The 278,041-nt window shown below is 46.4% G+C and overlaps 1 protein-coding gene across 1 annotated transcript; it reads left to right on the top strand.

Annotated features, from left to right (window-relative positions):
- Positions 1 to 137,145: 137,145 nt before the first annotated feature.
- On the top strand, positions 137,146 to 244,974 carry pcdh11 (protocadherin 11). The gene is given in 8 exon segments (XM_057042785.1): positions 137,146 to 137,895; positions 142,404 to 142,984; positions 147,776 to 150,286; positions 182,939 to 182,998; positions 199,152 to 199,187; positions 204,797 to 204,995; positions 241,427 to 241,828; positions 241,831 to 244,974. Coding segments are annotated over 7 exon segments (3,792 nt in total). The 5' UTR covers positions 137,146 to 137,895; positions 142,404 to 142,444; the 3' UTR covers positions 241,875 to 244,974.
- Positions 244,975 to 278,041: the final 33,067 nt, after the last annotated feature.

Below are 278,041 nucleotides of genomic sequence, written 5' to 3'. Positions count from 1 at the left end.
TGGGCTGCATACGCCAGTTGTTGAATTAGCCACGATGGTGAAATTGACAATTTATCAGTCACAGAGAAAAAGCCAAAACACAACATAGACATCTGTCAAGTCTGATCTGACACGGTGATCCATCCACCGCTGAGTAGCTTCCCGGGTTTTTCCTCAGCTTGCTATGCAGCGCTCATAAGAGTTTGATTAATTTGTGGATGGGAACGTGAGCGCCGCGAGCGGCAGTGAAAGCCCTCATTAACGCTGATGTGGACAGTATGTTTACAAAGAGGATGAGACGGGTTCTGATTCCTGACAGCCCTGCTCTCACTGTAACGCTAATAATAGAGGGTGGCATTAAAAGTGGATGGGTGAGAGCAGCAGGGGGTTTATTGCTTTTTTAGCCCCTCCCCTTTCCACTTCAACATTGGCATTTGTGGCACTTGCTCATTTATGGAAAGCAAACACAACTTTTGATGAATTAGTACCAACAAAAGCCAACTTTACTGGATTATTCCTTTTAAAAAAAACAAAAGAAGGAGACAGTCTGCTGCGAAGGGAGAGGAACGGCGCCCGATGAGCTTTATCGCCCCCCTAAAAGCTACAGGACTATTCCCAGATGATTGCTTGGAGCGCCGCATGCAGATGAGACGGATCTTAGATGTCTCCTGCGAGTGTCGTTGCAGCCAGTAAATGTCACGGAATTAAATGACGTAGGGCCACCGCGCGCCCACGCATTAAAGCAACACCGTGGTGGATTTACTGGACATCGGTGGCAAATTGGCCATCAGAAATTACCATTCTCATTTACTGTCATCATTCTCGGAGACGGCGGCTCCAGATTTATGCCCTTGGGCAGATTTATGTGTTGGGCCTTTGGTTTGGTTTCTGTGTTTACCAGAGAAAAGATGCTAAAAAGGTGAGACGAGAGGAAAAAAAGCCAAAAAAAACATCTGAGAGCTTTGCATTCATGTGTAAGTCTGAGTGCACCGTTCAGCTCCCCTGTTCTTGTGTGAGTGGGTCGAGCAAGGGCCAGACTCCCGTGCAGCTCACATCACTCCAGGTTTGTATCCCTGCAAGTACAGGTCACAAAGTGACATTGTGCTTTTATGGCTGCGCTCCATGGTGCTCCGCACAAACCCCCGAAATGACTAAATCCCTCAGCCGGTGTCTCTGACCCCGAGCATTCCTGTCGGGGCCGCGGTGTTCCCACTCTTTGATGTGGACCCCGAATTGGAACCGGTCATCAGCCTCATTCCAGGGATTGATCCCGCCTCTACAGGCCTGCAGGTCTCCAGGCTCAGCGGTCGGTCAGATTCTGTCTGATTGTCTGTCTGTGTTATTCATCTTCCCCGGATGGAATTGAAAGTGCAATAACCTTGACAAAGAAAAGCAACAAAAAAATCCTCAAAAGCCACTAAATGTCATGAGAAAGTGTGCGTCTGCCATCCAGCCACATCCCTACGGATTAAATTAGCTTGATGATGAAGTATTCAATCAAACAATCAATCTGACCATCACAAAGATTGCCTATATTTGTTAGGAGCTTTAGTGTCTTTAAGTGAGGTCTTTGGGTAAATATGAGAGAAGCGAAAACCAAACAGAGGCGGCCATTAGTGGAGATACAGTTCCCAGTCATGCTGCACAAATGGGCCAGTCCACATAAAAGGATAAAGCACCGTGAACACCAGTGAGAACTCTGAAATTACAGCCCTCAGTTCAATTATTACACTTCTTTCTTTCCCCGTTTTTATGGGCTTTGACTGATAATTGAATTTAATTATTCAAGGTCTGCCTTTTTATGGGAAACCTCATAAACGGGACGCAGATTAGCCTGCCTGGTTTACCTAAATGACACATTCTGAGCGTCGGGGTCTTTCGGGTGCCTGAATGGCAATTTTCCGTGAAAGTGAATTATTTTGCGATTAGCCGACACGCGCCCCAACCTTCGCGGCCCTCCCTCTGTGTCTATCCGTGGAGCTCAAGGACCAGCCGATATTGACCTCATTTTGCGATTGTTTGCTCGAGCCCCGTCGGCTGCCCCTGGCCGTTGATGACAAATGCATTATTAATCGGCAACTTAGCCGACCCGCACCTCGCGCACGTAATGAAATGCACGGCTGGGGTCGGAGGCGCGGGGAGTTCCAGGGCGAGCGGCGCGGTGGACAGCAAGGAGATCTTAGATAGCTGTGAAACTGCTCAAGGGTAGTCTATATGAGGCAGCAACCCCCCTGAGATTTGCTCTGAACTCACGCCGAGCTGCTGCAGGAGATATTGCAGGACGCAAGCGTTAATGAGAATATACTTATCACATCCGGAGGCGTTATCGCTCCGACCCTCGTCTAGATGCTATTTTGCAGTGTAACGGTGTTCGATAAAAAGAAAATGACTTGTTACGTAATATTCCAGCGCCAACAATGCTAGTACTCTTGGTCAGGGCGAAATTCTGGCCTATCTTTTGGTGTAATTCCTACAAACACACGGTCCCTAGACTCAGATCTTTGGTGTACAGCCCTGACCTTATACCTTTAGCGCCCTGCTGAACGGCGCTCTCCTCGACGCCACCTTTCACCAGATCCCTTATTAATTGTTTCTGTCTCCGAGGTAGCCTGGCTGCGCTTTGATGTTCAAACCCTTTCCTCTTCACAAAAGAGACTGACGGCAGGAGCGGGGAGAGGCAGATGGGCCGCGACAGGATGCTGCAGACCTGACGTCTCTCTCCCCCTTTCAAGTGCTCCAGTTCAATCAGCCCTCGCCGCACAAGCTGTTGCCGAGCACCTTTGAAATCGTGGCGTCGGCACAATAGTCATGACTGTTAATGACTTCTTGTAAAGTTCCAAAGCGACTCTGATTACACACCCCCGCGCAAATGCGCACGTACCGGCGGCGTGAGCCCAACATGCTTCATATCTAAGACAAAGTGAGGACACAAGTAAACAATTAAAATGTTAATTAGGCTGATCAGTGAAGCTGAGGTGCTTGCATGGAAAGAAGATGTGCATATGAAATGTTCATGGTCCAATGGAAAATAATCGACATTGTGCCGTCTGCGTAGCTCTCTGCTGAGCTAGATAATACGTTTCAGTAATGTTATTACAATCAGGCGGGCTGATTGGTGGCTAATCACATCACTGGGCTACGGCTTCAACATCAACCACATTTAGCTGGAGCCTAATGTGGGTTGAAAAGTCCGTGTTAGCGGCATTCTGCACCGGAAACCGGTGCCATTTTTAGAAACTACCGCCTTTCTTAAGTCACGTCAGAGCAGCGCTATCAAAGGGTACAAGATGTCAAACATGCAGGTGTTGGCCCTTAAGAACATGGCAGCAGAGCTAACAGCATGACTTGAAAATACAACCAACACGTTGGACTGCCTTAAAGGAGATGTGTGGAGGGGGAGGTCAGTTCTCTCTCTGGAGCTGAAGCTGCAAGGACTGGCCTTAATTAGGTGGTAGTCACAGAGAAACTGGCATGTTGAAGCCTGTGTGTGTGTGTGTGTGTGTGTGTGTGAGAGAGAGAGAGAGGGAGCAGGAAAGAAAGGCAGTACAGTTCTGTCCTCCCGCTAAACTGCTAAGGCTTATTATTCAAACGCTCTGTTATCTCACTGTCAGAACTGTCAGGAAAGACTTCACCTTTGCCGACCAAGTAAAACTTTCCCCCACCCCAGTGACCACCGCGCCGGCGGAACTTCACTAAGTGCCTGATCTCATTTCTTTACCATTTTTGTGCTCCAGAAACGCAACTTCCACAATGTTTGGAACAATAATTGTTATTTGTTTTAACATATTTACACCAGCTGGGACACAATATTGCATCGTGGCTCCATTTCCAAGCAAGGCTGCTGCGGTCCAGCTCTTCAGTTATTCAATACCACACTTTCCAACTTTATTGGACAAATTTCTGGGGTCACAAGTAGACACGTTTCAAATTACTGCAATTATTAAAAGCTGCTAACGAAGGCCCGATAAAAGTGCCACAGATCATGTGACAGTCCAAGGTCATATTTAATATCCTCCATATCATTTTTGCTCACTTGATCTACTGAACTTATGAGCAAGGAAATTACACTGTTGTTACATAGTAGCTACGCCTGTTTACAGCTATGTCAGTATGAATTGGTAGATGTAATTATATATTCATAAACATGACTATTTCAATAAAAGTAAAAGATTAATCGCATGATTGGTTTTAGCACAACACCTGATATAAAGGGAGAGGCCACCATTTTACTCTTGATGATAATTTTATTATATGTGTTAATAAAGTTAAAGCAGCAACATTCAGTTGTTTTATTTTGCCAATCAGAAGTAGATATTTTAGATATTAGAAATTATTACTGAAATACAAGAAAGCTTTAAGCTGTCAATGATTCAGAGTTACTATAAAATGGAGTGTTATTCTGTATATATGATTTATTATGTAAATGCAGAAACGTGTCTCTAGCTACTGATTCAAATATAGATTGAAATGCATCGTTAAAAAACCCCTCACTTAAGAAAGTTTTCATTATGAAGATTTTTTAATAGGTGTCATCTGTGTTATTACATAAAGTCAATCCACCGGGTGTTCAGACTTTAATTAATTTTCTAAAAAAGAAAAAGGAATCAATAGTGACATCGACTGGGCTCCTCAGCGGTGGCTGAGGTGCAGCTGCGGTGGAAAAGTCAAATAAATCTCAGCTGACAAAACTTCTCGTCGTGATTTTGTGACCTTTGTGACTGCGTTACTCAACAATATTAACATGAGCAACACATGTTTTGCCACAACATCGTGAGCAGTTTGCAAACATCAACCACCAAATGAAGCTACACATCAGAGGAAACCTGCCTCGTTCATCAGGAAATTTCTCTCTGCACAGTATCTTATGCTAACCACTGTTAGCATGGGCATGCTAATAATGGCCGTGTGTCTGTGAAGCCCGGCAAAGAAATGACCTTTTCCAGTTTTCCACTCTCTCCTGACCTTGTCCGTGGTGTTATAGATGTTAGGTTGAGGAGCCTCTGCTGCCCCCTACCTGTCAGGATCCAGGATCAGAGAGCGTCGGTCTTGCAGGACTCAACCTGGCCTGTGAAGAATAAAAGAGAAAAGGTAAAGAAACCCGACGTCCTGTGTCCCCGGTTTTGCCATCTCCTGGGCTCTGTGGTTATTATTCCTCATATTCATCCGTGAACAGAAAGCCACGTTAACAAAACTCTGTTGGCAGTTTTCTCTGGGTTGGAGTCGGGTGAAGGATGAGCTTGAAAAGATCTTTGTGCTTTCTCAAACTGTAGAAAAAAAAATGTTTCATTTGAGCCATGTAGATTTCTGAAGTTAATTTATTTTTTTTTGAGGTAACGCTTTTAACCTCTGTCCACCTCCATCAGGACACTATATTCCCGGCTCTGAACGCCACATATACTATGTGCTGACAGCAAATATGCGTCCTCAACAACCTTTATAACGGGCGAAGCTTTAGAGTCTAACAAAGCTGATAACAACAAACGCCACTGCTGCGTTCACACCTCCAATCGTAAATCTGATGTGACGCGTGTTGGCCAGACCCCAGCTTCTTATATCACAACAGGAACATTAGCATGAGTTTTAATGCTAAGTGCATTCTTCAAGCAGCAGTGACGTTCATCCGATGCTATGGGATGGAACCTAGATGTCAGTTTCAGGCAACTGTGTCCAAGAGTGTGTTGCATTAATACTTTTCTATGTCTATATGGCCTGTTTCCATATAGCATGTGGCCCCAAACTCGTGTCCCATCACTCTTGCGATGTCTTTCCTCTGGCAGAAATCTTTCCGTGGGCACCTTTTAGCACTTTGACGTAGCATCCTGCGCTTTTCTCTTCATCTGATATCAATTCTAAAACTCCCTTTTTCTCATTTCTGTCTGATTAAACCTTTCTGTCACAGAGATCACGTTGCAGTGAAGCCATTTTCATTTTCACACCACTCTTCTTTTCATTTGACAGGCTGGCGCAAAAGCCTGAACCAACGACTGGCCCCTCGCGTAGCTCCTCTGTCCATCTCCCTCCTCATAATGCCGGTGTTTCTCCACAGGGGTCACACGTGTCACATCTCCATCTTCCCGAGGAACATTTCTCATAAGAGAAGAAGAGGATAATGTCATTGGGGCTGTGACTCCCGTTGTCACCTTTAAGGTATACGTACCCTGGTTCCTGTTTGGCTGCTTGCTGGATATTCTCAGTGGGAGCGTTTACATGGAGTTCTCCTTTTGTATTTTCCCACAATGCAACTGACAATTACAGTAAAGTAGAGCCCTCCACTGGGTCAGATCCTGCCTTGTCTGGCAGCAATCTGGTAGCTATGAAGCTGACTGGTAACATTAGCTCTTTTAGAAGTTGCTAACCTGGTGGATGAGCACACTGATGGCACCAAACAGTGGCTGCAGTTCTATCTGTGCACGAGGAACAAGGGTTATGTTAATATAACCTTACATTTTTGTCTGCACCGTGTGTTCAGTGTCGTTGCAATGTCAGGCGTTGAATAATAATGCGCCGGGGTCTAGACTGATGCTCCATCGGCTGGCAAACAATGCTGGACAGACAGAGGATTATAGAGCAACATAGTTCATGTCCACAGCGTACACTGCTGGATTAATAAAAAAGAAGAAGGTATCTGCTGAATGTTTAATGCTGGGAAGATTTGCCTCTCTTCCTCTGTTTGACACAGCAGCTCTGAAGGAGAAATCCCCCCTCTAGAATAATGATAATACAAATTAGGAGGAAGCTTTGATTAACGAGTGTCTGTTATTACCAGAGACGGCTGACCGATGCTGGAACACTTCCCTTTCAGGTATTAGTTGCTCATCTGTGCTGTTCAATCGATTTGGTGCCACGCCAGGCAGGAGGTATATCCTGCTGTCCACTACTGCTAATAAATGAGGTAATATCTGAACTGGAGTGGGTGAATCGGGTTTACCACATACTGGCATTATAGAGAGGCACTACTGGTTAACAGTCACCATAGGTTCCTCATACTGGGACTGTTGGGGTTCCCACTTCAGATGGTGCTTCTCTTTAATGCTTGTTGATATAGAGGCCTGAGTTTGTGTGGGTGTCATCACATTTACTGTAGTGAGACCCAAACTCCTCATTCTAATATCAAAGTGGGGCCGTTTTGCTGGTCCACACAACAATGGGGGACTGTTCGAGGTTTAAGACGTGGTTGAAGGGTTCAGGTCAGAGTTGGGTTTAGGTAAGGGTTAGGGGGTAAGGGAGTCTGTCCAGGTAGTTAGGGTTAGGGTAAGGAACTGGGTAATGCATTATCAATGGTCCTCCTCATGGCAGCAATGTGTGTGTGTGTGTGTGTGTGTGTGTGTGTGTGTGTGTGTGTGTGTGTGTGTGTCCGGTGCGGAGGCTTTTGATTGCACGTCTTCTCTGCAGCATCACTTATAACAAAATCAGTTTACCATTGAATCTATGCCCCCCCCAGCCGGACATCCTCTCCTCTCATGAAAAAGAAAGATGCAGACAAGCAGAAGTGATTGTGTTTTGTGTCAACACGATGTGAGTGGCATCCAGTGTTTGTTGCCATAGATGGACTGAGCCTCCATGGGAAATCAATTCTATAGGTGTCAACACAGACAACAGCGGAGGCCATCGTGAGGTGAGATTGAACAAGTCCGGGAACATTTGTGCCGCTGGGTGTGCAGGGAGGAACACGTGTGCTTCTACGTCCATCCTCTCAATTATCAGGGATAATTCAGGCAACAAAATGTAATTAAAACATTTGTTTGCAGACACCTCAAATCATGGACCACATACGATACCTGATGATTGCTAGCTAACTGTTCACTTTAGCTGATCAATTCTGTCATGGGGTGACATTTAGATGAATCATCCATTGTTCATCAGTCTTATTTTGCCATTGACGTCCTGAATGTGGACCGCAGAGAGAAGAAATGCTTCTAATCTTCTCACGTTGTTCATTTAGGCAGGTGCGTAGTGTCTATTTGTCCCCGTCGTTTCCACCACCGATCGATCGGTTTCCCATTCTTTTCTTTCACGGGGAAAGAAAATCTCTGAAAACACAACTCGGGTGTCAATGGCGAAATTTCCTGCAGGTTTCGATGGGAGAAACGCTTATCGAGGAGAACTTGTCCAAATAAGTCAGCGTATTTGGGTGGTGGGTGGAGCCCACAATCAGTGGGTGGGAACGCACCCTAGAGAGGACGCTAGTCCATCACAGGACACGTGCTCACTCTTAGCTAAAGGAAAGCTTGAGTTCATGTTTTTGGATCGTAGGAGGAAACTGGAGGACCTGGAGAAAACCCACACAGGCTCTGGGAGAACATGATGTCCAGGTAGAAAGGTCAGAGATGGAATTGAACCCAGAAGCTTCTCTTGGTGCGATGGAATCGTCACCTATTGTTCACAATTGTGCACAGAGGTGTGAGACGTGGCCATACGTGCTAGGACCCCCAGAGTACACAACGTCCTCTGACTGTCCAAATCAAAGCACCCTGAGCTGCACGGCTGTGGGTGGAATTTACCTGTGAAGAGAGGACTTGATGAATCAAGTCACCAGGAGATGACAGAGCCTGCACAGGCAAAGCACCACAGCCTCAGCTCAATTTCAAATATTTAATACCAGGGACCAGTTACAAGAGTCTGGCAACAGTCACATGACACAGTCCTGATCAGCCCTGTCATGGAAATGAAAGAGTTCTACTTCTGGGAAGGAAATCCCTCAGCTGTTCTCCTAAAAGTCCGATCCTCGCACCCCGCCCACGGCGGAGGTGGCAGGGACGAAACCCAAACGCACCCATGGTTCAGCAGCGGGGAGGCGTGCGCATGTCATGATGGCGGCGCTTGTCAACACTGAATTTGACCCAAATATTCCCATGTATTTTATGACTCCCACCATCCTCCACCCACTCTTGGTATCTGCCAGCAATTATTTGGAGCAAGCCCACAGGAGGAGCCGCGTGTAGCTGATTTCAATTTCCACCACACACCAGGGGGATGAGTGCCTTAAAATCTTTAATTGAGATGGATTGGGTCATCCAATTAACCCCAACACACTTGGGTGTCCTTTGTGCAGCCGGAGCCTTCGCTTTGGGGGATTGTAACAAATCTTTAAGTCGCCACAGAAATAGTACACCTGTCCTGGCTGTATTTATAAAGCCTAATTGGGTTGAGCGCTGTCATTCACAGGCACATTTCTCTTTCTTATTAAACTATTGCAATGCAAGACACATCCAGGCTGTTGATTCTACTCTATAAAATGATACGTTATATTTAAAATCAAGGCTTGCGTCAACTTTTTATTAAATGTTGTTTTGTTGGCGGTAAACAGCAGCAGGTGGACCCTTTAAGTGCTCCATTTTAATGTAGCTGTACTACACGTACAGCCAGCCCGCCCTCCTGTTTCATGAATTATAGATAATAGGGAGGGAGCGCGCACATCTTTTGGGGGAGATTTAATTTAAACAGCGCAGCTTTAACGCAGGGAGAGCAGCCAGAAGTCAAGCAGTGAAAATAGTCCTAATTGTTAAATCCATATCAGTGATGCAGCATATGGGAGAAATTACAGGTGCTACGTGATTGGGTAAATGCTACAGCTAAACCCGGGTCTACAGGGCCCACTTCCTGATTCATCTGTCCCAGATTTTCTCCTTCAAATGAGCTAATAATACTGTTGTGAATTAAAAATAAAAATTCAGGCTTTGTAGGCTATGCTAAAAGGGTTCTATTAGCTCTGCAGACAGTAGAGGGTAAAATTACAGGACAGTTCTTCAGGCTTGCTGGCTTACAGAGCGCTACAGGAGCCATGTGATAAGGGCCTTGTGACTAACCTGTTTTGAAATAACGATTTATGATCGGACACTTTGTGTACAAGATTTGCTGAGCGTGGGGTAAACCCGGCAGAACGTTCCGCTGAGCTTGCGGTTTTAAGCTGCGCACCAGCTCTGCCGGAGTGTGTGGACGGAAGCCTCCAGCAGTCATTTGTTCTGCAAACCCTGACAGCAGACATCCTGAAACTGGGATTTGATAGTTTTTATTCAACATGATTCATTTTGACCATGTTAATGTGTTTCACAAAAGGGGTCTCCATTACCATACCATTAATCACACTATAATTAGAGTCAATGGCTTAATTGTGACACAAAGCCTCTATTTCCTGATGGAATTAATAACCAGTGTCATATTAGACCAGGAGAAAAGTGTGAGGAATATTCTGTGTGAGAAGATTTAAGGGGTCGGGACACTGATCCAGTTTTAAAACATGAATGTTTGCTTCTATTATTCTGTGGATCCACATCATGGTTTTATTTAAATGATTGTTCAGTGTCGATATTTGGGGAGACTTTGTGTAAAAGTTTTAAAAATTGTGGAAAAATTATGGTCCATTGGGTAGGATTAGAGGCCAAGTTGGAAAATGGTGAAGAGTCAAGTTCAAGATCCTTTAACAAAAGCACTGAAAAACAAAAAGCACCAGATTTTACTGATCGATCGAGACAATCAACCTTTCAAATGAAAGTACAAATGTTCTGGATCTCATTTCCCTAAAAACCTTCCAAAATATTTTTCAAAATCCCTCATTTTTCCCTCCCCCCTTACATTTAGGTTATGCAGGGATAATAAGAACAACCCGACACTGATTATGAAAATGAACATTTCTGTTAGTTTTCACTTTTTCACGAAACTAGTTCAAGAACTTGAGCTGCTTCTTTTCCAAGTGGACACGTGCGAGAGCGCGAAGCAGTTATTGTTAAAACTCTCGTGCCCTGGCTGCATTAGGGGTGATTTAGATTCTTTCAGCTTGTTAGTGTTGACCCATTTCTGGTTGACCTTTGACCTCACAGACCAGTCCAACAATCTATAGGGAGCCAACTAGCAAGTTAGCTGGTGAAATGTCTTGAGATGTGGCTCCTTACTTTTGTTTTGTTTTGTGTGTGTGTGTGTGTGTGTGAGTGTGTGTGTGTGTTAAGATCAATTGTACTGTCTGTATCCACGCTGTTATCTCGGTGTTTGAGCTCTAATTATAAAACTCCAGTCTAACTAACATGTTTGAGCACTTTTTATAGTCCAGTTTCCATCTGTCGTCAATATTCCACAGGTTTAGACTGGTGCGATCGTTAATGAAAGCTGATCAAAACAGTTTTAACTGTCAACGTCTGCCACCAGGGTTAATAGACGACTCCAATGTCATCGTTTCAGTGCCTGGATGCGTCACAGTGAGGTATTTTGGTCTTTTCTTTTCCAGTCCGCTTTGTTTTGTACTTGTGGTTTCTTGTAAAACAGTTGGAGTTGCTACATTCTTTAAGCTGGTGTTCTGTCATTCAGAGGTTGGGACTAGCATTGTAGCAGCACAGAGTTAACCCCTCAACAACTCTCCAAAACAGCTTCGTTTCAGAGCAGCAATCTTGCAAAAGGTCGCAGACGTCAAGAAAATAAACGGAAGGAGCCGTGAGGATTTCAAGTTGTATTAATGAGGAGCCCCTTGGCCAGCAGCCATCTTAGAGGTCAGACCATCACCTAAAATGATAAAGATTTATCATGGGGAGGCGAGGCGGGTCAAAGCGCTCTCTTATCTCAGGTTCCCCCTCTGACAGCAGCAGGTACTGTCAGGAGTCTCACATGGATGAAAGCCACTCTCCAGCGCTGGAGCAAACCTCCAGGAATGTTCTGACGTCGGTAAATAATTCATCCCTCATATTTTGTACTCTTTGAGGATTTTTGAAGAGGTGCGGGTACATTATGCCGTCCTCAGTCCTCATCAGGAAACTCGAGCACCCCCACGTATCAATAAATCACAAAATCAATAAAAAAGTTAGAGACTGTTGTTTTAGATTCCAGGCTGCAGGTGATGCTTTATTTATTGCAGTTTACATATTCAAATGGGAATCTTTGCTCTGATACATCACTCCGCGCGATGCATAATGCAGTGAAGTCTGACATGAAAAAGGGAAATTGTGTGCTGGGAAGTGAGAAATATCAATACAGGTAAAAATCCAAAAGTGCGGCGGGTGTTACGTAACTTTCCTTTTAATTACGATGGTGCCGTGATGCTGTTTCTGATTTTTAGCTTCAATGAATGAGGTCGGTGCCCCACTCAGATGTATACAGCAGGTCATGTATATGTATTTGCTTCTACCAAAGGATCCCTGTGATGCTGCTACACCAGCGGCCCCTGAAGAGCAAAACATTGTTGATATGCCAGCCATGGAGCGCTCTTTTTTCCCCAGTTTGGGAGTCTTTTCATGGTTGTTCTTGTGTACTTTAGGATTTTTCTGAAAGCTGCTTTGCAGAGAAATGCCAACAGCCATCACCAGGTTCGGCCATAATTTCCAGCAAAGGGATAATAAATCAGGCTGATATACCCAGGATGGTTTGACATAAAACTAATACACTCAGCCCCGCAGCGTGTGCACGTTTGAAGTCATCGTTTCCTTAATTTATACTTTATTTCTTATCTGTCCTCCACTGAGTTGAATTCTAATGCCACGAGACACAGGGCAGGATGTGCTTTTCCTGACAGTTTCCAAGGGGTTTGGAAAAGGAAACATCATTATCACCAATAAGCATTCCGAATCCCCAGATTTTGCCCAATTTACGCAATTTTTTTGCTTTTCCCACAGGCGCCAAAACATTTCTGCGCGACGTAATATGACAAAGACTAGGGAAGAGAATATGTAATGTTACACTATGCTATGTTGTCTGTCCTCCGTGTCTGGGTGTGTCGTAGGAGGAGGGTGATGTGGTGAACTGACCATCGGTGTGAATGTGAGCGTCAGTGGCTGCTGAGTTGTGATGAACTGGTGACTTTTCCAGGTGGTAGATGGAGACGGAGGGATGGATGGTCTGGATGGTCTGGATGGTCTGGATGGTCTGGATGGTCTGGATGGTCTGGATGGTCTGGTCTAGTGTGGTGAGCTACCCTTGTTGGGGGTTTGTTATAGAGCGTGCTCAAGTGATTAGCCTAAATTTGGTGAGCCCGATTGCCACAATTTACCAATAAACCACCAATGATTAAGGTGTTTTAAGAGTCTGTCTGTCTCTCTGTCTGCCTGCCTGCCTGTCCGTCCATCTGTCTGTCTCGCCCGTCGTCTGAAATAAGGTGATCCATTTGGAAGAAGACGAGGGGAAATTCTCCTCGGACGAGATGAAAACATCATATGGTAACGATTATGGGATGGCTTTAGTGATGTTTTCTGATGTCAGCCTTGTCCCAGAAGAGCGTTTTCAGTTATGATTAAGGATGATGGAGAGCGTGCACGTGATGCTATTGCTTTTCAATATTAGCGCTGCTTTTCTCAAGGGACTGGTCAATGCGGCGCTCCTGGAAGACACATGCAGGACATGTTAATTTAATTACTCCATGAATATCTGTCTTATTTCCACTACAGTGGCAGTTTTTGTCCCTTTTTGTCCCTTCTCTCCTCTAAATGATGGACATTTCCACACCTGGCTGCGTGTCCTTTAACGGATTTGGGTGTCTTCCTGCTCCCCACGTGGCGGATCTCACCAGGACACGCCATCCACTAAATATTTAACTTTCCTAAAGGACTCATTCAGAGCAAGAACGAGAACTTGCCTGTTGGGAAATACCTCCGGATTAGGGGGGGGCCGAAAGATTGAAAAAGTAATTTGAAAAATAATGGGCTTTTTAATGACTGAACCTATGGGACGCCCAGATGTGCTCTTTGTTAATTTTCACTAGTGTAATGTAAAAATCCAACTGCTTAATTACTCTAGGACACACAAAGCAACTGGTTTTTAACGAAGCAATTATGGGAACAGCTTCCACTACACGGCGGCGGAGCCTCTGTTCCCCGGCAGCTCCCTTTCCCGATGAAGCGCTACTTTTCTGTACAACTTTTCCCGCTTTTCATGTCTAAAGCAGTGACAGGAAAATCAGGATATTTCTTAAATCAAAAGTGTGTTTTGACTCCCGAGGCCTCGCTTCATTTGAATATGGCCTAATTCTCAATTTCCCGCAGAATAAACCCAATAAATGTTTCACCAGCATGATTTCCTCCTGCTTGTTTTGATAAGTGATGGAGTAGCTTTCATCAACTGCTCTCATTTAGACATTTCTGGTTGATTTTGAAACCCTAATTAATAAAGAACTTGATCTCATTGTAACATTTTCTTTTGTTGGAAAATGCTAGCACCTCGGCAGGAAGCCTGCACGATGGTTGTCTGCTGTAGCCCAGAGGACCAGGGATGTTGGTTGGCACGTGAGCTGTTTATTATTTAACTCCTTCCTCTCTAAATCAATAAATAAGCTAGCCAGTGGCATTAAACGTGCTCCGCAACCCCCCGGGAGTAGGCGAGGAACAGCTGTTGGTAGATATCGCTGCAACAATCCTTCTTTCGTCTAATGGTGAAATATTACACGCCCAAGTCTCAAAGACATTAGCATCTAGAACAATCAATATAAGCTGCACATTAACAGATATTATCCAGTTGACAGAGAAACCTACCGGCTGCCTGAGGTGTCATCCATTAACAAATACATCATAGGGGGTGGTTCGGGGGAGATACACACCCCTGTATTAATTAAACCTTCATTAAGTGGAGTTACAGAATAAAATAAAGAATTCCAAGGTCTGTATGTAGATAGTGCCATCAAATCCCCCTTTGTGAAGTTGTATTATTTAGTTATTCACATGTTCTACAGGAGAGACATATTTATATTCAAATGGCAGCAGCTTCAATGAAATGAAATTTGCTGTCCCATCCCTTTGTTTTACATCAATTGGAATGTCAGTGTAACCTTTTCAATAAATTATACCAAAAGGTGTACACTCCCTGTGATAGATCGTTGCATTCCCCTCCTTAATTTAATATCCAATTTTAAAAGAAAAATGCTGCTCGCTGTATTTCTGCGACTCGGAGGGGCGAAAAAGTGACAGAAAATGAAAGGAAATCCAATCCACCTCGGCTCCAGATGGACTTCAGAAATTAAAATTGGGCCTTTGAGATGCAAATGTTGGAACAATATTCTTCATGTTGGATCTACATTGCTAATGTACATAGTGTATAAACCCGGCGTGTCCCTTTCAAGAGTGGCGACGCCGGTGAAATGAAGCTGATGGCGTTGCTGTTGATCAAAGGGCCCCGCGATGTCATGCCTCTTCAGAGACCGCCGAGTCGTCGGAACGCACCAGAATTCCACATTGTTTGGTAATTACGCAACATTTGCGGAGAACAGTGAAAGAAAGACAGAGGGCCGCTTTGATAAAGTCAATAACTGGCTTAATAGGATGGAAAAATAAGCCTGTTTAGAAAGATTTCAGGGGGGGTTGATTGTATTATTTCTCCCCAGAAGAGACAGAAATGCAGAAACCGCTCCAGACCTTCCTCGTCCAGGATAAAATCCATATTCATTATCTGGACCAATCATTTTAAATTCAGGGGGTCTTTTCGGGGACATCAGTCGACTCCTTCTGAGAGCCGCGCAGGGCAGCACCTTGATAGACCGACTATATGGATTAATGGCACTATTTACAACACACTTGTAGACCCCCTACATCTACATTAATAGAGCCTATCCATTCCTGTCAGCCGCTGTTGAACGCCGGGATTTTCAGGCACAATTGTGTACCACAGTGGACCAGCCCATAATCTTCAGCTGGATGGCTGCAATTTTCATTTAAAACCAAATATTTTGCAGTGAGATCTATCAAAGAGTCAGACAATTTGTCATCTAGAGAGGCCTGAATGAGAGTAATAGTTTCAGGGGGCACACACACACACACACACACACACACACACACACACGTATGAAATCCGACCTCAGCGATGCAAACACTTGCATCCGTGCTGTTGTTGAGAGTTTATCTGAGGAGAAAGATGAGCCGCACTCCTGCCATGGTCTATTCCGCCGCCGTCCGAGCACTCTCCACCCAGACACAGTGGAGCCTCCCCGCTGCGTCCCAGAGACGTCAACACTCCCCACCGCCCACCGAGCGCCGCTTGGACTGCGACAATATGCAACGTGATGCGTGTTTTGATTTCTTTTTGTTTTCCCTTTAAAGTGTCTTGGAAGTGTTTGAAAGTGCGCGGGGCTGAAATGAGGCTTGATTGCACCTGGACGTCCTGGTGGAATCACCAACTGTTTTCCCGCCGCCGCCGGGAAAGAGGCTTTTTCTCCTTGACAGCAGTCACCCTTCCGTCATGCAAAGTTATTTCCTGCACCCTGGGCCGGCCGCAGCAGCAACACTTGCTCGTTTGACAGTGATTTTTTTTAAAGCCATTCTGCCAGAACTGATGCAACGCACAAAATGCTTTTTAATTCCATACGATAAGGTCATATATTCATCACTGTTTTAGTCGTATTTCATTCCATTGGGGGCTGATTTGTCCCAGCGGCCTAAAACAAACACACTTACTTGAATGCAAACTAGCCACTCAGCTATCGTGGGAACTTTTTTATTTTTTTTAACTTTCTCTGAATGCCACATTCACAGTGCTTTATTTTGAAATCTGTGGGAGGAGTGAAGGTGGTGTCCATGATTGGAGCGTATAATTTCCCGTTGATTGGGGGGTATGAACGAAAATGAGAAGCAGCAGTTTTAATTTGCAATGTTCAGTGTGGATCGGCCTCATTCTTAACCATACATCTTTAAACGAGAGCATATTTAACACATCTTTTTGAGCCGAGAGAGGGAACCTACGCCTCTCGTGTAATTGGAAACTCCTCCATCACTTTTCATTTTCAACCTATTCCACCTGCAAACCTCTGGCCCACCACAGGCCCACCCCTCATCCCCTCTAACTGCTCTGGGGGCCTCTGGTAGTCCCCCAATAACTCTTCTCCCTCCTTCCTGATGTCGCCATCACTTGGGAATATGGGATATGGCTGGTTAGCTCACTGGTTAAGTACCTAATGCAGATGGCACAGGTTCAAATCCCAGGAGGCCCCAAGACCATCAATTCCTACGTACCTCATAACGATGAGTGAGATGGACACAACTGCCTCAAACAAGGTCAGGTGCTGAGGAACCAGGGCTGGATGAGAGCTGGGCTACAAGTATGAAACATTCAGGGACCATATATAGTGCAAATACATAAAAGTATAAATGGCTCCCAGCAGAAGCAAAGTCAACTTAGAGTTGCTAACAGAACACTGTGAGTCCTTGAGGTTTTTGGAATGTGTTTAAATAGATTTAACACGAGCAAAGTTATTCAGTAATTGAACATTTTTGAGCCCACCAGCATCATATCTGCTTTTTCATCACACTCTGGGTTTTTAAAGGATCCCAGCTGTCCTGCTGCTGATGGATCTCTAAGAAGAGGCTATGCTTCACATCATGGCTGCCATGTAGGATCAGATGCAGCACCTGTGTAAACAGAATAAAAGAGAGAAAGTGTGCAGATCTGTTGACTCTTGCAAAAAGGTTGAAATAGTAGGCCTTCTGTGATGGCTGTGCTTTCATGTGAAATGGCCCTGAGCAGCATTCTACACAGGAAGAGATCTCTGGTGATAATGGCCCACTGCATCTAAAAAAAATCCAATTAAAATGCCGCATCATCACGTTTAAGTGCAGGTACAAAGTAGGTATAGAAGAGGACACAGGGAGAAGAAAGAGGGGGATGATGTTCCCTCCTTCTCACGTTGCATATTTCTCTTTTACAGTTAATAATGACAAGGTTGCTCTTTGATGCAGGCGAGCCGGTTTTTATTTTCTTCTGACTTCAAAACTCTGGGCATTTAATCCTCGCTGGAAATGCCAAGCTTTGAGGATGTTACCCCAACTGTTCTTCGGAGTTCAGTGCCTCGGGAGGCTCCGGCAGAAAAGAAAAAAAATGTAAAAAAGGAAAGAAAGTGCGAGAAACGACTTCCGCCTTGCTGTTTTCAGGTTCAGCTCATGTTTTCTTTAAAGTTTGCGGCTGGCGCCCGCGCTCACCTCTCAGCGTGAGTGTGACTGGACGGTGTGAGGAGAATGGCTAATGAGGACAACCATGAGCCTCCACCGTGATTAGGGAGGCGCTATTAAGGAAATCCATAGCGCGGACTCGTCCTCCCACGCGTCGACTCGTGGCTGCGTACGCGGCTGCACACAGACGTATGTCCAACCAGTTAACAAAGCAGCAATCCGCTGAGGACGGTCTTTTTTCCCTCTCCATGTGCATTCAAGCGTTCACGCGCTAACATTAGCCCTATCTACGTTTGGACAATTCGTGGTTTCTTCTGTTGTCCGAGCAGCGTTCCATACTGTATGAGCGCTAAAGAATCACGACTCCTCAGAGCCTCCCGGCCCCCGCACGAGGAGGGAGGTTTCAAGGTCCTTCCTAAGAATGTCTGTTAAAGGCCACATGCACTCACAACAGTTAGGAAAAGAAAGGAAAGATAACAAAGACGGGAGAAACTTTTGGCGCTGCAGACACAGTTCATGACCACCAAAACAACCAGCGAAACCAAATTCTGTCATGATGATGATTTGACGTGTGCTCCATCAGCCTCGTCTTCCTCCCGTAATGGTCAATCACGCTTTGATTCAAGAGCTGTAATTGGCTTCCGTTTGGGCAGTGTCAGTTTTCTTTTCCCCAGCAGCCCACATGTACAGTTTAAGGACATGGCTGCTTATCGCACGCGCAGGCATGGCTGGACAGCGAAGGAGATATCCGCTGGAGACACCGGGGCTCTTCTGGCACAGGCTCTCTGTCCGTAATGGCCTCCGTTCACAGACTCTTCATGAAAGGTTTTACATGGAGACTCCAAAGGCTAATTGGCCCGTGGAGATCCGGCTTATTGTTAGTTCTGCTTGGCTTCCAGTCGCCATGGCTGCCATATGAGTGCCTAATCACCACAGACTTCTACACCTGACTAAACAAAGAGCGCTATTCTCTGCTCCAAGTTTTAAAACATCTTCTCTGCTCTCCTTTATTCCTCCCGTTCTGTCTTTCTCTCCCCCTGCATCTCTCGTGTCTGCGGTTCTATAGGAGGCCTGAAATTCCTGTATTAATACATATGGATTTTGCTTTTAATTAAACCTGCACTATGCTCGGTCGCCTAAATCCAATCATAGAGTCACGCCATTAAAAGCCCCAGAGGTCAAACCATTTGTTTATGCGCTCACTATGTCACAGTAAATACATATTACTAAGCTGTAATGGATTTGTTTTTTTTTAAATAGCGTCTCTTGTGTTTACTTCAAAGCCAAATGTAGAAGTGTGGCAAAGACCATCTATAACAGAGGTGGGTCTAATTACCCTTTTAATTGCTGTTTAAGAGAAGATAGCATAGAACACGCTCATTTTTATTTTATTTTATTTTTTTAGAACAGCACAATAAGCTGTGATGGGATAGTCAACATGTATCTGCAGTGACTCAGAAATAGCAAAATCCCCTGCAGGTTTAAGTTTAAATCCCCGAATGCATAACAGACGGCTGCAATATCAAAGGTCTGTAAAATGTCATTGAGCTTTAATATCCCTGTCTGCCATTTTGATTTGAATACGCCCGTGATTGCCTCATGCTAATAAAGCATTCGAGCCCCACAGGGCTCTCATCGTGCAGACACATAAGCCATCACGTCTCCTGCTGCAGCCGGAGTGGGCGGGGCCACGTTCCCCGTTCCATCAGAAGATTCCAAACGTCATGGGAGGAAATCGCATCCTCTGATACCATGATGCAATACGGCCACATCGCACACGGTTCCCGATCGCGGCGCCTTGCTCAAACGTGTCACAGAGGTGGTGAAGGAGGCCCCGTTGCTAACGCCAGTAGCAACACAAGGCCGCGTTAGCTCCTTGCAATAGTCTGAGCGGCTCATTAATAAGACATGGGTTGTTGTATTGGGGGGTTTGATGATGAGACATGCGGGCGTCAGGAGCGGTCCAGAGGAAAGAGCTCATTGATGGGAGTCCATTAAGAGCGGATGCAGACATCCTACAGGAAAAAGTACATTTAGCTGCTGAAATATTGATGAGTGGCGGAGCAGCAACAATGATCAATAGAGGTAATCAGGAGCACTTTGATGTTTGGACACTACGGGCACTAATTAAAATGGCTTTAAAGGGGGTCTTAAAGGTGACAAGTGCTGCATTAGTGGTGGTTTGTGTTCATGGCCATGCAGTAAGTTATTTACACACTAACGTTTATAGAGCTTTAAGATATGTGTTTCAGTTTTGGATTTCCGCTCTTTGCAAATCTCCATGTGGCCACTGCTGTACAGCAGGTTGTTCAAAGATACCAGTATCTTTATCTGCTGTGCAACAATTGTAGCGTTTTCCAAAATTTTGGTTTTTCTTTGACCAGAGTGATGTGTTTAAAAGGACTCCCCATCTCTCCTGTTATGCCCTGGGGGCACAGGTGAGACTCAGGAGAGAAAAAGCAGTCGAAGCTAACGGGAAGACAAATGACTCTCCTGATTGTTTTGGAAGAAGCTCTTCAAGCAGCCCCAGAGAAGTTCTGCTTTACCAAAAGGAATTTACAATTTCACATAGTCAAAAAAACTAAAAAACTAAGGACAAATTAAAGAGGTACTGGAACTGAATCACAGCGACAACATTGGCTTTAAAGACGCCATTTGCAGTCTTTCATGATGCCACTTCCATCGATGTTCAAAGTAAATGCAAAACAAGACAGAGGAGACTCGCCCCTCCCCCAGTTCATTGTAACTGTCCTGATTGCGCATCAAAACCAAAAGTGGGCGATACGCTACGCTCACATGGCTCAGATGGCTGAACTAACTCCTTTTGGCGTTTGTGACCCCTGCGGCATCTCCAGAGACCAGGCGCTTTCATCAAAAACATTTGAGACAAAAATAAAATGTGCAAGATCACACACCGCACCTTTAATATGACAGGAATAAATTAATATTCCCGTTTAGTTTTGCAGCCCTTTCATTAAGAAGTGCCCTGGAAGGTCGACACGTGGTATTTAAAGAGTTGATCGTGGGTTTTCTTCACTTTTGATAATGAGTAAAGTTCTCCTCGCACCAAAAAAAAAAGAGTTTTGGATCCTCACTCAAACAAAAGGTGATGGTAGAAAATAACCCTGCCAAACAAGCCAGAAAGCTTCGCAAACATGTTGTGTCGTTTTCTTGCCAAATCGCCGCGTTGTGTTATCAGTTGTATTTGTCTAATGCTAAGTACACAGCATCAGATGGGGAGGCAATAATTAATTATACCACCACAGCAGAGCCCATTTCCTCACAGATGAAAAGACCTATTAGACTTATTTCCTCTTGTAGAGAGAATGAAATATCATGTCGTCTAATGGATAGTCCTATTTTAATGTCACATTAATACTTTAGTATCCAGGATATTATTGTTCGGTACCAATGACTATAATTAGTTTTGTTTAATAATGTCTGTCAATCCCAAAATTGCTCACTTGCTGGGCTCTTCAGTTTCCAGAGATCATTAATTTTACAGGCTCTGTGTTTGGGGGAGTTGACGATGGCTCATGATTAGCTGTAATGGTGAGTTGACAAAATTGGGGACAGCAAACTGCAAACCTGTGACAGGCAAACATGTGACACTTCATTATTTGTCTCTGGCTTATATAATGAATGGAGGAACAGGTACGGAGAGCATTTTGGTGAAAAAACACACAAAATGTAGACTAAGTCTTAAAAATTAAATGAAATTTTTGTTTTAAGAGTGAAAATTTCATAAATTTAGCATGGCTGATTTGATTGGTCAGTTTTCTGGGCCTGTGTGCAGAAGCACAACGTGAATTATTTGAGTCTTTAATTAGACCCCCCCCCTCGGGCAGAGCTTCTGTGCTGACTGCCTGAGCTGAAGACGAGACGCTTGTGACCCTGTGAAGAGCTGGACAAACAAGGAGCAGCAGAGGACAAACTTCGGCTTTGCTGCAGCGCAACTCTTTCCTCCGCGATTATTGACGACGGTGCTACAGTAGTTTTGCCTTTAGCTTCTGTAGCGGACAAGCAGGAGGGACTGGAGGCGACTGTTGGACATGCTTTGGGCAAAGGAAGTTCAACTTTGGAGGAAAAAGTTTCACAGGGACGCCACGTTTGGCTGTTTTAATTGATTTACTCCAGCAGGAGGAATCCACGACGCCGTCTTCGCTCCGTAATATCTGCGCCTCCGTTGTTGCTAGCAATCACGAGGTACGCGCCGACCTTCCACAAGTCTGCCACATGACAAGATCATTACTCTCTGTTTCTTCGCCTCGCTCGCTCCACAGCAGCAAAGCCAAAAAAAACAGCAAAGCCCTCCAATCACGTATTGTATGATGAGGGGGACATTTAAATGCTAATGTTATAAGCTCACATGCCTAATATGATAAGCTGACAAGCTTATTATAAGCTGGGAACTTTTAAGAGTTTCTCCCGTTAGTTATCACGGGAAGCATTAAATTACATCGACGCGGTACAGCAGAAGGTGCGGAGTTGAATTCCCCTGCAGAAGAGATTATTCTGGTTGGGTTTCTGACAGAGCGACGCAGCGGCGGGATTGCTCATGATGGGTTTGTCACGAGGAGGAGGGGACGCAGGTGCACGGGGAGCGAAGGCTTGTGTGTGTGTGCGTGCGGATGTGTGTGTGTGTGTGTCTTATCTGCCTGTTTATTGGGTAAATGTAAGAATATAGCAGAAAGGTGATCTGATAGAGAGACGCAGTCGCTGTCATATTTCCGCTTGTGATGACCTACGACACAACAGACAGCACTCAGGCGCCGCAGAGCATCCAATTATGATGTTTGGATCCTGAAACGTGCAGGAAGTCACCAAAAAAAGGAAAGAAAAAGCCGCCTCCTTCGCAGCCACACATGCCTCGTTTAAGTGCCAACCGCATTATTCCACGTGCTCACCGGAGAAGGTTCTTGAACCTTTTGAAGGTGAAATGTGACACCTACAGCGAGAACAGTCGAAGAGAGCTGAACACCTGTTTTTGAGACTGTCGGGGAACCGACGGTGGCTGCTGAGGGACAAAACGCCATGAGCAAATATGGATGTACGATAAACCCTGAAGATGAAAACACACGTTGAGATGTTAGTTTTCAGCAGGAAATGTAGTGTTCAGGTGCAATCTCTGGTTTGTCCATAAGTTCGACGAGCAAACGACCAAAAACAAAGCAAAAATGGGGGAATGTTGAATGTCATGAACCTTAACCCTTTGATTTAACCCTCTGTCAGCAAAGACACGAGTCAGCAAACGCCTCACGCCGTTGTCCGCCTGCATCTTCCTCAACGCTCGCCTGTTTACAACCCCCGCTTCCATTTCCAAAGCCTGAGAGATCTCAAGAGGAAACCTTGTAATTTCCTGTGATTCTACAGAGTCATTTACATTTGGGGTATTTACATTTTAATCATGTCCTCTGTTCCACAGCGGTCCCATTGATTAACCTTATCACTGGATGATATACTTTGGACACATCATGAATGGATGCAAATGACTGGCACGGGCCCTGCTCCATGAACATTCGCTGGTCTCAATTAGTCAGTGATACTGCATCTGAGGAACAGCTGGCAGCTTCTGTCTGTCTAATCTCTTACTGCAGCTGTGCTGGAACAGGCAACATGCTAGCCTAATTAGCCATGCTGTCTCCATGGGAAAATGTAGCCTTGGGGTCCTGGATCAATGTAGCCATCCGTTATTCACCGTGTGCCGTCGCCGTCTATAAACAAAAAAAAAACGATTCAACGCCCGCACTGAAAAATAAAGAGCCATCGTTGTCACTGAAATGGTTTTATTACCCAGTAATGGAGCTGTTGTCAGGCCGCTTGTCTTTTATTGTAAATGGGTGTTTAAATATGCACTTTTTTGTTGTTGTTGTTTTTAAAGATGGCGTGTCAGTGTTCCGCATCGCAGCGGAATACTTCATTGGTTTTGTTTAGGATGGCGACAGTCGCGCAATAGCACAAATAAGTAATTCGAATCATTTCTGTCATTAACACAAAAAGCTTAAAATGAAAATAAGGTCTGGGATTCTTTAATGCTAAAAATACGGGCTGCACAGGGTCAGAGCAACAGCACTAGTCCAGCTCCTGGACGTCAGCCTGATATCCCGAATATAAAATTGTGTTTTGTATCTTTCAATCAGAAAGAACTCTGCTAACATGGAGGACAAAAAGTGACTGTTAAACAAGCAATGTCGACAAAGTTTGAAGCCCTGAGAGAACAATTTCAATGGATTTCTCTCACTGTACAGAATATTTGACTATATTTTCTCCAGATGGACAGAAAAATAGGCCTTGATCTGCTGCTACAATACCAGGTTTTAATTCCCGATTCAATTCGAATCACCCCGCTCTCGCTTCAAGGACTCCAGCTGTATTTCTCCTGACGGCTGATGTGGTGTCATTGCGACGACCCCTGTTTCCTGCAACGCCCTCCCCGCCTCGCCTGCCCTCCTGCTCAGCGGGGCCCGGCGAGGGTCGCAAACCTGTAATAAACAGGAGGAGCCGAGGCACGATTTGGGGGAAAATGGGCACTTTCCGCGGCCGTCTGAAAACGTCTGGAGTGACGCGCTAAATTATTGGGGTCAGCGACTCCCCCCGCTCGGCTGATTTGTCTCCGGACGCGGATGCCTCGCGCTGACATTGGAGGACATTGGAGGCCCCACCACCCAGGAGTGTAGAGGAAGAGACGAGTCTTGTGCACGACAACGTGACTGAAGCGTGAGCAGAGTTTTCCTGAGTACCCTCTTAATAAGATAATGCCCCCCAAAAGCAGCTGGTTTCATTTCTATATTAATACCAGATAAATGCCTTTTCCAATCGCGTTACCTGTCATTTCGTGCACACAGACCTGACACCCGCCGGCACCAGGAGAGTAATTTTAAACGCCCGGCTTCCACAGTGTTGCACAATTGCAGCTAATCAGCCTAATGAGGCAAAGATTGCAGCAGTAATCAGGCGTCATTAGGTTTATGGGTATTTATTATCGGTGGCACAGAAATAATGAAGAAGAGCACCTCTTCCTGATGACACACAAAGGAGCGGAGCCCCGCAATCTGTTTATTAATGGGGCACCGTCACCTGACCGGCGCCACTCATAGGGCCGGGTCATCCATCAGGCACAGACACGATGGATGGACTTCGCCGCTCTGACCTGATTGTTGGGCCATTCAAAGTTGGCGCAAGAGGCCTCGGCGTGGTTGGCCTAAGGCATCCTCTTAGCGCCCCCCCCCCCCGCCTGGGTACATCCGTCTGTGGCTCCCAGCATGTCCAAAGTCTGTTGGGTTTATTTTTGTTTCCCTCCAACTGCAACGGCGCCTCATCTTGTTTGCCTTCGGTACCAGCGGCATTTCACGCCGGTTCCACTCGTTCGAATGAAGTCCCCCCATGCATGAATCGCCCGTGTTTATTTTTCTAAGCTGCTCTCCAGTGATGTCACGCCTCTTACAAACTAAATTGCATACATCGTCAAAAAGAAGTCTTTTTTCCCCCCACCCCCTCCTTCTCTTAAAAATATTTTCAACTTTTGGGGCTCAAATTGGATTTGGAGCATTTGCCACGTTTGCTGGAGGGGGAGGAAAATCCCCGAGAGTGAAGGAGGCGTTAGTGTGTGGAAGACAGGAAGCCAGAGGAACATATATCGTGGAGAAAGATAGATTTGTGCAGCTTGTCTCTGAGTGGAATCCCACACACAATAACCTGCTCGTTGCTTATAACTTTATCCCTCTTGAGACGGCAGCAAAGATTAGACGGGATATTGTAACGGAGGAGTGTTATATATGTGTGTGTCTGTGTTTTTAGTACCAAAATACTCATTCTACAAGCAAAGACTGGCTCTAACAACTACAAAGGACTGCATGAGGGGTCAGACGTGGTTTTAAGGTTGAGTTTAGAGCTGTGTTGGGGGAATAGGGTTAGGGTCAGGGGGTTAGTCAAGTTGGTTAGGGTCAGGGGGTTAGTCAAGTTGGTTAGGGTCAGGGGGTTAGTCGTGTTGGTTAAGGTTAGGGTCAGGGGGTTAGTCAAGTTGGTTAGGGTTAGGGTCAGGGGGTTAGTCGTGATGGTTAGGGTTAGGGTCAGGGGGTTAGTCGTGTTGGTTAGGGTTAGGGTCAGGGGGTTAGTCAAGTTGGTTAGGGTCAGGGGGTTAGTCAAGTTGGTTAGGGTCAGGGGGTTAGTCGTGATGGTTAGGGTCAGGGGGTTAGTCGTGTTGTTTAGGGTTAGGGGGTTAGTGGCGTTGGTTAGGGTTAGGGGGTTAGTGGCGTTGGTTAGGGTCAGGGGGTTAGTGGCGTTGGTTAGGGTTAGGGTCAGGGGGTTAGTCGTGTTGGTTAGGGTCAGGGGGTTAGTGGCGTTGGTTAGGGTCAGGGGGTTAGTGGCGTTGGTTAAGGTTAGGGTCAGGGGGTTAGTCGTGTTGGTTAGGGTCAGGGGGTTAGTGGCGTTGGTTAGGGTCAGGAGCTGGGGAGTACGTTATGGAAGGAGGTCCTCATAAAGATAGAGTAGAAGCACAGGGGTATGTGAGTGTTACCAGAGCACCGTGCATCCCCTTAATACTAAGAAACTTAAAGTAGTCCAGCTCGATTCCAGGAAATACGAATGCCCTCTGTGAGTTTTCCCCGCCTCTCTTGACAGAAATCCGCCTTTATCGAAAGCATTTAGAGCTTTTTATCACAAAATAAAGGTCCTGACCAATTTGTTTTCAACACAGCGGGATAGGGTGTGAAATAATGGTAGAAACGACCTGATTAAATGGATCTTCCACGGGACAGATAAGTGTTTGTGGGGTGAAGCCGTCCTGCACCCGTGGCCGCAGATTCCGGCTGGCTGTATCTGAAAACAGACTTATATTAGCCAGGAGCTATTTCACGGAGACAACCAAGCAGAAAAATAATTCAAAGGCTCGCTTATCAAGGAAGCCGGCACCAAAGTTCAACAAATGATTATTTCTGAGTCAATGTTCACATAACTGCTGCTCTGAAACAGGAATGGGTGTCAGGCAGAGATTGGGGGGAATTAATTGTTATCAGAATCAGCCGAGGTGGACGAGGCTGTCACGGCCGCAGCGGCTTCCAGGCACACACGCACGACTGCAGATGCACGCACACGTGCGCGGGCGTGCGAGCAACACTCCCTCCTTGGGTTTGCCAGACTGGTGCATCTTCACGCGCAAGCTGGCTTGATGAGAGGAGCCTGGAACTGTTTAGGTTTGTAGGAAAATTGGAAAACCCGGGCGTGTGCGCTCGCTCCGTAGAGGCGGCTCGGCCCCACACGTGTGCCTGGCACGGAGACATTAAATAGTTCCACTCTCGTGCTTAAACATTCGTTCGGAGCGATGCGTCACTCCCAGTATTTCTTTCCCTTAAATTTCCATTTCATTAAACTGTTAATCAGAGAGAAAAATGCATGAACCTTTGGGTGGTGTGTGCGTCTGCTTTAAAGCGCTGCTGCTGGAATCCAAACGCCGGTGTTGATGCGGTGGGTCCGACAGAAGCACCTCTTTTTCCGATTAGAACGACACACGAGTAAATTACTCCTCAGTCAGTTTGAGTGCGTCTGGCCCTGTCACCATTCTGCCCCCGGATGGCACCTGGAGCTTTCCTCCCATTGTCAGGCCACTCTCAAGGACCATGTGACTCTTGACAAAAGGTGGTGAAAGACAATGTTTTTGGTGATGGTTGCTCACAGGCTGGTGACAGAAGTCTGAGACGCCAGCAACCCCCAACCAATAGGAGCACAGCAGGAAGTGATGTGCTTTATTACTGGGACGCCGGTGCTCAGCTTAGACAAACCTTTAGTCCCTTTAGAGGGAGAGTGTCAGAGGTGGGAGGCAATGAAAGAGGCTGTGGCAGCAAATGCTTCGTCTAAACGCTTAAATGGACCCACTGTGGAGGTTCACGATGTGGGGTTTTCATTGTGTACAGCTGCAAGACTTTAAGGATGTGTAAGGACAGACTATTAGTGAAGACTTTACATGCTAGATTCTGCTAGCTAGGCAAGTCACAGTGTGGGTGGTTAAACTGTACAGTCTCTCTAAAGGGCTTAACATTAGTCCGAACACAAATTATTATAATCAAATCGTCACCATAATCTGTTTATCACCGAAAAGATGAAGGACTTTTCTTTTTACAATGATTTCCTCAGGGTTTAATTGATTTCCTGTTTTATTCTGACAGTCTTGTCCTTTCTGTATTGTCTCTATTTTTACTTGTTCCCTTTACTTCCCTTCCCCTAAGTCCTGTCTGTGTCTGTCTTGTTCTTGACCCACCCTCTCCATACGGCCTTGTCTTCCTGGTCCGCAGCGTAGCATTTTTTGTTTGAGCAATTCCTTTTGGTTTAACCGGGGTCCTCGGGTTTGAGATTTTGCCTGCTGGTTCTGACCATCTGCCAAGAGATTTGTCTGCCTGTTTATCTGACTTTGGACTGAATAAAGATGCTGAGAACTGCTTTACCCCTGCGTGCTGCTGCATTGCTGTGATTCCATGACAGTTCCTGCCCCCAAAGGGAACCTTAGAATTAGCATGGTGGCTAAAGGTGGCTCAAAATCTACTTGTTAATATGTTTTTAATTTTTTTTTTGGGCTCAGCCATCTTGGCCAAAGTTTAGATCTGTCTTTGTTCTTTTCTACCTGTGCTGACAGATCAAAGCACGAGCTTCTGTGCTGCTTTCTTGTGTTTTTCCATCTTGATTTCTAACACTTACATCATAATACAAATGGGAGAGCACCTGATTTGGATCTAACTTTGCTGCACGACCTTGACCAAAACATGCTTGGCTCAAGCTGAGGCTATATTTTAGTTCGCACACCTTTTGTTGAATTAAAAGTGTTTTGATTTGAGGTGAACTAGATTCTATCATTGTGCTTGAGCTTCAAACAAAGGAAACAAAGGAAACCTCATTTTTCATGATTGCGGCAGATGCTGGTGCAGGGGAAGTTGAGGCTGACTGAAGGATGAAGGAAGAACATCCAGATGAAGAACTGGTTGCTAATCGGCAACATGCCCCTCGTGAAAACTGTAAAAACAAACATTTCTGGCATGCCTCTCCCCCTGTAAAGCCAATCAGGTTCATCATGAATGGACGCAAACGACCAGAAAAGCGCAGCTTAATGGGGGACTTTTACAGATAATCATGTGACTCAATATTCCCCTCTCAGATTCCATAATGTGACTGACAGAGCAGCTATAGACAAATGTCAGGAATATTTTCTGGACTGATTCGGCCAACAACAAACGTATTAATCTCAGAGAAAAGATACGGAAGGAAGGAGGGATGCAGCCGGGGGCCCGGGCTCCGATTATGATAAATGTCACACTTTGAATCATATGTTTTTACTAAAATTATCTGACAGACCAAAGGAAGATTTATGAGCAGACTGAATATTTGTGTTGTCCCCCCTCCCCCACCCCACCGGCGTCGACGTGGATGCGCCCTGGCACAGTCAGCACCAATTCAAACACAGCTGGCCTGCTCAGGGAAATTCATCTACCTTCATTAGGAATGCCAAAGTGACTCTGAAGATGCAATTCATTAATCCTCGGCAGTGAACAGTGTTCTTCATATTGTTATGGAAAATCAATGTGATTGAGCTGGAGAGCTGCCAGCGCTGGCTTCTCCTGAGGAGCCGCGGAGCAAAGCTCTAATTCATGCGGGCAGCCTCTGCGAAATCCTGGGAAAAAAAACCTCAACGCGCAATCTTGGCGGAAGTTAAACGCTGCAGGAAGAAGAAAGGAAGCGATTCCACGTAAGGAGAGAGCGTTGGCAGCACAGGTGTCGGTCTGACAGAGTGTGAATGACGATGATAGATGTTAGCATGCAGCCTTCAAGTCCTCAGCTCAGGCAAATAAATGACCATAGCAGGAAGTAACTGGCGGTAATTTGACAGATTTCCATTTCACATGCAGTAATTCAACATATTCGTGCCGTGTACGGCAATATATCGGCATTTTGGGGAACCTGGATTGACCCGTTGATCAATAATTCAAATGAGTCATACAAAAATGGGGAAACAAAGGGATTCACACCACACCTGTACCAAAAAGATGGACACTTTTCTGTTTTTGATGTGAACTCAATGCGAAATGGAAACCATGGGGCAGCTAGCATGAAGCTTAGGGTGGAAAAGTATTTTTCAGGTTGATTTTTCATGTTGGAGAGGGTATTTATTATGTGTAAATAACATAATTCTGCCTCTCACAGTTTCATGTTATTATGAGTCACTATTTCAAAACTAAAGACCTAAATCGATAAATCTGTGAGCTTGCCAAAAGTGTGAATAAGGTCTTAAGACTTTCTTTTAAAAGATAATAGAGTGTTCTTAACTGCTTCTGACTAAACCTTCCCCAGGGGTTCAAGATACTGGTGCATGATGGTTGTAAATAAACAAACTTTAAAAAAAATAAAAATCAAATAAAGCAGGTTTGTCCAGTCTGGACCACTGTAGGGACGCTGCTGGCACCCAAGGACACGTGCTGCTCCAGCTGATATTCCAACTCACGTCAGTCCATCTGCATCTGATCCAACAGCATCTGATTAAATAGAAGGAGAGGAGCAGGGAGGGGAAGATGGAGGGGTGCTGATTCCATCCATCTTTAGTGCAGAAATCTCCCCCTGAAATGTGTTGCATGTTGAAGAAAGCTAAATGTAAATCCCCCCCTCCATTTAGCCAAAGCTAATGTTAGCGCGCTTACTGAGTAACTTAGCCAGTCAATGTGAGAGAAATTAATAAAAACTTGCGGTCTCTCTTCCAGGCAAAGATAGCACATGGACGGTTAATTAGTAATCTAAAGACTTGTCTAATGATGGAAGTATCTACTCTCATAAAAACCAATCAAATGTAGTATTTCTGTGTTTCACTTAAGTCCCAAACTGCATGATAAAAAAAAGAAAAGAATAAAACATAGTTTCGATGGCCATTGGGATTTTCAACTTATTAAGGACGGCAGCCTTTGGCCTGCTAGCATTATATCACTAGGTTATGAGTGTATGTTTAATTAGTGTTGAGAACTGACAGCCCCGCTGCTCCCGCATCCTTGATGTTCTCCGGTTGCCTTTGGCACCGTTGACCACATAATCATTGCTGGGCACATCGGGGACGCGGCTTGATTTTCAAAGCCTTTTGCTCCGATGATTCGCTGTGCATCCATGAGATTGATCACAGCGGTTTATCTGTGGCAACATGTGCTCCATCCCCCCCAGATTTGGGTGGCGGTTGCCTGCAGGGCTTGAGTCCTCGCCGCAGCTCCGGCTGAGAGTCGGAGGGACGGTGCGACGGCAATGGACTCATCAGAAAGTTGCCTGTGGCCCCCTTGTGATTAAAGCTGCGAGAGGCACAAAGAGCAATGGTGGGAGAGGAGAAAAGGGGGGAGAAAGGGAGCGACGGAGCTGCATCCCAACTCTCTTTTTATTGCTTCATCCAAACTAAGTATTTGAAGATTGCGACGCGCTCCGTGCAGAAGATGAAAAGATAAAACCTGAGATGGAATAAAACAAAACAAAGCAGACGAGAGGAGGGGGAAAGCGTCTCAACGGTGATCGCAGGACGAGTGGAATTTAAATAGAAAATAGATGTAGTGGCACTAAATCAAAGCGGGAGGTAGTTGGAGCAGTTTTTTGGTATTCAGAAGATGGTGCTATTTGCTTGAGTATGCATTGTATTCATGAATCTGTTTATGTGCAGCCCGCGGCGTTCGCAGCTGCCCTCTGCAGAAAGATTGTGTTTTGTCAATGTTGCTCGACGCGGCCAGGAGCCGCCGGAACAAATAGATGCACATTCTATATTAATTTGTTGCTTCTAAAAGCAAACAAGGCCGAAGGAGGAAAAAAGATCAATGTGATTCAACTCAAAATGTGGCTCCTGTTGGGAGGAAACTGTATGATGAAGTCGTCTGCGCTGCAGCGTCTGGGACCGTTGCTGCAACAAATCCTCTCTAGGAATACTTATTTCCGAGCAGGTCTTGAACGTCGCACCGGAGCTGATTATCGCTGGACGCTGCGAGACGCTGATTTCTAAGTGCAAGATGCAGGAATTTTAGTGGCATGCACGATAATGAAGGTCAACAAGCAAAATAAAACTGTCTTTTTAAAAAATATAAATAACTATTACGTCAGTAGAGCCGTTCTGAGTAGCAGAAATCAAAGAGAAGGCAGATGTAGAAGAGATTGGGGAGAGGTCACCCTGATAGCTCCATTGCCCTGATCTCTAATTCAACCAGCGTGTTCAGTCATGTTGCGGTGAAGGACTTGTAGAGACACCAATGAGGTTACATAGAGTCTGTTCTAACTCCCTGAGCATCAAATATTAATGCTCAGCGACACCCTGAACCACCCGTCGCTGACCCTACAGGTGCCCTCGCTGTGTCACTTTTGTCATGAAACAAGGGTGAAACCCCAAGCCGCGTTTCACGGTGAGATGGCCGATACAGTGGGGGGTTTAGAGATGTTTAATGGAGCTGTGAGGAACAAGTGGAGTTTATTTAAAACATGCGTTTGTAACACATCCACAGGCAGCAGCAGGCAAGCAGGCCATGGAGCAGAGCAAGCATAGCATCCAGGAGGTTTGGGGTGTGGCTCAGGATTTGAACTGGTGACCTTCCGGCCACCAGCTCACTCCTTTGACTTCTCAGGCTAAAATATGCATCTTAAGGAAAGTACATTTTTTTGCGTCACCTCAAACGCCCTTAAATTAAACAGCAACAAGACTCAGATTCTCCTCATCGGTTCATTCGTTCGTTTGTTTGTCACCCAGTGCCAACCGCTTCTCCATCGCAGTTCCACAGTCCCCCCCCCCCCCCCCCCTTCCCCCAGGTCAAGAGTCTGGGTTAATTTAAATTAAATCAAGTCATCTTTATTTATATAGCATCTCTTACAATCTCTAGGTGCTTTCCAGAATCCCAGGGCCTGACCCCCAACAAGCAACAGTGGCAAGGAAAAACTCCCCCTTAACAGGAAGAAATCTTGAGCAGGACCAGGCTCGTGTAGGGGGACCCTCCTGCTGGTGGCCGGCTGGGCAGAGAGAGAGGAGAAGGGGGAGGACAGGTAGAGGAGGGAAAAGACATAAATCATGCAAATACATTAATTCCAACAAACTGTCAGTATCAGAGCTGCGTGGGTCAGTGGGGTCAGGGTTAGGCTCAAGAACATTCTTGGGTCAGTGGGATGGGTTTCATGTTGGTAAGATCAAAGGAGCTCCCTTCTTTCTGTCCCACGGTCTCATCACCTCTTGTTTACTTTATTGCTGCCCCCCAAAAGTCCCTCAAGAAAACTCAAACGTCTCCAGAGCTGTTCTGCTTGTACCTTCACCATAACCCCCCCACAACACACACACACAGACAAACGAGCCACCCTTCAGCAGCTCCACTGGCCCAAGTCAGGATAGAAAATCCTTGTTTGTACATTTCTGTACATAAGACATCTCCACTCTACCCCCCTCCTCTACCCACCTCTCTGTTCCCTCTGCCCATCTCACCCCCCTGGGGGGTAGAGCCTTCAGCCACAGCTCTCCAGGCTCTGGAACCTTCTCTGTGGTTCTGTGTTATATTCTATAGCTACTGCTGACATCAACAGCATCCTTGAGTCATCTTTTTGTTGTCATTTCTTATTTGTCCTGACGTCTCTTTTCAACTTTATCAGGCGATAATTAAGAAGACAGTTCTCATAGGTAGGAACCTCTGACTTACAGTCGGTAGTTATCTTATTTTCCTTTCAATTTCTCACTTCTTAATAATTTCCTAGTGACGTACTTATATCCCGTACTTTTGCACCTAATAACTGTAAAATTATTCATTTATTCCAAGCAGTTTTCACTCCATCTATGAGGAGATTCATGTAAACTAGAGTGTGTAAAGGGTCCTCTGGGGGCTTCAGATTATTCAGTTCAACCCGTCGGTGTCCCCAGGAGAACTTTCCGCAGCCACCAAACTGCAGTAATGTAGCAGGACTCGAGCCTTATTGCTGCGGCACGTGTTCCATATGTACTGCAAACCAGTTGCTCCTGAGGGAAGAGAATTGCTATTGATTTCTTGCTTCAGAAATGGATTTTTCTCTCTGCTGACAACAACGTGACACATTCAAAAATATCAGAAGGAGCGAACATGAAGAGCAGTAATTCATATCGAATTCAACATCGAAACACCTCATTTTTCTTCTTAAATGGGATTGTGAGACATCAGCAGGACTCGGAGGTGCACTGGGGTTGCAGGGCTTTAGGTGGCAGCTGGGCGTGAGCGTGGACGGCACCAGCAGCAGCTTTTCCTAAAAGCTCGTTTACAGTAGAAATTCTGTCCTTCGACGGCACCGTAATTGCTATATTTTTCATCACTTGTGATGAAAGAAAATGGCAGATTTGTCAATACGAAGCAATTTAAGACATTAATCAAGGATTTTTGTTGTTGATCAGGTTCCGATTAGACGCGACAATTATGTTTGTTTCAATCAGGTTCTGCTTGTGTGTCGAAGGAACAGCCAACTTTTTCTCCCGTGACAGCTTTCAGAGTGGAAGTGAGTCTTCCTGATCGCACTCTTCCCCAAAAACTCATTTATGCTTTACAAGCTGGACTGGACCAGGCTAAACAAAGACAGGTCAACCTGCCAACAGGGGTCAGAGGACATATAGATCGGCTGCAGCCGTGAAGTTTTCCTTTGGTTCTGCTTTTATCCACCAAGCTATCAACAGGGGCATACCCTGCACCCGTGGACAGGTAATGGAGCCTCTCCAGGAGCCAATTAATCCTCCCAATTGTAGCTTTGAACCTGCACACATCCCGAAATCAGGATCCTGAGGAGCATCCTGTCCAGGACCGTAAATCCTGAGTTACCTGAAAATGAAAAAAGCCGATCTTTACGAAGAGGATGAGGATTTAGTGCCCCCACTTCTATTTTCTGTTTAAATTCCACCTGTCCTGCGATCACCGTTAAAAGGCTCTCAACGCTCCTGCACACCCAAACGTGCCGAGTTTGTCGAGTTCCATAACGAGCCTTTACAGCTTTGGAAAAGGTGCTCTGAAGCACTAATGGGGAGGCAACATTGGGGTTTGGGAGGGTGGGTCATACACTCAGCTATGAGAGGGGGAGAAAGGGAGTCGGGGGAGTCAGTCAGCTCTTATCTGTTGACTAATGATTCTCCATGTGTACCTGTGCAGCTCTGAGGATGGAAAACAGGAGCTGGAGGAAGCTGCTGGGCACAACGGGAAACAGCCGTTAAATCAAGGAATTCTTGCTGCATGTCTGGATCAAAACAAGCCTCAGAAGTGTGCACGCCAACTTGTGCGTGGCCTGTTACATCAACCACGGGAGGCAAACCTTAATTTTCTATAGTTTTTGAGTATGCCTGACAAAACATGGCAGCTTTGGAACCTCTAAAAGATCACAGTTGCTCCCCTATTACACCAGTTACTTCACAACTGTCCCTGTGGCCTCCGCGTTACTCAGCACCAGGGCACAGCTGAGAGCAGCTAACTCAGTTTACAGGCACGCCAACTGGATTTGACAGCAATTAGTGTGGCGGGTCTCTTCGCTTTGACAGCTTCAATATCTTTGCACAAAGTCGTGTAAATATGCACCACTTTAATGCAATTATGCAAAGCCGTCATGTACAGGACCTGTCCACATCTGACACATACGGCGCAATTAGAGGGGACACTAATGTGACTGATGTAGTCGCCGCTCAGGAAGTGGCGCCCCTTCTCCAAAATATGGGCCAATTTGATGCACCTCCACCTCTGCAGCAAGAGCACACCTGTCAAGTGGGGGAAAAAACGGAAAGTGCGGGATTAGAGCGTTTCGCCATGCTTTCTTCTTAATATATCCATCAGTGTGCAGGAGAGGTAATTCCTCCTGAAAGGTGGAACAAGAAAGTGGCTTTTACGCTTACGGAGAGCATTCTTCATAATGTTGATGGGAGGAAGTGAGATCAGAAGCAATTACCGTCGAGGAAGGAGAGGCTCTAAATCTCCTTGTTGGATTGTTGATTATCACAGCAACACAAAGCAGAAGAAAAAAAAGCAAAAGCCAAGCGAACAAAAAAAGCCTTGTTTGCTGTAGTTGTTCTGCAACCTCGCCTTTGTTTCCATTACCTGAGGCGCTTCGCAAATGCAGATTTCAGAGTTTCTTCGCATCTTATTGTGCCCCCATTCCTGGTTTTTTGCTCTTGATGTAAATGCTGCTAAAGCCCCCACCCCCCATCTTTTTCTCCCCTAATCTCCCACATGAAACCTGTTCAGGACTGTTGACGCCCTCTGCGGTTCAGATTGACAAGCGTTAAATAGCTCGGCGGCGGCTCCTATATGCTCTATTATCACAAGAGGACATATCGACGGTTCCTGTTTAATGCATCGAGACTCCTGTAGCGCGCTGTCTCTGGCCTTCATCTATGATTCATTTTTATTACCCATCATTCCCGGGACACAGGCCCCCCGAGGCTCCTACGAGGCGCGCAGGGGCGGGGCGGAAGTGGGCTGACACCTAATCTGCTCAATGGTGGTTATTTATTGGATGTCTGTGAACCCTGATTGAATGAAGAATGGGGCTCAGAGGAGATGGGGCGTCCCATATTCATCACTTGGAGGGGGGAAACTTCCCACATCCTGTCCTAAAAACACACCCTCTTTTTATATAATGCCCCTTTTTTTTGCCTCGGATACACCCCCACTACCCCGTCACCACGACACCGACACTTTAAGCTTCAGCTAACATACAGTGATTCCTCCACGCCGCCGTCTCCCTCTGCCCATGATCTGCCGGCGTGCCGTTGTACGGTCTCCCTTTTCTTGCCCTCCATCAGAATTAATCTGCCTCGGCGCTGCTCACAGGCCACGGCGGCATGGCCAGCGAAACCGCAGCACTACTGACAACAACAGAACTCTATTAATTCCTTCACCACGTCGGCTGCTGCTCCTGTGTAATATTTGTCTTAGCCTGGCGGGGTTTGGAAGAAAGGGGGGGGGGGGGGTGTATGCAAATTCTGGGGAATACCTTTCAGAATATCAGTGTTTAGAGATGCTTTTCCTCATGCAGGACCCTTTTTTCATAGGGGTGGATGTAGAGGTGTTTCCATCCTCAGTATTCGCTCTGATTTTTACTGTGTGTGCATTAAGGTGCCCTTCTGCATGCAGAGCACACAAGGTCGGGGCACCACACATGCGCTAACACATCACTGTTTATTCTGTCGGAGTCTGGCAGCATCAATCTGCAGACACCTACTGTATTCATTAACTGCTCTACATAATGTCCCCTCTTAACTACGGTAATCAGATGTGTGTCAAGCTTTTTCACCATTAATAGATGTTGGATTACAGTTTTTGTTCATTTCAAGCGCCTTGTTATATTACATTTAGCGTCAGGTGGTGGTAAACGCACGGACCAAATGAAAAAGTTACATGTTTACTGTGCAGCAGAAGGGCTGCTGTCGTGTTTAGATGTATTGTGGTAGCATAATTAGCCACAGCAGGGGTGCAAAAATGGTATTATCCTAATGGTTGTGGGGGAAAACCTGTCTTTAAAGACAAAATGGTTCAAATTTTGGAAAATCAGAGAGCCCCTAATAGCAGATGTGACTGAACGTGAGCTCACAAAATGACTTCAGTTGTTTCAAAAGTTTCAACTCAAGAGATTTCATCACTTACAAAGAAACTGCTGCCAATTTGTTTAGGTCCTTATTTAGTTTTTGGCCTTCACTTGGGAGTTCATGTCACGCATTAACTCCTGGCAGTCATTTCCTCAGACTAACAAATACAGACATGCCCATGGATTCCTGTTATGGGGTAAATGTTTGCTCATTCGTGGCTCTTAAAATGACTTTATGACAGTCTGTCTGAACCTTAACATCCAGCCAGTGAACATCCTGCAAATACTGAGAGCCAAACTACATCCAGCACTAAAAAATGCTCTTTCTGTAGAGTCTTTGCCTCACATTCCTGATAGTCATCATTAGCTCTCCATGAGGAGCTCTAAGAGCACACACCTGGAGGAACCAGGAGGACAGAAACAATGCAAAGTCCAAGTGGTGACAGGTGAAAAGAGTCTTTGCAGGTTTTCTGACAGAGTAGTGCAGGGATGGTGTCTCCTCCAAGGTGGCTCCTCACACCTCTCAGTGCCAGATTAATAAATAATCTGGGAAAATATAGCATCATTGTGGGGGCTTTCGGGACACCTGACTGTGAAGCTGGAGCTGCATTTGCAATCTATCTCTTTAAAAATGAATATGCTGAAGAGCGGGGGTGCCATTAGCTGTCCTTTGCCTTCCCGCTCCACCTTGTTCTATGGCCTCATGCACTCAAGCTAAGTGTTTCACACACTCGATTGTACCAAATGCAGCAATCTGTGTGAGTGTTTGTGTCTCCTTGGACGAGTTCAAGAAGTCAAAGTGTCAAAAGAGGAGAAAGTGTGTTGAACTTTCTGCTGGAATTGACGATTTGGTAGCATTTCCCCGCCAAAACTCAGTTGACTAATGTGATCTTTGAGCATAAAGTAAACAGCTCACTAACAGACAGTGTAATGCGCATTTTTTATTCTGTGTTGGTGGGGAAAAGGGCACATCTGGCAGCCTGTAACAATAAAGGTTTTCCAACAGTTCTGACTGATATAAATATTGAGCTTACGTACTTTGATCGGAACGATGTCCATTAACCAGTGTGAAAAGCCGCTAACAATAGGCTTCTGTCAAACAAGCAAGAATAGAAATGTCACTCCTGTCAGGGATGATACTGACCACAGTTCTCGCTCCATCTCTCACTGGCTGCCTTTCTGTCTGGCTCTTGGCAGAAATTCACTTTGACGATTTGAAAGGAAGACCATTTCTTCCATTATTCAAATATTTCAGAGCTTGATTTTCACTGGGAGACTCAAACACCCCCTTTTCCCCTCAGCAGTGGCCTTGCCCTGATGTGGGAAACCAGCGCCTAGAAAGCACTGAAACATTTATGCTGGATTATTTCTACTTCAAGGACTTGCCTCTTTTTCCTCTTATTACAGTCCTGATGCAACTTTGTGCAAATTTGCCGATCAATAATTCATTAATTGAAATAAACTCCGTGTGGACTTTATGATCTCATGTTAAAGATTTATGACAATGTATGTTGCGTACATTGCATTATGGGATGTGGAGTCAGACCGGTGGGGAGCAGAAAGATATATGATTTTATGTTATTTTTAAATCTAGTTCCTGTTAAAGGGAAGCAGCCAGCGGTGCTTGATGGCGTACCAGAACGCATATCACAGTACTGTTTTCCTTTTTCAGAGTAACATGATTAGTCTTGGGTGCCCCAGAGAGCTGACTTAGAGATTTGTTGTATTTTTTCCAGCTCATTCTGTATGATTATTACCTTAGGGCTGATTAGAAAGGTCTCCTTTCCCCTTCTTTAACTATTACACGTGAAATGTGCTTTGAATTCATAGCAGAAAGATGGGAACACAAAATTAATTCACCACTTGTATATTTGTGAAATGTATTAACACGTCGGTGTGTGAATTGCTAGTTGGGAAAAGGGGAAAATGTGTTCTGTAATCTTAACAAATCAAATGTGATCTTTCTAGAAACAACACCGAAAGCAGGCGTATGCTAGCGCGATTAATCAGCATTGAAAAAACACCAGATTTATTTTGAAAACCCGACTTTGGCGGTTCCTGAAATTTCATCTCTAATCATCCAATCGGCAAACTAGCCGCAAGGTTGCTACAATAAACCGTGGAGCCTCACGCTGCGAAGAGTGGAGCTACCAGAAATATACGTCGGCAAATCTTAAATCACAGCAAGAACTCAAGAAGGATTTTGGTGCCCAACTTGCTGACTTGAGGTTATCAAAAATAAAGGCTTTATTAATATTAATAATTTTTCACACATACACACCCGCTGTTGCTCACATTTGATTTATAATATAGCCAGAGGGTGTAGTCATCGGGGGTCTGAGCAGCTGCAAAGCTTAAGAATTTGTGCTTTTTAATGAAGAACGCGGGGAATTGTTTTATTCAGCTCAGGTTAAGAGAAAGAAAGACAGGAGTTATTTATGCATGACTTTGTAAACTGCTGATACCTTTGATAATTATGTGAGCCGATGTGTCATTAAAGATGAGCTGTGTTGCGGTTTTAGCACCCCCTAGTGGTTCAGTTATAGAGAATTGTTTTTCCCTCTAAACAAGTTAATGTTTGGCTCCTTTTGTAATGCGCTACTTGTTCTTGATTTGGCGAGGCAGCTCGATCAGCATGTGATTGTTGGACAGATGTCAGTCCAAACTCCCTCTCATTGGTTTAAAGAGAGCATTTTTTCGGTCAGGCTGCAGGTCTTGCGTTGATGGATGGAGTCTGAATTTGGAAAATATCTGTATCCTTTAAAAAATACAAATGAACAAAAAAAATCAGGTTTTCTGACTTCATGGTGCCAAGAAACCCAGTCTGGCAAATCAATAAATGTTTAAAAGTGAGTGTAGAACAACAGTGTGTAGGCTGATTGCAGATGAAGTTGATGCAGCAGCAGCAGTTCCAACCACCCACACTTACACGTCTTGGCTGCATTAAAAACACTGGAACACTGAATGGAAAGTCTCCTAATGTGGGTTATAAAAAGAACCGTGATTAGCTCAATGACACAATGCCTGCTCTACTGCTTTCCATTGTCATGCAGCACAACAACACTCCTACTGCTCTCTACATTGCACAAAAGAGTCTTAATAATAATAATAATCATCATATAAAATGAAAAAGACTGTATAAAGAAAGTGTGACAGTCATTTGGTAGCAATGCTTCAGTGGAAAATAGACAACATTGGTTGTGTTTTGGAAATCGTTACTGTATGTGTGGAAGTGTAAACGGCATTATCTGATTATTGTACTGTAATCTGCTTAATTCGATTACTTAGAAATTAATTATTTGCTTGATATACAGTATTATTTGTTCCTATGTTTGGCAATTAAATGCAACAACAATTATACCAGCTGCTTAACAGGCACTGAAATTGATTTTTCCGGATGCACGAGCAGGATTCTGTGTAATACCGAAGCAGCTGAAGGCATCTCGGTCCTCCCTAATATTTGTACGTTATCTGTGTCGTAACAGAGCCGTTGGTCTTTGATCGCATCCTGCTGTGACAACGATGAGTGCAGGTTTCCAGCCAAGAGTGCTTCAGAAGACCTCACATAAAGGAGTTTCCAAACATTCGAACATTCAGTCTGTTATCGGTGGCAAATTCATGCTCAGATGCTGTTGTGTTGTTTTCACCACTGTTTGTTCTGTGTGCGTGTGTGTGTGGGATGTGTCATCTTGTACACAGTACATAGTGAGGACCAGAGTATAAATTTCATTCGCAAAGCGAGGACATTCTGTCAAGTTTGATGGGCCTCACAACGTCAAATGTCTGTTTGGTGGTTTAGAGCTGGTTTTAGGGGTCAGGGGAAGGGCAGGGTAACAGAGGGGTTTTACTCGTGATGATGAGGGTTGTGAACGATCGTTAGGCTATGGAATGGATTTTGTCAATAACAGTCCTTACAAAGTCATAAAAACGAGCGTGTGTGTTGCAGGAAGTCCTTGAATTTTAGGTTATTAGATGAATCGTTTCTTCGGATCTGTCCTCTTTTTCAGAGCCGGGTAAATATTTCAGTGAAGGGTGCAGTTTATCACGGCGCGCCATGAAGACATTTCAGTTTGCAGAACCGTATTTACAGTGAGGTGTACAGAGGAAATCCTGTCCACACAAACATTACATACATAACATCAAACAGACGTGGCTTTTTATGATGAAGGTATTGGGCCATAAATGTCACCGTTTATATATCCGCGTTGTTGATTTCCGAGATGTTGTGGACACTTTGCGGAGGATCCATTTTACTGCGGTTTCCTGGAGCTGTGGATGAAATATACTATCTTTTCTAATTGGAAACGTAAATGAGCACATAAGTTTCACGTTTTGCATGTCTTCACTTTTCACAGCCCTCTGAAAATGTTTCAAATTGAACCCACACTGCACACCAACATGTATAAAAGTAAAGGTGAAAAAGCAGCTGCTATGATGCATACGGAGACATTTAATGCCTGACAGACTTTTCCAAGGCTGTCACTCTTACAGACTAATCGGATCATTGTGTGGAAAATAAGATGGTCGCTCGCAGAGAGACTCTGGTGCACAGACCATCAAAGATGCCAAATACATACTGAAATCTGACAAAAAAGTAGAATATTTAGAAACACATCCAAAGCATCTGGTTATCTGGAGTGAAACCAAAATCTTTGTTTTTATAGCACCAAACATCACCGTGTACAGTACGATTGGCTATGTGTTGCTAATCGAGTTTATTACAATTTAGACAGGATGGCCCCTGTAATGAAATCTGACCAACAGAAAGGTCAACGTCCCTGCCGTCAGTGCTTTTCAGGATGTTCTCTGCAGTGACATGACGGCCACGAGCAGCATGAAACCAGCTCGGTCTCCTCTTAAAACAGAACCCTTTTCCCAAACAGCTCACATTATGTATGTCGCACATTAAGAAAAACGAACGAGTTCAACACTATCGACCGTCCTTCAACAACATCAGTAGGCAGTTTTGCTCGTCATCTGAATCATTTATTAAAAAAGTCAAAAGTCAGGGTTCTGACCACTGTTCTTCCCTGTTGAGTTTAAGCCCATTGATTAAAACATGGGTGTCCAAAAATGCCAAATGAAGACTTAGCTTCATTAGACATTAAATTAAAAAAGAAGCGCCGCCATTGGTAAAGGGTTTTTCAGTATAATTCAAATGGTTAAGTAATTAAGCCGAGAGAAACTCTTGAGTGTAACTCGGAAGAATTTTCCATTGACAAGTATACTCAAGTGACCCAATTAAAAGTGCGGCTTTAACGGTTATATCAGCTTTGTAAAGAAGATGAACCTGGCGGTCCGACTTTGTACCCTCAGCTCTGTTGACTGAATTAAGGCCATTCTTGGTGCGCGCCTCAGCTGGAGTTGGGAGTCAAGGTCATGTCAATGACAGATTACTTGGTGCACTTATTCCTAAATTTAGCCCTTTTATCATTTTAAATCACCGCCTTAAGACTCTGAATTGAGAAAACAGCAAGAGTCTCATTTCCTAAACCATCTGAGCATAATAAGTACGAGCTGTCCGATGGCATTTATGTGTCGATCTGCTAGAGTGCAGAGATGGAGTGCAGGCGCGGCGAAGAAGCCATTATTTCAGACCCCTACAGTTCCAGAGAATTGCAAAGGTGCCTCTCTACATACCTCAGCATATTTCCTCCAGCTGCATTATCATAAAAGTGTGTTCCAGCACCCTGGCGTTGAGACGCTGTTTCACCGATGTCTGTACAAAACTGTTTTACACTCAATGATCCAATAGTTGACCGTTTACATAAACCTTCGCCATCTGCATTGATTCAATTATTGTTTCTTGGACCAGAGTTACTTACTTTTATGACAAACAGTGTTGTTTATTATCCTGTTATGGATGAAAATGCAGACTTTGATTGTGTCAGACTGGGGACCCACTGACAGCCCCCCTGTTGCGCTGCCTCTCATCACATATTCTGGCTGCAACCCAGCGAGCACAAAGCACAGCCAATACTAAACCGGACTGTGAAAGGCAATAAATCTCTATTCCAGCAGGGGGCGGTAGTTTCTTCCCACTAGAACTCAACCTAACACTAAAATGAGTCAATCAGGGACATTAGCAGATAGATGGCCCGCCCTTTTAATTGACCTTGGCGTAAGGGCAGCATATCCACACACGGAAAACACGGCATTCATCGACCTGCAGGTTGCTTACCTTTAAATATAAATGTTGCTTACCTGTAAAAGGGCTTAAAGGGGCAACAGTACTTACACCAATATCAGGTGTGCATTTCTCCAAAAGATATTAGAAGCTAGTTCAATTACGAGCCTCTTATACGCCATGAGGTCTGAGTGCATGAACAAAAGCAAAGAAGGCAGTGGTGTGTTCTCTTTGGCAGCACTTTCAGTACTGATCCAGTCTTTCTTTGTTCTGTCCTCGTCCCATTTGCAGTCCTCACACCAGTGCATCCTTCATGTTACTAATGACACGCCTAGCTGAGACGAGGGTACTTAGCTGCACCTGGCATTTGGCACTCTATCATTAGACAAGCACGCCTCAAAAAAGTGAAAGCTCCAAGGAGCAGAATAATTACACAAACAAATTCTTCACGCTGTTAATGAGCTTGGTCCGATGTCGGACTTAAGTTGTCGCCGTGGCGTGTTTGGAAAAGTACAACCTCCTGGTGTCAGGTGATGGACAACCTTAGCACGCCGCCGAGGACGCCAGCCAACTTGTTTTGTGAAAACACGCCTGACTCTTCATAACCAGCCGCTCAGCAGGTCTGACATTTGGTGGGAGCCTAAAAGCCGACTTCATCAAAGTACCGATGAGTTTATCTAACTGTAAAAATACAACCTGCTTGGTTTTAATGGGGTTTCAGAAGCTGGGGTGGGAAAATACAGCGCAGAGGGTTTAGTTCTAAGGATTTATAAGACTAAAACCAGATTGCAAAGTTCATATTTGAAGGCTGTGTACAGAAACGGTCCCTACCGCTGCTCTTTTGTAGCAGTTTCCCCAGGACCACAGACACCACAGGGGCATTTCCACATCAGTTCTTCCAGCCTTGATATTTCGCTTTACCTTTCCTCTGATGTTCCTCCTCTGTCCGCTGGAACATCAACATCTGTCACATCGCTTCTCTTCTGATTCTTGTCTGCCTGGTTTAGCAGACAGAGCATCTAACTCTGGAACTATAGAGATTTCTAATAACTTTCTGTCAAAGCTGCCAGTGATGACAGGAAGGAGAAACCACGAGGACATGTCTACACCACAAAGTCCAAGCCAATGTTCCATTGTGTGCAAATGAAACAGATATGCAGTCTGCTTCTCTACAAACCACCAAGGCTGATGTCTTGATCTGAGAATCATCACCAGGTTTACAGTAGCTGTGGCATGTGTGTTCATTAGTTTCTGTGGAAACCACAGACACACTATTCCTGAAATAGCCCGAAATGAATATGCGCTCGGGCTGGCAGGTAATTCTCTCTGCATCAGGGCACGTTCAAGCGTCATTGTGACTGGCAGCCCTGGAACACTTTGTCCCGTCCACCTCTGTCATTATGAATTCAGAGCCGGAGCTGCTGAGCCAGTGTTATGATAATGAACCCCCGCTGATACACAAAATTGGTTTTGACAACAGGCTGGCTTTTAGCTTCACCACCCTGAGATCTAAGATTTAACATACACAAATCACTGAACCGCTCTCCTCTGCTAAGAGTTGTAGAGATAGAGAGAGACAGGAAGAGAGAGAGTGTGTGTGTGTGTCTGCATTGGGGGAATAACTGGAGTGATTCCTCAAAGATGTGAGCGGCCAAGAAAATTCATAAAACACTGTCATTTTTTTCCTTTTCCCCTGACACACATGCCTGCATGCCTCTCCCTGAGGAACTCCCCTCGAGTTGAGGGAAATGTGCCCTTGACAGTCCAAACGTCACCTACGATTTTGTCACTCAGTGGGCAAAATATATCACGGCGCTCCAGACCTCTAGGATGCAAATAACGAGGGGCTAGCCTGCTGTCCTGACAACTCTGAAATCTGGCGAGATTTACAAGCTATTCAACAACTTTCACAGAGAGATGGCAGAGTTTCAAGGGGACATTCGTTACTTTGGGCTCATTTAATTAATTTCTTCTGTTATTTGGCACTCGGGGGAATTCGGAATGACAATTAGCTCGGTCCTGTTGCAAGTACGGTGAATTACTTGCGTTGTAAAGCAACAAACCGCTGGAAAGTGACAGCAACGCCTCTCGAGTGCATGTACTGTTGAGCTGATGTCGATTGTCTGCTCGGCTGACTGTCGGCCAATCAAAAGATTTGTTTCTAATTGGAGGGAAAAAAAACAACCTGTGAGAGGACATCAGTAATGGACTCACATTTTCCTAATCTCCTGTGATGGATTCAGGCCATGATTTTCATTTAGTCTAGAGGAGATAACCAAACTGTCAGCTGTGCTGCTGTTTGGCTTTAATCTCCGCCTGCAGCCAATAATCACCCTGCAACCCGCAACCCTTTTGTCAATTGTTAATCTTGTATTGAAGACGTTTGGAAGCCAGGACGGAATTCTGCATCCCTGGGTAATCCAGGAGGCCACTAAAGAGAGGAAAATTGAATTCATTACTAAATTTGACATGATTAAAGAGCCGAGTGAACAGAGTTCTCAGAACAATTTGTGGAATCACTTGAAGGAATAGTATTTGCATGCTCTGAACGGGTCTTATTTACAGGAGTAGACTACAGTGAGATGGTGGGAGTTAATTTGTGTTCTCCTTTCCGTCTATTTATAATGGTTTTGAATGGCACGTCCTTAGGCTCTGTCAAACGATGGATTGAAATAAATAAACGCAAATTGCTGAAAAATAAAAATAACAGTCATGTCCATAGGGGAAACATCAAACCACACAAATCAAGTGCTTCAGGTAAGATAAGAAGATTTGGAAGCTTAAATGAATCGCCATTAAATTGCTGGGAGGTTGCAGGAAGTTTGTAGGTGATTACTGGATAGAAGTCCAGAGTTCAAATGAAAAATCTTGAATAACTTCTCATTTGCTATTTGCCTTCACTGCTGAGTCCAGTGCGGGGTGTGCTGAGGCATGCTCAAACAAAGAAAAGGCAAAGGAGCCTGATTAAAGTTTATCTTTCGGGGCAGTAAGTCTGCTGGCATTCATTACTGCTTGGCAGATTGTAAATGGTCTGTGTGAAAGATATTATGCAAGCTCACACCCGTATGTTAAAGAGAATGATTTAATCACGCTGCTCGACCACGCGCCGACCTATTTGTCACTGAGCGTGTCGGTGATCAGTCCCACACAAGCAAGGCAGCATCTAGCATTGACGAGCGACACAACGTAACCCTAACACACGCGGATGCTGTCGGGATCAGGCCTCACGCTCGGCTACGTTTGCGTGGTTTATTCATGAAAGGTTATCAAAATGCGCAAGCAGCAGCCCTGTGGCCGGCTCACAAAAAGAGACAAAAGGCAAAGAGAAAACCTCATAATGAACTTTCAACGGGTCTTATAAGTATTCAGATTTGATGGGGATATGTTGGAAATTGGTTCTAGCTTGATCTGGGTGGTATCAGTGAGATCTCAGCCTCTGTAGATGAAAATGTAAATGCATGAAAAGAAAAAACCTGCTACCATCTACTCTGCAACAAACAAAAATCCCACAACTACGGCAGTCAGCGTAGGAGGAAAGGGTAAAGCTGAACAGCATCCAGTATTGTTAAGGGATTTCTGCAAATGCGTTTTAATTATGCATATTTTCTATCCCACGTTGAGTCTGTCTCCGCAAACCCGAAACTTTGTGATCCGAACCATCGGCACTGGAGCCACGAGACCCTGATGCAGACCTGAGATTTCAGGTTTGATCATGTTGAAGAGACACCAGATCTAGACTGCAAACACTGATAATTAAACAGTAGAAACACCTCAGGCCTAAACAATGAAAAATACAGCAGCAACCACGATCAGTAATGCTACCAAAGAGTGAACACCAGAAGTATGAAGCAGGAGGAAAATGACTTTGCACCTGTTGCACAAAAGAGACAAAGACAATTAACTGAACATCTTTACAGGTTGCAAACAGCCGGTCATACAGACGGTCAACCGCAGAGACACAACAGACACACAACCTAGCGCTTCACTTCCTGAGAATGTCAGCTTTAGGAGTCTGAGATGGCAGCAAACGTCCTGCAGCGTGGTCACACAAAGAATCCACCTGCAGTAAACACATCACAGAAATTCGCAGTCGGGGAGCCGGAGTCCCACGGGGTCGATAGCTATTTGCGCGGGAACCCGACAGTATTAGATTTGAAATGAATCGTTTTAGGTTTTCGCAAATGCACTTGTGCATTGTTCTTTGGGAAAAAAAAATGTGACAGAACTTCTACCCTGAACTGGCTGCTTTTGATTAGCCGCACCGTCTGAGAGAGGAGAGCTTCCAGAGTACAGCTGCTCAATAAAATCTCATTTTTCCCGGGAACGTAATGTTGAAGTTTACCTCACACTCGGGCAGTCACGCTCGCCCAAAGATTTCTGTAATACAATTCTGGTAGAAGCACAGCATATCACATTTGGAGAAAGAGCTTATGAATGGCTTTCAAATGGAATTCAGAGTCGAACTTTCATGTCTTTTTTGGCTCCTTCCTTTTTCTTTTTTTTTTAACTGGAGACCACCTGCGATTATTCTTGTGTGTGGGAACACAATACCCTGCAGCAGTTCAATGCAGTGTAGAAACAACAACCCCCACTAGCTCCCCCTGGCTTTATGGAGAGGAAGTTCAGCAAAGGCTGAAGTAAACAATGACAACTGCATAATAATACACATCAGAGGAAGGAATTGTTTTGTTTTTTCTTTTTTTTTTACCATGATCACGCCATTTGGTCCATGGTATCAGTTGGGCATCAAGTGGGAGATAAATGTAATCAGGATCAAGATATTGCAGAATAAATGCTTAGCTAGCCTATACTCCTTCAACCAAATTAATATCACACTGGTCAAAGTATGAGAAAATCATTTGTGAAGAAGTCATGTTAAAAAAAGGACTAAAAGAATCAACTTTTGTATCTTTAGTCTTTTGGAATAAAAGTGCTTTTATTGGACAGTTTTACTTAAAGTATATAAAATGTACAAACTATATAAAATGTTAACATTCCTGTCCAGATTGTCCTCATCTTCAAACTTTTTCTATCTTTGTTTGAGTTGTTTCAGCTTTTTGAAACTCCACAAGTTAAAAATTCCTCCAGGCTGAGTATTAGATGTGAAGGTGACCTCGAAAAATACCAATGTGATTGGCTTTGGAATAGAATCTTGGATTAATTGTGCTTGGTCCAGAGGAAGGTACCAATTTAGAGCTCAGATAAGTAACCAAAATTATATCTTTATAGATTTTTACTCCGCACAGATGCCTCATAGCAAGGACGTTCTGGGTTTGATTCCAAGCTTCATGTGGAGGTTGGATCTTCTCTTTGTGTCTCTGTGGGATTTTTTTATTTTTGCTCTTTGTCCTCTCACAATTTTAGATCAAGAATTAGGTTTGACTGGATGTGACCCCCTGATCAGGGTATTACTGCCTCTCTCCCAGTGACAGTTGGGAAAATCTCCAGCTCGCCCAGTGACCCTGGTTGGTTGGCTGACTGGCTGGATGAATGGATAGATAGATGGGTGGTCAAGAACTATCTTGGCAACATGCAACAAGTGGCCTTCCAATACTGAAACGATATCCTGGAATTGGTCCCAATGTGGTCTAAATATGACGTGACAAATGTGAATTATTATGAATGGTACCATATTGAAAAGGAGACTGCTCTCAGTCATAATAAGGAAGCGAGAACTGGACTAAAACACATCCTGGACACCCTGCCTGGAGAACATTGGTTCTATGATCAAGCCCATTTGTTTTTAACAGTAGAATTAACCTTGAAAACCAGAAACAAACACTCGTGCAGGTCTCATGTAGCTCACCTTGTTGCGCCTAGACAGCTGCCTGAGACTGAGAACAAGCTTTGGTGTCTTCCTCAATCTCCTGTAGGAACCAACGTACAGTGCCAGAATTTGAATCAGTCCATGAATATGAAAAGATTCGGTTGGAGTTTCCATACGGTAAAGCAGCTTGTCACTCACGACGTCAGAATCAACTTTTGCCCCTCGCAAGCCCCCAAATACAAAATTCAGGGCTTGTGATGAATCTGGCAGGCTGGGCTGGCTGACAGCTGTGTGGGGCTCCAGAAGAACGACCTGCTAAGTGTGTGTGTACATGTACCGAGGAGGGGGGGAGGGGGTTCTGATCCACTGCCCCTCAGACAGAAGACAGAGACACAGAGCGAGAGCAGGGAATTGGGAGGGTCTACATGCGAGTTCAACAAGCCAAGCATGCGTTCAGCCGCATCTCGGGGGCTTTGAGGTTGTCAGCGGGCTTGTTTCCACCCTTCAGGATTGTAGTTTACTTTTCAGGAATAAAGTGATATAAAAAAATACAGGAGAGAAAAAAAAACAAGGTTTCAAAGAAACAAAGAAAAAGGTTTCCTCTCTTCCTTTGGGTTTGTCAAAATTTGAGGACACCCATGATTTAGATTTTACCTCCCTGAACTTTTCCAGTCAGGACAATAAGCCTGGAACCTTCAGCCTCCCTCAGCTCCACTGACGCACTCGTGGAAACCATCAAGATGCTGCTTTAATGAGATAAGTCGTGACGTGATCTCACGGAGTGAAGCTGGAGCGCTTATCTCGCTCTGTCAAACACACATTCTTATATTTCTGCTTTGGACTGTCACAATAATTCTTCATGTCCATAAGATTACATTATACATCTGATCCAAGATTATCCAGAAATCCTAATTCCAAAACCTCAGCATACGCCACTTTTAACACCCCTAATCTTCTTAGTCCTCTAACCTATCTCGGCCTGTGACTCGGGGGGTGGTTGCCTGGTTGGAAAGCCTCATCCAGATTTTTCCTGGATCTTTTTGGGGCGGGGTCTAGAAGGTCAAATCTTCCGGTATCCTACAATGAATCCAATCCTACAGAGGAAGGGAAGACAGTAGCTTGGAGTTTGGAAACATCCAACCCGATGGATTGGATGAGAAGTGACATAGGGACAAAGGCCTGTAGAAAGCGGCTGCAGCTTCAGAACACCTTATTATCCCTGTCCCCTGAGGATGAACCACGAGTCCAAGGATTCCAGACCTTGTAGCTTCTCCGAGCTCACTCACTGAAGGGGGTAAACAAAAGTGACCGTTGCAACGATGCTTTGGTGGTTCTACTTGATCTTCTTTGTCTCTCTTCTCTTATTGTGATATGAAGGAGAAAATGATGTCTGGGGTTCAAAATGAGAAAAAACAAAACAAAAACCTGCGAGGAGCATGACGGATTGATAGAGCGAGTGGAATTAAATCATGCCATTGGTTTGAAAGCAAGCTTACCTCGGAGATATGGCTCATTCTTGAAGCAATCAGCCTCTAATTGTTCCACTCCATGGAAACACAACACAAACGAGGAAGCACAGATTAGCACGGCTGTGACAATGATTATGTTTCCATTAATTTCCTTTCAGAAAACCATCCATTTAATTAAAATGGCTGTTTCTTTGCCAATCAGCCTTTCTAGAATAATCGCCCAAGTTATATGTTTAGAAGTTTCTGTTTTCCTCGGGGAATTTTCCACAACAGTTCTTCTTGTGTAATCAGTTTAACCTGTTGTGCCCAGCGCGGAAGGCTCTTTTCTGTCTTACAGCTGCAGCTTTGGCCAAGCTAGCATCCCTCAGTTTGAGATTATCCTTTACCCTTGAGAGGGATTCTTCACTAAAGGGATTCAGAGGCACAGCCTGAGGGACACAGATTTCCATCTCGTTTGCAGCTTTGTGCCCTCTCGGAGCTTTGCCTCCTAATGACCGAGTGGGAATATTCATAAAAAAACAAAAAGGAAAACAATAATGAAACCAATTCCAAACCCATCATTATATAGAATTAAACCAAAATTCCGCTTAAATGAGTCAACCGTATCGCATTTGCATCTCCGTTTGGGCCGCAGCCATTTACCAGTGCAGGCTTTCTGCCAGCTGACAGGAGAAGAAAAGTCCAAACGCACGTGTGAGCGAATGCATAAATACTGAGGTATTGTGTAACGTGTCACATTAAGCCCCCACCAAAAACCAGCGGCAGGTTCAGATTTCAACTACAAAGCAGACACTTCACTTCCTTTGCGTCGCGGCAGCGCTTGTCGAGGTTGTCTGGTGCCTTGACGCTAATGCTAATCCTGGGACTCAACTTACTGTCCACTGCACAGAAAGAGGAATAAGACTATTATCTCCCGCGTGAACGGAGGTGCCATCAGTGTGAGCCCTGCCTGAATATTCAGCCGCTCCCCCGTGCACGCCGAGGCTCGTTTGATGTTTACAGTCGAGATTTGAAGTCGGGGGCCGAGAATCTGGGAAAAGGTTGTCTGTGGGTAGAGAATGATGCTACCACAGTTAGCGTATGTGATGTTCAAAAGACAGCACATATGAGATGATGCACAAAACACTAAAGATAATAGAAAGAGTTTGGGTCGTTGGAGTCAGGACGTGGTGTTGAAGGACTTACAGTAGAGAGGAGATGCATCGGGCGTCTCATCCGGCTTTGCCTCCAAAGCCACTTTTCATGTGCAACAATCTGTGCTATCTCTCCCAAAAAAGTCTCACCGAGCAAAGGAGATGAATAAATGAGTGTCTCTGACAGAGTAGTCATAGTCAGATCAAAGGAGACGGAGATAATTAACTGCGCAGTAATTGGTAACCATCCCGAGTTTCCATCGGATTGGAAAAACACGCCAACTTCGTTGGCTGTTAATTGGAGCAGAATGCATTAAATATGTTGGGGGAGGGCATTTTTTATTAATTTATTTCACGTATTAGACGACAGAATCACACTGCTTTGGAGGGTATGAATATAATATAATGGTATTAATCAAGTTCTTGAACTTTTTAAAGGGAAAGGAAATTCCGAATCGGAGCTGCTTCCTCCGAGCTGCTCAGATGGGATCTGTTGTGCAGCATCAGCACCACGGCACATTCGTAGATTATGGGCATTTTAGGTGCTTCTAGCAATATTACTTTGTATAATTCTGTCATCATTTTAAAACAACTTAAAGTATCCTCTTATTATCTTCAAAAGCTGCAAATCCGGGTTACTTTCCAGGATGAAACTGAATAAGAGAGTAACAGGATACACCCCTAAAACTCCAAGATTGGCTGGTGACGTTAATGACACTCATTACGTGCAGGGTGGGGGGCACACGTGGCACCAGGATGGACGATGGGAAGGAAATAAACCAGCTGAGGCAGCTTTGGCTGGAAAACCATAGTTCCTGCCCACCTCAGCAATAATGCAGATCACCCCCCCCCCCCCCCCCCCATGGAACCAATATTCCCAGTGGCTGATAGTTCACATTGTTCAGGTGTAGTTTGTACAGTGCAACAGTGAGTCAGAGTTGTCCTGATCTCAGTCGAGCATCTGTGGGGAAACCAGGCCCATCTAGACAGGAGCTGCAGTACACATGCCCATCATCTGAATCAATAATGAGCATAAACCCTCAGAAATTATTTAAGCACTGTGCTCACTTTGATTGCATGATTGCTTATTCAGGAAGTTTTCTCTATTTTATAGAAGTGTGAGGAAGTCGCAGCTGTGCGGCAGAGGGATGATCCACTATATAGGCCTGTAATATTAATGAGCCAACACAGGCATAATAAAGTATGTGTATCAATTCATCATTTATATTTCTTTTCCTGGAAATATGTAGAAATGCAGCCTGGCAGAGCAGCAGTCTCAGGTGGGATATTAAAAGCGGTATTTATAAGGCTGAAAATGTCTCATTCAGCCCTGAGATATGACATTGTTACAGGCTCACAGCAGCGATATGCCCCATGGAACTATTGTGGAGTAATACTCCGCAAATAAAAGCTGTACATACACAGACGCTGTTAATCTATTACCACAGTGTGAGGGAGCATCGGACCCGGGCCGCGATCTTTTGATCAGCTCGAAAGGACATAGATGTCCAGGGAAAGTGGGTGGAGAAACGTCACAATATTACCCTCAGATACTCTTCATTTACACAGCTGGTTTGGGACTATCTCTACCTTATGATCGGGAGGTCAGGTGACTAACTACACAAAGACCAACAGAATAACAAAAGGAGAGAAAAGACCTGAGACCGGCTGGTAGTCAGAATACCCACAGCGACCCTCCATCGCACCGTCCTGCCCCTGCAAGTTCTGGATCATCTCAACGGAGGTGTTGTTTCTGCAAGATTATTGCCACCAGTTTCTTACACCTCTGTCACACTCTTCTGTGCTATAGCATGCTACGCTAGTTGACCTGTTTGTTTCCTGGCACAGGAGAACAGGGTGAGTAGCTCCAGGCGTCTGCCTGACCATCCAAGCCCATTTAAGCCAACGTCGTACGGTGATGATTTTTATGTGATTTTTATGTGATTTTTATGCTTCTGCTTGTTTTATGAATCTTTTGCACAGCAGTCGCTGGAATCTGGAGCAGAAGCAGCAGCCAGCTGCTCCATGATGGAAAATGTGTGAATTTTTAAAGCAAGAGAGTTGATTTCTACAGACTCCAGACATGCAATATGAACGATGTCTAAAACCACAGTGTGCTCCAAAAAACAACAACACATGGACGCAAAAAAACACAAAAAAACAAATGGAATGAATGAACCGCACAGCACTTCCTGTGCCTTTATTTACTGGCCACAGAGGACAGGTCCATCTATGCGAGGGTGCAGGGGATCGACTCTGCAGGCGCCGTCGCCTCCTCAGACAATACAGAGAAAGAGACAAACACCCTGAGGAGGGGAAGGCTCTAATTCCAGGTGCAGCCGGGAACTGGACGACTCTTTATTCCTTGGTGATTGTGAATCAGACAGAACAGAACAGGGTTGACTGAAACGAGTTGTTTAAGACGAGAGGGTGGGGGGGGGCTCTGGCGGTTCATAATTTAACTTTCTTCTATTTGAGCAATGACGCCTGCCCTCCGATATGAAGTCGTATTTGTTTCTGCGGCATGTAGGACGGCGGCAGTTAGAGAGCAAATCACCAGCTTCCTGTTTGTGCTTTTATTTCCTCAACAGCTGCTTACCAGTCATCGGTGTAATAACTCCTCAGGGGACGCTCCTTTGCTCAGTTGTGTTGTGTTTCAAAAGTGTTAAATTAGGTGTGGGGATTATTCAGGTGGAAGTGGAAGCCATTCCGGTTGTGCTTGACAGTGAGTTATTTAGGCGAAGGTGCATACAAACAGCGTTGCACGCTTACAACCCCCGCTGGGAGCCGCGGGTCTAAAAATGAAAGGCCTAACAGCACATATTCAAATCTCAGAGGGACGCAGATGTCTCCGCTCCTTCTTGAACCACGCCGGCTCTTGCTTCATCGTCTTCGGAAGTTGTGTCGCAGCTTTGTGTGTTTGTTCGCAGGACGGCGCGACACGTCGGAGGGACTCCCGGACCCCCGGCTCAGACGGAGGCTCCGGGGACCTCCTGAACCAACACAAAAACACCTGCTTGTTTCCTGGGCTACAATTTACTGTCCCTGAAATACCCAGCGAGCCTGTCAGCGGAGTTCAAGAAGGCGTGCGAGGAGGGTAGTTAGGAGATACAGCACTTCCTACTTCTGGAGAGGTCACCGACTCACTTCTCATTACCGACACCAACTGCAACGAGGAAATCGATACGTGAACATTAATTAAAAGCACCCCGTGCTCATGTAATAGGGCTGATGCTCAGCTGCAGATCTTTTCCACTCATCAACGCTCATGGGCCCCAGATCCATCCCATACTTCATATATATTTTAGCTAATAGACTCAATGACTCATTGGCTGGTTTTGGAGAGCCGGGCCCACGGCCGCTCTTCTCCGCCTCGCTGCGTGGAGACGGCGCGTTCTCCAGATGTTGGGATCTGCAGGGAGAATGTCAGAGGATTGATTGAACGTGGCCACTGAGAAAATCCTCAACTGAGACGCCGTCACTTTCTCCCCGTTCCAGTTCCCACTTTGACTCATAAGGTTTCTCTGCAGATAAGATGAGATCTCTGCCGCACCATTACAGTGCCCACAGCCTTCCTCGGAGCAGAACCAGCTATATTAGGAGGCCGCCGTTGACGTGGCGAGAGTCGTTATCTTTGACGACCGCGTTACACCTGATATGAGACGTTCATTTACTGCATAATCTGCCCGTAATTTGGCCTCCTTCACCGTCGTTCGGAGGAGCCGATCAATACTCATCCAGTAAATTAATAGAACTGCAGCTTCTACGTTAGCCTGGAAAGTCATTATATTTTATGATTTCATCTCTCACAATCCATCAAAGGTGGAATCAGGGCACAACATCTGGGTTTGAGACGTTTGCTGACGGGAGGAGGCGGCTCACGCTTTATTTATTCTATTTCCTCCTGTATTTATTTTCCAGATGCTGGTGCCACAGTGAGGACAGGGCGGAATATGGAATTATAGCACAATAATACAGATTGGCTGGTAACAAGGTTAGAAGCTGATAGGATTTGGAGGGAACCTTGTGCTGCATTTCTGTGCAAGGGTGACTGGAGCATCGAGCTCCGGTTAAGAATAATGGTTTCCCTTCAGGAGGATGTGAAATTGGATTGCTCATACAAAAGTGCATGCTGAGGATAAACCTGTGTTATCCAATTATCCACCTAAACTACATTAAAGGAGGAAGGGGAAAAAAGCAAAGGTGTGGAGTCTTGTCAGCTCCGGCGCTCCAGCCAGAAAATAACAGCACAAAAAAAAAATAAAAAAGATTAATACAAGCACAGATTAGTGCACAACCTGCCTGCTTTTACAGTTTTACTTTACCTTTTCCCCCGCTCCGCAGAGGTGCCGTTCTCTTCATCCCCTCTGGTAACCTGCTCAGCGGCTGCAGGTTGCTCTGCTGCCCAACAGAGGGCAATATTTAAATGCATAACGCATCCCACCTCTGAGGAGGGGCTGGTAAATTAAGCTCAATTTGACTTGCAGACAAGAAAATAAATAAAGGAAAATAAAGCATTAGGCTGCAGTGATTATGTCTGCACCGACACTGTTTGTTTCATATTAACGCCGCTAACAAAAGGTTGCTGCTGAGGCAGAAAGGCTGCCATCGAGGAGGACGCGCCTTTAAACGCAGCAACAACTGTTGTGGCAGCGGGAGCGTGCGTGCAGTTGCCAACGCCCCGGCGCATCGATCCTACGGTGACAACTGCACCGAAGGCCTTCTGCCTTTATCCATACCATCAGAGCTTATATCTACAAGACGGGAAGTGTGTAAACATCGGGATTCACTGAGAGTGGCGTCTCCTCACGGTGATGTCCCGCGCCAAATGTCCCCGACACACCTCTGCGAGGGCTGTTCGTGGCTCTTTGTTGCTAATTTGGATGGAGCTTTTCCATTTCCTAATGAGTGTGATTCTCTGTAGAACTTACAAAAAGCCTTTCTGCTTTCAACTGAGTCAGCCAGCATGCATTAGCATAAAAGTGCCTTTGATTTGGATATACATCGCCCACAACACTGGCCCGGGGTGCCTCTCCGTGTCAGCTAACCTGCAGGCTGATATTGTTCTCTGATCTGGGAGGAAACAGAGGAAAAACTCTGCCGCCGCCGCCACGCCTAGATACATAAGACCCAGTCGCCTCACTGGTGTTCGAATTATTGAAGATTACACACTAATGAGATATTAATCTAAACACACAGTTTTAAAGAGTCTGGGAGCGACGGGAACGGCGCATTAAAAATGTTCAGAAGACAGACCGACTTACAGAGGAGACATGAAACTTCTGGAGGGGGCGGGGTTTGTGTGTGTGTCAGAGTGTGCCTGTGTGTGAGTGTGTGTGTGTGTGTGTGTGTGTGGAGGGGAGGAGGGTTGCTGAAGATGAAAAACCACGAGGCTTCGAAAAAAGGAGAGACCGATGAATTAATTATCAACTGTTACTGAGAAAAACTTGGTGTCTCTCAAAATGGGAGGGTGGGGGGGGCAGGTTGGGGGTAACAAGGGTGGGGGGATGAAGAGGAAGGGAAGATGAAGGATGCGGATAGAATCACTGGTGAACTCTGGTGTTTGTTTCTGCCCCAGTGACACAAGTGTGGCCCGGCGGTGGCAGAGCTGGTGCTTCCTCTGGGCGTTTGCCCCCTCCTGCCCCTGTAGAGGTGAGACCCAGGGGCAAACAGGCTCAGAGGGTGGGTAGAAGAGGAGGGAAGCGTCTCACGGCGCTAGCTTTGAAGGCCACGACAGCGATGACCCGGCCTCACAGGATGGACTCAAAGCAGCTTACTTTGGTTCAACTAGATCCTGGTCAGATCCCCCCACTGACCCCCCCCCCAACCCCTCCCCTCCACAGACGTCTGCGCATTAAGAAAAAGTCCCACCAACCCGAGAAGACTTTTCGCACGCTGCTTTTTAAATGTTATTTTTCTCCTCGTCAGATACATCACGCAGCTCCGCTTCCTGTGATTTACCGGCTGCAAGCTAGCCGCAAATAAATACCCGCTCTCTAGAAGGACGTACGACATCTTGGCAGCATGAAATTACAATGTAATGAGTCATTTTCTGCTAATAGCGCGGCTTAAATGCAGCCTAAATGCTGCGAGGGGACACTGGGGGAGAATCAGATCCTCTTATTTTTCACGCACATTCAGCTCTGAAGTGCTGAGACGGAAGCGGGGCAGAGATAACATTCATGCGCGCGTCTGGTCATGTTCATCACCGATTCCGCATCTCGCTCTCTGATGAGAAAGAATTCATATGGAGGATCATCAAAAGTGAAATGAAGTGGGGGAGGGGGCATTCCGTGTTCTGCACGGTGATTCTGTCAGAATAAATGAGAGCCGTTAAATAATAGATTGCTGAATTTGAAAGGAAATGAGTTCATTGTGGGGAAATCTCTCCGATTACAAAGAGATGAAATCTCCCTCACGCGTAATGAGAAGTGTCGTCACTTCGCCCCAGCTGGAAGTTCGACACAGGTCATAGCTGGAAACTTTATTATCCCCGTGTCCCAATTAGGGCCCGGAGGACTCTGGAGCCTGCTGCGATGTGACGCGGCTTCCTGTGAGACATCATCCCACAGGGAGGGACCAGATCTGGGACTGAGAGTCCTGGTGTTGCCCTGAGACAGCCGAGTTGTCCTGAAGGCTGTGGTCGCCGGGGACGGGCCGCGTTTCCCACTGCATCTTGATGCTAAGCGGAGTGAATGCGAAGTTTAAAGGTCTCATGTACTTCCTGCGCAAGTACAACTGTGAAGATTAGCACCCACCTTAGTGCCATTAGCGTAGGATTAGCTCAAATGTCAGGCGGATTTTACTGGACGCCAAAGAGTTTTGGAGGGATTGTCAGTGGGAGGTGATGACTAAAGCTACCAAACAGAAGCTGATCTGGATCCTGAATGTTTATCAGGTCCACAGGTGGATTTAAGAGGAGATTCAGAAACCGAGCGGCGGTCTGGATCCCGCCACGTGAGAGCGTTTGAGCCGATGCTGGTGTCTGATGATGAACACACCCAAAGGCTAATTAAAGCGTGAGGAGCGAGCGTGGGGGCAGGAGCGAGGGCAACAGGAAACCCTTCGCGCAGGGGCGGTCCAGGCAGCCTACCACATGTGGTACCACGAGGGGACACGTGAGGGCGGCTTCTGTTCTGCAGCGGCGGAGGTGGCGTGATTACCGCCTGACCTGCAGGTGAGGAGGTTTCCTAATTACCAGATGAATGGCTGCTGGGAGAACCAGGATTCTAATGCTGCGCACACACACACACACACACACACACACTTGTACTGCAACATTTGTGAGGACATACATTGATGCATTAACTAACACTAATCTTAATCTGGACCCTAATCCCAAATCTTGACCTTCTTCACCTTCCAGAGATGTTTGCTAGTAGAAGGAGTACATGGGTTCTCAATATGTATTAGTTACAAGAACACACACACACACACACACACACACACACACACACACACACACACACAAGCAGACAGGAAGTAGTGGAAACGCTGAAAACAAAAGGTAAAGAACAGCATGCTGTCATTCATTTTGACACCCTCACTCCCCCTTCACCCCCCCACCCCCCACCCCTGACAGGACAATGTAACATGACGACAAATACCATTCTTTGTCAGCTCTTTCCTCCAGGACCGTGACAAAGGGCCTGGAGCTTCGACCTTGGCCTTCAGACTCCCCAGATCCCAATCCAATCTCCCATTCACTGGGCGAATCACGGCCATGAATGAATGGAACCCCCCCCCCCCCTCCCAGACCCCACACTGGCCCCACCTACGCGGCTGTCTGAGAAGTGCTGAATCATCGTTCTGTTCTGTCCCCTTTCACTCCAAATTAAACGCAAAGTAAAACTAAATTAGGTGAAGATCCACAAGACAACTGACCTCAGAATGTCATCAGGTGATGGCAGATGTCACCTGCACTTAGTCTCCTGTGATTCACCTGATCAAGGACTACAAAACAGCTACATGTGCTCTCTGTAATACAGAACGTCTACTGAAACTACGCGCAGTCATATTAAAGTTCGCTGCTAATGAAGGGTGACGCGGCACCACTGAGCTCGGGCATCACTGGACCGTCTTCTTTGATGCTCCAATGGATCAAAGCTGCTGTTTTGTCTTGAATATTGTGGGGGCAGATATAGTGTGTAAAGCTTTCCACTGAGCGATGGAGTGAAACACAGAGAAAAACAGGACGGCGTAAATCAAAAACGGTCATTATCCGATACCATACACACCGATATCAGCGGGGGCAGCGCAGGTAAGTGCTCCTCATAAAGGTTAGATGTTTTATACAGTTGTATCTATGGCAACAGATAGATTGTGGACATTGATTTTACCCACGTATGTGATCCATTCTGGCTGCGGAAATGTTTGCCGTCCGTGCTTTTACGTGTCATCACACATTGGTGAGGGTGACATTTCATAAATCTCCACCGCCCCTCGAGCTGCCGCATTGTGTTTCATGTGCTGGGATGTCGGCACGCCAACACCTTCTCCAGGTATTATCTGCTGAATGCAGCGGGATAATCTAGTGCTCCTAGCTAGCTCTGTGGAAAATACGGCACAATAGCCAACATTCTTGTCAGGGGTGTGAGCAGGATTTGGAAGGTTGGGGTACATTAAGAACCGCCGCTGGATGATGTGACAGGGAAAATTACTTACCTGACAATACCTGTCAGGCGCCACAATCGCAGCCCCAGAACCGGAGGTGTTATTGGGGAAAGTGCTTATGAGAGTGCAGTACAACCAAAAAAAAACACCAGAAAACAGTGCAGAACTATAAAAACTGATGTTGTTTGAGTTTTGGATTAGTGCACAAATATATTTCCAAACTTATAGGTCAATATTGCAGAGTTTAGATGTCTTAAATCATTAATTATTAAATATTAGCTGCTGACAGAGGTGAATCAATACATAGGCAAGCGTTTTGACTGGGAGTGTGTGGGAAAACTGCAAAAGTTGGATGGCTGTCGGCAGGACTGACTTCCTGGATCACTGGGCTGTGTCTGGAACGACTCTTGAACCCGGTCCACTGGTGGTTGTCTGACATGTAGGGGAGACTCTTCAGGGGGGTAAATAAAGAAGAAATCGCTGATCAGTTAGCAAGCTTCAGGCTCAGACTCTGTCGCTACCTCTTACCTCTGACCGGACGGCCATATTGGACTCGCCTGGCGGATCATCAAGAACCACGTCCTACCTAAAACAGAGCTCAGCGTTCAAAGATGCCCAGAAGGTTGGGACGAGAGGCCCCCTGTCGCTGCAACCCTTCCCTGAGTCTTTTCGCACCATTTAACCGTTATTCATCCCTTCCCGGGGCTGCAGAGCTCCTCACTCGTGCTCGGTCACCCAAGTCTCAGTCAGACAGCTGAAGATGACAGAAGAAGGGAAACATGACACCCCCCACCCCCCACCCAAACTTAAGACCACCGGTGCATGACACATTGTGATGCAAGTGCAGGCAGTTGATGTAGCCAACATGCTAAAGCTACCAGAGTAATCAAGACATGTTATGGAGCTCCATAGGATCGTAACCTAGACAACCCAGTAGCGAGCTGTAACGTCATGATCAAGAGGGCGGACCATCGGAGTGCCAGGTCTTTCCACCCCCACATTTGGGCCAAAAGCCAATATCCATCAACGAAAGCATGACCATCACCGCCCGCTGCAGCTAGGGCAAACGCAGCGTGCTGTCCAGCTATCCATAGCAACAAGCTATGCTAAATTGACTTACGCTGACACCCTTTTAGCGATGGAAATAAAGATATTAGTGAGGAGAAGCCATCAGGAGTGGGAGAGTTTTCTGCACCAAAGCAGCACAATTAGAAGGGAGCCTCAAAAGAGCTTCTGCAGGTCAAGAGTCCGCAGGCTGCCCACATCCATGCTACACTTCTGTAGCCGCCAGATGCAAATCTATTGGCATTAGAACGAGAAAGTTTTCCTCTCAAAGCACGAGGTCCACTGGTGCACATATGGCAAGTTTTTGTTTTGTTTTGTTTTTGTTTCCATAACAGGAGATGCACACGACTAAAACTGGGTTAAATTTGATTCCCAGTCACAGAGGCTGATTCGGAATCTTGTCAGTCGCTTGTCTACAATAAGGCAACCGGCGTAACTGCATGAAGTCGGGGTAAATTTGGCCAGGGCCCTCCCAGCGGAAGGTGCTGGGTTCTGAGTTAAACCTGATTCTCACATCCGAAAGAGAGAGAGAGAGACGGAAGGGGAGGGGGGGGGGGGTGATGTGCAGCAGCCTGAGTCATTAATCTATCTATCTATCTATCTATCTATCTATCTATCTATCTATCTATCTATCTATCTATCTATCTATCTATCTATCTATCTATCTATCTATCTATCTATCTATCTATCTATCTATCTGCTGAATATGACATGGTTATTTATGGGCTAGCTTCAGGTGTTATTTTTTTATTTCTTCGCTCTATTAAGCTAAAACCAGCTCCTGAAAGTGGCGGGTGAATTGAATTAGCCACCAATATTGAGGAAAAGCATTATAAGCAATGCAACAATCCAAGAAAACACTTTTGCCTAACAGGACTTGAGTGGTTACTCCTCAGCGGGTGTAAATTATTCCTAAAAGTCGTCCGTAAATGTCGAAGGCCATGCGTCTGCCGTCGCTTTAGCGTCCATACTGTACAGGCGGCGGGAGTGGATTTCGCCGACACGGCCGGCCGTAAATCCTCGGCTCAGTGGGGGCTATAGGTTATCACAAGCACAAATCTGCTTCCCTTTTCCGGCTTGATCCATTCTCCGATACGCAAAGGAATTCAATCAGGCCAAGCCTCCTGACATGAAAAGGAGTCTCATTGCAGTGGCTGCAGCCGATAGCGCTGCCGGACTTCAATAGTCACCCAGATCTCTCAGGATGCTGATTCCTAGCACAGCATTAGAGGTGACCCTGCACTCCTGCCTCACAACTGGTGCCGAGGGTCTTCCTGTTCGGTCGGCTGGAAGTTTTCACCCTGCCGTGTAACAGAGTTCTCTATCAAAATGATCCATTTAGCTTGTTTCTTCAACAATTTGGTGAAGCCAGTGGTTCCGGTACAAGTAAACAAAGCTTAAATTCCATATTTATGGAATAAAAACCATAAAAGAGAGCCTTGGTTTGCGTCCTACGCCTGTTCCACAGCAGTAAATATCAGAAAATACATTAAAAGTACCACATAGACCTTGATAAACATGAACAAATGATTCTGTTTTGAGAAAAAGCTGGAGTAAATAAGCATTCAATTTGGCTGGAGCAAATCTACTTCACAGAACTGCATCACATTGAACAACGTGTCTCATTATCTCCGTGCACGTGAGTCTGAATGATGTCACTCTCGGAGCACTGGATCAATTTCCTTGTTGAAATCCAGTCAGGAAGGTAGAGAAACTTCAAACTGAATGGGGACAGTCGAGAGTTATAAATATTGATTCTCCATCTGCAGGATCCTACAAATAGAATTTAGCTTTGCTAGAATAAATGTTGGATGAAGAGCAAAACAGGGTTGGCTGTTATTTACTCTGCTTGGGCTCCTTTTTGTGAGTGACCATATGAACAATTCAAATTCAGTTCCAAAGTTCTGACTTGTGGCTCGACTCGACCCCCAGAGTTCCAGGCTAACAGGACCAGCTCGCTACCCAAGCAGACCACCATCGATTTAACTATTTTTCTCCTCGTGTCGGGTTTTTGAACATATTTCTGCAGCAATTTGCATCATTAGCAAACAGCTCATGTGCACAGCGCACGTGCACGCCACATTTGAGTAAACCAATTGTAAAAAGCAGCATAATAAATGTTGACTTGAATTGAAAATAGCAGGTTCTGTCTTTCGAAGGTAAACAGGGGACAAAAGGCCACTCTGTTTAAGACCCTGGGCATGTTTTGATGCCTTAAGCAGTTCTATCATCTAAGGTGTGCCACAAGTGCTGGAACCTTGGACTGTTCTTTTAGCCAAAGGCTAAAGTGCGCATTAACATCCTGATTTATTCACAGCACTGACAGTATTTAACAGCAGCAGTCATGTTGTCATAGCGACTTCCCTCATTCATCTGTGTAATTGTCCCTCGTCGCCTTGTGGAGGAGAAGGCTGCACAAATTCTTCTGCAAGTCAAACTTTTCCCATTAAACAGACTCGTGAGGAGACGGTGTGAATGGCTGCGGTGCGTGACGCTTCGTTAGGCTCAAGGTGAGTTATTTCCTCAACATTCAGAGGCTTCTTGAGGTTTGGAAAGTCTCCAAAGCCACAAAAGCCACCTCCTAAAACATTGGCTGCACATGAGGGTGGAAGCAGCGTGTCGTGTTTCCATGAGGAGGAAAAAAAGGAAAAAATAGGGAAAAAAGAGGGCAATAAGAGCGTCTGGAGCAGAGGGGATGCTAACAACAGTGCACCCACCCCGCTGTGGCCACCATGCTGGCTTTATTAGTTTAGCGTCGCAAACCTCTCTTCACTGAGAGTGTGTGTCTGCCAGGATGGAGGCAAAGTGATGGTCGGTTTGCCTCTGTGTGCACGCACGTGCGCTGGCGCGTGCGTGTGTGCTTTCACATGGCTTTATGGGCGCTACAGAGGAATTTGTGCTCGCTGTACAGAAAACATGAAGGTTTTTCTTGCTCTGTATATATGTGGGCAGCATTTCTAGTGTGTGTATGTGTGTGTGTGTGTGCCCAATGATGTTCCCCATCTGTTTGTTGATCGACACGAGGACGAGTCTGTAAGAAAACAAACAGATGTTGAGGCAAAACCCTTCGCATTGCAATCGCCCAAGAGGGCCAAAAACAAACGATAAAATCCTTTAATTGGCAAGTTTCAAAAGCAGAAACGGATAACCCCGGCAACTCTGATCCTTCCTTTAAAAGTCCCGATTTAAGGATCTCATGAGGGCGAGGTGGCGAGGTCCAGGAGACGACGCGCCCGGCGAGCGAGACAAAGGGCGGCTGAGGTGATGCAAAATTGAACAGCTGCAACAGTAAATAAGGTTTATGTGGCAGGGAGGAAGCAGTCGTTCATCAGTAACCACGGTAACGGCCAACGGCCTCCATCCCTCGGGGAGGAAGAAGCATCTCGTCCTTCACGCCGACACACTAACCTCCAAAGTAGCGCCGACTCTTTTCAGACTCTCAATTATGGCCGACGATGGTTTGGGTTGTCGCTCATCCGGAATCCACCAACGGGTGGGGGGGTTAGGGGGGGTGAGATATGGTTGTTGACCGGCTGACAGGAAAACTAAGAGGCCTTGATTCAAGTGCTTAAAGTGCTCAGACTGATAGCTAAGCAGCGACGCTGCCAGCAGAGGAACAGCAGGAATCAGACAACTATTCTCCTTTCAAGACGTTTGCCAAGGAACCGGATCTGGACCAGCTCCACAATCTTACTGCGAATCCCAAACAGCAATTATTTCCTGTGTGTGTGTGTGTGCCCAATGATGTTCCCCATCTGTTTGTTGATCGACACGAGGACGAGTCTGTAAGAAAACAAACAGATGTTGAGGCAAAACCCTTCGCATCGCAATCGCCCAAGAGGGCCAAAAACAAACGATAAAATCCTTTAATTGGCAAGTTTCAAAAGCAGAAACGGATAACCCCGGCAACTCTGATCCTTCCTTTAAAAGTCCCGATTTAAGGATCTCACGAGGGCGAGGTGGCGAGGTCCAGGCGACGTCAACACGCGGTGGAGAAACGACGCGCCCGGCGAGCGAGACAAAGGGCGGCTGAGGTGATGCAAAATTGAACAGCTGCAACAGTAAATAAGGTTTATGTGGCAGGGAGGAAGCAGTTGTTCATCAGTAACCACGGTAACGGCCAACGGCCTCCATCCCTCGGGGAGGAAGAAGCATCTCGTCCTTCACGCCGACACACTAACCTCCAAAGTAGCGCCGACTCTTTTCAGACTCTCAATTATGGCCGACGATGGTTTGGGTTGTCGCTCATCCGGAATCCACCAACGGGTGGGGGGGTTAGGGGGGGTGAGATATGGTTGTTGGCCGGCTGAAAGGAAAACTAAGAGGCCTTGATTCAAGTGCTTAAAGTGCTCAGACTGATAGCTAAGCAGCGACGCTGCCAGCAGAGGAACAGCAGGAATCAGACAACTATTCTCCTTTCAAGACGTTTGCCAAGGAACCGGATCTGGACCAGCTCCACAATCTTACTGCGAATCCCAAACAGCAATTATTTCCTGTGTGTGTGTGTGTGCCCAATGATGTTCCCCATCTGTTTGTTGATCGACACGAGGACGAGTCTGTAAGAAAACAAACAGATGTTGAGGCAAAACCCTTCGCATCGCAATCGCCCAAGAGGGCCAAAAACAAACGATAAAATCCTTTAATTGGCAAGTTTCAAAAGCAGAAACGGATAACCCCGGCAACTCTGATCCTTCCTTTAAAAGTCCCGATTTAAGGATCTCACGAGGGCGAGGTGGCGAGGTCCAGGCGACGTCAACACGCGGTGGAGAAACGACGCGCCCGGCGAGCGAGACAAAGGGCGGCTGAGGTGATGCAAAATTGAACAGCTGCAACAGTAAATAAGGTTTATGTGGCAAGGAGGAAGCAGTCGTTCATCAGTAACCACGGTAACGGCCAACGGCCTCCATCCCTCGGGGAGGAAGAAGCATCTCGTCCTTCACGCCGACACACTAACCTCCAAAGTAGCGCCGACTCTTTTCAGACTCTCAATTATGGCCGACGATGGTTTGGGTTGTCGCTCATCCGGAATCCACCAACGGGTGGGGGGGTTAGGGGGGGTGAGATATGGTTGTTGGCCGGCTGAAAGGAAAACTAAGAGGCCTTGATTCAAGTGCTTAAAGTGCTCAGACTGATAGCTAAGCAGCGACGCTGCCAGCAGAGGAACAGCAGGAATCAGACAACTATTCTCCTTTCAAGACGTTTGCCAAGGAACCGGATCTGGACCAGTTCCACAATCTTACTGCGAATCCCAAACAGCAATTATTTCCTATGTGTGTGTGTGGTGTGTGTGTGTGTGCCCAATGATGTTCCCCATCTGTTTGTTGATCGACACGAGGACGAGTCTGTAAGAAAACAAACAGATGTTGAGGCAAAACCCTTCGCATCGCAATCGCCCAAGAGGGCCAAAAACAAACGATAAAATCCTTTAATTGGCAAGTTTCAAAAGCAGAAACGGATAACCCCGGCAACTCTGATCCTTCCTTTAAAAGTCCCGATTTAAGGATCTCACGAGGGCGAGGTGGCGAGGTCCAGGCGACGTCAACACGCGGTGGAGAAACGACGCGCCCGGCGAGCGAGACAAAGGGCGGCTGAGGTGATGCAAAATTGAACAGCTGCAACAGTAAATAAGGTTTATGTGGCAAGGAGGAAGCAGTCGTTCATCAGTAACCACGGTAACGGCCAACGGCCTCCATCCCTCGGGGAGGAAGAAGCATCTCGTCCTTCACGCCGACACACTAACCTCCAAAGTAGCGCCGACTCTTTTCAGACTCTCAATTATGGCCGACGATGGTTTGGGTTGTCGCTCATCCGGAATCCACCGACGGGTGGGGGGGTTGGGGGTGGGTCGGTGGGGGGGGGTTGGGGGGGTGGGGTTAGGGGGGGTGAGATATGGTTGTTGACCGGCTGACAGGAAAACTAAGAGGCCTTGATTCAAGTGCTTAAAGTGCTCAGACTGATAGCTAAGCAGCGACGCTGCCAGCAGAGGAACAGCAGGAATCAGACAACTATTCTCCTTTCAAGACGTTTGCCAAGGAACCGGATCTGGACCAGCTCCACAATCTTACTGCGAATCCCAAACAGCAATTATTTCCTGTGTGTGTGTGTGTGTGTGTGTTGGTGTATTCTGAGGAAATAGAGACCAACTACGTAGGTTTTACCTCTCCTTTCTCTGTTGGTGCGAGGACCCCCCCCCCCCCCCCCCCCCCCCCCAGCTTTGTCACCTCTCCTTCACCACGGAGGAGATGAATTCAAGAGAAGGAGGAGAGAAAAAGCGGGCAGGAAAGTTTGGGAGGGTTGATACAAACCTGTGTGGAGTTGCCTCTCAGCCGCTACCCGGGCGCTGGTTTGGGGCATCAGCGTCGACTGTCAGATCAGCGCAGAGGAGAAGGAGCTGAAGAGAGCGGCCAGCGCGACCCCCCCGGGGCGGGAAGGATGCTCCTCTTGTTCCATGTTGATCCCTCCCCGGTTGACATGTCCTGTTTTTAGCCTCCGACTCATTCAGAGGCTAACAGGCTCGTTTGAAGCATTTCCCCGGGGAGACGTGGATGCAGTCGTTTGAATGGCGCTGCTTGGACCGGACCACGGCGGGTCCGTGGCACGGCTTCCTGCACATTCAGGCCACTTCCTGATTGCCGTGCAGGGAGCCGTTGTGCGATTCTCTGCTATCCTCTCTCGTCCAGGACGGCTCAGCCAGTCAGCGCGCGTGTGCCTGTTTGGACATCGTTTCGCCTCTGAGATGGATGCCAGCGAGAGGAGCGTGCCTCCATAAAAGGGGCCTCACGGAAAGACTTTGGGCTTTATGGGAACGTTGGTAGTTCCTTTCACCCTTCGACATTAAGAAGCCGTTACAAAGTTTACTTTCTGAACAATTCCCGTCCTGTCACTCTGGAATATCGCCCTCAAACTCGTTGGTTTTGTCATATCTGTTGGTTAAATGCAGATTACAGTTTTCAGCTCCTTAATTTTCCCTTTTATGACCCCGTTGGTCAGGAAAAACAGCACAAAAGAAAAAGAATGGGCACTTATTAAAGGTCTGGAGCGGACGAATATTCCTGGCGTTTATGGTGGATCACAACCGGAATCTGCTAATTGCTCCGCAGGTGCGACATCGCTCTGCTATTGTTCTACGCTCGCATAAAAAGGCTGCAACCGACCTGATAGTGAACTCTGGCCATTTCACCATCAACCAGGAATAGATTTTCTCAGAGGTCGAGCGCTTCGATTCCAGCAGCATTTACGAATCCCATTCCCCCGGATGCCACCAAATCCCACGGCTCCTGACGCCGCAGAAATGTCTCGGAGATCTCCTCACATCGTGAATGCGAGACTATGAGGACCGACTTGTGCAACTTTAAACAATAATGTCCCATTAAAGATGCAAAGAGCGTTCCGTGTCGTAGCGCGGCGTGTAGCATGCATGGAATCTATTATTGTGATTATTAATAATTGATGCCAGTACGTCACCATGGGACGCTCCACCTCTGCTGCTGGTTCCACTCCGTTACTGGACAACTCCCACTGCAGATCCCATAATAATCAGCCCACTGTCGGAATATTAGCCGCCCATTTAGCCTCTAAACACGTAGTGTCGGATTAAGAGAAAACCCACCTGGAGCTGCACCGATGCTAACATGGAGTCACAGTAAAGACAATATTCCGATTGATTGTGGGTCGGCGACGGCCTCAGCTGGATGTTAAAAGCATCGCTGAGTCCTCTGAAGTCTAACGGGACGTCGTCACAGTTGTGACAGAGCTATCGTTCAGCCCAATATGCAGTTAGCCATTAGCTCATAATTGCAGATACATCAGGCGTCCGCCATCTGCACCCTGTCATATACGTCTCCCAAGGTCAAAGCTCGAGGCAGCACCTGGACACTCACAGCCACATGTTCGCCATTCCTCACTCTAATGATTCCTTTGAGGATAGAAGTCGCTCCGCTGATAAATGGGCGTTTTTCTCCAGACGGAGAGGAAGAAAACTGGACCTTTGTCCTGTTTCGGCAGTCGTAAAATCTGCTTACTGGTCTGTGGTTCTGCAGCTGGAGCCCGAAGCCTGTTTTCATGAAAGTTCTGGCATTAATAGCGTTTGTGAAGGAGTTGTGGGACATGTTGGATCGGGATATTTGCTTTAAAGTGGCTTTGAAGAGGCCGGGCAGAGAACTGGGCTGAGTGCTTGCAGGTGGTCCACGTTGGGTCACTGCTCAGGATTCCGAACATCAAAACACGGAGGCTGCAATCAATTTATCTATGTCGCGTTCTTGGAACGCCGTGGATCTTAGCTGAAGCTAATGTAGCATGTGTGAGCGGGTGTGTTCCAGATCCAAGACTCAGCCTGGGTTTGAAGTTCAGGGTTAGAAGAACGTGGCAATGCTGGATATTAATGGAACCGTTTTTTTGCTACCCTTAAAAGTTTGTGACCTTGACAACACCACAACGCAGATCCGGCTAGTTTGGCTTTTAGCGTGAATCTGACACGAAAATGCCAAATAAATGAGGTCTGTTATTGACATTTACGCAGCTGCATCATGAAAACATGTAGTCATCAAAGAGCTTGACTCGTCTTTGGCTAACTAGCTCCTTTGGTTCTTTGTTCTCATATTTACAAATAGATCTAAGAAGGTCAGACGCGGTGATATCAATCGCCGTTAAAGCCTGGTCGTTCCGATCTGAGCCACCTTTTGAGTAATTGGCTGGTTAATACGAGCGACAACGGCCTGCATCCAACGCGGCTCATGGAACAAACGAGAGTCTGACCTTTGATTCTGGAGCTCAGTGCTCTCCTCGTTGCTAACCCGGTGCATCAAAGCAGCTTCAAAAAGATACCGACGGAGGAAAATAAAACAGTTTAGCAGATATTTTTTCATCCCGTCTGTTGCTTTTGGAATATTGAACAAACTTTTTAATGAGATTTTTCTTTGGCGCCGCTTTTATTTTATTTTATCTTGTTGTGGGCCAAGTGCAAAAGCTAGCTAGGCCGTGACTGCTAACACGCAGGGTGTCTCTTCACAAAATCGCTGGAAATTTGGGAATGAAACATTGGCTTGACCTGCGTGTGCCGTGCGTCTGGAAAGACCTCTTCTGATTTCTTTTCCGATCTTCATGTGAGACACGTTCCCGTGAGGGGTGCGAGCCTGCTGATCTAGCAGCGGCCCTGGATTTGATCGCCAATCCGTCGCAGGTTACGGGAATGATTATGTGACAGTCCCTCATCACCCCGCTGCCTGGAAAGCCCACTCTGACCTTTAGGAATGTCATGTTCCAGGCCCGCCGGTTTGAGCTAATGGGCTGTGGTGTCACAACACCTAAGGAAAACATAATACTCCGATCAGGAGCCAGAACTGATGCGTCAATAATCAATCTATCAATCCATCCCGGTCTAACAATCCTATCAATGTGCTGACATTCACAACGATCCAGACGCTTGACCTTTTCCCCGGCTTAAGCCTCGGCATGGAGGCTTTGAGTGGGTCTTAGAATGGCGCCCGCAGCAGTGCCAAGAAAGATGTAATGAATTATAATTTGGACTTTATTGGCAGGATCAGAAATTAGCAGAAGCCCCGAGAGGGCAGGGAAGAAAGAACCCATTCCAAGTTCAGGATATGAGTGTGAAAATAAGAAGGAAAGGGAGGAGCGAGCGCCGCGATAGGAATGGACACACTTCTTTGTATTCAGTTATCCTCACAGGCTGAGGAATATTCACACGGGAAGGCGGCTGGTTGGGATCACGGCCCGGCTCTCCTGCGTTAGTGAAGGGGAACCTTCTGGAATCGGACAAAAACAGGCTGCAGTGTTTTCTACGTTACGTCAGAGCAAAAAAGGAGAAGAATTAGAGGCCAAAGAGAAGAGAATGATCAGATGGTGCTCAGCCGTCACACGAGCGGTGAGAAGAACAACGTCTGCGTCCCGGTTCAACAACTGATGCTAATCCTAAACCCCCCAAAATCCTGAATACGGCACCCTTCTTGAATAAAAAAAATAGAATAAATTGCAAATATGCGGCGTGTTTCAGAGCTGAGCGATGCAGGGACACGTTAACGGGGCAGTGAAGTGCACGTCCAGAGGAGAGGAACGGTGGCTGGGAAAAATAGGAAAGTTCTGCAGGGTTAAAGTGTGTTTGTGCGAAACCGATGATTAGCATCATCGTCTCTGTAAAATAACGTGAAATCACGATGTTATTTTACAGCTGACACAAATACCCTTGAAGAGACTAATGTGATCAGATCAGATTAAAGCAGATTAGCGAAGGAAGCGAAAAAGATGGAGTTCTTAATTGAAATAAAGCCCTGAAGGGAATGACAATGAATCAGAATCTCCCACATTTCATCAGATTTACAACAACGAGCTCTCTTTCGTTTGTCCCCGATCAATTACACTGTAAAACCCATGAAAATCGGGGATTAAGGTGCGAAAATGTGACCCCATGCTAGCCCCTTTTATAGCATCACGTCGGCAGCTTGATCTTAAAGCAGCTAACCGCTGTTGTATAGATTCAAGAATGCAGGGAAAGCTCTAACACACACACACACACACACACACACACACACACACACACACACACACACACACACAGACACAGACACAGACATGCATGAACACACTGCAAACCGTGAGACAGATGCAGGTAAGTACCTGATATGACAGATCCAATCCTGCTGGTGTAACATAAACAGGGATGGATAGGTGCGGCGCTAAACAAAGGATTAATAAAGAGTTGTGCCTCTGATGTGATGAGATCTCCAGCCGTGCACTCATTCATCTTTCACTTTGCCTCTCCTCCAGCCCATAATATTTCTCATCAATCAGCAAGTTAGACATCAAGTGGGAGCGGTTCTGAGCAGATGTCATGGAGCGGAGAACATGTTCTGATGCTAACGCGACAGCGGGGGAAGAAAGAAATGCCATCGTTTGCAAACACGCTACATGCTAGCCGTGCCCCGACTCATCCCGACAAAGTTTGGTTTGGATTCCGTTTGTTTTTTTGTCTATTAATTGAATATTTTCCACCATTTTTGCTGTTAATTGCTCATTAGCAACCTTGGCCTCAGACAGGCGCAGCCTCCCCGTCCCGTCCTCCGGGATTACTTCGTTGTTTAACTTTGAAATTAGCGAAGCGGGGCCGGTGCACGTCTCTGCTTGATCGTCACTTTTTTAATTATGTTTTAATGTTAACAATTAGCACCGAGGTGGAGTCAGCAATAGTTTATTGGGATGCTTCTTGTCCAGATATATTTCCCAACTTTGTTTTATATTCCTTAAAGTCACTGTCTGGTGTTTATTTGCTGCTTTCTTCTTCAGACTTTCAACAAATCCAGATAAATCCTTGGTGATGAATGCAGCTTCTCTTAAGATGTAGAAATAATAGCACTAACTAGGCTTTGAGCTGCAGGACACTAGCATACTGCATGAATGACACAGTCATAACTTACGGCCTGGCATCAGCCCATTGCGGAGGCTATGAATTACTGCGCTGTTTACACATTAAGTCCTGGCAAACATCAATACTTTATTACTTGAGAAATTATGTGCAATCTATTTTTATGGCTCCGGGGCTGTCTGATTAAGCTAAAAGCTGCTGTCAGTGGACAATGGCCCCCAACATTTGCAGATGAAACCTTTTGTCATTCATCTTTGCCCTGAGAGCGGGATCGCGGTGGCCGATCCCGCTCTCTGGGATCCCGCTGGGATCTGCGGAACAAACGGAGCTGGTTGTTTCTGAAAGCCTGCTTCGCTAATCTTTTAAAAAATGACAGGACAATCTTTCAAGGCACAATCAGGCAACGTACCCACAGGCCTGAGTATAACTCTCTGTTCTGACGTGATTATTGATGTTCATGCTATGGTTACTGGTTAGCCATTAGCATTAAATGGCTAATTTTCATGCAGCAGATTACATCACCTGATGAGACTTACATAGAAATGCAAATACACCTCATGAAAATTCATGTATTTGTCCGTTTCATTTGTCATCTGCAAATTGGGATGTGTGTGTGTGTGTGTGTGTGTGTGTGTGTGTGTGGTTCAGTTACCGTTTCTATATATTCAAAAGTGTTGATATCCATTTGCATATGATATCCATATGCATTTCTTGTTAATGGCTGCAGGAACATTCTGGACTGGTAGCCACCTCTTCTCAGGGAACACCAGTTTAGAGTCTCCAGTCGACCCAGTGTGCACGTGCAATCAATCAAACCCAGAACCTTCAACCTTTTTTCCTGTTATAACCCCAAACGCAGCGCTAGCGACCGTTAACTTTAGCTTATTTCAGCCTAGCATGACCTCACCAGCCCAAACCGCCGTGTTCGCTGTTAATGCTCATTTGCGGCGGCGTGGATCGCTCCATCCCGACGTCCCGTCGTTCTCGAATTCTATTTGCGGGATCATTTCTTGGTTGTCAGCAGCGCTTTTTTCCGGGCTCACTCATCACGCGTCAGGACGGGCGGGCGGGAGGGAGGGGGATCGGTCGTTTGACGCTGTCACTTTATTTTTACGCCGCCTACTCACTTTTCACTACATCACTCCGCAGAACAGCAGCGTGTCACCAGTCAAGTGTGTCCTCCTAACCGAACCGAGCGCCCGACAATCCGTCTCATCCATCCTCACGTCCGCTCAAACGTTACCTGTCAATTGTAAAGAAAACTCCCAGAGCCGCTGCGGCTTTATGGATCTTTATCCTGGCGTGAGCCAAACCAAAACCGGCTGGTTGTAATATAACCGTGTATCATTAAACATCAGATGTGTATCGGAAGGCTTCCTGGTTTTCCGAGAAGCTCGCGGTCATGTGCCGCATGGAGCCGGTCTAATAAATGAACGACACCAGAGCTCCTGAAAAGTGAAGCCTGAGCAGCTCATCTCCGTCGCCCCCAGGTGAGGAGCTCCAGAGAGCGGTTCAGTCCCCCCCCCCCTGCTGTTCCAGATGGAACCTGAGCCAGATAGAAAGCAGAAATAATAGTCCTCCAGAAGATCGGCTCCCCAGACTATAAATCATTGTTTAACCCGGCCCGTCCGCACGTCGGGAAGAGCAGCCGCCTGGACAAGGGCGCTACTGGGAGCAAGCAGGGGTGGTGAGTGAAGCCAGCAGGAGGGCCGATCAGGGCGGAGCCTCAGGTTCAGCCTCTTCAGGTCGGCCCGATGCGTCGTTCCTCTGATTCTGCCGCCTCGTTTACATCCGGTGTGACGGTGCAGTTTGAGTCTCCGCGGGTAAATCTGCTGGAGCTCTTTTTGATGGTGCCTTTTATTTGTCGACGTCGCGTCGAGCCGTTCTGCCTCTACGGTCGCGGCCTTTTGCCTCTTCCTTGGGCCTTTGGGGGTTGAGAGGTGATTGATTGGTTTGGAGACTGAAGGCCACCCCCCCACGGTTCCTACAAGGACCCCGTCTCTGTCTTCACCCGGGTCGGTTAAGAGCTCTAAAAGAAAAAAGGGATATTGGATGATGTGGATCTTACTTCTTTCATCTCCTTCCATCCTCTAACTACGCCCACATCACTAACCTGAGGTCTTCCTCATCGTCCTTCACTGTCCGTCTTGTAGACATGTTCGAACCATCTCACTCTGGCTTTATCTCCAAACCATGGAACCTGTTCTGACCCTCTGAACTACTCATTCTTCTCGTCCCTCCCAAAGAGAAGCTCAACATCTCCTGTGTTTCACCTACAGAAGGGCTCTGCCCACCATCTTCCACACCTGTAGCATCACTGTGGTTCATGAAGTCTCAAAACCGAATTATTTAGTCCAAATATTTCCGAGCACAGCGATCTGCCTTTGGGTTTCCCGTTTACGTGACGGCCAAACACTGTAAACAGTCTCCAACATCTACTGCAATAAAAACACACTGAGGCTTCAGACAGTAAACCAAGAGGGACCCTTTAATGTCTCCTTACGCTGCTTTGATGCTCTTTAAAAACAACTTTAAAAAAAGAGGTTCTGAATCAACCACCGAGAGGTGGTCTTTTACTTTGTGTTGGGCAGCATCTCGTCTCAAAGGAGGGAAAAGTGCAGCAAACAACTTCCATTGAAAACACAGTCTTTCCCGGTGGGAATTGTGCCTGCAATCTGGCGGGAGTCTGGCAAAGGCTAATAACTGCATCCTGCTGGAAGAGTTTTTCTCAGGACAACAACAGTGTTTCACCGAGCCACAAACCCTTCAACCAATAAAACATCTGTATTTGGGCATTACGAGCTCTCGCTGTCATCTCTCTGAGTAAAGCGCACCTTTAACATCCACGGCCACGTCGCCGTACGACGCTCCGCTTAACTGAGAGCGAATTGATTTGCTCGGGAGACGCAAAGTCCATATATTGGTTGGACTTGGCTGAGCGGCCGTGCAGTTGTGCACCGCGGGCGAGCTGCTAGGCAAATATCCCCGAGTCCTGTTGTCTTCCTCGAGGAGGACGCCGCTGCCCCGGCCAGGCCCAGAGGCGATGCAGAGCCTGTCCGTCTTAATAGCAGAACTCTGGACAGCCGGGGCAGAACGTGAAAAAGGAAAGACAATATTTTCAGGCAGGTGTCTAAAATTGGAAGTCGTCTTGCAGAAGTTGTCCCCAAACCCTGGCACAGGTTAGCAAAGCTAGCCCAGCCAAGTGCCTCCAACCAGCCCGGCTTGTTGCCCCTTATCTCAGGTCGCGTTTGCTCCAAAGCTCGCAAACAGCGGTTAGTCCTGCCGGCTGTTTGGTTCTCCAGCCCGTGACCCCCTGCCGCCCCGCTGCCCCCACAGACCCAACGTGCTGTCAGCCTCTCGGCTCACACAATCACACAGATTATTGCAATCAGGAGCCGCCCGCCGCACCACTGCCATTTTCATCAGTTTGATGTGGGCCTGGAAGTTTTCGTCAGCAGCCATCATCACCGATTATGTGCTAAGTGCCCCGAAAAGCGCCCATTTGCTGTCATCAGGCAAAACTGTCAGCCTTTGAGTATTTGTGCGTCACCCAGCGCCCCCTCGGTGATGCACAAATACTCGAGTACACCATAACTTATCCCCAATCTACCACTTAGCCGATTTTCCCACTGCCTCTCTCATCCATCCCTTTTCTCCATTTGTCCCACGTAAGCCCAGAGCGGAACTGTTTACATTGTCTATTTACGGAGGGGACAAACATAACAGGTATACGGCCTTTGACATCTGCTCTTTGCAAAGACTATTTGTTCTTTCAGGATTAATTCTCCCACCCCCTCATGCACGTGCAAGGACACGCTGACAAGGACACGCTGACCCTGAAAGCGCACCAGGACACGGTGATTACAGATGCTACCAATCAGTGTCAGAGTGGTAACCCTCCCTTTGAAGGAGCGCATGTAGGTTGAGTTCCAAATAGGTCCTTTGTTTCCCCTTGTTGCGCTGAGAAGAGGAGAAATGGAAGGATGATGCAGACAGCACGGCTTAAGAATGAGCTCCGCGCTGTCTGGGAAGCAAACCTAATAAACTGGAAAGCTGTTGTGTTGATGTTTGTTCCAGCCATACTTCCCTTCAACCAGGCGGAGAGACAAACCCCAGCTGTTTTAAGAGGAGCAGAATAATCCTGGAAGCACGAGGTCATGTCGTTGCAGGCAGTGTTTTATAACCACAAATAGCGCCCTCTACTGGTCCCTGGGCTGCTCAGCCTGTTTGCAAATATGTGTAAGGGGGTAAATGTTCTTGCACAGCTGCCAAAGCAGCATTGATTAGGGAGAAGAGATCACGGCAAAGTTATTGCCATGACTTTTATTTTGAAGGCCATTGATTCAACACCATTATTTGCTTCAAATGCTTTGTTGTAATAATGCAAACAAAGCTCACAACTTCTCCAGATAAACACCTCAGAAATAACAGTGATCCCGGTCTTTATCAAGCTCAATAATATTTTCTCTTGAATGGAAGATAAAATGAGTAAAACATTGACATCATTTGAGACCCCCCCCCCCCGCTGTACACATATCAAAATAGTGAAAGAATAACGTCGCTCAGCTTCAGAAAGCTCAGCTTCCCGTTGTTGTGCGCCTGTATATCCACAGCCCACGTGTCTCTCCTGGTGGAGACGTGACTCCGCTGCAGACAAAAGGTACAAACCTTCTTAGTTGTTGTGCTCCTCAGAAAAAGACCAAAGATTTTAATCTGTCAGCGCCGCCTCATTATTGTGGGCGCGTCCTGCGCGTCCGTCAGTGTCAGCATGACTGCACACGCGTGGAATAAGCGTGGTTGTTGCCCCGGACGCTACTGTCGTGAAACTACCAAAGGTAAAAGCGCCCGTTAGCCGCTGTTGTGCATCAAAACGCAACAGCATCGTTTGTTTTTGTGATCAGGAGAGTTTTCCACATCTCCGCTCAGCCCCACTGAGATGAAGGAGGATATTCTCCTCTGTGCCTCTCAGATCTACTTCTTCACTTAGGAAACAGGATGTTTGGCCCCCCAGCGGAGGTGGTTCTGCTCTCAAAACCCTCAAGCGGCGAATCGGGAGCCACGGTTGGCCGTGCGCACGCTTCATGCAGCTCACCAATTAAATTTCAGAAGAGATCTTTAATCCTGACGAATTTGCTGGAATCACAGTTTGCCTGTAAAGGTTGTCAGACAACAAACTTTGCTGTGCGAATAACTTTTAATTTGAGGAATTTTCTCGCAGCAGTCGAGGAGCCGCCTTGGTGTCAGCCGCTAATTTGCGTGCTTAATTCCGTCTTTTCCTCACTGTTTGTTACAGTCGCTGCCCCTTGAGGCAATTAGGCGACATCAGATGGTTTTAATCGGAGCGACGGCACTTTTGTTGGCTTCTTGATGCGTTCGCATTAAAAGGGGAAATGCGTAAAATTACAGCCCCACATTATTTTTTCCCAAGATCCTGACGTCCACCAGCGAATATAGAGTCAACTTATCAACGCTGTAAATATTTAAAGCTCTTTCAGAGGCTGTGCTCAGTTTGTCAATACAGTATCAACTGGGCTCATTTCAACCCTTCCATGGAACCACCTCTGAGGAGCCCTGCTTCGAAACTCCTGCTAGCACCTCTCCTCTCATCTTCTTAACTAATTTATCCCTTTCTGGGTCACGGGGAGCTTCAAAAACAGGCGAAGGCAGGATCCACCCCTGGATGAGTCCCCAGTTCATCACAGGGCCCCATACGACCATCTGTGGGTTCAGTACCTTGCTCAAGGATGCCTCGGCAGTGCTCTGAAGGTGTTGTGGCACCTCCCCCTACTACCAGATCACCGTCCGTGTTTCCTCTGCACTGGGGTTTCAACTAGCAACGCTCCTTCTCAGCCTGGTTCCCAACAGACTGAGCTAGCACCGCCTCCAACTGCCATTATTTCAATATTTAATCGTATTTCTGGTGAGTGACAAGGCAAATTTGTTTTCCTAATTAGCCATGATTGCTAAATGAATGCTAACAAAGCAGGCTAGCTGTGCGCGCGTGACCTCTGAACTACGGAAGGCACGGATTATCGCTTTCTTGTCACGGACAGCAGGTTCTTCCCTGGCGCGGCGTTAGCCAAATATCTTCAGTAAATATTGGCAGCCCGATTGTTCTGATAGGCTCAGGCCTGTTTGTTCTCTCCTCTGCGACCGCTCAGCCCTTTTCAAATGTCTCTGGGTGTCCGCTGGAGAGCGGCGCGAGCTCCCATAGGCAGCCCAGATCATATAGAGGAGGACGGGGGGATTTTTAGATTTGCACGTCGTTGTTGTTGCAGAGCTACTCACGCTGTGGCTGTGACACAAAGTAATCTCTTTTTATTAGTAGCCACGATCCCGAGCGTGCACATAAAGTTGAAATCCCCAGTTTTGTTTTTTTTATTCTCTTGCGGTTTTGTCAGAGGAAATAAATGAACAACCTCCTGGACATTGGAATAGCATATTCTGCGAAGTCTGTGGTTTAATGTGAAATGTGTTAGCTTCCATCGGCGCGCGCAGCAATAACGGTAATGAAGATGAAGACGTGCAGGAATGGAGATAATAGTTCACTCAGAAAGGAAGACGGTCTGCCGCCGGACCCCATTATCACACGATGACACCGGGGAGGGGGATGAAGCCGAAGGGACGTACGCAGGGGAGGCAGACGGAGGAGAAGAGGAAGGAAAAATGAGAAAAGGGAGGAGAGGGAGCCAGAGCGTCAACGTTATTGTTAAATACAGTCGGTGCTGTAGCATCAGAAGCTGGGAGACAGGACCAAAGACCCGCCTCAACGCTCATATAGCCCCTCCATCCCTTCAAAATCACTCTCATAGTGGGTGTAGCAGTGCATAAAGTCTTCCATGGCCGAGGCCTGACAGCGTCAGATGCCAAAAAGTCCATCTTCCAATGCAATTTAGCACAGAGGGAGCCGAGGGAAGATGGGGAAATTATACAGGACTCAAGTCGGAGTTTTAAGGTAGCGGCGGCGGCCCCGGCACATTCAAAAAGATGACAAGCCGCAAGAATCTGACAAGTCAAAAGTTAAGGACTCTAAAAGTAAAAAGTCCTGCCGTTTTCTGTGGACCCTTCTGAAAAGGCAGACAGTCGAGGTGCCGGTGTGCTTCTTGTGCTTGTTTTCTGTGGCGCGCTCCAGCTAGCTTAAATGCCGTCCTCAAGGCATTGCCAAGCAATTCCTTGAATTCCTTGACCCCTATTCAGACAGCAAATGAAATACTTATCCAGTCAATGCTAACTGAATATCAGCTTGTTTTTGCTGCCTGTTAGAATAAGCCCTACGGATCCACCTTGTGAACATCTGAGATCTGTTCACATTTAAGTGCAAACATCTGCAAACATACCTTCAAGGGCTCAACATCATCATGTTGCACCTCCTGTGAAGGAAAGAGTATCTGGGAGGAAACTTTACTCTGAAATCTTTCTGACATTTTGGCATATAAATTGCTGTTATTTGTGTGGAAATGTCTCCGTCTTCTAAAAGCTTTTAAAGAGGATCTATTTATAACCTGATCTCCTGCTGTTAGGAACCCCAGTAGCTGGTTGTGTTTTGGAGCTGAATAGCTGTCTGTTTATCACAAAATCTCTTTAGAGGAGGGGGCGGGATGCACCGGTGATGTGGTGTGCCGGTAGAAAGATTCCACAGTGCTAAGCGCTAATTGATCATCCTCTGCGGGCATTTAAACGCACCTCTAACGCTGTTCTGGTGTCAAAGCCAACGCCTTCCATCCGAGCCGCGGCTCAACTTGCGACAAAGTGAATCCTAGCGTGCCGACTGCTCGAGTCTCTCTAGCAACACACAACCCGAGTGTCAGATGCCAAAATGCCACAGGCTGGATTGACACTCTTGAGTTTAATCTGCATGTTTGAACTTATTAGCACGCTAACGCCTCTCCACAAGCGCCGCCCGCGGTCGCCGTTTATCAGCGTTGTCCTCTCGACGCTTTCGAGTCCTCACTCATCGTCGCGGCGCTGAGGAAGCACGGAACATAATGGCAGCCATTTAATCTCCGAACAGCTTCCCGGGACAGACGAGAACACGTGTTTACCACACGTGACGTGGCGCTTTGATGCGAAATCCGTGCGGCCTCTTTGATCAACGACCCCGACCGCAGCCCCCGACCATGACCGAGAGCTCCGCAGCAGCCGGGACCTCCCACTCTGCTCCTCACGTCGCACACATCAGCCAATCAGGGAGAACCGGAGCCCGGGAAATCATCTTTACGGAACCGTGACGCATCCAGCCCATGTTTTCACGCAGTGATACGAAGGCTGGGAGCGCAAACACCAAACATCTCATCTGTAATTTGTCGACCTCGACTCTCAGGAACGCGATGATTTGTTTTTAAAGATCAGCTCTCGCCTGCTACATCAGCTGCACAAGCGCGTGGCACAAAAATGATTGACACGCGGCGTTCTCACCCTCGGTGGCGTTCTGAAGACCGCTGCTGGCGCCCTCGATCCTCCCTTCATTTATAACTAATAAGGACAGAGCAGGGCTGGAGGCTTGTCTGTCGCAAATCAAACCTGCCCGCGCAGCCGCCTGATCCGGCTTCCACCAGCATCGGGAAGCATTTTTTAAGATCCGATATTCTCAGATAATCTCACCTATGATACATGAAGCGGAATTATAGATGTTTTGCACCGCGGAGCCATTAAAGTCGTCCTCTTTCAGTGCCCGTGTTGGTGCTCAGGAGAGATCTCAGCCCGGTGACTGACACGAAAATGCCCTTTAACGTCATAAAACATTGACAATTAAATTCCGCTCTGACACAATTTCACACCCAGAGTTATGAATAGTTAAAGCGCAGAAGGGAGCAGCGGCGGAGATGTCGTGTCATGAGAGGGGAGTCTGGAACACGGATTGCGGGACACTGTGTGCTGGGAATCGAGGACTCGTCACAGCAGCTTTAAAGACACTTGAGATGAGTCCAGACGTCCTAATGAGTGGTCATGAAGCAGCGAGCCACTGCTCCAGCAGAGGTGATCTTCCATCTCGCCGTGATGCAAGTCAACGCAAGTCCAAATTTGACGGGATTTCATGGAAATTACCCCTGGTGTCGTACAGGGTCAACACGCTCTGAAATATCCTCGCCCTCCCGCTGCTCCAGCGAGGCGTTGGCTTCTGCCTCCCAGCCCCACACACCCCCTGCGTCTCGGGGATGGAAATGTATTCCTCTTCTGGGCTGAGATGGGTTGTCCAGGTCATCTCGCTCTTTTGATCCAGGATCCATTAAAAATCATAGGGAATGAAAGAAAAATGGACTTGCATTTACAGCAGTAGGCGGCATTAATAAGTGATGCTGCAGATCCAATTAAAGGGCCTCCACATCTCTGGCTGTATTAACAGCACTTTATTTCTTTTTTTTTTTTGGACGGGCCTGTAAATAATCCAGCCCGGGGCGATCCAGGACTGGGAACCCGGAGAGGCGAGCTGTGTCAACACTGTGGCGCTGAGCTGTCACCACACATCACTCCTGAGCCCCCTCACAACGCCTCAGCCGTGCGAAAACGCCGCCGCGCTTATCTTTTCCCTCCCTAGCGCTTTAGCCGTGCCAAAGCTAGCCAACTGTACCCTTTTATCAGTTTGTTTTCCTGCCGACCGACAAACAAAACACCACAAAACAGCGGCGCTTTGGCTGCGATTAGCACACGCACTGGCGCTTTAACAGGAAGTGCGCAGAGGCATCGGCTCCTGGATGAAAGTTATCATGAGTGGCCGTCATTAGCGGAACGGGCACGCTCATCCAGGTTGGCGTTTAAGCTTTCGCGCCCGAGGCTTGATGATGCCCTAAAATAGGAGCGGCGGTGGAGCGGCGGGCGGCGACCTCCTCACGCTGAAGCGGTGATACTCCAGAACAATATGATGGAACATGAGAACAAAATGATCTTAATTAGGAGAGGAAGTCATTCGGTCTCACACCAGCGGAGGCTAGCAGGCCACTCCAGAGCACCTTATTATCCGATAATGACTTCCGTTGAATTAAACATGCCAGCTAAACTTTAAATAAAGATTGATGGACAATGCTAACGATAATGAAGTTCACGTTAATGTGAAAGTGCGAGATTCACGGGCGGCATTGTGCAAAACACCCCCGCTGACTTTTAGCATAATGATGCATTCGTTTAGCCATTTCCAAAATCATTTGCACTTTTTACTTACGGAAACATGAAAATTTATGTCTGTGTCGCCGAATAGCTGCTTCCCTGACATCAATTTGACATTGTCATTACGGCTAAAAGCAGCCTTGACTTGTTTTGATGTTTGACACCCAGACGAGCGCTAAGATGCGAGCGGGGGCCCGCGCAGGTAAACCAACACAATGAGACTGAAAACAGAGTGATTGTCTTGCTTTGACACGTAAAGGACGTGAGAATGAATGATCACATTTTGGGTGCAAATGGTCATTCGGAGGAAAGGGATGGTAATTGTTTGGTTGCGTACGAGAATGTTAAAAATGAGGCGCCTGATTCCACATTGTTAAAGATGGATAAACACACATTTTAGCTCATTAAAACTGCAGTTGTATCCGTATTTACATCCGAGTTGCACAAAGGTAAACCCATTAGCTATGACGTGTTAATTGCGGGCGCACACGTTCGCAGGTCTCCGGTACAATTAAGACGTGTACTTTTGATGACTTATTTGCTCCACGCTGGTAATTGACACCTCCCTAAAGTGCAAGCGAGGAATTAACTCGGGGACAAAAATAGACAGCGGAGCTATGTATTTATTGATGGAATAATCATGGAGCCGCAGTTCATTAGACACAGCTTTATGTTTCACTTTTAATTATTGGCCCAGGAAGATGTAACATGACGGGATCTTTAATCACCTGAGACGGAGGCTTGCTTCAAAAGGACACCTTGCTGACACGCCGAGCTGGGGGATGTGTCTGCACTGCAGATCCGCTCATCTCGGCGAGTACACGTGTCACGTCGCCTTGATAATTAACACAAGGATGTGTCAATTACCGCCGGGCGACGGGGAGGGAAGCAGCCGGCAGGTGGGTCCTGAGGGCCGGTTCTTCGGCGCCAGTCGGAGGCCGCGTTCACCTCCCAGCAAAAGTGGCGGGAGGCCCGGGTGACCGCCGGCGCTCCCACGGCAAATATTCAAAGGAGGGCAAATTGGACTCAGCTCAGTGGAGCGTAGAGGGCATCGAGAGAGGCGGGCGTCCCCCCCATTGTCGCACACGTGCGCTGCTGTTGCAGGATGAGAGCCACAAAATTTGGCTGAACCCACTCCGGTTCTCCGACTTCTCAGCAGAAATGACCGGAACCGAAAGTAACATGATTAAAGACCAAATCAAGACAAACATACATATAAGAGCGCACGTGTGTTTACAGGCGTGCACGTATATGTCAAACGAATCCTTATCATGTTGATGTTTTTAAATAAAATGCATCACCGTTAGCCCTCCACCCCTATATGCACTAATATCTGTTTGTGCCACACACACACACACACACACACACACACACACACACACACACACACACCTACAGCATTGTAGTTCTATCTTTTTGAGGACTTTAAATAGACATAACACATTCCCTCTGACCCCCAATTTTGGCCTTAACACCAAAACAGCCCGTGAATTTGTGAGGTCCAGCCAAAATGTCCACACGTCCCACAAAGGTCCTCCCATTGCTGGCAGAATGAATGTTTTGGTACTCGGTATGTCTCAGGCACAAGAACACACACACACACGAGCTCCAGTGGCTGTGTGGCGTTTGCCACGGCTGCTGCGTGTGTTTTTAATATCATGTCTGACAAACAGGTAAACAGTGTTGGGAGCGTGCACCTGAACGCATCATATGTATTTGACGATGCTGTCATGCTCCAGGAGATTACATCGCAGTTGTTAGCAAATATTCGAAACGACTCCCATTTTCTGACAAAAACGTTGCCTCTTTTCAGGGTCATGTAGGCGGAACCACACCCCCGCCTCCCCGGCCCACCTTTGAAACCGATCCATCTGGAATCGAGCCCAGAACCTTCTTGCTATGATCAGAGCGCTAACTGCAGCACCTCCGCGCCTATCCCAATCACAAGCCATACATTTACCCAGCACGCCGAGCCAGAGGCCTGGTGGCTTCGGAGCTGCGAAGCGTGTCTGTGAAGACAACGCGCCCCCCCACACTCGCTCCGCTCCGGGGGACAGGAGTGAGCTGACGCAGTCCCCCATCTGAAGTGACAATCCTGACAGAATAAAAGTAATGGCAGCCCTAAACAGCCGGCAACGGATCTGACAAACGTTTAGATGCTATCTCCCAGTTACAGTGGGGGGAGGGGGGGGGGTCATTGCCACTCCTACCACACCAGCGTAGCCACTGGCAACACCAGCCACACATGTAATCCCTTCGGACAGCTGAGCAACTCATCAAGCGTGGGCTCAAAATCATAGTAATTGACAAAAAAAGAAGGGCCAGAGAGGGCTAGCGAGCATGTTTGGCTCCATGTGACATCGACTGCATATAGATCTGTACATTTGTGTTCCTGCTTCATTCGTTTGTAGACTTATTTGGGCTAAAACCACCGGCCAGCTGCAGAATTCCATCATCTCTGGGTCAGACCGGGTCCAGACCTGTTTGTTGATGCAATTTTTGGCGAGGCTGTTGAAAGACAACCTGCCAACGTTCCCGTCAAGGCGCCCGTTGTCCGTCCTGCCCTGAAGGCATCGTGCCGCCAATCAACTTCCTGCCCCTTTACCTCAGACGTCTCAGAACCTTGAGAAGTGAGTGGATCTGCTGCTATTTTAATAATATTTTTATCGTAAATGTTTTAAATCCTGACTGGGAACCAGGAGATGACGCTAACAGCAGGACGGAGAACTTGGGGCAGACACAGGAAGCTCCCATTGGGCTCCTGGACCCCATGCTGTCCATTTTGTCCGTCCATCAGCGTGTTCCACATCTGCTGGATGCCCTTGAATGGCGCCCCACTGCTCCTCTCCTTCAGGAGCGGAGCAGCTCGACCTTGGAAATGGCGTCCGCATCGCCGCAGTCAGCGAGCCGATCCCGACACGTTTTCACCCCAGTCCTCAAACGTCCTCTAACTTCAGCGATGGGTAGCTGCCTCGCCTGGTGCACCCGATGGATCGCGCCCCCCAAACATTCCCCTCGTCCAGCTCCGTTTACGACACACCCCTTGTAGTTTTAAATCAATGGGATGGAAATAAGAACAGAAAAGCCACCGTTAAACCATCAAGAGTCGCTGCCCTTGAGGAAAAGTCCCTCCGGCCCCTCTGGCCCCTCCGGCCCGTCTCCGGCCCCCATGGCCCCTCTGTTGGGAGGCCGTATTTCAACCTACACTCTCATTGGAAAGTGGCTAAAATGTGTTCTGACGGTGGTTTGATGACGGAATTAGCGTCCTTCCACAAGATTTGGGTTTTAAAACGGAATCTGAAATTGGAAACTGTGTCCTGCCTTTGATTTGCTCTATTTCTCAGAACGCTTTCATCTCCTCTGAGAGTCTAGATCAGGGGTGCTCATTACGTCGATCGCGGCGTGGCATTAAAAAATATCAGCCTATCATTCATCCCGTCACTTGATTGACATACAGGGCGGCCAGTCAGGAGCGCTAAGCTATTCAGCGAATTACCTCTGATGTTAAGCCATCGCTAAAGCTTCTGGTCATCAAAATGAATGAGGGAGCGGGACCATGAAGACAAAAACACATCACTTTCATACGGAATGGGAGGTGGACTTTTTTTCACGATGTCATTTTTGAAGTGTGTTGAAGATTATTAAGTACATGAAGATTATTAAGTCCAAATACGTTCCACCATGACTGATGGACATTTGGAAGTGTGCTTGAGACTGGCTGTCAGCAGCTACTGTCCGGACGATGCATCCCCGGCTGATTCAGTTCAGTGCCAGTCATCAAAGTAAAGTCAGGCAATTACAAAAAAATGTTATTAGTTAATTATTATATATTATGTGTGTTTTGCAAAATTGGCTCATTCGGTTACGCAAGGTACACCAACATACATTGTACATACGAAGAATCCTCAATACATTTGAAAATAATTAGATGTTTTGCATTTTTGTGGTGGGTAGATCACTTTGACTTGGTCATTTTGTAGCTCGCATGCTGAAAAAATGTGAGCACCCTGATCTAGATCGATGGCATCTCAATAGAGGCGGCTTTAAATGGTCTCCTTCCTCACGGGTGTCACCGAGGCCACTAAAGTCGCATCTTCTGTCTTACCGTCTGTTGCTGCTGACCTGTTATTGGGTTGGACGTCGCCTATGAAGGACACAGTTGCATTGTGGTTATTGTCAAATTGTCGAACTGTCCCGTAGAAATAAAGAAATGCTGCTTGGACAATGTTAATAGGAGACGCTGAGAAGGACGTGACTAATATCTGATGGGTTTTTAATAAGAGGAGAGGGGAGTTTATTTCTAATGACAGTAATAATGAGGCCAAATCAGCGCCGTCCTGTTGGGAAATACCTTTAGCTCATAAATACTGCGTAGCCGAGTTTGTCGCTGTAATAGGATATTAATTCGGGAGTGGACAGATGGCACCATCTGCATGTCTACCAGCACTCTTCAGGATCAAGCAACAATTTTTGCACTTCACTGAAACTGTCTCATAAGCAGGTCGGCCATTAATGTATGCAAGGCTTTAAAAGCCTTTCTGTGTATTACCAACTCAATTATTTAAAAAAAAGAGAGAGGCTAGCACGTGTGTTGCACGCTCCACTCGTCCGGCCGTGCTCAAATTAGCATATTTAGCCGATTTACTGTAAAAGAAACAATTAGCGTTTTCAGTTTTAGCGGTGGAAAGAAAAACCCCCAAACTGACCTTGAAGGTTGGGCCGCACCTGTTTGGGGGGAATGTGAGGGACTTGAGCTCATTGTCATCACAAAGGACAAATGTTTAGGGGATCATTTACATCTCTGATTTAATGACGCGTGCTGGAATCTTATGACAGTCGGTTAAGTCCTATAAAATCCCCGGACAAAGCCGTAAAGCCAATGACCTGTTTTGTTACCCGACGAGCAGCCCGACTGTGAAAAAAGGTTGGATCCCTGTAATTCCTCCACCCCCCCGCCCCCCCATCCCAAAAGTTAAAGCCCTCAGATCAAACTGTGGTTCCGTATTTGCGTTTGCCATCGCACATCGTCGCCTTTTAGGGCCAGCGAAGCGACACAAGTGATGCAACCGCCCCTAAAGTGGGACACTTTGGCTCTGCGCAGGTCTTCCATAATATTGCAGCAGCTAATCTCAGCAATGTGTTAAAACTGAAACGGAGCCTTAATGTGGGAGCGTTAAGGCTGAGGAAAGGGACATAAAACCAACCAGGGGAAAAATTAATATGAAGCAAGGTAGTGGAACTGATAGTGTTCTGTAAAGTGCTGAGATTGGACGCAGGGAAAAAAGAAGAAGAGCCACCAAAAATAAAGTGATGAAGTTTGAAGATTACCTGGAATGTTTTTTCTTTTCTTTTAGTGCAGCAGACGTCGTCGCTGGGGGAATATTACTTTCCCGGCCCATCTGATGATAAGCGGCCACCTCGGCCACCTTCTGGAGACGCTGTAAAACACTCGCGTTAGTTTCTCCAAACTTTCCTGCACGAGCAGCCGAAGGTTTGGGGCGACGGCGCCACAGATCCAGGTGAGGCGCCATTAGGAATTCTGGCCCATCCGTGTAAATCCATAATCATTAACATCTGCTCCGCTCTTACTTCATTGAACTATTTTGCTCATGTATGGTCCACTTATCCTCGTTAACTCCACTTTAGCCGACTCAGCGCGGATCGAAGGGGAGATAGAGAAGATAAAAAATGGAGACAAACACGGGTGTGTGTGTGTGTGTGTGTGTGTGGGGGGGGGGCACCATTTTCTGTATTAAATAAACAACTACAGGCTCTTTTCTGGAGCCTTGGACAGGCTCACTAGGCACACCGTTCACCTGCAGCCTCTCCTTTAGCATGCTATATTTCCATTAGCGATGAAGTCACAGCTCTAATTGCTTTTCTGTGATATTGATTTTTTTTTTAAAGATAAAATAAAAGCTCAGTGATGATATTGAAAACCTCATCTCAATCCCAAATGACCTTGAACTTGTTGAAACTTTATTTCTGAAGCTGAATCTGGGATAGCATTAGCAACAGCAGCTCCGCTGGCTGTTATAGGTATTTTCTGGGACTGTAAATAACGTGACGGTCTCGGTGCGGCTCGCTAACACAGGCTCTGATGTATATGGGTGTATACGTCTGTTCAGCATTGATGGCTGCTTTTCTTTACCTGCGACCTTGACGGGCTGCTGCGTAAACCAGCTTCGCAGCAACAGAGACAACAAGCATGTTCCACTTATTTATCGAAAGAGTTCTTTGTTTGTTTGTTCTTACAGGATGTTCATTTCCACTGTGCTTGGTGGAGCAGAGATGAAAGATGGCGACAGCACAGAAAAATACTCAGCAGCACATCCAGGTAAAGCTTGAAACAAATGCCTGCGTTATGTTGACGTGGCCGGACTGACGGGCTTCGGCACCCTCAGACAGGCAGGCGTGAAAGACGGCTGGTTCCAGTCGGAGAGAGACATCAAACATCCGTTCAGAGAGTCCAATAACGCCGTCATTAGCAGTCGCTGCGAGCACATTGCCATGACATCATCGCCTCGGTGACACGGCCGCAATAATTTCAATATTACAGCTGTACTTGAAGCCTGCACTCATAAAAATTAGCTCGTGAACAGCCGTTAAACAGAAATTACTTACAAAGATCTTTTCCAGCACTTCCTGCTCGACCTTTGCTAGCATGAACTCCATTCTCGCAATCTAAATAAATTGAAATACTCTGAATATGTTGTACACAGGGAGACGATGAATAATTTTACTATTCTGGGAGAGTCCGAAATCAGGTAGAAATGGAATAATAATCACACGTTTGGGGAGAATTTTATACATGTGCCATTAGCATTCAGGCTCCTCTCTTTGTAGATTAAGTTAGCATGATTGTATCTCAGCATATAGTTAAGAAAAAGGCAATCTTGCTTACACTCTCTGATTTGATTTAAAACACCTCCAAGGTCACCTCAATAAAAGCTGTGATGTTCCATCAGCACTGTCTGAGCCTAAGATGTAAAAAAATCTGTGAAAATGAATCAGACCTCTGCAAAAACCGCTGTCGATTTTGCTCTTGGTTGCAAATGAGAGATTCCTCGGTTTGATAAAGGTGTTGAGCCGTTCAGGTGCGCCAGAGGTCGTCACGGAATATTTCCCATGTGCTCCGCTTGTTGCCGGATGCCAAACCTGTGCGACAACATTTTATCGCAGGGTAAAACAGTTATTTGTCACCGACTTTACAGTGTAATTACATGTTTCTGCCTGTCTCCTTCTCTCTCGGCCTCTTTCTAGCAGGCGCTCACGGCCATAACTAGAATATTATTTACTGGCTGGCAATGTTAAAGTTAATGTTGCAAAAATTCCCTTTCTACAGTCGGATTCCGCCTCTAATGAGGCTTCACTGATACAGCACTGATGGCTCTGCAGAGGAGCCGGTGCTTTCTGGAGGAATGTCAAACACCATCCTCTACATTCCTGTGTACCATTATGACGGTCATTTAGAATTTCCGTCAGGCTGCACTGCAGAACGCGGCGGCGGGGGCGGCGGTGGGGGCGGCGGCGGGGGCGGCGGTGGGGGCGGCGGCGGGGGCGGGGGGGGGAGCTGGTGAAAAATCCATGCGAACGCTGCCGCTAAAGCCCACAAACGTATTGATTTTGAAGTGGCTCCTCTGATCAGAGTCACCTGCAGAGCACGTTTCCATCCCAGGGAAAGCTGCTTTTATTTTTTTCGGTTCATTTTCAGGCCCCATCCACGGCCCGTCCTGTCATGTGACCTCAAAGGAAGCGTTTTTAAGTGCTCGTAACTCATGAAAAGGCCCCTCCTGTTGATATTAGGCCTGGTCTATTTGCTGAAAGGATGTCATTTTGGAGCCCTTGAGGTGCGGCGCTCTGACACCGCAGGTCAGCCAGACTGTTGTGACATTTGCCGGTGACAAGCGTCGCTCCTGTCAGGAGGATTGGGAAGCTGCTGACTGACATTAGAAATTAACCGCGGCCGACGGGAAAAAGCACCTCGTGACGGCGAAGCCAAGCCTCCGCTCCAGAAGGCCCGTCGCAATTTCAGCTTCCTTTTAGTCCTTGCGATTAACGCTGACATTTCAGGGGCTCTCTTTGGTCAGCGGGAACGTCTGCGCGGCCGCCGTTGGCCGCCATCTTTTTGCTGTTGTTATTTGGTTTATTTTAACGGTAAAATGTCATCGAAAAAATGCAGGAGGAATAAAAACGGAAGCCTTCTCCCATGGAGAGTTCTGAGCCCATCTTCTCCGAATGAAAAGGGACGACCTTTACATCCCAGCCAGACGCCTGATGCACGATCACATGCTCGCGACTGTATTTATGTCACATTTACAGGCAAAAAGGGGGCGGGATCTGGTGGATCGCCTCGCCCCTCGATCCATGCCACTGCTAATGAAAGTGCGCCAGTATCACGGATTACACGTGGGGGAATTCTTAAAGCAGCTATATTAAATCTCAACGTTATGAAATTTGCACAGGATTTAATTATGAGGAGGGCAGATCCGCCATGATAACGAGCTCCAGATCCCGCGTTGCATTAAGGACGGGCTCGGAATGTTAGCCAGCCGGAGCTGGTCCCAAAACTCGCAATTCCACAACTTTTCACCTGTCAGAAGCATTTAATCTTTATTTCAGCTCCAAGACTTCACACAGAATTATGGATGGGATCTTCAGCCGGCTGCACTTCACAGGACCCGGAGCGTCCGTGTTAAACAGCCGTCCAGATTAGCGCCAAATATGTTTGCGTATCTTTGCCGTCGGCGGCTTGAGGAACATCTAAGCGGCGCTCTCGGTACGCTGCTGCCATGTTTGTGTGATATCGCGCCGCATCACGAAAAAAAAAAAGATCTTTCGCTTCCCCAGAGTGGCGCTCGGACCTGAACCAGCCGTTTCATGTTCTCGGAGAACCTCCTGGCCGGAGTGAGTGATCTCGCCTCCGGGCGCCATCTTAGGCTCGCGGAAGTTTGGAAGTTTTTCTCTAACCTAGGTAATGATTCGATTTCGGACAAGTTAATATATGTTCTCGCAATAAAGTCTAAAACCCGTAAAAGACGGTAACTGTCAGAGGCGGCGGCGGCGGCCTGGTTAATGTGCCCGCATTTGTCTGGGTTGGGCTGCGTGGCGGCGTGTGTGTGTGTGTGTGTGCGTGTGCGTGTGTGTGTGTGTGTGTGTGAACACAGTCCCCGCAAACACAATTCCCTCATGTCTCATATGCCCGAAAGCCATCATCAAACTCTTAGCGTGCGCTGCGTCGTGTCCGTCATTAGTCATAGAGTTCTATAAATATTCAATCAGGGTGACTCGCAGCCAAACACCGACTTTCAAAATAACAATCTCGCCACCCGTTCCATTATTTAGCGGCGCGACCTCTTACGAATGACTTCCCCTTTATTTCATGGCTTCATATTTTAGGTTTTATAGGCCTGAATATAAATCTCTGCAAAAACAAAAGTCCGAAACGTGTGTGTTGGCATCTTTTCAACGTTTGTTCCCCCAAGAGGCTCAAACAAGAGGAACGCGTGCTCGCAGGCTAATTAAGGAAAGTTACTCTTAATTCTGCATCGTTGGCGGTCGGGAATCAAACAGCGTCAAGATTTGCTGCGGTTTGGTCGCAATCGCCAGCTGCATATGAACATGGCCGAGCGTGGCGTGGCCCGGCGTGGCGTGGCGCGGCGTGGCGTGCGGGTTATTAGCCGCTGTCTGCTCCATCACTCATCCGCCTATTTAAGCTCCACTTTCAGGGCTAATATTTTTAGCGATGAATCGGCCCCAACAGCGACACTTCAATCAGGGCTGCTTCTCCAGAACGCCCCGCGAAAGACGGAGGGAGAGAATGATATGAGATAAATCACACTTTTCTACTTGATCAAAAGCGCCGAGCCGCTCGCCGCGACGAGTCAATGACTCATTACGCGCGGCTATTGACCTTTCTTCCAACAGGAAGTTCAGCAAATATCGGTGCAAGGATTGTAATTGACAAGATGTCTCTTTTAATAGAAAAATGCCCACATTTCCTCGCAAGTTAATTATAAATTCAATAGCAGACCCGACGGTCACAACCGCTGAGAAAGGTTAGTGTCGACATTTGTACCTGCCAGGCCACCGTACATGAACGCCGTTAACACGTGGACTTTGGTGTCGTTTAATGCCTCGCCGTGTGACGTTTCCTCGGGAAATTCGGATTGGTGGCCGAGAATTTTGACGGCTTCGGTGAGCCGTGGCCGCGTTGCACGTATGAGTGAGTGGGCTTGTCACGGGGACGCCGGCGCCGCGGCGCTTCAATCTCAAAACTGAAAATGATGTAATCGCCGAGCAATTCAGCCCTGAATTATGGGCCAGTTTGGAAGTGGCAGCGCATCTGTCAACATGTGGGGAACACGACGGCGATGCTCAGAGATCTGCCGTTCGTTTGCCCCGCGGCGTCTCCCTGAACTCCGACTGCGGCGGTTAGCACGGCGCGCTGCGGCAGCTGGCAAAGACCCTTTAATGTGGCAGCGTTTGAGCTGCGGAGGTGCTGGGACACGTCTAAAATCACACAGCTCAGCTTCTGAAGGTTACAGCTCCTCTTATGAGTTTACAAAAGATGTTGCTGTTCACGATTTAGCAGCATTTAGCATATTTAGCCTGTTTAACATCTTCGGTGTTAAATAGTGAACAATTCTATAGTGTCACCCTGCTGCTGTAACAAAACCCATCCTGGCTGATGAACACCCCGTTTAGAAGAGAAAGGTGAGAGGAAAGAATCCGTCAGACGCCGTTTGCATCTCAGGAGATGCAGAATTATTTTCCGCTTTATCAAAAATCCCACTGATAGATATTCTTGTCAACCCCCAGCTGTACTCCTTTCATGTCTTTTTTTCTGTGTAGCACCATAAAATAGTTCCACAGTCATGATTTTGACATCTGGATTTTTTTATTTTTTTTTTGCGGGAACATTAATCACAAAGATCATTAGTTTTTAAACAGTTTGCTGCATCTGTGGCATAAACAGCTCCAGCTAAACACAGATTGCTAGCAAACAGCATCCCTAATGTCAACATTAGGAACACCATGCAGTTGTTTTCTTTGGAAACTGAAATCCACTCAAAACTATGGATTTTTAGTAAATCCCATGATGCAATTCCCCTGATGCATTCTTTAAAGTAGAATCCAGAAACCCATTTGGAGATGCAAAATTCAGATTTTCCACTTGAATTCAATTTCTTTGGGCCTCAGAAACTGCCCCGCTACCTCTAATAAATCACCCCAAAGCATTAATTAGGTTCGACGGGCGACACTGGGACACAGTCGTCTCAAACGGGGGCACCGTGATCAGGTTTTATCTTCTGTGGAAAATGTTCTAAACCCCCCGCCCCTCAAAAACCAGCACAATGTGGAGTTCTACTTCTTTCTGTTGCAAAGGTTACTATGGCCGACAGAAACACTGGGCTGATTGAAAATACAGATGAATCCTGGTGCCCGCTGTTCCAGACTGATGAAAAGACCAGAGAACGGAGAGAAAATCCACATGACTTCATGCATCAATCATGCCACACATCAGGCCATGGCGTGCCGATGGGTGGTCGTTTTGTTCCTAGTGACACGCCGCGTACGGCCTCCGTGAAAGAGCGCCGCAGACTAGCGGCCGCGATAAAGTGCAGCTGTCAATCAGGAGCGTCCCGAGAAGACCCCCTTTAATCATTTATGATGAAATCGGGTTATTACATACAAAACGTCCCCCTCAACCTATTGAAACCAGATCATCCTCCACCGGGCCAGATTTCATCCTGGGGATTTTTATGCTAGCCTGGAAGCAGCGCTGTTGTTGTTGTTCTCTTTGCTGCGCTGTAAATAAACGCCAGACGCTAACAGACCAGTTTGACCTCACAGTCGTTTTCAGTGATGATGCTTCAGCGTTAATCTTCTTTTCAGTCCCCGGCTCCAGAAACGCACCTCCCGGGAAGTTCGGGGAACCTCTTGACACGCTGTTTCCTCTTCATTAGCCAACCAGCTGCTGTTCCTAATGAGCTTAAAGGCAGTCGCTCGCTCTCCTCCGTCCGCCGCGGTTGTGCAAATGGTGGCGGCTCGTGCAGCGAGGCGGCGCCACGGCAACCAGAATGCAAAATGCGTTTCTTCTTTATTTTTTTGAAAGTTTGGAAGTTCTTTTCCCTTATTTTGTTGCCTGTATTTGAAAGTGGGGCAGAATTGGGGGCAGCTTTCAGTCTCCATTGATGCAGCGTCTTCCTGCACAGCTGTCCCCCGCTGGCACAGAAGCCCTCCACTGTCCTCGTCCACAGGAAAAAGGACAATTGGTAAAAGCCTTTTGTTGATATGGGGTGAAACATTCCCAAGAACCCGCCAAAACTCCCGACTCAACTACTTTAGTGCCATAAATAATCAATAACAGACACGTCTGGAGACACTTAAAATGTGGAGTAGAATTATATCGACCCGGTCTGAGCTGACGTTTCCTCCGTCCCGCATCGCCTCCGTCTTCGCCCGGCTGTCCTCGCAGGTGAGGCCGGTGCCGCTGCTCCTCTGTGATTGGTCCGGACGGTGCCAGGGGAGAACAGCCAGCCAACCTTGGCTTCACACCAGTCACATCACCCTGGTTCTCATGAATCATCCTCGGCGCCAGTCAAAGGGAGGCGAGCGCCGACGTCTCTATCTCGGAAACCAAATTAGCGAGCGCAGGCGTGGTAGCGGGAGAAAATCCTGGAGCGTATCTGGAGACGCTAGAGGACAGAAGAAGCCAGTGAGATGTTGGGCTTCAACAGGCTGCAGGTCTAGATCAGCCCCCAGTCTGAACCCTGGTAGAGGGAGCACGTACCCTGAGAGAAGCTGCTCCTGTTGTGCCAGAGGAGAACGACTCCCCTGATGTATCACATTAATATGTGATAAACCACCTTGCATTAGATTACAATAAATAATTCACTGCCCTTCAGAGGCTGTGATATGTACCTTCACAGATTATTTACAGCTCCCAAATTATTCTTTTAATCTCACACAGCGAGCTGCCAAGGTGAACCCGAGGTAAATAATGTGTGCTGAAAGTTCTCCCATCATTAGGTTTGACTGTGTCTTCTGCTACGCTCACGCTCATGCTCATGCATGAGGATGAGCGGCTGCTATGGCCTAATTGTTGCATGCGTTATTCCCAGAACATTACTCTCAGGCTTCCAGGAAACATCATGATTCATGGATGGGCCGGATCCTTTTCAGCAGTTTGTATGTTTAATTGTGTTGGAATATTTCCATTGATGAGATAATCCTGCAGATATTTCCTAATTGAGCATTAGATTAGCCGAAGCCATCCTCCCACATCAGGCCTCTCCTGGAACATTGGTGTCGATGGGTATCTGGTACAGACCTTCCACAGACCACGCTAGATGTGATTGTTCCCCTTCTTCTCTCCCTATTTCCTGTGTGCTTCTGTTGCATTTCCTGCTAATTGCTAATCAAATTAGCCCGTTCCGTCCACTCATTTTCCTATTTGTTAACCACTGATCACTCCCGGCCCCAGTGGTCACTGGGCTAGAGTCAGGAACCTGGGAGAACCTGGAGAAACACATAGGGACACCCCACACAATGAGGCCCCCACTTGGAATCCAACCAAGAACCTTCTTGCGATCTTTATATTCCTCCTTTATATGCCTTATCTTTATATTCCCTGTATACTTGTATCACGTGTTTGCACATGTGTCACATAAACGGTCAGTTTAACATATTTTTTATCGGCGTTTTGGAGAAAAATGGCCTTCATTTTGACTGACACTTGGATAAAGTCAAACTAAAGCTCTGCAGCCATGAAAGCCCCGAGGCTACCATGGCTACTCGTATCAGCCGCTCCATAAATCTGTAAAGCAAAGCACCTCCACTGTTGCCTTTTTATGTGCAGCCACCTTGGTTGCTCAATGCCTTAAGCTACAGGGTTTTAACTTCAGGAAACAGTGCTGCCATGTTTCAAACCTTTCAGATGGAAGGATTAGTGTGGTAACGCCGGAGGATTAGAGTCAATGCTCTATCAGCACTTCTCCGTCTGCAGACATTTACTTGCATGTTGGGGTTGTTGCTTCCCCTCCCTTCCAGAATTGACATAACCCGCGATTATAATCCATGTGCACGCTTCAAAATTCATTTTAAGTTAATTGCCAGTTCAAAATCACCTTTAATGACCAGTATAGTCAGCTCAATCAAAAGAAATGACATGTAAATTATCAAACCGTCTAAGCTAGCACAGCAATTAAGCTAACATGGCTCCCCAAATTCTTCAAAATAATGAAAGGTAGAGGTATCTGGTCATGAATGATTAACGTGATGAACGTGGCCCGCCCTGAATCAGAAAGGTAGGAGCGTTGGAATGCCTTCCTGGACGTTGCTCTAATTGAAACAGTCGTTAAGACCGTTAAAGACGGTTGAGTTTCTCCTTTTGCCTCGGCTCAAAACTGCAAAAGTGTCATTATTACTTGCCCTTTCAGTCCGACGGCACTGAAACTTATCAGCGTTCAGCGCGGCCTCCTGATAGGTGAGAGACGTAAGAACAATTAGACGTGCACATCTTTGATAATTACTCATCAGCCGCTGACACAAAACATCAATTTCCTTTGCCGATATGAATTAGTAATTTCCTTTTGCTCGGGCTCCTGCATTGGCGCACGTCTCCGTTATTAATTTGTGCACGTTTCTTTAATCTCAGCATTTAAAACCCAGGACGGGTGAGCAATGATTCACTTTGGATTGAGGGAGAAATTTAAACATTCATCTATCATTTATCGAGCACAAGGCTCGTCTGCCAAAGGTAAAAGTGGAGCCGGCCTTGTCAGGGAAGGTGTGGCCACTTAAGAACACAATTTCCCTCCCTCGAGAAAAAGACGAAGCACAATGGTCACATCTCCAAGGGCTTGACTCCTCGCTGTAACCCCCCCCCCCCTTCCCCCCAAAAAATGATGACACAGTAATCTACGGAAAATCCCGGGCCTCAGCGTTTTCCACAGTCCGACGGTTACTTTGATCGTAGTCGTCTGCGCCGTGTGAAACCGAGACGCGGAAAATGGGGGAAAAGACAGAAGAAACATCAGTCAGTGTTCCATAACTGAGCGTTTCCAGAGTGAGTTTACAGTGTTTACCAACCTTTTCAGACTTTATTTATTACTTTAAATGAGTTCCAGAATGTTGCTCGGCCATGTTTCTCCTAGTCCTGAATGGTCATTAACATAAACTCCATCACATTTACAGCATAAAAACAGAGTTTCTACAAGTATTAAGCCTCAAAACTATGTTTCTTAAGGGTCTATGTTGGGTCCAGCCAGGTACAAGACTATTCCTTTACTGAGCAGGGGTCAGAGGTCACCTCGGGAGCCGCATTATCCAACCCAATGATTATTATCACAGATTCTGAATCCTGCCTGGGAGTTAATCGCCCGCTCCCAACTCCACTGTTTTTCACACGTCGTAATCACCTTCCCCGCCCGGCAACATTGTGCCGTCGCCAGTGATTTTAATCACTGACTCCGACTGACAGAGCGGCATAATAAAGGAATAAATGCGAGGCGCGGGCCAAGGCGAAAGTTTCCAGTCTCCTTCACAGTTGCGAGCAGGATGAAGACGGCTGACGGAAATAGTCATGCAATTTCCAAGTACAAATACGGCTAAGCCGCTAAGCTGATGATTGGTGTGGGAACACAGTATGTAAGCAAATGACTTTAAGGGTTGGGAGAAAGGCCCTGCTGATTTCTCAATTATACTTCCTCCTCAGGACTGCAAGAGACAAAAAAAAGCAGCATTCATAGTCATCTGGGCCAGACCCAATTCCGTCCCTGAGGTATTGTTGTCTTAAAAAGCACATGCAGAAAGGCTCACACAGCTGCCGTTACACATTTGAGGGGGGCGACTTTAAAGGCTCCGAAGCTTTTATTGTGCACGCAGATGGAAGGGGGGCTGAATCTGAGGAAGGTTCTCGATCGAACGTGTCAGCAAATGCAAAGTTGTGCGTCAACAATTCGCCAAATGCACCTTAAATACGCAGCCGATGATGTAAAACTGATGGCGTGACGTCTTCCTTCCACACAGATGCCGAACAGACACGTGGAAGCCAGGAAATGTTTTAAACATGCGCGCTGACGGTAATAAACTTCAGTATTTGTGTTCACACTCTGTGATAAGTAGGTTACCACAGAATAGAAACCCATCCTCTGTGGTGCACCATTGTTGTTAAATACTTAATGATGCTGCCTGTATCTTCAAGGAGCACCTGTCCTGTTGTTTTGTTAGTCTGATTAGAGTGTGAAAGACCTGGAGGGGACAAGAGAAGAATCAATAGGGAGCTTCATGTTAAGTCAACTCTGTGCGAATGTACTTTAAGCTTGGCCTGTTTGCTAGCGTGGCTCCCACGAGTGTTTTTCACCCATTATCTCATCAGGGGCTGAAGAACTTGGAGACAAATGCTATCTGCAGAGTGATTACAGTCCCCAAACTCCATCTATAGGTGTAATAACATAATCCCAGAGAAAAGGAGCTCATCTTCTCACCTTGGGTCCTCCCGTGGTTGTTGCTGTGCAGCCTGCGAGCTGTGAACGTGCTGATTTGTCCTTCTCTGCTCAAATGAACGACTGTTCTCACCACTGAATGCTAACGCTCCCATCGCTGGCTGATATATTTGCATTCATTCTGAGCGTGTGCCTTTGAGATGGGGTTGTTGGTCGCCAGCGCTGCGGACACGGCTGAAATAATCAGCGCTGGGGCTCCCAAGCAACCTTCACCGCCACCTACCAGGACACGGGCAGGACGGCGGTCTCTGCTCGTTGCCCACAGAGGAGCGGTACCAACCTCAGCGCTAAGACGTCACGCCTGTGATGTATTTAGGGAGCAAGCTGCTGTCATAGGACCTGGTGGTCTCAGGAGTGGATCCGACCTTTCTCAAGGCCACTTCTCAGTGGATGCTGCGTCTCACCGGCAGTAGAAGGACTAAAGCTTTGGAGTCTGGAAGCCCCTCCCACCTTAAGGGGCGCCAAAACACGTTTTTTCAAAGTACTTGAATGACTGTATGACCGGTGGTCAGACCATTGCCTTTGGGTTATTGATCCTGGAGCTGAAACCGCAGGACAAAACATCTTCATATATTTGGGAGTCGAAGAGTTTAAAGGCAGTCAAGAGTGTAACTGGAGAGTTGACTAGTGAATGATCAGTGGAGGCATCGGTGTGGTGGAGACCCGCCCAACGTGCCATGAGAGGGTGGTGCTGTCAACATGGGTCGCATGGCCTTCTTGTCCTGTGACTATTTTGGTCCATAATGACTTTGTTCAGGAGAACAATGATTAGAATGTGTTACCTCTTCAGTAGAAATCCATAACCATGTTGTCCTACAGAGGACGCAGCTGGTTATCGATCCGGTCATTTAGGACCTCTGATTGACCAGTTTGGTCTCTTTTGTGCCAATGAGCATCTGCATGGGCGGTTAATGGCATGTGCCACCCAAACCGCTGACTAATTCCTCTCTCTTTTGTCATCTGCTAATACCTTTGTTGTAAACACTGGAAACTGAAGCCCAATTAAGTTGCCCAGATACGGGAGGACGGCACGTCAATATGTGGGACTGCAGCAATGCTAACCGTGACTGTCGGCAGGGTCGCCGGAGCGTGGAGGAGATCCCAGGGACGAGTCCCACAAAACGATGGCCAGGGCGCTAACGGCGTGCTTGTCGCGGATCAGACTGTCAGAAAATTCTCCATTAGGCTGTTTTCATTAAATTCATGATAAGCGGAACGCCGAAACATTCCGGTCCAATGGGGGTCAGGGCCCCTGCACGCATGGAGCTGTTCTTCCTGGCCGAATCTGGGCTACGTTCAGGAGCTGCCTCAGTGGTTTTTGAAGAAGCGGAATATCATTTGAGCGCGCAGACATGCAGAAATACAGCGTGGAGGAAAGGACCTGTCACTCTCCCTCTGAGAAGGATGTGGGAGTTCTCTCCTTACCTGCCGCGCTCTTGTCTATTTTCAGTGATACCATTTCCGAGCCAGCAATCAAGTAATTAAGGCCCTTCATCATATTTATTCATCCTCAAACATTCCTGACAGCTTACAACTGTTTTCCACCCCCGCTGCTAAACCTGGTAGAACTGTGGATACCCTTGGCGATACCTATAGTTTTTTGGTTTCGGGGGTATATTTGTATTTGGGGAGGCGCGGTAGAGAAGAAGAACGAAGCTCCTTCTTCGTGTAACCTACAGGAGCTGTGCAGCGGGCATGACGAGGACTGCACTCTCCACTTCCAAATGAAGCAGGCAGAGCCTGTTTTCTCTGAAAGCCTCACACTCACACACCGGCTGGAAATGGTTTCAGGAAAAAGAAAAAAAAAAGGAAAGCCTTATTATTAATGTATAATTCCAGACTCCCATTATACACTATCATTGTGCTTACTATTAAAAGTTTATAAGTCTGTGTCTGTGGCCACTTTAAGAGCCTCCATGAATTATTTAAGAGGCACCAATGTAAAGCCAAGCACCTCATCTTCACTCCACGCGGTTGTCCATCCCAACTTCTCTTTTTTCTTCTTCTTCACATGTGAAATATTAAACTGAGTCCTTGACAGATTCTGTGCGACTCTCTGGCATCACCCATCTAAAATCTGTGCATCTTTCATGGCAGAGTGCTGCCAAAGCTGAATTAATACAGCATGTGAAGATGTCCCACTCCCATTTCATTATGGGGTAGAAACCAGGGAAAGTGGAAACAGAATCAAATCTCCCCTCTTGGCATCACAGTCTCTGGACTTTTTTCATGACAGGGTTTATTATTTATTCAGCATCTTGCAGGGTGCATGCCGGTGAGTTAAAAAGCTAATCAAGGAACATTAGGCGTGTGTTACTGGAGTGGAGCCATAAACCCAGAGCGGGGCTCAACAGTCATTCGTCAAGCCATCGGAGGAAAGACCCCATTTATAGCATCTGATGCAAACAAATTAAAACCAGAATGGAAGTTTGTTAGTATTAATCGCAGTTCATCACATAGAAGATCAAAAAAAAATAATAACAAACTGCGGAGGCAGCCCTAATGACTGCTGGGTAAATGACTAAGTAGATGTGCAATGTTAAAGAACAAGGGGAGTGGGTTCACTTCCAGTTTTCTGGTTTAGTGTGCCACAGTTGTAGCAGCCAGGCACGCTGCCAGCGCAAACTCATGAGGGTGTTGCGTCGTTAACAAACAAGCCCTGCACAGCGCCATTCTTCTGCCTCCTACAATTTAAAGACAAGATGGAAGAGCGTGCTAGTGTTGGAGTTGCCAAGGGATGCCAGGAACATGCTAATGAAGAAAGCATCTGGAATTATCTATTTATGTATGTAGCTAGCTAGCTAGCTAGCTAGATATCTATCTATATGTTAGCTCTGAATGCAGCAGAACAGGTAATGACAGCCTATATGTTATATTTCTTTTCCGATGACCCGTTTGGTAATTTAGCCACCGCCCGGACTCTTGATCTTAATTGACAGCGTCTCACAAGCGTCACTATGACTGGGTTTATTCATAGCTTTCCATCCAGAACAACCTGCTATTTGAAGCAATTACCCCAGAGGATAAAAGTGTTTTCCAATATAAAAACAAGGAGGATTGACACTGCTATGGTCAATTTTCCCAAACATTTCATAAATAAACACATAGTTTAAGTACAGCCTTGGTCCAAACGCTGCCCGGCCTCAATAAATGATTCCATGGTGGACTAAATGGGAATCATTTTGGAGCAAAAGTAGCTCTTGATTTTTTAAAATAAGTCAATAAACAGCCTTTTGTGTGGATTGCATGTTCATTCCAGATGCTACATTATGTGAGGAAAATGCATCCTGGAATGCTCGGCGTGTGTGTGTGTATGTGTGTGTGTGTGTATGTGTACGGTAAGTGTTTGTGTGTGTTATGTGTTTTACATCTTCCTTTTGACTTAAAGCTGAATAGTTTGCAGTCCGATCATTTTCAACCCAGTCATTATGTGAAAAAGCAAAATTGCGAAATGCCATTTTCAGAAACTCCACTCATCCCGGTAGTTTTAGACACTGTTAAAAAAAATTCTTCCCATTGCTGAAGTCTGGTTTCTTTCTGGCTTTAATTGCAATGTGTGTGCAGCAGAGGTGAGGAATGAACTTGTGTTTAAGAGTAAGAGAGTTAACGACACTCTCCTTGATCCCAGTCAGTGGTCGCCCCCCCGGGGAGTTCCTCTCTAAGACACAAGAGGTGAGAGAGGCTATTGATTGTCCTTGGGAGGATCATAGCCGTCTCCCTGCAGCATCGGACATCTTGTTGAGGCTCAGTGGCCCACGCTGAAAATGAATTGGCCCCAACAAATGAGCGGGAATTCCAGGATAGGGCCCGGCTACCTAACAAGCCAATCACAAGAGCCAATTAGGGCCAAGGCTTTGCTTTGGGGATTCAGAGATTTCTGGCCTTGGGGAAGTGATTCCATCCTTGGCCAGGGTATATAACCTGGAGAACATTTCAGTGAGTAAACTGGCTTTGGATCAATCTCACCAGTGGACCGAATCAGATTTCCCCTGGTCCGGCACGGGCAGAACGCAACATTACTTAAGGTGACGCAGTGTTTGGACAACTTTCCAAAGCTTGTCAACAGGACCTGCTCCTGGTTGGTTAAAAACTGCAGAAGAAAAGGGAAAGTTTACCCCACGAGCATCTCTGTCAGCCATCGTGTTGCAGTTGTGCGTGATGAGCCTGAATGTTGCCCCTGTCAGCTCTACTCCACGTGCTGCTCTTACGTATCCCTTTGTGTTTGGCTAGCTAATGTCCACTTACAGACCTCCTCCTGAAGATAGCATTGAGCCCAAAGAGTGCATTTCCAGTAGGTAGCAGACTGGTTGGTAGCTACGACTAGCAACTGCTGTTCTAGTCCAGCAAAATTTTGGGTTTGCTGAAATACACAGCTGAAAGGTAACAAACACAAAGACGGACACGCTTCAGCAAATGGAGCCAACGAACAAGCGCTACAGATGAAAAGCGGAGAGCAAAAATCAATGCAGAAACTCAACGCGCACAACTCAGACAAATGACACGAGATGGGGAGGAGCCTTTCCCAAGTTCTGACAGCTTCCGAGTGAAAAGCTGCACTAAAGTGTGACGGATTGCGAAGGAGCCTGGAGAAGCATTAGGAACCCGTGGCTGAGACGTCAGGCTGAAGAAGACTCCCAGAGTCGACCTTCGCACACGTTCATCTCAGCGCCACTAGCATGTCGGCATAATTGATATGGCGCCTTCCTCCCGCGTTTCCTGTAAACGTCCCGCGTGTAGACGTCTGATGACGAGCTGCAGCAGCTTTGATTTGAGACTGACGTATCACCTGATCCGTGTCCTCCATCTGTTTCCTTGTTACTTTCAAGTCTTTGATTGCATTGATGCGAGCTTAACATCAGAGAAACCACAGTTTTCTCTCCAAACACTTTGTAAGTTCTATTTTTTGCTCAAGGACCACCGTTTAACGCTCACAGCTTTTCCTTTACCCAGATTCAAGCTGGTCGCCTTCGTCCTTGCACAAGTTCAGGCTGCATCTAGCATCTCCAATCATAAAGGCGGTATTTGCGGACCTATAAACACAAACAGAGGCTGAATATGCCTGTCGTCTTGGATACCGTATAATTTGCCTCTGACCAAACAGCTCAGCAGCATTCCTGAGACCCTCCTGCTAGCAACGAGCATTTGGTCGAAATGTTTGGAAGCAGACTTCGGTCTGGGTCATTCAGGAGAAGGAACTCCGAGTAGTGCTGCTGTCACAAGCGCATTTGAATTCGCCACAGACTGACGGTAGGAACGTCCATCAGAAAGGCGCCGTGACGGTGGGATTCCTCATCCGGACACAGTTGTCAACAACGGATATCTGGCTTTTTCCCGCAGCGTCACTCTACTGGACAACATGTTTCCTGTGGGTTAGAAATAGAAAAACAAATAAAATAAAAATGGGGATATCATCAGTTAGAAGATGATAACAATATTTCTCCAGTTTTAGGAATATAAAAAAATAACATGAAAAAGTGTGGAAGCTGATGTTGAGATGCTGAGTTTTTATTTCCTTTTTAAAGAGGTTCTTAAAAACTGTGTTCACTGTGTTCTCAGGGGTCAGGCTCAGGGTCTCTGCAAAGCACCTACAGACAATCCTGACTACAACAGACATCTATAAATAGAGCTGAATTGAAAAGATTCCTTTGTTCAGTTCCAGACTCAGTAATAAGTGTTTGGTCTGTAGCGTTCACTGTACGCTGGGGGATCATCAGAAAGGACAGAAAATAAAGAAAATAAGATCCCATTTCTTCATCTTGTTCGTCAAGATCCCCTGTTAGGAGGAGCCCTGAGCTGGGACTGTAGCGCTCACACCTCTCAGGAGTCATCGGTAACCCCCCTCTCCTCAGCACTTTCTCCTCTTTCGTCTGATACACCCCCGCAGCTGTTCAGAGTCCTGCTCCCTACGTCCTCTGGTCCTTGGACCAGATGTATCAATACACCTCTAATAAAAACTCCCCACCTTTGCCTTCCTGGAGAACCCCCCTGGCGCTCACCTTCCCTGAACTCCCATATCATGTCTGCATATTTTGCTCTCCTCTTTTATGAGCTACAGTGTCTCCCCCAGTCCATCATTCCGAGCAGCAGGGCTGATTCTCATTCTGAGGACCACAGGAAGGGGGGATAACTGCAGTACAGTGCTGCAGATTTCCCTTTGAAAACCGAACTGCCTGCCAGGATCTGACTCTATTCTCCGTTCCAATCCCGACATCAAGAGCTCAGGTAGAGTTCTCCTGTTGGTATTAGCTGCCGCTTCGCCTGCATATGAGAGTGGATCCTCTGTCGTCCCCACCCCTCTTGACTTTTTTGGCCCCATTTCTTTTCTCACCAAGTTTTCGAAGCACTCATACCATAATTTCAGTTCAAATTCAGCATTACATGTGCTAATACGCTACAAAGCTGCTTCCCCTTTGTTTAGACATTGTTCTCGCCAGTAACCGACCCCTCCATTGTACTATTTTAAACAGCACACAACCAATAGCAAAATAAACAATCCAAATTAGGCTAACTGCATGCTAACGTGGCAGCGTCGTTAAAACGCCATTCACTCCCTACAGTGCAAATGCTGAGTATCTGATTAGTGGCTGACTCGTGTAATTATATTAAGCTAAAAACTAAATGAGAGCAAACAGGCAGGAAATTGGAGATCTATCCAACATGGACCTTAAATAAAATAATCGTTGACTGAGTTGGCACGAAGAGGTGCAAACAAGACAAATAATGTTGTTTTTTTCCGTACCGAAAATTACCGAGGGTACATCTGTGAACAAGAAAATAATCAACTGAAAGAGGGTATTAGCAGATCTGCAGTTCAGTTCATTTATTTATTAAGTTCTGACCGGGCGTGACGCGGTATCTACCCTGTGAGGAGATTATCCAAAATTTCGCCAGGAGCAGCTTGATTATCGCCCTCTCCTCGCCACACCAGCAGCTTTCTCGCCACGGTTCAAGCCCAAAAGTCTTAGCGGCATTAGACCGAGGACAGACACAAAAAAGGAGCTCACTCTGCCCACTCCCACAATTACAGACAGATTAGAGGCAAATCCAATGCATGTCTGGAAACAGGTGGAGCGTGCCGCGGATGTCGGAACAAAAGACCTCCACACCCAAGACTTTTCCCTTTCTGAGCTATGTCACAACGCGATAGCGCACAGTTACCGCACTTGTGCATCACATCATGTAGGCAGCAGAAGATTAGTCACCATGGCAGGAGGCAAATAATAAAAAGGAACATGTTCAAAATGGTGACCTTGCTCAGGTTTCCCAACAGATTCTGTTGATCCCAGTGGAAAAGCACTTGTGTGTCACTGTGAACATAAATGGAAGATAGATCTGGGGTTCAAGAGAGCCTCTCAATGGTAAAAGGGTTTAGTTTGCCCTCTGGTGGCAGGTTGCAGTCAATGAATAAATCTCCAATCTCCCCTCATTCCCGCATGAAGGATTTGGTCCAAACTCGAGAAGCATCAGAGGTCCATGATGAAGGCTGAGTATAAGGTGATCTCTACTTCACAGGCACCAACGTTCCAACAAGGGCTTCAGAGTTGCCATTTTAAGTAGTTTATATGGCACCATTTTGTCTGTTATTCTCACTAATGTGATGAAGAGTCCTAATTTGCCCACCCAGCAACCTGCTGGGAGAGGAAGGAGACACGTCCCAGCGTTCCTTCCTGGGAATTTGGACAGGGATTGTCTGAGTTTACAGCAGAATGGTGTTGCAGTTCATGCTTTGTTTAAAGGGTGTGTGCATGCGTGTGTGTGTGCGTGCCCGTGTGCACCGCACTCTAGTAAAGTAGTCTGAGTGGAGATGAATTGACACATTAGTGCCGGGGCTCTTTAACGATTTGTCAAAGGAAATTAGAGCAACTGCTCCTCGCGATGGTGCCGCATAGCAAAGTAACTGGGGAGAATAATTCAGTCTCAATTCATTTGACGCTGAAGGCAGGTCAGAGTTGAATTGCACCATTTGGCTTTCCAAACTAATGTCCGCGCATATCTTGATTGCCTGAACAAAAGCTCAGGGTGGCCTTTATGGGTCCTGGGGGAGGAGCGCGGGGAGGGCTCGGCCTGTAAAACTGGCTGCTGAAGATGATCACTGACAGCTATAACCTTAAGGCCCTATTACCACCAGCAGCAACCATTATTTGGTTATTACATATTATTACATTCAACAATGTAGCCCAGTGGGCACACCGCTGTAGGCGAGCTGAATTACCAGGAGAGGCAGCTGATGACAACTTTGTTTCCGCTTGAAAGCTTCGTAAATTAATGATCTTCAATCATTTAATAAAGAAGGTTATGAGGATGCTTTCTCGAGACGCCCACTCACCACTCGCTATTCTCCAGCTAGCAGTAGTAGTGCTTTCCTGTGAGTCGCGGGGATGAAACCAGCTTAACATCTGGTGCAACGTTCGCCATCGCTATGGAGTCATCATTGATCGATTCTCACGTTTATCGGTAATGGGTGTGATTCCCGCGCAGCTTAAAGGTGGCAAAGGGCTTCCTGCCTCGGCTCACCTTATTTAGAAGGAAGCCTCAGAAGGCTAATACCGTCCGTGCAGTCTAAGATTAGAGCCCCCCCTTCACCTGGCCCAGAACAGGATCGTATCAACTGAGATCGACGAGTGATGGCAGCAGAAGAGAGAGGAAAAAATGGCATTTGGGGGTCGACTGTCTCTATCAAGGCAGCATACGGCTCATTCTTCTCTCCGATTTCTGCCTATCTCATATATTAAATGGTGTATTAAAGGAGCCAGGGGAGCTCTCCCATCCCTCCATCACCCCTCCGTTGAAGAATCCTCCAGACTTCACCAGTACTGCAGAGCGTCCTCATAACAGCAGATGGCTCAGTCACCAACTCTCCAGCTCTTTTTTCAAGCGTTCACTCGGGCTGCCTGCAGCTTCCTTTCCCTCCCCTCACAAAGCTCGCCTCCTTGTTAGACAACCTCCCACTGAAAAAAGACGAGGGGGAGAAACAGAGTGACGAAAAAGAGCAGGGAGAAGAAAGTTGGCGTCTTGTGTTTGATTGTTCTGGCAGTAATGGAGCCTACGGTAGGCCTTTACATAAGCTTGTTAGCTGGCCTTCTAAATGCTGCGGGATCGCTCGTCTTCTGCAACTTCTGAAAATGTAAACCCACGGATTCTTGTGACCGACGCAGCAGGCCGACGCTAGTTTGGCCTGGACTGAGGGTGGCTGCTTATATAAGTCTTTACTTTACAAGAAACACTTCTCCATTGTCCCCTATATGGACATTTGTGGATTTACCTAGGCAAGAAAAGGGGAGCGAGAGAAGCGTCCTTCAGAGGGCCGGTGAGTGAAATCTGCTGCCGACGAGGGATTTCAAGCTGCTTCAAGGTTATCGGCATCTTTGAGGCGACTGGACAGACAGCTGGACGGCGGCCGGCACAGCTTGTGGAGAGGCGGGGAACTGCCATCACCGCCAAGGCACCAGTCTTTGGCCGTCCACTGCTGCAGATGATGAAAGCACGCTGCTCTCCACACCAACCTGGAGGAACTTCTCCAGGATGGCGGCGGTCGATTTTTAAACGGAGGCAGACCCGTTGCATCCGAACGCATGAAGGGAAAATCTGAATCTGGTAGCACTTCATTTCTGCTCCGTTCCACACAATATTCCGGACTTGCTGAGTTTGGAAAGGGATTGTTGTGGGAAGGAAACGCACAAATGAGTCAATTAGTGAGACCACGCTCCAACACTGTTCCACTCACTGCTGATCACAGATTATTTCTCCGCGTCCTTGGCTAGCCAGCTTACGGTCATGGATAATTTGAGTGCACCACTTTACATTTAGCATAAATTAGCCGCATTTAAGAGATAACAGATGATTTCTGTCGAGCGATTCACATGAATAATTTATCAAAAGGAGCAAATGACGAGATTTTTAGCAGTGGCATATATAATCTATGCACAATTATCAAAACATTCTTCCTCCACAGGGCTAATTTTTGATGTTAATCGCTTCTTTCGCAGCTTAATATTCATATTACCAGTAACTGTTATTTATAATTGTTAAAAACAGAAGAGTTCTTGTATCCAGCTGCATCCCCAGTTTGTTTAACGTCTCCATCCAAAGAAAGGAAGGGTTAACCCCCCCCCACCCCCGCTGTTGTCTACTGGTTTCTGCGGTTGCCTTCATGCCCTCCAGCTCCGCTAAGGTTCATAATTTCACTGGCGTATCAAGCAGCCTCCTCTGTTTACTGCCAGTTCTTTTAAATTAAAAGTCACAATCCGGCTGTCGAGCAATTGTTTCTCGCCTTGTGGCAATAAAGTCATCAACAATTTCAAGTGAAGATGTGACCCCCCCCCCCACACACACTCCCTGCTCTGCCATCATTGCATTTGTCTGCCAATATCAATTTGCATTAATTAAATCGCACTTTGTATTTGCAAGGTCACAACACGCATCACAAAGTCAGGCTCCGCCTCCCTCCTGTGTGTATGATGCTCTGTGATACAGCTTCCTTCCTCCAAAGCTGCTTTTTTTCTCTCCCAATGCGGCGCCGCCACTCTAATCACTTTATACTTTAAAATGTGTACGACACAATCCGACACGAGCTTCTTTAAGTCGCTGCTCATCCGTGCGGCATCGCCGGCACCGATCGAGGCAGAGCGGCGACGCAGCAGGAGGCCAGGAAAGAAACATCAGTCACAAGATCTGACTGACTTTAGTCGCTGTTCCGACACACATTTGGTGGAAGCCGTTAAACATTGCAATCCATAAAACTGATTAATTGATGACAGCAAGGATTAATTATTCAACCATTAAGAATAATACGCTGAAAATATGGGCTGTGATCCTTTGTACTGGGGTGCCAAAGTGGCAGTGCGGCACGGAGATTAGCTAACACTTGAGAGCTAACAATAGTTATCCTCTAATGGTCATTTTGAAAAGACACAGATGGTGTTGTGAGAGTGAAAGAGTCTATTGAATCCACTCAGGTTTTATTTATTTAATTCTTGAACAGCAGACTTGAGCTAATACAGTCCCAGATGCTAAACAGAGTCCCTGTGTAGCATCAAAAGAGCGAAGCCTGCCTTTTAGGCATAAATGCTGCCAGTCATACACGTCTGGATTTGACATGTAAGTCACATGAGCCACGATAGCGTGTTGCTATTATCTTATCATGATCATTTATTCTTTGTATACTAAAACTGAAGACATTTCTACGAACAATTGTTTTCACAATTAGAAGAGAGGTTCTGGTACTGATCCAGTGCTTCCTGGGTGGAGTTGGCATGCTCTCCCTGTGTCTGTGGGGCTTTTCCAGTTGCTCCAGTTCCCTCCCACAGTCCAAGAACAGAGTCCTGAGGTCTAATCCCCCCCCCCCCCCCCCCCCCCCCGGTCTGTGGGTGTGTGTCCTGTGATGGCCTGGTTACAATGTCCTGGATACTGCTGGGATCAACTCCAGCAGCTCCCTGTGACCCTGATTAGGAATAAGTGGTGTTTAACACGAAATGGATGGATGGATGGATGGATGGACGGACTGATGGATGGACTGATGGATGGACTGATGGATGGACTGATGGATGGATGGATGGATGGATGGATGGATGGATGGATGGATGGATGGATGGATGGACGGATGGACGGACTGATGGATGGACTGATGGATGGATGGATGAACGGACGGACGGACGGACGGACGGATGATGGATGGATGGATGATGGATCTTCTTAGTACCTTTCTGAGTGACGTTAAAATCCTTCATTATTTTACGATCTCTTCAATCGTACATTTTAAACATCTACTAAAATGCTTTTCAGGGTTCTAAACCGGATGAAAGGACATTTTCTGTCATCACAGATGTCACAGCGTCACGCCGCTCTGCTGGAGCTGCAGCCAGCGGAGGACCTGCTCCTCATTACAGTCTTTTTTTAATTTTCTTTCAGACTCACGGATAAAATCAGACAATTGAGACTGTGCGCGCATGTGTTGCTACGGTAACCAAGCAAACACATCTGCACTGAAGCTGTGAGGAGGAACGAGATGGCATATTCAATCTCATCCCATTTCATTTGGAACTCGTCACACACACACGCACACACACACACACACACATACTTATATTATTATCTTTGTGAGGCTCACTGATATGACCCCATGACCTCACGGGTCAGCGACAGGTCCGTCCATGTCCTGCCACAGTCTGCGACCCAGTACAGAAGACACTGAAGTCAACTGTGTAAATGTTTTATGAGCAAACAATGTAATTTATAACATTCTCGCCTATTATAAATCAAAGATCCCCTCCAAAAAACCCGCTTTAATTAGAACTCCTTAGCAGCGCGGACAATATTTTGCTCCGTTTTAATTCTCTCAAATGCACACCAGACCATGTTAATGTAGAAACTGACTTATCCTTCTCTCAAGGTCTCCTGCGATAAATTAATATGACATTTTTGGCAAGGAATGTGGAACGGCTTTTAAAAGAATTTAATAAAAAGCATTGCTGATGAAATTAGCTAATGCCCATTGACATTTCATCCTAAGCATTATATGAAACAGCAGATCCAGTGGCCATGTTCCTCCTGGTTTCCGAGGCAGCTGTCTGCTACATTTCGATTCGATTTGCCGGCGAAAAGTTGCTCCTGAGGTCAGAGGTTCGGTCGCAGCCACATTTGTCTTTCCCTGCTGGATGAGTGGAAAGAGAGCGTTTTAGCGGGACGGCGGCCACGGGTCTGTTAGGATGATTATGTCCTGGATGTTCTGAAAGCTCTCGCTCAAGCTAACAGCAGCGAGGCATCGCGGGGCCCGCCATCGCCCGCGTCTGCTCCTTCAAGCGCAGGATGAAAAAGCCCGAGCCGTTCAAATCCTTCTGCTTGTTTTATTTCACACGGGCTATAATGATGGAGGCCGCCACAGAAGACTCCAGCAGGCAAAGCAGCAACCGTATGTCTCGGTAAACCCGCGAGAGCAGCTGCCTGTGAAACAAAGCAGCTTTCACTTTTTATGTCTTTTCTCTCCTCTCCCTCCGCGTTTCTTCCTCTCTCTCTGTGGTTGTTGGGTTAAGTTGAAAGTAAATTTGCCATTAAAACGGCAACAAGACTGTGTCAACTTGCCAATCCATTTGAAGAATTCTCCCCAGTGCAACGTGGCAACGTCGGCGTTTTATGTGTAACGCCGTTTCTCCAGAAAAGATTAATGTCTTTAAAACTTTATTTCTGTCCTCTTGCTTCCCTTTGGAAGTTTCTTTTCCTTGGATTATTTGCTTTACGCTGATTAAGGCTGCACATCGCCCAAAGATGCCCAGAATTGTTCAATATCACCATTTTACCCCTGGAAACCATTCAAATATCACAAGACTTTTTTTTTTTTTTTTTGAGTAATACTCAGAAATTCTACTTTCTTTCTTTCTTTCTTTCTTCTGTGAGTCAGAAACTGACAGCAAGTGCTTCAAACACAGAAAGTTGCTGCTTTTTTCCTGGTAAAAGTCTTGGAGGAGAACTTATTAAAGCGCTCGTCAGACTGTATGGTTAGCTGACTTTGAGTCATCATATCAAGGATCTTGACAACTTCCCCCCTGAACCTGATTCCACAGTCACCGCATCACTGAGGTCCAATTAGTGAGCAGAGGAAGCCGACATCAGGGGATCCAAACAAACCTTAACCCCAACCCTAATGGACGACAATGCTGGAGGTGCGGGAGGGCGTCTCCACTCTTTAGATGGGTTGTGCAGACAAATCGAAATGTTTGAGGATCATTTATGAGCCAGAAGCTGAAGGAACATCTGTGTACAGAAAAAAGCAAATCCTGCTCCATTATTGGCTGGAAGTGGAAAATGTGTGGATTGGTTTGTTATACTGGTTTGGATTATCTACAGCCCCACCGTACATGTGAGCACAACCATAGAAGACTAATGTTCACACCGGAAGTTCAATTAAATATATATATTTTTTAAATCACTTTGTTATGACGTCGCCATATTTGTAGGCCTATTAAAGGGGAGGAGCTGAAGGACGCCTTTTTGTCCCCATAAACAGGATTTAAAGGGTTGAAGGGAAACAATTGCCGTATTTATAGTGAAATGTTTGTTTTTGAGTTTTTATACGTCCAGAAGAGTCACCAGATCAGATCAGTAATCAGAGCTTCACCACTCTGACCTCATTGATCGTCGACGGTGCGTCTGCACCAACTGTGTGATTGATGAGCTGCTCAGTCAGTCAATGAGTCACTGTAATGAAATAATATGACACAATGGGCTCGTTGGCCCAGACGGATCCAGACGCTGCAGCGGAAGTCTCTCCGAGCCATTTCCATCTCAATTAATCCAATTAGACTCGTAACATTCAGAAATATATGAGTCGACACGTGCACACTCTACGCTACAATGCGTACTTTACTTTCCTCTTTTTTTTTCAAAAGAAAAAATAATTCACTTGGAGCAGAAGATTTATCACACCCAAATCCAGGCATTAATTGCTGCTGCTGCTGCTTATTTTAGCGGTGAGGTAGGAGGCAGGCGAGGGTGTAATTTATGGCTGAGATTTTTATAATTCCCTAAAATAGTCCCTGCCATAATTAACATACTGTAGTGCATTTGTTCATTTAAATTAAATAAAGCTTCATTTGCATCCATTTTACAAAAGATTAACCGCCTCCGATTCCCACCTGATCAGAAACAGACACGGATGAGTTCATCGTTAGCTCGGCTGGATCACGGATCTCCTCTCTGTGCTGTGGTGTCCTGTCCAGGGTGTCCTGCCAACTTCACCTGGTTCTACAAGAGCCCTGCCTGGATTAGGGACGTTGTAGGACCAGGTTAATGACCGCTGGCCTACAGTAAAGTATCCACTCTTTACACAAACTATTCATTATGCAAACATAAAAGTAACAGACTGTATTTATAGTACCGGCCTAATTTAAATAAAGAGCACATGGGGGGACAAATCAGAAGCCTCACCCTTTGTTTGATAATACACTAACAAAACTCTGATTTGAACTGAAGAGCAATTATTTGCCTTTGATTTAAGAGTTAAGTAAGAAAGAGCTTCAAAAACGATAAGGAATAAAGCTGGATGGGTCATATCCAGTGCACCTGCAGATATACATTGAATCTATATGTTGTGCTCTCCAACACTGACTCCATTAAAACGGACCAACACACAGGTGGGAGGGACTGAGTGTTGATTTGTCTGACACAGTAAAACAGCGCTAATTAAAAGGTTATCACATAAGCAACATAAGTGTTAGCGACTGCAGCGTAGTTTCATTTGCTGTTGCGTTAGCATCACCTTCATTTTTCACCGTTCTGACTTGCTGCGGGCGAGCATTTAAGATGAGGCCCCAGCACCGAAATTAGAGAATAAAATCAGTATTTTCCTCATGCTCGTGGGAAACCTTGGCTAGCAGGGCCTGTGTTGATGCATCTGCCGTTGCTTTATTTATTCATCTGTCCATCAAAAGATAAACGCACCGTAAACTTTAAAGAAGTCTCGCTTTAAAAATCAGCACATCTCAAAAAGGGGTGGATTTTCAGGATTAAGGTGACATGTTGTTATGCTAACTGTAGCAGGCTGATAAAGACAGAATGTATATCTTTTTCTCTCTCGTCTGCACTGGTTTCCGTGGAGATCATCGTCCTGCTGAGCAAACAATCAAATTGTGTTCTTCATATCAAAAACCTCCCCTTTCTGTGTATTTATAGTCTGGCCTCGTTAAACTGGGATTCTATCAAAGCTCGTCTGTATCAGCTATGAGCAGATCTGTGTGATGCTCCTGAAAATGAAGAACTGAGTCGAGGATGTTTATTATCAGTTCAGGTTTGGTTCAGTCAGGGACGGGCAGATCCGGTCCTGAGGATTCAAACTAGACTTCCTGTCCCACAGGTAGACTACGCTTTCACGGGTTCTATTTACCCTGGTGAAAGCAGTTTCTGTCTGGTAAGACACAAAACCCGCCTTAAATCCAGCTCTCAAGGACTGGATTTACCCTCCCCTGCATCTGAACCCTGAGGAATATTCCAGAAATTAGATGCTATGTATAGTTGAGGAGGGAAGTGGCCAATTTGGTCTTGTGGTGTGGTGACAACAGCCTCAACCTCAACACAGACAAAACAAGGAGGTGAAAGTGGAAATGAGAAAGGAGAGGAGAGCTCACCATAATTCTGGGATGAGCAGCTTCAGGTGACTGGGAGTCCTCCTCGGGGGGGACCTCGTTTTGGACATTTCACTACCCAACTGGAGAAGGAGACCCAGCAGTGGCTGTAACCTCTCAGGAGCCTGAGGAAGTTCGGGATGCCAACAAAAATCCCCCTTTAACGGCTGCGTGGTGGCGAGCCTCCTAACCCGCCTCATCGCCGTCTCCTGTGGGAGCGCCGCTGCCTGCAGTGGACTGCCGAAAAAGGTCACCAGGACTCCAGTGGCCTGTCTGCAGAGCAGGGTCGGCAGGAGGGCTGCCTCCATTGTTGAATTACCGTTGTCTGTGTTTAGACTTGGCTTTTTTTTTATGCTGGCATCTCGGATGTGGACAACAAAGTAGGAATTTCATTCCCTGAGAAACTTGTTTTCTACTGTGCAAATAACAATAAAGACTTTGTTTGATTATGGGGTACACTTCAGGTTTTGATTAATAAACCGGTGTTTTGCAGCTGCTCCTCATCTCATCCACGGTAACTAATGCGACCGCCGACAGTCGCCACTCCTTCCCTCTAATCCCTCAGCTATGCAGGTGGCCACTAGGTGGCGCCTACTCTTAAAGCACAGGTGTCAGGTTGGAGAAATGATTGATGAGGCCACCTCCGGTACTGGGGAGAAGAAAGGAAGTGATTGTCATGAGATGAGCAAATAGGTTTGAATACAGGGGGAGAAGCAGGGGACTTAAAATAAAACAGGAAATGCAAGCATTGAAAGATTAATGGGTGATCGTTTTCATAAAGGATCGCTCAAAAATGGAGATAAAGCAGGAGTAAGAGAACAAAAGCAACAGATAATCAGAAGAGTAACTGCAGCAGAAAAGCTGAAATGATCCACAAACGACAGGTTACAGATCAAGACCTTCTAGATCTTCTAGAAGATCCAAACTCCAACATCATACACGTTGGTGACATTCAAGAAAGAAAGAAAGAAAGAAAGAAAGAAAGAAAGAAAGGAAGGAAGAAAGGAAGAAAGGAAGGAAGGAAGGAGCCCCTGGGCAGATGTGTGTTTTACACAGCCTCAGCCTCTGGGCGGCTGCCGGCGAGATGCTTGATAGACGACAGCGCTCTGTTGGTTTGTTTCGGGGCCATTTCTTCATGCGTCTGGAGCTCATTTTTCCAGGGAAGACGTGAGGACGCACAAGCTTTTCCCTCATCACACCGGGGCAGGAGATGGGGAGTCTGGCAGACCGGGGTTGGTAGATGGTGCATTTACATGCCTCGTTGTCGGCTCTACTCAGCCTCCTCCAGACAGCCACCGATCAATAATAGGTTGGCTACGTTTGATTGCCAGTCTGCCCAACGGGATAAATGAGCAGGGATTTTTTTTCTCGATGCTTTTAACTCAACAAGGTCTGCAGTCTCTCAGGCCTCCACCTACGAGGATCGCGTTTCCTTGCCAATGAAATGAAGAGAGACGCTGGAATCTTCTCTCCGTTGGGTCCGTAGCTGCAAATGTGTGTTATGAATCAGGTAGATCAAAGGGGACAATTCATTCTTTGATAAGCCCCGGTCCCTCCAGGCCCCAACCTGGAAAAAATCAAACTCCTTCAAAAAAAGGGACCAAGCATAAGATAAATGTCCCTTGATTAGTTTTCCACTAAAAAAAAATCCAGAAAACAGCCCGCGGAGCCGACGCGGATCCCGTTTACGGACGTTTTTACCTCCCGAACTTTCATGGCTGCGCCGCTTCCTCGCTGCCGCCGACAAACACCAGCTTTTATGACCTGGCAAAGGTTCTGCAAACGCCTCCCCTCCAGTTACTCGCCCGCACACGCGTTCTCTGCAATAAACACGATAAACAACATCCTGCGGAACGGCAGCCTCTGCCCTCTGAGGCGGCTAGCATCGACAGTAGCGTGATATAAGGCCCCGGCCCGCTTCCTCGCTCACTTATTGCATAAAATCTGGGTTTAATTGTCCTGTAAAACAATGATTTGTTGGGCGAAGTTGCGTAATCTGCAAACACGGGTTTTAACTGTTACATTTTAACACAACAACCACCCTATTTATGTGTTTACACACGCATGATAAAGATTAAATGGATACAAGGGGGTTCGAATGGGACAGAAAGAGCCTTGTGGTGGGCGGGGCCGAAGCACTGCTAGGTTCTTACGTGACGCTGCACCCAAGGCTCACTGCGTGATGCGCCTCCTCTGCTTGGCACACACACACGCGCACGCACGAGTGTGCCATGCTCGGCGCCGTGCGTCTGTATGTTAACCAGCGGGGACGGACTCAGATGTGTAGATCAAGGAGTCGCGCCGTGGCGGCCTGCGTCCCCGAGGGAAGGTTCCACCAGTCCGTGTTGGAGGGAAAAAAAACACAAAAAGCCAACCGCCCGAGCACATCTGGCTCCCAGCAGGCACTCTGCAATCGCCTGCTTTATTTATGCCGTCCAATAAACACCAAAAGGAGAGCGCGTCCGCACCTCTCTCGCATCCTTTCCTCGCTTTACCTCAGGTTGATCCAAACCTTCCTGGACGGGTCTCTGAAAAAATGATCCGGGTTGGAGCTTCAGAACAAACTGTAAACACGCGTCCCATTTTTACAGAGGGAAAAGGACACAACAAGGATAGCCAAATGTCACCCCGGCTCATCAATATTCTGCTCTGGCGCGCGCCAATATCATCAGAGATAAGCTAGCGCCGAGTAATTGCAAAGATAACTTTCATTTAAGCAGCGCTAATACATGTTTGTGGTTTCTTAATTGTAGAAGTGCTCTGAGAACATCGCTGACCTTCATACAGCCCATAATGATCAGAACCCATCCTGCTTTTATATTGCAACAGACCTCACGGCAGCAGAACATGGTCAAGGTCCGACATTCCTAGCGCCCTCGGCTCTGCTGCGCGGCCTTTTTTCCCAGTCTTGCACCGGAGAATTCTCCAGAAACAACGGAGCAGAACCCGACTGAGTCGAGCTACGGTGCGAACCGACAGTTGTGAATTTTTGTCAGATGAGTTTTAAACCGGTCCGAGTAACAGGAGTAAACAACGATGCAGATGTTTGGCTTCAATAATTCAGAAAGCCGGCGAATAATTTTGTCAGCAGCGCTGATGCAGGAAGCATCTAAATAAATAAATGTTTTCTTTGTGAACTATTAGCAGATAAGCTAGTTTTTGTCCCTACATGAGGGACAAGGATCCAGTGATGAAGCCAAGAATAAATGATGCGCTTTGGGTTTAAATTGCCGTTCGCTGCGGTAGAATTACAATAGATTTTCGTCACTTCTTCAAAACACTGAACAGCAAACATGGATGTGACAAAAGATAATTATCAAGCTGCCAAACTGGTGAAACGAGTGGAGTGTGAGCCCTGGTGTAACATTGAGACACAGCTGAGGGATATAAATAGACAGCAAGCTATGAAATAGAATCACACGGCCAAAAAGAAGCCCAAACCACGAGTGCATCCATGTTTAAATCCTCTCAAGTGGAGTTTTCATTTGTTCCGTGTCCCTCCACCTCCAGGTCTCAGAAAAACACAGTTTGTTGCTGCCTCGGAATCTTCATCCCTTTAACTTGTCTGGCCTCTGATTTCTTGTCATCTTTCCATGCAGCCTGTTTTTTCCCTTTTTTTGCTTCACTGGCCCGTGCACTGTGCTCTCTCTGTATCTTCTTGTACTCGTCTCCTGTCTGATCCCACATGTGCCTGCAGCCAGCACCAGGCTCACCCCCCCCACCCGTCTGTAAAGACAACATTAGACAGATGGTGTGTAGATATCACTCAGTGATAAGTGCAGCCTTGGATATGCTCAAGAGATGAAGCATTTTCATGTTATTACATTCAACTGGGAAATGCCCTCTTTCAAAAACTAAATCTCAGATGTGGCGCAGCAACCTTGCTAGCTTCTTCCTGTGATAGTTACCATGGAGGACCCTGTTTCTTCTGCCATTTCCACGTATCTGGTAATGTTTGTACAGGAACTGGACATTTAACTAGCAAACCAATCACTTGGGATGTGTGGTAATGCAATTAATGACGTTGCCCCACTGGCAAGCTGGTATACCTGACAGAAGCACAAGTAAAGTTAGCAAAGCCATTATTCCTGTTTCCACTGATGCATCCTTTTAGTTTAGGTTGTTTCCAATGACTTTGAATGTGATACTGTTCAGTGTTGTGGAGTGTTTTGGTTTTCTACAGGATGGTGACACCAAGAGCAGGTGGAAAAGCTGCACTTGGGAAGGACGCTGCCCTCTTCAGCTCTGACAAAGCTGATAATTATGAGAAGAGCTGATGAAATTGGCAGCGACTCCACCGCTGTGCTGTCATTTACCAAAATATAAAAAGGGCCTGAGTTTTCCTGAGCCGGCTGCTCACAACCTCAGCCCTGAGCTCTGTGTGTGCATGCTGGACGGAGCCGTTTACACGTCAGTAGCGTTTAGGTCATACAGTAAATTGTAAATGTGTAATATAGAGAGTCAGTACATATACACAGACCTTTCCCTAAATCTCTTCCACGGTGGCGTTTTTATTTTACTCTGCTAGTCACAACTTAATTCTCAGTGTTGCTGAGCTCCCTGTCAAACATTTTGTGTTGATAAATCTCCTAGTTATACCTAAATCAATATGGAGGGCAAGGCAGCGGTTGGAACCCCTTTATAATCCTTGCCCTCAGCTATCCTTTGCACACAGGCCAATTTAAAGTCTGTTTTTTATCATTTGAACCTGACGCTTCGCAGTATGTTCAGTGGACCCAATCCATTTATTGGACACTGCTTTTGGCTCACACCTGAAATTGAAAGATTTCTACATTCGGATGGGTAAGTAAACGGAGTTGCTGCTAATCAGCCCGCGGTGATTAGACGGACGGGGGAGGTTGGCTATGGCCAGAGAGCACTGTCTTACATTGACCGGTGGACACGGGTAAAGCTATTTTGCCCTTAGGACATGTCAATGGATTCATCGTGTGAACATGTGACAGGGAGGGCTGCGTTTAGCCTCATTGTTGGCTCTTTAGACGAGCTGAATCCTGATCTGGAAGCTAAGGCAAAAGGCAAACAACAATGGCTGCAGAAGATACAGCACAGATGGACAAACATGTCTGCGAAGATACCAAACTTATTTAAATAATGGGTCAATATTTCCATTTTATCAATGTTATGTACTCCCAAGTCAGATTAAAAGACCAATCAGGAATTATTACGGCGATAAAGTCAGAGTAATCTCAAACAGTGTGGACGGCCGAACCAGTTTGCATCTTTTAGCGGAATCAATCCCCACAGAATGGTGCATCCAGAACCTTCTGGCAATAGAGTGACTGTGTTGGGCACCACAGTATGAGGACATCAACAACACAAACCCAGGGAGGAGGGAGAAGTCCCAGCAGCCGCCAACAAAGGTGGATTTATACATATGAAATGACCCTGCGCTTTCAACTTACACATCTGAGTTGAGGAAAGGGTCCCTGCCTGCACTACAGAGACAGGAAGCCTGAGAGAATCCGCGTCTTTGAGGCATACAGTTTAATTTCTTGGGTGACAACATCTAAAAAGATGGCTCCCTGAAAGAAAATGTCAGCCTTTGTTCTTTTTTAGGGATCAGTACCAGTGGTGTGGTGCCACTTAACGTCCCAGCTCCCCTTTCAGACTCCAACATCTGCAAATATGGGGAAACAATAAACCCCGGACTTCTTCGGGGAGTCGGACTGACATTTACAGCCTTTTACTCATCACACATCACACAGGCCGCCTCGTCAAACTCTGACAGTTCTCCACGCCATCCGTCTCAGATAGGTTATTTGCAATTTGGCCGAGCGGCTTTGCACGTCTTGGAGGGAGCCGCGGCGGGCGTCTGCGGGACGTCTTCAGCCGAGGCTTCGCTTCTCCCCGGCTCACAGCGAGTGAAGGATCAGCACACCAACGGTTAAGGAGCGTGCTCGGGGGACGCGCATGGAATTAGATCTGCCATTTTCTGAAAAATGTGCTGTTGATCTGATACGTTTCAAATCCAGGCTGTGTTGCCGAGGACGTCCACAACGTTGATGAAGACAAATTGTGGCTGCTTCCTCTTAACAGAAAATAACGTCCAGGGAAAGAAGAAAACGGATGTTGTCATATGATCCTATCCGCTGAGAGGGGATTATCTGTTCCATCTGGCAGACATTAGTGATCAATTATAGATGGTATTGATGCCTAACTTGAGACCTCAAATAGTATAACATATATTGTTTTCCTTTTTTTTTATGGTTTAGTTGCCCAATTTCACTGAAAATGAAAGCATATGACCGAAATAAAACTGTAGGGCTCTGAACAAACGGCCTTAACTGCCTAACTTCCAGCTTCCTGTTGGAAATGCCGGGCTGCCGCCGGACTCGCTTGTTTACGATGCGATGTAATGAAAGGGGGCCCACGTATCGCCACCTAGTGTTGAGGAGGAGGACATCTTCCCGTCGCTAATTCGACTTTGAGCGTGGCCTGTAAACTGGGACGAGGACCAAACTCCGACGAGATGAGTCGAGACGAGCGTAGCTTGTAAATGTCCTGAGTCTTCCTGTTATTTGTGAAGGGTTGATGGAGTAAATCCCATCCCTCATTTCGCTCTGGCGCCATTAGACACCAAAATTAAAAAGAGCTCGGCGTCATTTAAGTGTGAAGGTCTAAAGAATGCTCTGACTTCACAACGTCAACATCCCACTTCTGACTTCGCTGTCCAAGGGCATCTATCCCAGAATCACACGCACTTAAGGAAAGAGCTCAAATGTGATGGATTCTCCTTTGAAATCCGCCACCACGGAAGTTAGCTTTCAGCAGAAAATTAGGGGTCCGCACACTTGAAAAAGCACAATGCCTCTTTTTTTTTAAGCGTCCCAGGAAGCGGACGGCTGTTAGAAAGCAAAGATACCCTTCAGATCCTTAAAGACTGACTTATTCTTCAAAGGCTGAGCCATTACTGCTCAGAGAAGCTCACAAGCAAATGCATATTTGTTCGTTGAGTCCTTTTCAATGCTGGTGTGTGTGGCTGGGGGTCTGAGCCGTGGCAGAGAGCCTTATTGGCATTTTCTATGGTGATTTCTATGAGCTGACTCTATTAGAATCACAGAGGACTTCCATCTCCTCAGCAGCTGCTCGCATGCAAAGGAAGTGTCCCTGGAGCATCTGTTTACCAACCAAGGCGGATTTGCTGCTCTCAGACGCAGCCAGGCTAAAGCTCAGCTACCCAGCAACACCCTGCAGTGTCCTCCCTCGCCACCAACACACACACACACACACACACCCACACACACACAGATCCACCAGTCCTTCAGGCTTTCATTTGGTCGCTCCCTGTTAGTCGACTCTTTTGCCAGAATCTGTTCAAAACTTTCCACACTGCAGGCTTATTATGTAAATATTGTGCTCCGTGCACACGCACAATATAAAGCACGGCGCTCACTTACAAACCAATTCTACACCCTTTAAAAAAATGAGAAATAGAGACACTTCAAACAGAATTGGTTAAGTCTCAGAACAGCCCGACTGAAGGAGACCTGTATTGTCGCGCTCACAAAGTGAAGGGAGGGAAGCAGCTTTTTAATAAACATAGAATCCCAGATTTGTTCCCCCAGTAAGAACGTCTCCAGTCTGTGTCCAAATGGAATAAATAAGCCTTTTCTTCTTTTCTTTATTTGTTGCCATGTTAAAAGAGACTGGGTTGTGTAGTTGGAATATGATCCTTTACTCTTGTCTGCGCCTACTTTGTAATACCCAAATGAAAACATCCGTAGTCGGGCGATTGCGGGGAAATATTCCGTTTCCAAAGGATTTTTATTTTTGATGATAAAGAAACCATCCAGACAAATGACAGGAGACAACTGGGGGATGTTCCTGCCTCACAAGCGCCGCTCTTTGGAGGAAGAAACTTTTTTGGTTTCTGAAGAGTTTGTCAGTAATATGCAGTTACGCCGGTGTTCAGATGTCTACTTTACCCTCGTACTCAGGCGCTCGCTCACTTCAGAGTTGCTAGAAAATCAATTCTAATGTGCCAGAACCAAACCTGCTATTCCAGTTTGTAGCACACACACACCTACACGTGGCTGTTGTGGCTGAATTTCTCAAAAAAGTAAAACAGATGCCTGATGAGGACTTTTGATGATCACTTTACCAGCCAGCCCACGTGCACCTACGTGCTCAGACATTAGTGCTAAACTCTCCTTAGACTCAAGTCAAACACTCCGTCATGATAAACACACACTCCAAGAGGAAGCTGAAGCCTGAAGAACCCATGTGAATTCTTCACTTCACAGCCAGATTCATCAGAACGCCTTTTCTAGCAGCTGCTAGTTTAGCATTTAGCTCAGGAAAACACACTTGGCTATGTGTTCAGATGCCCCCCCCCCCCCCCCCCAGTCATAGAATGCCTGACCTTGCCAAAACACAAAAGACAACCAATAAGTCAGCCTCAACTGTCAATACCCCACAGAGATGGCAACGCACCAAACAAGGCATGAGGACAAACCCGATACGATCTTTTTCGTTATTGTGTCCATATTTGGGTTGTTAATACTTGGCATGAAGATTAATGTGAATTTTTACAGTTTGGCACCAACAATTGGCAGATTGCGGTTAAACCTGGCACAGCACTTCTTATCATAACATGCTAGAAGATATGGGTTTAATTACCATATTAGCACTAGCTGCTCCTCTGATGTTGCTACAAGTACTTTTTACTGCCTCACATTGGTGTCGAACTGGGATCAGAGGATGGGCGCTGGGCGAGGGGCGGAGTCAAGGGTCCGAGCGGAACAGACAGCTGTGTTCACACACACGGCTACTTCAGATTAAATCCCGATAAAGTCGAGATTACCGACCGTCACGTCCAACTGAAGACTGCAGTTCCTGCAGACGGAAAATCAATAAGCGTTTTCCCTCTGACGGGCACATACTGTGGTCAGACACACTCACGTTAGCAAGACGCCACTTGACAGAACTCCATTTAGATTGTTAATTTGACTGATGGTCTGGCACGGACAGCTCTATAGGAAGTTACTGTCTGATCCATCGCTCCAGTCTTGGGACTTAACCCCTAAATACAGCCAGCACCGTCTCCCACTTCCTACCGCTGCTTGTTAAATGGGGAGTGACTTGCCCAGTCCGAGCGGGATAATGCGAGGACTCCTTTCCAGAAATGGTGGAGTCGGTCCTCGTGTTTGCAACGTTTCTCAACAGCAGCATCTGGCAGTGTGGGACGGGAGTCAAGCCGATGAGATCTGTCAAAAATCTTTTCAGGAGTTATCTATCTAACAGGTGGCTGTGGGTTTTAGAAATGTAGCAATCAGGGATTTCTCTTTATATATTTATTTGGACGTGCCAACGACTGCGTTTAAGCAAACACACACAGATGTGTGGTTTCTGTACTTTTGCCCTCAGCAAATTTGTCTTTATTTTCAACTGTTGCTGCATCAATTTAGGAAATATGTCACAAGAATGCAGACTATTGCTGACACCACAGGGTGCTCCTTTAACGGTGCATTTATTTGTTAGCATACGCGATATCATCTCACCTTCTGTGATGTGTGCTTGGATTCACTTGTTTTCCTCATTTTTACTGCTCTTTTTGGTTCACATAGTGCAGTAAATATTACGTACCATGGCAAAAACAGAAGGTAAACACCTCATCTGTATGTCCTCACATGTTTCTATACCTTGTGCATTTCATGCTTGAGCAAATCATACAGTTCAAATGGGAAATTGTGATTGCTCTGCAAAAGCTCTGGGAATGCTAAAGCTCAGGAAATCAGGCTAGGAACTGCTGGTCTTTGGATTCAGAAGTAGAAGCAAGTGTTAGTAATAGGGCACCAGGAGTAACAGACCAACATTGTCTACAAATCTGCTGACAATGGAAAATAGGAGGGATCGATGTCCTTCTACCACTGCTCCATTGAGTGTTCTCCCCTACAGCATCCTTTCGTGGTATGCTAGCAGTTCTGCTGCAAACAGGAAGTCCAAAAACATTCACCTACGCTACCGCCCTGAATGCCATCTTCAACTTCCGATGCTCGCAGAAGACGCCCGCCATTCTTAGACTCGTTCTATCCTGCCCGTCATTTGTTTGATCTGTTTCCTTTAGAAATATCTTACAGGTCCATCAGAACACTCACCACCACAAACAGAAACAGCTCTGTATCCCAAAGCTGTCAGCAGACCCATCTCAACAAATCTGCTAATATCCGTCAGCATTGATCAATAGCATCAATAGCTCACGCCGTGCCCCCTACTGTTTTAATTCCCAGTGCATGCAGTGGTCCTGAGGGGTTGGTCTAGTGTATGAGAACATAAATATGAATGAGTAAATGACATGATTAAACTGTATTTTCTTAGCTATTTATTATTCTACTTTTTTTAAAATATACTTGTTATGAGTCCAGTATCTACGTCCACTGAATTCCATTGTATTACTGTCCAGTGTTAAAAATTCTCTCTTCCATTCTATTCTAGCCACGTTGCTAACCAAGGGTAGGAAGCAGAGGGTTGAGATGGAGGACCTGGACGGAGGTGACCCACAGGTGAGACCGAACAGATTAGCAATCTGAAGAGAAGGTGAGGAAGAGCTGGTAGCGTCTCAGGAGGAAGAGCACGAAGGGATGAGCCTGTCTCATTGGTGCCACTAATAGACGACGCAGTGAGTCGATGCTAACAGGTGAGAGCAGACCTGAGATTGTGTGTGCTTTAGAGACAACCGTGGAAGTAACAATGTGAATAACATGAATAACAGTAACGGCTCAGTGGAGAAAGTGTTGGGGTTCAGTGTGTGTGTGTGTGTGTGTGTGTGTGCTGGGGGATGAGGGGATGAGGGGAGCTGAGAGATGTCAGCAGGGATCAGACATTGTTCCAGGGGTTTCCTCAAAGGTAGCTCCAGAGAAGGAGCTGGCATACACCTGCTAGCCCAGGAGAGGAAGCTGGCAGAGGGGTGGGAGCTGGGGGGGGGGGGGATGGTAATGGACTACAATTGATACTGGTTCAGCCAGATTGGAGGCAGGCTGGAAGATAGCAGACTGGGAGGTACGCCTGCCAGCCGGGAGGCTTGAGGAGGTCCAGCAGCAGCTCCGGCTCATGTGCATGCCCCCCTCCATCCTGCAGTGTGTGTTTACCATGAAACAACATGACACCTACATGAATGCATATCCTGATGTCACATCAACATAAGCAGAATGCTTCAAATATGAATGTGTGCAACATCATAATGAGTCCATTATTTTACCAGGTTAATTACTAAAACGTTCTTTCTACATGCGAACCAAAATATTAATTTCATTCACAAAGTCAGGAGCTTTTTTGGAAGTGAGGACAATTTGGCTGGTCCTCACAACTTCCAAGGATTGTTTGAGAGAAGACATGTTGGCTGAAGTTAGAATTGGCTTTAAGGTATGTTTAGGGTAAAGATTTAGGGTAGACATGAGCTGGGATGGGTTCATGTCAGGAGCTGGAGAATGCATCGTGGCTATGAAAGTCCTCACAAAGATAGAAGTACTATGTGTGTGTGTGTGTGCACACAGTGCTTTGTCTCATCCAGCATGCTTTGAAAAGCCACACCACATTCTAATTTTAGCTGCCCCCTAAGAAACAAACAAACAAACAAACAAACAAAAACGTATGCTGTATTTCCTTGGCTTCCATGACTTGAGGTGGAAGTTACAGTACGTTTTGGGTAAAGTGCATTTGTTAGGTCTTTATATTTATAATGCATAACATTGCTTTTTATGGGCTTAAAGCTGTTGTTTGTCACAGTTGCCATGGGGATGGAATATTCTAACATGTCGACAGAGTTTGGCAAATATGGCGAAACAAGTGGTGGCGAAATACTGTCCTGCTCCTCTGTGAGGGAGCACAACAGACGTACGGGTCGCCACAGCATCACAGGGTCCAGGAGGATCCAGGAGGGTCCAGGAGGATCCAGGGGGGTCCAGGAGGATCCAGGGGGGTCCAGGAGGGTCCAGGAGGGTGCAGGAGGATCCAGGAGGATGCAGGAGGATCCAGGAGGGTCCAGGAGGGTCCAGGAGGATCCAGGGGGGTCCAGGAGGGTCCAGGAGGATCCAGGGGGGTCCAGGAGGATCCAGGAGGGTCCAGGAGGGTGCAGGAGGGTGCAGGAGGGTCCAGTAGGGTGCAGGAGGATCCAGGAGGGTGCAGGAGGATCCAGGAGGATGCAGGAGGGTTCAGGAGGGTCCTCCATCACGTGTCAGTCAGCCCGGCTCTCAGAAGGCTGCTGTGTAGGCTGCATATGTGAGTTTGTCATTTTTATGCTGCAGCTGCAGGTGACACCAAAGTGGCAGAAGGCGGTATTTTCTATAAAGCTCTACTTTTTTTTTTCCAAAGAAAAACTCGGGCATAATCAAGATTGTCTCCTGTATTTCAGTCCCTGAGCACAAGTGACACCTGTGAGAGAAGAATGTATGGATCCAATCAGGAGTCATAGGGAGTTATAGCATCTAGTCCGTGTTGCATCATGCAGTTTATCCCTTTAGATTTGTATGTATACGTCCTAAAGTTCTGTTCTGCAGTTAAAATTTCAAATGTAGGATTATTAGTTCCTAATTTCTTAGTGTAATTAGTGTTTCCCACCTGCAGTCTTGCAGTCTCACATGCATTGATGTTTCTCAAGGTTTTTCAAAACTAGATTATTTTTCTGAGAGTCTTTATTGACCCCAATCCTGCGTGGGAGTAAATAGAACCCATAACTGACTTTTGTGCTTGTGCATCATTCACCGACCGGCTGTTTGCTGTTTATTTCTGATTGAAAACTTGTTGAAAGGAGATTAATAACCCAGTCTCTCATGTAGGGGCCACCAGCCAAAATAAAGGGTTTTGGGCGACGGCGGAGACCCGCGTGGGCGCACCGAGGTCAGCGGTGCCGCGTCTTGTGCCATTTGGCTTTTGCTCTAGCGTCTCGACCAGGTTTGGACTGGTCTAAAGTTTGAAAGGTTTCTGGTTTCATTCAGGCTGGCGTGAGATGGGAAATGTGAGTCACGGCCTCATCCAGCCTTCAATTAGAGGGTTTTAACAAAGAGCACGCTGGCTGCTATATTTGCTAGCTTCCAGAAGTGGATGGAATTAAATCAGCCTTAGATATAAGTTTGCAGTCACAATTCGGCAAACTCCTGCCAATCAATGTATGCTAGTTAGCAAAGGTAGCGTAAATAAAGAGACATATCAGCTGATGTTTATCTGCACACACTTCTGTGTACCACCGCTTGTCTTCGCTGGCGCGTGTAATTCACTCATTTACCCGAGTGAGTGAAGAAAGACAATCCATTACTCAATAATTTGAAAAGCAAGTGCCTTTTTACAGGATATTTTACAATTGCTCTTGACAAATGCTGATCAATTATGTTGCATGAAAAGCAGCAGTGCCGGAACACATTAAATCAGCACTCCACCTTGAATGATTATGTGCATGAGATCCTGCTCTTAAACACCCAGGCCACTCTATCAATTTCAGTCAGGTTGAATCAAAATTTTAAAGAGCATCACTTATATTAAACGGCTGTCCCACATAAAAAGACAGGCTTTTTATTAACCCACATGTTTGGAAATTGCACCGCCAGTGATTAAACATGCTAATTTCCTCTTAACCACTCTACCTCTCGACATGGATTGTTCAAACCAGCTTTGCTATCGCTGCCTTTATCCTCCCGCTGCCCACTTTGAGTGAAATAACATAATGAACTCAGACATCCAATGTTTTACAGTACTTGGAAATAATTTAACAACCTCCTGTGACAGTGGTTCTAAGAGTGAATTCACTTTGGGACCATTATCGACTCTTCCTCAAATCTGAAATGTTTACTGTGTACATCAGATCAAAAGACTCCCTGCTAACACGCGCTCATTATGATAAATGTCGACCTTGACGTCGAGACTCCAGCGGAGCAGCTCTGACCGGGACTTTTACTCGACCTTCCTTCGCAGTGCCACCCAGAACTGGGAAAAGAACGCGGCCCTGCTGGACATTTGATCATTAATGCATGAAAAGGGAGATTCTCAGGGATCTGTTTTGATGGCCCTGCCTCAGACGAGAGTTGTTTCTCTTAAAAATAAAAAGGCCGGAATGCTCTCCTTTGTGTATTTGTGTGGGAAAGGTGTAAGATTAGTCAGGAAGATGATAAATTTGCTTCTCCGAACCTGAAACGGCTGCACCAATCCACGACCCTGCTGATGTGCCTGCTAGCGAACTGGCGACAGAGAGCTAATGGGATAATCGTGATGAATTATGTGATTAAGCATCTCCGGGTTTGGAACCCATTGGGTTTACAGGACAGTATTTGTTTGGTCACTGATGCACTGTCATAACGCTGCCTCATTAAAGCCGGAGCCTGGAACATATTATTTAGACGGATATTCTGCAAGCAAGTGTAGTCGGTACCTTGGCCACCTGAGTTCTGAACAAGCAGTTGCTATTAATAGGAATTACCTCACTAATGCTGGAAGATCTAAAGAGCTCCTGTCCTCCATTCACGCTAATAAAGCCATCGATGCAGACGCAGGCCGGGCCAGTCTCCGTGCCCCTTTGCTTCCTGAATTATGATGTTTGTCCAACATATAATGAGGCGGTTTAAACAAGTTCTCCTGCATTGTTGGTTTGCTTCACGTGTTGCCTCTCTGAAGCCTCCAGCAAAAGAACACAAAGTCTCACGGGTGCAACAGCGATGTCTACACAAATTGTCTCTGCAGTGTTATGTCTTTGGCGAGGGGGCATCCACAGTTTACAAGACTCGCCTTCAATTTTACTCCTCAAACAATGGCTGTGTACACAGCCCATTCAAGGCAGGGAAAATGCAACACAACGTGACAGGAACATCAAGCGTCTGACCATCTGGGGAGGAAGAATGCCAAATAATGACTCCTTAGTGATTACAGAAGCACTATTCTGGATTCTCTCTCTCGCTCTCTCTCTCTTAACTCCCCCCTCCAAAAAAAAAAAATAAGTTGAAGATGAAAGGTAAATGTTTGATGCATTGATCTCAGGACATGTCTCCATGACATTGGACAGATTCTCATTTGCTCTGTCGAAAGAAAACAAGTTCCAATTGTTAACAATGCAGGGACAAAAAAAAAGAGTGGCGATTCAAAGGCGATGATTGATTCAGCCGTGGCCCCCCTCCCACTCTCCTCACTTCCAATGCAATTTATTTCCTGCTTGCTTTTGTTAGCACCAGGGCCAGTCTTTCCCCTGACCTCACAAAGGCTCGTCATTAAGATTGAAATCTTCACCACATAAGTTTTTTAAAAAAAAATCAATTCTACGACCTTCACCATGCAAAGTCAGACCCGTCCTGATTTGCAGAGTCGTTTAAACACCTTTTCTCCGTTCTGTCATGATGAATCCAGTCCCTACCATCACACTTTCTCTGGATTTTTTCCCCCAAACTTTAATGTGTTTTACTTAAACAGCCACACAAACTTTTTGACTCGTGACATCGCCACATGTAATTTTTCAAAGTAAAATATGTCAACTAACAACATGACAGAATTCCCAGTTGCTTTTATCAAAAGGCTCCCAGAGCGTTTTCATTCTCACCTTCTTCTCCAAGAAAAAAAGCAGGAGATTTTAGTTGTCATCTTTGAAAGAGAACAATGTGAACTTTGTTCTTTGTGGCATTTTTGGAACATTTGTAATATTTTGTTTATTTTGAAAGGAAAAATGAAGGATCAAAGGCAGCAGATGAAACTTTTATCCTCCTGCTGTATCAACCTCGTGCCTTGAAAACCGGAGCGATCGAAAGGCCCTCGTTCAATGCCTGGCCCTGGACCCCGCCTGTCCAAACACCCTTCAAAAAGATATTACACCCAGATTGTTCTCGATGCTCCAGCTTTGGTTGCTGAATGGTTTTTCTCTCGATGGGTCGAGGTCAGCGGCATCAGTTCAACAGCAGGCTTGTGATGTAGATTGTTTCCGGTGACGACCTGAAGACCAAATTTAGACCATGAAGCTGGAAACAAGAACTCGTGTTGTGGGAAACTCACCCAAATGGACAGTTCTTCCAGCATTCTGACAAACACACTTGTGGTCTTTAGAAGGCTAGATGCCAGAAAGGAGGGACCGAAGGTGAGGTCACCCAAGCTTGTGTTTGTAGTTTCAGTGCAATTAGTTTTTTTTTTTTTTTCTGGGCATCAAAAGACTTTTGGATCAGCACAGGCGTTAATTTGCCGGCAGACATTAGCCGTGGAGAGCTCCACTGACAATAATGGTGGCCCAAAGCGCCGGCTGGTTGTCTAATTGCCGTGTTTCAAATACTCGCAACTCGGTTTTAGACCCATCATTAACCTCAAGAGTTCTTCTCTGCCTCATGCTGCCTTTGCCAGCTCTCAGCCTTGTTTGTTAGATTATTATCAACTGCTTTTTTTCAGCTATATTCTTAAGTTGACTTGAGGTTGCCCGTCTGATTGGGATTTAAGGACATTTGGTTCTGTCCTTGGGGTCCAATAATTACTCTGAACATAAATAGAAACACAACCCTTTTGTTCATATCTCCGTTCACTATGCCATTAATAAAATGCATGGGCCTGTGTTGCCCATGCCATAACCACCACCGTCAACGCACCACTCACCCAAAGGACACCATACGCTGTCTGTGATCTGCCCCATTTGCCCTGCAAACTGACCGACTGCAGTTAGGTTGAGACCCCAATGGAAAGGACGAGCAGAAGAGCTTCCCTTAGATGGTTTCTGACCATTTGTGAGGAAATTGTTTGGTTCTGCAAACCAATTGTTGTTGGTGGCTGGTGATGATGATCTTGTAGGTGAAGATGCTGGACGTGGAGGTCCCGGGCCGGTGTGGGTACACAAGGGCTGTGAGGCCAGTTGGATGTACTGGACATTTAATTGGACATTTAATTGGACGACAGCTCCAAACTTGGGACATCTGTGGCTGTGTCGTGTGACAAAACTGCAGATTTTAGTAGTTTTTAGCTGCGGTCAGGCTGAGACTCACCCGTGAAAACATCATGTCTGATCAGCAGTTCGGTATTCCACACTTGTGAGATGACTAGAGAAGCAACCACTAATAACACATTTAGACAGAATCCTGAACAATTAGAGATAAATAGGCTTCTGTTTAGATAGAAACATTCTTAGAACTTTGAGTTCAGCTCTTGACAAATGGGAGCAATAGCAAAAGTGTTGCCTTCACATTTTTGTGCAGTGTATATGCAGTCCGGTTATGAACAAAATAATTTACAATATTTTATCATTTGTTTATATTTTTGTTCAACCTAAAGGAACCAAGAGTTTTTCCAGGATACAATCATTCACATTTATTGCATCCATGGTGTATTTCCCTTTCTTCAGCTTCACTTTCTCTAAAATTCTTCCTCCATAGCCAATAGGGTTAAAGCCAATATTCAATTGTCCTCACCCTGTCCACTCCATCTTTCTCAAATGTGTCTGCTTTTCACCGCTGATCTTTACGAAATTGGGGATGAAGGAGAATAGTGGCCTTGAGAGGAGATGAGCCTATATAGAGCTAGTTTTAACTTATTGTGGTCAATTTTTGTTATTCTCGAGGGTTGCCATGGATACAAATCCAGTCTGAAGAAGTAAAAAATGTTGTGTCCGTGTGTCTCCGGGCGGTAGAGTGGTGTTGCCTCACAGTAAAAGCTTCTGTGATTAAGTTTCAGTGTGTGTGTGTGTGTGTGTGTGTGTGTGTGTGTGTGTGTCTGTGTCCATGTTGATGTAGGGATCTGGTCAATGTTTCTGTTGCATGAAGGACCTGAGAGAAAAGCTGGATCTTTCATCCAGAGTCATGATATGTTTGAAAGAATCTGTATTTTTATCATATTCTTTCTTCATTGTGTTCATTCAGACTCTTCAAGGTGAAGCTTTTTATCCACAAATGGAAAGACAAACTGTCCAGATTAACATGGCAGCAAACGGTCTTGTGGAAGAAAGTTTCAGAAGAATTCACAAGCAGATATTTTTGATGATTCCATGAAGGTACTTTTTAATCAGATACATGCACCCAGTCAGGATTGGAGCAAAGTGTGCGCTCAGGTAAACATCTGCAGGTTACCAGACCTGGACAACTAGCAGATGAAAAAGTTTGGCTCTATTTTACTGAGGTTTCACCACAGTCTCTGGAGGCCGACCTTGTAAAGCAACTCTGAAAACATCTTCTAAACCATCTATATTTTTCCAGCCAACTGTGATGGTGTTCCTATTTTCGAGCCCATTTACCCTTCCATTCACTCTTCGAGTCCATTCACTCAAGTTAGCTGCACCATAACAAACCAGCTGAGTGAGGCTTGAGTTACAGCTGTCTTGTAACTTCGAATGCTAATAAATAGACTCAGAACCTTCCTGCTGGTGTATCAATCCCAAAGATTCCATCAATAGCTTGTAAGGAATGGCTGGATGTCAAAATAAATAAAAACATGCATTTGTTAAACTGATGCTACGCTGTGTGTGTCCTACCTGTGTCCAGCTGTAGCTAAACTGGACTTGGAGCTAAAGTGGAGTGTGCTGTGATCCAGATTGTGCTGTAATCAGCTTCACCTGTTGCTGCACATAGCCCCTCTTCCAGTTTCACAAACGGTTTCCCGCTGTTGGACACATAAGACCAGCTAGCCTGACCCTTAGCACTGCTCTGCATTAGTGTAACTCACCTTCATTGCCTCTGTCATGACTACTAACCTGTTCTAGGGCATAAAGTTAGTCTCGAGTTCTTAAAATAATTTGCTCCCATCACTTCTTGTTCATGTTACGTTCGGGAGCCATGAAGGTCAGAACCCTACCCACTTTTAAATGCTTAATATAGCTGATATCTATAGATACATGTAATTACATTTTAGCACATGCTTTTTCTCCAACATGATTTACAATGACAGACACAATCAAGACAATCAAGACCTCTTTGAATAAAACACTACCTTGCAGTCCTAAACTACCTAGCACTACTACTAAGTGCAACTACCAGCTAACAGTGCAGAGCTATGGAGAGGAGAAAGGAAAGGCTATGTACTGTTAGGAGAGTAGGTGCTCTTGGAAGAGCTGTGTCTTGAAGGAAGAGAGGGTTGCCCCTGCTCTGACAGAGCCCCCGAGGTTGTTCCACCATTGGGTAACAAGGTATGCGAATAGTCTAGGTTGCCGCGCCTGTAGAGACGGCTTTGCTAGCTGGTTCTCTGTAGGTCAGCATAAGTGATGTGAACTTGCAGTCTACCGGTAGCCAGTGGAGCTCAATCAGAAGCGGGGTGCTGTGGGCCCGTTTCGGTTGGTTGAAGACCAGATGAGCCTGGATCACCTGAAATGGCTTCACCACACACACCATTGCACCTGTTAGAAGGGCGTTGCAGTAGTTGATGCGGGAGATTGCCATGGCTTGAAATAGCTGCGGGGTGGCATGCTGCTCAGGAAGGACCTGATTGTTCTGATATTCAATAAGGCAAAGTAGCATGAGCTGAAGGCTGAGGCTCCATGAACAAAAGAAGTCAGTTAATTGTCAATTTTGTCTCCAAGACCCAACAAAGTATCCGTTTTGATGTCATCCTTGTGAGAAATATAGACTAGCCTAACTGGGCAATTATTAAACTGACATTTTTACCACAGTAAAACATTGCAGGAGGGGGTCTCTTGTGTAAAGAAGCAAGGGCAGCCAACTTTATTATTGACCCATTTGTTACAATGTGGACCATCTTCTCAAACACACCTCAAGTCTCGTAATGACTCCGATCCTAACCAATTAATCGTGGCTGTTGATGTACTCGCTGTGACAGAAGTCCAGGTCAAAGCTTTTGGCTCTTGTACAACTTTTGAAAGTCTTATAATGGAAAAACAAACCTCAGCAGACACTCTGAGTTCGATGGCTGTAGGTTCAGTTCAATGTCACATTGCTCAATTCCGACAAACTGCTGATTTTTTGAAACCCGGATACACATTACCCGATAGCAACCTGCCGCAAATTAGCCGTGCAAGCTGTCAAATGGTAGTTTTTCCTTCCCTGCCTCCCTGCTGTCGCTCAGCATCAGACAGACTCTACGATTCAACACCTCCTTTTCAAAGCCTCAATCACGGATATCGTGCCATCCTCCAATCAGAAGTCCTATTTCTGGAAGTCATCAAGCCCATATCTCATCACTGCCATCAGACCAGAAGGGAAAGTCTCCTTCAGACTTCCCTACATCAGATTTCTTCCTTTTTATGAACCCTTTCCTCAACAGTTTTTCTTTGTTTCACTTAATCAACATAATTGTCTTCAAATTCAATTCATCTTAATGTAAACTGTTAAATAAAACTGTTTTGTTTTTATTCTTCTTCAGAAAAATTTTACAAAGGAAAAGTCTTCAAATTTCCTTTGAGTCTTTAAAAAGATGATTCCTCATCTCCTCTTGCTTACGCATCAAAAGAAATCTGAAGTGATCTTCACAATTTGCAAAACTATTTTTGCATAATTTCAGCTGTGTCTTCATAACGTGAATTTTCACCGCATGAATTTACTCCAATGCGTTACAAACACCAGAAGTTTTCTCAGACATTTCAGCTAATGAAATTCTTTCGCCTCTGTCTAGTTGCCAAACAGATTCAGGAGGAAATGAATTATAGAAACGAAATGTTTTGGAGGAAAAAAATAGACTTTTCTCCTGGTCTCGCACCTAGCTGCAATTCCTGCTGGATCAGACTCCTTCGTGTGTGTCGTTATGTCACCTGAACAGTCTCCTGGGCCCCGTTCAGACTCTTCTGTCTCCTGGGATCAACCTGGTGGCGTAAAATTATCTGAAGCGAATAGCTGAACAGGTGAAAATAGCTCTTTATTCAGCCTTGCCTGGGGCTAGACTTGTTAAAACACCATTTGTTGCATAAGGTGACGCTAAGGGGACAAGAGCAATCAGCCGGAACACTGGTGCTTATCATTTGACCTTTGAGTGACCGTAAGCCCTTACGAACTGCCGCTAGGCACAATTTACTTCAGGGTATTTAAGGATGAAAAGCCCGCTCGATTTTGCATGTCGGGAAAAGGGAGGTGACAGCTTGATTGTGGTGCGATCAGTGATTTTGGAGCAGGTCGATAATTTGCATTCTTCTTCAATACCACTGGATTTGGGGTGATTCATGTGTGCCGGCTGCTGCCTTTTGCTGAAAACGACCAACCAATTCGGCATTTATTTTAGAATCACTTCATATTTCACATACTCTGAGTTTAAAAGCTCAAACTGTGGAAAAAATCATTTTGTTGCTGTTTTTCCCCCCTCTCGGACTGTTGACATACGGCCTGTTGGCACTCTCAGCTTTGAGCACCTCCACCTCCAGAGATGATCCAGTAAATCTGATTGGGGATAGATGGAAAAGTGAAGAGTGCCCCCCTCCTCCTCTTCCCTCTCTCTGTAGCAGCATGGCTACTGCAAGAGGTGTCTGCGGTCCACGCACATCGCACCATCTACCTCCACCCGAGTGGAAGCATCTCTCCAACGCAGTGCGGCTTTAAGAGGATGGGGGGCTCTTAAATCTGCGAATGGCTCCTCCTTCAGCCATGATGTCAGAGAGGGAGAGAGGTGGGTAGTGTTGAGGAACTGAGTTCATGCAATACTACTGAGGCATCTACAGCTAAGCAGACAGAGACGGCGAACCGCCTATCCCTGCTCCTGTAAGTGATGCCGCACTCAGGCGCACTTTGATCCAACTCCATTGGGGGGCAATGCGCTTTCTGCGTCGCTCCGCTACGATTTTGTGGGAAAACGGGCGCAATCCCGCATCAGAGGGAGCACGTATCCACGCACTAAATTAGGTTCAGCCTTTAGTTTTCCTCCTCCAGAAGTGTGCCCTTTTTTGCGCCAGTGGATTGAAGTTTTACGCACGAAAAGCCTTTTTTAACGCACGCGAATAAGTGTGGCCGCCAGCCTTTTTTTTTAAATTTAAAAAAGAAATATTACAGAACTAAAGTTAAAACAAGCTTGGATCAATCCGTCTCTCCGTGGGACTGCGAGCCCAAGACATCCGCAGAGGAATTACAGCGTCCCTTCAAACAAACTTAATCGCAGTGCATGATTTTTTTTTTTTCATCATTACGCATGAGGACCACGTGAATTTTTTTTTAGCGCATGGATGAGTTTTTGTAGTGGATGACTTTTCCTCCCCTACTTGCGGCGCATATTCTCGCTGCTTCTGATGAGGATCCTTCTCCCCGTCTCCCTCCGCTCCCGCAGTTTAAGTCTTGGCACTTGATTTTATTTATTTGATTTTATTAAATGAACAAATCCGTGATGTCTCTACGCAGCGGAACTCGCGGCTGATTCCCCATCCTAGACGCGTGGAAAAGGTAAGCTGCGACGGTGAGAGACGTGTCTGTGCTGACTGAATGATCTGCCTCGGGAGCGCGTTGATAAACGCTAATTTCTGTGGCCGCAGAAAAAAATCCAACTTCCTGTGTCCCGGACAACAGGGTGCTGCACTCTGGTGCGCGTTAGTGAGAATCCGTGTTTTGCGGTTGCGGGTCATTTTGACGCTCTCTGGCTTTTCCTAGAGCTGCTCCGGAGATTTGAAAAAAAAAAAAAAAAAAGCAGTGAGGAGGAATTATCCACGGACAAGGCGCGTCGGGAATTGATGGCTGAGCTGTCACATTATTAATTTGGTCACGACTTCGGGCGCTATTTAGTCCCGTTCCGAAGTAACCGCTCGGCGGAGAGGTCCGCTTTCCAAGAGCATGCAAATGAAGGGACTGGACAGCGCTCACTGGGGTGTCGGAGCAGCTTGGAAGCCAAGCTCGCTGCGTGGGTGCGCGGAATAACAGCGCGCTGGTGGTCAACCGCGGTTCAGGCTGTCACAGACCCTAAACACCGGGACGATCCGCCGGACTCGGAGTAAATATGTGGTGTGATTCTTCATACTGCTCAGACGACCACGTTTTAATCCTCACTAAATTTAGGCTGACTACAGTTGGTTGTTCCCGTTCCAAATGTGTCAAAGCGGCACCAGACGCGGACGAGAATTTACTAATTCATCCCATCGCATCCTGTGAAGTGAATGCAGGCTGTTGAAAGACACGCGCACAGCGGAGTCAAGTCGGACGGCACAATGAGAAAGCAATCAAAAATTAGTCATGCTCTCGAATTTCAGCAGGTGCAACCTTCAATTGCAATGTTCTGCCTCTCGTTCTCGATAAATGCCACTGATTGGCTGGCTGAGTGGTTGGTTGGCGATTTATTAACATGTTGAGAAGCTCCCAATTCTGCAGTCTGAAGCTTCCCGGCTTTAAGCTATTTACCTTAAGGTCTCCAGAAAAAATCAGATAAACTCAACAACAACATTCGGTTTGCCTCAGTGTAAATGATGCTGAGCTATGATGAGGAGAAGAACCTCAGAAATGCTTGTCTCAAATAAACTGATATTATTATTAATAATGTAGTTTTTCAATACCCCGGCCCTCATTCTCCCTTTCTCAAAACCCTGGCTTAATAAAGTGCTTGATCGATGGATTTATTTTTAAACTTAGCATCCAAGATTTAAGATTCTTCAACGCTTCATTGCTATTATCATCACAGCCCAATATGAGCATTCAGTGGCTGTCCTCTGGAGGCCCGTCAAAAAGTATTTCAGAAATATTACCTAGCAACAACTTAACGGCACGAGCTAATGCCAAACTGCATCTTTTTTAGCATTAAAAGCCTTGCGACGTGTAAATAGCCAAAGGCAGACTGTTCCAGACACACTGCAATGGATCAACTGCCGCAGTTTTTGATGCATCGTCACAACGCGTTTCATCCTGAAAGATTCAGTAAAAAAAAGAAAGATCCTCCGTAGATGGATCCTCGACTTTGTCGATGTCGACGGGTTTCATTGGTTTCATTGCGCCTTTTATGTGTCTGCTCATTGTTGAAGTTCCCCCAATGAAACTTTCATTCTTTTTCCGTGTCAGGATTCTTGATTTCTGGCTGTCGGAGTGACGGATCTAGACAGAAATCAGCTCTGTCAGGCTGTCAATGATCATTAAAGCTGTTAAAAGAGAATAAAAAGCCAATCCAAGTTATTAACACTGCCCTTTGAAATCACCCCCTGGATCCACCGATAGGTAAAACTGAGCCTTTAAAAAAAAAGACCTTTTATTGTCGTGGGTCTCCGCACTGAAAGCGTCCGGCTGACGCCGTGGTCCCGGGCGGAGGGGAGCAGGGGCGTCAGCTGGATGCCTCCCCCGGTGGTGTAGTGAACACGAAGAGGGCCTGTCCATCACCATGTTGTGTAAAGCGATCTGGTGCTCTTCTTCTCTCTGTGTCTCCCAAGAGGGAGGCTTGAGTTTGCCTACTGGATTCAGGCTGCTGTCAGCAGCTCAAAATAGCATTTGAGGGGGGACTAGTGAAATGTAAGCACAGGAGACACTCTGACTGACACCCAGGATTTCTGTCTCCTTCCCTCCATCCAGCCATTTTTTTAACCTAAAATACTATTCGTCTCATCCCCAGGGCAATCACGCTATCACGCGGAAGAGTTCTGACGTGTTTCGCCTGCATTGGCGTGAAGAGATCTACCAAATTTCTGTGATTGCCTCATGCTTTTTTTTAGCCTCATATTAGCACCCTTAGTTTCTATAGTTCCACTGCTTCTACTTTGAGTCAAAAAGTTGCTAACGGCTCTTTATCCTACCGAACATCATTGTCGCTTACAAGAAAGGAAATCTCGATCCCCCTTTGATCCACTGTGTCCCACCCCCCCGTTGAGGAATCACATCCTATTTAAAGATGTAATTTATGTTTCATTATCCGACAAGTGAGCTCGGCCTAGTGCCGCGTGCCGATGGCGGCGCTGGAGCAATTGCTGCTCCCTCTCCTAAAGGCGGTCCCTTCAAAGTTAAAACGCGTCACCGCCGCTAATGGGATATATCTCATCTCTGTTTTGACACGACAATGCAACCCTGGCCGCACTGCTTGCGCGGAACAAACCCCCCTACGGATCAATCAGTCGGCCATGTTTCTGGTTTTCCTGTCTGCAGAGGGTCTCGTGAGGCTGCTTTATGAAAAGAAACTTGTCTTTACAGGCTGCACGAAAGCTCTGCAATTGTTGCTGCAGCTTAATTAAATTCTTATTTCAAATCAATTCCCCTTTGTTGCGGCAGAGAGCGTCGGTGGCTGTGAGCGCCGTTGCCTTGCCAATTTAGGGGACCCCCGTAGTGCAGTTAAGCTGGTCATACCTTCTCTCCTGAATACTGTTGGCCTGGATGGATGGGAATTTCATAAAGTTGTATTACGGCTCCCTGAGAGCTGTTTGCTGCCCCTCGTTACGTCAGGTGCATTTTCAGGCTGCAGCTGCGTGCCCGTTGCTGTGATGGCTGTCACACACTTATGCCGGCCTTTCACGGAGGGAGACGTTTGATTTGAAGCTTTGAAGGTTGTTATAAATAAAACCCAATATATGGAGGGAAAAAATGATATGAGGTTGATAAAAGCCTCAGCAGGCAGGATAGCATAAACACACCGGGGGGGGGGGGGGGGGGGGGGGATTGGGGGGGGGGGGGGGGAGCGAATAACTGATATTAGTCCTTAAATATAGTGCAGTAGATTACACACAGGGTGCTGGAATTCTTATGAGGAGTCAACAACAGCGACCGCCGTGCTCACTAAAGATAATATGGAGGCAGGTTTGTGGTTCAACCTTATTTATTTAGGATATTAAAGAATGGATGAGGAAAAAGGCCAGCGCGGAAGATACAAGGAGTAACCCTATAAATAACTGGCTAATTAAGTGTGGAAGTCAGTCAATATTTATTGCTTGCATGTGCTACCAGTGGTTTCAGATTAGCAGTCCTTGTTCATCTGACCTACTTGGATTTCTGGCAATAGGACGCGTCACCCTTTGGCAGGCCTTGAAAACGCCAGACAAGGTTCTGTAAAACGGCAACACGATTGAAGTCAGACCCAACACGGGATCCTTTATGGCTGATTAATGCTCAGTGGTGGCAAACTGATTTATCTGTTTATTCCTTAATCACAGACGGGCGACAATAGGAGCGGCAGTCTGGCTACTGTTGAAAGCCGATGCTGGAGGAGACACGCACCTCCAGATGTTCCGGCGCCCTGATTGAATTCCGCTCGTTTATCGACGGTGGTTCTCGCGTGGCAGGGTTTTCACGGCGTTGCCGTTATGTGCCTCGCTCGCTCCCGTCGCACTCTGTGCTCTTTACGCACGCTGGCATTGATGAAATGTTCACCGGCACAATTGTTTATATTCAGCCCCAACGATTTGTCCCCTAATCGCAGTCGCCGAGCGGGGCCTCGGCGAGGGTGCGCGAGAGTGTGCTCATGCATGTAAGCGAGGATACTTAAGGGTGAGTTCAGCTGCTGGAGTCTGGATGCGAGGTGCTGCTAATGAAGACGCCACGGCACTACATCAGCTCCGATATGAGCCAAGTTCCTTCCTGCTCTTGGGCCCGTTTTCCTTCCCGCCTGGCGCAGGTAGTTTGTGAGCGAGGTTTTAAAGCATGCATTTTACCGAATGCTCTGAATCGCTTCCGCGTTTCTCGACAAAGAAAAATCTGAAAAGGTTCATTACGGTGATGAAATAGGCCTATGGAAAACATGAACCGGTAACCTTTCGGAGGCACCGTCACTCAGTGGGTGTCATCGGGGGTTAATTGTGTAAAACAGCTGTTAATTTGCACTCAAAGAAATGGAAAGGATGTGGTCTCATAACTGGTTGAGTGCTTACTTGGAATGAATAGGTCAAGTTGAAAACTCTCGGAGTGTAAATAGTGATAATTACAGCAGCTTTTCAAGGCCGATCTTTCTCTTTTATGCTTTAACCACATGTCCTCTGTCCTTCTCTCTTCTCTGATGGCAGAACTGCTTCTACAGAAGTGAAGCTCCCACACAAGCTTGAGTATGGACATAGCAAGTCGGGCCACTGTGCTGGTGGCCTTGCTGGCCTGCCTGGTCTTGCCGTGCTTGTCCCAGGAGAGGGACTACACGGTCAAGGAGGAGCAGCCCGAAAACGTACGCATTGGCAATCTGCGCAGGGACCTGGACCTCAACCTGGACCCCAACATCAGGCTGTCCTCCCCGCTGCAGTTCAAACCCGTGTACAAGACGGGCGACGTGCCTTTGGTGAGGGTGGAGGCCAACACGGGGGAGATCTTCACCACTAACCACAGAATCGACCGGGAGAAGCTCTGCTCCGGGGTCTTCGCTGAGAAACGCTGCTACTATGAGATCGAAGTGGCCGTGCTGCCCGACGAGATCTTTCGATTGGTCAAGATCCGCTTCCTGATCGAGGATGTAAATGACAATGCGCCTCTTTTTCAGTCCACGGTAATAAATATCTCCATCCCAGAGAATACAGCGATCAACACTCGATACCCGGTGCCCTCGGCGTTTGACCCAGATGTAGGAATCAATGGAATTCAGCATTATGAACTTGTCAAGGTGAGGCCCTCAGCTGGTTCTCCTGCAACCCAACACACACATCAGGTTTCAACTGTTTGATTTTCAATACATCGTAGTTGAAATGATTTTGTGCTGTTTACTACTTCAGTCTTAACTACGAAGTTATAGAGAATGATGGGTGAATGGTGAATACGGTTCAGGCTTATCTTACGCATATCTTTGAAACACTGGATTTCCAAGCGGAAATTTCCAGGAATGTCAATCACAAGTTAAAATATGACTCCATTGACGAGTCATCTGTGAGTGAACAAGAGACACTTGAAAGAAAACGGGCTTGTGATCCTCATCTTTGAAGTTGTGAAGAGAACAAATAGGCGGTATCTGTTGGAAGTTGCCTAATAAATGAGTGTGCAGAGGGGTAACATCAATACAACATCTGCCACACTTGTCAGCCAGTTTGATTTTTAAACTATAATTCACCTGCGTAACATATATCCATAAAGCTTCTGCTGCATCTGCTCCAACGCCGCTGTTTACATCCGTAGTAGATTTCATTTTGACCAAAATGACTTACGTATATTACTTAATTAATTGTACATATTTCAAAGCCTCTGTAGGAGGTTACATGTCCATATGTTGCAGTTAATTACGAGAGGAGGCCAGAACTGAGCGTCTTCTCTCCCCACACAGCCATAGCAGGGGACACCAACACTCACACAGCATTAATGTGCATGTGCAATATCCTGCAACAGGTTGCACGAGTTAGTAGATCCAAGCAAGTGAGACAGCATGTGAGAGCAGCATTATATTATGTTAATACATGGCTCAAGCACGGAGGGGGAAAAGACTGTCCTTCTTTTTCTAATTGAGGCTTTCATGAGCTGTGGTGTGATACTGTAAATGACTGGTGAAGATGGTAAAGTCGGAGGTGTGGAGCTCGCATGTTTGTCCTTTTATCGTGGAGAGCATTGTGCCATGTGGCCATCTCGGAAGGTGACGCACGTTTTTATAAATAGCGTGTAATTAAAACAGGAGAGGCGGGCCCTCTGGAGGACACCCTACACACAATAAACAACCCAATGATGCTATAGAGCGAGACCAGGAAGAGGAGTCCATTTTGGAGTCTCAGATGAAGTTAACTCTGGAGTGAACATTTCCATCGCAGGCTGTGTCTGTCTTGAATAGCAATTTGCATTTTTAAAGAGCTCCGCTGCCAAGGCCTTAGCAGCGCAATATCCTGAATTGTTTATGCTTGGAAAATCACCAAGCAAATGTTCTGCTCATTATGATGATCATCTGCAATAATGTCTCTGCCCTTTTCACAATATTAAACTTTCGAGAAATCACAGACGAGGGCTGCTGTATCTGTGGCAGGAAATAATCACCAGCGCTCGCTCGTCCGTTTTTCCGAGCCTTCTCGACTGACCGAACCATCGAACGCCGCGGTGAAAGGCACAGCAACGCTCGCAACCCTTGGTGCAGTAGAAGTGCAGTGGAAAGCCAAAGGTTTAGTTGTGGAGAAGTCTGCAAGCTCTTCCCAGAATAGCTCTCAGCCGCTAAGCCACCCTTGGACTATCTTCTTGCGGTCCTGCGAGATTTGTGTCAAAAGCTCCCGTTGAAGGCTCTTTTTTCCCCCCATGTGCTGAAATTACTATCATTGTGTAGCTCAGGGAGCCACTCCCACATGTACAGCAGGATGAAGTTGTCAGACAGGACGGGTTAAAAAGAGACATGCTAACCTCTTCTCTGGTGTGTTGTGAGATAACTTAATGAAACAGTCCTGCACCTCAGACGTGACAGTGGCGCTTTGAGTGAAACTCTGTCATCACCGTAGCGTAGCATTCCCTGAACCCACAGCGAGGAGTCCCAAGAGACGGTCAAGGTCAGAGAAAACACTGGCATGTGTAAACGGCGGAAGACCCTCCAAAAGAAGGTGGAGTTATTGTCGAAAACCTACTCGGCAAACACCTCAGAAGGATGGAAGGAGGCTCTGCTAACAGTTTTACTTGATGTTTTGACGTGGGCCCGTTTCCTCATTCCTCATGTGACAAATGATTTGGAAGCGTCTCACATTAGATTAAGTTGCATCTCTCATATGGCGCCTCATCTGTCAGCTTCTACCAGCACGCTGCAGGTAGGCCAATCGTTCACGTCGTATAGATCAGTGTTCTGCTGCTCGCCGGGCTATCCCTCACTGACAAACTAGCTGATGAAGTGGGCGTCTGTATTTTGGTTGGGCTGTCTCTCGGCCTCTTCACGTTAACCTTTCCCTACCTTCACCGGTTTTCCCCACGGTTCTCCACAAGGCTTTTGATTGCAACATGTCTTTCCAAAATATACCTAACAATCTTTTAAGTAGATGGAAGATTTTTATTCCTGAACTCCGTGGAGTATTTGAAGATGCAAAATTTATTCAAGGGTCTTCACCAAGTGCGAGATAAATTTGATTAATGCATTACATGGTGCCTGGAGGCATTAAGTAGGAATTTTGGGCAGGGAGCTCACTGTCAAGCATTTATAATTGTCATTACCATCTTATTTTGACACATTATCCTCTTCTAGGTTTTGACAAAACGAGACAAACAATTCCCAGCTCCTTTAGTCTTAATTATATGCATGAAATCATGACCGGGGGCAGATGAGGTTTGGAAAGAGGGAGTGAATGAGGAATGGGCAGAGAAAGAGGGGGAGTTTGTGTCAGTATCACGCAGAAGCGCTTTAGCCCGTGATGAATAGCCCTCCCCGGTTAGTCCCCTCCGTATCGCCGTGATTTGAGTCACCCTCATATATTTGCAGCCCAATTCTCAGCCATCTCGTAGTCTTAATAAGGTCGTCAACTTGACTGAAAAGCGCCCCCGCTGCCGATCCCAGGTTGAGTCTGCAAACTCAGAGCCATGAGCGGCATCTCTACACCATTTTCTTTTAAACGACCTGACTGTGTTTTGGACTCGGCTCGTATATCTCTCACATTCATCCCAAAGTTTTTGATTGCTCTGCAGGGCTGTGGTCTTGGGAAAGTGCATTGTTGGAAACTCATCAAAGGTCATTTATCCGTGTACCTTTATAGGCGTGGCATAATGTGCACTTAACAATTTAGACAGCTTTGTCCTTCTCGCGCAGCCTCAGGGTTCCTGGTGAGTGATTCATGCTAGTATTTGGCCTTTTCTTAGCCTGCCCTAGATCTTATCGCAATCCACCAGACTAATTTTGCATTCAGGAGGCTGCACGGGCTGAGAGATAGCTCTCTTCAACTTATTGAAATGCGCTGAGGGCTGTCTTGTCAGTTGTAAAATTGTGTGAAACCGAGACAAAAGCACAGAAGAAATGCTGGCTCATAAATCATTGTGCAGCGTTCCCTTTGACACATCCTAACTCAACATCCTACTATTAACATCAGGCTTTGCCAAACATCAGCGCGCGTACCCGCGGCTCGTGCGAAGAATATGAACTATTCAAACAGCTGAGGATTGAGGGGCTGTGTGTGCACAGAGGATTGCTCACCGGCAGAGCCACCAGAATGTTGTTTCAGCTCCGAATGAAGCGGTTCTGCAGTTTGGTGCATTAAGATTCAGCAGAGTTCGCCTGAAATCTCTACGGTTCCACACATAATTCATATTCCTTGTCCACTCATCCTTATGTGGCTTTTGCTCAGGAGGAGCATCACCAATAATTGTAAAAAATCATTGCAGTGGCCTTGGCGTGTGTGAGCCATCCTCTCAATCAATGGCGTGCTGTCAATCCTCGTCTGTGTTTTTCCAGTAAACAATAATTTACATGCTGCTGTGCTGTTTCCTGTGTGCCCACATGGTCCCAGATTTATAAAACCGTCTCTCAATCTGGTAGAAGTGTCCCTCTCTTCAACGAGGAGAATGTATATATCTTAATCTCATTTGAGAGCTGTGCCTAGACGGAGTAATCTCACCCAAAATTCGACGCAGCGTGAAGCTTATCTCTTTAAAGGGGATGCTTTTTCTTGTTATACCATGAAACTGCTTCTGACCAAAAGAGCTTCAAAGGGCTCCTTTGTTTCATAATGTGCATGCAGCTCATTCACGAGCCCGATCTTCTTATTTCCTCCCCCCACTCACTTTTTCTCATCTCGTCTACTCGCTGAGAGCCGTACCTATCGAAAAATCCTACATTACAGCCCTCCTCTTTCACGAAGGGCAGTAAATCACAGCGTTGCCAGTTGTTGTGGCTTCCTTTGGGGATTATGATTGTGTTTGTTTTCTTTTTTATCTGCTCCACTGTAGCTTGCGTGCAAAAGCAACTTTCTAATCCGCAGGTTGTGTTTTTACTCCCTCTGTTAATCTGTGCTGATCGACTCTTTTAAAATTTGGGCCATTTGTGGAGTCTGATTTTCCGGCTGACTTCCATTACACACTTAAAGCAACGTGATAAACGGAGCTGGATCTGGTCTAACTTGGAAAATGCAAAAACAAGCCTTATTGAAAGCAAAAGATATCTGATGAGTGGGCTAAAAAGGTAAATTAATCCTTCCAAGCAGCTGCTAAAAGGGGGAAATGAATTTGATTAGACCTTAAACTACAGTGCTTGGCCACACTGGTATGGATTTAACAACTGCACATTTACTAGGTTAGCGTAGGTGCATATGCTCTTTCATGAAGCTGCGGTTTATTTTTATGCTAGAAAATACTTTTACGAGCAACTAAGATCAGCAGGACAAATAAAATAAAATAAAAATCATTGGTGTGTTTTATTATATTTGTATGCGTTCCAGCTTTGAGCTTCGCACACATAAAACCCGATGCAGGGGAGGATGCAGAGAAACTGAAAGAATCAACTCAAAATGTGGTCTTTTCCTTGCAGAGCGTCAGCGAGTTCGGCTTGGACATTATCGAGACCCCCGAAGGCGACAAGTGGCCGCAGCTTATCGTGCAACAGAACCTGGATCGTGAGCAGAAAGACACCTACGTCATGAAGATCAAGGTGGAGGACGGCGGCAACCCTCCCAAGTCCAGCACCGCCATCCTCCAGGTCACCATCTCCGATGTCAACGACAACCGTCCCATCTTCAAGGACAGTGAGCTGGAGGTCGCTGTGCCTGAGAATGCCCCCATGGGGACGTCGGTTGCCCAGCTTCATGCCACAGATGCAGACCTGGGTTCCAATGCGCAGATCCACTTCACCTTCAGCAACCAGATCTCTGCCTCAACCAAGCGGCACTTTTCCATTGACGGCGCCACAGGACTGATTACCGTGAAGCAGCCCCTGGACAGGGAGCTGACTCCTGTCCATAAGCTCATCGTCCTCGCCAGCGATGGCAGCTCCACCCCCTCCAGAGCCACTGTGATTGTCAACGTAACAGACGTCAACGACAACGTTCCCACCATCGACACCCGCTACATCATCAACCTGGTGAACGGGACCGTTCTGCTCTCTGAGAACGCGCCGCTCAACACAAAAATAGCTCTGATCACCGTTACCGACAAAGACGCAGATCTTTATGGAAAAGTGGCCTGCTACACTGACCACGATGTTCCTTTCCGGCTGAAGCCTGTCTTCAACGATCAGTTCTTACTGGAGACGGCTGCCCCCCTCGACTACGAGACGACTCGAGAATACGCAATTAAGATTGTGGCATCGGATAGAGGAACGCCTCCTTTGAACACTTCGGCTATGGTTTTAATTAAAATCAAAGATGAAAACGACAATGTGCCCATCTTCCCTCAGCCAGAAATCCAGTTCTCCATCCCGGAGAACAATGACCCCTCCACAGAGCTAATAAAGCTCAGTGCCACTGATGCAGACAGCGGACGTAATGCAGAGATTATTTATACCCTCGGCCCTGACGCACCTGACGGGTTTAACGTAGACAGGCGATCAGGAATCCTTTCTGTTGGCAAACGCCTGGACAGGGAGAAGCAGGAGAGGTACGTTTTCACTGTCATAGCAAAGGACAACGGCTCCACATCCCTGCAGAGCAACGTTACCATCAGGCTAATTGTTCAGGACCTGAACGACAACAGTCCGGCTTTCACACACCCCGAGTACAACTTCTACGTCCCCGAAAACCTCCCTCTCTTTGGAACCGTGGGGTTGATAACGGTGACGGATGCAGATTCTGGAGACAATGCAATTGTGACCCTGTCCATATTGAATGGGAAAGATAATTTCATCATCGACCCCCAAACCGGGGTGATCAAACCCAACATCACCTTTGATCGGGAGCAGCAAAGCTCCTACACGTTCATGGTCAAGGCGGTGGACGGCGGGCAGCCGCCAAGCTCCTCCTACGCCAAGGTCACCATCAATGTTGTCGACGTGAATGACAATCGCCCTGTTTTTGTTATCCCGTCCTCCAATTACTCATACGACCTGGTGCGGACCAGCACCACCCCCGGCGCCGTGGTCACAAGAGTTTACGCAATTGACAATGACACAGGTATGAATGCGGAGCTGCAGTACAGCATTATCAGCAGCATCATCATCACATCTCGGGTCTCACCCCGAGGTCTTTTCGCCATCGACAAATCAACGGGTAACATAACACTGCAGGAAAAAATAGTCGCGGCTGATCAGGGGCTACACAGGCTGGTAGTCAAGGTCAGAGATCTAGGGCAGCCTGAATCATTGCACGCCATTACGCTCGTTCACTTGTTTGTTAACGACACCGTGTCAAACGCTACATTCATCCAAGAACAGCTGCGAAAAAGTATGGAGACGCCCTTGGACCGTAATATCGGAGACAGTGAGGTAACTGCTCAAGCCAATGGATATGTAATTGTTGTCATTGCTATAATAGCAGGGACCATGACTGTCATCTTAGTGATATTTGTGACTGCGCTGGTGCGCTGTCGGCAGACACCCAGACACAAAGTGGTGCAGAAGGGCAAACAAAGCGGCGAGTGGGTGTCGCCCAACCAAGAGAACAGGCAGATCAAGAAAAAGAAGAAGAAAAGGAAGAAGAGATCCCCAAAGAGCCTTCTCCTGAACTTTGTGACCATAGACGAATCCAAGCCTGACGACCCCACCCACGAGCACGTTAACGGAACCCTGGACCTCCCAGTGGAGCTAGAGGAGCAAACGATGGGGAAATACAATTGGGCCACCACACCCACCACCTTCAAACCCGACAGCCCCGATTTAGCCAAGCATTACAAGTCGGCGTCCCCTCAGCCCACATTTCAAATCAAACCCGAGACTCCGGTGGCCCCAAAGAAACACCACGTGATCCAGGAGCTCCCCTTGGACAACACTTTTGTCGTGGGCTGCGACTCGCTCTCCAAGTGCTCATCGACTAGCTCCGACCCGTACAGTGTCTCAGAGTGCGGCTGTCAAGGGGGATTCAAGACCGCAGGGCAAATCACTACTCGACAGGTAATTCCTGACTTTCTTTTTAAACCCACCCACAGTCGCCCCCACTCACGCTCACACTGCTGTCCCGTGGTAGGTGATGGGAAAGAGAGGGTGGGGAGATGGAGCGGGCAGCACGGAGACAGGGGATTTTCCCACACAAACCATGACCGTGTCTGCATGAATGTCATTTGCACCTGAAATGAGTGTGCTCAAGTCCCCCTTTTTTAAAAAAAATGATAGTAATTTGTTACAACACACAGAGCCAGACTTCTGCTGATTGCTACTAATTCATTCATCATCTCATAAGCAGTCGTAATTACATAATTATTTACAAAATGTGTAGGTTAATTTCATATTCAGTACCTTGAGTAAATGGCAGCAGTGCAAATTATAATGCCTAGCTATTTAGAATATAAATGAACTCTGTGGGAGATCAGGGATGAGTGTTGCGTGCAAATGTACTGCGTTTGACTGACATAAACAGACAGAGTAATGGCTGTAGGCAAGAGGATGTTAAGGTAATAGAACAAAAATAAAAGTGCTATCGCTGGGCTCACGTAAATGATAAATTATTTTTCTCAGCCTGCCAAACACTAATGAACCCGGCGACTTTGTTGCCGTGGAGCTTGGTGTTGAAAAAACCACGGTACAGCAAAGGGTTATGGTTCCCTTAGAGACGTGTGCCAAATGTGAAGTGCCCCAATAAATAAATGCTGCCAAGGGAAATAAATGTAAATCAGAGGTAAAGGGAGGTAACCTTGCGCACCAGCGATGGAGTAGAATGCTGCTCGGGGCGGGGGAGAGGGAGGTGGGGGGGTCACGAGGATCAAGGTGACAGTGGGCCCCAAGTCCAATATTCTTAACACCAAGGGAGCGGTAGTCCATGAAAAAAGCATGCCAGAGCAACGTTGCAACGGGCCCATAAACGGTCCACTTTAATGACCCCAATTATTGTTATAAATGGCATATGTAGATACACATTCTTTTAAGTTTGCTCACAACCTAGAGGGCATAATGACATTCAAATAAACAATATGTTGATCTGAATATTTGACCAGCAGTGCATTAATCAAGTGTGGCACCTCACTCATGTCTTGCATTGATTTTACTATTTTGTTGTTGTGTTGAGCCATTCCTTTTGGTTGCTTTTCACCGTTCCTTTTCCCGAGGTTTTGGTTGTCGCTCGGTCGCACTTGTTTTGATCGTGATTATTCCAGCTGCCATTCACCCACATCTGGGTCATTTCACAATATTGCATCAATAATCGATTCTTATTTGAGGAGGTGCTTGTTTTTGTTTGCGCCTAGCCTTGCGTCGCGCTGGTTTCTCTCCAGATCTTTGGTTAGCTTATTCCGCTCCCAGCGCACGTCCGTGTTACATTCCAGCTAGCGTTGAAATTCCTCGTGGCGTAGTTCTGTTAAATGAGTGCTGATCCCATGAAGCATAATGATCAGGATAATTTATGAAGACACCCACACAGATTTAATAGTCATTCTCCACAACTAGCTTTTATTTAAACCCCTATGCTCCGCCATGCTACATTATACATTAGCTTAGTAAATCCCCTTGCTACCAAACGAAAATGAATAACATGTTTATGTGATGCATTGACAAGTTGTCAAGATGATTTTCCTCTGTTGCTGGTTGTGAGTGCCTTGAAATATATAGAATTATTCCAACTCTACAGTTCAGAATAATAAAGTTAAGTGCGTGGTTGTTTGAATTTTTTTTTCTTGTTTCTCTGGTGTTGCATATAAGAGTCCCTTTTTATGTCATAGCTGAATTAAGCTGTCTTAATTGATTCCACAGGATAGCCAAGTGATAATACATCATAAATGTAGCATCCCCTTGAGCAAATGAAAAGTGATGCCTCCCACTTTAGATTTCCCACCAGTTTTAAGTGGGCTTATTTAAAACCTGTTTCATGACAGAAATAGCGTGACGCTTAGCCCGATGAGCATCAGCAGCTGCAGAGGTTAATTAAATGAACTAAAGGGTTAATCACTCATATACAGTATGATTAAAATCACTGTAATTAGGTTTCGAATGAGGTCGATAAAGGGAAGACATGGCAGCCATCTTGAGTTTATCAGTGATGTCACAGATGCACAATAACGATCCCCGGCCGTATTATAATTTCATCTTGGTGAAATTGCCTCTGTGCCTCTTTTAAGAAAATCCACTTTGAAAGCAAACTTTAAAAAAAAAAAAAAAATGTTGCTCCGCTCATCAGGGGGTTAAAAAAAAGGGAATATTCGAGTGCTCTGAGATCGATTCAAGTGTGGCTATCAAAAACAAAGTCTGCATGTTTTCCGTCACTATTAGCTACCCGGTCCCTCGTGGGGCTCTTGTTAGAGCCTGGCATCACCGTCCCTGAAGCGGAGATCACAGGCAGGTTGCCTTGTGCTCCTTTGCGGTCATCAATGTGACAGATGGTGCTTGACAGTGATCCCTCATCTCTGCACACTCTCCCACACACTTGAACCAGCTGCACAGAAAAAAAAGACCACCCGTATTAGAGATGTGCTGGTGGGCGGTGTTGAGGTCAACAAAATTTTCCGAAGGCTCGATAAAGGCAGGATCTTGGCGGAACAATGCAGATTTGCACATCTTCCCTCTGCGGCGAGCGCTTGCATTTGCAAATGGGTGCTCTCCTCCCCGGTTTTTACGCAACTCATCATCTTCTTTTAACCCCTTACCCTGTGATATCTGAGGTCAATCTGCCTCCAGTGATGAGGAGCCCCTGTGAGAGCTTTACCGGAGCTAGATCAAATGACTGAACCACCCCGCCTGAGCGATTTCAGACATCAGCATGAATATGCAGCGAATTAAAAGGCTAATACATTCTTTTACTTGGCCTGTAGTTCTAAGGCCATAGAGCACATGGGGTCACCTCTTAACATAGCTAATATTCACTTGCTTCATATAAGCGACTGTTTTTGTTGCATCACATATGCGCTCGGTATGCTTAAATACCCCGTGGGCCAAGTGGCCTTATATAATTATCTTTACATAAAGTGATAACTATAAACATGGATTCAGAGGGCAGCCAAGAACAAAATTTGTGCATATGGGTGTATTATTCTTTTTTCCTTTGTGTGTGGGCGATGGTTGACTTTTTTTCACACGAGCCACTCATGGTTGGATGACAAAGTGCCGGTGCTGACTCACAGCCGGTGCATGGCGAGGGTAGGAGCGATGATTATGAAAGGCTAGCAAGGGTTCAGCTCTCATGCCTCGATTAAATCTTAGTGACGTTTTACTGCATCTTTGTTTTGCTTTTGTGTCTTTCATGCTTTGCTTTTTCTTTTTCTTTTTTTTAACGTCATCACATCTGTAATCTCAGTGCCTTGCGAATGTGCCACTGTCAAGTCCGATTCCTCTACACTCGGGCATTAGCATGCGAGCTGCTAGCCCTCATCGCCACAGCAAACTATTCCATTCTGTACATATCAGAGGACCCACTGGCAAGGGTCCGAAAGAAAGAGCGGGCCAAAATTGACTCAAATGGCTTTTTTTCCTGTGAGGGGGAAGAAAGAGTGCTGCAACAGTGTGGTGGGAGACCAAAAAGTACAAATTTGAAGTAATAATTGGATATGATTGCATGCTCTGATAAGTACAGGAATAAAAAAAAAGCACACAAGCATGTGACACATGTAGCATTCTTCAAGGAAATCTGACAAGATAATATGACTTGATTGCCAGCTGTCCCTTGAAGAATGCTCTTTATGATCTTCTCCACTCTCTTCAGAGATGTTGTTGTTATTCAGTGTTCAGTGTAGCCTCCAGCTAATAATGCTACAGCAGAGGCTGCTCAGAGCTGGATGATTCTTGTAACTACAATCTCCCTATATCTGTCTGTCTCTCTATATTTCAGGAGACGGCACTGAAACCACCACACTATGGCACACTCTGTGGCACAGGTACAGCTCGCTCCCACAGGATTAAAATCAATCTCTAGCTCCCACTACTAAAGAGAGAGAAAGAGGAAAAAAGGGAGAACAGAGAGAGGGCAGAGGGAGGAGTGAAGGAAGGCGAGAACTGAAGAGGTGAAACAAGTACATTTACTGTCTCTGCAGCCTCAAAACCGCAACCTTTTTCACAGAAAAAAATCAGAGAGAACAAAAGCGATGAACTTGGAAGGGATTGGTGGGCGTTGGGAGGGTTTTTGGAGAAAGAGATGCTTCACTTTGCCTGCCTGAATCTTGACAAAGCTCCTCCTGTGAGTGTGTGAGGAGTCTGAAATGCTTTAGAGTCATGTGTTAAAACTTCTGTGTCAGTGAAGATGATACTGTGTGAACCGCTCTTGGAAAAAAAAATGTCCCACTCCAGCACACGTGCTGTAAAATAGGTATATGATACAGCCGTAGATCTGTAAAGTATGTTTATACTGTATGTATGTATGTACTGTATATCTATCACAGAGCTGACAGTGTTTATATCCGTGGGTTCTATTTCTTTGCCTTGGTCTCCGAAATGGCCGTTTTACTTTCTTACGTTAAGATTTTGATATTATTTGATGTTGCCCTATCTGGGCTTATCTTACAATGTTTTTATTATTACTTTTTTTTAATGCTGCAATTACATTTAGCATTCAAATAAAGATGGCCACGACTGAGACTTCCTGCCACTGCACTGAAGCCAAGCGACACTGATGCTTCAGTCTATGACTGAGGCGTAAACTAACTAAGGAAAACCAAAATCTGACGAGAAAAATAACGTATTTGGCCTCGGGCGGCCCGTGAGATCAGGCCGATCCTGGTGGCCACCAGGGGGCGATAGTGGCTCCTTGGCTTCGCTTTCAGGAAGCTCTTTTCTCGACCATCTTTATTTCCAGTCTGGGGTATCCAAAGCCGTGCCGATGCCGCGAATCGCACTGGAGCACGAGGCGAAAGTACACACACAAAAGCAAATCTACGTGGCTCCACAGTACAACCACTCTTGGTTCGCTTTACGACCGTTGTGCTGAACGCCGCGCAGTTATTACACCAGCAGGAATGGAAAGACAAGTTTAATACTTTGAGCTAAGCCACAATCACAAGGGACTAAACCCCGGGGTTATAATCGAAAGCAGTTTATGTAGGGCAGATTTTATAAAGCGCTAAGCCCAACCTTTTGAGTCTTGGTCCCAATTTGGAAGCGATTTAACCTGCGACATCAACAATAAAATGACCCCGGATGATAAAGGAGCGCCGCAGTAATCCTCCGGCAGTCGTTAAAACGAGTAGTATGGCTTAAGTGACAGACAAAATATTTTAATGAGAACGCTGAGCACCAACAAAAGCCGAGCAGCGCGTCAGTCGAGCAATAACACAACAATAATTCTTCAGAGTTTTGTTCGGAGCATCGTTTCTGCTGTTTTTCAATCTATCAAATATTTATGACACGACGCCATTATACGACATAGACCAGTAACTGGCTTGATGGTTTAGCAGCATTGTTGTTGATTCGTCCTGTTAAATGGTGAGCTCAAGACTGCGTAGATAAAGTCAAGTAAAGCACCTACAGTAAATACACCATAGAATTAGAGCCCTTAAAATGGACGTAGTCTGTTTATTGCCTCTCAGATGTACAGATGGACGAGACCAGAGGCTGTTTCTCCTCCCGTGAGAGAAAACTATATATAGTAAATGAAATGGTTGCGCGGACCAGAAGCCTTTTATGAGAAGGGTCCGCTCCTGATGCGTCCTGGTTCTACAGACTATGTCTCTTTTAAAGCTTTTAATTTTGTTTGTTGCCTCTTTGTGCGACAGGCGGTTGTTAACAACGGAGGTATATTCATGTAATTATGGTATCCAATGTATTCACTACTGCGTAGGAGCCACAGTATGGAGTATACATAGCATCCTAGCACTGTGTAATGGTTAGATTTGCCTGATTTTTGGGGAAGGGGGTTAAAAAAATGCTCATAGGTGGGAAGAGATTGTTTTTTTGGTCCATGTAAGGGCAACAGCTAGCCTCACTTTTATTCTATGTGAATACAATAAGCACCTTACATGATCTTTGTATCTGAGATTCATTTGCCAGTGTGGAGAATAATGTAAATGTTTTGATGTATGTGTGCGCTTCTGAACTTTATTAAAGTCTTTTGCATTGTATTGCATATTTTGACTTTTCATTCATTGCGTTCATGCACGTCCGAGGGGTCATGACCCAGGAGAAATATAATGTTGCTGCACTCATTAACTGGCTCATTTCAGTCATGGGGAAAATGGCGTTCGGCCTTTGGCTTCGTGCATCAATAGTGGTGTTTACAGAAGAAAGGACGAGTTTTTTAAAAATATATATATATGTAAAACGCTCATTAGAATAGATCACAGATATAAATTTATGGAAATTCGTTGGGAGAACACCCTTTGAAGTGCAAGGAGGAAACAGCACAAACAGACACTTTTATTTTTTTCCTCCTTCTGTTCCCTTTCCACATTGGCTGATAATGACGATTTGGTAATGATAACCCTGCTCTTAGGATGTACGGCGGCGCACAAAGACCGACTTTCATGCAACTGAGAGGAAGATTGATGCTACGGGGCACCAAAACCCACCCTGCAAACCCAGTGCTATGCGGTGTTTATGCTGATTTGATCCAAAAATATCAACTTGAAAGGCATAAAACAAAGCCAGAGAGGAGACAACAGAAAACCATTAATTGCTTATCAAAGTTGGTTCATATTTTTAAACTGAGGCAGAGATAATCAGTTCCCTCGGGGACGGCGTCCTGTGTGATTTGAGAAAATGATGAACAGTCGGGTAGATCATTATTATGTACTGGGGAGAGTACAAAAATGCCAGCTTTCTATTAATAGTCAAATGTAAACCTGTTAAATGCCCTCTTTTTATTCAAAAACCAAGAGCCGGAGATCAGAAGGCAGTTGTATCTCTTTGAGTTGGATAAATTAGAAGATTGTTTCTTTTCATGTTATGTATAATTAAGTAATGAAAAGAATCAAATGGGTCATAAAAAATATTAAAACGGAAACTCCGACAAAGCCAGGACGCTAATGAGTCATTTCACCACGTTTCTGTCTCGTGATAAATGGATTTTTCGCGGGGGCTCGGTCAGAGCGGAGGAGGAAGGGAGGGCTGAGGAAGTTAGGGGGGTGGGGGGGGGCACAGCAGTGTCGCCTGAGCAACACTTTGGGTCGTTTCTGGTATTCCTCTGAACCTGGAAAGGAAATCAAAGAGTTCAACTCTGCATTGATTTCTTTTTCTTTTCTTTTTCTTTTTTTTTACTGCCCTGCACCCAGATTTGAATTTTGACTGTCTCTCTTGTCCAGAATCTGAATCTCTTTGCTTTCGCCTACATAACCATGTCGACACCAGCCTTACATTTTAGGTGTACGCCTCCACAAAAACCTGTGAACCTGCCCTGGCATAAATAGTAGGGTTGTTTTACATCTATCACTTAATGTCTGTCGAGAGTTCCATATCCATTAGCCAGACAGCATAGCATGTTAGGCTATAATGTCAAGTTTTCCTGAAGCGATACTGACTGACTGTCTAAACAGAGGCTATTTATGCATGTGCTGTTCACTGGTGCAGGAAACAAGAAGATGCTGTCTTTCTGCTGCGCTCCACTCAAGGCAACACTCCACACAATTGCTGCCAAATCGCTGCCAAACTGAATAATTCAATCATCCCCCATAGCGCTGGTGGTCTAGCTACCTTTGTGAGCAACAATCAAATCAGCGAGGAAGCCTGCCGAGTGGTTCTTTCTGAGACACTGAGTAGCTGCATTGCCCGGAGATTGTTTTCATTGAAAACAATTCTCCTGATTAAACGAGGTGTGACTGCGGAGCAGGGATCTGAGGAACATCGATTGCTTGTGCTATTCGTTTGTTCCTTGTTAAAAGCGCGATCTAAAACAGTGGTTGCTGGTTAGCGTGGAGCAATGCGGTTTGCTGCTGTCACTGTTAGCATGTCTCCGCAAGAGAGAAATAGTCTGCACTGATTCACCCGAGAGTGACGTTGCCGAGCGCACATTTGCACATGTAGCGTTGGGCACCATGAGCATTACTTTACCCTCCCCCGGTCCCATCAGCCCGCTCCTCTGCAAAGTAATTGCAATGTTACAGGTGCACTCGTGCAGCATTGGCGCTAATCCTGAATGGAAAGCAAATACGAGAAGAAACGTTTAGCCGCCACAGTCCCGCGGTTGCACCTGCAGTCTCAGAATATTGATGTGATTTTTCCTTACTGTAAAATGTGCCTCATTTCAACTGCTTTGGAGCAGCAATTTGTGACTGACTGTCCCACTGTGGGTCGTGGTTCACGAGCTAAACAAAGTGGTTTGTGCTGATGCGTCGACGCAGCCTGCAAATAATCAGTTTTGGCCTCTTCAAGTCAGAAATGAATGTTGGTGTGAGAGACAAGCGGCCCAGTGGTGAGCCAAAGGTAGCCAGACTCACAGGCAACAACTTAAGATGTAGTCCAAGTAGAGGCATGTCTGTGTCCGCCCTAATCCTGGTAATCCCCATTCACAATTCTTCATTTGCTTTTGTAAAAGAGATTGGGAGATGATAAGATGCTTGTCTGCCTCCTTAGAATAACTGATAATCTGGCTTGAACAGAAGACTCAGGGGGTATTTAGCCTGCCTTAACATTTGCCCAAGCAGATGGTGCTGACGGGGGAAGGAGCAACCTTAGCTCTCCCGCACCCCCACCAAGCTCCTCGCACGGTTTGCTTTGGACAAAAAAAAAAAAAAGAACAGTGGGTTGATAATCAATGTTGTTTATTTTCCTGCTTGACTCTTTAAGTACTTTCAGGCAGCTTATGGGCTTTTGCAGGGGATAATCGTGGATACAGCAGACAATTGCCTTTTTCCTATCCTGACGGTATCCCCTCACCACTGAGCAAAGAAGGCGATTTAAAGGAGATGTCGACTCTTAATTCCTGATTAGTCCCTTTGCAAGCCCTGTTAAAATTAACTGGACTGCGTTAATCTCTGCCCCCCCCCCACACACACACACACACACACACACACCTGTTCTGACATATAGTGGATTTAACATACATGAGGAGACACCCCATAAGCTGCCTTTCCAAGAAGTTGTTTTTTTTTTTTAAATCTTCGATGACACGTAGCGCAAACCTGGAATTGCTCTCTGGGGAAATTGTAACAGTTACGCTGCAGTCATACTTGGCAATCCGTAGCGTGGCGCTCTGTGATCTCCTGCAGGGTTGGGGAAAGGTCTCCTGCATCTTACGGTTGCCAAGGCTTGCAGACGACGCCGTGGTTTAATGTGAATGGGACGTATTACACATGCAAGTGTTTCTCTGGAGAGTCGTTTCCCTTCTGCGTTCACGATGGCGGCTTTGTTTCACTCCAAGAATCCAGTATTGGCCAGTTTTATTGGTTGGAAGCATCAAATGCAACAACCGCTTTCTGAAACTGTGACTGTTTGTTTTGGGTTTTTAGCTCATGCTACCACCTCTTTTCACCTCAGACTGGACACTGGCACAAGTCTGGAATTAGATCAGCCTGTTCGGTAATTAGAGCGCTCTACGACAGAGTCAAAGCAGGACAGGCGGTGAAACGTGTGCACGTGCAAGAGGACCGTCGCACCATCGGCGCGACAGCTCTTTTCTTTGTCTGTTCCTCCGGGCTCCATAACCGGATAGTGAACGTAGCTGTCAGGCTCAATCTGGGACAGAAACACAAAAGACAAGCAGAGGTACCAAACGCATGTACACACACAGTGCAGAGTTAATCCACACACACACAATAACATGATGAGTTTCTTTCTCTGCTCTCATTTCATCCACTGACAAGCCGACGAGTTCAAAGCAAATGCTGGGAAAATACTCGGGCGGGGGGGGAGAAGGGGGTTTGAGGGAAATGGCTGATTACTTTGGAAGGCGGTGTCTGTGACAGCGATTAGAAAAATCGCTTTGCACAGAAGAAGCAACAAACAGATGCTTTTAGTACACAAGAGACGCTAAAAACACACACACATATACGTTCAATGGCTCGACTGCAGTGTTGTTGTTCAGGGAACCTGGAAGTTGATGCTTAATCCGCTGACAATCAGGGATGTTTTGCATAGACTTTTAAATAAAATGAGGCATTTTCACTGGTGTGCTGGTGGTGACCCCTGACTGAGATCACTCAGATAGATCATTACGAGTAATTGTTGCAGGGATGTTTGCTGCTGCACTGGTCACACAGCCATTGTAAAAGGGACACGCTTTCTCCTCGTGAATTTGCTCCTTTTTTTCACGCAGTTTCAAATTTCTCCTCTTTTATTTTTTTTAGTTTGAGCACCTTGATGTCATCCTTTTTATTTGGATTATCAAAACGTTCTCTTTAATTTAATTTGTGTTCTCTTCCGAACAAAATAAAACATAATAACAGGGGGGAAAAAATCCAATCTGAGTGCCCTGGCAGTCGCTTCGGTTGAAAGTTCTCCGTCTTGCTGAATGGAATGAAGCCAATCAAATGTGATTAAAATAGTTCAGAGGATCAGTGCGCCCAAGTTCCATTCACCCATAATCACGTTTTTTCCCCCCAGTTTTCTGTCTCCTGCTTCTTTACAGCAGCCTTTGAGTCTAGACTAGACTGGAATTTCCACTAGATTCCAAATCATTCCTCCTCGCTCCGTTTTTCTGGCTGGGGTCAGAAGTAACACAGTAACTCTGTTGTCCAGACAATAGGAGCCAGGATTGCACATGCATTACAGCAAAATGCACTAGCCCTATTACCGATGCTCCGCACACACAATATGGGCGCACGGCGCTTAGAGAGCATGTGTCGAAGCCCGGAGGTAATGGACGGCACTTCAGAGAATCGTGCCGACCTTATTGTATTGTGCGGATGATTGTGTTATGCTCCCTCGGATAATGACTGTGGCCCACTTTGACTTTGAGGCGGTGACCTGAAATAAGGCGCACCAGTGAAATCTGAGCCTGGGTGAACCTGGAAGTGATTAAGGTCACCCAGACGCACCACATTTGCCGGCTGCCCCTGGTGACTCGCATCGACCGACGTCTGCAAATCCTCCGGGAGTCTTTTGTGGGAATCCTCCCCAATGCAAACATTGATAACATGTTGGGGAAGAGTGTCGGGATGATTAAATACACCTGTGAGAGCGGAGCCTCATTGTTCTACAAGGTCGAGAAGACATGTTGTGTACTCTACCACGATCGCGCTTCTGCCAATAACGGTTGTAATACGAGTCAGAGTTCTATTTAGACTGAGTCGTTTTCCATCAGTAGATGCCTCACGTCATGGTCTCTCCCCACATTTATGAAAGCAGCGACGCTTTGCTGATTAGACCCTTAACAAACGCCCTGAAAGCTAATGTTCCAGCATTCCCGCCATGCAGCCATTAGGGTTTACCCTGATACCTGTGAGGAAGACGGCACAGAAGAATCCCCCTCTCCTCCCTTTATTTCTTGCCCCACTTGAAAATTGCCGTCATTTTGCTCTCGCGTCGGACGCGCTTTGATGTGCGCTTTTTAGATTTGGCCGTATTCCCTTTCATTGGCGTGCGCTGGAGGGACGGCGCGCTCCTGCCCCGAGTGTCCGACCACAGCTGCCGTGAAAACAGCAGTCATCGCCAGTGTCTTAGCAAAATGCTAAACGTTTAATACCAGTATATGACAAATTGTTGCCATGTTCATGTTCCGGTTGTCATGTTGTGGTTGAGACATCTCAGCATCCATGCAGAGGTCACAAACAGTTGAGAATATTAACACTATTATGTTGTACACAGCTCATTTCACTACATCAAAGCGCGACATTGCACAGTTTCATTGGGAGTATGCTAATGCAGCCCATGGCCTGCAGGTAATGGTATATCTATACTGCCGAGCGGAAGGCTCTGGGTGATTCTTTCTTTCCTTCCATGATGCAACACAGAATCACAGCTTTGTTCCAGATTATCCATCGGCCTCCCTGATGCATTATTTAACACTGTGACTGTGTTCTTTAGTCCAGGTCTCATTGATACGACGCATACAAGCCTTAATGCTCCGGGGAAGGGGGGGGGGGGGGCACAGATAACATCTGATCATGTCTCCCTCCTGAGGCTGGTGTGCGCTGAGTGGATCTCTGTCTTGTTTTGTGTCTTCTCATTCTGCTGGGGATCAGTACACAGCCTCTGTGCCAGCCATGGCGCCCGGATAAAAATTGCTCTTCCTCTAGTGTGCATGTAAATCAGGGGGGCGGGAGGGGTGGGGAGAGACATAATGAAATAATGAAGTGTGTCGGCCTTTTCTTTTTTTCCCAAGACGGACCGTTGGGATGCAATATTTTTAGACACAACAAAGCGATTGCCGGCGGTGTCCAGTCTCTCCGGTTAAGTTATGGAGTTTTCTCCACTTGTCAATGTGCAACTGCCTGTCTCAGGGCTTAGAAGACACACGCTGGGCAGGAATGCAGGCCACTGCCTCCCTCCAGACAATGTCAATTAGTCCTCAGTGGGATGCTTCAGATGGATGTGCCCAGGCATGGCCATTTTTCACTCTAATAGATGCTGGACATTAAACAGAAAAGGCTTGATCTTGAGTATGTACAGCGGTAAAGCTGCTAGCTCCGCTAGCAGGAAGGGCTTTGTCGCATGGACAAAAGTGGCAGATGAATACTCAGCATGGTGCTGAGGTATCTGCTGTTCTCTTTCTCCTGGGGTTGCTGCTGACCAGTCAGGTTAGAGGAGGATAGAAGTTGGATCGGATGGACCCTGACCCCCTCCACCTTGAACACCTCCCTGTCACTGCACCTTCAGCCCCTCAAAAATCCTGTCACCATCAGGTGCGCAGCGCCTGGATTCACATGATATCATAACCTCGTAGGAAATGAAGTGATCATCATACTATTTTGTCTGGATTTTGGAGATTATACTCTAGGTAATTCCACTATTTTTACTGAAAAGTCAAATTCCCTCTATTTATTTTGTAGTAGGGTTATTTTGTTATACAAATATATTTTGAAAGTGTGGGTCCCTTCCTGCCCTGTGTAATGCTGCCGTGATTGCTGTGTTGTGATTCACCATCCGGCTAAAATGGAGGTCTTGTGTATCTTTTTGGAGTACTCCAGAACGGCGGAGTACACACCTGCAACACTGAGCTGAATGGAAACGTATCTAATCAGCTGTCGCCCAAGGCACAACACAGGTCCTTCCCTGTATAATCGGGGCTAGGCTAAGAAACACACCCCCCAAATTGCGGAACCATTATCGACCATTTTGAAGAAGCAACGTTTAACCTTGAAATTGCAAATTTTGCGGATGCGACGGGATGTTCTGCAAAAGCAGATACTTTCTAGGATCCTTGGCTCAAAAGAGAAGGGGGATGGGGGGGTTGGGGAGGGGGGTAACAGTGCCATGTTTGCCTTCTGCAGATAAGACCTCTGAGGTCACTGAAATGCGGGTCATATCACCTAAAATGCAACTTCCTGGCACGGCAGTTTTTTCCCCTCTTTATTGCAGGACTAGGATGGTTCCCAGGGAACTATGATCACTCCCAGAGTTCAGGATGGTACATATGGGGATGGGTGATAAGCTAACCTGTATGTCTATGCGCGCCCCCTCTGAACGATCTCATATTTTAAAAAAAAGATCTCGCAAAACTGAAAATCCATAAACGTCTCCTCAACATCCAGGATTAGGATGCCTGTGAAACTAACTGTCCTTGACGACTTTTAAAGGAACACATAAAAGGCGGTGCACGCAGAGATACACATTCGGCAGCAAAGTGAAAATTCCTGCCTCTTATCTGTTTGATTTTACACTTAGGGATTTATTTTCATCTTTTCTCTTCAAACATCAAGTACCAAAGTAATTTACATGTGCTGGGGGCAAGCAGAGTTAAAACACAGACACAAAACTTAGCGCTGTCTCGAGGCACTGTCTGAGGAAAATAAGGAAGTTGTAAGGGCTGAGTAGAATTAGGAAGCAAAGGAAGGGTGAAATGAAAGGGAGAAAGAAGGCAGGGGAGGGGGGATGCAGGGTGGAGGGGGGTGCGGGGGAAAGAGGGGGACCAGGATGCGGATGGAAACAGAGAGGCTAATTCAGTTTGACTGAAAATCCATGTCTCTTGTCTCTTGGTGGCCTTTCTATCAAAATTAAATCAAATTCCTGAACTATTGAGGAGTGACCAGCAGAAATCCAATAGCCTGATGCTGTCTGGAAGCAGGATATGGTTTTTCTGTTTCGCCCCAATTACAATAAATGAAGCGTATTCATTTACGTTAAATTAAAAGCAGACAGGTTCCCACAGAGATACTTTGTCCCATGTGCAACTAATTTCAGGCTGATTTGGGAGCCTGGCAGGCGAACTGAGGGCTGAGGGCAGCATCTCATCTGTGTGGTATTCTGCTTCTCCTGCTGGCTAAGGACCATTTCGCAAGTGTGGAGACAGCTGAAGTTTTACTTGAAAGTCGTATCTGCGAGGCACAATTAGGTAATACAACGCTGCCAAAACATCTTGCATGCTAAAGTTTCCCCCACTTCAATTCGTGCAGATCCGCGAATGTGGATTCTGGCACGGGCGAGACGCGCCGAGCCAATCGCTCGTAATGCTTTTTCAAACCAGGCCAGTCAAAAGCAAAGCCAGTGTTTGACTTTTATCCATTCACAATATAAATAACTAATTTATCAATTCTGCTTAAAGAGGCATACAATGGGCAGAACACAGAACATTGTGTAGCCGGGATAATCCCTTAGAAGATTTAGCCTGCCGTTGCCTTGGGGGGAATAGCGAGAGCAAGAAGCTATTCCTCCCTCTCAGCTTCTCTATCTCTCCGTCTTTGGCTTCATAGCCACTATCACATATCCTGATCGGCCCTGTTAAGTCATATCCATTGTGTCCTTTAATTTTCCAGCTAATTCATCAAGTGAAAAGATTTAGCCAGAGATTAGCATGATTTAATGAACTTTTGTTGATGCACGGCTTGTGACCGTGGGTGCTTTTTTTCCATGTGCGTTGTGCAAATTTGTCCATTCCGTACACCTCAATCACGGGTGGACAGCTCTCCCTCGCGTCCGTCACATCACACCTGCATTAGCATGCGTCTTCCGTGGCCACTTGTGATCGCATCTCACTTCCACTCTATATGCAAATAAACACAAGCATCAGTGTTTTTAAAGAAAGAAATAACTTGATCTGTTGGCTGAATTCACAAAGAAAATGTCCCTGACAGCATTTCAAATTGTGTTTTCAGTGTTTTCCCTAATGAAAAACCAATTTTTATGTTTCCTCATGCAAGCTGGCTAACTTTGAGTGCTGCCTGCCTCACTGATGACTGACAGGGCAAAATCAGCCATTTTCTTTTGCAACTTTGGTGGAAACGATAAAATCCATTGACCGAATTTGAAACAGCTCTAAAATGTTTGTGCGTAAGGCAGGTGGAGGTGCAGCGCTCCACCAACAACCCCAACAATGATTCATTTACGATTATGAAGAGGTTGTTTGGAATGTGCTGTTTTTCAATACTGACATCATCAGGTTAGCAAGGAATACAGCTTTACCTTCCACTGTGCCATCCATCGTTCTGCCAATGTCTTGCTGGCGTCTCCGGCTTGAGTCCGCAGGCTTTTATTGCGGCCCAGGGGACACTTGGGTTTACAATGGTGAGAGAATGTGGCCACGTGTCCTCATACACCTCAAAATGCGGTCTAGGCCGCAAGCTATCGAATTTCAAACGCCTCGTCCACTCAACCCGTGCACGTTCTGTGCTTGGAGCTGTCTACTCAGGTCTGAACACGCTCTATTTGTGTGAAATAAGGTGATGATCTTCATCTCTCGTGTGGGCGATTTCTTCTTTTTTCTTGCTAGATAGCAGGAGCATTGCCTTCGATGCTCAGACCGCCTTGCAGCCTCCCTCGAGCTACTCAGGAGCTTCCGTAGGTGGCGTGTAGTCTTAAAGTGAATGTAAAAGGAAAGAGTTTGATTTCAGAGCTTTTTCCCTGCTCATCAAACTCCTGAGCGCCGCAGTAAAAATGGGTAGGAGACACCCGATTCTCTGTTTAGATGGAACGAATCCCCAACTGCCTGTTCGGATTTGAGCCTAATTGCCGCTGAGCCATGCGTGGCTTCTTTTTTTGTCTGTGGTTTGGGCAGCCGACGTGCGCTGATTTGATCTATAGGCGGAAGTCCAACAAGCAGAGAACAGACATGCAGTCGCACCCAGGCCTGTCCTACAAATTCGCGACGCGTGTCTTTGACCAAAAGGTGAGGTGCGTCGCCTGGCAACAAAGCAAACGTCCAGGCCTGGATGGAGATAACATCTGTTTGCAGTTCATGAATTTTAGCAGTGGCAGCGTTTTGCATTTGCAGCTGAATCAATCACACGCTGGAGCTCTCTCAGTCGGGCTCCTTGAGTGCTGTCACTAGTTATTAGTGTGTGTGCTGTTTAGCAAAAGTGCATTTGCAGTTTGAAGAGCATCCCGAGATATTAGTGGCATCTAATTGCATTACCTGGAGGAGACTGATGGCGCCAGTTAAAACAGCTGGGACCTGCTCGGGCCGTGTTGAAGGCAAGTGCTTCTTTACAGGTCATACCTCACGTTTCTGACTGGAATCTTTTGTCGACTAAGTGTTTTCCTGACAGCTTTAACCCTCCACCCCCGGTCCCCACTCCCCAAGCCATCGTACATCTTACCAGCCATCCCCTCTTACCCATGTGAAACTAAAACAATGTCAGAGTGATAATGGCGGCTAATGCAGCCAAATTTTGATTGCACAACGCAGATTCAATCTCATTAACTTGTTGTGAATTGATCCATGCATTCATGCTTGTTTACCTAGCGATCGTGGGAGCGGTCCCAGCCGTGCAATCCATATTCAAATCCTCCAGCTGCGAGGTTCGCTGCAGCGCTGGCCCTTTGGCTCCAAAGATTTATGCTTCCTTCGTTCAAACTGCAGCCACGATTATATATAACGGCGATGGCGGTGGCGAAGAACCGCAATCATTCTGTATTAAGCGGCGACGGGGAAAAAACTCTGCTTGATGAGGTTCGGTCTACAATCGGACCAAGAAGTCATCTCACGGACAGCTGCACATCATTTTCCACAAGCCATCGGCAAACGGTGATGACTGAAAATACAATAAGGTGAAAACCGCTAAGTGACCCTCACAGGATGTTTCCAGCGCCTCCTGCCTCCTGCGTCTAGATTTAGTAGCAACTGGAGGGTTTTTTCGCTGTTTTTTTTATTTTATTTTTTACCTCACAGTCCTCACGTAGTCCGGTGGGACTCTCATCTTGGGAATAGCATGCCAGTTTTATTGAGCAGGGAGTGGCAGTGGAGAGAGACGAAGGCCCTCAGAGACTCCTGGATCTTTTCCATATTAAGCTGCAGAGAGAGGAGCCTCGCTGCTGAAACAAGTTTTGTCAAAATGGCACTTAAAGCGCATAATTATGGAAAATGCCGTATCCCACCACGTTGCCGGTTGGAGAATGTATCCCTTGTTTTTAACCCCGCTCCTCCACCCTCTTTCTATTCCTCCCTTACTGCGACTACACCACTTTTTTCAGCCTCTCCTGTGCGATTGCCCTTCTGACTAATTCCCCAACCTCTGCCCCTTTTATTTCTGCTTCACTTGCCGGGGCCAAAGATTTGTACGCTTATTTCTACTCGTGTTAACGTGAGCAAAGGATGAACGCTAATGAACTGCTCACTTTCCTCCTGCGAGCCACACGAATTAGGGATAAAAAAAACAACTTTGCTGTTGTTTGCTTTCACCTTGTGAAGAGGGGGCTGGGCTGAAGCCGTGTTTGAAGCTGAGTCTTTAGCGAGGCCCACCTATCGGGACTGTTAACCTTTGGCCACTCAGCCATAAAAAACAGTGGGTTCCATTAAAATACATAATGCATGAAGCACAGAGATTGTCTGCCATTGATCAGCTCTTGAATAAATTGAGATGGAATCCTATTAACATAACCGGTTACTAAATGAATTGAGATGAATAATGTGGAGTGCAACACCTGCAAAACAACAAAAAAAAAGCCTTTGGAAGCTGCAGCTTTGTAATGTCATGGCGACGAGACCAATGAGAGGCTGATTACCAACGAACTGAATTTCAGGCTATATTTAGTGAGCAGGCCTATAGGCACCGCACGCACGCACTCGCCATCAGTGGTTTTACCATTCCATAGAATACGGAGTGCCTGCTGAGCCTCGCCACTGACGACTTCGGTTTAATCATCTACTTTGAGATGCGTTACCGCAGACGTTCCGTTTTTTTAAAAATAAATGAGAGGATTAGGGGATGTTTGAAAGTGTTTAACTCAGCGCGAAAGACACAAGAGGGGGCTGAGAACAGCGCACGCGAGGCAGCACCTTGAGTCATGGTGCCTGTCTGCTGCCTTGCGTGTCCGTGCCTCTGGAAACAAGAGTGATTACCACACACACATACACACCCACACACCCACACTCCAAACACCAGAGTAACGTGTGTTTGTCTTCTCCCATTTAAAGCAATTAGGGTTTGCCCTGTCATTGTGTCAGGTGCCCCCTCCCACCCCACCCCCACCCCCTGCACCCCCAACCCTCCCACTCTCCCCCTGGTTTCATTTATTTTGTTTGATTCACTTTTGGGGGGAGAGGTAACATAATTAGGGCAATTAATTCAGGTGAATACACAGTGCAACACATTAAGACTTGGGGGGGATGGGGGGGGGGCAGCTCTGTCATCCAACCCCACACAGACTGGGAGTTGACCCAAATTGAAGCACATTACCCACCCCTCCACCCAGCTCTCTTCTACCCCGTCTTCATCAGAATCCTCCTGCCACTGCTGCACCCACTCTCCTGTCACCTACCCCCCACCCCCACCCCCCCCCCCCCCACTCCTTTTTCCGGTGCCGTGCCAGGCTTCTCACAACAATGCCAGAGAGCTGCTGCCAATTGTAGCAGCTCCTTAATGAAATAATAATTGTGACTGTCACACGCACGCATCAGTAGCTCGGTTCCTTTGCATGCAGAAGGAGAGACGAGTTCAGCAAGTTCCAGCTCTTTCATTTCATTAATGCCCCCCTCCACCCTGTTTTTGAACAGTTTGTTTTCATTACACCTCCACATTACCCATGATTACCCTACCCTCGCGTTACGGTCCAATATGCTAATACGCCACAAATGTAAGGCCTTGTAGAGCTACACCCACTGATTAAAACACACATTATGTTCCCTAAAGAAGATGCACAACGAGCTTCTGCTTTTGTTTTATAGTGGCACTAACAGCTGTTCACTGAGGCACAAGAGTGTGGAATATTTGAGATCAATACATCATTTATTTCCCTGCGAGTCTATAATGGGCGCACAATCGTATGCTCCATTACTGGACACGAGGGCCTCGACTGCTGACCAATTCCCTCTAATGAAAACAAATGTACTGGCTGGCCGAGGAGCAGAAACACACTGGAACACAGTTCGCGCCCCACTGTCGTTTGGTATAAGGAGTGCAGCCCGAGTCTATGCAGAGCAGCAGAGCTAAAGCAAGTGTGTCAGTGTGTGTGGGCAGGCGGGGGGAAAGCCAAAAAGAAGATCTTCCCTGCCGCTGAAAGTCAGATTACCGTCATTTTATGTCACAGCACTAACAGCACATTTATTACAGTTAGCAGGCGCTGTCTGTCTACAGGCCTTTTAAACAGTAGAAATGCATGTGTGTGTGTGTGTGTGTGTGGGGGGGGGGGCACATTGTGCAAGTTTTTTAATGTGTGATTAAAACAAATAGCAGAAAACAAATGAATGAATGTCTATCTATCTGTCTGTCTGTCTGTCTGTCTGTCTGTCTGTCTGTCTGTCTATCTATCTATCTATCTATCTATCTATCTATCTATCTATCTATCTGTCTATCTATCTATCTATCTATCTATCTATCCAGCCATCCAGCCATCTATCTATCTCTCTATGCCGATGATGGTGTGGTTTATACATGGGTTTTCTCTAGTATGGAAGCAGAACAAGGACACATTTAGTGATGGTGGATCATCACACTCCCTCTGAGTGTTTGATGAATGCAGCTACAGATTATATTAGAGGACTCGCGCTGATGAATGTAATCCATCATCTGGTAAGCAACGGAAGTTTATGACAATTTCATTCCCAACAGCTGTCACATGCCTTAGCTTTTAGTTTTCAGAGTCGCGCCACTACAAACAGGATAAAGGAGAACAAATGAAAGCTCATGAGGCGGCATGCTCCATAAAAGTTGCAATTTTGATTTGCGACCATGACAGAGAGTGGAAAAGTGGCTACTGCTGGGAAAAAAATAGGCCTTTTTTCTATTTTCTCACTCTCCGTCTTGCCGCCTCACCTTTTGCCATTTCACTGCAGGCAAAAACAGAACACGTGGCCGTTCCGTTTCATCAGCTAAACTCGGAGATAAAACGAATCGCGTGAATCCGGATGTTTTGCGAGCGTCTCGCCGCTTTCATTCCGGTTTGTGAGGCGACAGTGTCTTTGAACGTGGTCCCGCCCAGCCCGCCGCCTCCCTCCCCCCCTCGGTGCACGTGCAGCCCGTGAAGTGAGTCTTCCGACTGGGCACCGAGGGAAAGGAGCCGTTCGACACAGATCTTCTGCGTTCGTCATCCGTGTCATATTTCTGTCAGGTGTGGCAGCTCATCAAGCTGAAATAATGAGGCCACGTTCCATGATTAGTGACAAAACTCTTCAGAAATCCGCGCGACGACAAACTGTTCCTTTCAGCCAATAAGCTCTTTGGTTCCTTTCATCGTTTTTCAGAACACCGCCAATATTTATTTTTCGTCCCCAAGTTTCTTTTGGCTCAACAAGCACATTGAAAAACAACAATCGATGCCGACTCCAAAGGTAAACCATTGAGCAAGGCATCCTATAGGTGGGCGTATTAATGACAGAATGGAGGCAGAACTGGGTGACAGCGTGTGAGAATGTGGGTGGGAATTTCTTGCTGTTGCAAAGTTTTAGCGTTTGTGTTACTCTCGCTTCCCTCCTGTAAGTTTGACTTCATTGCTCATTCTCCACACCTATTAGCGATAATCACATTATTCGCCCTGCCAGGTTAGCGTAGGAATCAGTCAGAATTGGACGGAAACAGTTTTCACAGGCTCCTCCCCCCTTCAGACAGTTGCTTCTCTTCATAACATCTAAGCCACATATCCATTCCAAAGGCTTGAAAAATAAATCGCAGGTTTGTTTGTTATGTTTGTTTGTTTTGTTTGTTTTTTCGGATGAGCTCTCTGTATGCTACCTGCACAGACTGCGGCTTGACAGTTTGTTTCAAAGAAGATCTCGGCACCTGAAGGAAGGTGTGCAATGATGGGAGAATAACAAAAGTGGTTCAGTCATGCACATCACAATGTTCTTGTTTTTATTAATCCCCACCGTACAACATGGCAGCACTTAAGACGAGCTACAGCTAGTAGCCTCCAATTGCATCAAAGCCTCGCCTTGTTTGTTGTGTCATTCCTGAGAAGACATTTGCCCAAACAAGTGACAGTAATTCTCCTTTTGATGCAAATGGGGGAGACTTATTTCTGGATTTTCTCCAGTGAGTCGTGTGACTGGTTTCATGTGGGGTTACAGGTGGAGGACTAGCGACGACCTAAAAACTGGGATAGCTTTTATTTCTGGTGTTTGTGTCGCACACTGCTTTACGCTAGTTTGAGGCACGACACAATGTAGCAGGGCAAATCCGGCAACGGCGTCGGTCACTGACTCGTCTCGTACGAACGTCTCTTCTATCACAGCCAAACTAGTTTGATTCACATCCCTTCAATTTTGCCCACACGTGACGGGAGAACTTAATTAACTCTCCACGCGCAATTAGGAAGAGCGGGATGTGAGCGAAATACTGATAACCCACCACGGGGAGAGCTTTGCAGAGCGGGGTGCAGCGCGTGGTAAAATCATGCTAATTTAAATAATTGACATTATACATGCTGTGTTGAATAAATAATTAAATAACGAAACACCTCTGGATTGGAGTTGTTTTTTTTAGTGGGGGGAGTGTTTTTTTTTTTCTCATTAGGCGGCGAGTTGTGCAGCTCCGTGCTCAGGAGTGAATGTCAAGTGAAGCAATTGCAATAATTACAGCATCAAGGAAGTGTGCTTCTCCATGATGGGAGGAGGTTTTTTTTTCTTTGTTTGAAAGATGGGAATGCGGGAGGAGGCGCTGGCTGTCCACAGGTGCCTCTGATTAAGGGTAATCTGAACAGCCCTCCCTGTTCTTATCTCCGCACTGGGGCCTGCTTGAGCTCTGCGGCTGGCTGGTGTAATGAGCTCCACAGCCGCACTCTGAATGCCCTGCAGGACAGTCCCTGCAGAGCCATAATGAGCACTCCGGCGCATCAATTCAGGCTCCCCGAGCCGCCTTTCCACAAATATGGTGTTGGCATGAGTTGTCCACCAAAAACCCTCCGCTGAGCCTCTGTGTACTTCATCAGCCATTTGGAGGTAACCCGATCCCTTCGGACATCAGTGCGATGTCCAGGCGCGCGTGGTGTGAAGGATGGCCTGGAGCCCGGATTCGCTTGGCATCAATCAATGTACGTCAGAGCAGTAGGGTTTGAGCCACGGCGAAGAACGAAGGGATGCGGGGAATACTGGGATGGCAGGCTGGGTGAAGCAAGAGGATGCCTGAAGTCATCAGGGGGGGTTTGGAGAAAGGTAAATAGTGGTACAGGAATGAAAAGGAGTGTGAGGGCTTCGATGAAAGATAAGTTGGATGACAGAGACAGAGCTGTGGAAGGAAGGAGAAGCAAGAACCTGGGTGTAATGAGGCCTATGGAGGAGGGCGGGTAATAAGAGGTCGAGAGTCCAAGCCCAAGGTGAGGAGAAAGAGTGGGAACGAGATGGGGAGAAGAAGGTGGGGCGGGGGGGCTCTTTTGCCAAACAGTGGTCCCTCCATCGGCACACATGGATCTCTGTGTTTAAGAAACTGCGCTCCTGTTCTTTTGCTCTTTTAAACAACCAGGAGGTGGGTGAGAGGATCGACAGGCCTGACCACGGAGCGAGGCTTTGAAGCCGCCACATGCTGAGGCAAATGCTATTGGATTTAAAGAGGCTGCCTTTCAAAAAAAAAAAAGATTTCAAAAAGAGGAATGGAGATAGAGATCAGGAGAGAGAATAATTCAATATAGAAGTACCGTATTTTCTGGACTATATGTCGCTCCGGAGCTTAGGTCGCACTAGCCAAAAAATGCATAATAAAGAAGAAAAATAGACATATAAGTCACACTGGACTGTAAGTCGCATTTTGGGGGGAATTTATTTGATAAAATCCGAGACCAAGAACATACATTTCATCTTGAAAGGCAATTAGCAATCCATTAGCACGGATTAGCAATAGGGTTACGGTATGCTAACGTAACAAATTCAGCTACATGACCCACAACGAACTGAGTACGTGTCTGCTTTGTTAACGTAACATATTAACAGTTATTCAGATAACTATAGCATAAAGAACATCCGAGCAAGTTTACCAAACAATCAAGTTTAACTCCATAGACGAAGCACCGCTTCTTCTTCTGCGTCGCTAAAGGAACTCGTTCCTCAGTACAAACGCCTAGACCGCCCTCTTGTGGTTGTCAGTGTGAAAATAACGAACATGTGAAATTCTGTAATAATGTATTTATATAAGTCGCTCCGGAGTATAAGTCGGACCCCCTGACAAACTATGAAAAAAAGTGCGACTTATAGTCCGGGAAATACGGTACGTAGGCTCTGTGCAACACGTTCACTGAACCATTTTGTTTTCATCTCCGACATAGGTGTTTGAAAGATTAGCATAACAATTAACATTTTCCACAAGCTGGCATGCAGATAGCAAGATGGCAATCAGGGAAATAATGCAGCAATTGTTTAGGATTATTTGCCAGCATTAATTGCGGCCGCAAGCAATTTCCACGTTTAAAAACGATTCCATCTGTGTCTTTTTTTTGGCTTTGAATGGGCTAAAAAAGACATTAGCGGCGCATCCTCATGCTCACAAAAGCGCTCCTCTGTGCAAACGCCAGCACGTGTAAGCGCCTGAATGTTCTCGCTGTCGTGTGAAGTTCAGGACTTAAAAGATGCTCATTGTCTTTTATCTGTGCTGTGTGTATTCCGTAGCAGCAGCTGTTGCACTCGCGTTTCTCCCCTCTACAAACGCACACACACACACACACATACACCTCCCCAAAATGCATCCTGCATGCTGGTATTTTCAAACTAAAATCCGGTTGCTTCTTCAATGGCAAGTAGTCAGATCAGTGGTGGGCGGGCTGGCGTGCGGAGAGAATACATTTTCTGAAGAAATACACTTGGGAACAGGGTAAGCGTGTGGCATTATAGACGGATACACAATAGATACAATAACTGTTGCGTTTTAAAACGTGTGTATCAGAGGATTACCAGGGTGGGTGGACATTGAGTCTTATTTTAATTGCTGGCTGTTGTTGTGTTTTAAAGAATGACATCCCAGTGCTCATCTTCTTAAAGACAACCTTCGCGTGGCCCAAATCAGTGTCTGCAGGATGTAGTTGCATCTGGGAACAAGGATTACATCATTGTTATTATTATTAGTATCTTGCGAGGGATTAGGCGTTTGTCTCAACAGTGTTGCACTAAGGAAAATGAAGGAAAATACAACATATTGTCACAAAGACTTCTGCTCCGATCCTGGAAATGTCTCCTGGAGACGTTCAATCCAAAAGAGGAGTTGAAATCAAACGGAGGAGGGCTCTTTGAGTTGTCGTGGAAATGATGTTTGAATGATGTTCGGCAGCAAGCGGCAGCTGCAGCTCGCCGTTTACGTGTTCATCTTTCAGGGTTGACAGAGGAAAATTGCTCGACTCCAGAATGTAGGCACCATTTAAAAAGTTTCCGCTTCCCGGAAAATCATATGTACTCTGCATAATCTCTCGTACCTGATACGGAAACACGGACGGCGTGGACACTTTAACACTCCGATTTGTGCCTCCGCTGGATCCCTCACTGAGGATTACTTCTAAAATGTGAGCAAACGTGCTATCATTACATGTTTTCACATCTGTCACTTGGCTTCCGAGCAGTCTAAACAGAGAGGACACCATACCAAAGCACTGCCAGCGGCCACAATTGACCTTTGGGGTTCTGATCCTTTAATGTGTTTCTCTGTGTTGGTGCTGATAAAGCCTTCCTTTGCCTCCGTCCAAATCTATAAAGCTCTTTTTTTTTTCCAAAGATCCTGGTAATGCGGAGCGAGCGACACAAATATCCTCCCCATTCTGCGGTCGTAACCTCTCCCTCTGCCATCGATAGCTCTAATCAGTGTTTAGAAAGGGCTATATGTGCCGCAATGGACGTCGAGCTGATGCTGTGGAATGTCATTTAGAGAAACGTGTCTGCGTTGTGGGGGCGGGGCTAAAAAAGACAGAAAACAAGAGGCTTTATTCACAGCCAGACCCTTGTAAATTTGTAAAGCTAATCATTTGCATGATTTATGTATGTCCATTTGAGAAAGTGAACATTAGCAATTCCATCGGCGGCACAGGGCAGCCGGACTTGTGTTATCTCAGCCCAAGATGTTCCTCCGCGCCCTGCATGGTTATTATGTGAGTATTGCAGGTGGTGATTGACAGGGCAGCCAAACAAGCTGCTCATTACAGATTGATCCATGTTCAGCACGACTTATTGAGCGTGTCTTTAAGGCAGAGAGGCATCCAAATACTCTGATTTCCAGCTTCCTTTATAAAGATATGATTGATTTTTTTAAGGTTAGTTTAAATTAATGCCCTATGAAGTTCGAGGTAGTTTAGATCAAAAGGAAACTCCACATAACAGCAGTGACTACAAGCTAAATATTACACACTTGTTAGCGTCAGTAAATGAACAGTTTTCTTTGGCTTGGTCCACATAGGGAAGGGTCTATGAACACACGTCAAAGTTTTTTGTAGTATGGATGTGTTGTCTGAACACACTAGATTTATAAACTGGCATTTCCATGAATACAACCTATACACAAATTTGTTTGTTTGCTCTGTTCCTTGCATTTGTGTGGCTGCATGACAGCGCCACCCATGATGTATATCACATTGTTATACCGCGACATTTCTCGACACGCTGATACGTGTCTAATTACTGATTGACAGACCAATAAGGGGTTATTACTTAATAACATCGTTTACTGTAAGATGTACATTTATAAAATAATCTTACTTTGTCATCATTCCAGCACTGGGGGACCCCCCACGCCTACTTGTAGTGGTTTCTGTGTGGCTGCAACTCTATCCGACCAGAGGGACTCACTGTGGCTTTTTGGGGGGGTTGACTGCTAGCGGCGCAGAACACATGCTTGGCAAATCAAGCGCTCCGGGGACTATGGCACACAGCTGGTTTGATTGGGCTCTGGCCTTAATCGGCCGTGTCTCTGCCATCAGGGCTCAAGGAGCCGTCACACGTGTTAGTTGCGCTCACATAAAGGGAAACTGATTGGACGCTTATGGATTCAAACTCTGAATCAGACGCAAGGAGGGTCAGAGGCTTGCAATCGCCACGCGGACAAACCGGCTGATGGGTGGGCGCAGGTTCGTAGACCGTGGTGCACGTGTTGAGGTTTAATACGCCGGCAGAACGACTTCATCCATTTAGTCTCCTAAAAGTTCAAAAGGCTACAACAATGTTTTTTTACCCGCTGATTTATATTGGCTCTCACTTGTCTTATCAGGCCAACAGAGCTAACTGAGAAGATTTGTGCACATAAACCGCGTCCTCTAAATAGTTTGAATTGCTAATTGTTGCTTGTTATCATTTATCAAACTTTAATTTTGCCAAACTGAGGCAAAACTGAGGGCGAGTCAATAACGCTGCGAAGCTAATATCATTTTGAAGACACTTAATGCCCTCTGCGTCCAAACAGAGTGAGCAGCCACAGTCGTAAATTGGCTAACTGCTGCCGATAATCTCAACAGCAAAGCTCTGTGCAAGCATCTGAATAAAGGTATTAATAGTTACTCGAATCAGGCATAATGGCGTGATGGGGCGACGTCGCCTCTCGCTCTCGAGAGCATCGAACTGCTGCGGTTTGGGAAATGGTGACTTTCAAAAGGAGGATCAGGAGAAAAGCAGCACCCCAATAGAACTCAGAGAGCGCTGTAATTGTGAAGCAAAAGAGGACATAACAGCTCATTTCTGTCTAATTTTGCCTTTACTTAAATCGAGTTTCACATTTGCAGATGTCTTCTAATCTTTCACGCTCACACATGCATGGGCAGGCACACAAACGGCGCAACAAACAGCGCACAAACGCCGCGCACAAACACAAAGCAAAGTCGATGAGCCCCATTCTGTGTCGAATTGAAAGCATTTGCAAAGCCAGTTCCTCTCGGCCGTGGAGGCGTGCACAAGCGCCGGCTCGGTCTCCCAAAGTGGCTCGTGTAACACTTGGCCTCTTCCCTTGCCACAGCCTGGATCACAAAGGCCCACTGCTATCATCTGGGCGCTGGCAGCCGTGCAGCTAGGCTTAGAATGACAAATTGGTTAGAGGGCCTAAGTGACGAGAGCAGGCCAAGAAATATACTTTGAAGGGAGAAATGCATTGTGGGTTGTGACAAGCGTGCCACATTATATGGTCAGCTGTACGCGACTCCTACCATGTGGATTGATCCTGATCCCAGAGACACTTAAAATGGCGAGGCTCTCGCGTCAAGACAATGCCAGTGTTTATCTCAGAAAGTCACCCAAAATACTACTGGATTAGAGAGCTTTTCAGCAGTCTCTTGTCTCATGGCCTCAATTTGTGTCATGGCCACTCCTCTTTTCCTAACTGTATAGAGCAGCATTCACTTATGGGGTTTTATTTTTCTTGGTCTTTTGATTAACTCTCGCTTCAGCCTTATCCAGTCATCATCTGCGGCTCCAGCTCAAGCCAGAAGGCCTAAATCCACCTTTTGCCTGAGGCAGCCAAGGTCTCCTGCTCCACCCCGCCCCCAGATCGCCATGACAACACCTGTGCATAAATTCATTACCTTCTGGGGGTATCTGTTAATAATTCTGAAGTCTTTTATGAGCTCCCAGACGCGCCTGACGTGACTGACAGCGCACAACACTCACTGTGAAGACGGCTGGCAGAAACAAATGTTCCTCTAAGGTTTGTGAGAAACTTTCCTAACGTGGCGCCAGAGCAGGTGACCATGTTCTCAGCATGTTTAAGGCGTGAGGAGTCATTGTTGGAGGTGCCCTGCTTTCAAATTTACATTTATTTATATATTAGTCTGCCTGTGTAATGAATAAATACGATTCCTGTACTGACGCTTTTTTATTCTAATGAGTCGTTTACTAGGATGTGTTTAAGCTTCATCATAATATAGTGCAACAACTATTACCTGAAGGATATAAAAAGAGCTAGTGTTGGACGACGCAGCTTCAAAAACGGGCACAGTGAAGCTAATCCACGGTGCTTCACACACCTTTAATGTGTCAGCGTAGAAAATATAGACAACCAGCTCAGTTTCAAGGTGTGTTCTGGAGATTAGGGCCACCGTTGAACCCCTTTTCATCTCTGCTCGTCACAGCCAGACAGTTTTTGTTTGCTGTTTTAGCGCATTATCCAGAAATGCAAGCCACCTTTGACATAAGGCACTAAGCCCTTCCTGACACAAAACAAGCTTCTTGGTATACAAAGCTGAACCTTTGCTTTAGTCACTCGGGCTCATGTGTAAAAGTCCACCTCATTAAGATCAGGCTAACCTTGGGTAGCTTTAGGAACTGATTGAAAGAAATCAGTCTGGGGTTGTTAAGTCTGGTCTACGGTGGGAAAATAGGCCAATTCCATCGGAGGGGAATGTGTTCAACATTCCTGAAACAGTTCCACAGGAATTCTCAACAGAGAACTGTGGTGGACGAGAGATAATGGCACCCAAGCGAACTAGAGTGGCATTAAAAATGAAAAAGTGCTGTTGAGAATGCTGTGCCTTCACAATATTTCTCATGTTTGCACATAATCCCCTGTTTTTGGATCCCGCTGTATCAACAGTGAAGAGTGGCAAGAACACCACATTTGTAGAAGGCAATTATAACATTCAACTGCAAGGTTTTTGGCAACTTGGTCAATGGGAAGCTGCGTGTGACTCCAGGATTCCCTTTCATGTAAATTAGCCGCTCTTTCCCTGCTGTTGCGACATCGCCTTTGTGCAAGGCTACCGCGTTTCTGCGAATGAGCCACGCCGTGTCACAATCGGAAGTACCGCTTTCAGTTTCCTGCCCGAGCAGACCGCACGGAGCAGTTTGCATCTCCCGAATTTGGTTTGAAGTTGTAGAGTATTTTGCTTTTGTTGTCAAATTGCTTTGCAAATGAGGCCCACCCTGGCTCCGTTTCAAAGAGCTTGTGCTATATGTGTAGCTTCCTCCAGGCACTAGTCTGTGAGCCTTCATCGCTCTTTGCATATGCACATTACTGCACTAAGCTCACTTAGAGGATTGGATAAACATGCCAAGCTGAGAGGAAGATGGAAAGCAGCATGCTTGTGCCTCCTCAGCCTGCCTGTGTGTTGTTTCTGTGGTCCTCATCCTGACTGACACGCTCTATCTAATAACATGGCAGGTAGACAGTATGAAAGCCTTGTCAAATTTTGCCCATTAAAATGATATTCAATCACTTTTTGATGGGCCTCTTTTTGCTCCAAGCCACGCCTCGTAATGATTCAAAATTTGAGTGCCATTCACGTCGAAACGCCGCTTCGCTTGAAGCCAGATCAAAATAATGGTTTTGATATGTCCTGTTTTTCCTCCATTGGCAATGACATTAATAGGGGGTGATGGTATATCGAGAATTTAAAAGCTTTTTTTATTATGTTTTTGAGAATCGCTGGCTAAAACAGGCGCCTTGGCTTGAATTTACAGGGGTTTCTGGTGGAGGCTTCATGGGAAAGCATCGCTTTGCTGTACAAGTGTTGTGCATATTGCATTCCTCTTTGATTGTGTGTGCCAACGGATAAATAATGCTAATGCAGGGACAAAAATGCTATCTACCTCTTGGAAACCGCTAATGAATAGCAGCAGGAACAATAAAAGGAAGGTGAGGACTGTGCTACTTGTTTACAAAGGATCACATTCTACATTTGTAAATGTTGGATTATTGCGTGGAAAAAGTAATTATGCTTGTTTATTTCGGCTAAAAACTTTTGGAATGGCTGCATCTCCCCTTTATGGTGCACATGTAGCTCTCTTTTGCTCTCTACTTTCTGCTGGCTTTCAGGAGGTCCTCTCACGCTGCAGAGAACAATCACGTAAAAGGAAATCCACAGAGAGCAGCAGAGACAGAGGCATGGAAAAGAGAATTTATTTGGCGCTATGTGCGACAGATCAAAAACATTGCAGTCACATGATCAAAGGCATTTGATAATCCTTGAACTACATTGCTCCTTTAATCCCAGCAAGAGACTATGTTTTATTGGGGGGTGAAGACAATGCCGGGGTAGGAAATAGAGCTGGAATGGCAGCAAGGAGCTGCTGCAAATGCAGTTGACTAAATGCAGCGTGCACTTTTAAGGGCGCTGAGAACATAAAGGCTCCTTGTGAGTGGGGATAATGGGGGCTGAGCTCAAGGGTTTGAGAACACGAATTTGCGGCAAGTCCCTGTCCACTCGGCGCTCAATGGCGCCCTTGTATCCTCCTCTTTTAGGAAGCTGGGATGCGGAATGTGATCGGACTGCGATATTCCCAAACTGGAATACGAAAAACAGACAGACGGCGATGTTTACACCAGATCACGCTGATATTTACTGAACTCGAGAGGCCTCTTGGCCGGTTCTGCAGCAGCTGATGGGAAGCTTGGTTCAGGTTTGCAGGATGCAGCTGGGATGTGCTGGAGGAAAACCAAACCGGACTAAAATCAGGGAAGATCTATATTACACCTGGATCTGAGCGAGAAGTCAGGCGTAGCAACATCACGTTTCCGTCCCCTCGGAAAATCAAATTCATCGCATATCATATTTTCGTGCCCTGAGTCTCATCAAATAGCCACCCAAAGCACTCTGAGAGGACAAGGACATCGATATGTGGTGTAATCCAAGGCCTTCTGCTGCAAACACTGTCAATAGCGTTTCCACATGAGATGCAAAATATTTCACATCAACAGAAGAAGGAAAGAAACGACATCATTTGTTACTTACAGTTTCTTGCCCTGATTGAGATCAAATTTGCATCCCCCGCTCGATTAATAAAATGAGGCTGTCAGTAAAACAAATGAGAGAGCGGATGATGATATCTGCCTCTGTGTTTCTGTGTCCAACAAAGGGAAAAGGATTAGGCTTATCTGCGGTTGCTATCAGGCTCCAACAGGCCCCATTATTTCTTTGAAAGATAAAGAGCTGAATCCAAGCGGAGGTTATGAAAACATATTGCATTTGTATTTAGAAACACTGCTTGTTCCGCCTCGTCTGTTCTTTCGAATTAAAATGCCGGATGAAGACGGAAAGGCTCCCGCATCGTTTGCTGGGAAATATAAAACAGGAATCTTTCAACTCACCGCTGCTGCTCTTGATTTACCCGCAGCGATTATGCGGGGCAGAATATTGTAAAAGGTATAGCTGCTGCTATAATTGGACTGGTTTGAATTTTTCATCTATTTTTCAGCCACCTACGTTAACAATAAAAAAAAGCGAACCTGCTATTTCCAAAGCATTACGGGAATCTAGGTCATTCTGGCTTCCCTCCACCAACTATCACAACATCTACGTCCCTGCATTAAACGCAAACACAAATTCAATTTCCTGCTTTTATCCCCAAAGAAAAGAACTCATGTTTATTTGTCACATCAATTAAGCTATCATGAGTATAAGGCCTGCTCAATCTGCAGGGAATATTTTGTCTTCTGATTCGCGGCTGGGACCATTTTCTCATTCATTTTTCATGACGCGGTGTTTATCCAGCGAAAAAGCCCCACCGCTTCTTCTTCCTTCTGCCCCAGCTGTCTTGGCCGCCGAGGTGTTCTCCGCCTAAGCTGCAATGAAATATAGATGTCGAGGGCCCGGAGTGTCGAGAGTCTCATCTGTCTACGATAAGGTGGCCATTAATAGCAGCACAGAGCATCAGACATACCGCGGGCGCGTAATTGGACATGGGGCCATAACTGAAATCACCTGCTATGAAATCAACAGTGGCGTCCACGGGGGGTCACGCCCCCGATGGATTCTCTAAGAAGTTCGTGTAGCCCCTCCACTCTCCCGCTGGGTTGGTCTAAGCCTTCTCGTTTCTTGTTATTCTATTTTTTCTCTCGATGATGGCAGTCGGAGCATGCAAATATTTTTGCACGCAAGATCTTTGCATAATGACAAACAGCGTGACCATCTGTTGTTGGCTTGTTGACTTACCTTGTGTCTGCTTTTTAATGGTGTTTCCTTGTATCTGAGTGATGTTTCGGTGTATTAACAATATGATAATCATTTAAACTCAGAGAGGGAGAGAGTCTGAGCATATGTCCGAGGAAATCGTCCCTCAAAGACAGATTTATTAACCCTGCGAAGTATCGGGTGGAAGGAAAAAAGTGGAAAACACAAGACAGCATTGTCAAAGATAGAGATTTAAAAACATGGAGTCAACACTCGGCGAGGATGTGGATTAGTGGGCAGCAAAGACCTGCTTCGTGATTCAGAACCACTTAACGCCCTTCAGATAAACTGCACGCGTGCTAATGGAAGGGACCGGGAAATAAGCTGAAAATACTGTCACCCAAGATTTGCCGGTGGATGCCCTGCCTCTGAGAACATGGCCCTCATAATGTGTTTTTCTTGTAGAACCTGAGCCCAACGCCGGAGAAATCTTTTAACTCGCCGCCACCCATTTGTCCCCATAAGGTAAGCTCCGGCATGTTTCAGGAAACTGTGTGTCTGTGTGCGTGACTGGGGGTCTGTGACTTGCAAATTAACTCCACTGTGTCGAGACCCTTTTTCTCTTTCCAGTTTTCGCCAACTTCTGCTCTCCTCCCCGTCTTGGTTTCGACTTCCTGGAACATGTATTTTTCTCTTCTTGCTACTCCCGCCTCCATTTTATTACAACTCCGCATTTATTCAACGCAAGGCGTGAAGGACAGATTTATTCAATGCTAATTAGCCTGGTGCAGGAGCAACCAGAGTCATCAGTTCCCGATGATCTGGAGTCATCTTCACACGCTGTCTGAAGTAACTTTCCCCTTCACTTCCTGCACCCTCTGTGCGCCTCCTGCAAAGGTGATAATGTGCTATGTAGTGAAATTCACACACACAAAAATCTGTTCACTTAGCACCAAACCAAAAAAAAATAAGCGTTGTGTCCTTTTCTGGATGAATGGCTGGAGCGGCGGAGAGTGACTTAGTGCTCGAATGGACCTTGGTAAAAGGACCCCGGCGGAGGGGAGCTGTCTGACAGCCTGTCATCGACTGTCCCCAGCATTACTCTTCATCACTAAACGCTGCTGGAAGCTTTGATAGGCAGAAAATGTTAACAAAACATGCTTCTAGCACTATTTGCTTTCTTATTTCCTTGCTGATGGGAATGCTGCGTCTCGCTCTGGAGATCATTACTTTCCTCCTCTCCTACCACGTGCGGCTCATTATGGCCCACGTAACGAGGAAACGCTGCGCCTTCGCAGATAGCGTTATTCACATTTTAGCTGTTAGCAACAGAACATAATATCTCTCCAGTCTGCTCACATTAGTCCCCATGATCCACATCTCAATATGTGCTGTGGTCCAGCTGGGCGGTCCTAGTGTCAGTTAGCTGGTAGACTGAGGACATGGCTGATATGATTTACGTTAAAATAATATTCCGTTCTTCGAACGGCTCTGGTAATAAAACATCCTCTTTTAATATGTCTTCATCTGCATTGTGTGTCCCCCAGATAGAAATTGGAATGAAAAGAGGGCTTTTAAACTCACTGCTCTGTGATAATATTAAGAGTGCAAAAGTGATCGTGCGGGGGGAGGGGGAGGAGCTCCAAGTATATAATTGCTTCTTGACACATTGGCCAAATTTTGCAGCGCCAGTATCAGAGCGATGAAGATTAACGGCTGTCCGAGTGCGCGAGCACTGCAGGTCGTTCTGGGCCTTTGGTTTCCATAGTGATGCTAGCGTGAAGGCCGTACATTGCATACTGAGGATCCCGGGGGTCTGCACATTGTTAAACTACAATTACAACTCAAACCGTGAGCATTGCCCATCCACTGCAAGTTATCTAAAAGCCTCTTTTTCTCACCTTTTTCTCCACTCATTTCTCTCTTCTTTAAAATGTCCTCCACTGGCAGGCATGGAGATAAGGAGTGAGAATCTTGCGTTCAGTGAATAATTGATGAGTGGCCTCACCCTCTGAGCATCATTAAAGTACGGCAGTCTGGGTACGAGGTGAGGGTAAGATCATATTTCCGACACGAGGCTTCAGGCAGTGGAAAATTGTGTCGGTTTTTCACAAGGTTCTCGTCTCCGTGTATGGCGTGAATAACAAAGTTCCAAATTCCAACAACAGAATAGCAATAAGAAAGTGAACCGTGAAGGGAGGTTCTTTCAACAGGCAAATATTTGTTACAGCCGTTCGACCAGAAGCTCTTGAAGTGTAGCGCTCGATGTGTCGTTTTAGTTAGCGCGTTGCTGTCGGGCGCATTCTGACCGACATAATCACGCTCGAGTCTGTTTGCATCTGTGCAGGAATGAGCGTGCACGTGTGCATAAATCTGTGATGTGCGTCTGCGTGAACCGTGCAATCTAGTTAGGTGACAGATGGCGAGGGCAAGGATGGGGGCGGGGTTCAAGCCCCCCTGACGGCCTGGGGTCCGCGGCGCACCCTGTCCCTGCCAACGCTGAAATTACGGAGGAAAAGTGCGACTCCGGGAGGCCGATTCGCAGATTTATTTTACACGCAGGCCAAGAGCTTCGCCGGCGAGACGTCCCCGAACAGCAGCAAAGTTGGGGAACTGTCGTAGCAGATAGTTGTGCTTCGGGCGCATATCTCCGGGGTCTGACCTGGATGCGGAACACCGAGAAAAATATTCAAAAATAATGTGCGCAGCAGCATTTTTAAGCCAGGAAAATGGTGCTAAAGAAGCACATCTTAATGATTCATTCTGTATAATAAAAGAAAATCCCTGTGGCAGCTAAACAACAGAGTAGTCAAGCGGCAATTAAGCTCAGTTGAAGGCCTCAAGTGGAGGACGGTTGTTAGAAACTCCTCCTCATGACCACGCTTGCGCAAACGGGCGTCGACTCGGCCTCTCGTGGACGCACAGACGCGATTCATTTGAGGTAAATGTGATCTCAGAAGACAAGCAGCAACAACCTCCAGCTCCACGGGGGTGCCCGGGGTTGCATTGGCGGCCATCGTCGAACAAATAATGCTTTGCGACGGAGGGAGAGAAAAAAAAGACAATCCAAAAGGTCATTTGTGACCTCTGGGACCAGTGCCGCGCAGCATCTGTCACTAGCGAGCACCACATGTCTGTGTCAAATGGCAAAAGGTATGCAGTGGAGCCAGCCTGCCGTGGAATAAAGGCAGGAGCTTCGTATCTGCATGGCGGCGCCGGCTCCGGTGCAGTAACGGGGACTCTGTGGTCTCGCCGTTTATCCGCTGAAGATTCCAGAAGCCGTGCTGCGAACATCCCACTCTGCTTCTCCTAAAAGCCCGCTTCGGAGTTTTTTTGATGAGAGCCTTTATTCCATGAAATATCATTTCAATATGAGGAGCATTCCACGTAGCTTCACGCAAAGCTTCCCTCTGAATGTTTCATGAGAATGAGGCGATCCTCCGGGGGATCGGTGGCAAAGGCTGGCCTCCATGTTTGACGTTATCACTGTTGTCACATGATTTCCACAACAAGGGTTAATAGCTTCACAAAAAGAAAAGAGGGGGGTGGGGGGTTGCGGAGGCAGCGGGGATTGATGAGGGAATATATAATCTACGCCTCCCTGCCAGGCAACACTGTCGCAGATCTGCATCAGACCACACCTCCATGTGGAACAAATCAATAATTTTCCATTTCTAACCAAATTCCTCCTTTTGAATGGTGAAATCCAATCTTCACGGACACACTAAACAAATTGGATATCCGGAAAGTTGCATTAGAAAGCGAAACAGAGGTGACACGGGTGCTTCTGTAAGGGGATATGCCATACGCACCGCCGGCAGGAGCAGCAGAGCTCACAAAATTTCATTACAAATCTCTCCAGTTGCAGTGGAGACAGACTCCTCCAGTGCCCCCCCCCCCCCCCTTCCCCAACGTCCTGCACCTTGCACCGTCTCTCCCGTCGACTGTCCTCTCCTCTCACACGCCGCAGCTCATTCCCCCTCCTACATGCAGCTAAACCAATCAGGGATTTGAAGGCCTCAGTTCCAATCAATTACCATCCAAATCAGAGCAGGGGCCTCTGATATAGAATCATTTGTCAAGTCATTGCGGCCGGCTGGGGGCAGGCGCCCCCGTGTCATAGGCCGTATCCTCATGGAAATTTCTGCTCATGGTGGGCTCTCCCAGCACTCCCCAACCTATTAATGGAAGTCATTGTGTGCTCCAGGGCTGCAGTCCGGCTGCCTGCTCCTCTGGATTGCTAATATAAGCATCTTAGCTTGACCGGTGGATAATGCTAAGTCTCTGGGCCTGTTATTATGACTGGGGCTATTTTTAAGAGAGTGAGAGATCACTTTAACTTGTCTTTTTCCAGGCTCCAAGTTACAGGATTAAAAGCAAAAGGCTTTAAAAAAATGTGACATTTTGCTGTAACAAAGAACAGCAGATATCTATCACACAACCTGCCCCAGGAATCTCTTCAAACTCAGCAAACTGTGAAGTCTGGGAAAGTTTAACGTGTATGAAAGGGATCATCCAAAACTCTAATGAATGACTTAAAGTGTGTAATGAGTTGAATAAACACTCCAGCATGGGAAACCAGGGAATACACAAACGTGCGCGCTGCTGGCAGAGCGACAGTTGCACCGTCAATGAGGAAATTATGAAGAAAAATACAAACTTCTGCTGTGATAGTAAAAACATGCAAAGTGGCGCCAATGAATCAGCAGAAAAACAGAATTAGACGACATGATTAGAGATATTAAACAATCAACCCCCCCCCCCACAAATAAAACAAAAAGAAACAGTCATATTAATTTAATTGAGAGTCAATCGAGAGTTGAGAGTCGCTCCTGCTGATGTCCCGCCAAGAGCAAACGCCCAGCTGGGGGACAAAACTACACGCTGAAATGTGGAATTTCCAGGTGCCGTTATTGACCCCTGGCTCTTGGGCTCTGTTGGGGCCGCCAGGCGTTGTTGTTGCTGTGGCTACGGCGCCGCTGTGGCATCCTGCTGACCACATTTGGTCGCTCGTAAATCTCCCAGAGATATACAGTGAGGACACAATGTGTCCGTACACCGTGCCCCCTCTGCACCAAGGAGACATGCTAAGGGCACGTGCACAGGGCGCCCAGCACCTTGTTGTCAATAGTAACAGGGATTGGAGCTCTGTTAGTTGAGTTTGCAGCGTGTGGCCCCTGTTGAACATGAGAAGTCTGTAGGGAACTTATTATACAAGTGAAGAAAAAGTGTAATCGAGCCTAAAAGTCTGGACTCATAAAAGCTGAGTGGAACAGGAAGTGACAGCTGGGGGGACGCCTGGTCACTGTCGGCCGCCGCCTTTGTTGTTTGTGTCTTCTGACAGCAGCCAAAAGCCTTTAATGAGTCAGGGAACTCTTTTATAACTCCACGGGTGTGATTTTGATGCGCCGTCGTGCATCTTTTCTTGCGTCTCCTCTCGTTCGTATGCTGCCTCTCCTCTCCGGACCTTCGCCCGCCGCTTCCTGTCCTTGCCAGCCGGCTGCTGCGGACCTCGGCCTCCCGGCTCTGGCTCTTTTCTGCACCTCTGCTCTCCTGGTGGACCCCGGCCTCTTTTCCTCCTGAGCGTTGTCAGATTCAGCTCTCTTCCAGAGCAGCCAGGAGAACGGGAGCAGAAAGCTGATTTACAGACTCCCAGAATCTGAAATGAACCCTTGTGCCTCCAACCCTGTTTTTTATATATATATATAGATGAATGTAAGATAAGGCTCTGATTCTGGTGGGGAGGACTTTCAAACCAAGACACGCCGGCGCTCTCCAACAATGGACGACGCCCCTCGGATTCAAACTCCGCTATCGTCTGAGAATTGATTAGGCCGCCAGCAGCTAATGTGGTTATCTCTTATCTGAAACGTAACGCACTTGGGAGCAATTAGCAAGCGTGTGTATATCATGCGGTACCGGGTCTTATCCTGACAGGACGTGAACGCCCAGATCTAACCCCGAAGTTATCTCACCAACTACGACTCCGCCGTTGGCGCCGCGGGCCTAATTTGTACATGTCCAGAATTGATGATCCTTCATTCAAAAGCTTGTGGAGGAGCGACAGTGGAGAGACGAGGAAAATGATCATCATTTCTGCAGCGTTCGGTTTCACGGGCAGGTTGTCGTCATGTAATTGTCTGCCATTAAAGGGAAAGCGCATCGTGAGATTTCCATGTTTAATGACTTTAACCGAAGCCGTCAAGACTTCATTAGGTTGCGCAATGGAGCGGCCCAAAATTGATGGTCTTGGGAAAATGCATAGTTCTTAAAAGTAAAGTGCACAAAAGTTGTGTGTGCAGGTGATCTGGACCAAAACAAAAATGGCTGAAGCCTTCCAACTATAATTATATCTGCAGCAAATGAAGCTGCTGTGGGCTGAACCCTCTTATTTCACAGTTTATCTGTCGGGGAAGTATTATTCAATATTTCCTGTATCAATAATGCATTCCAGCCGCCATCATTAGAACGCCGTGCTGTGGGATGACATGAATGGCAGCTTTTAGTTCTTTGTGAGTTCTCTCTGCTGTTTGATACGCATTATTTTAGAATCTCTCTTCAGATCAGTGTCAGATCCACAACAGGCAGACAATATCTGGCAGACATATTAAAAATAAATCTCCAAAGGAAAAAAAGAGTGAATAAAATCAGCGCTTGCGGTGTCGTAACCTTTGTTCCCTGAGAATGGCAGAGGCCAGGATGGGTGGCGAGGACCTGATGGTACCAACCCGCCGTCTGCTTGGCTGCGCCTTTGTTGCGTCGTGGACGAACAACACGAGCTGGCAAAAACAGGCTTATAAAAACATGAATAGCAACATTTGGTGATATTCACGCTACCACGTGGAGAAAATGTTTCATTCAAGCAAGCTAAAGGAATTAGCTTAGCAATGCTGATACAAAGATAAAGATTATCTTGAGCTGCCCCACCTCTACCCCCGTGAGGGGGTCCATGTCACCCTGGTCCTGCTCAAGGGTTGTCCCTGTTACTTGTTAGCTTGCTTGGGGTCAAGGCTCCGGGTTAGAACCTGGAGATTCTCTTAAATGAGACATAAAACATGAATAAAGTCTGACTGCATTGAAGCTGAATTCATTTAAACTTGTCTAAACTTTTATTTTCTTGATTATTTAGCTGTTTTTGCTCAGTGTTTTTGGTGGCTCGCAGTCCAAACAGTTACATGTTTGGCTCTTAAGATTCGTTAAACTATCGACTCCTGCAGACGTTCCTCTGCTAATTAACTGCATCAAATCGCTGTTTTGAGGATCAACTCAGCAGTGGTGGACTCACGCTGTCGAGGCTAAAGTATTCACTCCGCTGGCGGCTCACTCTGATCTCGACACTCCCAGGAGGCAGAAGGACACTAAAATCCGTCTCCTGGGTGATCGCAGCAGAAGGTCAGCGGTGATGACGCTCGGAAACAGAAGAATTCTCCTCGTCAGTAATCAGGAAAGAAAGGAGTCTCGATTATTAGCATTTATTTTTGACGCTGATGAGCCAGAAAAGTCGGTGGAAGGGAGGAAGCAGCGACTTCATCTGTTCTCCACCTTCACCAATTGTTTTGATCATATAGCAACACTCGTAGCTGCTAACGCCGCTACGTCCGGTGTTCCACATGAGACGTGAAGTTATGTTTTTACGTCAGTCAGAGGAGCGCTTTTAATGCTAAAGTTCACATTTTTCACTGACTGGAAGCGACGCAGAGCCGATGTTTACATCCTGTGGCGCAGTTTTCATCGTCTCTAAATTCAGACGGAAGAGAAAAAGTGGAATACTTAGAAGGAAAGGAAGCAACAGTGGTTCAGGGATGATTACAGGCGCGCGAGCTCACGCAGTGTTGCCTGGGATATCGCTTCTTTCCCCTCTTTCTTCTTCACTCCCTGACTTTGAATATTTCACACTGGCAGAGTCTTTGGAGATTGTAAGTCATACTGAGAGCTAAAAAGGCGTAAATGGGAGGGGAAAGAAGCCCCAGCAGATCCTGCAGATGACCTTATTACACGCAGAGTGTACCAAGCAGCCGCAATATTGCCTTTATTTGTCGTTATTACCGCCCACTGTTGCGGCGAGTGGGAGGAATATCAATTTTGACAGAGAGGGTCTCTGGCTAAATGCTAAGGACACCCCCTGCCACCTTCCTCACACACACACACACACACACACGACACACATCCCAACTGGTCTGTGAGAGTTTTACTGCCTGTGGCTATTGAGTGAGGGAAAGGCGCAGAGCCGCTCGGGCTGTAATAAGGCCTTTACCAATGTGGAGCGGCGCTGTGCGCGGCGAGAACATATGTTAATGAGCCTGGCAGTGGCCAGAGAAACAGCAAGAGCTTTGGGAAAAATAATAAATAAAATAAATAAACGGGGCTGGCTTCCTGGCAGACGCACTCGCCCGCTACAAAGATATTAATACGGCTAGCACTCAGGGGTGGAAGTAGAGGAGCGGTGGGGGGGGGGCCTGGCAGAGAAGTGAAGTTTGTTTTGGTGGCGGTGGCGGACCCCGTTTGGGCGAGGCAGGCAAACAGAGCTCTGGAGCCGCTTGTGGATTACATCAATGGCGGCGCGTTTCAACTGCCAGAGAATCTGACATCAACATATTTGAGGAAGAGCAAACGGGGATGTGAGCGCGAGCATCGTCTCCGGGTTTTTATCAATGTTTCATCAAGACCGTGCCGCCGGTGGGTCGGCTGTGCTGCTGCTCGGGAGCTGACGCTCTACATGTGAGGAGGGAAGCTGTCAGCCGGAGACGCGTGTTTCTGAAGAAGCGGCGCAGCACAGACGCACGACCTTTAGGGAACATGGTGGAACAAGAGAGAGAGAAGATGTCCTGACCCCATGTTTCAGCTCAGCATCCTCCGCTAGCAGTTCAGAGGTTGGAGGAAGACGACGATGATGAGCAACGTTCAGCTGTAAGCGCTGCCCTTCAAACAGTAATGATCGTCTGATACGCCTAAAATAGCCGCCATCCTCCAATTAGCTCCTGATGTCTCTCTAATGAAGTCAAACTGGATCAAATTGAACCTTAAAGACCAAATTTGTCTGTTGAGTTTGGTGACGGCTAAATATCGGCTAATTGATTTTAGCGGGCTTAAACGGTGCCGCGTGTTTACATTAATGCAGGTGCATTAAACCGGCGCAGTATTGATGATATGACTCAAAAGTCCCATGATTCCTTGCTTCCCCACATGCATTTTTTTTTTTTCTCTGGTGATGTTGACGGCGGCGGACATTATCGGGCTGTCTCCCCCGACGCCTCATGTCCTGAAGTGGGGGGCCAGGGTCTCCGGGGTGGTGCTCCTCATTTATAGGCTTTGTGTTGGGACTAGAAGAATGAGGTCAGGGAGTGGAACTGTCTTCTCCTGGATGGTGGCGGAGCTCTGCTGAGACAGCAGCTGCTCTCATTGAGGAGATAAATTGGAGAAAAGCTCCAGAACTCACAGATCCTCCGTCTGCATGTGTGACGGAGGATCGGCGATATCAACGGCCGGACCGGCGGCGGCAGCGCCGCATACTTGGGGTGCGAGGTCATCAAAGCTGCGTGAATGAAAGTGAGGCTAAAAAGGAACTAACAGGCACATATGGTTCTCTTGGATCTTATTTTTTTAATTCAAGACAGGAAAACATTCATCAGGTCAGTTCTCATCATTAGGTCAAGCTCCTGTCACTGCTGACTCAGAGGTCTCGTAGACACCGGCAGGCACAGGGGGGATAAAAGAACCCCCTCAAATTATGGTCATTTTCAGACATCTGCAAAAAGCCAAACTTCTCTCCTTCCTCCGACGTGCTTCTTTAAAAGTGCTCCTAATGGCAACTTGGTACGTACATGTTAATACAGCCCCTCCAGTTGCTGGGCTCACACTCAAATTATATATCTATATATTTATATCCCTGCCATGTTCTCCCCGCGTCCAGTACAACTAGCTTAACTCATTTAGTTCAGATGCAACACGTGTTCCTTTCTAGCGTTAGCTTAATGGGTTATATTATGTCACATGGTGCACCATTATTGGCTTGTTCTGCTGGAGGGGATCCTATTTAGTGTGAACTGCTTTATGGCTCCATGTGCTTTAATTTCACATCACAGACACTATTTTAATCTATTTGTTTCCTGCGACATCCCCCCCCCCCCCCCCCCCCCCCCCCCCCCCACCCCCCCCCCCCCCCCCCACACACACACACACACACACCTAATCATTTGGTTATTTCTGCCAGGAGCAGAAAGAACCAAAGAAATAACATATGGCGGGCAGTGAGGCTTTTTCCTGCTAACGCGACCACACAGCAATTGAACATTATGCACAATAATGTAACACAAAGGTTAATATGCACAGATCTTTATTATTTTATTATTATTATTGTTTCTCTGCTCAGTGCAGCTCTGCCCCCAGAACAGCATTATTGCATTCATGTAGCGCGTACTGCTAATTTCAGCATTGCAAATATTTAGCTTTTCCAAAACCAGTCTTCAGACTGAAGTAATAGTCGACTGTGTAACTTCAGGCTGCACGCACCATCCTGATGCACTCTATGAATAATACTGCATTTATTAAAAAATAAGAAACATTCTTGTCTGCTGTGTGCAGTCGAGGTGGGTGTCACAGGCTGCTAGCTAGAGTTCCACTGCTGACCTCTTGCAGTTTCATTAACCTTTAAGTTTATTTTATGTTAGTTTCTGGATAAAGACTCGATATGCTCAAACTGAACCGATGCCCTTCTCAGTTCTTTAAAAAAAAAAGACACAACGCAGGATCTAAAGTGGAGCTGCGCTACAGCTGCACGTGCTGACAGGTACAGTCATCTCTAGTGACACCAGCATGTCTCATAAATATTCACCACGGTGGGTTGTGCAGCTCCTGATCACAGCCTGAAAGGCGACACTGCACAGTAGCGCCACGCAATCTGGACGCAACATGGCAACTGGTTGAATCAGGGCAGATCAGCTCTTTCAGGGGTCAAAGGGCAGCATCAGAGGAGCGTCAAGGTGCGCGCTCACGGTGTGTTTCCTGGGGAAGCGCTGTGCTTCGGCCAGACCTCTCAGCTGAAACGTTCCCTCCGGTCTCCAAGCAAAGACACCGTGACATCCGGAATTTGCATTGTGCTAAAGATCAGTGTAGCTGTTGGAGGCTGCTGACACGGGTTCATAACAGCTCTACCCTGTTCTTTTTTTCTCTCGGAGTAGAGTGGAGCAAGAGGAGGTGAGCAGCAGCGATTTAAAAAAGTCAGAGTCTTCCTCCACTGTAGTCGGCCTCAAAGGGCATTTTGCCACATAGCTTTGCTTGCTAAAGTACCTGCAACCCTCTCACATCAGCGACGAGTCAAGGACGCCTTTTGCTCCATTTGATGCCGTTTGATGTCAGCTGAGATGGGGAAGTAACAAGAGTTTAAAAAAAGCACCTCTCTAAAAATGGCACCACGCCGCTTTCAAATTTTGTAGCACAATTTTTTTTTCCGTCTCTTCTTTTTTTTCCCGCCGCGCGAGCTAATTATTAAGTTAGATGTCACCGCAGTGAGAAGGATGTCCTTCAGGCCGCACGTGATTTCAAGGGACAGCTTGACAAAACTCACTTTGAATTTGGTTGAAAGCGCGTCTAATTGAATTTTGATACGTAATTAAATCAAGCAATAAATCAGCCCAGATCCCAGAGCAACCGACAATTCAACACTCCTGAGCACCACAAGCTAATTATGATAAAGTTATTATCTCAGCCAAAGGGAGCGCTCTGAATGGCTCCTTCTCGCTGCACGTGGGATCTCCTCCACTGGAATGTGCTCAACCTTGAGGAAAGGGCGTCTCTCTTATTGAGGATCCGAACGATCCCATCATCGTTTGGACGGCGACCTAAAGCGGCGCCACCGAAACGTTAGCGGTGCTCCCGATGCGTCGCAGGTCTGCGGTTACAACCGGCACTAATTTCGCTCTTTAATCCCTGCATGTGTAGGAAGTGGCGACATTGATTTGACATGGATTTAGCGCATCAGCCTCATCATCCGTGTCCCGGTTTCAAACAGTTAATCAGTTACCTTTCAGGCCGCTGTATGTGCCACGCGCTGTGCATGTAATCTGGTGACAGAAGGGATTACATCAGGGCTAATTATAACTTTGCAGCCATGTGTCATGGTGCTTTAATTCCATTACTAAGAAGGCGAATTTGTCGGCAAAGCGAGGTGTAAAAACAACATTTTGAATCCTTCTAGATGAATCTGCATACATGAATAAAAGACGTTTCGACTTGCTCGGAGCTCAGAGAACCTTCAACAAACATACAAGGAAGGGAAACGGGCAGACTTCTGCAGCTCCCCGGCAACCGTACTAAATCTGGCCGGAGCCGCTACGGGTTTTTTTTCTTTTTCCCGTAAATGAATTCTCTGCCATAATTACTGGAGTAGCCCCCTTTTGCATAATTTGATGAGCAAAGAGAACATTGATGAACTTTTTTTAATTATTATGCCACTTGGGATTCTGGCACAAGTGCCACATAAAGGGAGGGGTGGGGGTCCGGCGCTCTGGCGGCTAGCGAGCCGCCCCTCCCGCTCCTTTCTTTCCTTGCCACCCTTTTTCCTTATTCACCCAATTTGTCGTTCCAAATGAAACAGCAAAAGGTTAGACTGTGGAGTAATTAACAGCAGCTAGCCTAATGAAATCAGGGGAGGCCGGCACACCAGCAGGATCAATAGCACTGAGAGTGAAGCGGAAGGTGGGATTGTCCGGGGGGGGGGGGGGGGGGGGGGCGTATAGAGAGCACTTAATAACAATAAGCTGATGAAAAGGCAACATGTTGTCTACTTGTAAATCAAAATTGGCTCGAACACGCTGTGACATTATTGCTGTGTAGTAATTGTGTTAGAAGAAAGTTGTTGCTTGTGCACTGTACAAGATTTACACCCCCACCCCCACCCCCACCCCCCCCCCCCTCTGCTGAGAGGGTCTATCCCTTTATTGAATGTCAATAAGTACATCAATGCACTTTGGACAACTGAACACCAGTACAGAGGGAAATAGGGATTTTGTTTAGCTAAGGCAACCCTTAAGTGTATTGAAGACTTTATTAGCTCCTTCTGATGGGGAAGTGTTGTGCTTGCAGCCGCTCCATCGGGCTGCATTAGCAGTGGAAGCTGTCAGCAAGGTTTGGTCTTCCTTTAGTCCAGGAAGAAGTGAGAACCCGACTTTAAACGGGGAATAAATGCGGATCTCCGTGTGTATCAGCAGCCTGGACATTAAAAACAGGACCCCTATGTAAAACCGTCAAGCATAGCACCCTGTAGGCCGTTGTGTTGTGTTGTTGCCCTAAAATAATAAAACCCAGAACATAAACTGGATGTAAAGGCCTCCGTAGTTGTTTCTACAGCATAATAAAGTTAGGGGTTGATTAAGTCATTGCACTGACTCACTGTGGCGCCCATCACAGCAGAGATGTGCGTTTTGATTAGGACTCAGGGAGCCATTCGGAGGCGTACCCAACCGAGGCCGCGGCGTTGGAACGCGGCGAAGATGCTGACGTGAAAGATCCGACGCCAACCCCGGATAAAATCATTTCTTCTCCTTTTCCGTGCTGCCGATGATCCCCAGCATGACGGAAGCGTCGATGAAAGAAGTCGTTTACACCTGAGAACAAAGCAGACAAGAGCGTCTTGCCTCTGTTCCACGGTGGCGTGAAGACAGATAGATAGATAGATAGATAGATAGATAGATAGATAGATAGATAGATAGATAGATAGATAGATAGATAGATAGATAGATAGATAGATAGACAGACAGACAGACAGACAGACAGACAGACAGACAGACAGACAGACAGACAGACAGACAGACAGACAGACAGAGAGAGAGAGAGCAGCAGCTTTATCTACAGCCTTGATCCCAGTGGTTCTGGTTCTCCTGAAGACGACCACAGTCTGTTCTGAAGATGATTCCAGCTGCACCACTTCACAAACTCATCTGTGAGCCGCCTGCGCTCTGACTCCAGTCAATCTCTAACACAGCCGACCGCAGGAGAGTCATCAGAGCCCCTACAGATGGCGGGATTGAGAGGGAGGGGCCTGAGAGTCGGAGGCGCGGGGAGCGAACAGGAATGGAGATAGAGGAGCTTCCCCTGAGGGGCTCCTGCGCTGCTGATCACCGCCTCAGAGCGGGAGCACCCGAGACGCACCAGGCGCGTCCTATCTGACAGATGATCAGCGATGCGGGCGGAGCCGACTCGCCACCTTCTGGCCCGATAAGTGCGGCTGAAGAGTCTTAGAAGCAGAAGCTGGTGACTGAAACATCAGAATGTGGCGTTTCTGGTGGAGGTCAGGCAGAGGTCTGGCCCAGCTTCTCCAGTCCCTGCAGCACACGCCATCCGTATTAGACCGGTAATCAGATGAACCCCGGATGAATTTGGTCCTCGTAAAGGAAGACGGCACACTGAAGATCATTTGGGCTCCAAGAACACGTCCGTCCGCTCTCATCTCTGAGGTCTTCAAGATCTTTGTCTGCATCTGGAATCCTGAAGATCTAAAGAGCAGGACATCACGGGCTGTCTGTTGTTACCACATCAGCACTTTAGAAGCATCACTCGTCTTCTCCCAACCTGCCTGTTATTCCAGCTTGGATAGAAGCGGAACACAATAAGTTCTAGTGTTTTTAATCAATTATTTATCCAATATTTTAATGATCAGTGCGCCCGGGGTGATCAAAGGCTCAGCCGGAGCTCTGCTGCATAAGACAGCGCCCTGACGCTTTGATGTGACGCACCAACACGTGCATTTATCTGCGGCGGAACCCTCTCCGCTCAAGTGGCTGCTTTGAATCGGCTCGTCTGCCAGGCGCACGTGCTGAGGGGAGGTCAGCGGCCGATCCACACCGAGGCAGAAAAGAACCCGGCGCCTGCAACAATCACACGTGGAACGACTGTTTCCAGCGCCGTCTAAAGCTGATGTAACCTGCGAGGGGCCTCAGATCCCCCATGTACATTATCATATATTTAATTGGCTGGCGATGTCTCCAACGGGAAGAACGTGGCACGAGATATTGAATAAAACATGACTCGCGGAGGAACAATCCTCTGATGGCAGCGCAGCCTTAAACGGCCAGTCAGCACATGCAAATGTGCCACGGCCTAAGTGGACCTGACACACGTTGGCTGGATTTGAGGAGGAAATGATAATGACAATAAGATAATGACCAAAATGAATTTAGCTCTGGTGTTCAGCGGGATGGTGCCATTAGCATCCTCTTTTGAATTCGCCGTTTTTCTCTTTTGACGTGTTTTTATGAGCGCGCTGCTGGAGCTGCCTCAGTTTCCTCTCTGCTGGATTTTTTTTTGACAACGTGCACGATGTCGCTCTGAAGTCCGGCCCAGCTCCTCGAGGAGCTGACGCAGCGACGGCGGTGCAAGCTGGAGCCAAACTCGGGCGCACCTTCCAAAACTGCACTGAAATTAGCTTTAGCGTCGGAGGAAAGGAGCCAAAACGCTCCTTTACCAGGCACTTTTGCTACATTGGTTTTAATATCGCTTTAATGTGAGGTTCAAACCTAAAAAGAACGTTGAAGGAATAAAACTCCTTCCCTTCATTTGACCGTTGTCACGCATGATGCTTGAGAATATCTGATTTAGTTGGAAGACTCGAGTGTGTTCCTCAGTCACTCAAAGGATCCGTGCGCGATCAATAGCACAGGGATAATCCGTTGACAGATCCCTCATGTTTCCTCCTTGTTGGTGGATTCCTTATATTTTCTTTGCAACCCAAGTCGTGTTCTCGGATTATTATACGGAATACAAAGGGAACAAAATTGGCGATTAAAAATTAAATACTCTTATCTCTTTGCGAGTTATCGTCGTCCCCGGAGAGAAGATGCTATTTTGCAGGCTTGCGGGTGTCTTTTGTTCCTAATTTAGAAGCTTGTCACTGTTTATTGTTAATTTTTGATGCTCCATTTGATATTCTGTTCACTTTCCTCCCTGACACGCAGGGAAAAATATCTTCCTCAAAGCGTCAGTTGTCAGGACGTCCCGTTTGCCCTATTCTGTACATTTCGGCAGAGAGAGTGTGTGTGTGTGTGTGTGTGTGTCCATTCTTGTTCATGCTACATACTGAGGACCAGCAAAGTGGGGACCTTTTGATTTATCCTCACAACTTCAAGATTTAAAGTGTCTATTGCCATTAGCACAGTATAGGAAACAGGTATCTTCCTATTCGAAATTTATACTTTGTACCTTTTCTTCTATTTTTTTCTCACTGCGATGAATGCCAGAGATCAAAGCTAAAAATGATATATTTAGGTAGGAAGCATGTAAAAAGACATTAGAAGGAGCTGCCTGAGGGATAAAGGTTAAGGTGAGGATTGGGTTTAGGGAAAATTAGGGTTGGGGGATTAAGTCAATGAGAGCAAAGATTGAAATACGTGTGTGTGTGTGTGTGTGTGTGTGTGAGAGAGAGAGAGAGAGAGAGAGGCTGCTTTGCCATGTGAGAATGGAAATGTGGCGTACCCAACAGTGTCAGAAATCAATATGCATTGTGAAGCTCAATCCCAGCTCCAAACTGGCTTTAAAGCCCAGATCTGTTGTCAGTTGTGAACTCTGACTGACTTCAATCCGGAGAAGTCCCCGTGCGCTTGACTTTGTGCTTCATTTCCATATTAAATCCTCTACAGGGCAACAGTCAGCCTATGATGGAAAATAAACAGTACTTGTGTCGTTGCAGGAGGCCTGTCAGCTTGGCAAGATAACCTCCATGAACGTAAGTCTCACACTCCTCTTCTCGCATGTGCATTTCAATAAGCAGCATCAGAGCATGACAGCATGTCCTTTCCTCCTTTGTGCCAGTTACACCTACGTGAAATCTGCACGTGACCTTGAATCCGTCTTGTCGGATATATACCCTTCAAACGGTTGCTGGCATTTGAAAATGTCAATCACGTGACTCTGACGGATTACAATACCTGTTTTTCCCCGTCATCCATCAACTTTTCTTTGTCGTCTACCTTCCCGTGTTGTGGTTAAAAAAACAGCGAGAGTGCCTCAGTCCCGCAGAAAATGTCTCGCCGCTGGTTTACACGCTTGGCCTGTGAATGTGTTGCATCGTTCTGAATAATGCGCCTCACGGCCAGGCTCGCTCGCCCTGAGGACGGGCTGTGGTTGGGCACGCTCCACCCAGGAAGAGGTTTCTTGTTTTAATTATAAGTGCGAGTTTGAGGGGGCATACCGAGCTTTTTTCCAGCGCTTTGGGATCACAGCCTTTTAGCCGACTGTCATAGCCACGATGCTAGCTGACACATTGATAATCTGTTGACGGGCCCCTATTAATTAACTCATTCATTCATTACATATTGGGGCCTGAACATGAGCGAAGATGTTCTGGAAAAACCTGAATATTTTGGGTAAAATCTTGGAGAGCAACACTTGCTCCTCCTGGACATCCTGTTGACGCCTTTGGAGATCTCAGCGACCTTCCGTGCGTCCCGTCTGTAACAGTGCAGGGTCTCTTTGGGATGATGCTCCGAGCGTTCTGACGGCTCCATTACTATTAATTTAGCACGCTGGCATTGATTCGAAAAACATGCTGGAATGATTTGTTGAGAGGAACCAGGCAGTTTTATGCAAAATTTGACTCTTAGCAGCCGCACATGATCTGAATGATTGATTCGATTCCAGGAAAAACATGTAGCTCCATGTATTAGGCATGAGGGTGAAGGTCAGGAGCTTTATTAGCCAACATCACAGAGCAGTGAGTCTTAGCATTTTAGCTACACTGACACATGATCAAGTTGGCTCACACTAAAAGCCCGATATGCACAGCAAAGGTGCACATTTAAGATGTGAATAGACCAGAAAACAGGTGAAACAGAGAGAGGAGTAGTTCAGGGAACAGGAAGCAGGTGACAGGAGAAGGAAGGGGGCAGGCCTTTATATAGACTACGAGGGGCGAGGACACAAATAGAAAAGACATAGGGGTAATTAGGTGGAGGGAATGAGCACACAAAAGCTGACAGACACGTGGACAAAAACACAGGAAGCAGGACCAAGACCATGGATACGAAATTGGATGTCAAAGGACCGACGTCAAATCAGCGAAAATAAACTCGTCTGACACACAAGCGGCTGCGTTGGAATATCGGTGCAGAGCCACGAGAACGTTCCCTTCATCTTCTCACTTTAGCTCCCCGCCAGCCTGAACCACGGCAGCCGTGACTCCTGCACGCGCACGTGTCTTCAAAGATGGAGGAAAGGCCCAGCCTGGAAAAGGAGAGGGCAGAGGTCCAGAATGGATAAGGAATTTGAAATTTCACGGTTGCCGCGTGTTTGGATGTAAATCTAATGTCAACCCGGAGACGCTGGGCGACCTTTGAACTGGAATGCTGCTTGACGGCAGATGACATCTCCATTTCTGTGCTTTTATTATTATTTCAGGGGAGCAGGTCCTGACAGAAACTGCTGTATAGCAGTAATGAGCTGGGATGTAAATAGATCCCTCCCGGAGAATGGAATAGTTGCACGTAGAGACGGAGCAGAACCACCCTCAGTTCTGTCCTCCATCTTGTTACGACCGCGCTCGTCGCTATTGTGTTGCTGACTAGGCTATTCATTTGCTCTGAATGATGTAGTATTTGCTGGAGAAGACAAACCCGCCAGCGTCTGAGGAGCACAGAGAGCTCATTCCCATGTTCTTCCGTAGACACAGTCGTCTCCACTCCGCCCAATTTATCACTTACCTCATAACAAATTCCTGTTAAAGACAGCGGAGATTGACTCGGTTGTCTAGCAACAATAAAAGGTGTCCCCATCTCTTCCTTTGTTCAGGCACAAAAGGCGCCTTGTACTCGTAACCCAAGCCAGCATCTGAAAGGCCTCTGAGTAATATGTTAAATGGTGTTATTTTGGTTGGAGCCCGGTTCTGATGTGCTCCATCTGGCCCTCGTCCTCCTTCATGTTCAGCGTTTCATCACCTCTCCCAGTTTGGTCACGGAGAGACGCCATTTTCCAGCCCTTCCTTTGCTCCGCTGGCCTTGAAACAACGCGCTTCCAGACGTGCAGGAGGATGAGCGCCATTAAGGACCGGAACCACCGACGAGATCAGCTTAGCAGATGACTCATCACCAGAATGCATTTTGGGTAAAACCCCCCCCCTCACCACGATCATCTCCCCCTTGCAGGTTCCTGCAAATTCCTTATTTTCACCCACATCCCATCGACATAACGAGTAGCATCAAAACAAGGACAAAGGAATGGTGGACGGATGAAGACCAGAGGTTTATGCTAGCCCCCGTCTCCATGGCGCAGTCTTATTCAGGTCTGGATGTGCCCACGAGCTGATCCTTAAAGTCAGACTCAATCTCCCCTGATTCGCTCCTAAGTGGTCTCTCTGTTTATCGCTCAGTGAGGCGTGCGGGGGGGATTTGGCCGGCCGATTTTTCCTCAGCGCAGCGTCAAATGACTGGATTTGTCCGGAGTTTCAGGTGTGGAAGAGTGTGCAGCAATAAGAACACACACAGCAAAAGCGAAAAGTCCAGGAAGGGTCGGTGTTTCAGCCCCTCCCACGTAGCTAAATATAGCCGAGCGCGCACGCCATGACCTGTCAGTCCAAAACTCGCGCTGTTGTTGGCGCGGTTACCAGAGGGAGCGTTTTGGATCGGCCGCCTTCTGCGGTAGAAGTTGGCATCCAGCGTTCTTGTTCATTTTATCTCTGTGTACATACTTCTCAAGGCCGTGTTTTATCTCGCTGCGCAAGCTTTGTTTGGTCTTGATATCTCTTACGGCAGCTTGTCTTTGCTTTACGGATTGTTGGCAGCTCCTTTAAATAAGTGATAATGCTCAACAAAACACTCACCTTGACTCCATGTCGGCTCTTCTCTGTCATCTTTGGGTTTCCCACATCAATGTTTTATGACCTAACTGTTAAGGCGCGCTAATGGCGTTTAGCTGCGGCGGCGAACAGCATTGGAAAGGAACCCAACTAGCCTTTTGGGGTTTCTTTTTTCTTTCTTTTTTTTGATCGTCTGGCACCAACTTGAATGGGAAATGGCGGCGTCCAGGTTGTCACGGACAGCTGTCAGGACTGGTGCATTCTGGATGTCAACGTGGAGCAACTTTCCAATAATTAGAGTCACGCGGAGGAGAAGCGTGTTGTTGTAGAGCTGCCAGACGCTTTTGTACCAGACTCTTTGCATTTGCTGGAAGTGGACATTGCCTTGTGTGTGTGTGTGTGTGTGTGTGTGTGTGTGTGTGTGTGTGTGTGTGTGTGTGTGTGTGTGTGTGTGTGTGTGTGTGTGTGTGCCTTGCCTGAGATATCAAAAACAGCTGCCAACCCTCTTTGAGAACAAGCACACATTTAAGCTGCTGGAACGCATTGACAACCACGGCACAGAAGTGTGTCCGTTTGCCAACAAGGTAGTCTCTTAAATGAAAATACTTCAAAAGGAACGGGGGGAAAAGCGCACGTTCTTTTGTCCAGCAGGGGTCCTATAGAGGAAAAGAGAAAACTGCATTTATTGTGAGCGTCGCATACTTGCACGTACAGATAGCTGTTTTTTTTCACCCTAAAAGACGCTAACAAAGGGCTTTAATATCTCACACAAGAGCTGAAGGCTGTGTGTTGTCTGTTTTTCTGTCTGCCTGCTTTTTTTAAAATGTTATTTTTCTTATTTTTGCAGGCATTTCTTTCGCTATCATCCCCTCGCACAGACACACGCACGTACAATAAACTGTAGCCTTGGGATCCCGTTGAACGGAGTAAAGAGAATATTTAGCTAACTGTTTTAACATCACAGTGAAGAAAACCACTCAGTTGTGCTTTCAGGGTGCTAATTGTGTGGATTTAGGTTAGTCAACCCTCCCTGATAGTTCCTAAATGAAGCTTTATTTAGCTGCTCTTTGTTTTTGGCAGCTTGCCCTTCTTTAGTAGCAGCCAGTATTTCACTCCCCTTATTTCCTAAGCGTGATTCAGTCTTATGACAGAACATTAAGTTCTTTATCTGTTGTAGTGCGAACGGAGAATGTTTGAATGCAAGGCAGCATATTGCTTCAACTAAAATAAATAACCTCACTTTTCTGAAAAAACAAAACAAAAGCAGGAGAAATGAAATGAATAAATCCTACTAATAGTAGATAAAGTTGACCGCACTGTTGCCCTTTATATAACCAAATGAAAATGATTGCACTTGTTTCCTTGTTTTGCTCACATTCTGCACGAGCAGGAGGCAGTTTTAGTTTTAACCCAAAAGAAATGCTGCACTTCTGTAAACCACCAGAGAAATCAAAGAGACCTCCACCTTTCAGAACAAGATGCTCGCATCCCAGCAATCCCCCAGACTTTCCAGCTCAGAACCTCAGCCGTCTTCACTTCCTCATCTCCGGTGTCTCAGAAAGCTGGAAAAATAAAGACAACTGGAACGGCTCCGTTATTATTAGGCTACAACTTATTAAGTTGGTTCTCTGAAATGACTCATTATAGACGCAAGTGATGAGAACTCAGTTTTTGGGGTTATGAGGCCGATCTCACAATTAGTCTCGCTGGTGACAGGATGTGGGTTTGGCATATTTTCCCGCTCTAGCAGGTGAAGCTAGCAGGTCCAGCACATGTGTGTCATGGTAGCACCCACTCGAAACCCCTGAGACGATGCGCAACCGCTTCGGTTTTCACTGAAAATCCCGTTTGCTGTCAAGAGCAACCTTTCAAATCTTTCAATAGATTACAGATAACAGAATTCATGAAAACAGGCGGTGGCATCAGAGTCTGGATCAATGGCGACCTCAGTTTAGTGGCTCGCCAAGGTTCCGTTCGAGGTCGGTCCGAGCTCTGAGCTCCTGATCGGAGGTTCGGGCATTGGCAGGGAAAGCAATTTCAATTGTTGCCCTCAGAATTAAGTACAACATTTTCAAACTGTAACGTTTGGTTGCTTTAGAAAAGCGTGTCCTTGTTCTTTTCTCAACGTTTCCTTGGAAGGACTCGCCTCCGTGCCACAGACTTTCAGCGGTTTAAGCGAATGATATAACGGAAAAACGCGACCCCTTTCTGTGTTCTGCCTGTTTTTTGACATTTGGGCCTCGGGCTTTGTTGTGTTTTTTAGCTGATACATTAGGCACAATAAATGCAGCCATGGGGATGAATGTAAAGGATTGCAGCAGGAAGCAGCTTCGTCAAATAGACTAAATAGCTTTAAGTGATGGGGAAAAAAGAAGTAAAATGAGCAATTTATTCCGTGCCAGCTCGCTGCCCAAGGCCAACTTTTTGTCCACAGGTATTTTGTTAAAACTCTGACCTTTTTAAATAACAGTAAAAAAAAGTTTCTAACCGAATATTTCTTTTTGTTTTAATTTTTTTCTTGCGGCGGTGTGTGGGGGGTGCTTCAGACCCAGCGGCGCGTGACATTCCATCTCCCAGACGGATCCCAGGAGAGCTGCAGCGACAGCGGGCTGGGGGACCCGGAGCCCAGCAGCACAGCCAGCACCGCCCAGACCCTTCCCCTCAGCTTCCCCCAGGAGGAGTACTACGAGCAAACGTCACCCAACAGCCGCACTGAGGGAGACGGAAACTCCGACCCTGAATCAAGTGAGTGCCGAGGTTCTGCTTTGGGGAAACGAGTCCATTTGTATTTGTCGCTGGCTTTGTTTTCGCGGAGTTTTTAAGGTTATCCTGGATGCGGTTTAGGAGCCGCTTGAGGTGTTTTGTAGACGACACACATGTTTACGTTGAAGTAGGACAGCAGGGCCGGAGCACGCGTGCTTAACCAGGAGAGGGAGATTGGAATGCAGCGAGGGGATGAAAGCCCCTGTCCCAGGTAGCATATCTGCTGTTTGATTTAGGGCCTCTCACACGCCAGATATGCAAATACGTTGGCTTTAATCCAAACAAGCATTTAATCAGCTGTCATTGGGGGGGGGCAGAATTACATCAAGGGTCTAACTCGCCCGCTGCTGCATTGTGGATGAATTATATAAACGTTGTCCAGCGTGCTGCTCTGGAAGGGGGGGCGGTAGAGATTTTACCTTTGATGTTGGAACACCATTGTGGAGTTGATTCAGAAGACAGCTGTCACTGCGTGGCTTCCTGCCCAATGACGCTCTCCATATATATATATAAAAAAGGGGGGGTGCACAACTCTGTCCTCATACATATACAAGAGAATTTTTAAAATCATTGCTGAGGGAACTGGTAGAGGTGGAGGGAGGGGGGGTAGTGTAGTGCTGAAGACACACTGGAGAGGACCGCGGCTCTTCCTGCTGTCGAACCGGCGCCCGAGCATCAGCAGCATCTCAATGATGTTGCCCCCCCCCCCCCTTCTTCAAGGTGACGCTGGACCTCTGCTGCATCCCATTCATATTTAGTGAGGGTTAGCCATGCTGCTGCTCCTCCCAGGCTCAGGTTGGGACAGGCCTCTGCTCCTTCAGCCCCCGTCTACTTTTAAAGAAATTCTCCATCTCTCTTGCTTAGAGCTATCTGTCCAAATAACCCCCCCCAAACACACACACACACACACACACACACACACACACCACCACCACCACCACCACTGAAGCAGAGAAAATAAGCAAGACAGGTAGAAATACACTGGTTTGCATATGTCGATATGCCGCGCAGCCATTGTGGCGTAGCTGTAAGTAAGACAAGAGGCCTCGCTGCGTCTTCCTCCCCGCCAGCGGCGCTGACAGGTCCGGGACCGCTTGTCAGCGCGAGCGTGATCACGAATGCATTTGTAAGACGTTAGACAAGATGGGTGACATTCTGGCAATGGCTGCCTGTTCATTTACATGCAGAGGTCCGTCCCACTTGTGATTGTTCTATTTTTGATGACAGGGGTGGCACAAGTTGCAAGGAGGAAAAAGGAGCCGATAGCCTAACCAGCTTACCCGCGTCCCTCCCACACACACACACACACACACACACACTTACGGCAGGATTGTGTTAAGTCTCACACACACTCGTCTAATGATGAAACCTCTCCTTCGCCCAGCTGTTCCTTTAATATATTCACCGCGGTGACGGCAGTGATTCATGTGAGCGATGCGCGGTGTATAATTCATTCAGGCAATTGCACATCATCTTTATTAATATTCAGTCACATAAACATCTCATACTTCATGAACTTGTTCAAATAGTGCGCCGATTGCCCAGTTTTATCTCTCCTGGGTAATATTTGTCGAAGCACATCCGTTTTGAACGGAGGAGCGCGCTAACACAGGAAACTGCTGTGTACTCTGACAAATTCCCACTTTGAAGATGACTGAGCCGCTGACAGTGTAATACCAGGGCCTGATATTAAATGGATCTTCTAAAAGTTTATTTAATTCCATCTGACCTGACGTTTTCTCCGCAATAACCATATCGCAGCATTGGAAACCGAAGCTGGTCTAATTCCTCAGATGTAACAGTCAAAACAAATATTCTAGCAGTCTGGACTTTATTATATCGGAGGCCCGTGTACACATCATATAGGAGATTGGACTGTTTTATATTAAAAATGTGGAGGCGGCTTTCAGGAGGCCTGTAGTCTGTGTGATTTCATTTAAATATAGTTAAAATATGCTCATTCTTTACCGCTATAAAAAAAGAGAAGAAGCCTTTCATTTGCTGCTGGCAGGAGCCCCTCACATCATCTCTTCACAGCGAGTCTCATCTGACTCAACCAGCTCCAATTCCTCCCTCCAGAAGTTTGGAGATAAACTCTGACTCGGGTTCACAAAGAGAGATGGCTCCTGTGCATATTGACCGTCTCGGAGATGAGCGTATTGGTGACAGGGGGAGGCCTGAGATGGATTAGATATCGTTTTATCAATGAGCAGCAGGCTGGCACGGCGGTGGCAGTCTCTTATCACGCCGTCTCAATTTGTAAAGCAGGAAGAACGATTTGGGGAGGGGGGCGGGGGGGACTGGAGCGGCGCTCAGAGATTGAAGGGCTCAGAGAGAGTTTCAGAAGTCGTCGGGGATATTGTTTTGTGAAAAGGTGCTTCCGCTCGGACCCGAAAGTCATCCAGCACGTCGCGGTGGTCTGTGCCAAAGGCGATTGGATTTCACCGCTCCGGTCGGAACCTGCGTCTTTATTAGAGCCCCAACTCTTGAAATCAAGAGTGTGTGACATTTTATGTTTCTTTTATTTATGAGTTCAGCGTCTGCTCATTTTATAGGCTTTGCCCCCCCACCTCCCCGGGCTCACGTCACCACCCCGCCATCCTTCTTGCGCTGTCACCTCTCTTTGTCACACACGGTACCGAGGGTTTTGGTAGTTCCCTCCTCTGTCTCTACAAATAGATAAAAGCTACGCATCTGCGCCATTAGCATGTGTGTTTTTGGGTCCAACCCTCACACATCTGACAGATGGCTGACAGAACTACACATCCGGAACAATTAGGCCTGATGAATTGTACGTGTCCCTTTTGGCCAAATTTCAACACTTCATCAAAACATCAAAAAGGGGAATGCATAATGAAACGCAGCCCTTCCCTGGAATACCGGGGATGTGTCGGATGCGCTCATTCCGGCTGGCGTTCGCGCGGCGAGCGGCTCGGTGCGGCGTGGTGGCACCCCTCGCACTCGACGGTGGTTCACCTCCGAGGCATCGGCGTGACTGACATTTCCTGGAATCATTCGGAAGACTGTTTTGGATGGAAGACTAAAATCATCCACTTGATTAATCCAATGTGTCATCGTTGACCTATCTCCTGAACGCGCTGCCCTGTGGATGTTGTTTTTGTTTAAAAATAGCTAATAATATTAAGAAGATGATGATGATGAAGAATGTCTAATAACGTGTGAATTAAACGGGGTTAACCTACCCTCAGGTTCAGCCAACCAGCGCACGTTTTCAGACATTTTTTTGTGAATTTGGCTCCAGAGTTTCAGGCTACTCTCCCTAAAACCGGCCTTTATTTTCCTCCTTCATATCTTTCACTTCCACCTTTGCTGTAGCATCCAAGCAGAACTGCTGTGCTAGCATGAGCCGTACCTGCGGCTGCGCGATGAAGACACAGATAAAGAGCAATTTTAATCTTGTTTAATTTAATGTTGAGTCTTTGGCAGGCTGAACGGCAATTGACTTAACTGAATGCTGCGTTGCATCTTTTTCCACACACGCAGCATCCTGCCTTATCAATCGATAGCTTTTAAATATAGATCTGACAAATCTGGTCGATGTATTTTTTTGTAATTTCTGCAGCTGGCTTCAACCCTTTATTCCTGGGATGGAAACAGAGCAGTTACTGTCTGATAGACATCTGAACTGCGGGCAGGGATAATATCCGGTCTGCAGGACGTTAGCGCATCTGCTAATGTGTTAAGGTGTGATGAGGCCTTCCAATTAAATTCTGCGATTTGATTATTTGTGAGCAGCCTGTCTTGTTAACATGGTGTCGCTTTAACGTTCTGAACATGAACATGGATGGAATCAACATGTCACCAACTCCAGCCAGCACTAAGCTCACAGACGGAGTGCAGACAGGAGCAAATCCCTCACTCTAAATCCTTTACATTTTTCAAACAATACACATTTTTATTCCCTGGGCCATTCGCAAAATACTTCTTTCTTCCTCCGTTGTCGGGAGTTGAGGGATTTAAGAGCTTGTGCTTTTGCCCACTCACACAGGCGGCTCACTAAAGGCCGTTGTGCATTAGTCTCTGGAAGAAACGGGAAAACACTGTCGGCCGGATTTTAATCTGTGGCATATGGCTTTCAAATGACCAGCTTACACCTTGTCTGCCTACGATCTAATCTAGCATTAAGATAAGCCGATCCTTTTTAAACACTGCGAGCATAATAAGATTACAGTTTTAAACAGCGCCGCGGTTCATCGTGACGTGACCGACTTTCTGAAGACTGAGTCGCTTCCTAAACAAACACATAACAGTCAAGTTCATATCGTGACGTACATGAACTATTTTAAGGAATTCTTTTCTTTCGAGGCTTTTACAGCCCATTAAATAGCACATAATATACTGTAAATCCTGATGCCCATCAACAAATAATCAGATTAAGGGATTGACGAGTTCATTCTTTGCCTGGCTTAGATTCTCTTTCATTTGGGATGATTTGATTTGATTTTTTCTTTCTTTTTTTTTTTTTTTTTACTCATTGAATTTCCAGTTGACTGATTTCCAACTGTTCTTTCTCTCGTGTCTGCTAAAGGGCACTTCCCGTAATCTAGTGGTGCCAAACCATCCCCAGTCTGGCAGGAGGAGGCACACTTGCAATCAGATTCCTGCGCATTAGCTTGTAAAATCAGGGAGAATTTAAAACACCTTCCCAGTCCATCAGCTACGAGAGCAGAAGCTAATGTTGTCAAACCGGACGTGTTGTGGTAGCAAAAGATGTTTTTAATACCTGCGGAAGTGATGCAAGCGAGCCGCCCCCCCCCCCCCCCGTCCCGCGGATTTAGCTGCACTGATCATTCATACGTATGAGCCCAATCTCTGTTTCACTTTGAGGGTTCTCATATGCAATTAGGAGTAATGAATGTGCTTCTTAATTACATTCATTTGTGCAAATTTCCAGTCCCCATTGAATTTTTCTGTGGAAACATTGTGACACTGACCAATGGCGTATCATTTGCAATGTGACTAAATCCATTCAGCGCAGAACAATTAGCTGTAATTAGTGTTACAATGTCATCAGCAACTGTGGGGGTGGGATGGGGGAGGAAGGGGGGGGGGTTCTGTGCTGAGCTGACGGGCCAGGGAGAAGAGGACCCTCATTCAGAGAGCTGAGCAAGATGCGGATAATTGAGTGACCACAGGTTAGAATGATGATGAACCGCCAGGCTGTCGGCCTTGATTTCCCGTCTCTATTTATGTAAAGTTGGCGACACGGACATTCTCTTTGGTAAAAGCCCCCTCCCCCCAGCCGCCTTCTCCTCATTCTTACGCCGGCGATGTAACCTTTTACTTCTGTCGGCCCATCTCATCATCGACGGGTGACAAATGAGTAACTTCACCAAAGTAATTACAAATGAGGCGCCTTGCTGTAAGGACACGGCGCTTATTGAAAGATGACAGAGCGCGTTCCTCATTCGGTGACCTTACATCGTGTCAAGTAGATCTTCTGGCTGCTGTGTGTATATTTTATTCATGCCACACATAAAATTGTAATGCAGCATGTTCCTGTTCTCCCAGTCTAATCATTTACAAGATTACATCCTCTGACTTGCGCCCTTTTTTTTTACGTAATTGGCACAAGTTTGCTCCCCGTAGCTAAGTGAATAAATGGGTTTGGTTATTTTCTGCAGATTTAGATGGAGAAGAGCATCCAGGCAGACTGGAGCTTTGCTTCCTCAATGATGTTCGACCACCATGTTTGTTTTCTTTGCCTGGCTTCTGAGGGTCCATAGCTGAGTCGTCTGTGTGTGTGTGTGTGTGTGTGTGTTGATAGACTCATCTGCACCATTTGGGATTTGGAGGAAGTGCTTGGTTTTCAGAGGTGAGGTGGAGGGGAACCCTTGTTTTATCTGGTTCAAATGCCACACCGGTAGTCTCTGACAGAGACGAGCTATTGATCGGGAGAAGTCAACTCAGCTCTCAGAGAGCGGTGCCCCCCCACCCCACTCCCACTCCCACCCCTTCAAACTACTGAAAAGTGTCACGTTGGAAACCGAACCTCCTTTTTTTGCGGAGTATTAGGCCTCCGAAGCCTCCTGTGAAGTCGAGACGGGAGCTTTTCACTACAATCATCCCGATCGCAGGCGGACAAGCCTGAAAACGATATTAAAAGTTCCCAGGAGAATCGATGCTGCGCCACACAGGTTCTCCCTGCTTCTAGATTTCATGGCCAGAAAAAAGGTATATTTCAAAACATGTTCTGCCCCTGATGTACGAATTCATTCAAACAGACAAGCAGAGTTTATCCTGAAGACGCAGGACCGACATCTGGAGTCTGCACAACGAGTCCAGATCCAATAAAAACCAGTTCACCCACATGTTCTAAAAGGGTGGGGGGCCGTGATGGAGGCACGGGCTCGGTGGCGCTGCGGCTGGGTGAGGCATTCCAAGGCACGAGCTTGTGTTTGAATTACCTCCTCTGAAGTTGATAGTATGTTCAGTGGTTCTGTTTTTGGGAGGGGATCAATAGCTGCCGGCTCTGATTGTGCTCCAGGACAATACATTCCCGACTTGGCTGGGATAGAGGGAGACTTCAAACAAGAACCGAGGCTCAAAGGCCTCCGACGGCCGTCCGATTTGTTCTATTACGCCGACTCTGTGATTCCGAAACCGGAACATGTGCCAGGCTGCAAATTACCTCTGAAAGGCTCTCTTCCGAGGAGGTGGAGCCTTTTGAGTCTCGATCACATCAAGCCGATATGATCCCATCACCTTCGAATGTTCAAACCTGAATCCTCTTTGCAGCTGGTCGCGGTCGGCCCGGCGCTCATTTGGCCGTGTAACAAATGGATTCTTGTCCGACGGAAGAAAACAAACCTCGTAATCAAAGCTTGCAAGTCGCTGGAAGTTTGCAGGAAACTCTTCACAGGCCTGGACTCCCCCCCCCCCAAAACATCGCCCCAGAACCGCACCATCCTCACAGCGTGACGAGCTGAGGATGTACCTGCCGGAAAAAGCAGAAACTTTCACTCCCCTCAGAAGTGGGGGGGGGGGGGTGGGGGAACATGGGAAGCCATGAAATATAGATGTGCCCATGTTTTATTCAGGGCCATTTGTTATAGATAGCTTCTTACAGGAATCCCACTTCATTTTTACTTGGAGAACTTGTGTTTGCGCGAATATTTTTCCCTGCAATTGAACTCCCTTTTAGCATCAGCTGACCCCGGCAGGCCCCCACTAGCCGTGGGCATGCGCACACACCAGGCACACACACACACACACACCACACTCCTGCCCCACCTTCATCCAGTCAGGAGCATCGCGGCAGCGTCCCATTTCGTCGGGGGCATATTTTTGAAACGAGGATGAATCGACTTTAAACACGGGTGCGATGTTTGCGTGGGGTGGGGGGGGGGGTCTTATTCAAGAAGCTGCCTATAAATTCTGCAAGAGTCAGAGGTCAGCCTGCTCGGTATTTCAGGAAAGTCATTATTGGGCGTCTGCGAGGTGCCTCGGCTGAAAAGTACAGTGTTGTTTACTGTTAACAGCAGCATTAGCGAAGCTTAGCTGAGGTTAAAGGAAGTGCAGCCCACCACCCCCCCCCCCCTTGAAGATACAGCGCCACAGACGGATTAAAATGCGTGCTCTCGTCTCTTTCTCATTTTTCACATGCAGTGGGTTTCAAGGATAAGGCTGGCCTCTGCTCAGAAGGACTTATTGACCAAAATAGCTGTGCATCAATACGTCTCCTGAAGGCTGAGCGGGCCGCAGCCTCACAGAGGTGATATTTTCAACTCTCCCAGCCTTTAATGTTATTGACCCCGCTCGTCTTGATGTGCTGGCGAATGGCGTTGCGAGCGAGGAGCGCTGAAACTTCACTGAACCGAAAGGAGCGCGGTTATTGATGCGTCGGCGTGAAAATGAAGGAGAGGAACGAGAAGGAGGAGCCCCCGGAAAAGGAAAGGAAAGAAAAGTGGGATTTACGGCGCAGATGCTGTGCGGGATGTGAAATGGCGTCCCCGCCTTTTCCGTGCTTTCTTTTCGCACGCGTTTTTGATGACATCCAATTTACAGTGACGGCTGCGGCGCCGCCGTGATGACATCGATGATCTGATGACAGACGGCTACAACCGCGGCGCCATCTGTCCATACGCCAGGTATTTGCATATTTCACCCCAAACTCCTTATTCATGAGCCGCGCAATATTTCCCTCTGAAATCATCAATTTCACGAGCGCGGGCATAAAATCGCAATAAATCTCACAAGTAATAATTCACATCCGGCCCGACCTCCCACGCGTGGAAAGGAACGCTCCCGAGTTTCCCTGGAATTACAACCTGTTCATTCGCTCGGATGAATGGGTACAAAAGATGCGAGGTGTGTTTTCATTACCAGTGTAATTCAATCCACCTGACCAGCCCCCCACCCCCCCCCCCCACCTTAAAGAAGGACCCCTTCCCCCGTTCAGTCAACACACGCGCTGACTGGCTGATGAATTGGTATTCACAGACAAATGGGTCACTTCAGAAGCCACTCACAGGCCGGTAACTCTGACAAATGAATAGGGCGCTGGGGGGGGGGGGCTGCCGGACATGCTAGGCCTAACGGAAAATGACGGAGGGAGACGTCAGACGGGCTTGACAGGGAACACTTAAACCCGGTTATCGCGGAGCCTGTGCAGCGAGCGGGGCCGCGGCGCTCTTCACACCCGCCGCGGTCAGCACGGAGCAGCAGCTCATCTTGATGTGTCCGCAGTGACCTGGAGGCAGCTCGCGAGGTCAGTCAGTTGTCCACCCCCCCCCACCACACACACAACACACACCTCCACCCTCGCGCTGACTAATCCAGCGCCTGCACGACAGGGAGATGCTGGGAATGCGCGGCCCAGATCGAGAGAGCGGACTAAGAGCCGTCTTTCTGAAGCAGCTCCATTTATGGTCGTGGTGTTACACACTATATACGGACTCATATGAGGGAATAATCAACCGCCGCCTGGTTAAAAACCCCCAAACCTTTAACAATTTATAGCCTTTTCAAAGTCTGCGCAGTGCCTGGTGGCATCACAGGCAGATACGCTGCAGATCTGGACTCTTTGGATGCATCCCTTGGTGTTCGTTTGAGATGGAATGAGAGAGCGAGAGCGACTCTGCTGGAAAGAGCAAAGTGTTTGGAGAAAATAGAGTGGAATGTCTCCCGAAGCCAGTTCCAGGCCGGCTGCGGCAGAAAGGGCTTTGTTATGATAAAATCGGGGCCTCTCGGAGCGTGCCCTTGATTCGGTGGTTGGCTTAACGCGGCAGGTCACCGGGGGGGTGGCAGATGTTGTCTCCAGGCGTGACCCGCTGCTCCGGCTCCGGCTCTGGCTGGTGTCTCCCAGGCTGGCGTGGTAAAGGTGCAGTAAGCTGTCATTCGGTCGCCACGGGCCGGCGCTGGGGATGCCGGGCACGAGCAGATATGCTCATTTTGATCCACTGAGGTATAATAATTGATGATCAGCCCTGCTGTCACATCTGGGAGCCGCTGGTCCGTGCTATAATATCCCCTTGATGCGACACATGGTGGTGTTGGAAGAGGTGCCACCGGGTGTCACGCCGGCTTCTAGTCCATAAATACTCTCTCTTCTCTGATCTTTACAGATATAAATATTTATACAGTTTCTTCTTTTTTTGCTTTATTATTTTGCTGTGGTAAATTTTGCAGTGCGAGAAAGCAGAGATAAAACTGAGCCTGCAGTCTAACAGGCAGCAGACCTCACACGGCCGGCAGTTTTTGTTCTGCGAAAAAAAAGCAATAGGTCCATTTCGCTAACCGCTCCTTTTAATGAATCCGCGGCGAGGGTGGAAGGATAAATGTTCCAGTCCGGCTTCGTGTATTTGAAGCTTAAAAACTGACCTACTTTTCTCTGCTCATCCGCATAACTTCTCCTCTCTGCCACAAAAAAAAACAAGTAGAAAATAAAAAAGAAATATCTTTGGTGGCCCAGCTAATCAGCACCGATGCAGGAAGTACAAACGTAGCCGTGAAAACAGGCGCCGACACTGCGGGCGCGCACGCACCAGTCAAACAAAACTCCCACGTCGTGCCGTTGTGATAAAGCCAGAATCTCCAAGACAAAACGCCGCTATTGACGAGCTAAAAGTGTTTGAAGGCCCCCACAGCCGCTAAATCAGCGCGGTTTAGTGGCTGCGACGGATCAAGCGCGGCGTCCGAACATAAAGCCCCTCCGAAAACAAATCGTCTCGGATTGGCGCCGCTGCTTTTCAAACGCAACCCGCCCGAGCGGGGGAAAAAAAGTTGGAATAGATTTCAAAATGGTCAATAAGCTGCCATTATTCCATCCACGCCGACGAACATTCAAGCTAGCAAGCGGCTTTGTCTGCTAACAACAAAAAAAGACCGTTTGTTGTCATTGTTTGCCGTCAGTGATCCGATCAGATTTGAATGCACCGTTCAGCCTCATTGATTTCAGTTTACCACAGACTGTGTTGAATGAAATATTGTTCTCCGCCCCCATCGGTGGCAATTACCCAACAATGAGAGCTGGATGTCGCGGCGTATGAGAAGCTCTGGTGTTTGTGAAATGTGGATTTCGGGCTCCTTGTCATGTGACGCGTGCTAGCGTACCTGATCAGGTGCAGCAGGGACGGGGCAGCGTGCTCTCCAGCGGCCGCTCATTTACTTTAATACACTTACACGCCCACGTCCAGGCCCCACAATGCATCTGGGGACAGAAATGTAATCACGGGCGGCGAGTGGATGCTGTTTTTGTTATTGTTTTCCCTATCGCTCGGAGCGGCACATATATTTTAGCCGTGTGTTATCTTCACACTTTATGGCAGCAAAAACTATAGGCTGGGTAAAAACTGCAGCCTGGCTGGGCTTCTGTTTATGCTCCGTCCTCAAAGTTGAGTAATATGTTTTGGCATCAAGGTCAGGAACGCAAATAAGTCCAAGCAGCATCTTATGCTAAAGATTTGTGACTCTGTGAAGCAGTAAAAACAAGCGCGGGTCCACTTTAGGACCTAAAAGTTTGTGTTTTTTTCCCCCTCCCAGCTAGAATTGCAGTTTCCAGCGTCGGGTGATTAATATTAATTTTACTTCCGTGAATTCGGAATGTGCATACTTCCACAGAAGCCAACCAGAATCCATCTGTCTTACCTTCGGAGCATCTGCCGTAGCTTAGAGGGCCGTCCACCTCACGAGTCACGGGGACTCGGGGACATCTGTCCTAACAGATAGAAAATCAGGATCGGGCCATCCATTCTGTTAGCGCTCCGCTGAACTCTGTCTTATGTTCACCATAATTTGCTTTTGCTTTGCTGCTGCGCCCCAGAATATTGCTGCGCTGCAGCTCCGACAGAGTCCGCCCGGCTGTAATGCGTCCCTTTTCGGCCATTGTGCGAGCCGATAATTTGATAAACCCTTGGCTGTAATGGCTGCGCTGCACCCTGATAAATGTGGCTAATATGACACGGGACAAAGGATTTCCCTAATAATTTCTGAAGAGGAGTTTGGCTATTAGGATGATTTGATATTTTCCTCGGAGAGCACATTTGATCTGCCGGGAATTTAATTTGTTTGCGTCGGCGTTGTTAACGCGGTAGCGCTAGGCTTTCTCCACGTATTGTCCCTGTCCTCACCGCACCCGTTTGTAGACGTGAACCACGCACCGGGATTTGTTCGGGCGTGATTTCCCTCTCAAACGTGCTTTTTTCCTCCTTCTTCTGCAGTCAGATACACGGCCTACATTCTACAGGCAACAACCTAAAGCAGGATTAGAAATACAAAGTGCTCCCTATTTCCTATCTCCTCCAATAACACCATATGCTCTTTCCCTCCTGCCAGGCGAGGGCCCTCTCCACTGCACACGCATTATTCATAATATCCTCTTATACATTCTTGAAAACACAAATCAGAATATAGTTAGCCAAAGTGACCATGCAGTGACCCAAAAAGCCACTCAGCCGTCCCTCCTGCTCTCATCTTGCTTTCTCTCAATCTTCTGAGGGTAAACGCGTCAGCTCTTCCTCACATGCTAAAATATGCAATCTGTGCCTCCCAGTCTATGAGCGAGTTTTGGGTTAATCCTCATGAATATGTGACTTTGTCTGCATGAATAAATAAAACCTGCTCGCTGGGTAATTGAGGTGCCGCGCCACTAACAAATGAGGACAAGGTTTATATATGGGATTTTACCCCCCCCCTCCTGATGCAGCTCTATGGTGCTTTAAACGACATTACCAAAAGAATGTTGATCCTGCGTGTTGACTGGAGATGACACCAAGATCCTGTAAGGTCTCTGGGAACATTATGGTCTGCCCATGTCGCGCGCTTGTGTAAAATAACGTCGTTTTGGGGGTAAATGTGCTGTTTGCTCAAGTAGCATCATTAGCATTTCAGTATGATTGCATTTTTACATCCACGTGGAAGGCTGACACACACACGTGCATGTGAGGGAACAAAAGTCGCAATCTGTTTTCAGAAGAAAGGAAACTATAGGAACGGGGCTGCAGCAGAAACCTACACACCCAAGGTCATCCATGGCTACAGCACGGCCGCTGCTATCCTTTAAGTGCCGACCATTATGGTTAATTTTGCGTCGCGTGCTGAAGCGTTTCCATATGTCGAGCCTTTCATCGGAGGGCTCCATCCCAAGGACCGGGCACTTTGGGATTTTGTAAAACAGCACCTCCAATAATTGGTCCGAAAAGCCCAAAAGTGCTTCAGTATGTCAGCGGGAACCTCAGCAGCCAGGCTATGTAAACATTGATGCTAACAGTGTCTTAGTAATGGATGGGGCTAAACATTCACACATCGTTGCATTGCTACCTTTGTGGGGACTCCAGCTCCTTACCCACACCCAGACCAGTCCAGCCAGGCCCCCGACCCTAAAACCCTAGACCTTAAACCATGTTTCAATCCCTTTGATGTTGCGTGGACAAGCTGAACTAATAACTGTGTCCTAACTTTGCCAGTAGATTGAGTATTTTGGCAGCCAACACACACTCACAGAATACGAGGTGCACGTAGAAAACTGTTGAAGAGAAGAACGGGGAGCCGAGAGAGTGGAGGTGTTTCGAGAGGACACTCCTGCGGCTCTCCTCACTTCTTTTATGCCTCGATCCTCCCGTCTGTGACCTGAGAATTGATCTCAGCACGCCATCTTGAAGGATGTCTCAATCCTTAAAACGCAACTGGTGGAGGGGGGGGGGGGCGAAGCGAGGCGGCTGCCAGAAGTGCTGTGAGCAGAGACGCGCAGACGGAGTCTTTTGCCGGAGTCTTTTCAGGGCCAGTGACATCAAAGCAGAGTGACATGCAGCTGGAATGTACAAACTGTGCTCAGCAACAGGACACTGCAAATGTTCCTTTTGATACTGTGGTTCAACAACTCTGTATCATCATCCATATTCATGCTAGGACAGCGAGCTGCTGTCAAGGGTTTTTGGATGTTTTTTGTTTTCATTTTTCTGGTCTCTCTCTGATGAGTGAACAAATTAAATGATGGCGAAAGCTAACGAAGCATGATGGATCCTGCACATGTAGCTAGCAGTGCTGCTGGTGCGCTAAAACTTTAGCCAGCATTGTACATCAGCTAGGTGACACTGCTGCTCCGAATACTGCGCGAAAACGTCACGACGACTTATCTTACTCCATTTGTAGCGCAAAGATATCGGGGATTCGCCAATAGCACCGACAGTTCTCGCACTCTTTAGAGGTTAATGGCGATGAATGCTGCGGTGTTTGTGCTCTGAGCATCGTAGCTGCACGGAGCCGGTGACGCGTAGCTGGATGTTGAAGGATGTATCGGTCCGTTTGTTGCTAATATGTCAATATTGTTAGCGATCTTCCAAATGTGCTCCGTATCTTTCAGTGAGAACATGTGGGCCTTATTTTTCTTAAACATTTAAGGCCCTCTGGTGTTTTCCCTTTAGGCCGATGTGTCTCCTGTCTGACACGCAGCCCATTATTAGCTTGAAAACGCGTGACTGCAAAGCCAAACGTGCTTTGACATTTGCCGGATGGAAATTACACATTTAACAGTTTTAGATATCCTTACTTGAAAATCACAGCAGCTGCTCGTGCTCTGATTTAATTTACCTAAACGTTTGGTGACATTTGTGCATTTTCGTTTCTTTGTTTTTGTATTTATTTATTTTTTTTATACATGGCAACCAGAAAAAAGCAGCTCGTCCTTTTATATTTGCTTTTAGGCACCATATTTAATTGCTTTTTTCTTTGAGAGACACAATTCACTGAATTCACACATTAATCGCTGTTTTTGTTTAAATAAATGCACAAATACAGCAAATATGTCCGAAATTGTTGTGTGATAACAACATTCAAATGCTGCAAAAACTGCCCGAGAGCTATAAACTCTTCGTAATAATGCACCCAGAAATTGGATGACATCAATATTTAACCGATTAATAACTTTGTTTCCTTTAATGGGTCACAAATCAGAGGCGACAGATATTAAACTGAGAAATAAAAGGCTTAAATGATAGCGCTTGTGTGTTGATTTCTTTCTTTCTTGAAGCCCCCCTGGCTATTTCTGCATTTGCGAAGCGACTGACAGAACAATTAACTCCTTTTACGTCAGGCGATGACAGTTCGGCAGCTCTTACCGACACACACATCCACTGTAATACTCGTATCGCATGATCGGATGTCTAAAAAGTGCCCCTGGAGTGACGCTAGCAAACCAGAGCAAGACGGTTGCAGCTTTTAGCCGTCATCTGCGGTAGCAGAGCTCTCAGGTGTTCGATATCCCACCAGGGCTAGCATTGAGAAGTGCATCGATTTCAGCGGGGTCTTCGTTGCCAGTTCTGCCCCGTCTGCCTTGTGCCTGACCCACTTATTTTCTCATCTTTCCTTTTTTTTCTTCCTCTCCCTCTCTCAGGAGAGTTACGCTAGCACACTGCTTTTCCCATTACAGTGGGAGTGGGTACAGGCCAAATATGATTGCACTGCAAACTCTGCCTCTCTCTTGCACTCATTGTCTCTTTTTATGACTCTCACATACTCACGCACACACTCACACTCACACACACATGCACACACACACACACAGGCCCTGTCTACATGGATGAGTTAGGGGACACCAGTTCAGTTAGCCAACAAATAAATCACCAGACAAATTGACAAATATGCCACAGGAGAGTTTGTCTTTAGAGGAGTCGCTGAGCAGTGCTATAAGGATTTCTGCCACGACGGATATCGACAAAGCAGTAACTTTAAAAGAAAAACTTAATTCTCCAACACTCGGGGCCGCGTCGTAACTAATCCACATTAGCGCTCCCTTGTTTTCCACGAGCACGAAAACTCAGATGTCGATTCGGTGCTATTTTAACGTGGGCCTTGAAGTAGCGGAGATGAGATATTTACGGTCCGGAGGCTTGACCTCTGAGGGGTTTTAGTGTCTCCCTTCACCCCAGCGGAGACACCATGCTGGGTAAATAAGGCCACCCGCTGGGCAGCCTTGCTATGAAACTCAATCTCTACATAATTTATCGGGGCGATATACAGTCCACTGCGGAGAGGATGCGTACCCTAAAACGCTGAGTCGCATCTGCGGAGACGGCCTTCGGCGAGCGCGCATCCTGCTGATGCTTCGCCCGACGTCGAGCTTAGAGACACAATGAGCTCCAAACTCCCCGACATGTAACGTTTGCAAAGCGCTCTGACTGAAACGTCTGTCGCAGGCAGTGAAGTCCCACAGCTAGCCCGAGGCAGCCACATGTACTCCGCTGCCAGCCGGCGCCGTTCGGGGACTCGGTCTAGTGGTGTAACTATCTACAAATCTGTGTTTTTCACCATCCTGGTGTCGGAGGAGCTCGGGGACTCTTCCCAGGCTTAATAAACCTGGTTCATATCCAACCTGTGAATTGACTACAGTCGTGACATCACGGTCGACGGTATAGATGACGGAGGCCCATTTAGGAGTCCATGCGGGACTGGGCCCCAGCCTATCCTAGAACACACATTTTGACTCACACACTCACGGTAAAGAGTCTGCAAACAACCAACAAAGGGGAGCGTGCGAAGAGAACCCTGAAGCCAGAACCTTCTGGCTCCAAAGTGACCGTGCTCGCCACTGCCCCAGTAATGAGATTAGCCTTTTTTGATGATTGCGTCATCTCCCAACGCCTCGCTATCATCTGCATAGAGAGAACTCTCTGTGCAATACGCCAGGCAATAATCAGATTTCACCGTGCATCAGCCAAATTCAAAGATGATCATTTCCTTTGTCTTTTAGGAAGGAGACCCAGAGCTGAACCTGCGTGTTCTCAACGCGCTGATCTGATTCCTCTGCGGGCTTCGTCGCAGGCTCCCCTTAATTTATTGTGTTTGCGGCTGTCATACATTGAACCCACTGCACAGAGAACGGTGAATTCTTCAGACTGTTGGAGTCCAAATGGAGGCGCTTCAGACTGAGAATGAAAACCTGAAGCTCCTCAGGTAGCGCACTCTCTGATTCTCCTCTCACGGCAACATTTGCATTTTTCAGCAGAGGCAGGATTTGAGTGTGATTGCTCTCTTTGCTAGTTAAATGTTTAAAGAAGACGTGCGATTTGAATGCCGCAGAGCTCATCAATATGAAATTGGATGGCTAGAGAGAGACAAAATGTGAGGAGGCGTCGCACATGTCGGGGCCAGATGCCGCCAAACTACCTTTTCCACTGTGGAACAAGAGAATTTAACAAACAAAAAAAGGTGGGACACGTTGTCAAGGACATAAATATATACAAAATGAAGAGAAATTCTGTTTTTTATGAGCGAGTGATGAATAGTAATCCATATATACTTAAAAACAAGTGGCCTAAGGAGTTATTGAAAAATGAAGTGTTTGTAAGACTATTAGGATAATTAATCCACTCTGCCAATCAGTTGCGTGTGCGTCCAGGCGGGCTGTGATGTCACTTCATGACAGGAATAAACAGGTCTGCTAACTAGCGGGAGTCATTACGCATGCATCTAGGGAAAGTCTGAGCTTTTTGTTTTTCACTCAGAATAAAAAAATAAACCTCAATAGCAATCACGGCGCCGCTAAAGCCCCCCCGTTGTGTCCCTCCCCCCCAAATCCTGCTGCGCTTCAAGATGTGTTGACAGCAGCAAATTATTAAATTGCATTTTTCCACTCTCAAGGGTTGTCAGCTGCTTTGCAACAAATGGAATTTCATTTCCCAATATAATTATGATTATGAGGGGGAATTTAAACCAGCGGAGTTAACGCCAGACAAATAGGGCTTCTAAAAGCAAACAAAAGGGGCCGCGCCGCTCCGCTCCGCAACTTATCACCCCCCCTACCTTCCTCCTGTCACCCCGACCCAAATCTGACTGTTAATCAAGCCGCGTCCCAGCGCAAACGCTGCTCGGCGGAAAGAACTCATCCGCACGGGGAGACAGTCAGAGTTCAATAGACTTCCTGTCAGGGCTCCTTCAGCTGATAAAAGGCGGCGGCGGCGCGGCGGCGGCGGCGGCGGCGGCGGCGGCGGCGGGGCGAACGGGAGCCATTTGCAGAGTTGACACATCCCATCATGGATGACTTTAGCATACCTGAGAGCTGCTCTCCCAACCTCCTGCAGTGATAAAGCAGCCCTCTGAACCCCAGAGAGGTCAGGCCGTGCAAATGGCTGCCGAAGCCCAACAGAACTTGACCGGCCCTGTTAGCAACACCCACGGTCCAGCCAGAACATTTGGACGGTTCTAATAGACTTTGCTGCTCCCTGAGTTCCTTAATAACAAACTTGGCTGATACCCTTAAAAAACAAATATTTCTCCCTGCAGCCGAGCTCTAGATCAACCTTGACTCGCCCCCCCGACTTTTCAGCGCCGCTTCCAGAGAACCAAGACGGCCAGCCTCTGATCTGCGCCTCATTATGGTGGGTTTTCCTGAAACCTCTGCTGCCTTCAGTGGATGTGAGCCATTACAGCGTTCATGCCCCCAAGTCGATGTGGGCAAAAGAAATAAATAAATAGAGGACGGCCAGAAGAGAAAGTGAGAAATGAATGAAAAGTTATTCTTTCCAAGCCTTTGGATCCGTTTCAGTGTTAATGAGCTAACGACTTCCTGTAAATAATAGAGTCCCTGAATGTGCTCTACGCAGAAGAAGACATGTTTATGTACGTGGCAAACATAAAGCATCACTCGCTGAGCCTTTGCTATCCCATAATCAAAGAGGGCGCTAGCGGTGATCCCAGCGGTCGGGGTGCCAATCACACACCTGCACGGTTTTTGTTTCTATTTAATTGTTTTTTAGGGTTTTTTTTACATTTCTTTGTTTTTTGCTTCACTGTTGGTTTGAAAAATTCTTGGATTGAGGAAAATCCTCTTTAATTTTTATTTTTGTATGTCCAGCAGCTTGTTGCCTTGACAACAGGCTAATCCGTAGAGCGCCCAGCAAGACCGCTGGCCCGTATAGAATACGTGTGCAGGCAGACACACACCAAATGCTAATATCACCTGGACCCGAGTGTCTGATGTCTGCTCACTCTGATCTCCCCTGGAATATTTTGTTGATGTTGTGAAGTCACAGTTTCACACACTGTCGACATGGGTGTGTGTGTGTGTGTGTGTGTGTGTGCGCCCGTTTCACCAGTGGACTGGCAATCAGGACCAATGATTGCACACTGCCCTTGAAAAAAGAAAAATCTATTCCCCTCTTTGACTCAGAACAGCTCGAAACCTTTTTCATCAACTCAATATTTTTGCCGTACACGTGTTGCTATAGATGAACAACAAACACAGATTTTGTTGAAACACGCACGTCCACAGGTGTAATCCGCTGCTTCCTCCCATCCATCCATCCATCCATCCGTCATAGTCTTCTTTATGATGCTGGGACCTTGATGTGATTCACGGATGATCACCAGATCAAAGAAGTAGGAAACAAGTGTGTTCTTTGATCAGGCCACGACATCGAAGCCTCGAAAAAGCCGTTCTTTGTGTTCGGAGCTAATGCGCCAGGCTTTTCATCCACGCGTCAGCTGATCTGTTCTCTGTCTGGAAGCATTTCAGATCGGGTCGGCTCTTTTTTCTTACCTTCACTGACGGGTTTCGACATGTAAACTTAAGTTAGCTGTATCTAACCTGTCAGAGCGAATTTGTAAGCAGCTAACGTTTCCGTCTCCCAGCTCGAGGAAAGGAGGTGAAGCCTGACAGCCGAAGTGGAGGTGGTGGCATGGTGGTGGTGGTGGTGGTGGGGGGGTTACCAAACATCTCCACCTACATACATAATGTTCCATTACAAAAAAAAAAAAATGTCAGAAACGTTGCCACTCCATTGGGTGTGTTGTGCTTGGTTGAGAGGATCCCTTTTGTCCACAGCCTGGACTACACCGAGCAAGTCCACATCGCCCTGTTAGAGCGGGCGATTTAGTAGAACGGGCCCCCTGAGGAATCCATTTACCTTTGCAGAGCTGGAATAAATCCATCCGCTGATGAATTACCCTGATTTTTCTTCCTACGAGGAACTTTGGGCAGCTGGGAAAAACAGGACGTCCAGCATCGAGCCATAGCGGCTTTATTGATTGACGCTGCTGAGCGGCGAGATCGCTGTCCTACACCGCGTCCGACACGACCGGTGGAGATCCTGCGAGTTTTTCCGTAGCCGAGGCAGGTTTAACTCATCGGCAGGAACGGGATCCCCGGGGGACGGGAATGCATCAAGGGCAGGTGTGAGGAGACGGTTGAACCGTCACCTCTTCCCGCCTCATCCCGACCTTGGGAGGAGGAATCGCTCGTGCTGCTCAGGCTCAAACCTTCGTTGCTGGATCAATCTGGTGATGTATGGCGTGTTTGGCAGCAAGCTCAGGATAGAAGCTCAATATTTAAGAGGAAGCCAAAGCTGAATCGGAATGTTGAATGTTACTTATTTATTTATGCTGAAATGAATGATTATTAGAATTCTGCCATTTTACGAAAATAACCAAAAAAATCTTGTTGTCGTAGCAGTTCTAAGTTGGCGGTTTGTAGATTTTAAAGCTATTTTCTCTCTGAGGATCCCTCTGTCGATCTTATTTGTTAATTCCGTTGACCCCCGACAGGCACATGTTAGTAAATCTGCTCACACTGACTTGGCAACTGGATGTGGATTAAAGGCGGCATGCTTGTCAAAATTCCATCTGCTCTGATGATCCATAAACAACGCTCGTTCCCCAGGCTTGGAAATTCCTCCTCCTCTGGAAACGCGTCCGGAGGAAAGGGAGCAAGACGTGCGTTTTTCTTCGGCCGCTCACTTCATTTGAATTCAGTTCCGCTCCCGCAAACAATAAATAGTGATTTCATTACGCGGTGAAATTCTGACTGTTGGACCGGTAAACACAGAATATGACAGTCAACCTGGAAATAATTCCGTCTGTGCATGTTCCGTTTGTTAGTGATTAACCTTTGAATTTGATTAGCGTGGGGGTGCACACAATTTAAATTTAAAGGGATAATTCACCTCAGAATGCTAAATCCACTCATTATCTCCTTAGCAGCATCCCTCATTCAGAGTTTAAGAGGAAAATCAAACACGTTAGCCACCCTGCTGTTAGCATAGCGGCTCAGAAATACTCGGCAGGTTTCCTCATTTTTGTTGAAACCACCTTGAAGTGGTTGGCTCCGCTCTGCAAGGCCGCCGCCTGTACTTTTCTAATCAATAACAAGCTGTCAAAATAGATTATATTCAGATCTTCCCTCAGAAATCAAGGAGGAAAAGTCCAAATGCGACCGTCTGGCGGGATCGATCGGAGCCTAACGCCGCGTCCTCACAGCGTGAGCGCGGACGCAATATGTGCACGGACACAAGTGACGAGGTGTCGCGCGCGGAATAAACATCAACCAGGTGGTGGTTTGAAAATATTTCACCTTTGGACGAGCAGACGTTAGCAGATGGCGGGCCTTTCGGGTCCGCGGCACAGTGTCGACCACCAATTACAGTCCAGAGGGGAGCAGGACGGCGGATAACCTCCATCTCACGCCTCCATCTGCTGAATCCTGAGCAAGAACAGCGCATGCAGACATGCAAAGCCACACAGGAACATCTTGTAAGCCTGATGGAAAAAATATATCAAAGGTGAATGGGGGGAACAGTTAATTGTTTTAAGCCTGCCTCTCTCTCGGCTGGGAGAAATGATGGTCGAATAGTGTCTCTAACAACAATAAGTCCCAGTTTGAATGTAAACTGCACCAAAGTCAGTGAAACTGTCACTTCTGAGGGTTTCAGCGTGGATTTCCCACCTTTGGTGCGAAGCTGTACCCTGACTGTCTGGAGGACACTCAGTCAGAGTCTCCGTCTGGCTACTGGGACGGTTTTCAAAAACAAAGAGAGGCCTTGGAACGACCGGGCGCAGCATTTGTTTGGTAAAGCTGGCCAAGCCTTTTGTCCTGGTAAAACAAAGTGGTTTGACATGTTCTGTACATTAACCAGGATTCAGAAAAGGGGGTTTCATTACAATGGGCCCATCTAAATCCTATTGTGGCAGAACCAGACAGTGTTCTCAAATAGAAAAGGAATGTTGTGTCTAATTGCAGCTCCTTTATCCTGCGACTGGGCTTAATCTAGCTCCATTCAAGCCCCGCGCTAATCACAACACAGTCTGTGGCGCCGAATAAGCAGAAAGCATAATTCAGGCTATTAAAATCACAGGCATTGACCCATCGACAATATGAGCTGCGCAGAGAGAGCGGACTCGGTCCGTCCAGCTAAATCTGCAGATTTGGAAGGTAGGTGTTGAAAATGGAACATCTATCTCGTCAGTTTTCAGAGTGGGCGGCTAGCTAGCTCACAGGACTGAGACACCAGTTGGTTCTGCTCATGTCACGGCCGCGGGACGTCGGGTCGTGCCCCCGCTCATCGAGGCTGTCACATATCGTTAATCCTGGGTCCGCCGGGCCGCACTCTGTTGTTTTTGGACATCTCTGTCCAGACAGACCTCGCGCGCTTCTAATCTTCATTCGACCCCTTGTGATCAGACTGGTAATTAAATGGAATCAAGCCTCTCAGACTGTGTCTGAAGTTGTGTTCAGGCTGTGATCTGCATATTTTTCACACCCTCTTGTCATTATGAGGAGGGCGACCGCTCCAAGAGAGGAAAAAAAAAAAACAAAAATCAACCGTCTCTGTGAGCTTTTCACATCCTGACGGCAGAAAAGGGTGAAAGCGACGCTGCGTCAGGCAGCAAATAGCAACATCAAGGAGATTAGCTGGAGCATTACTGAGGTCTTATCATTTCAGCAGAGCAAGAACACACGCACGTGCCCTCTACTGGCAGATCAAAGCAGAAAATAAAAGCCAAAATGAAAGAAATCACTGACTAATCGACTGGCTCCTTATGTCATAGAATGTGTCTCAACTTTCTGCACCATACGTATTTATATATGTTAAAAAGTCCGTTTTTATTACCGAAACTCCCCATCCAGCTTTCAGAACTTAGAAATTTAATTAATTAAGTGTTGCACGTTAATGAACAAGAGTGGGCGCACGTGTACAGGCAGGAGTCAGAGTTTAGAGGTTCTTTTTTTTAAATGCCAGGTTTTGATCTATGTTTTTCTGCTCTTGGGGGGACCAGCTGAAGGGAAGAGGTCTATAATTAGGTGTGGGTTTATAGGCTGTGTCATGATAGTTTATGTTTCCTGCAAGAAAGAAGAAACAACGGTCCTGTAAAGCGTCTGACGGTCAAATTTCAAATGCAAACTGTTGGGATAATCAGCTGCCACCACAGCTCAGAGGCTGTAATCTGTCATCAGCCACGCTCTCCCTGCACCACGTCCCCGCTCAGACCCCGACAGCAGCCGCATTGATCAGTGCAAAGGTTATCAAGCACTTTCCAGGGAGACCCTTTTATTTTTCCACCTATAACAAACAAATATATGCATAAACAATCCGTTTATTGGCCGCGGCCATTGACAACCCTGTGATTGAGTGGGAATTGCATTACGAGGGGGAAAAACTCATCGTTATTGATTAAATTAAGCGGCGCTCGTGGGAAGGAGGGGGGGGGGGGGGGGGGGGCAGACGCACGTAGCGGCAGAGAGAAGAGATCCAAAGGATCTCCAATTTGATTCACCTGTAGGTCGTGCCCGGTGTTCATCTGTGAGTAACTGAATAATAAATGGTTTTTGGACGCCATTAAAGAAAAAAAACAATGTTTTTCTCTCAGTTTTATTTATAGTTAATTTAATTTATTTACAGACCCCCCCCCCCCCCCCCCTTAATTGATGAATCATGGATCATTCCTTTCCTTTCTCGAGGAGGGGAGACAGCATTCTACTTTATGTTGTTATTTTCTTTTTCTTCCCCCATTAAAACCTGAGAAAACATCAAAGGCGGAATGATTTAATTAACAGTATGGAGAGTCTGTGTACGGTCGTCTGCATCCTGCAAATTACTCTTTGCTGAGAATAAGAGACTTATCGGGCCCGCGCAGACATCGCCGCACACCACAAAAGAAGTTGTGTTGACATGGAAGAAGTGGGGGGGGGGGGGGGACGTGTCTCTCCCAGATAGAATTATCCACTTCACAGGTATTTTTGGTTTGTGTTTTCCAGTTTGGAAAATTGATACTCTTTCTTCTCCTGCCAGTGGAAGCCTGCAGACGGAGACGACCGGATGATGGAGTTAAGCGTCACATGACTCATGTGGCTGTTCAGGTCACGGGGGGGCAGCGTGATGACGCTAATGGGCTGTTATATTGATTCAGTTCACCTTTCGCTTGTGTGCTTAGCTATGCTAATCGATCAAAACTTGTCTTCACCCCACCGGCACCTGCGGGGTCCTGCAGCCCGGACCAGAGGAGCTGGGGAGCCACTGTGGCTTCAGGCTGGGGAGGTTTCAAAAAGCAGCTTGACATTTGTGTCTGAAGCCATACGAGCGACCCGGAACCGTTTTTGAAGCAGCTGAGTTGGGAGCTAAACACTGGGATCAGCGTCCTGCAGAGGGCCTGACGTCACCTGTGGGAGACACAGGTGACGTCACCGTTATCAGGCAGGAGTGCTCTTTAAGGCTCGGCCGTAAATGACTGCCCCCGCCTCTTGTTTCACCATATTATGATGCAGAATTTTTCCTCCAACGATGTCTGGCTGCATTTCTAAGTGAGTTATGAACCGGGTTTGACTCGAGGTCGTGTGGCTGCAAATTAGGAAATTACTTTAGTCTTGTTGTTAAAGAGATGGATGGTCGACGCTCAGCCTGGATCCAGCCAGGGTCGCCTCCCGCACTGTAAATAAGAGCCGGTGTGCTTGGGGGGGGAGGTGGCGAGGACAAAAAAGCCACAAAGAAAGGAAGCCTGCTGCCGGATGATGTCCTACATAAAGTTGCTTCTGATCAGCTGGTGCTGGTTCCACGCAGACGCAGGGGGAGCCAGTCTGATCCAAGCAGATCACCTAAACCCACCTTCTGGATGAGAAAACCTGAGATAATAAACGGCAAAAACATGAAGCAGCTACATAAGAGAAAATTAATAAAGAAGAGAAGCTGGAGTCAGAGACAGGGAGGTCTCCTCGGCATGTGCTGGCCACCCTTCCCATCTGCGCTGGAGTCCCAAAGAATGGCTCTCCAGTGAGCCCCGGTTCTCTCGGGTCCACTGGCTGCTGCACCTTAAACCAGGGGGGTCCAGATCCCGTCCTCGAGGGCCAGAATCCAGCCAGGTGATCTGATCTACAAGGTAGACAGGTAAGAGGGTTGTCCACCTGGGAGGACCGATATCCCAGGGGGATTCTGGCCCTTGGGGACCGGATCTGGACCCCCTTAGACAAAGGCTGAATTCAGATAATTAACAAATGATGCTGATCGTTTGGATCCCCGGTTGCTTTCATGGAGAACAAACATGGAAAAAAATCGCAGCCACCTTGTGATGAAATTCTCTTAATACGCTATTAAAGTGGCTCGAGTCGCCGGGCTCCTTCTTCAGGTTAATGACAGCCTTGTTCATCTCCTTCACTCGGCATTAATATCAGCTCGGAGCGATCGACTGACAATTCGCCACGGCGGCGCCTCCTCTGACTCTGGAATGAAAGGCAACGGCAGCGTGAGGCAGACACTCGCTTGATTGGCACCTTATTGAGTGTGGTGGGGGAGCCTTTGATTGCGCTCGCTGTCAATATCGTGTAATTGTTTTTCTTACATACATGGAGCCTCCTTTTCTTTTCTTTTCTTGTCACAGCGGCATCTAATTTTCCCGCAGGTGGGATTTTCTTTGCGCTGCTCGTTTTGTGAATTCTTGCTTATTGTATTAGAAGAGGGTGAAGTTCCTGCACCCTGGCAGAGACCTATCCTCTCTTTTGGTACTGTGAGTGTTTGTTTACCACCGTTTGCACAATATGTCATCATAGCTTGGGCCCATTAACATTCAGAACCCATGCTAGATGCTAGATTAGCTGCACAGCGCTGTAAATCTGTCCTTCACAGTGTCGAGGAGCCAGTTATGCCTTTAAGCTTAAAAAGGAGGCCTTTCAATTATCACGTTAAATGTGTTACCAGATTCACCGGGTGGGCATCTGTCTCCACGCGCGTGAGGCCAGCGTGTGTATTCTCCAGTGTTGGGGGGAAAAATTGAGTTTAAATTTCTTCGTGTGTAGCATCTTTCTGGGCCGGGAGTGCAACCCTGTCGCAATACTGCCCTGAAGGTCGGGGGGGAGGACAATTTTTAATTGGAATTGAAATTGTCTACCTGATATTTTCAAATAATTAGCACTATCAGCGTGGTGGGGGGAGGGTTGTCAGCTCAGGGTTGATGAAAAATAGGAATGGCATTAAAGCCAACGTCTACTGCCGATTTCAGTGTCACGTCATTGCCTGAAGTCGGCTCCGGATGTCGCCCCTGAAAATAAGACAAGGATTGCGAAAGCAAGATATGCTGGGGAGCGCTAGCCGCGGGTGAAGCTAAGTGACCGGCCGATGTTATTATCCCAGATATGGCAAACGTATTGTCGGAACTGACAAGCTTTGACCCAAAAGTCTCATGCAAAGGCCACAGAGCCGAGCAGGCAGCCGGATCCTCTACCCGCTCCCGGCGGCTCGCTCCTGCCACCCGGAAAACAAACTCCGTCACCCTTAAGCCCTAAAAGACTTCAGAAGTCGCTTCCACGGAACACAACATTTCTGCACCAGTTAATAAAGGGGAAATGAATTGTATCAGTGTTGCTGTCCTCGGCTGAGGTGAATAGGAAATTATCATAGAGATGGATATTTGTGGCTCCACACACTGAATTACACAGAGAGTGAGCCTGTTTCTGCCTCTGTCACATATTCCTGCTTACACATATGAACACAGGTGTGTGTGTGTGTGTGTGGTGTGTGTGTGTGTGTGTGTGTGTGTGCTGACTTGGAATAACGTGCAGAATGAAATTGGCGGTAGTGATGTCATCGCAGCAGCGGTTAGGGTGGTCAGAGAACCTTGGCAGTTTTCTCCCACGATTCCACATGTTAGCGACCTTTCTGTTTGTTTTTCTTTTTTGGTTGTTGCACCCTGCACCGTCCCCATGTCGCCATCAGGCTCAGTACCAGCCGCCAGGAACATGTGACACCCCCCTCGCCTCCTTTCTATGAGGTCGTAACGACTGACACAAAGAGGGCGGCGCTCCGGGCCGATGCATCCCAGAGGGCCGACAGACACACCGAATCAAAGATGCGGGGCGTTAATAGCTGATAGTTAGCGCTCCGGGCTAAACAGCACAAACGACATTGGAGGTCGTCGGGTTGCCGGCGGTCGCCAGAGGAACGCGTTTCCTCCTCGGCGGACTGTTGCGGCCACTGGAGCATTCTCTTCATCAGGGCAGGCGGAACACAATCAGCAAACCTACTTTCTGCTTTTCATTTCATTCCACTTCATCAGAATGCTGCCGTCTCTCGTGGAAATTTAAAAAGCCAAAAAAAGAGAAGGAAAAAAAGAAAAGGATGGCCAAGATATAAACAGACAGAGGCCATTACCGGAGAGAGGAAACTTCGTTTTGATATAATAGCATGCTGCTAAAAGCTAATGTTCCCATAATTCCATGACAGTGGACAGTTTAACCATTTACTGAAGGCCAAATAATAACATTTATAGTTTGATCCATTGTGATCCAGTGAGGGATCACGTGAGTGTTGGGTGTGTTCAGAGTAGATATTTATGGTAGAGATGCCAGCTGACTTTATCTGTAGCGTGAGAGGAGCTGTTACATCAACCCCATCACCGTCAGATCTTTGTTTGTCAGGTGCGAAACGGCGAACGATCGGAACGCGGCGCGTTTTCCGCGCTGGCGCCGACTGAAGCCAGGATTTTAAAAAAGGAAAGAAAATCAAATCATCTCACCTCTGGAGAACTTTATCAGCTCCTTCTTCACAGGTTCTGAGACCTGTTCCTGTTAGCGTTGCATTATTTATAGGCTAGCCTTTCCCGCGCTCGTGTTCTCGCCGCTGCCATCTTCTTTCCACCGATGCTCGTTCCCTCCGTCTGCATCCGTTGTTCTCGGCTGTTGTGAACGTTCCTTGACAACGCCTGCGTTCGGAACCCCCCGAATAAAGTAAGCAGTGACAGAAACATTAACATGAGCCGCCGAACACCTCTGTGATTTCAGCGGGAACGCATCTGTCGGCAGGGCCCGGAGGACCAAACGGCATATCTGAACTTTTGGCGGCTGGTGGCTGTCGCCATCAAAACCGCAGAAGTAAAGCTGTGATTTATTGAATGTGCCGCTTGTGTCTGCTTTCATGTTCGCCGGCGATACGTCGGGCCGACTCCTCTGCTGCTTTCAAGAACGTCGGCCGTGAAAATGAATTAAACATGTTAAGGAGGAACAGGTTTTATTCCGCTGAAAGCCTCACCCTTTTCAAGATAACCCCCTTTTTAGACATTCAGCGGACTTATCGCGGCGTATAAATAGGACAGAATTCATTATTCAGGGGAGGGTTCAGTGAAAAATTAATAGTTGTCCCCAGAGGAGGGTCAGTGGCATTCCGTAAAAGCGAAAACCTTTAAAGCGGACGTGCACTGGGGGATCTGCAGACAGTCTGCCCCTCATACTAAAACCCTTCGCATGCTACACCCGCGTTGATATTCCAAATATATGTTTGCCGAGCACCCGGGACCGTGACCAGCTCTCTAAGCTCTCCCCCCTCGTAGTTTTCAGATAAGAAAACCGGAAATCGACGGCGTTCGCGTATCTGGCGCTGACATATGTCGCAGACATTTGCAGGATTACCTTTGACACGATGCTGGTTGAGCGACCAACGTCTGGGGGGGGGGTTGCTTCTATTGTCCTTTGTGTTTTGAAGGAGTACGCTGGAAAATTCCGCCTAATGCCCTACGCCCTACCTGCCCCCGTTGAAGCCAACGCAGCTAAACAACCCGCCACAGCTGGCCTCCCTCTCAGCTCTACCTTGTAGGTTATAATTTTTCAGCGTGCCCAGATCGCTCATGCGCTGAAATCACGCCGCCACCGGTGCTGAGTGGTTTTCAGCCTGCCAGTTATCCCGCTGAATGATGGGCTTCCCGATGCCTTTGTATCCACTTCCTATCTGCCGGGCCACGGAGGCAATAACTGTAATGTACGGCTAAGGGAAAACAGAGCTAATCATCAATGACTGCGAGATATATGGCGGCACCTTGTTTATTACCCTCTCCTCTTCCTGCCGAATCAGTCGGCTGCACAGACAGGCCGCCGCATCTGAGAGCTTCTTCAACATTAATTTGATTCATTCTTGCTTTCCATAATAATTGGGGCCACGGGTCCGGGCGATGAATTCGCTCCCAACACGACAGGATGTGACACCGTTGTACTGTCTGCCTCCCCGAAGGCTCCGTTTTTGGGGGTTTCTGCTGAGCGGCTGTGGTGAGCGCAGGTTTGCAAGCAGACTGTGAGAAAATGAGGAGGAATGTGGACGTCTGTCACGGGAAGTAGCTCGAAAAGATCCGGGAAACGCTTCTTCCGGCGTCTTGTTGGGCACGTTGACTTTTTGATGGTCCCAGTTTGAAGCGGCGAAGTTTTTTTTTTTTTTTTTTAATCAGAGGTTGACGGTTGTTTAATAATTCTGATAATTTTTGCGAGGTTTCTTTGATGGCTTCTCCTCCGTGATGTAAAAAAAATTGCGTCAAACATATGAAATTTACATCAAAGACCCAAAAGTAAACCTCAATAAACCATTTGCTTGTCAGCGTTTGTTTGTTCCCCAATTTTTTTTTTCCACTTTTGGATTTTTGAGACTCGTCTCAGGTGACTCTGGGAATAAACAGGCAACAGGTCGGCCCAGTTCGCCTCAAATCATGTGATCATCAAGCTAAAAACGTAAAACTGACACCCATATTTTTAGATCAAAGCTAAGTCCTGGGAAAAAAAAGAAATCAAGGATATTGAGATTCTGTTTGAGTCGGAGCGACCCAGTCTACTTGCAAATATCAGACGCTTTTGTCTTTGTCGACGTTTCTCCCTTAAGCCTTTTAAAATATACTCTTTCTTTTTTTTATCAATTCCTTTTCATCCCCCGTTCTTATTTCCGCGCCCCAGACCCGGCATTATCTTCGCAGTATGCCAAAAAAGAATTTTGAGGTGGATTCACAGGTTTTTATATACCTTCATAAATATGCATTTATGTATTACTTCCTTGTTGGTAACAGCACTCCTGCTGTACATAAAGAGTATCATCCAGCTGGAATTATTTTTCTTTTTCTACAAGAGCGGCAGCAAAAAGAAGAAAATGAAAGCCTGCGTGTGCAATTTACATCCGAGGACACGGTTCTGTGTGCGAGTGTGTTTGTTCCGTCCCCCCGTACACACACTCGCCCTCTCTGCCGCGTGTCGCCGTGGTGATGAGCGCTGATTGCTGATTGTTACGGTGTTGGCCCCTCTCATCTATCCGGCCCATGCTGGGTATTTGGCCCGGCCTGATTGTGTTGACGGTGACACCAGCATCTTGTCCTTGGGAGGGGAGGCCCGACGGTGGTCCGTGCGTAATGAAGGAGATGTAATCAACCAACGGCGTGCGCGCACAAGAAAAGTCCCCCACCCCCCCCCCCCGCACCCCCCAAAATGGTCCCTCTGTTGATGGAAATCACACAATGGCAGTTTTTTCTCTTTCTTTATTTCCGTACTGAAGCAGTATCGCAATTGGAAGTTTTCTCTCTCTCTTCTCTCCCTTTGACAACAAAGGTGACTTTACGATAAAATAATTTACATTAAACGGAGCCTCTGCATTGTGTCGCTGTTGTTTATCCTCAATGGTTGCCTCAACCTGCGACATACTTGTAATCAATAGCAACAAAGGGGGAAGGCGCGAGGGCCCGGCACCAGGTTGTTGGAGTGATCCTTTCTCTTCTTTGTGCACTTTGTCCTCTCTCCACGCTTTGTCATTTGTTTTGGTGTTCTAATCTCAGCCGAGTCAATAATATTCTTTGTTGTCTGAAATTGTGTGTCGGGAACAAAAAAGGGCCGCGTCCCTTTGTTGAAAGTACCTGTCTGTGACTTTTCACTGGCCGCCGCTCTCTGGCTCTCAGACTTACAGATAAAGTAATCATTAGATGTTGTTTTCTGCCGGCAATTACTTTCAGCTACAATGGGTCAAACACTGGGAAAGCAAGAGGGGTCGGGAGAAGACAAGGCTAGATGGATTACAGGCGAGGAACTGTATAGGTCCCACGAGTGCTGATAAATACGCATGTGGCCCGGAGACTCGACGCGTTTAGCTTCGTCTCCGTAACTGCATCAGCAGTAATTAGTCTGGAGCATCTACGGCCACCTCGCCCCCATTTTATCTGCATCGCATTGTCTTTTTCAAGAGAGGCCGCCGGGCTCTCAGGGCGCCGTCTGTTCTTCATAGTTGGAAAAGATGAACAATAGACCTTTACCCCTGACGTCACCGTCTTTATCATCACTCACAATCAACATCTCAGTTGCCACGGTAATTCAGCAGCCTCGACGCGCGGCTGTGGGAGACGGCTTGATTCACCGACGCGCCGCGATTTTCGATCTCGATTCAATTTGGGAAGTCCCGAAAGGGATTATTTGCGTTGTAAAGGAGCCCAGTTGGGCGTGATTGGGCTGGTGAGACATCGTAGGATGTGTTTAACACAAGGAAAAGGAAAGTTTAGCAGATATTATTGAAAATACACGAGGAAGAAGGCAGCTGTTGAGGTGCTTGATGTTTTAATCTGTCATTGTGGGTCATTCTGGTCCAAACCAATACTAACAATGTCAAGGTTAATCATTAACATCAGTGAAAAGTTCTTAAATGAGCCCCATTTGTTAGTTTTTCTTGTCGTCTGGATGTTTTATTGAATCGTGTTGTTTTCAGCTCAGGTGTTGAAGTCTGTATCCAGATGTTTGCGTCGTTCCACTTATGGAAGCCGGATGTTTCCTGCAGCTTTTGCGGGCCAACACGTGTCCCTCTAAACACCACGGCTGACCTCTGCCTTAGAGGTCATCGCCACCTCTCAAGAAGGAGAAAGTTTGTGCTGCTGAAATATTATTTCTTCCCTCTTTCACTCCCTCATCAGGGGCCGTGACAGGCGTCAGCCAGGGATTACGTTCCCTCCTCTGATAAAAGTAAAGGAATGTTGACATAAGAGACAGGTTCATTTTCAGATTCTTCTCCATCCAAGGCCCTTTTTATCTTTTTTTTTTAACTAAAGCTACAAATCTGCTGCGTGACTCTGCATAACCTTATTTTATTAATAAGATAATATGTATGTCTCCAGGAGCGTCAGATACTTTTCATTCTTTTAGCGACTGGCTTCTCAGGCTCTCCTCGATGTGCTGAGGAGAGCATGAATTCACATGAGCGGACATTATTAAAACTATAAATCAGTCAGGGGACGGCGCAAGCTCGGGGAAGAGCGGCGGGGATGGAAAAAGGCATCAAACATTTAAGAACGCCGCCCCATATTTGTAATTCAGTGGAAATGAGACATTAGTCCCGTCTTCAGCCGACAACTGAAGGCGGCGGCGGCGGCGGCAGTGGCGGCATCCCTCCTCCCTCAGCAACACGGAGGGGGTTTTAATAGCACCATTATTATTAATGACCATCCATTTGCTTATCCAGATTGCACGTTTGAAATGAGCGTAGGGCCGAACGCGGCGATAAAGCCGCAGTAATTACAAACCCAATTATTCTAAAGAGATTCTATTTGTTTGAAAGAAGCTTCCACATTCTTGGACGTCTGTGTTTTGGTCCTGCTCCAGAAACGGGCACTTTCTCCCCCCTCAGAATCACTCTCCCTTATCCTCGGACTCATCTCCTATTCATGTGGGAGCACATTATATGTTAATCATCAACACTTCTGCACTCAGACGTACGGTTCTGCCGCAGCTTTATGAAAGGCAGCCTCCTAATTTCAAACGCCGCGGCCCATTTCCATTTTTCTTTGTGTTTTCCGGCTCTGCTGGACCTGTTGAGTCCACATTAACTGACACTGATAGGCGCAGCGCTCCAGAGGTGGGGGAAAGTTTTATTTGCTTTGCATAGTTATTTGGAAGGATGCGCAAACTCTCGCACTTTTATTTTTTTGCCAGTTGGGAGATTACGGAGATTAAACCCATTTGAGCTTTCAAGGCAGAAAATGTTAGAACAGGACAGAATAATGCAGCTAAACCTGCGGTTAAAGGTTGTTTACGCTTGTTAAAATCTTGTAGAAATAACACAATAATATGCAACTGATGTCATAGTGTCAGGAGCTTTATATTAGCATTCACTTTGTGCTCCAAAACAATGTGTTAAACTAACCACAGCCTGTTTTTAACAAAGATCAGATTTAAAACATTCACTCAAATCTAAAACAATAGCACACGCGCACCACAGCCGTGCGCACCAAAGCTGTTCGTTCATCCGTGAGAATGATGCATGTTGACTTGGATGATAAAAAAAAAAACAACCGCACCAATTACCGCTCTAAGGTGAGTCTGGATCCAGAACACCTTTCTGATGGCTGATTTGCTGTCCTAGATGCACGCAATTAGTCTTTTAATTAGCAGTAATGAGTTTTGTATGCTGAAATAATAAGTCGAATGGTGATGTGTGCAGACGTTAATGTGGCGCTCATCAAGATGTAACTAGCTCTGTCAGTGAATACTGTCAGCTGTCATGTTAAATATCTCACACTGTTGTGCCGAAAAGCTCCTCTGCAGTGCAGTTGTGTGTGTGCGCGGGTGTGTATTCAGCAGAACACATATGCATTAGCATAGCGGGGAACAAAAGCTAAGCATAAAACAAAGGCGCTGATTTCAAAAGCACTTGCATGTGCGGTAGCACCTCGGCCGTGCGTTTCACACTCTTTAACGCATTTTAATGCTTTTTAGAAGCCAAAATGTAACCAATTACATTCGTGTTACCCGCTGTGTGACCTGACCATTAGCGTGTAGCTGTACGGGCTCGGAAAATGAATATCTGCTAGCTTTTCAAACACTTCACAATAGACACGCAAAACCCTGTCACGTGTTCATTGGCGTGCGAAATGGAGTGGAGAGGCAGGCGTGCATGCGTGCACATCCAGCACTCATTCATGTGCTGGATAAATGAATTGTTAGGCAGGTGGGTCGTTTGTGATATGCCATGCGCTTCGCTTTGGGGCAATTACAAAAAATGATGTCAGAAATGCTTTTAATCAGCTTTGGGAACCATGAGCCATAATTCTGTGGGTCACAGCGGAGCGCAGAGGACAGTGTTGACAATATTTGTAAATTTCAGAAGTGGGGTTTTTATGTCTACATATGAGAATTAGATGTGTCATGGGAAGGTCATTTTATTCTGAAAGGGGAAATTCCATCCTGAAGCGTCACCCTCTTCCACCCTTTTCCTGTCAACCACCAGTTATTCTAAAGGGGGGGTGGCAATTCAGGGTCTCCAAGCAACCTAATGTTCATGTTTTTGGACCTTGGGAGGAAGGTGAATTAGCCACAGGGAGAACATAAAGGTTTCGCTGGGGTTTGGCTGCGCTGACCAGAGCGTGGAAAGGAAGCCGTAGCAAACAGCACGTGCGTTTCCTGCTGTGCGCCGGGAATGAAGCAACCTTTTGCCCTTTGTGCTGTCCTGCGGGTCAGCAGATGAGTCCGCGCCTTTATCTCGTCCCTCCACTTATTTTCTCTGGCGTCTTCAGTCATTGCCGAGACTTTTAAAGCGGTCGCCCGGTTGCCACGGAGGCCGCTCCGTTCTCCCTGTTTCACATTTCCCATGTTTGAAAGCACGGCTGGAAGGTCACTTGAAAGTGGATGCAACGCCGGTCGATCTGCGGGTCGCCAGCGGATGTGTCGACGTTGCAGAACGCGAGCGCTGCAGCCGAGCGCTGACGGTGACCTTGCTTATGACCGAAGGATCGACCGCAAAGTTGAAACTGTGACACCGCTCCGGCAAAACTCCCCAAAACAAGACTGTAGATGGCAGATAGGAGCGTCGGTGTGGGTCACACAGGCTACACAGGCTATACCTCTGTGTAGCCTGGGTAAATGCAGGATTTCTTCCATTTGGGTTGGGATTTCCTGTTTATTCCACAGTATTATCCCACCCTCATCACCTTCACTCTGGGAGTCGTCTCAAAGAAGGAAAGTAGTTCTGATCTCTATTAAAGCCGATTGTCCCCTCCGGACTGTTGTTTAAATTTCCTTGAAGGTAAGGAGGCGGGGACGTTCCTGGCTCTAGGGATCTGTGGCATCAGTGATGTTTCCTCTGGAAGCCTCCCCAGGGTCTGGTTCTTTCCCCCTGAATACAAAAGACAATGGCATCACAAGCTGGCTGCTGCACACCTCGAGCTGACTGAAGCCTGACCGCTCTCCCGCCTTCCCGGACCCCCCGCCACTTATCCCGACTATCCCAGCGGAATGAAAAGCGGCGCAGACCTCTCTAGACGGGAAGTACTGCGTATTTGGATGGAGTGACGCCTACTGACATGGAACCGCTGCGAGTTCACGCTGCGTGAAGGCGCCGATCCACAGACCCTTCAGTTCCAAAGGTGTCACTTCGGCTTTGCGTTTAAAAAAGGGGGGGGGGGGGGGGGGGGCGCATGTTTACGGCCTTAATTCATTCAAAACACCGGAAATTCTCACCAACAGCGGAAAACCCTTGGAGAAAGACTGAGCAAGGGCAGAGCCAAGACTTGGCTGGCTGCTTCTGTGTGAGCTGAGAGATCGAGAAAGCCGCATCCATTTTTGCCTTAATGAAGTTAGTGACCCCCCCTGAAAGTGACACATTTACCACCCGGGGGATTTATGCACTCCAAGGCTCCGAGGTGCCAGTTCAATATGAAGAGGACAGATTTGACTCCAAATATATCCTCGCAATTTATCCCCGGCGCTTCGTTTACAGACAGTGGTCTCCATTAAAGTTGATGCTGTTCTGCTCAATTTGTGGTGGCACAGAAATGCAAGGACGCGACAGAACCGGGCCGCTCGGAACATCCGGATAGCGGCCGGCATTGGAGATCACTCACGCCAGATAATTGGAATTGCATTTCTCAGGAATAATTGACAGAATAATACAAAGAAGGTGGCTTAAATACTTCCTGATGTGCGTGAATTCTAATCGCACGGGCGTGTTCAGAACCTGCGTGTGGACCTTCTCCCATGTCCCATTGTCTAAGAGCACATCATTATTTATAGCAATCTCACTTATGCAAATATACTAAATAATTTCTGCACGGCAGCTCGGAGCTGGAGCCCGCAGGAGAGACGTGATGTTTGAATGAGGGCCCATCTTTTCCTTTTTGCACGGCCCAGGAAATCTAACACCGCGGGCTCCTGGTTGCCTTGGCGCGTGCTGTTTTACATTCTAATTATCTGACTTGACAGGCTTTATTGCTGAGGCCTCATCTCAGACTTATTCCGCATGTGATGTCAGCGCTGGAATAATGAGATAAGATAGTTGGAGTCCTCGGCCTTGCCCGGGCACCTTCTCGTACCAGTGTGGGGGTTTTTCCCCTCCCTTCGCCTAAATTCTGCAATAATTAACCATCTTTATTATCTGATCCGGAGCCTGACAGCGGGACGCTCCCTCTCGTGGTATCACTCTCCGCCAATCCAGATTTATGGATTTGACCAGATTTATTTGGGATTGGGAGCGATCAGACGGGGGTTTCAGGTGTTCCTCGTTGACAGTGATTAAAATAAACAACGTACCGTTAGGTTGTTCATTAAATATTTAATATGGCAAAGCCAGTCTGAGACACCAGCAGCAAGACACTTTTTTCTCCTCCTCGCTCTAATTAAGCTACCGGGAATTCCTCGCATATTGTAGGTAAACACGGGTAGTCGTGGGAATACTGATGGAAATTAAATGCTCTGCTTGTGTTTTTCTCATTACCAGATAAAATGAAACATTTATCTGCGACTTTCATTTTGCTAAAAGGTTGACGTTCTGTGGGTCAGCCAGTGAAAAGGGGGCGACGTTCCTCCGGTTTGATGATGAGTCCTGAGATGCGTCGGTGGTTTTCCACAGCCGGTGCAGAACGCGACCTAATTCGGCTGATTAATTCTCACGATTTCCTTCTTCTGCTGTTTTTCTTTTGTTTTGTTTCTGCAGCTATCGAGGTGAACATGCAGAAAGCTTTGGCTGAAGCCTCCGAGACCTGTACCCAAGAGTGTCTGATACTGGGCCACTCCGACAGCTGCTGGATGCCCCCGGCCCTGGCGCAGTTCCAGAGCCCCGGTAGCAACAGCCCCACGTCCACCCCCGTCGCCGCCTCAATCGCCGGTACGATGCCCACATTTGGTTTCCAGCCGAGCTTTGCCCAGGGAGCCAAAGCTAGCATGGGGCTCATGGATGGTCGCCACACCCTGGGTAGATCCGTGCCCAGGAAGGACGAACTGGACAAAGGGATCAATCGGCCGCAGTTCTACAACACCCTGGACAGACACTGCAGCAGTAAGAAGGAGGAGCCCGTCAAGGTCATTCCCCTGGCGAGTTTCTCCTCCTCTGAGCAGACCACGGCGGAGGCAGCGGCTCCTTCTTGCACGAGCACCAGCTGTAAGAGTTAAAGACACGTCCACAGCGACGCCCTGTTGTCGGGGACTCTGCGATCAGTGTGTCCGCGTACGTGCAGAGGTGTGTGCGCCTATCGAATGACTGGCCAGCCCGAGTTTAGTTACAGAGGAGAGTGGATTGATCAAGATAAAAAATAATAATATCGGGATCGGGTGGGCAGCTGAGGTATTTGCAAAAGAAGAAAAAAAACATTCTTAAAATAGCAGGCCCATGTATAATAGATAACGGTAGATCCACACCAAAGTAGTTACATTACAGTAAAAGGAGTTTCAGCTTTCAGTTTGGTGTTTCTTAGTGAAGATCAGTGTCCGCTTTACGCTCCTCAGGACTGAAAAGACCATGTCTCCAGGTGGAGCAACATGCAGGTCCAGTGTGCACAGGGAGCTAAATTTGGGATAAATGTTAACTCAGCTCAGCTTGTTGGTGTTTACGTTCAAGTTCTAGTGAATTTTGACTCTCTATAATATGCATCGCAAAAAAGTCGACATTGTTTTCTTTGGGTCAGGGGGCTGCAGAGGCAGAAACGGCTGGAAGGCAGCAGTAGAGCGCGTGGCAGTCTTTGACCTTCTGCTTTTTTACCTTATAAAACAAAAAATAATTAAAAAGAAACTATTTCAAAAGTGCTGCACAACCAGACAAACACATTCCCACACTGTTTTCCATACGGCTGTTTCATCTCCTGTTATTAAATTTTGCTGAGAGGGGAACCCAGATGCACTCTGGGAAGGCGTTGTTGCCACTTTTGTTTCCTCGCATCTTCGACTCAGAAACCCTTTTACCATAACAGCTATTAGGCAATTATCCTATTTTATTTTAATTACTTTGATATAAGCTCAACAGCTTACTACCTCTTAACTCCTCATTGTAGTTAAGAGGTAAGCGAGGGGTCTTTCGGCTAGTTAAAACAAGGAAACACGAAAAAGCACCTGCTGTCAACAAGCAAGGAAACCTTCCTCTCTTGCTCTGTTCCCGCCATATTGGTATAAAGACCGCATGTTCTAGCTAATTAATGATGCTACAATGCTATTTTCTTTTTGTCTATTTTGTTAGTTCAATCACGGACGTCGGTTTGTTTCCACCTGCTTTTTTACGGGTTTCCCACTTCACCGGGGTCATGGCTGGATAACTGGAAGAGCCAAAATATCCAAACAACATAGTTTAGATTAAGCTAGCACAAAAGGGAGGCGTGCACTTCATAATCCCGCACTATTCATTTCCCTCCTAGCGTGGTGCAAATTGAGTGGTCCAAATCTCTAATGTGGCATTTTCGAGGGAAGGTGTGAGGCAAATTGTGTTTGTGTACTCGCCGCTCTGGCACCGTTTCTCTCTGATAGCCGGAGTCAGGACTCCGATATTATATAGAGGGTTTGAGTGAGACCTGGTGAAGATGGATTAAACGAGCAGCAAGTCAAGGACGCAGAAAAGGCCAATTCAATTTCATCTCCCTCACCTGCAAAAATCAAATTAATTTAAAGAAGCAACTTAAATCAATTCAACCATGAACGCGCTTGGAGGGGAAATGTCACAATTTGGGAATCCAATTTCTGTTCAATTAAAAAAAATGTTTATTTCTTCCATTTGATGGCATTGTTAGCATGAGGCTACATGCTCGGGACAATTCATATTTAATCCAAAGGCGGAAAATCAAGGGGAGAGACTCTGTTCAGCCAGTGAAAAATTAACTTAAATCAGTTCCAACAAAAAAAAAGAAATAATGAAAACACAATTCGGACCCAACCGTCCTGGAATGACCGAGAGAGAGAACTGCTTCCAACACAGTCACCGTTGTTAAAAATATTCAAAGTGGTTGTTTGAAATTATTTACCCAGTCACGTGTACAATAAGCACAATAATATCCATTTATAACGCTCACTCTGTTTTAACTTGCTCTGCCTACAAAAGTACTGTAATGTTTCAACAGCTACGTTATTTAACATATGTCTGTGGCGGATGGGGGGGGGGGGGGGGGTGGTTAGAATAGTAACTGCATGAATGTAAAAAAACAAAAAAAAAGCTATAACTGCAGTCCCTTTTTGACCACAAGCTGTTTTAGAGGTAAAATTAGTGGCGTTTTATCTCCTAAGCTGTTTTTCACGTATACCATTGAATGTTCACTCCCCTGAGGAAGTGTGTGTCCCCGTGTGTCAAATGTTGTCATGTTTGGACAAACGCCCACTGAAACAGACCGAAATGTCACATCTGATAACAGGTTTCCGCCTCGCATGGTTCTGCAAGCGTTCCTTTCACATGTTTAATCCCCTAGAAGTGGAGCACATATGCAGAAACCCTTTGGTTTTCCTTCTTTGCCTCCATTTCCAACCGTGCATGAGCTCCCCGGACTTCCGTGTGACACATTCAGCTTATTTTGACTTTTCTGTGTCATGAATCAGTGTCGGTATCGATGTTTTTCTACATGTCTGTCCGTCCGATGGATCAACTCAGTGTTAGACAGCGTGTACGCATTCAAACTTTGTGCAATGTGCAACGACTAACGTCGCCATACACACATATCTATATTGTCGGATTTACTGGATCCTCAACTGTATATAACAGCACCTACGAGACGGAGTGTAACAGCCACAGACAACAAACGAAGGACTGGTGAGGAGAAAGGTCAAAGGGCAAACGAGTGCTGAGATGACAATCTCCGCTGTAAAGTAAATGGCTACATATGCATATTGATGATCACACTTTGTTTGAATGTGTCTGTGTGGAGGAGACGGTGTGTCTTTGCATGGGTGTGTGTGTGTGTGTGTGTGTGTGTGAGAGAGAGAGAGAGAGAGCATCCGCGTGTGCAGAGGTGTGAATATACACAAATGTATCATGTACAGATATAGAAAAACTTAAGTATATGCTTGTAAATTTGTGGCGGGTGCGTCGGATCCAGTCTGCTTGGGAAGAAAGGCTTCAATGCTTGCCAGCCAATTTGTATCGGTCAGTTTAAGCTCTTCGGTCTGTGTCGTCATGCCTTTGTAAAATATTTAAATTTATGAAAAAAAAATGACCTTCCACATGGTGAAATGACTTTTTCTTTTCTCCTGTCATTGACTTTTACTTGAGACATTAAATATTGAGTCTTCAAAGTTTGCGCGTTTGTCTTTTTCGCTTATTCCCGGAGCGGCGGCGGACTGGCCCTGCCCCTTTATACCAATCATTGCAATTACAAGCATCAAATTGGATTTGACATTTCACTTCCATCCTGTCTGGAAAATCAATATCCCTGGGGACACAATTCAACCTATGGCATTCAATGCATGTGCGTATTAATGGGGAAGAAAAAAGCTTCCAGAGGAGCCGTGACAGCCTCATCAAAGGAAGGTTTTGATCTACTGTTTAACCGCTACTTCCTGCATCGGGACGTTTAAAGGATCCCTGTGTTGTGCGCAAACACGGGGACAATGAAATCCCCATTATGGTATTTCAATACCCACACTGGATTCATCTGCGTTTAACTCCTGGGAGTGAATTCCACAACACAACTCTCCCTGCACCCTCGATGTCCGTAAAATATGTTCAAAGAGTTTGCATTTGTTTTCTATGAAATCAACACCTCGCGTGATTATTGCGCAGGTTTGTCTCATGGGAAATGACACTTTAGGGAGGGTCATATTGATCGCTTTTTCCTCCGATAATTAAAAAAGTTCCGGCTCTGCTCGTTTACTGCTGCGTCACGCCGGCAGTAAATTAGAAAGGTCAGATTTAAATCGTCGGTTTGAGGTATTTACACCAACAGATGGGTGCAGATAAATCCCACTGTAGCAGCTCAGGATGGAATGTTCATGAATTTTCAGGGGCGACATCATCACGGCGTTCAGGGTGACGTTCAGGGTGACGACATCATCACGGCGTTCAGGGTGACGTTCAGGGTGACGACATCATTATGTGAAATGGAACCATCAGTAACTATCTGAAATTTACACAATCCATCCATCCACCCATCCATCCACCCACCCATCCACCATCCACCATCCACCCATCCACCCATCCACCCATCCATCCATCCATCCATCCATCCATCCATCCATCCACCCACCCGTCCGTCCGTCCGTCCATCCACCCACCCACCCATCCGTCCATCCATCCGTCCATTTGTCCATCCATCCATCATCCATCCACCCACCATCCATCCATCCATCCATCCATCATCCATCCACCCACCCACCCACCACCCATCCATCCATCATCCATCCACCCACCACCCATCCATCCACCCACCATCCATCCATCCAGCCATCCATCCATCCATTCATCCACCCACTCACTCACCCACCCATCCATCCACCCATCCACCATCCATCCATCCATCCATCAATCCATCCATCCATCCACCATCCATCATCCATCCATCCATCCACCCACCCATCCATCCATCCATCCATCCACCCACTCACCCACCCATCCATCCACCATCCATCATCCATCCATCATCCATCCATCCATCCATCCACCCCCCACCCACCCATCCATCCATCCATCCATCCATCCATCCATCCATCCATCCATCCATCCACCCACCACCCACCCACCCACCCACCATCCATCCATCCATCCACCCACCCATTCATCCACCCATCCATCCACCCACTCACCTACCCACCCATCCACCCACCCATCCTCCTGGGCTGTCTTATTTATAGGAAGACTCCTGACAACAGAGAGGACGGCCTGTCTTTCTCTAACTAGCCATGTCCTGGACATGTAGGACAGCCAAAGAGGCCACTGGACTGTGTCATCTTGTCTCATCTTTAGCATATTTAAAGCTCCCTTCTCCTTAACAGAGCTGACCTCGCACATTTGTTTCTCATGGTAATTGGCTAATAATGAGACAGTGACGGCACGGAGGACGTCCTCGCTGTCAAAACACGCACGCAGCCAAATACACCAATCTGCTTTTCCTGTAATTGCTGAATATTTGAACAGGAAGGGCTTTGTGAACTTAGCAGCACACACCTTACTTATTGTGAGGCTGTGCTCTCTCCCTCTCTGTCTGTCTCTGTCTCTCTCTCTCCATCCCCATGTGCTAACAAGCCAACTTATTGTAAACCTACTTAGTTCTCAAGGTGTCATCTGCTGGTGCCAGGAGAACATATAGAGATTGTCAAACAGTACGCTCATTTCAAATTGTAATTAAACAGGCCATCAGGTACCTTGAGGCTGTTTAGTCAACAGCAGGGTACTAATTACTATAAGATGACCTTTGGAATAATATCTGGTGAATTATTCATCGTTGAGAAAATTGCTTCCGAGACACGGCGGCGACGTCGGCGAGATGACAGAATGTACACAGAAAATTCCACTCAAGGACTCAAGGTGGGCCGTGAAAATGAGGCCAGCTGCTGAAACTGTGGCGCTTAAATGGGACGAGCCCAGTAATATAAAATTAAAGAGACGGTTCGTGCAGATGTGGGAGGGAAGTAAAGAAGTTAGACGTTAGAAAAGATTTGAGAATTTTGAGAAGAGGGGAGGGGGAAAAAAACATCTACTTCACCTTGAAGCAGGCTGCCGAGCATATTTCCACAGCCTACTAATTCAGAATTTTAGAGCTCTTTTTTCTGACCCTGCTCTCTGGAGCTTTACCTCCTTTTTTGGGATCTAAATTAAATAATCCAACAGAAATCCCAAAGAACTGTGTTTAAAAAAATAAATAAATAAGACATTGTTCCAAGTGATCCATAAAAATTAAGCTTCTATTTTTAACAGTGCTAATTATTATTTTTTTGAATAAATGTGCTCCACCAGATAATGAATCAATAGAACAGACGTTAAAATGAGTTTGGATGAAATATGATTGTTTTGCTCATCAGAGGACTCAAACAGCTGCTGCCGCCCTGCTGTGCTGTGACTCCGGATTAAACTGTTGTTGAATGAAAGCTTGTAACTGATGATTACGCTGTCAGGATTCACCAGTAAATGAAACCATATTTAAACCAGCCCTCAGCGTGCACCAGGAAGTTCCAAACAAGTGTTTCATTCTTCTGATCTTTCAGACAGCGCGAGAGAGGCCGATGACAATGTGCTTAATGCCAGGAGATAAAAGTCAAAGACAAACAGACAGGAACAGGCAGGAAGTGCCGACATGTGTCAACAGATTCGTCCTCCTGTAGCGACTTTCAAAACCGCCAACAGCTCCGTCTCCCCCGTGCCTTAAACGCTTCTGCTGGGTACTCGGCAAGGAGACGGCAGATGTCCTGACGAGTTTCTTACCCGTCTCCGCTCAACCTTTTGGGACACTGTGCAGCAACAACTCCTGGGATCTAACACAAAACTGTTCTCGGCGTCTCCGCAGCGTGAGGACAGAGAAAGACTGCACACGAAGAGCGAGCTCAGTTCTCAATACATCAGCGCCGCGCGCACGCCAAACACAACCGCCGATGTTTTGGTCCGTGGTTCTCGTCAAAGGACACCTTCCTCCATGTGGGTGGGTTTCATTTCTCTTGTCAGAGGTTGAAGTCATAAACTGAGCGCTATTACAGTAATACCAACCATATGGCCGGGCCCTCCGGAACCCGGCGCCGACCCAGAGCTTGCAGGAGTTTTGATGGACGGTTTTGAGGAAGGCGGAGCTCATCACTGCCGCCGCACAGCGCCCGGATGATTAGTCAAAATTTGGCGCATTTGGTAGTAATTAACATTGACGTTGTCCTTTTGGACATTAGGGGGAAGGAAGCCACGCCAGACGTCTCTGTCTGCCATCAGGGAGCGGCTCCTGACAGGAGGCAGCACAGCAGCAGCGGCAGCTGCATCTTCTGCTTTCAGAACCACACAAATTCGATCAGCTAATGCTGAGAACATTCGGGCTTCACTGAAGGCCAATGATCTCATTGTTCTAGTATGAATTGAAGACATTGAGGAGCGCCAGACGCTGCAGCCACTGACGGTCTTGTACGCCTCCTGCTTTTCCTCTTTTGTTTTCCGGGATTTTTTGGATTCTTATGATATTTCTACTTTGGCCGTTCTTTCTGACTTCACTGAACTCCTCTGAATGTAGAAGAACTAAACTTGTGATCCATTTAAACTCTCTAACTGACCTCACTGAGGTCATTTGCATGTTATCGGACTCAAAAGAGTGCTGTCAGCCTTTTTCTCTGCAGTATTTGATGAGCTGGACCTTTTATCCAGCGAGCAGGTTGACTATATGGATAAAACATATATACTGGAGATATTTGGAGAAAAAAATTCTTCTTGTCCTTCAAAAAAATCACAATGAAACATCACAAAGTCCACGAAGAAGGCCTCTGTTTTCAATGATGAACGCCATCCAACAATTAAATATACCGAAAATAACTCAGGTTATTAATAAAAAGTTATCTCTCATGGTTTATAATGTCGCTGTACCTGATAGGTAATAAAGAGAAAGTCCCCCCCCCTTCTCGTAGAGAGGAAGTGCAGAGAAAGTGCTTCTTCTGGTATCACGGCCCATCCGCTGTGACAAGTCTGTTCACATTCATGCAACTTTTCTTCTCTTGGAGTCCCCGAAGCTCTTCCTCTGTGGAGTTTATTGTCAGAGTGTCTAGGATGGGAGGATGCCTCTCCCCCCTCTTTGAAATCCGGAAGATCAAAGCAAACAACCATGTTGACGCGTTTGTGTTTGTGGTCTGAATACCTAATGAGTTTCCACGGCTGCAGAGTTTTATTCGCTCGATGCAACACTAATATAGCAACACTGCTATACTTCCTGTTGACTTGCACCTTTGAGGAAGGGGCATAAATAATGAACATTTCACCCCCCCCATCCCCCCAAAAAAGTACACATTGGCTTTGTCCTTTCATCCCTTTGTTGAACCACCTTATTTTCGCCCGAGCAACCTCTGCCGTCAACAAACAAAAGCAAATGAAAGTATGGCAACGGGATGAAAAGAAGCAACGAGGCAAAATCAATACAGCAATTATGTCTGCAGATAATCGACATCAAGGGGTTATTTGAAGTGACCAAAAAGAAAAGGTGACATAAAGGCAATTTAAAGAGTTTCTTTGTCTCCCGCCCTGCGTTCCTGACATGGATTTATTGTCACCAGGTTAAAACATTTAAAAAATAAAAAATAAAAAATAAAAACCCGTCAGTGATTGTTGTTTTCCTCCGTCTCTGCGGCACCGACTGGGCTGTTCTTTAAATTTGCATATACCAGCAGCTGCCTGCTTTAAAAGTCCGTTAGCTATTGTGATTTTATCGCATGGCGCGTCGCCGAAAACCCGAACGAAGGTTCGTAATTAATTGAAACGTTAAATTGCGCACATCTGCGAGGGCACACACAGAATGAAAGTGTGGAGGGAGACGGGGACAGACCAACCACGTACGCACCGTCTCAAAAAAGACGGAGGTGGGGGAAGGTCACCTCCAGCTCTGTCAGGCTCCGCAGGTGGGTCAGAGATCTGGATTTGACAAGTGTCGGGAGTTTAGAGTGCAGACGTTTCACAAGCATGACAATGTCTGACAGCCCTCGTTGGGAAATGATTAATGGCTGACACGACTGTCGCCCCACTCAGGCTGCATGCAAATGCAGCACCGGGAGAAAATTAGCCAAACGCAGGAGCTAATTTGATGCAGGTAGCGTCACGTAAGGTGAGAGCGTGGCGGGGCTTTTTTCCCACCTTCGGCCCTGAAACAGGCCTGTGCCACAGAGAACATTCCGGATGCGATCGCGGAGAAGCGGCGCCTAATTGAAACTGATCGTTGGCAAATCCCCCCTCATTTGTAGTATCGGGATGACATTTAGCCATCCGTATTTGCAGTGGTGAGTTAATAGTTGTTTGTGTTTAGGTTGGTCTAGCCTGCAGTTTTATACTGTCAGCGAATTTTTTAAGGACTCGCTCCGCTTTCGAACGGCGGCAGGGGAAGTTGCCCGCACGGCCGTGACTTTGAGAAGTTGCTTCCCTTCAACAGCTGGCTCGGATTTTAATGAATATGCATGACAAATATCACACGCTGACATATCTCATTGAGTGTTTGTCTGGGAACTGTTTGTTCCCTTTATGTTCCCACAGTGTCACCAACTTCTGAAGCCTCCTCAAAAACACTGTAGTGATAAACAGTCATAAAATTAGCTTCTTTATTTAAGCTATCCATCCAAACCTCACTGACTCCAGCATCAAATGAGTTTTTTTTTCACAAAACGATGCATTAAAGGTGCACCCGAACACAGGGGTCTCGCCCTTACTGTTCCTTTTTTTAACAGCCTAAACGTCAGCCACAGTCTTTTTTGTGCCAGCTTTATTTACCGCTCTCTCAGCGGGCTAATTAAAACCGAGCCCGGAGTGGCAGCAAACACAACCATAAAGGTCAGAGATGACACAAGCGCCCATTTTCTGCCATACAGTACATCTGTGATCGGCTCATTTGCGATCAGACAGCAAACTCTGGGGGGATAAAAGGACCTGGTAACGTCCTCCCTCTGGTGGGAGTGCGTATCAAACGGCAGGCCCGCCATTACAGACCGCAGCCGTACAACAGAATTACAAAAGCCCAAGATTTAAAAGATCCAATAGGCACATTACCTATTGTTTCTGTGCGTCGGCTAAGTTCCCTGTTGCCTCCATTGCATAATAGATAAAATCAAGCAACAATGCCCAATTAGGCACATCCATCCAAAGCACAAGGGATAAACAATTGACACTGGAAACATATTTGCGTGAGGCTCCGGAGTCTCTCCATCTTCAGACAGATATTAATGAATCACACGGGGGGGGCTTAAAAGAAGGTTTGAGTACATCTGCGATATGATGGAGGCTGTGGGATGTGAACAAACAATCCTTTCCAGGTGGTTTGAGTGATTTCCTAATCCCCTGCAGCTAGATGATTGCACAGCAAGGTCAGTGTGAAGGCTCAGACTGATTGAGTGCCGTCTCTGGTCCGGGGGCTTTCGCTCCAGCCTCTGATGCCATTAGACGGACAGCGGCGGCAGATTCACTCTGAACTTCTCCAGCACTCAAGCCAAAGTCGTCCAAACTGAAGGACTCTGCTGCACCGATAATCATGTGGGGATAGTGGGAGGGATAAACAACCATCACTGCGGCTTTGTTATCAGAGAGAAGAGGGAAAAATACAGTTGGGTTGGTAGCGTTTTCTCTGCCTCCCAAATTCTGTGCTACAGTGTCGTCTTGTGGCTTTTTATAGTTCTTATTATGCTGTCTGGAGTAGTAAAAAATACATGATAACTGCGTTTTATCCCCGCCTGCTTTCCCCCAGTTCTGGCATTAGATTTATTTGCCTGACATCAGATATCAAACTGCTTTCTGCTAAATAAATCCTGCCATCAGTGTTGTCAAGCTACGGATGTCTCCTCATCGAAACTCATTTATACCACCGGCTGTCATTTTGTTGCTAAACTGGGTTTGCTGTGCAAAATTCAACACCGCGTTGGGCCACAACAGGATCCCTCCGCCCCCACCGCCGCTCTGTGGAGCGTGGATGAAGTTTGCCGCGTGTCAAACTTGAAACTCGTGCGGCAGGAGCCCTCCGTGCGGACATATCTGTGGCAGCTCCCCGTGCCACCTCCCCCCGCCCCCCACCCCGGGCTGACTGACTGGATCAGACGGGAAGAGGCGAAAATCCCAAAGAGAAGCAGATCCCAGCACCTTTCATGGAAGAGGCTGTGGGGATTCGTGTGCGCATGGGCGGACGTTGAACTATCGGGGAAAGTCGGACAAATCAAAAAGACCAAACAGGCATCATTTCCCCGTTATTGTGATGCGGCGAGGCTCAGATGTAAGAGGCGACACTCTGTCTCCAGGCGCTAAAAAATATGTCCTGTGAATGCAAATCTAGCAAGGTAGCCATTCGGTCAATAAAGTAACGTAAAAGGGCCTGGATTTCCAGCCTCATCGACAAGCAAACGGTCCAGTTTCTGCTGTGTGGCAGCTAAACACAATAACAGAAAATCAAAGCCCGTGAGCACACATGGCCCTGTGTACATTTCATTTTTCATCCCACTCATAATCCCCTAAACCACACACACGGGCGAGCACTCCACCGCTGGTTCCCAGCTTGAAAAGAGCATGAGGAACAATTTGTTCTGGTCCGGTCCACACTCCACATCACTTAATGTATTCTGACCTATTACCATTTTGTTCTGACACCCCATCCTTTCCTAGCAAAATATTGGGCAGATTGGGGGATGGGGTGGTTGGTGTTGGGGGGGTATTCAATAAGTGACACCTCTTCCATAGGGCAGTAATATCTCTGTTGCTGTTTGAGCTCGTGCCACAGCTGCCGAGCCAGACTTCGAGAGATAGATTTGCTGACGGAGGCATCCCATCACTCCTCGGACTGGGACCCACACAGGAAGCGTTGGCGTGTAATGGCGCGGTAGCCTTGTCACTTTCATCTAAAGTCATTGATCACAGCAGACAACAAGCCATGTGCGTGTGTCGGCTGGAGAGGGCCAAAAGGATGATGCTAATTCAGATAAAAGATCTGTGCCATCAACACCAGTCACAGAGATGGACATCTACCAGGGAGGAGGCGTTTTATCCTTTCTTTCTTATTTTGAGTGATCAAATGTGCTCTTTCTGTGAATTAAAAGACATTGTTAACAAGCTAACAGGGCAACACAGCATTTTCTGATTTAGAAATTAAACTACAGTCCATAAAAGTGTGAACCTTATTCCAAAGGTTTGATTGATGCCCAGCACAGCAGAAGATGGAAGGATCCTTTATCTGGCTCCAATCCTGACACCACTGCTGTCAGGATGACAAAGGCTTTAACCGCCGATATTGCAACGTTAGCAGCCATTTCTTCTAGTTCTATCTATTTAGATCGCCTCTGTCTGCTTTTGTTTGCAGTTTTGTGGGGCACCGCTAAATGGACATTGCACCTTTAACAATAGAATATTAGGCAAATTAAAGCTAATTATCATTGTCCGTCATGTAATTGTAACTAAAATTAATTACCTATCTTTGTTATAACCCAACCTGTATGCTGGCTCCTCCCACTAGAGCTGCCGATACGGTGGCCAACCAAGACAACTAATAACGATGAACAGCTATTTAACATGCACATGTATTTGTCGTAATATATTTTTAATTGTAGTTTTTGGGTTCTAGCTGAGAACTGCGGCCAACGTGAAAACACAGATCACTTCACGGGGAGCAAATTTTCGCCCACATCATCATAACACACCCACCAGAATCAGGGAAAATGTGTAAGATTTACCACCCCGGCATGACTTCATGGTTGCGGTTGGTGGTGAGCGCCAAACCTGGGGGCGAGGAAGCAAACCTGCAGCTTGAAAACGCCACAGCTGTTGTTATTTATTCAGCGTTTATTTACACAGGAAGCTTTGGCTCTATCTAAAATCGGATCCGCTGATAAAGGCTTCTTCTCTCCATCACAAGGACTCCGCTTTATGATGCAGCCGTGCTAAAGCTCTCCAGAGGACAGTTTTGCCACAGACGACTATAAATAACGACGCCACAACAAAGTTTTTTGGGTTTTTTTTCCCTCCTCCTGTCTGTTGAATGTTATTTTGCTCCTTTGTCATCCGTTGGGAGACGTCGCCTGCTTTCTCTGCTTTCAAAAGTAGCCCCGACTCAAGTTGAGTTGGAGGCTTCTGACCCATTTGGAGACGTTCCTCCTGCTGCGAAAAAGACATCATTATTATCAGAGGTTGCGATCTTGACACTTGTCTCTTTCAAATGGGGAGATGATGGAAGGGCGGCTGGATGTGGAAGTCTCCTGCGGACGTAATGGCACAGTCCTCGCAGCCGAGAAATGATTGTGAGAACACACAATAGGGAGCAGGACGGATCGGCCCGATTCAATGAAATGGTTCCAACATTTTCACATTAGTTGGAAAAACAGGCTTTTTCTTTGAATCTCTAGTTTTTGGACTTTTATTCTGTCCACAATTCCAGTTCATTTCCTCTCACAAAAGCGACTCAAGGGACAGAATTCCATGTTTTTTTTGTGCCACTTTAGTCCGCAACTGTTCTTTACAGACGCTCCTTCATTATCTGTAAATCACAACACCAGAGGTGCACATCTGTCTGGCCCTCCTCTCCAAGCTGTTTCCACTGGTTTTCATGCTCTCGAAATATTGTGTCACGAATGTAATCTACCCGACACACCTCAGCAGCTGCGCCGATGATTTGCTCTTAATTCATATTGTGCACGTTTGCGTTACCGGCTGGGATCCATATGTGTTCCCAAAATGGAGATACTTTCACAAATATCTCCATTCAACGCATCGTGATCTTGATTTTGTCGCCCTCCCGTGCGCGCCGCCAGACCTGCTCGCTCTGTCACGTTCCTAAGGTGAGAATCTCCGAGTTGTTTTAAACGAGCGTGCACACAAAAGCAATTCAGAGCCGTTCAAGTTGACGCGGTTCAAAAGATCTCCCGGGCTCGTCGACCTTTATCTTGGCAAACATCAGAATCTCTATACAAAAAAGCAGAAAATGAGCTATTGATTTTCCGTTTTTACTCCCCCCTCCACCCCCCAAGCAGCCAACACCCACCCTCCCACTTACTTATTCCCCCTCGGTATTGTCATGGCGTAGTCAAAATGAAGGTCAGCATCGGTTTCCTTGTCACCACCACACTGACGCAAGGAAGAAATATCGCAATTCATGTTTTTGAAAGATCTCTCGGGGAGGCGGCTGCTCTTTAGCTCCGGCTATTAAATGCCGCGGTCAAACTTTTGCAGCCGTCTTCGTTTACTGATGTGCTTCCTTGCCAGAAATGTTTAATGGTAATCCATGTCAGTAACCGTTTACAATTCCCTGATATCTGAATCAAGCTGTCAGAAATTAACACTTTTCAGGATGTTTCTGTCACCTTTGTTCCCTGTGTCAGAGTATTTATCCCGAAATACAGCCAGGGACGACATTTGGAAACGTTAAGCTAGTTCAGTTTTTACCCCACACACTGCATGGTTAAAGCTGTTCAGTGCTTGATTTTGTATCTTCATGTGTGGGCTCTCCAACCGATCAAACATCTCTTAAGATTTAAAAAGCCCTAATGTCTCTACCCCTGAAAGATTTGCCTCTTTAGCGCTAAGCAGCTGGTAGAAACTTTGCAGCCCGCAGCACCATCTAGCTCACCATTCAAGTGCGAGAGTTGTCCCCCCCCATCCCGTGTCAACCCTTACATCGGAACAAGCGACGCTAGCTAGCGCTACAATGTCGATAGTTTTCGCACAATCAAACGCCAAGAGGCACCGAAGCGCCTCTGTAAAATCAAACGCCCCTTTCTTCAACATTTTAGGGTTTTTTGCGTGTGTCATCAGGTAGAAGGCGCTAAAGCCCCCTGTCATCGTGCTACTGCTTCGAACTGCCTCTCAGATCTGCTGCGGCTGCGGCGTGCCTTACGCGTGGCGCCCCGCTCGCCTCGAGGCTGCCACCTCACTCAGGTGAGCATGCCCACTCCCACCGGGTGTGCAGCGCCAGCCTTTTGCATATTCCCCGCATTTGTTTATGGTTTACTGAGCAGGTCAGTCCGCCTGCTTGCTTGGACAGCTGCTACGGCGTAGAACAGCCCACCCCCTTTCCTCCACCCCCCCCTTCACCTCCAAACGGGGGTGTGAAGACCACTCGCGCGCCGCTCCCTGTCAGATTCTCCTCTGCCGGCGGAACCCGCCGGTGACCTGATGCGCAGCCTTTGCTGGGGACCGTATGAATAATTTATTTGTTGAATTTAGCCCGAGCCTGACATTTGGATGTTTGACGCCCAGAGGCTGCAGCTTTAACAATATAGATAGCGCTCCTCTCCTCTGTGCATCATCAGATAAAGTAGGAAAGCAGAGCGAGCACACTCAATATCAAAACCACGGTTATCAGGGATGCTGTGTGTTCCACACAAAGATTTTTTTCCGCTGTTCTGTCACTCCTGAAACAGTATATCTGAACAATCTGTTGGGTTTTAAGAGGGCTGCAGGTGTTGGATTTGGGAAATATTCTGCCCCGTCAATGGGAAGATAAGATGGAAATTTAGAAACACTGGAGAGTGCCTGGTCAAGAAAGGAAAAGAAATACAGAGAAATAAAGTCGTAGCAGCACAGACACTGGGTGATGAATCAGTGCACGGTCACAGGGGTGGCGCCAGTGAAGGAAGTGGCCGCCCAACACCACTCTCTTTTCCTTTATTTCCCCTGAATTCGCCACCGCGGCTGCAGGGACTTGAACACGGAGAGCAGCGTTTAATTTAACAAAACACCCAAACAGTCTGAGCCTCTGATGCACTGTGGCTCTGGCGTTGGATCACCCAGGTTCACACACACACACACACACACACACACACACACACACACACACACACACACACACACACACACACACCACCCTGAATGAGAGGTTTCTGTAACTTCTCGCTCTGCCAGAAATCCGCCGGCACCTTGATCTTCCTGACACGCAGCTACAGATGCTTCCTGATACCCACCATGATGGAATCATCAAAGAAAAGCTGCGCGGTGCACGATCCTGACCCAAAGTACACGGAGCGAACGAAGAGGTATATTTATCCTGTTGAAGGTGCGAACTGCCGGTTGTTACAGGACAGTATATTCCACAGGGAAGACGTATTCCTCACTGCGCGGTTTAGGGTTTAATATTGAAGCGCGGTGGTGAAACCATGGAAAACTCGTCAAATAACTGGTTCTGCTTATTGTTCGACGTCACGCTGACATTTATTGCAGAAAGGTGATGTATGACACCTACAGTATAGTACAATGTAACAGACACCTTTGAATCACAACATGAGTTTTTCATCAAAAACTAATCATCTCTGATCAAATCATTCCGTGCTGTCGTTATGAATATGTATAAAAACTGGAGTGAATAGATCTAAACAGCTCGAGCGAATCATCTGTGTCTCTGCTGACTGTGTGTTCTCCTCCCCTTCTCCTCCTCCACCTGCCCGTCCATCAGCAGTTTTGGGGGGTTTTATGGCCACTGTTGCTTGTTCAGAGGTCAGAATTCAAGTATTCCTATGATTGTTTTGTTGCACTCTGTTAAATACTAATAATAATGAACAAAATAGAGGAATCAATACTTGTTTTCAATTTCTGCCTCTGCTTGGAAGCGAATCATTTGTCCATCATTGGGAAATCGCAAATCGAATATAAAAAGCTTTCAAAACTGTGTAAGTTATTAAAAAGTTTTGGATAATGCTGCTGTAACCTTGCTAAGGTTTGAACATTAACAATGCATGCTGCTCAGCTATTCACTTATAAAGTACAAAACTCAGTTGCAGTTAACTTAGCTGAATAGCATCTTAACCGAGCAGAAAACAACAACAAAGAAACACAACGTCCCTTCCTGCTGCAGAATTTCACATCAATATGAGGTCATCAGCTCAAGATCAGATCAGACGGATTATTCTTTTTGTTATTCTGTCTATTTTACACAAGTTTCTGTTTCCCTGTGTGAAAAGACTTTGAGGGACGCTTTTCTAAAATGTTGCGCTGTTTTTTCAGATCCCCCCCCCCCCCACCCCACCCCCCCACCCCCGAAGGACACTTCCTCCTGCTGCCGAGACCTGTCAGGCAGGAGCATCTCAGAGTAAAGGGGTGAGAGGACACCAATTAGAAAGCCATTCTTGGCCAGGAGAGCCGGCGGCACAGCTTGCCACAGGAAGTGGGATGTCTGACTTCCTGCATGGGGTCACAGCTGTTTGCGTGGAGGTTAGCGCTACCAGCCAATACGCTCAACCGTTTAGCGTCTGACAAGGCAGGCCTCATTTGAATAGCAAAGAACCGTTTCAATGTCACCAATAAATTTACATGATTCTGTCCTCGCTACAGCTGTGATCAGAGCAGGGACTTTGCAGGAATTAGGGGAGCGCGACAACGTAGAAAGAGCGGGGCCAGTTCTGCTCATGTTGGCTAATTTTCCAATTAAAATTATGAATTAATATAAGAAGAATTAGTTTGTACAAGTACAAATCCATAACAACCAATGCAGAGTATCAAGAATCTCTGGAAAATCCCTTTAACCACACCGGCATCTCAAATTTTAGCGTCAAGAACAAAGATATCAAACCCTCGTGGCACTTTTCTCAGAGTTTTATACACAATGAAGAGATGTTATTCCTTAGATCAAGTGTTTGATAAAACAGCTATCAAGCCAAACTAGGTTTGAGAGCTTTTTTGCGTCTTCAAAGCTGTTTTTATTATTTGTGAAATACAACCAGTGTGAATAGTTGATTGCAAGAAACATGAAAACACCTGTGGAGCCATTTGTTGGAGCTTAAAATGTGTAGCATTTCAACGGATCACATATAATATAATGTAAATATTTGCATGTGTTTAATAAGGCCGTCATCAGGAAACATGGCGAGGACGAGCATCTGCTTAACCTTGAGCCTTTTTCGTGCCTCATCCGATGGTCCCACGGTCGCTGGCCTGACGAGTATGGCCTCGTGCCAGATATTAACAGTCTACAAATCCCATAATTCCTCCCCATCAGGGTTTTAAAAACACCATTTATAGTGACTCTTGCCCCTGCTGTAGGATAGCACCTGTAGATAAATCTACAGCTGTGGAAAACACACGGATGAGTGAGGGGTTGCTGGTCCAAAAACCCATTCAAATCCACATAAATAGGCTGAAGCTGTGACCAATTCTAGCAAAATATGTTTGAAAGGGACACGAGCACGAGTGGGCCAGTCTCAAAGAAATGCAACGGAGAACACAAGTCCCTGTCTGATTTCACGAAATGTTCTATTAGAGGAAAAGCCTCTGATCTAAACCAATCAAAGGAGGAAAAAACAAACCCTCAGGCCGTTTGGACCCTTGATTTACTTGTGTAACTATGATTAATGCTCATAAAGGGGGCAGCAGAAAGCCAGTCTTATGTAAAATTAGAAGAAGTGGCTTAATCAGGGTCTGAATTACATGGACCTTCAGTTCCAGTTTAGCGAGCCCTTTTCTTGTCCACAAAGACTCAGGGAGGAGTCAGGCCGTCCTCCATTGTTCCGCCAAGAAAAGGAGCTCATTTGCTTTGAACGATAAATGTCTGGCGAGCATAAATCACGTCTCCTAATCCCTTTACCAACGCCACCTAATGCAAATTGTGTCTCATTTACAGATCACACAAAAGAGACAATGGGGGCGTTTGCACACAGAGCCCGCCACGTCCTCCCTGGTCTTTTTACCTCAAACCGGCAGATAAAAGTTATGGGCCGGCCTCGCGCCGCATCTATCATTGTGCTGAATAAACACTTCATTTCAGCCTAATTGCAGCTGGGGGGTAAAAATCAATGTGAAGATGCAGAATCATGATGAACAAAATCAGAGTGAAATAATGGGCCCTCTACATCGAGCTGGATCCAGCTCGGCTCTATTACACGTCTCTCTGCTTCGTTCCCTCAGCGCCATATGACTCATTTACCCAGGGGAGGCCGGGTGACATTTGTGTGCATGTTCTGTTTGCTGGTCCCAAGACAATAGTGACTTTACAAAACATGCAATTTATAAAGGAAATGGGTTTTCTTTAAAAAAAAAAAAAACACCTACATTTTATAACATTATGAGCATATGTTTTTTATTCACAGACCTCTTTTCTCCCTCTCTTCTTTTTAAAGCCGTTTCATTCAGAATATCTGCCGCTTGTGTGTGACATCAACGATCAGGCGGGATTTTCTCTATAGGAGCTTGCTGTCTATAACGTGGCGTGACCTTACCTCTCATACAAAAACAAACAGCGCGGGTCACGCTGAGCGGATTTTATCGACAGCGCCGCGCCGTGTGATGTCCTTTCTGCCATAGCAGCTCGGAGAATGGAACACAAACAAAGCCTGCTGTACGTTTTTGTGTGCAGGTAAAAATCCCCATTGTGCGCGTTTTGTGTTACACCGGTGTATTACAGGAGCCTGCTTGTGTCTGTGTGGCCCACGTGAGCGCGTCGTGAGTGTTTGTGCGTGCGTCGGTCTCTGCCGCTGCTGTAGTGGGTCCTGGAGGATCATGTTGTTTTGAGAGCGCCCGGCGTGTGGTGGCAACATCTGCTTTGAGCGGGTGATCCATCTCCTCTTAGCTGCCAAATAACAAGTCAGGAGGGATTTTAGTCAACGAGTGCCCGACGCAGGGGCCTGTCATAAAAGTTAGCGTCTCACAAGGGCGTTGTAAAGGTCGCGCCTTTCACTTCCCACAACTGTGCGTTGATAAGAAGCAGAGATTCCCCCCCCCTTCCCTTCCCTGAGGTTTAGGTTTTATTTCAGTTAAAATTCAGCCGTTATGATCGAGTGTATTATTTTGGGAGATCCAGCCCATTATCCGGTGTCTTTTGTCCTCCGTGTTGTGGACGCTGGTGTCTATGAGAACAGCGAGAACGCTCCAGTTTAGTGCTGAGTTGTTGGTGTTTCTTAAACATCCAGGTCATGGGAGCCAAACGCCTCAAACCAGAGCAATTAGACCTCTGTTACCCTAATTTGCCCTGGACTGAAGCACGCAGCATCTAGCCGTGTGACGAGACCTCTCTTTTTTCAGAGAACGTACGGTGGCTCTCGAGGAACAAAACACGCTTTTCCATCGCTAAACCCACAAATCGAGGGGTTTGTTGTCATGGAGATGTTTAGTAATTAGCAGGGGAGAAAGATTTAAGTGCAGCTTCTAAACAAGCGTTGCAATGCAACCATTGTTCCTGTAATATTGCTGACTCGTGCGTACGGGTAAACACTAAAAACAGGTGTGTGTTTATTCACTTACAGACAGAAGCAAAAGATCGTGAAATGTTTTAAAACAAAAGATTTAAAACACATTTTAAATCTTACATAGCGGTGGCGCAAGCTTAAAGGATAAATTTCTGCCGCCATATTAAAGACAAGAAAGGTTAATTCCCCACACATCTGTCGCCTCTCGCGGACCAGGCAGCAAAAATTTGAGTGCAACAGTTAAGGATGTGATTTAAAGCAAAGGATTTTATGAGAAAGGTTTAGGATGTGCAGTCTCAGCGAAAGAGGTCGATAGCTATCATCTATTGTACTTTTATTCTCTCCATTCTTCTGGCTTCTCTTTCTGTCTCACTCTCTGTGTCTGTCTACAGGTGTTGCTAAGTCCAGTGACCTCTGACCCTGCTTACCTCTCGAGTTTTAAACCTGTCCTTTCATACATAACAAACAAGGATTAGTGTGTTGGCATGTATGATCTCTGTCCCTGTTCTCCTCTGGTTTCTGTCCTCCCTCGCCCTTTCTCCCCTGCTGCCCAACCATCTGAGTCTGATTATGGTTAAGGCTCTTCCTGGTTTCTTGCCACTTTTGATTGGAGTACAGGGTCAGGGTCAGGCTCTTAGGTTCTGTAAAGCACCTAGAAACAATTTTGAATGGAGCAGATTCTATATAAATACGGTTGAATTCAAATTGATTGCAAGGTTTTTGTGTTATTTTCGCTTTTTCTACTGATGTTCCTGTGTGCAGTGTATTTTATCCTCTCCGATACTTTAAACATCACGATCGCTTTGACAAAATAAAAGTAATAAAGCACCACTCTGTGTAGAAGGACAGCTGATCGGTACAACAAGATTTAAGGAGATTTATTGCTCAAAGTGAGGCTTAGTTGGAAAAGTAAATATGATTTAAAATTGACAAATATGATTTGTGGAATTTTTTTTTCTCCTTGGTTTGGATGGAAGTGCTCTTTGTTACAAAAAGTATGAACTCGCAAACAGATCGGAGCAAAGCTAGGAAGCAAGGCTTCCATCAAAGACACACGTTTGCCACAAGACAAAGGAAGAGAGGAGGTGAAAGGTCAAGTTTCAGAGGAAAAGTTATTAATAGACAGCTTAAGAAACCAAAGAAAATGTCCAAACCATACATACACGCAAGAACAATGTCTTCCAGAATAAAGCACGGAAAACTTGGATGGCTAGCTTTCACAGTGCACATTAGCCAGGACAAACAGGCGCAGCCTTGTAAGGCCTCAATGGTTTGATTGACATCTGGTATCGTCCAACCCAGTGCGCTCACGGCTCTGGTACGGCCTAATCGGCTTTATTTTTTTGTTGACGAGACGCACCGCTGCTCACCCAGCTGCTGGTCTTCCTGCGTGCACCTTAAATAACGGGTACCTCTGGGTCAGAAATGAACTGTGCCTTTTGCTGAGTCATTCAGCGAAGGTTAGCTAATTTCAACAAGTGATTCCGAGCTCGGTAATAGCAAAACCTTCCCTGCTGCTTATTCTAATTAGCTTTATCTTCAGTTGGTGTACATTTCAGCATGATTCCAGAGGACACGGTGGTGGTGGCAGCAGTGCACTTTCAACACGGGCAGCGTCACAGGAGTTAAAAGTATGCTTTCATCCCTTCTTTGGATAGAAGGCTGTTTTTAATGCCCCTGGCTTCCTTCCAAGCTCCCAGCCTTGAGCCTATGGGTCTAGCAAGCATGATGCTTTGAGGATTGACTCGTGATTCAACCTAAATTTACAGACTGCTTATTATGCAGATGCTGAGACAAGTCAAGCACACAGATGAGCCCTTTTTTTTTATAATATATTTCAACAATCTCATGGATGTCCAGTGAATGAAATGGCCTGTATGTTTGCATGTGTGAGCGTGGATTTAATGGGCACCAGCTGAACCTTTGATGCAATTGATAAAAGGAGCTGTTCCCCTAATCCTAATGGCACAATTCCTTATGATCCTTTATGCAAAGACTTGCGGAGGATCAAAGAAAGAGAGTTTTGCCCCAGGCAATGGGAGATGTATTAAAAATGAGTTTGAGGGATATATTAACAGGATAAAAATCCTGCAGTTTATTAAATTGATAAGTTCAGCTTAGCCTGTGGTTCTGTTTTCATCATTCGGGGATAGAAACGCTCCAATAACCACTAAACCAAACTTTTACTTGTTACATCAAAATTTTCTTCTCTTTCTCTCGGTCTAATGAGATGTGTATTTCTTTCTTTTCTTACATCTGTTGGGATCGGCCCCAGCACCGAGAGCAGAGAGCGGCTCCATCTAAACGATGCCGTTGACATTCACGGATATTATCTGTACAAAGAGGCTACTGTAATGAGACAATCATGCAGAAGAAGACGAAGAAGAAGAGACATGCTAGCAGGCAGATGAGCGTGAAAAGCACTGACATGATACAGATGTACTGTAATTTGGGTGTTTGCAGGGCAACCGTGCACCCACGCGGTGATGTCAAACCCGTTGAGATCATTAGCACGTCCTGGTAGTGCTGCAACAGTAGAATGTCGAAAGCTCTCATCCTAATACACACAGAACTGAGCCTAGACAAAGACTAAATGTCCGTTCGGGAAAGGATGAGTTGAGGGGAGAGCCTCGGCTCTGCAGAGTGCTGCTGAAATCGAGCCCCACTCCCTCACAGGTGATCTATAGTTTGTCAGCACCAATCAGCCCAGAATGGGGCAGCAGTTCATTCATCTGCTCATGGCTTATTGAAAACGCTGGGATGCTTTAGAATGCCTCGAGCCCCACAGTTCCTTCCAGGGGCTCTATTGGATTGAGCCTATTTATCTTCCTCTTTATCAGTTGAGAATGCACTTTTTGATTTATACATCCCCACAATTCTTTCCGCTGTGAAGAATGCCCTTACATGCAGCTCCGTTGCTAGAGCTCCGCGAAAAAATACCCACGTTGGATTTGGTATATCTTCCTGACAAAACGTAAATATCTAAAAGAGGGCTCTGTAAAACAGATGTAAACATCATCTCAGCGAGTTTCCCGGGTTACAAATGTTACAATCTACTGTGTATTTTAGCGTGGCGAGACACTCCAAGTGTAAATATCTGCATCTGAGTTTATCAAATACAGAACTTTTGTGAGCACACACCCCCACAACCCATCACAAATATTTGTGATATATATGTGCTAGCAGATGTGTGTCGTTCCTCGCCACATGGGGGTCTACCAACCTTTATCTGATGGTCAGGGATGTAAAACTTGCCCAACACATCAGAGCAAAAGGTCATTTCTTCTAAGACCTTATCATGAACTTGAAGGATCTTCTCAATATTAGCATCCTGAGTGGTTAGCGCTAGTGGTTGCAGTTTAGATATTATATTTTTAGCCTTAGACCGGAAGTGCTAATTGTAACATGCTGATTGAAAAATGACCTTTGGGATATTGTGCGATCATGCTTCTACAGTTGCTCAAGAACAGATTTAACAATTCTTGTGTGGTTTCAGCCTAATTTATTGTAAAGTCCCGTAAACTTGAAGAATCGTGGGGAATCAGGTTTACCGCTACTCACTAGGGAAGCAGGATTCCATCAGCAATTGGTACAAACTCCATTATGCATTATGGGTAAATTTTATTTTTTCGATGATTCACAGGAAGTCAAGTTGTTAACTGAAAAGTTCAGGCACGTGAAAATGGTTTCTCTCAGTTTGATCCCTCTTAAAACTCTTAACTATGCTTTACAGCTGTGAAGATGTGTCCAAAGATCATTAATTATCACTGTCCTTCATAAAACTATCCTCAGAAATTGGAAAGTACAATCAAGACATCATGGAAAATAACTGAGGCTCTCAACAGTCAAGGTCTTCCTTAGCTTTTAATGAGTGCTTTAAACAAGCAACGGACACTAAAGTTTAACAGTACAATTAATTTAGAATCCGTGCAGCTTTGAGAAGTGAAAATGAAGCTGTTCTCCAACCGATCATTCTAATAAACCCCATCATGGGAGATGCATCATTCTGCCAGTCCAACATTAAAATGCACCTTCCGACACCACCTCTTCCAAATTTAGCATCTGCCTTCTCTGTGGCTCATTGTCAAGTTTTTTTTTTTTTTTCCCAAGCAGTTTGTGTTAAAAGAGTGGAATTTACAGCACCCCTATAAAAGTCGGCACTACCAGAGAATCACAATGCCTGTTCAATAAAACAATATGGGATCATAAAGGGTGAGCAATAATGCATTTCAGAAGCAGATTAAATGAGAATCAGGGAACCAGTAAGGCTTGTAATAATGTATCCCGACAGGCTAGCTGTATCGCCAAACAGCGCTCACATCTCAATGTAGCCTGCACAGCACTGCTGAAAATAATCAGGCAGCATTTGACAAGCAGGGCAGAAAGATATCCTGGTAAGATTTATGCAGATTTAGCATAGTACCTGTTTATACTGTACTGTGGAGTATCAGAACAGCATCCCCGAGTCCGCGTATAGAATTTGAATTATTCATGGTTTTGTAATGTTACAAAGGCTGAATGGGTCCGGTAAATGATTCCATTTCAGGCCCTAAAGGTAAAGCCATCAGCGGGAGCGCAGACATTGTACTCGCAGCAGTTAAAAGTCATTTTCCTCTCCGGATGAACACAAACTGATCAGATGAATCCAAGGTGCTTCCGTTCAACAGGTCTATTCCTGAGACTGAAACACTGATGGCTGATCTCTGCAGTATTTCTTCGTCGTACCCACTGAATGGCCAATATTTCATTCTGTTCCCATGGAAACGTTCCACCACCGTTACATTTTCCTATTGTCACTTGTTTTTTTGTTCTTGTCCATCTCAATCAGGCAGCGTGAGACACCAGCGGCATTCAATGTGATGCACTTACATCAGGGCGGCATAAGCTGATGGATTCATAGTCACACATCAATAAACCACAGCAGGACCTTGACACGCGGCGCGCAACCCCCATTCAATAACAATTTCAATTGCAGCATTGCATAGGAAGGTTCATCTTTATATTGATACAGTGTAGAGCAAGAAACACACACAGAAGGAAAGATTTAAAACGGTTGATAAACACTTTTGTGAACGCACATCCTGGGGGGTGTAATAGACAAAAGCGAATAAAGTGTCCTTCACTCATAGTGTCGCACCTCGTCAACTGAAACTTGAATAAGGTGCACTGTGCAAAATGTTCTGATTGTTCCTCCTGCAGCTACAGAACAGGTCACAATAGTTTACCCTCTTAAACCTGATAAATCACCATCCGGCCTCGACACCATCGTCCCTTCCGCAGAGGAGGAAAAAGGGTTAAGGAGGTGCACCACGCGACCTCTCCCTCTACGCGGATGATGAACCTCTGTACGTGTGATCTTGCTGGAGTACTGGCGTTTTATTTCAGAGTACAGCCAGATTCAATGTCTGTTGGTGTCCCCAACATCTGCGGCAGAGACGCCATACGTGGCAGATCTCTCTGACCTGGAGCTGTCACAGCTGCTCTGTGAAGCCCAGGAACACAATCAACTCCTGGACATCAGTGTGGTTTTTGCAGAGCTGACAAAATCACGCTGGCAGTCGCGGAGAATGTAGGGTTCCTTTAAAGCAGGTCGTTTTTGATGGAGTCATGTGACAGTATGTGTTTGAAATATAAAATTTTTAAAAAAAAACAGTGGAATGAAGGAAAAATCAGATGGAACAAACAGCCTTTTTATGCCAGTGCATTTAGAATGAACTTCTTCAGGCTATAGCATCAAAACAGCTTTGTAAGATCAAAGGTTGCAGTGCAAGGATAATACATTTCCATATTTGTTAGTATATAAATATAAATATGTTGTTAACTCCAGATATGAGTCACCTCGAGACACTTTAAATCCTTGAGGTCCAACATGTGTCTAACACATCATTTAGGATAGATTTTTTTTCAGTGCAGGTGAAGAATAAAAGAAGAACTGGCTTTGTTGTTATGGCAACTGTGATGCTCAGGCCAATGTGGCATCTGGTCAAATTACAACGTTTTTGTTTTAATATGAGACATTACACAAAGACTTAATTCAAACCAAACAGGCCAAAGTCTGTCATCACCAACTGTGTCAATGGAGCGTAGCCTGTCACTATTGTTCCACTTTGTATTAAAGGATTAACTGACCACATTTGGCCAAAATGCAAAACACTAAAAATATAGGAAGCAGTAGATCCCTTTAGATTAACGGCCAACTGCTGCTACTAGCTCATCGCTGCTTACAGCCCCAGCTAGCACAGTTAGGAGCTAATATCAGTGTAGTTATCATTTTTAAAGATAAAGACTTCAAAATCGTATTTTGATGGGTTCAGAAGTGCTGTAGGATTGGTGCAGTATTTAATGCATTAGAATCAGTGTTGAATGACTAGATGTCACAACCCCTCCACATGTGTGGGACTGTACGTATGTTTGCACTTGATCCATTTCATCAATGAGATCCAAAGAAATGTTATGTCCATGCCCTCCAGGTCAAAATAAAAACTTGTTACTGACCAGTTTATATGTCTAACACAGCAGCGCAATCCCATCTAAGCTATGCAGTCCCCAGACCTTCTCACTTAGACTCAAGTGTGTGGTCGGTCAGTACGGATGAATAGATCCTTGCTTCTGTGAAAAACCTCAGCAATGAGTTTTTTTCCTCTGACCGCAAAAGAAATTCTAGCAGTAGCAGGGTCGCTTCATTAGACTGCCGCTATAATCACGCTACGTGGCTGACGAGTTCAGTCAGAATCCTCCCGCCTTTCTGTTGTCAATTGCAATTTGCGAGGGCAACGCGGCGGCATCGTGGACCCGGTGTCTTCCCAGATGATGCTGATTTAATGACTCCATCTGTGTTCTTATCTCGGTTTTGAAAAACGTAGACTCCCACTCAGCCATTAGCATAAAGCAGCAGCGCGGGTTACAGCGCCGGTGCCCTCCCCTCCGCCAGCCCACACACACACAAAAGTGGTTGACGGCAGCAATGCAAACACGTGTGTGTGTGTGTGTGTGTGTGTCAAAGTTATTACTTTGGTCTGACTGGGGTGGAACAATATTTCATTATAAGGAACTCTGGTTTTCCGGAGGTGTTTACTGCCTTTTTGTAAGAAAGAAAAGGTAAAAATGAGAAGAACTGTCTCCATTATATGACACTTATTTTCAGAAATGGTGTCATGGCATGTCTTCTCATCCTAAGAATAGAATTAATTACCATGGTGATTAATTGACATGTGTCTGTGCGCGCATGTGTGCGTCTTACCTTTAATAATATCTTGTCTGACAGCTAAATTGATTTTAACTTTATTCAAATAAACTAATTTGGATTTCTTTTCACAACAGCCATCATCCTGTTATATTGGCTGACATGAACAGCAGCTCTAGATCCAACTCTAATCACAGATGTATGAAGATTGAAGGCACCTAAGAGTTTTGGTTTGAGGGCAGAAATCTCCAACTGACCCCAGCTCCTTAAATAGCTGTTAGCATTTACAGCTCACAGGTGTTGGGAAAAAGAAAAACTGATGCTTTAAGATCCTTCAGAGCTCTGGTTTTGGAGCTTTGCCGGTTTTTCCTCATGCGGTGTCCAAGAACCGCTGTGTGATTGGTCCCAAATATGTTGATGGTGTCGTTCATATCGGGAAAAGCAGAAATGTAGGAACAATTGTTCGGCATAGTGCGTAAAGCACATAAAGACAAGCAAATGGGTTATATTTTATGGAAAAGGGTAACCCAGAAGAGTTCTCTTGGTCAGCTTCAGGAGTGTCAAAGATGTTTGCCGAAATAAAAAAAATGGAATCACGCGATTTCCATTTTGAAGCCTCCACAATTGCTGCGCTGCTCATTAAAGCCACCCGCCCTGGTTTAAATTGATATCAGGCTTTGGGTGTAAGAAAAGAAAAATGAGGTATATTTAATGAAGGGATGGCAGAAAAGATATCAGGCTTAAGTTAACCCTACGGATTAAATAATGAAGGACAAGAGTAAGAAATCTGAGTCCCTGGATAAGAACACCAGAGACTCCCGGCTAACCTAATCACTGAGCATACCATACCTTTTCTTGGACATTTCCCATATTTTACAGTGTGTTCTTTTCCTGAACAAAGCTACACATAGGAAAACCTAAAAAAGCGCTCTTCCGCTCAGCTTAACAGCCAGTTTGCTTTTAAAACCCAATTTGAAGCGCTTTGCTTGTCATAAAACCAATAAAAGTAATTAAGCTGAATAAATTAATGCGTAAATAATTGCCTCTGTGCATTTGTGTGGCAAGGTTTTCGCTAGCGCGAAACCTTTGATATCAGTTAAAACGCCGCCTACGGAGGGCAGGCCCGGTCCGTTTCAGCAGTGGCCATTTTGAATTAAACAACGAGCGATAACAATTAGGCCTCCATTCTAGCAGGGTCAGACAGAGTCAGGGAGCCTGTTGCGCACATTAGCTCAGAGGAAAGCAGTGGCTCAATTGAATAAAAATGAACATTCATTCTGTTTATTAATTAAAATGTGGTTAATTGGAAAAGGTGTCCATCAGAACTGTGATTGGACAGCAGACAGCTGAAGGTTCTGTTGGCATTTGTCTCCTGAACGCCTGAGAAATGTGAAAAGTTTGTCCTATCTGACCTCAAAATCAGAGATACCCCGCTCTTCTTCAGAACCAGCTACCCAGATTTCGAGCTTAGCGTTCGGCGGGATTCCCGCCGCTCAATGTTCCGCCGCCACCTGCTGAATGAGAGGAAGCTGAACAGCTGGAGGAAAATCCAACAAAGCAAAAGAACAATCTTGATTATCCTCGCTCCCTCGGAGGTGGCCACCGCTCCCCGCTACGAAGGAGACGTCCCTGCAAATCACTCAAATATGGTTTCAGCAGGTTTGCAGTTCTGTTGCTAATGTCGGGGGAGGGGCCCCAGCTCAGGGGGCCTGCTGGCTGATGAGAAAGAAGGAATTAGAAGGCTGCTAAACATTCTGGAAATGGTAGGACGATTAAAGGACAAAGGGTAGACATTAGTGCCATCTAAACATAAACATTATGTACTGTATATGATACCTTCACTGACACTATAAATAATTTCTAACCTTTAGAAATGACAGTTTCAGCTTCTAGCATTCGTTCATGCGCTCTATTGTTTCAAGTTACTGACTTTATGGACCCTTGTCATCTGGACAATTGTCATAGTTTCTCTTTTGCTCTGTTTTCCAGATGATCAAAGCACAACACGAAGCTTGTAGAAGTGAAATAAACAAGCTGCACACTGGCTCAAACATGACAGCTGTATGGAAGTGTGGAACGCTGCAAGGATCTTCTACCATCGGGGGAAATGTGGAAGATGAGAGTTTTTCTTGGGTAATGTGGATAGATCACCTAAAAGGTATCAGGATTTTGAAAACTGCTCTTATTTAAAAGAGATGATGTGAAAACAGGGTTTGTGTCCCTGTTAGATCTTTTTTTTTTTACCAGTGCTACCTCTGCACGTGTCACCTGTCCAGTGGTCTTTTCTAATACCTCTACATGCATGTGGTTCCTCTCACAAACAGCTTCTGCAACAGGAGCTCTGGACACCTGAGCTGTAGGCTAGATGCTGACCCAGAGATTGTTGCGAGCAGGGGGTCTATTAACACTTGGGGGAGCCACACCTGACAGCTCCTTATTCATCCGCTCCCCACAGGGAGGCTTGTTCTCGCTCGGCACTGTTGTGATGGTCAATACTAGAGCTTCCAGGGACGCCTGGGTGTGGACAGAGATATTCGCTCACTGCAGCGACGCTGCTCCATCTGGGATTTTATCAGGTGTGGCGTCAGAGCAGATCATTAATTTGTTTCCTCGCTTCTCCCCCTTACTCATTTTCCTGAGCTCAGACAACCAAGTCGTTAAGCTTTTGAATATTAATGCAAAATATATAGTGCGTGGAAGGCGACACGGTCGGGCTGGCGTGCTATCAAGGCCTTGTATGCCAAGCGGCGTGCAGCAATCATGAGATAATCAAGCATGTTGTACTTGTTGTGCTGTAATTGTTGCAGGCCATGAACCCCATCAAGGCAATAATGTGAACGCACAGTGTTTGGGTCCATGGGGTTGGACAGGTGTGAATGAAGCACCATGAGGAAGGTTCTTGTTAGCGTTACCCTCCAGAATGCAAATCTTCCTCTGCTTCAGGAGTAATCGAACATCTCTTTCCCTCGTGCATCAGTGAGCTATAATTCTGGCTACCTAAATGTAACAGTTACGTCAGTATTGGTTGTTGTAGCTTTATGGTGTCAGGGGTGAAATAACTGCATACCCTTTAGATTTCCGATTTCTCACAAATGCTAGCCTGCAGTGTGCGAGGTGAAGACACCTCCTTGTTCTTTCTATGGTGGGTTCCAGAGACCCAAAGCACTGTAAAATAAATAGCGCTCAGATTGAGCACTTCCTCCTCCAGGTCTTGGGTCAGCACCTGTATCCATGGATTTCTTGCAAGCCCACTGCTTGCTTCTGTTTCCAAACCTGCCAGAGATCCGTCCTGTCAGGCCGCTCTCAAAGGCACAGCTGTGAAGTATCTCCCCACCTCAGAGGGCAATTTAAAGTCTCTTGAGCATCTGAGGCAGGAGGAGCCCTTGATGTGGCGGGATTGTGACAGTTACGTGTGATTCGAACATCCAGCCACTAGGAACTGTCCACTGGCTCCACTGAGGTCCCATTGATCTTCACGGGGTTGCTGCTTTCCTATTTCATGCTGAAAGTGAGTATTAATCCCCTTATTGACTCACGTCCCGAAAGGAGGTTGTTTGCCAGTGATCGCAGTGTTCTGATGCAGCTTAGTTCCAAACTAAAAATCCAAATTCCTTTTAACTTTTTACTGTAAATGTTTAAGCTAGTGTAGGAAAACTTCCAGTACATTTTCTTTGGTCCTGTTTGCGGTTGCCCTTTAACTCAGTTGAGAGGAGAACAAGACGAAACACTGAGATAATTGTGCACGAAAGGATGACGCCATCTTTGGTAAGAGCCCCCACGTGGTTCAATCAGAGTTCCAACACTTGACATTTTCCTCACCTTTTTTGATGTCTTCTGGGCAGGAGAATAAGTCCAGATGAAAAGAGTCCGTTCACAAGTAAAAACAGTAGCTTTTAACAATGCTCGTCCCTCAGTCATACTGTCTCCTGAAGCTGTAACCACTCGTATATGCTGTTAAATTAAACCACACATGCATTTGTGTTTTTATCAGGAACTCCTCTTGCTGATCCAAACAGTCTTTTTACCTACTGGTTTTCTTGTCAAAGTACAAATTTGAACATTGTAACATGACAAACTTGGGAAGAACAGTTTGGTCTTTTGAAATATAAAATGGCGATTTAAGCGTTGTTTGCTTTGCTGCATCTGAATTTTGAACATGGGCTCTTGACCTCAGAGGCCAGCAGGCACACATCCTGATCCCTTCCTGCTGCCTGGAAGGCCTTCTGCATTTTGCTAGCTGCTGTTTAGGTATGATATGATATGTTAAAATATGGAGCTGGCTCCTGGGGCTAGTCTTCGTGTCCAGGCAAACACTCCAAGACCTCATGTGCCTTCCTCCACCCTCACCTGAAGTTTATTGGATAAACACTCAATCAATTCACTCATGGCTCAAGAATACAGAAGAAATAGCAGGTTTTGAGATTTAAAAGTAAGTTTTTTTAAAAATACAGCACGTTAATATCCACAATTGGTGGTGAAGATGTGAGCTGATGCCGCCATTTGTCTCCGGGCTGCATTTAGAGGAGACCTCTCAGAGACAATTGCACAGAACAGTAGAAGTAGGTTTCAGAAGATCTAGATGTGTGTGTGTGTGTGTGTGTGTGTGTGTGTGTGTGTGTGTGAGAGAGAGAGAGAGGGGGGGGGTTGTTCACCTTGAGTTAATGTGGCAGCCTCCATCTCACAATGGATTCAAAATGAAGTTCATCTATGTGTCATTTGAATCCATTTCGCCCAGTGGTTCCCAGAAAGCTGCTACGGCCATGAATATTTGCTCCCATCCATATGTAGATGCGTCTTTATGGAGGCTGACGGCTGTGTGTCTCTTTGAAGCATAATGAAAGTGAAATCACTCCCCAACAATGGCGAGAAGGGGGGGGGGGCAGCAAAATGGTGAAAATATTCCTCCATTCTGACAGATTCACATGCGTCAGGAAAACCCCACCTCACCATCTCCAGGCTGAAGTCATTAGTGAACAAGAAATATCAAACCCATTTCATCTGTGATGCCTTATGGAGATAGCTATCTGGCATGCGTAATGAGGATGATTCTTTGATGGTCCGGCTTTTTCGGGAGGATTTTAATTGCACATTCTTTGAAATGAAGCTTTGCACTGGAAAAAAAAAACAAGGATGACAATTTGATAACTGAAGCTGCTGGGTTTTTTAGATTCCTTGCATATGGAATTCAGGTGGAAGGCATTGAAATTCCAGGCGCCTCCTCGCTATGGTCATCGTTAATTAAGGTGGCTGCGTTCTGACTTATTGACCCCCGTAGCTCAAGGGATTTTGATGGGTTATAGGAGCTCACAGAATCTGGCCCATTGCCAAAGTTCTTTCCATTTTGGTCATCCACAGTGTTTGATGCATGGCAATTTAAATCCCCTTGTCTAATTAAATGTGATCTGCACTTGTGCTAAATGACATTTTTTTTCCTGCTCGCTGAGAGATATCAGCTGCCTCTCACGCAAGGTGACATTCCACTTTTCCATTATGCAGGATTATAGCAGGTAGGCAGGACTTGGAGAATATAGTGTACGTAGAGGGCCTCCACCACCCTGGAAGTCCTTTTTTTATTCCTGGTGAATAAGTAATGGTGATGAGCAGACTGGCAGCCACGGGGAATCGAAGGGATTTAGGGCTTAATTCACAGCTAAGCTTGCCCATCTCTGGTGTCAGCACAATGTAAAGTTCAGCGCTAAATCATTAATAAAATAATACCATCAGTCAGGCAACAGTCGGCGCAAAATTTGCCAACACCTCAGGTGGTCAATACCTGAGCTCCGAGGCAGTGAGATTAAAATACTGTAGTTTCATAAATACAAAATATTACATTTTAAAAGCATTTTCCAGTGTAACGACCATCCGTTAATGACATAGTAACTGGAATTTCTGTTTGTGAAACATTCTATGTATGACAATGTTGTGCCCTGGGAAGGTTGCTACATGGTCTTGAACCATTTCACCCACCAGTCCGTCGCTAACCTGCGAGAAACTCGCCCATTTCGGCTGTAAATGAGCCTACCACTCGTTCCAATGTCGGATTACCTGGGCCAGATGTTTAAAGCGGATACAGCTTGCAGAGAAGAGCATGAGTTAATTACACAATTGCACCAAAAACAGTGGATCACTTTCACTTCTGCCTTCGACAGCTTGAAACACCATGTACGAGCTGTGATAAGTAAATCAGCCATCACCTCCTCACTTCTTTGAAATGTGGAAACTATGATACATTCAAAGAACCAGTAATAGTTATAATGATTGGAATGGTGGCTCTATTAATGCTCATGTGATAATGAAGTGGCAAGTCTTTTACAGGCTCTACAGGCAGATTTTGTGATGATGGGGTGTCGGCCACGTGCAACAGCGATTCGATGCCCCTCTGAGGTTCCACATATTAGTGATATTGGAGCTGTGACCAAAGGATGTAGACGCTGATCCTGGACAGTGATGGCGCAGCGGTGAAATGAGAGACAGACCTGTAACTCTCCTCAAGTTTACGATGTGCAATCCCGGAGGTGTGAATGGCAAGACGGGGCTAAAAATGCAGGCCCGAGGAGAGATTTACACTCAGAGTTTGCAAGAAAACTATAACAAAACAGGAAAGAGATCATTGCTGAGAAACTTGCTTCTGCTTCCTCTCATTTCGCTGGCTAATTTGATGTAAATGTGTTCAGGTTCGCTGTTGAAAGTGTTGTTCAAAGTCAATTATCGCCTCTACTTCTGGACCTTGTTGCAGGTGCAATGCTAATTTGTAACGCTCGCTTAATATAAAACGTGTCCTGTCATCACCTAATAAGGAGCTCGAACAAAAGGGGCCCAGTCTTACACTCATCTGTGGTGTGAGCCGAAATCATTAGGCGCAAAGGTTTTTCACTCACAGAAGCAGCATCCATATTCACCTTTCCCGTCTCGTGGCGGCGGGTGGGGGGGGCGGTGGTGGCAGATCCTGCCTGGCCCCTTCTTCCTGCGCTCTAGGCGCACAGACAGATGCACTTATCAGTTGCGGGCAAGTCATTTAATTAATTCATTGGGGGCTTTTGTATTTTCTTAGACCAAAACCAATCATAGCATCCACTCTCATTACCTTAACAGGAGGGCCAGAGGCACAACAACGCTGCCAGCATGATGGTGGAATTACCAGCAGTAAGATAGCGGTGCTTGGTCATGGACATGCAGTCTTCATTGAGGTAAGACTCAGGAGTTCCCTGTAATGCTATTCGAGTAGAGACTGCAGGACAAGGGCTAGCATGGATTTTCTATCTTAGCTGTGGCTAAAAAGGTGCTGAGTTTGTGTTCACATGTGTGAACCTATCACCAGAAACACAGGTGTATGTAGCAGCGGGCAGTCATCTGTCTAAATAGCCCAGAAACAGGGCTGTGGTGTTAAGGTCTGTGCTTAAGTATACTGCTTCTCAGACTGTTCTAACTACACACAAATCTGGACTGAAAAGCAGATATGTGCTGAGAAACTCATTGCAGATTTGAGTTTAAGATTAAGCTAATAGGTCCGCTGATATTAGCTATGCGAGTAATTGAGTTGGTGTCACAAGCTCCAAAAAAGCTCAAATCTGTCAAACTATTTTTAAAAAAATCAAGGACAACACAACATTATTGCATCCTGGTTCTCCCTTTTGTTGTGAAGCCTTGGAATGACTGTAGTTGTAACTTAGACCCAAAAGACTCCACCCAGAACACGCGCTTTGACCTGTGTTCCCGAGCCAAGTCCCAAATATCTCTGTCCCAAAACTCAGAAAACCATCCCCACGCAGGACAAATCTTGGAATCAACCCTCTTAAACGTGAAAAAAGAGCAGTGTTTAGCGAGCTACAAACGTCCACAAATAAAGGCAGAACAAGGTGACGACCTCAGAAGCGCTGCTGTGGAGCACGAAGCCGTGCAGCGAGCGGAGGTGTGGCGTTGCAAAGAAGTGCTGGTTGGAATCTAAGGGCAGTACATCTGCATAATGAAGGGGCAAAGCAACCACGCCATGCGTACCGCCGCTCTTTAAGCAGGTGAGGAACTTGTTGTTTCATACGGTGAGAGCAGCAGCGTCCTGTTGATCCCAAAGTGGTGTGAAGAGGGGCTTGTATGTATAGCGCCATGGCAACCTCCAGTGCTGGGTGAACTCTTTATCCCTGTCATTCCAGTTTTTTCAATACACAAAACACTCTAAGATAAAGTGAACGCACGCGTGTGGTCGCTGCGCATGTAAATCAAATATCTCCTCGGTGAAATCTGCCTACAAGTGTGACGTTTCTATCGGTACAAAAGTGTGTATCGTCGACGTAGCATCGTGCATCAAAGTCCGGAAGCATGAAAAGTTTAGAGATTGCCCTAAAGTGTGTCAGTCAGCTTTAATTCATTTGGAAGAATAATACATCACAAGGTAGCGTTAAGTAAAGCAGATCTTTTATGTTGACAGCACAAAGTCTGGTTCATCATAATAAAGCAGGGTATTCTTAGGAGAGCGCGGCCCACCTTTCCCTCTGTTCTTTCTGCTTCTTTACGAGTGTCCAGCAAAAGAATCCGAGTTATCTTCATCACATTCTTTTTGTTCCCTAAACTTCAGAGGAATGACGATATTCTTTCTTCCTTCAAGGATATTGAGATGTGCTGTCAGAGGCTCCATAAACCAACCGTGTAATGGTTACCTGATGCGCGGGCGCTCTGTTGTTGTAAAACCAATCGCGCATAGCGGCAAAAATATCGCTCCTTTCAAGTGACACCGCTGTGCGCGTCTGACGCACTGATCGCACGGCTGTTTTAACAGCTGTACATCCAAATTGAAGCACTCAAAGCCTGAAGTGCGCTTTGAGTGTCGCTGCCAATTTTGAAATTAATACCCTCTCGTGGCGTCCAATAGCGACATTAGCGAGCAATTGGCGAGAGTGAGTGAGAACTTGGAAAAGGTATTATCTCTCCCCCGATGCAAACATAAACAAACACTATATATAACAGCATTACAGCTCATTTCATAATAGTCATTCTAATCTTTAAAAAATGCCTGACTCGACAGTTTTACAAAGTGTTCCCGTGTTAGCGGTGTCACTCCGAATGCCATTTTCCTGGGAGCGGTCAATGTCAGGTAAATAAAAGAAAGTTAATATGATGAGCAGTCAATTTGATTTTAGCAGCACATGATTCCCTCTAAAAAGTGCACCTTTGGTCGCCATCCAAGGTTTGATTAATCTTGGCTGCTCGTGCGCATGCTAATGCGGCGAAGCGCGCCCAAGCATCCATGCTTGACTGCAGGACAGTGTGCAGTGTGATTACCCCACTTTCTGTCATCATTTGCAATTGAAGGGTAAAGCTCCCACAAATGCTGCGTTCGGGTTCACAGTGAGCGGTAGGGAGGCCGTATTTTAAGCAAAAGATTTGAATCATTACTCA

This window comes from Takifugu flavidus, chromosome 9 (genome assembly GCF_003711565.1).
Source record: "Takifugu flavidus isolate HTHZ2018 chromosome 9, ASM371156v2, whole genome shotgun sequence".
Classification (NCBI taxonomy): domain Eukaryota; kingdom Metazoa; phylum Chordata; class Actinopteri; order Tetraodontiformes; family Tetraodontidae; genus Takifugu; species Takifugu flavidus.
The sequence above is the reverse complement of the archived record's forward strand: the minus strand, read 5'-3'. Positions and strand labels throughout refer to the sequence as shown.